Genomic DNA, 288,358 nt, shown 5'->3' with positions numbered 1-288,358 from the left:
AAGAACACTTTCCCTCGGCTCTCACCTGGCTCAGCCCTTCACTTCATTAAGGTCTCTGCTCAAATATCAGCTCTTCAGATAGACTTCTCTGACCTCTCTCCCCTCTGCCATTCTATTCTCTTGCTTTGTTATTCATAGCGTTTAATTGACATTATGTTATATATTTAAATTATATACATATGCATTGTGTATAACATACACATTCACTGTGTCTATATAATATATAATAAGCACTTATATATGAGTACATATTAAACAGGCTGAGTATCCCCTATCTGAAATAGTTGAGATCAGAGGTGTTTCAGATTTCAGGGTTTTTTTTTTTTTTTTTTTTTCAGATTTTGGAATATTCACTTTACATAATGAGATATCTGGAGGATGGGACCGAAGTCTAAAGACAAAATTCATTTATGATTTATGTGCACCTTATGTACACAGGCTGAATGTAATTTCATTTTTCCTTTGGGGACCCAGAATAAACCGTGTTCTGCACCTGCATTTTCACTGTGACCCATCAAGGGAGGCTGTGTGTAAAATTGACCATTTGTGGCATCATGTTGGTGCTCAAAAAGTTTCAGAATTTGAAGCATTTTGGATTTTCATATTAGGCATTCTCAACCTATATATCATGTATATACATAATATATCATGTATGTATATACAGTGTATGTGTGTGCATCTGTTTATCATCTTTCACACAATAATGTAAGTGCCACCAGGGCAAGGACTTGTTTTTTTCCCACTGTAACCCCAGGGCCTAAGAGCATGCTCGGTACAGAGAAAGGTGCCCAGCAACATCTGATGGAAGCAAGGCAGAAAGGCAGGAGGCCTGTGTACTTGAGGACACCATGGAGCCCCTAAGTTAGGCAGTCCTCAGGACTTCTTGTTTCTGGCGATAATACATATTCCTTATTAAATAAGTTTAAGCAGGTCAGTGTGGGGTTTTTGGTCTCTGGTCACCGAAAGCTCCCTATTTTGTATACCTGTGCCATTCCCTGTGCCTTGGATGCCCTTTCCTGACAAGTCTCCCTGCTGTTCCCCTCCCCATCCAAGTTTGGCTGCAATTCCGCTCCCTCTTCAGGGTGCTTGAGAACCAAGGTTTTGCATCAGCAAAATCAGGGTCAAATCCCAGTTCTGCCCCTCGCCAGGTGACAGGGACCTTTGGCAAGTTCCTTAGTTCCTCTGAGCTTTAGTCCCTTAGACTGTAAGATGGGAATTGCAGTGAAAGTGTTCACCTTGTGAGATGCATTCAGCAAGATAATAGAAGGGTTTCCGAGTCAGGAGGATTTGGGTAACAGGCCTGGCTTGGTCACTTTCAGACAATCTGTCTGTGTCCAAGCTCCTCCTCCGTCATATGAAGACAACAATTGGTGCTGACTTAAATGAATTAACGAGATGACGTGTATGAATTGCTTAGCACAGTGCTGAATAAGATATTAGGTGTGTGGTCCTGATGCAGTGGCTCATGCCTGTAATCCCAACACTCTGGGAGGCTGAAGCAGGCAGATCACTTGAGCCCAGGAGTTTGGGACCAGCCTGGGCAACATAGGGTAACCTCCATCTCTACAAAAAAATTTTAAAACTTAGCCAGGCATGGTGGCATGCGCCTGTAGCCCCAGCTACCAGAGAGCTGAGGTGGGAGGATTACCTGAGCTTGGGAATTTGAGGCTACAGTAACCGTGATCGCGCCACTGCACTCCCTCCTGGGCAACAGAGAAACTCTGTCTCAAAAAAAAAAAAAAAAAAAAAAAGAATTAGGTGTGTGTAGGTACACCCATAAACATTCCCTTTCAAGAATGCAGGGGCCTCAAGACCCAGCCTCTGTCCTCAAGAGGCCACAGGGGATAGGGCTAAAGAGACAGGGAGGACCTAGTTTCTGTGGGACAGGCAAAGGTGTTTGGGTGTGCTCGAACGGGTTGACTTCTGACCCTCCCCAGGCAGGGTCAGCCTCTTCCACCCCTGGAAGCAGTTTGCACTGGGCCAGCATCTTACCTAGGTGGGAGGCCCACAAGCCCCCGTGGCACTGACCTTGTGAATTTCAGTCCTAGGTCAGTCCCCTCCACTGCTCACCGGAAGCAGCAGAGGCCACTCGCTCATCTCTCCGCTAGGCTGTTTTTTAACTGAAGGCATTAGGCTCGCTAATCGCCTGTAATCACCTTGTTTGAATTAGCATGGCAAGTGCTTCCGACTAAACGGTCTGTTATTCCAAATAACCCTCGTTGGTTTTAATTACATACCCTGGAATGCGTGGCCTCCCAGCTCTCTGCTTTATTAGGGAGGGGTCCTGTAAACTGCAGGATGAGGAGTGATTCCTGACCTCCCCTCTACAGACCCCATAATAAAGAGAAGCAGGAGGAGGTCTTTTGCCCATCCAGACCCTCCCTTAGGTCTATTTTTAAATGTAACACAGGATGGAAGAGATGACCCCAGTGCCCCTCCACTGCTCCCATTCTTGGGTTCCATCTGCTTCCAGCAACCAACAGAGCTGTGGCCCAGAGACCGGCAGAAAGCCCCCAGTCCCTTTCTGTTTGGCTTTGGAATATGCCATCCCATTCTTTTGATCCAGACTGGATTTCCTCATTCTGTTTGGCTTCTCTGGTTATTATTTTTAACATCACCCCAATTTACAGTTGAAGAAACAGACGTAGAGAAGTTGTGGCTAGCTCCAGGACATGCCAGAGAGTAGAGCTTCTCGAACTCAATGTGCACACCAAGCATAGGGATCCTGGCAAAATGCAGATTTAGATTCACTGGGACTGGGGTGGAGCCTGGAAGTCCTCATTTCTAACCAGCTGCCAGGACTGAGGACTGACCACACTTTGAGTAACAGGTTGCTGTGGCACTGACTGCAGGGAAGGAGGCTAACGTGATTACCTCTCCTGGCCAGGCACCATGCTAGGCTCTTTACAATTCTTATTCCCATTTCATACCTGGACAACACCACACACTGTCCTGGAAGGAGGAATATTTATCCCCACTCCCTTACCTGAGAGGTGCAGTGGGAGGTTTTCAGACTTAGCCAGAGACAGGGGAAGATCAGGAGCTCATGGCTCACCCAGCAACCCTTGAGATTGGGAGTGTGGGCATGGATGGGGTAGGGGACAAAGAAGAAAGAACTAATCCCCATTTCCTAAGAGACGCAGGCAGCTGGGGGCAGACCTGAACCCAGAATCCAGAACTTTCCTGGCCTCCTGACCCTATGTCCTGTGCCCTGTCCACACTGTCTGAATTCTTGGCCGAGGTCCCTGTTTTACCCAGGGCTCAGCCCTGAAGAAGCAGATATGGGAGGAAGAAAGCATTTATTTATTCAACAGATATGTCTTCAGCCCAGGCCCTGGCACATAGGAGGCCTTCAGCGAATGCTTGTTGATTAAAAAAAGGAGTAAGGAAGCTCCTCTTACGTCCAGGATCCGTGGAAGATGCTGGAAATGCAATGGTGAGCGGAGCAGACATTGTGTCTACCCCTGTGGGGTCTATAGTCTGGGAAAAGTTGAGCAGAGTACAGGGCTTGAACTGAGGGCAGACTCTGTCCAGGCTCTGGGCCCTTGCTTTATAGGCCTTATCCCATTAAATCCTCATAACCACCACGTAAAGTGGATGTTGGTCCTTATAATGAAAAATACTGAGAGTCAGAGATGGTGAGTCACTTGCTCAAGATCACACAGGTGCTGGTTAAATGACAGAGCCAGAGTTTGCAGCTGGGTTCCGATTCCACAGCCTACCCCTCAATGCAGCCATCAGAACCAGGCTGGGGATGGGGGAAAGGATTCCAAAGTCTTCCAGGTGGAGCCGCCACAAAGGAATGGTTTTATTTAATGGCATGGGAGTGGGAGGCAGGAGGCATTTTCCCTGTCCCCACCCTGACACCACGGTGAACCTTGAACTGCTAAATTGAGTGAGATGGGGCAGGGCAAAAGGTGAAGGGAGCCTGCTTGCAGCCCACGGGGCTGGGGAAATGAGCTAATTAGGACCTTTCAGCGGTGCCGGCCCACAGCTGGGCAGCCCAGCTGGTTCTGGGTGGACAGAGTACTCCCTGGCCCTGAGTTCAGAGGGTCAGCCCTGCCTTAGAAGCAGGATGGTCTCATCCCTGCCTGTGTGCTCCCCTAAGCCCTCAGGTGCCGCAGCCAGGAAAAGGAGCCAGACCCCTACACCCCTGTGGAGAGACAGCTCATTGTCATCCCTTTCTTAAGAGATGAGTGGTTACCTTGGGGATGGTGGCTTCCAGACAGTGTCTGGCAGGGAGGCTTATGCCTTCCAACTCTCTGGTTTTATTTTGGCCTTGACCTTGTGGTGTCTACGAATTCACTGGCCTAGACTGTGAGTGCCAGGACTCAGGAATGAGTGTCCCCAATTCACCACTGACTCCCCAGTACTCAGCACCCAGTGTGGGGCCTGGTACCATGCTGATGCTCCATAAATATTTTTTGAATGAATTAAGAAAGAAATCAGCTGTGTAAATTACAAAGGTGTATACTGGCCTTTCCTGGCCAGTGCAGGAGTGATCTGGGCTTGATTTGATTTTGCTTTGACAGGATTCATTCAAGTCACACTTGCTGATCACCAATTCTGTACTGGGCACTGGGAATCCAGAGCTTCATTGAGCTCCCAGGGAGCTGAGTCCAATGAGCAAGATTCATAATTATTTCTAGATATCTAAGTCTATGACACACCCTGTACTCACAATTATTTTTTAGATATCTAAGTCTGTAATAGTTAAAAAAAAAAAAAAAAAAAAAAAAAAAATGTTTCTCAGAGGAGGTGGCATTGGAGCACATCCTAAAAGGAGGAGTGAGGGTGACTGAGTGGGGAAGAGGGGTTGGCCTCCAAATGCCAAGTCATCTGCAGGAGTGAGAACACAGGATTCTGTACATTGCAGTCATGAGAAGCCATCCCTGCATGGCTCAAACATTCGTAAACTGAGCATCAAATCCTAACAGAGGCCATTGGGCCTCTGTTGCTAGTCCTAGATACAGGGCTCTCAGGGAGGCAGGGAGAGCCCTAATTTAATTCCGAAGAGGGAGCCAGGGAAAAAGGAAGCTAATGTTTCTTGAGTACCTAGGTAGGCCCTGGATAAGTAGTGGAAGTGAAAACAGACAAGACCTTGGCTCTCTGGGAGTTTCTAGTGGGGAAGAATGAAGTCAACCACTCACACAAGACACAATAGACATCAACAGGGTGGGAACAGTGAAGACAACACACCAACTCTAACACAGTGGAGTGGACCCAGTTGGCAAAGTGGGTGTGAAGGGCAGGAAAGATTTGTAGAACAGCTGATGTCTAAACTTTTCACATTTACTTCATTGTCAAGCACTCAGCATAGTGCCTAGCCTAGTCACGCTCCACGAATGTTAGCAAATACAGTGTTACTATGAATTCACTTCATCTAAACCACCACGCCACAAGGAAGGTATCAGGATGATCCCCATTTTACAGATGAGTAAACTAAAGACCAGAGGTGCAAAGTCACTTGCCCAGGGTTCCATTGTGGCTGTGGGAAGAAGCTGGGATTTGAACCCAGGCAGGTCTGGCCAGCTCTTCACAACCCACACTGCCTCCTGTTTCCCCAAACCTAATTTGGGAAGATGGGGGTGGGGGTCTTCAGTCTCCCTTATGGAAAACTGAATCCATTTATCAACAAATCCCTCAATTCTTTACACAAAGTAATGCATGAGAAAGCATCTGGCACAGGCCAAGCTCATGGTGCCCAACAAATTCCACTGTCAAAACTCTCAGGACCACAGCGGCCTTAAAGAGAAAGTGACTCAATAAAGATTTATCTGGTCATCTCTTGAAACACTTTTAATTTTTCTAAGGGAGCTTCTATTAAAGAGACAGGAACACAGGTTAAAGTCAAAAAATGTATTCATAGTCATTTTAATCATTACTGCTATTGTGTGCAAACCTTGTGTAAGTATCTATGTGATAAAGACCTGGGGACACAGACACAGAGAAGAGTCAAGTTCTCACGGAAGTCACACCCTCAGCTAAGGAGACAAAACAGAAACGTCTGGATGGCTGGAAGGTTAAGTAATAATATCAAGCAAAAGGGACAATTTGATCAAAAGACATCACTCCCTTAATTGTAAAGGGATTGATTCAGGCTGGAGAATTTGAGGTTGTAGCCATCGCGGTGGGGCAGAGGGTAGAGAAAGGTTTCCTATGGAAGGAGGAACACTGCTAGATCTTGAAACATGGGGAAAATCCGATTAGACAGGGATGGGGGCTGGGTTGAAGCAACCATCCTATTGGTTTCTATCATTCTTGAAATAAATATCTTTGGTATGTAGAGCAGCCCACATCGGCTCTCTGAAGAGCAAGACAGTGTTTTATTAGGGAAAAAAAAATCCAATTTGGGATCAGTGGACAGAAGAGAAGGGTAGGAAGAGAACACACTCTGCTGTCCCCAGTGAAGGCTGAAACTGCTTGCCCACGCAGAAAATGACATGTCCGAACACTGGAGAAAGTGGCCCCACCAGCAGGAAGCATGAGTGGCCCCTTGCCTGACCATGGGAAGATTTTTCCATTTTCCTAATGTTCTCCAGGAGGCCTGGTCTTACAGAGAAAAAAATGCCAAAACCGGCCAAGAAAATAGAAAGTAGGAGTTTTCTGCTTAGAACAGCTCAAAAAACCTATAAATGGAGGAGTGGTGTGGCTCCTCATGGGACGTGTTGATCACGCTCTGTCGTGTAGGAATGGCTCAGAGTGTGGCTCTGATCATGGCTGGAGCCTCCTGCCCTCTGTGGCCCACTCCATCCCCCAACCCCCAGGTCCAGGTCGTCAGGTCCCCGCTTCAAGGTCATTAGCTCAAGCTCTTGTCTCAACCTCCCGCATCAGGTGAGAAGCTAGCCAGGTTGAAAGAGCCCTGCCTGGCGGGCTCCCCTGCCACTCTGAGACCGACTACGGACGTGGGACAGGGAGCTGAGAGCTGGCCGTCTGCCCTGCCTGTCCCATCTCTGCAGCAATCAGCCCCAACAAGGCAGCGAGCCGGCCGACAGGGCAGCATTTAAGTCAAACTCTCGCATATCAGTTTTGATTTCCACTGGAATCGCCTCCCTCGGCTGGATTTCAAAAGACAGCGTTACTAATGAGAAACACACAAGTTCTTGAAATGAAGTTAACGTCTTTTAAAAAAGAAGGAGGGGGTGCTTTTCTCTGCTTTGGCTCTGTTGATGTATATTAGAACCACATTGTCCAAGGGCAAAAAAAAAAAAAAAAAAAAACCAGACGTTCTGCTTCTGAACAGGAGTATGGGAGTCCTTGTACTTTGGAAGATGCAGAGAGGCTGGTGTCCTGGCCTGTCGTATCTCTCAACTTGGAGAGAATTTTTGTTTGTGTTTTTGTTTTTTTAAGGGTGCTGGGAATTTGCAACTTCAATTTAAAACAGGAAAAAGGAGAGGAGGAGATAGAGTATCTAAAGTGGGCAAAAAGGAATGCCAATGAACAGTTAGGATTTTTTTTTAAGAGCTTGTTTGTTTTGGAGAGAAGTGGGACATGGAGACTCAACGACAGGCTTAGGTTTATATCTGCTCCATCTCCATCCCCTTCCATTTCCCAGCTCCGTGTGCCTGATCAAGTCGCTTCGCCCTACGTGACTCTGTCGCCTCTGTTTTTCTGTGGAGGAAACCACGAAACACCTCCCCGCTGCAGGGCCGCTGGGAGGACTGGAGGTTCCCATGAAGATGTGCCCAGTGTGCGTGACACTCAGTCCCTGCTCAGAAAATGGCACTTGGATTGGGGCATCCTTGCCATCTGGGAGCTGTTAGATCCAGAGAGCTCTTTAGGGCCTGGTTCTTTCAGCACACTTCTGTCTGGTGTTCCCTGAAGCCCACTGGGGATGTGATCGCTCCTATGAGAACGTTCTCATTTCAGAGCTGACAGAGGAAGAAAGGAGAGGGGCGCTTCATGCTCAGTTCTATCATAACCAGAACTGGACATGATTTGAGAGAGAGAGGGATCTCTTGCCTCTTGAGAAGCCTGAAGCAGGGAGGCTATCCCTGAATATTCCAGAGGTGGTTCCTCCCAGGGCCTCTGCATGTGCCCACCCCTCCCCGTCCATCCACTAACTGCCGCATCCTCAGGTTTCCTCCAGAAAGGACCATGGACCACTGGAACGCTCTCCAGGTCTTGCTTGGGCAGTGCCTTTTCTCTCTAGGCTTTGGTTCACCCATCTGTGCCAAAAGGGGATGGGATAAGGTCACTCCCAAAGCTCCCTTTCAGAGCTGCTGATTCACCAGTCTGTGAAGGGCTGAGACTCCCTTCGGCCTGGGAAAGGCTTTCAAATGCCCCAGATGGGGATTTTCTGAGGCTGGGCATCCCTATTCAAGGCCCTGCAGCCTTTAGCATCTTCAACAACTCTCCAAACCCCTAGAAGCGCTGATGTAGACAGGAGATAGGTGACTTGGTCCCCATCCTGGTGGGGATGAAAGATGCACTTGCCTGCATAGCCAACCATCGCTTCACTCCTGAGCAAAACCAAGCTTCCCGAGGGATGAGGTATGTTCCATGTGTCCCAAAACACACGGCAGGGGCCCCGTTCCCCTTTGGAGGGATGAAAGTCAATCATGATGGAATTCGGCTTAGGAGAGGAAACAGGGGTCCCAGCATGATCAGGGCCTGTTCTTGGATCCACGTGGCTTTGATCTATTCCCTTAGCTTCCCTGCGGCCTTAGTTCTAAGAAATAAGACCTCTGGCTTTTGCAAAAGCATCCTGAGGACAAATCACCATTGCGCTTCATCTCTGTCCTCTGCCTCTCCATGCTCCAGGCTGGGGCTCTCTCGAGAGGTATCTGGGCCTTTTGGGGGCTTCCTGGCGTCTGGAAGGAAGTAGGGAGGAACATCAAAAATTACATAGGATTTCTTCCCCTAAGAGCAGAAATCTGGTTTCAACCCTGATTCTTTCTCAGTCAAGTAGCTTCAGGCCTTAACCTTTCTAAGCCTCAGTTTCCCCAGCTGTGAAGTGGGGATGCCTACCTGACGGGGCTGTGGTGGGGACAGGCTCTGTGTTTGGCTTTCTCTGATTGGAAGGGGCCCTTATTCTGATGCCTCTCAGATATTGTGCACTCTTTGCAAGTCTAGAAATTGTCTAGTGGCAAAGTCAGGAGGCGAGTGAGGAGTTGGCCCGGAAACCCATCCAAGCCTTCCCACCTTGGCAGTTCCTCCATTTCAGAGGCTGGGCGCAGCATGTGCCATCTCTGAGTCAAGCTGGAATCCTCCAGCACGCCCCCCTGTGCCCACATGCAGCCTGGAGGAAGCAGGAGGGAGGGGGCGAGATCTCTGCAAAGCACGGACAGGGCAGCCCAGCCCGTCAGGAATTTCTGGCCCCAGGACCTCACAGTTGCCCCATCCCAGGTGTCTCTTCAGAGTTGGGGAGTTTCTGGGGTTCAGCAGTCCCAAAGAGAGTGAAGTCAGCTGGGGCCGCACGAAGTGCCTTCTCAGCAGTGGCCCCAAGCCTGGGCCCTTCTGCATCTGGGGGACTTGTTTTCAGTCAAAGCCAGACCCTGACCCAGCAAGCCCCGAACCCTTTCAGTCACCTTGAACGAGGAATGTTTTTTTCATTAACATCCTACTCCTCTGCTCCCCTTCTCAGCCCCCCAAAGAGGCCCCCAAGCTTGAGCTTCCTCTCCCTGTCTCTGCAACCTCGTAATACCCCAGGCAGCTGGAAGGCGAAGGCAGTGATCTCAGCCGACAGCCATGTGCGCAGCCCCCACAGCCCACCCCGACCCCTCAGCTAGCAAGCTGTTTTCCTTCCCTTTGCCCACGGTGGAAACAGCTCCGCGCCCAGGACTTCTCCCCTGTGAGGCCTCCGAGAGCTTCCACCCCAGAGACAAGCCCCTACTCAAAAAAGGTAACCACGCTTTTATTTACCGGATGTGCTCTCGGACATTGTCTCATTTAATCATCCTTGTCCCTATTTGACAGATGAGAAAACTGAGGGGTCTTGTTCGGACTCTTCTCCCTGAATGCAGCCCTTTCCCAGTGGAGGCGGGGCTGGCAGTGGTTACTCCTATGGGGTCCAGGTGCCTTTGCTGCACTGCACGCAGGCTCCTCTCCCCAGCTCTTCCCAAGCTGCGCTGATCCAGCACTTCACCCGCCTCTGCTCACCACCTCTGTCTTCCCCATTCTTTCCTTTAAAAACGCTGACTGTAGTTGACAAGAGAAACTTTACTCTGGAGGAAACTGACAGGCCTGTGGCCTAAGGAGTAGCACAATTTACATTAAAAAGAAGAAAGAAAGCTGGAGATACTTTGGCTTTAGAGTCATATACACCTTGGTTCAAATTCCAGCTCTACCACTTACCGGCTGTGCAACCCTCAATAAGTCACCCCTCTGAATGCTGATTTCCCCTTCTGTGAAGCAGGAATATTCGAAAAAGTATCTACGTCCAAGGTTTGGGGGAGAGTTAATGGGGAGTCGTAAATGCTCAGGATTGTCAGCTATGATGATGAAGGAGAAGGAAAAGGATGGAGAAGAGGAGGAGGAATTTTTTAAGGCTCTTGATACTTGTTGCAATTTGCAATCAACTACGCTAAGTCGCCCCAAATTGCCTTCCCACCAATAGGAATGAGAGAAGTGGCAAGGCATGGTGGCTAGAGCTGCACCGTCCACACGGCAGCCCCTACCCACACATAGCTACTTACATTACAATTACATACAATTGCAAATTCAGTTTCTCAGTTGCACTAGCCACACATCTCAGGTGCTCACCAGTCACATGCGGCTGGTGGCTCCACTGTTGGACAGCACAGCTAAGCCCTAAAGCTCCGGACAAGAGCCTGGGCCCAGAGACAGTCTGCCTGCATTCAGATCTTGGCTTTGTCACTTTCTGGCCATGTGACTCTGGGCAAGTTAGTTTCCATCCGTCCCAGTTTCTCCATCTGCAAAATGGGGATAATAGTATGAATACATACCTCCTAGAATCGTTATAAAGATTAAAAGAACTAATATTTGTAAAGCACTCAGACAGCCCTTGGCATATCATAAGAACTATTAAATAAATGAAAACGGCTCATCAATTATGAAAGTTGGCATTCTGTGTCCCTGTGTATAAATGTCAGGAAAGGTCCCCCCTCCCCACCACACACACCTCAGTACCTATCATATTCCAGATTCCATACCAATTGAGTCACCATGTGTAATAGCTTTAATTTTAATGCTTGAACATCTTTTAAACGAAAAATTGACTCAAGGAAAAGAACAGAGAAACGTATCAGAATCCAGAGACCTGAAAAATACAGCAACTGAACATTAGATCTTACCCAGAGCTTCCTGGTGGCTAAGGTAAAAAAAAAAAAAAAAGGAAAACAAGACAGATGGCTTTATTCTTGTCTGATGATCAGATGAGCTCCTCTGCTGTCTCTTACCCACAATCTGATCAAAAAAGGAAATCTTGAGATATAGGTATAATGATGTAGATTTTTTTAGTCTATGATTAGCCCTGTATTCAGGCAAATTCCTGAGTTTCTAAACTCCTAAACACTTGTTGCAAATTGCAATCAACTACATGAAGTTGCCCCAAATTGCCTTCCCACAATTAGAAATGGAGAGAAAAGTAGCAGAGCATGGTGATTAGATCTACACCACCTAAGAAAGTAGCCAGTCCTGGGCCCAGCCGCTCCCTGCAGGCTCTCTTTAACTGAAAGATGCAAATCTCACTGGCATGAGGTTCTGTGTCCCATATCCTCTGCCCTAAAGAGTGTTGGTCTGTTACTAATGCCTCAAAGTGTCCCAGTAACTTCTGAAGTATTTCCACCTGACCCCGACCCTAACCTCCCAAGCAACTCCCCACCCTTTATTTTTTTAAGACATAGTCTTGCTCTGTCGCTCAGAGTTGGAGTGCAATGGTGTGATCTCCACTCACTGCAACCTCCATCTCCCAGGTTCAAGCAATTCTTTTGCCTCAGCCTCCTGAGTAGCTGGGACTACAGGCACATGCCAGCACGCCTGGCTAATTTTTTTTTTTCTTAAAGTAGAGACAGGAGTTTCACCACGTTGGCCAGCCTAGTTTCGAACTCCCGACCTCAGGTGATCTGGCCACCTTGCCCTCCCAAAGTGCTAGGATTACAGGAATGAGCCACCACACCCGGCCCCAAGCCTCTCTGATGAAAGAAGTGCTGTGTACCTCAGCCACATCATCACCAGGCACACATCTGTTCCTAGCACAAAAATCACCATAGAGGCTCATAGAATTTCTTTGTCTTGGGATCCCACAGTATGGCCCACTTCATAGCCAGAAAGAAAGGGTTGCCGATGCTCAAGTGTCTTACCTCAGCACAGAGCAAGTCAGTTGCTGGGCCAGTGGCAGAAGGCAGGAATGCTCAGAGCAGCGTCTCTGCGGTCCAGAGATAGGAGCCAACCCTGGGCCTTGCTCATTCTTAGTCTGCCTTCTGCCTGGGAATGGGCATCAGGCTGAGGGCAAGGTAGGGGAACAGAGCCTTGGTAGACACAGGATGTGGCTGCTAAGGAGATCAGCCTCCAGCTAATGCCATCCCACTCAGCTCCACAGGGACGTCTGCCAGTCTGCCCGTCTCACCAAAACAGCGTCTTCTCCCCGATGGTCCACCCTCCCCAGGCTGGCACCCCTAATGACTGGGAACAAGAATGGCATCTGGGTGCATGTGACATGGCAAAGTCAGGGTTGAAGAGACCCTGAGGGAGGGGCTGGGCACAGGAGCAGCCAAGATGCCATTATAATACAGGAGGCATGCAGAGCACCCTGCCCTGGCCAGACACCCGCGCTGGCCAGTGAGCTTCCCTCCTGGCCTCAGCTTTCCTCCCTGGGGCCCATCCCAATCGCTACAGCTGATCTCTGCTGTTACTTAGAGCCAGCAGGGGGAGGCACTATCCAAGAGACAGGCCCATTTGAAAGGGGAACTCTTGAAGTTCAAAGACCCTTCAAGACCCAAAGCAAGGAAAGAATAATGATGCCCAAGGTAGTTGATTTGGTTCAATGCACCTATTATAAGGCTGAATCGTATCTCCCCTAGTCCCCCTCCCACAACTCACATGTTTAAGTCCTGATATCCATTTCACAGAATGTGACTGTATTTGGCGATAGGTCTTTAAAGAGGTAATTAAGGGAACAAGAAGTTATATGGGTGGGACCTAAACCAATGTGACCGCTGTCCTTCCAAGGAGAGATTGGGAGCCAGACACACACAAAGAAGGCCACACGATGACACAGTGAGAAGGTGGCATCTACAAGGGGAGAGGTCTCAGAAGAAACCAACCCTGCTGACACCCTGAGCTCAGATGTCCAGGCTCCCGAAATGTGAGAAGATAAATCTGTGTTATTTCAGCCCACAGTCTGGGGGACTTTGCTGTGGCAACCCAATTAGTAATCTAGGCCCTGATTAGTCTCCCAATAAATTGAACAACACACCCCAAACAAGGCTACCAAGTAAATCTCATCACTCATGTAGAAGAGAAAGAGAATGAGTGAGTGCTGAAGGCCTACTCTGTGCCAGGCACATATATGTTACCTTGCTAGCCACGTGCGGTGGTTCTTGCCTGTAATCCCAGCACTTTGGGATGCCAAGGCAGGCAGATGGCTTGAGCCCAGGAGTTTGAGACCAGCCTAGGCAACGTAGAGAGACCTCATCTCTACAGAAAACAAAACAAAACAAAACAAAACAAAAACGAAAATTAGTTGGGAATGGTGGTACATGCCTGTAGTCCCAGCTACCCAGGAGGCTGAGGTGGGAGGATCACCTGAACCCAAGGAGGTTGAAGCTGCAGTGAGCCGAGATCATGCCACTGCACTCCAGCCTGAGTGACAGCGTAAGACCCTGTCTTTAAAATAAATAAATAACCTCACTGAATCCTCCCAGCCCTGCCAGGAACAGCATGGGTCACACTGTTCAACCTAGCTAACCGAGAGCCTCTTAGAAGACGAGCTCCTCCGAGCTGTGTTTGAACTCAGGTGTCAGATTTTAAAGCCTGGGCCCATTTCACCAGTTACACAGGTTCAGGGCTTGCTTAGCCAGAAGATCACAAATAGAGACTGCATGGCCATCAAGCCACAGGGTGGCAGAGGAGATTCCTGGGCATCTGTCCACAGACATCCATGAGCTCTGAGCACCACACCTGGGGCAGCCACCCGCTGTCTCCCAGAAAACAGCCCAGAGTGTTCCGTTTCTTGCAAAGGAGAGAGGCCCTGAGAAGAAAGAAAAAAAAAAGGAGAGGATATCATACAAAAGAGATTAAAGATGAGGACACGGGGATGGGTCCAAGAACCAGAAGAGTGCTCTGTCCACAGTGAAGAATGTTCCTTAAAACTTCTCCTTCACTCCCAAAGCCTGACAGTCCCCCCACCCTACGGTGCAGACCCGCACAAAGTTCTTACTGCATAGCAGGCACCCTGCTCAATGCCTAGCAGGCCCTGGCTCATTGAATCCGCTCTTCTCCCAAACACAGATCTGGGAAGAAGTGAGGCACTGAAAGGTAAAAATTCGCCCAGGGACCCACAATTGGTCAACAGAGAGGCAGGACTTCAGTCTGAGGTCTGAAGCTGGAGCTCCACTCTCAACCATTCCCCTGCACTTAGGCAGAGACCATTTTAGAAGTTTCCTTGTTTTCACTATCAAGAAAAAATAATGTGTGTCCCACCACAGAAAAAGGAATAGGGCAGGCTCCCAGTCATTAACGACCAAGCATGAGTAAGAATATATTCTGTTTTGTAGGGCGTATTTTGACAGGCGCAGAGTAAGAGAGAGCTGAAAGCCTAATTGAGGAGGTGAGGGCTCCCAGAGCAGAGAAACGGGCCCAGAGCTCTGAGGCTGAGCCAGTGTGCACAACAAATTCTGAGGTCCTCAACCACACAAACGTCAATCGTCTGCAGGCAACTGGTCACTCAAGGGAACTGGCCCCCAGCGTGCTTCTGGAGTGCCCCTTCCTGCAGAGACCACTGAGGAGACACAGCTCATTTGCCTGATTAAAGCATGCTTCCAAAATTAATCTATGCCATAAAGCCGTGGACATCGAACAAATGCCCAGGATTTATGCAGCAAAAAAGTTTTACGTAAGAGGGTGCCTTGTAACGCCCACAACATGTTAAAACCGTATCTGTATGACACATGTATGCATATGTGAACATTCATTCACCCTTTTCTTAGTCACAGTATCTTATTTTTTCTCTGGAAATACTTCTTCCTCACTTTTGGGCCAGGTGCTTTTTGTTATTTATTATTGTTATTGTTTTGAGTCAGAATCTTACTCTATGGCCCAGGCTGGAGTGTGGTAGTGGGATCATTGCTCACAGCAGCCTTGAAATCCTGGGCTCAAGCAATCCTCCCACCTTAGCCTCCCAAGTAGCTGGGACTACAGGAACAGGCTACTATATCCAGCTAAGTTTTTCTATTTTGTTTTTTTGTAGGGACAGGGTCTCACTATGTTGCCCAGGTTGATCTCCAAGTTCTGGGCTCAAGCAATCCTCCTGCCTCAGCCTCCCAAAGTGCTGGGATTACAGGTGTGAGCCACCGCACCTGGCCTCAGGTGCTTTTTTAAAACCTTGGTTTCTTTGTTTGTTTTCAGACGGAGTCTCACTCTGTCACCCAGGCTGGAGTGCAGTGGCGTGATCTTGGCTCACTGCAACCTCCACCTCCCAGTTTCAAGTGATTCTCCTGCCTCAGCCTCCCAAGTAGCTGGGACTGCAGGCACCCGCCACCACGCCCCGCTAATTTTTATATTTTTAGTGGAGATGGGGTTTTGCCATGTTGGCCAGGCTGGTCTCAAACTCCTGACCTCAGGTGATCCACCCACCTTGCCTCTCAAAGTGATGGGATTACAGGTATTAGTTATGGCTCCTGGCCTAAATCTTGGTTTCTATTGCATACAGCGAAATCAGTACATTGTTACATACACATCTGCCTGCATAGCCAGCCCCAGATCACAATATGAAACATTTCCAATCCTCCCAAACCCCCAGGTCTCCTCCTAGTTAATTCTGCCCCCACTCCCATAACATAGTTGACCACTATTCTGACTTTTACCACTTAGATTTACTTTTTATCAGGCTATGTGATAAATCAACTGGAGTTGATTTCATGCCTCATTCCCGAGCATGTGACTTGCTCCTGGCCAATCAGAGCACCACATCCCCCTAACCTCAGTGCCGGGTTCAAGGGGTGACATGTGGCCGAATTGGGCCGAAACTGGCCTGCTGGCAGTGACAAGCACTCTTCTCCACTGTGATGGGGGTAGAAAGACGAGATGGCATCTTTACCCCTGGAGCTGTGGGAGCCCCCATGTGGAGCTAGGAAATAGAGTCAGCAGACCCGATGCCAAAGCTGAGAGATGGAGAGAAACTGAGTCCTGGGGACAGTATTGGAGCCCTTTGATAAAGCTGCAGCCACATGAGCCTATAAAAATCTCTTTTGCTTAGGCCATTCTGCTAAAGAATGAATTGATACAGATAGATAGATAGATAGATAGATAGATAGATAGATAGATAGATAGACAGATAGATAGATAGACAGATAGATGCACCAAAAAAAAGAAAGCCCAGAAATAATAGGTATCAAGTAAACATTTAATCATAACCCACCCCCTTATTTACAACAGCTTATGGTTTCCTTTGCTTTTAACATCAGTCTTGCCATAGTCTTCGCAGCCCTACCCCAGCTGCCTCCTGCAGCCTCACTGTGAACCAGTTCCTCCTGCCACACTCGTCTGCTCCCTTCTGCCACAGGGCCATTACATATGCTGTCTCTTCTTTCCTGAACACTCTTCCCTCCATTTTCACATACTTAACAGATCCCAACTCCAGCTTCACTCCCTCCACAAAGCTCTCCCAGACCTCCCTGCCAAGGCCTTTTTCTCTAGTTTCATGTCTTTATATCTCTCCTTTTTAATGTAAAATGTGGTTGAATTCTTATAATTAAGTGATTTTATCTCTTCCCTTTTCAACTATGCGCTCCATGAAGGCATACACATCTGTGTTTGCTCACTATCGCCCCCGAGTGTCTAGAACAGAACCTGGCACTCATCCGGTAGGTTTGAAAAAAAAAAAGTACTATCAACCGTGGTTGTGGGGTCGGGGGAGAAACAACATGGAAACACTTTCACTTTCTAAGTCATGTCTATTTCTGTAATGTTCCACTTTTTTTCGGAAATATCTGTTTCTTTTGTAATCAAAAAACAAATTAAAGATTTATTTTTAAAACAATGAAAAATAATGTTTTTTCTTCCCCCATGGAGATCCCTTTGGCCAGAGGTATTTGTTACACCATCAAAATACATGAGAAATGATCCCATTTAAGTTTTGCTCCCACAGATTTTCCTCAAACCTTTGGTGCCTTTTACTGTGTCTCTTCTAAGGAGCACTTCCAGACAATTGTATAAAATGAATAAGTAGCCAAAGAATATGAACAGAAAGACTCAGGAGAGAGTTAGTCTTCCGTATTGGGATTCCCCCCTTCAGTGCAATACTCCACGTTGTGACTTTTACTGTGTGCATCCAGGAAGTCATGTCTTCTGCTAGGAAAATGATTCCTGATTCACATGATGGGATTAAAGTGCCAGTGATCCCTAGAGCTTCTCTGTGAGCTCCAGGACATCCAGGTGCTCAGCCACCTGGTCACAGCTGAGAACAATGGTGTTCTGCCAAAGCCAGGCAGAGGGGGCTGGGTGTCCACTGTGTCCCAGTGTGCATGTCCAGCCCTGTGGTTCACTCCCTCTGTGATCTTAGGCAGGTACCCCTGCGCTCTGGGCCTCAGTTTTCCCATCCATAAAACAGGGAGGAAGGATTTGGTCAGTTTCCAAATTTCATTTTGGCCGAAAGTCTTATTTCTCTTCAAACAATATCAGAAGCAGACGTTCAATATAGAAACAGATAAAGCAGAACTGTTGTGTTTGAAGTGGAAAAGGGGAACTGAGATGTTTTCATTTGCCATCTCTTTTTCCTGCCTGACGCCCCCCCCACAACACTTGCATGCATGTGCACACATGTATACATACACACGTGCACACACACACGTGCACACATGCGGCAGCAGATATGGGGACACCTCCACGGAGGCACGAGGGAGCACAGCGCATTCTGCAAGTTGCAGACTAGACCATCTCTAAACCTTCTCCCAGCTCTGACATGCCATGGATTCTGTGATTTTGTTTATTTGGATAATATTTGTGCCTGATTCCTGTCTTGCCTCTAGTGTGTTTTATTTCACTCATTTCCTCAGCGGATATTTACTGGTCAGTGAAAAGGCCTAAGTGCCGGGGATTATGCTGGGGTCACTGCAGCGCCCCAGCTGAGCACAGCCTACCCTCATGGAGCTTTTACGGTCCTTAGGAGGAAATGAATTACCGAACCACCAGTGGCAGAGACCGTGCATGACAGTGAGAGCAAGTGCTGTAAAGAGAGACTCCAAGGTCCTGGAAAACACATAACACCAGGGCTGGGCTGAGCCCAGGCAAGCAGGTGACACTCCAGTAGAGATCTAAGGAATGAGGAGGGGAAGAGGAAGGGTAGAACATCCAGAGAAAAGAAACAGCACGTGCCAAGGGCCTCAGTCCAGAGCTTAGCACATCTGGGAGCAGAAAGAAGGCAAGGTGGTGGATCCCAGTGTACAAGACAATAGGGAAGCTGAAGGGTGGGGCGTTAAGGAGGCTGAAAGGGAAACCCTTGAAAGAAGTGTGAGCCTGGGATTGACATACATTCAGCAGCATTTATTGAACTCTTACTGTGTACAGTCACTGTTCTGGACCCTGGGGATAAAACAGTTAAAAAAAGGCTAGGTATGGTGGCTCATGCCTGTAATCCCAGCACTTTGGAAGGCTGAGGTGCATGCATCACCTGAGGTCAGGAGTTCGAGACCAGCCTGGCCAACATGGTGAAACCCCATCTCTACTAAAAATACAAAAATTAGCCAGGTGTGGTGGCGTGCTTCTGTAGTTCCAGCTACTTGGGAAGCTGAGGCAGGAGGATCTTGAACCCAGGAGGCGGAGGCTGCAGTGAGCCAAGATTGTGCCACCGCACTCCAGCCATGGGCAACACAGCGAGACTCCATCTCAAAAAAAAAGACAAAAACTTCTGCCCTCGTGGAGTTTACATTTTAATGGTAGAGGGAGAGACACAATAAACAAAATAAAAACAGATGAGTTGTCAGAGGCAGAGGCAGGCAAATCCAGGCTTCCCCAGAGTCTAAAGCAATCTCATATAATGGCGGGGTAAGGAACTCTCTAAGATTAAAAAGAATAAAAAATTGTAAATATCGGTTTAGGTACAGAACCTTGGAAGCTACCAGAGAGGAGTCCTGAAGCTTAGGAATCATTAGCTTGCTGGAGACTCCACCTCTGGTCAGAAGGTGATCAATGAGATGAAGAAAAATCAAGCACTGGGGGGCAGCTGGCCTTGGGAGAATTGGGGGAGGGGCAGCAACTTGAAATGGGGTAGACAAACTGAGGCTTCTTCATTGAGAAGGTGACCTCGGGAAAACCTAGAGGAGGTGAGGGAGCCACATGGATATTTGGGAGAAAAGCATTCCAGGCAGAGATGTTGAGCTGGAAGCCTGCCTGGAGGAGGCCAGAATGGTGAGGGAGAGAGGGAAGGAGACAGCCCAAGAGGTGGCCTGGGCCAGTGGGATCAGCTAACATTCTTGCTTGCAAGGTCGCCCTGACTACCGTAAGGATCCCAGGGCAGCAGAAGTGGAAGCCTAGAGACCAGGTACCAGCCAGGCTTATTTCAGGGAGGGATGCTGATCCTGAAACCCTGCAGAGGCCACAGAAACAGAGAGATAAGGCAGCTTTCTAGAGCTACTAGACAGGTGCATTCAGGGGGACTTCTCAGCAGAGCTAAGGGGTGGCTGGCAGAAAATAGCAAAGAGGGAAATGGGAGAAAAAAATCTCAGTGCATGCAAATCGCCTGCATCATTTTACTCTTACCCAAAGGAAAACAAATTGCCAAAGAAAATAAAAATGCTTCTGGACAAGTTAAGTGGTGGTCTTCTGTGTGCAAACGTGACTCCTCAAAGGCTGTTTGTCATCCTCAAAGATGGCAGGGCCTTGGGGGAACAGCCACAAAGAGGCCATCTGTGCTCCCAGCCCAGTGAACCCGCAGGCCTGTAAAGCCTCCATGGGGATGGCAGAGAGGAGGGAAGGCAGATCCTTTTTGAAGAAAGCAAAGTAACCCCGAGGCTGGTGATGCCAGGAACACTGGGGCATTGACCGACTCGGGGCCTGGATTTCTCCTCTGCCAGGGAAGGAGGAAAGCGAGGGATGGATGGGAGGGGGGCTGTGGCTGTCATCCCGAGGCTCGTGGTTTGGGTGGCAGAACAGACCTAGGGATTGAGCGGAGCCATGGCAAGTGAAGCAGCAGAGTTTTAGGCAGGCGCCTCTGACACAGCCCCAGGCGGTTCTGCTCCCAACAGTTCACCTTTCATGGCCAGTTGCACCTTCTGAACATTTCGTGACAGCCAGCCTGGTGAAGCAGCCAGCCATTGGTGTCTTCCAAGGCTGGGACGGGTTCCTGGCTGGGAAGTTCTTCACCCTCCCCGTTCCAGATGGGGAACAGCTTCCAAGAGATTCAGTGTCACTGAACAAGTTAGAGGCTGAGGGGTCTTGGGGACACCACTTGCCCTTCTTTTCAATCAGCGCACCATATTTGGAAGCAGAATAAATGGTGTACCACGGGCCAAAGACCTGGCTTTGTGTTCCAGCTCTGCCACTCCATGCTCTGTGAACATGGGCATGTTACTTAACCTTCTGAGCCTCAGCTTCCTCATCTGTAAAGTGGGCATTGTACTAACACTGCCACCTCCCAGGGCAGCTGTGAGGGTTAATTAAGCACCTAGAAAAGACAAGAGCTCAGTTTACGGTCAAATAAAATGACAGTATTATTTACAGACTAAATTTCAAGGATCCTAGGCTGCCACTCAACAGGGACAATGGCACTGAGGGTTTGAAACCATAGCTGGAAATCTGAGACATATGGGCAGTCCAAAGGGCCTCGAGCTCCAGCACACTGATCCAAAAATTAAAAACCCAAAGACTGTGGGAATTCTTTGTGGCTGGAGAAGTCAGGCTCCTCCAGCCCTGGGAAGATGGAAATAAATCCAGTCAGTTTAGAGCAAGATGGCGACCTGTCTTGGCAGGCCCAGGAACAACTCTGGGAGGTGACCAAAGGCTGGTGATCATTGCAGGAAAAGTGCTGTGTCCAGAGAGAAAAGCTTCTTCCAGAGCAAGGTATGGCAGTTCAGGACTCCAACTGAGACCTCCAATGGGGCAAAAGAGACTGGACACTAAAACTGACATGAATAACCAGGGGGCCAATCCCATGTGGCATTCGAGAAGATTTCCTTGAATGGGAACTGGGGCCAAGCATTGTACGAACTTGGGAAGAACATGATTAATGAGGCGTAGACCTGTCTTTGTAGAGCTCAGGAAAACTAATATATTCTGACCTCCTCTGTGAGTTTCCACAAATGCTCTCCCCTCTCATCCTCAGAACGGCCTTAGGAAGAGGCAAGAGGAAGCCGGAGCTCAGAGAAGTTAAGGGGCTGCTGAAATCACCCAGCAGGTGCGAGGGGGGTGCAGGTCCCAAGCAGAGACCTGGCTGCTCACTCCACTGCAGTGTCTGGAGCCATCGATCTTCCAGCCCTGGCTGTCTCGCCCTGCTCTCCCCCAAAATCACCTCCCTGGCTGTCCATGAAAATTATATCCAGGCATGCTCTGTGATAAGCAATTTGAGAGCAGAGCAAATTCCCCATCTCTAGCCTCGTACCCCTGGCTTGGACGCTTGCCCAAGGGCTTGGCCCAGGACCAGCCCCACCCAGAGGTGCACACCCGGGTGCCTCTCACTCAGACCCCTCGGGGCGGAGCAGAGGCCTAGCTCAGAGCCACCCGGCCGCCACTGCCATCAAGCACACAAATCAAACCCAGCCATGACCCCAAACCACAATGATTTTCTGAACCTTGAAATGAACACAAACCTTCCCGATTTACAGAATCTCAAACCCAGTCAGAGGCTCACACCTCCCGAAGGCAAAGCCAGCCAACAAACAAAAACATCCAGATGGATCCAAGCATTTGCTCCCAGAACAGTGTCAGGCCAAACCTAATGCCCCCAAACTTCTAGTCATGGTTTCGAGCCTTTGAATATGAAAAGGAGAGCAAGTCCTGAGGGGTCTGACCGAATGGGGACAGGGGATGGGGATAGAGGGAGGGAAGCACTGATGTGTAAAGGTGCCAGGTACTTGCAGCTACAAGGACAGCTCCAGGAATCCTGTGACAGAAATCCCCCAGGTGGAAACAGGTAAGGGTGGTTCCTCCCCCAAGGAGGCTGCCAGTTACCACTGGAGCCCCTGGGAGGGGAGAGAGACAGCAGAGGAGAGAGCTGCGACTGAGGATCTTCCTGGCCAGGCATGGAGTCCCCTTCCCCAGAAGCTCAGTGTGCAGGGCAGGGTGGGGCAGCACAGGACAGGGTCCGGGCCACCATCTTGCAACCCCTGTTCCATGTCCTCCCATACAGCAAAGTGTTCTCCCCTGGGAGTGGAGGTAGAGGCGCAGGGGCTGGGAGCTTGGTCCCAGGTAGCATGGAGGCCCTAGCCTCAAGGACTCCTGGCACATCCGGACTAACTTTGACACCAGGTGAAATAGACGTCTGGGAACCAGAAGAAATTATGGACTCAGGAAATGGGGAGGATGGCCAGTTGGTACTACCAGTGCCCCTGCCATCTTGTGATGGTGAATTTAAAGCAAGACCACTCAGCTTGGTGGGGTGTGTGTTTTCCAGCCATGTTCAGCCATGCAGAGGCAGGTGCAGAGAGTGGACAAGAGACCGGAGCAAGGAGGCCAGCAATTGAAGAAAGTGGAGATTGGCCCTTGCATCTCAAAGTCCAGGAGGCGGGGAGATGAGGCCTGGGGCACACAGAAGTTGCCAGGTGCATTAGTCGCCAAGCCTTTCCCAAAAATGAGGTGCCTGCCTGATTCAGCCAGCACCCTGGGTTCGTGGCTAAAAGGCAGGGTGCCTTCCCAGAGCTGTCCTCTCCCACAGGGGACGAGGCAGCTTCCCTGCTGGGACCTAGTGGGAGGCTGGAGCTGGGTGAGAGGAACAGGCACTGAGGCTCATTGGGCGATGGAGTGGGAGTAGGGGCAAAACCCACTTTACAGGCTCCCACGGTGGCAAGAGGGTAAAGTGTGGGAGGTGGAGAGGTGATTAAATCCACAAGGTTCCAGAAATGGATGGAGTTGGCAGTCTCTACAACTAAGTACTATGCCAACGACAGTTACTTCAGTCCAGGATCAGCCCTCTCCCTGGAACAATGAGCCATTCTCTTGCTGAGAAAACCTTCCAGAAATTTCCTGACATGAAGTAGGTGGTGTAGGGCAAGCCATGGGGCTCCAGAGAGGGCTAAGTTTAAGTCCTTGCTTTTCTCCTGGGTGACTTTGGCATGTCATTGAAACCCTCAGTCCCTCAGTGTCCCAATCTGTGAAGTGGGAAGAGTCACACGTATACTCTGTAGCCCTGGTGCAAGGACTATGTGAGATAGCATGGATAAGATGCCAGGCATGTAGTAGACGCCCTAAGTAGTTCAGGTCATGCTGGACACTTGGTTGCCCCCACATTGCCTAGAGGTGCTTGGCATCCTGAAATGCTCAACCCCTCCCCACACCACCAATGAACACAGTCGGCCTCCACTGGTGCACGCTCCAAGCCCTGAAGCCCTCAGCCTTGCTCAGTGCCCACGTTGGTGGTAAGAGGAGGTTCACCCAGTCACCAGCTTATGCCTGCTGAGCTCCTCCATGGAAAAACTTGGATGGGCTGGAAAATCCCAACTACAGTTACGTTTTCAAACCTTCTCGCAATCCAAATGTCAACACCAATCGAAACAATATGTTTATTTTCAGACCTCCTGCCAGACTGGGTTAATTTCTACAGGCTCAAAGCCCATTTTGGAACTGTAATGTCTCAATTTTACAGATGAGAGGAGAGAGAGGAAAAAAAAAAACGCCAAACCCTTCTTTGCCTTCTCGATTTGGGAAACTGAGGGGGAAGGACAGCACCAGAGCAGGTTTTGTGGCTGGCCTTGTGACCCAGGAGGCCCCATCATCCAGAAATAGCATCTGGGGTCCCCATCTCTCCTGCAACCCTCCTCTGCAAGCGCAGCTCTTCTCCTCCCTTCACCTCACAGCCTCCTTCTACTTAGCTCTTACAGGTCACCAATTTCTCTGCCTGATGGGGGTGTGCAGGGCAACAGGTGGGGAGGTGGGCGTTCGGCCAGGGTTGGGAAGATGAAAGCCAAGTAAAGGGATGAAATTCCTCTGCGGCCCCAGGGTTCACGTGGGACCCAGATGGGCTAGGATCTGGCTGTGTGGCTTATAATAAGGAGTACGATGTCTTGAGTCCAGACACTGGGCCCTGCTGCCAGAGGACCCAGTTCTGCCTCAGACATCCTGGCATATGCTAGGCATTAAGTGAGTGCTTTGCACCATCTGCAATTCTCACAGCAGCTTGGTAAGGTAAGCATTGCCACAATACCCATTTTCCTGATGAGAAAACTGAGGCTTGCCCAAGATCCCAACCATGCATGTGGCGGAGTCCAAGCTGGAGGCTGGTTTGCCCAAGGATCTTGTCCTTTCCAGCCCTGGACACCCCAGCAGTAGAAAAGTGGAAAGGGAGGTATCTCTAGGGAAACTTTCCTTGAGCTGACCTTCAAGATCTGCCTACTCAAAGCTGAAGGGGCAGCTAGTTACCCCCAGATGAAAGCAGAAGGAGCAGGACAGACGACTCTGAGATTCATCAAGTACTGCCTGGCATATTCCCCTCTACTTATTATCCAACCAAATCTGGCTAAAAATCAAACTCAACCTAACCTCCCCACAGCCAAAATCAAATTATATGACTATTGTGAGAAACATGTGAAGTCATATATGTGGAAGGGCCATGAAAATTCCTAAGCTCCTTCCCAACTGCAAGCCCCAAGGTACCAGAGCTCCTATCCATCCTTCAAGGTGCAACTATAATGCCACCTCCTCTGAGAAGCCTTCCCTGCCTTCCCCGTGTTTTCACCACTGGAGAACACTTCCTTTTCTCTACCTGGTGTCCTACAAGAGGTTTATATGTCAGGAGGTCCAGTAAAGAGCTTCGCACACAGGAGGTGCCCAGATAAATCTGTATTGAAGGAAGGAGTTGAGAATGAAGATAACATTAGCACCTCCTGGTTGCCCCATTTTAGAAAGGAAGAAATTGAAGCTTAGACAGACGAACTGGCCTGCCCCAGTCCCATAGTAGAACCTGCCTCATAGCCCAGGTCTATTTGACTTCAGATAATCATCAGGAATCAGGAGCAGTCAGCTGTGCCCACTCGGGACCCTCACCCAGGACCCCTGCTGCCCTGGCTTTTAGAAAAGCTTTAAGAAAAGCCGGCCAGGAAGCTGGAGAGCCAGGGCTGGCCTGCCACCTCTCATCTCTAAGCACACCCAGAGGGGACCGCCTGACATCTCCAAAGGACCCAGGACATGGAACGTGGGGGTCTCAGGACAGACCCCCACATAAGTGGATTTGCTTCAAACAGGTCTCACTCTTATCCCCTGATGGGGAGATCAGTCCCAGCCAGGCAGGCCCTCCAGGTCTGGGCAGGTAGAGGAAGTGGGGGTCTCTTTCCCACTACAGCCTCAATAAACAACAGCGAAAGTCATGTCCTGGCCAGGTGTGGTGGCTCATGCCCGTAACCCCAGCACTTTGGGAGGCTGAGGCGGGCACATCACTTGAGGTCAGGAATTCAAGACCAGCCTGGCCAGCAGGGTGAAACCCCATCTCTACTAAGAATACAAAAATTAGCTGGGCGTGGTGGCACACAGCTGTAGTCCCAGCTACTCAAGAGGCTGAGGCACAAGAATTGGTTGAACCTGGGAGGCAGAGGTTGCAGTGAGCCGAGATTGCGCCACTGCACTCCAGCCTGGGTGACAGAGCAAGACTCTATCACACACACAGACACACACACACACACACACACACACAAAGCTTAAAAAAAAAGTCGTGTCCTGAGCAAAGTATGTAAGACAGTCCTGGGAAGTGTATCCTAGTGTTGGTCATCAGTCCTTGGGCCCAAGGGGAGTCCTGGAGCCACTGGGGAAAGTCAGATGCAGACCAGCATTTGGTGCCACAGCAGAGTGGCAGGTCCCAGGGAGCCCACAGGAGATGGTCCAGGCACACGCCACAAGGGGAGCCCTGGGCCTCCAGCTGGGATGTTAGCCCTCTTAGAACACGTTCATCTGAGAAGACGCGGGTCCATGTATTCCCCCATTCATTCATTCATCTATACTCACTTCTCCTTCATTAGTTTTAGAATTATAAAAAGAATGAGCAAAAGGAGACAAGAAGAAAATAAAAAATCCACCCCAGATCCCACTTTTTAGAGATAATCCCTGTTACTACTTCGATACACATGATTCTGGATTATCTTCTATGAGTATTTTTTTTGTTTATTTTAAAAGTGGAGTCAAGACCAGGCATGATGGCTCATGCCTATAATCCCGGTACTTTGGGAGGCCAAGGCAGGCGGATCACTTGAGCTCAGGAGTTCGAGACCAGCATGGGCAACATAAGGAGACCCCATCTCTGAAAAAATTAACAGAGTTAGCCAGGCATGATGAAATGTGCCTGTGGTCCCAGCTACTCGGGAGGCTGAGGTAGGAGGATCACATGAGCCCAGGAGGTCAAAGCTGTAGTAAGCCAACATGATCACACTACTACACTCCAGCCTGGGCAACAGAGCAAGACACCAACTCAAAAAATAAATAAATAAATAAATAAATAAGCAAACACACAAATGGGATCATATTTTTTGAAATTGTTTTGTAACCTACTCTTTTCACTTTACAGTGTAAAATTATTGTGTGCCCACACACACTTACCTAAGCTTACAAAATTGCTGGAAGAATATGCAAGAAATTATTGATGCAGTTGCTCTTGAAAGGAAGACTGCAGCTCTAATGTGGGAGACAAATGTACTTCTCATTTCATATATTTTTATTTAAAAAACACTTCTAGAGTGCTTATTATGTGCCAGGCCCTATTCTTCTAAGCATTGTCCAAATATTAACTCATTTCATTTACTTTAAAAGTACTTCTGTAGAGTTTTACTTTCTTACCAGATGTATGTGTTACTTTTACAATTAAAAATGAGTTTAAATTCATACATGGAGGAGCCAGGTCCGGTGGCTCATGCCTGTAATCCCAGCACTTTGGGAGGCTGAGGCGGGCGGGTCACTTAAGGTCAGGAGCTTGAGACCAGCCTGGCCCAACATGGCGAAACCCCTTCTCTACTAAAAACACAAAAATTAGCCAAACGTGGTGGCGCATGTCTATAATCTCAGCTACTCGGGAGGCTAAGGCAAGAGAATTGCTTGAACCCGGGAGGCGGAGGTTGCAGTGAGCTGTGATTGCACCACTGCACTCCAGCCTGGGCGACAGAGCAAGACTTCATCTTAAATAAATAAATAAATAAATAAATTCACACATGGAAGGAAAGTCTCTCCATGTCAAATAATATCTGTTTACATGTCGCTTTTACTAGCCGCCTGGAGTTTTCCATTGCTCAGCATCCCAGGCCTATTTAAAGGACCGGTCCAGGGTGTATGAGGGCGGACTCCTCCGCTCCCTTGAAAAGGGGCAGAAGCAGAGAGACATGACACCTCCACATGCCGGCAGCCATGTCTGTGCCTGTTTTATAGGCGGAAACTCTTCCCTGTCCTAGAACCAAACCAGGTCACAGACAAAAAGTCAGACAAGCCACGTCAACTTGTTGAACCTCATACCAAAATGACCCAAATCCTAATTTCAAAACACCGAAAATATCAATGGAACCAGAGCTATTTCCCTAAAACCCCTAGTGAGCCTGCTCAAAGCAGGACTGGTCCTCTGTACTTTTGTAAGCAGTTCAATTAGACCACCCCTCACATCTTTGTCTGAGACAGCCTATTCCAGTATCTTGAGGCCCTGCATTTTAATCAGCACAAGGGCTTTCTGGAGCACCATTCACAGAGGTGGGGTTCAAGGTTCAGAATCCAAAAAGCTTGGGTTCTTGGTGACCTTGAACAGAGTATAAACTGAGTTTATAGTCTGAGTCCCAGAGTCCCACTTCCCAGGGCTGCTGTGGGATTAAGCAGCCCTAAGAAGCAGGTTCAGAAAGCTGTGGCCATGGAGTGGACTCCAATGTTTTGGTGAAGTCCCAGGTCATTGGGAGGGTAAGTCACAGACCCTCTAAAGTAGCTGAAGACCTCAGACAAGAGCATTCCCAAAGCCTTGTCTCCCAGGCCTCTTCCAAGCCGTTCAGAAGCCTGGGCTCAGAGCCTGGGTGCTACTGCATTGTTCCAGGCCCTGATGGTCATAACGGTGGGGGTCAGTAGTGATGTCCCTGCTGCCCACTCCTCTGAGGCCACACCTGCCTCTAGATGCCCATTCCAGATTCCAGGCTCAGCCTAGCTGGCAGCAGTACCAGGGTCACTACCCCACTGGGAAAGAGGGCCCAAGGGAAGAGAAACAGAGCCTGAGCCTTGGCCTGGAGGGTATTCATGACAGCTCCCCACTCCCATCACACACCCACACACTCCCCCATCCATGTGTAGAGGGCTGCCTCCTGCCACTGAATGTAACCGCTGGCTGCTGCCTCCAGGCTCAGTGCTGTGGCCGCCTGCAAATAGCGGCTTCTGAGCCAACAGTTGCACCATCCCTCTTCCCCAACCAGGAGAAGAAGGTCAGGAAGAGGGGCTGAGGCCGTGTGCGGTGGCTCTTGCCTATAATCCCAGCACTTTGGGAGGCCAAGGCAGAAGAATTACTTGAGCTCAGGAGTTTGAGACCAGCCTGGACAACATGGCAAAATCTGGTCTCTACAAAAAAAATACAAAAACTAGCTGGGCATGGTGGTGTGTGCCTGTGATCACAGCTACTCGGGAGGCTGAGGCAGGAGGATCACTTGCGCCTGGGAGGTCAAGTCTGCAGTGAGCTGTGATTGCGCCATGGCACTCCAGCCTGGACAACAGAACTAGACCCTGTCTCAAAAAAAAGAGGGATGGGGGCTGAAAATCTGTGCTCTTGTGCCCCCGAACCCCACCAAGGGAAAGTAGCCCCGACCTTCCAAGAAGGAACAGAGGCTCTAAGGGAGAAGAGTTCCCAAAATGTGCCCAGGAACCCACACAGGAGACCCCAGCACCCCAATACCGAGCTCACAGAGCAGCCCAGGACTTTCAATCCCCTGGAGCCTCCCAAACCACAGGCTAAGGCGGGCTGTGAGCAGCATCTTCTAAAAAGGTGTTTATTTTTAGCAGGCTTCACGCATATCACAATCCAGGCCCAGCTATCTGCTTGCAGGGAACAAAATCGTGCCACAAAATAAACCAGCACCGTAGCCTCTCCTCACTCCCCGGGACTAACCTCTTCTGGCGTTGCGGAAAATTAGACATTAAAATGTGAGCTGACCCCAGGTCAGATCTGTCTCCCCAGCCTAACTGTGAGAGAGGAGTCAGGCCCAGGGCCCTCCTGTCTCAGGCACCAGGCCCCATCTCCTGGAACTGTTGTGATAGCTCAGCAAAGAGTTTTTACCTGAAACATGGTCCGGTCCTCAGGAAAGACTTTGGTCACTGGCAACGCCCAATGAAAACCCTCTTTATACACCCAGGAGATTTCATGTCCCCATCAGCTGACGGAGACCGGCTCTCCAAGGAAGGTTCCGGAACTCAGATGCTCCCACAGAGCCCCAGTTGGCAAATGAGCTCACAGTTCCAAAGCAAAGCATCCTGCAGTAACACCGTCATGGCCCCCACCCCCTCCCATCCAAGCTCAGCCTGCAAATACTTTGCATTCTTCCAAATTAGAATGGCCAGTCCCTATTTCACCCAAAATGCAACTGCAGACTAAAATCCCCCCAGTCAAAAGAAGGCATCCATCCCCACCCCTGGCCTCTGGGAAACCAGGGCTGAGCTCTCCGCTAGTTTGTTTGGCCTCTCTTGCACCAGCTTCAGTTACCTGGGGGTGCTTGTGCTGGCACGTAAGTGTTCACGATAAGTATCTGGAAAAACGAATGTTACCTGAACATTGCTTACCAACCTATCATTTACAGTTGTTGATTTCTGGGCTAGACAAACACAAAGAATGTCGCTTTGGCCTTGCCATTCATCTTCACAGCAGACGTGAATTGTGTTGCTGAACCTGAATGCAAAAAAGTACTTTTCTCTCGAGCCGGGGGCTCAGGTCTACTCTAAAATGCATACACAATTCATAATGATGCATTTGATTAATGGTGAATGAGCATGGAATTCTGAGAGCCAACGCATGTGACGGCCACATTAGCACCAGATGAAACTGTCATGTGGGGTGATGTGACAAAAAAACCAAGAGTAAGTGACTGTATTTGTGGAACCCTGGCCACATGGGAGACGAAAACCAACTTCTCTATAATTTCTTTTTTTTTTTTTCCTTGTAAGGGAGGAAGGCAGAAGAATAATCCACAGATGAAGATAAAGGGGGAAAAATGAATCCGATTTTGCCTTTCAAAACAGAAACATGAGATTCTACTGTAAACGATCAATTTCTTTTTCTCTCCTATCCACGGCTCAACTTATAAATCCAAAGCCGTCATACTGGGAAAATGGTCTCTTGTGGCTCTCTGATAAGCTCAGCTGTTACTGATGGTCAGGAAAACCATTTTAAAAAGGACGGAGTTCTTAAAACCAGTCGGGCAATTCAAATTGTGCTAGAAATGGAGGCATGGTGACCATGGAGCGACGGGCAGCTGCCTGACCTGTGGCTGTCAGGCCCAGGGCTGGCAGCACCACAGCCAGAGGGTCAGTGTCTGTTTTAAACGCCTGCACTTTGCTGGGTGTGGAATGTCTCGAACCTCAACCCCTGCAAGTCTTATTGAAAACATTATCTTTTCCATCAATAATACCTCGAAGTTCTTTATTAGCAAACTCCCTGGCAAAAGCTGACATATTTACAGCACGCAGTAAACTTTACGTATCTGCGACAATATTAAAGGAGAGCAGCAGAAAGCCCCCACTCAGTGACCACAACAAATCATTCCATCTTAAAATGATCAAGTAGGGGGCTAATTGTCCTGAAGAGAGGGGCTCCTGACAGCTCCCATCCTGTCCACCGGCCAGAAGGAGCATTAACAACGATGAGAAAAGTATGTTTCAGGATTGGAAACATAAGAATACATATTTAAAAAAAAGAAAAAGAAAAGAAAATCCAACTGATACCACCGTAGGCCGAAGGAGAAACCTGATCTTGAGATGGAATGGTTAACATTTGGGGTTGTTTGGAGAGAATTGCTCCAAGCTGTTTTTGTTCAGAACGTATAGATTTAAGGTAAGAAGCACTGTGTAGCCTGTACAGGTCACAACCACTTTGGAAGCAAGTTCCTCATTACTTTTCAACTGACTAAGGTAGGGATGAATTTTGTTTTTCCTCTAACTGGGTAGCTCCGTGGATTTTCGCTTGGAAACGCACTAGAAAAATCTTTACTTGCCTTGTTCTTTTTATCACTCTGCTAGCGTTTTCTCCTTTCGGATTGTATCTTTCCGGAAGCTCCTTTCTCCCACTTCCCTCTTGCCTTCAGGCCAATAAAGTGCTGACCCAGAGCCCCAAGTCTCTCCTAGCCCATTGCTCTCCTAAAAAAAGAACTCAGGGTTTGTGGGAATCCCCCTGTTTTCCTCTTCATGGAAAGGACAGTTTTATACACATATATCATATACCTATTGAAATCTGCCGGTTCCCAGTGGCGAGCTCTTAAGATGTGAGGGACCCCAGTCTCCTAAACTTCTAGCCACTGACAAAATTGTTTGTTTGGATAAAAGTGGAAATAGATGCCTATTTATCTGGGAGGAATTGCATCCATTATCTTATGGGAAGTATTTGATTTTTAGTAATTATTTGGCAAATCCAAAGAGGGAATTGGGTATCCATTTGAAACTTCTGTCTTCTATCCATTTTGTTGAATGAATTTCTCTTCCCCTTAAACTCCACATTAAACTGTTTCCCTCAAGGGAAAAAAAGGAAGAAGGGAAAAAAACCAGTATTTTCAACTCTAAAAAGCATAAATACTTCTTTAGAAGAAAATATTAAAAGTATCTCAGGGGGAAATGAAAATAAATGTGTTATAGAAGGACAGTTTTAAACAGGTTTGGGGGCCCTGCATTTGAACAGAAAGACTTTGGAAACTCATATTAATAACCAGCTTCCCTGGGTCTGTTCATTTGCAGGGATCGGTTCCTCCAGTCAGCGTTTTTAAGTCCTTCTTCAAAATATCTGTATTTGTTTCCACCTTCACAAATGGATTGTCACGTGCCTTCACCATTTACCAAAACTAAAAAAGAAAGAAAAATTAAAAGGAGAATGGGGTGTATTTCAACCAGAAAATTTACCTTTAGGTGAAAACTTTGAGGAAAGGAATCTATATTAAGAGTTCTGTTTTTAAAGGCAGTGGTCAGGGCAGATTAAAACAGGAATTGGTGACAATAAAATGTCATCAGATTCTTATACTTTTGCCATACAGAACATCATCAAAGTCGCCCCATATGTTAACATGCTTTTTATATATCTTTTGTATGCGGCATCAATTTAATTTTTATCAGAAATGACAGTCCCAATCTCCAAATATTTGTGTCAGGGGCAGGAAAGGGATACACACCCCAAAAATACCCTCAAAATTATATACTGATGTCAACACCACTCTTTAGAGTTGTTATGTTTTTGTGGTTTTTCTTTTGTAAAAACATCTTTTCCACAGGCTTTTTGTCCATACCATATCTGTATTATTTTTTTTTTTTTTTCTCAAAGTAATGGGGACCACAGTTTTTGGCTACACCATCAGGAATATCGTTTAATTTATTCTTTCTACCTCGATGAAACCATGCTGTTTCTTTTTTGGTTGATCTGTGCTGGAAATGAATTCCACAATTTGCAGTCCCAGGCATCCCTTACCCCATAACAATACAAGATGTGGAAAATGTGCTTAAGATTGAAAATCACATTTTGGAAATCCAAGCGTTGCTCCTTCTAGACTTTCGCTAAGCCGCTTATTGTACAAATCCAGGTATTGCTTAACTATCTCTAGGGGTAGAAAAAAAATAACAATAATAATGATAAAATAAAATAAAGCATGATGTACTATTTATTATATTTCATTAGATAAACCTCAAAAAAGTAAACATTTTCTCCCCGCGATTCACCCACTGCCTGTTTCAGATTTTAATGCAATGGTATGTTTTTTCAGGATCTTGAATATTTATATTTCAAAACTTAAATATCTTTATTTAAACCATACAGCCTCAATCTCCAAAACCCCGGATTTTTAATATTTTGGCGACTGAAATCTGGCATGTTTGAAGGTTTGCCTCTCTGCAGAAGTCTCTTGTTATCCAAAGTAGAAAAAACAAACTAGGGACAGATTACGAACTGCCCAACGCTGGCTGCCAGCACAGCGAAAACACTGCCTCCGACCCCCTTAACGCCCTGCCCTGGGGATAACTACTTTCTTAATAATAAATAGGGAAGATGTAAAATGTTTTCTTTAAATTAAAAATCGAAACGAATTGTTTTAATGAATATCTCTAGTTATGAGGGTAAAGCCTGCCTTCATGTGTACGCTTTCTGAAGAAAAATTTCCTGTGTGGTTTTCCCTGTGAGATCAAAAGGAACTAATTAACTTTTCTATAAGGTAAACAAAACTTTAACTTGAAATATCCCCATGAAGTATGTGGGAAGTGAGCTTTTGTGTGAGTGAAAGCGGGAGGGAGAGAGAGAGGGAGGAAGGGAGAAAAGGGAGGAGGGAGTTGGGTTTAATTTTATATTCAAAATCGTCTCATGCTCAGAAGGTATCGGAAACTCCTTACCAAAAGTCAGCCTTCTTTTTCCTTCCCCATTACCGAAATGATATTTAAATCAAAGGCTGAAATGTTGCCAAGTTCAAATCCCTCCTAAGATTAATAGGGCATTGTTCTGTTCATAGTAAATGCGTTCTTCTTAGAGCCCCTTTAAGAAGAACTGGGTGGGTGAAGGACCATTCGGAAAAGAGTGTGGGAAAGGGAAAAATCTGGAAAAGCGGCCCTGGATGGGGGGTGGAAGGGAGAGAGAATCTTCAAGAGGATGGACAACCACTCCTCCACCCCCAGCCAGAAGGAATTGGGGTCAGGGGACCAGGCCCCCAGCTGGAGCCCCATTTCTCCAGGACCTGGCTCATTTTCTCAGGTTTCTGGGACAAAGGAATGAGGAACAGGAGGAATAGTTCTGGGGAGTCCCTGAAGGTCTTTGGGGTCATGCCCCTCTGGGTGCTGACCCCAAGCTGTGTTGAGAGACTGTGGGGACCTCTTGCCTGCCCCTCCCAGGAGGAACAGCTGCAGTTGAGGGCTGGTCCCCCTCCCAGGACAGTGAGTCCTTGGCCTGTTTCGGGTGAGCTGCCTGGGTCCAGGGGGCCCCTGGCTGGGCCTCTTTGCCCTTGCCAGGGTAGAGACAGGCAGCCAGCCCAAAGGACAGAGACTAGAGGAAGCAGAGTGTGTGTGTGCGGGAGAAGAGGTCTCTGCTGCAGGGCTCGGCAAGGCAGACACTGGGCTGATACCTCCCCTGGGTCTGGTATTTCCAGAGCAGAGGCATAGGTGGCACACACCACTCAGACACACTGCTCCCCGCACCTCCGTCACCCTGGAAAGGCTGCCCTGTTAAAGATGGCAATTGTTGCTGTACCAGCTGACATTTATTTCATGCTTCCCAAGCCAGGCTCTGCTCTCAGTGCTTCACAGGCTTTGTCTAAAGCGTCACAGTAACTATATTAGGGACTGCAACTACCAACAGAAGAGGAAACTGAGGCAGAGAGGGCCAACGTATCTTGCCCAAGGATACCCAGCTACTTACACACAAGCTCGCTAAGCTACTAGGAAGTAGGATAGCTGCATAGAGCCCCGGTCACTAAGCTAGGATGGGGGGACCAGGGAGACACATCAGTGGGAATTCCCTGGGGGCAGCCCCGCCCCACCGCAGGGGCACAGGCTCAGTCCACCTATACGTTCTGAGCTGTTCTGAGCTGTGTGTCAGTTATGTTATTAGTGATGAGAGACTCACCTTAAGCTTGTTAATTCATGTACCTGGCACCTAAGTTTGCAAAGAATTTGCTTTCATACCAACTGAAGCAAAATATTTCAAGCCAGCTGAAGTCACCCCTACAAACCATTCCTCTCACTCACAATGGCATCCAGGGAGCTCTGTTTGAGAAGGACAAGGAAGAGTGGGTGCCTGTGGTTGGGTGGCAGGGGGTGATGGGGCGCACATCGCCCGAAGCCCCTGTTATCTCTGATATGTGGCCCTTACAAGCGTTCAGAACACCCGCCATCCTTCCTAGATGGCGTGCCAACAGTAGGGCAGTGGGAGATACATTTTTGAATGCCCCCAACTTATCCTTTTTGCTTTGGAGAAGAACTAAATTCTTACAGAAAAAATAAAAAATAAAAAAAATAAAAGGAGAGAGGAAACAATAACTATTACACCAGTTTCAGTAGCAAGACCCACAGCAATTTTTCCTAAGGTCATGGATAAGAGTTGAGTCACACCAGCATTGCCTCATCCTGGCTGTGTAACCTTGAGCAGATTGCTTTACCACTGTGAACTTCGGTTTCCTCGTCTGTTAAGTAGAGATAATTCCAGCTATCTAAAACGGGATAAAGTGTGTCCAGGACCTAGTGATCAGTCTTCATAGAGGCTTAAAGAAAAATTGTTCCGATGAGAACACATGGACACAGGGAGAGGAACAACACATACTGGGGCCTGTTGGGGAGGGTTGGGGCGGAGAGCATTAGGAAAAATAGCTCATGCATGCTGGGCTTAATACCTAGGTGATGGGTTGATACTGTGCAGTAAACCACCATGGCGCACGTTTGCCTATGTAACAAACCTGCACATCCTACACATGGACTCTAAAATTTAAAAAATAATATTAGAAAAAAAGAAAAAGTGTTCCCTTTCCTTTTCATCCCCAACCTTTAACAGCCATTCCATCCGTAAAATCAATTGCTGTGTTTAGGTTTTCATTCTTTTAAAAATGTGTGGTTATGATCAGGGGTGTCTTTCTTTGTCACAGCCAAATCCCACTCATTTTTAGTTTACCAGCCACAGCTGACTCTTGCTGATTTCGGACCCTCCTTCTCCCTGGAGACCCCACTTTGGTTCTGGTGCCTTAGCGGGAGGATTCTCCATTTCCCAGGGCAAAAATCCTGTTGCTCTGAGCCCCTGCAGTCCCGACACCCAGAGCTCTGTACTCAGGCCCCTAAGTCGTTAGCATCAAACACTGGCTGACTTAGCAACAATGTAGCAGCAAACACTGGCTGAGTGCCTACTGTGTGCGGTTACTGCACTGATTGATGGGAATCCAGGTGTGGAACTGAGAGACGGGGTGGACTCTGAAGCTCATGTTCTGGTGGGTACATGGGGTGTAAGGCGACGGGAGCTGCTTTATTTCTTCAGTAGTGAGTCTGCTCTGAAGGGGGTGTGTGCACACAAACCCCACTCCACCGCCTGGCTAACCTTGGACAAGTCCTTTCACCTGTCTAAGCCTCTGTATTCCAATAGTCTATTAAAAGCGTCCTAAGGGGCAGGCTCTGTGCTGGGTTCTGCGGTTAGAATGGCCAACAGACCCAACAGCCCCCCTTTGGAGTCTAGCATGAAAGTCAGGGGATGTATACATTACTTTAGTCGTTAGGGGAAGAATAAAGTCCAGCCCCTCCAGGGTGCCCTGATTGCCTTAGCTAGCCCGGCCTGGCCCCATCCTGAACAGAAGAGCCACGAAGGAGGAGGGGGGAACAGAAGGAATAGTGGAAGGCCTCAAGGCATTCCGTCTACCTGTCCAGGAGGTGCTTCTGAGTGTGGGAGGCAGGGACAGGTGGCAGAGGAGCCCAGACGCTGCTCTTCCTGAGAGCCATTTCATTTGATGTCCCTACAAAGATGGAGACAGTGACGGTCTGGGTACAACTGACCCGAAGAGATGGCAGCCCCAAGCCTCACCTGATTCCCATGGTAAAGGCCTAAGGCCAGCCAGGCGTGGTGGCTCACACCTGTAATACCAGCACTTTGGGAGGCCGAGGCAAGTGGATTGATTGAGCTCATGAGTTCAAGACCAGCCTGGGCAACTCTACAAAACCCCAACTCTACAAAAAATACAAAAATTAGTAGCCGGGTGTGGCAGTGCATGCCTGGAGTCCCAGCTACTTGGGAGGCTGAGGTGAGAGGATGGCTTGAGCCTGGGAGGCCAAGGTTGCAGTGAGCACTCTAGCCTGGGTGACAGAGAGAAATCTTGTCTCAAAAAAAGAAAAGAAAAAAAGAAGAGAAAGTCCCAAGGCCTTCCTCCTGTGCCCCCAAATCTGCTCCATGCTGCCTCATCTCTCATTTGGGAGCTGTGTTAATTTCCAAGCCTTGGCCCACTTCCCAACAAGGACATGTGGAGTATACTGTTTTCCAGCAGCAATGCTCACATCCCTACCTCTAGACTTTGGATGGCTTCTGGTGTAATCAGCTACGCGCATATATTATTTATGGACAAACTCATAATCCTCCGTATCTGTACACACATGTGTACACACACATGCCCCAGATAGAGTGAACGCTGAATAAATATTTTCTGGATGGAACTGCTGAAGAGATATATATGTATGCATCTCTTGCAAATATGTCAGGATCCAGTGTGCACGCGGAGACACATATGGTTTTATATACAAGGTTAGAGATCAGTTTATATGAGTGTATACAGATATATAACTTTATTTCCAGTTGGCATCAGGCAGTCAGCTGGCATCTGGTATAAACTAACTGTTCATTCAGTTGGTACAAGCATGTAATCTGTGTGTGCACAGAATGAAATAGATGACTGGGATTTTCTTCCTTTTCGTGAAAGTGCTGAATACAAAACTTTTGATACTTTTAATAAAGGATCACATAGATTACATAATTATGATCAACTTTTAACCTAACCACAGACTTAGAATTTCCAAAATCAACCATAAAAAAATAATAGGCAAGCTGTCAGTCTCTCCGTAAGCAACAGTGAGCCCATCTCTGAAGAATGACTATAGTTAAACAGTGGAGTCAAATTCCATTGCCATTTACTGAACCGCTTCATGTTTGTATACATCATTTCATTTAATCCTCACAATACCCTATGAACCAGGTTTTATCATCCTCCCTGTAAAACAACAAACTGAGGCTTGGAGAGGCTAGCAACCTACCAAGGCAAACCAGCACATAGGGAAGGGAGCCTGTTTCCTCATTGCCCAGGTCTGGCATAGCAACGCACTCAACTGGGTGGCTTGAAACAACAGAACTTGTTCTCCCACAGTTCTGGAGGCCAGGAGTCCAAATCAAGGCATCAAAGTTCTCTCTCCACAGACTCGAGGGGAAGAATCCTTCTCTGCTCCTTCTAGCTTCTGGTGTTTGCCAGCAGTCCTTGACATGCCTCAGCTTGTTGGTCTACCACCCCAGACTCTCATCTCCCCTGCATGTCTGTGTCCACATTCTCCCCTTCTGTTTTTTTTGAGACGGAGTCTCGCTCTGTTGCCCAGGCTGGAGTGCAGTGGCCGGATCTCAGCTCACCGCAAGCTCCACCTCCCGGGTTTACACCATTCTCCTGCCTCAGCCTCCGGAGTAGCTGGGACTACAGGCGCCCGCCACCTCGCCCGGCTAGATTTTTGTATTTTTTAGTAGAGACAGGGTTTCACCGTGTTAGCCAGGATGGTCTCAATCTCCTGACCTCGTGATCCGCCCGTCTCGGCCTCCCAAAGTGCTGGGATTACAGGCTTGAGCCACCGTGCCCGGCCCATTCTCCCCTTCTTATAAGGAGTCCAGTCATTGGATTACAGCCCACTCTAATCCGGCAGGACCTCGTCTTAACGAGTTACATCTGCAGCAAAGACTCTATTTCCAAATAAGGCCACCTTTGAAAGTTCCAGGTAGACATGAGTTTGGGGGAACACTATTCAACCCCGTACAGCTGGGAGCTGAACTCACATAATAATATAATATAATCCCACACTCCTATGCTTCCCAGTGGGTCCTGGGCCCAAGTCCTCCATTTCAAGGTCGGGGCAGCAGCGGTGCCCTCTACCTGTCCCTCCCTCTAGGTCAGGGTTATGCACAGTCAAGAGGAGCACAAGCCACAGGCTCTTTCCTTGGAGCTGTGTCCCAGCTGCACAGGGAAATACTTACATGCACCAAAGCTCTGGTAGCGGGGCAGAGAGGAGGCATAGGACCCTTGGTGGTAGCTGACCTGGAGGCATCCTTTGAGACTTCTGCCACTGCACCAGCCTCAGCCTGTGGTCCCTGTAGGTCCCCTGAAGCCAGCTCCCTCTTCACACACACCTGCTCCCCTCTCCCCAGGGCCACACCCAGAAAGCTGCAGGGAAGGCCTCACAGGTCTAGGAGCTGGAGTCACAGCTGGGGCTTGGCCCGATGCCCTAAGTGGGCTTGGGCTCACCTAGGGAAAACTTGCAGCTCTGGCTACTGACGCCGTCTAGGGAAAGCTGAGGGGGGAAAGCCAGGCGGGCCTCTTCCCCTGGGTAGCCCACAAAGGACTTTCCTGGGGGTCCCCCACAGGGGCCACACAGCCCTTGGCCCCTGGAGGTGCCTGTTCCACTCCTGTTGCTCTAATTATCCACGGTCTCGTAGAATTTGTTATCAGTGTCACTACCCCAGCAATGAAGGGTGGGTGTCCAGAGCTGACTGCTGGTGCCTGCCTCCTGAGCCTGGCACTTACTAGCTTGGGTGACTTTGACTTCTTTTAGCCTCAGTTTCCTCTTTTGTTAAATGGGCACAACAACAGTACCGGCCTCATGCGGTGGTGAGAATTTGGCAAGTTTCTGCACGTATAATGCCTGGCACCTAACGGGTACATGGTAACATCGCTCACGTGTGAGCCTTCATCATCATCGCCATCACCATCCTACAACAGCGGTTATTACAGTGAACTGAATTGCAGCTTTCCTGGGGAATGAGACGCATATTCTGGTTCACAGAGTTACCGTGGTTGCCGTATGTGGAATTGTTTTTGCAGAATTAGATTTTTAAAGTTAGGATACAATTAAGCCACTAACTCTCCACACCACAGGTTCCCAGTTCTGGCCCTTAGGAACTCTGTGACTTGGGCCTCCGTTTTCTCATCTGTAAAGTGGTCCCTCCCTTTCTTCCCAGATTGTAGCCAGGAAGAAAGGAGAAGGTAGCTATTATCACCATCTGCCTGGGAGTCTCAACCATGTCTGATCACTCAGCTGGGCCTCCGTTTCTGCATCGGTGAGATGGGTGATGACTCCTATCCAGAGCTTTTAGAGTAATTTGAGGCACTGAGCATCTGTGTGCCTGGCACAATAAATGGTATTGGATATTGCTGGGTTTTTAAATGATTTATTTAACTTTTAATTTCAGTTCAGGGGTACATGTGCATGTTTGTTATACAGGTAAACATGTCATGGGGGTTTGTTGTACAGATTATGTGGCCACCCAGGTATTAAGCCTAGTGCCCATTGGTTATTTTGATATTACTGTTCAGGATCAGTTTACCTGTGGAGGTAAATGCACAGAAGCTCCAGGTAATGGCCTCTGGAGAGGGGAATATTGGCTAACTGAGTTAAGAGGTGACTTAACTCTGGGCCGGGCGCGGTGGCTCAAGCCTGTAATCCCAGCACTTTGGGAGGCCGAGACGGGTGGATCACTAGGTCAGGAGATCGAGACCATCCTGGCTAACACGGTGAAACCCCGTCTCTACTAAAAAATACAAAAAAAAAAAAAAAAAAAACTAGCCGGGCGAGGTGGCGGGCGCCTGTAGTCCCAGCTACTCGGGAGGCTGAGGCAGGAGAATGGCGTAAACCCAGGAGGCGGAGCTTGCAGTGAGCTGAGATCCGGCCACTGCACTCCAGCCTGGGCGGCAGAGTGAGACTCCGTCTCAAAAAAAAAAAAAAAGAAAAAAAGAGGTGACTTAACTCTGACCCTGCCCCTCCCCTAAAGCTCCTCTGCCTTCTAGTTGGTGTCTATAACAGGGGGTCCCACGCACAGTGCCAAACGGGGAGTCTCTGGCTGGGGCCAGGCACCGCCAAGAGCACGGGCTTGATCTCTGCAAGCCCAGGAGAGTGAGAGGAGGACGCAAAAGCACACCCCTAAGGAGTAAGTGCTCATAAATTCATTGGCGAGTAATTTATGGCGGCCAAGTATAACACCTAATGCCTGCCAGTGTGAGAGGTTAATAGGGAAGGTTAAGGAGCACCGGCCGGCTGATTTATGGGCCTGGCCAGGCTTTCATCCTGGCCGAGGCTCTGGCTCTGGGCCTGGGGGAGAGGAGGGGAAGGGGCCGGGCCAGGGTGAAGGGGCAGAGAGGGAAAGTGGGGGAGAAGGAGGGTCCAGAGGAGGCATGCAATAAGAGAGTGGGGAGGGAACGGTGTAGAAGAAAAGACAGGAGGGAGCAAGGCAGGCAATAGCGGTAACATCCTCCACACCCCTGCGAGGAGGCGGTGACGGGAATCGTCCGCTCCGAGGCCCAGGGGCTTGTCTTGTCTGTGACCCTCATAGGGTCAGAAGGGTTTGCATCCGTCAGCATAGCCAGAAAAACAAAACTGAACAAGTACATTCAGTGATGTGAACTGGGGCATGACTTATGTTTGCAAAGAGTGAGACAAGTGACCAATAATTTCCTCATCAACATAGGATTATGATCTGGGGCCAGGACCATACAGGAGACAGAAGGCATTGAGTCTAGCCTCCTGGCGGCAGCATTACTTCTGAGTGCCCTCATCTGTAGGTGGCGACGGATGCCTGCCTCCAGGAGTGGTTTTGTGCATTCAATGAGATTGCATGAGTGAGGACACTGGCCACGGTATCTGGCCTGCAGAGGGTGAGATGCAAGAGAGTTGGGTCTGACGTTACTGCTACTGCCTTCCTTGCTCCTTCCTATCTCTTTTTTTTCTATGCCATTCTCTCCCCCACTCTCTTATTGCACTTTCCTGGACACCAAGGGCAGGCTTTTAAAGCTGACATCAAAAAGAGCAACTAGCAGCTGGCATAGCGTTCAGTCACTCCCTGGCTCTGGAGGAGCTGTCACAGTGTGTCTAGACACACATCCAGGCTGGACATTTGGGCTGGCACCCAGACTGGCCTCCTAGAAGAGTTAAACTGACTTTGTCAAAACCAGAAAGCTTAAATACAAGGAATGTTGTGAGGATGTTTTAGATGATCTTACAAGTACATATTCACACATATATTCACACATAACTGGCCACCCCATTGTCCTGAACACCAGACCCAGAATTCCCTGAGATCCCAGGGCAGGATCATAGGGATAATGGTTACAGCAAGAAACCCAGGCCCCCACACACCCAGCACTTTGGTATTGACACAGCTCTTTCCCACCCACTAGCCCACCCTGTCCTCCTGGCTTCCCAAGGGGCAGTGTCACTATGAGGAAGCTGGACTCAGAGGGGCCAAGCAACTTGCCCAAGGTCGCACAGCCAGTGAGTGTGTACAGAGCCAGGAGGCGACACCAGTTTCTTGGCCCCAGGCTCAGGGCTTTCCCCATGTGCATTGCTGCATTTTCCCAGAGGTCCTCAGCAACACACATTCCAGGGAGTTGGGGAGAGAGGCAGGGACAGCCCCACTGGATACACTTCCAGGGTGCTCCCACCCTCACCCCAAGAACTAGCCAAGAGCTAGCACCCCCGGACTGGCTCCTTCCCACTCTGTTCTCTGTGTCTCTCCCTCACCACTTTGCATTTTCTGCTCCTGGGTGTGTCACCCCACATCCTGTTCTGCCCATACAAACACCCATTCCCCAAAAGTGCAGGTCGGGGGAGCTTTCCCTGCTTCACACCTCCTGGATCCTCTCTGAGATCATCCCACTCACCTCCTGAGGGAGGAGCCATGTTCACAGTCTTGGGCTGGATTGTGGGTATTCGCATACACACACACACACACACACAGACACACACGTCTTAGAGGATCCCTCCCAGCTTGCCAATCCCTGGCTCTCAAGGCAATCACAGCCTGTGTTCAGTCCGAGCCCTCATCCCTTCCTTCTGCCCACCAGGCTTCCAGGCTGCCATGCCGCTTTGGGGGGAGGAAAACTGGATGTGGCATCCCAAGTCCTGGCCCAGTTTCTGCTTTACCACTTCCTGGCCATGTGAGTGCAGAGCAGTCCCTCAGACACCCTGGAAAGCCATGTGTCTGCAAGGCCAGACCTGCATGAGCTTTCCAGCCAGATCTGGACTTGAATGCCAGTTCTGCTACGTTTTTGCTGTGTGTCTTTAGGCAAGTGCACAACCTCTCTGAGCTTTGATTTCTTCATTATTAAATGGTATATAATGACAATGACCTGATTGGTTGCTGTAAAAATTAAAGAAAATAAGATATTGTAGGGATCATGAATACAAATATTCCAGAGACATTTCTTCAAACACAAGAAGGGCAGCAAGTTTTCATTGTTGAAGGGGCCTTCTGTTTCCAACAAGATATTCAGCACAAGGGAAGTCAGATGAGTGAGATGAGGTGGTTGTGGAACAGAAGAACATCATAGATTTTACTCAAATGTTCAGGGTTAGAGTCCCAGCTCTGTCCTTCCTGTGTGCCTTTTGTCAAGGCTCCTGGCCTCTTCTCAGCCTCAGTTGCCTTTTCTGCAAGATGGGGATGATCGTAGTGCCCTCCTATAAGACAACTCCGAAGATTTCCATTCATTCAGGCAAAAAATTTCATATTCACTGAACTCTTGTTCTGTGCTAAGCTCTTCTCCAGGCCCTGGAGACAGAGCAGAGCAAACACATGATTTCTCACATTGTGGGAACAGATGAGTAAACAAATAAATAAACCAGGTAACTGCAGCTGGTGCTGAGTGCTCTGAAGGATTAAAGCAAGGTGGGGAGGGAGCTCACTTGGATTGGGTGGCCCAGAAGAGGGAATCTACGGAACAAGCCTAGAATTGGGTCTGGCTCCTAATGGGTACTAAGTAAACGCTACTGACTGTTGATTAATTATTACTAAGGGTCAGATACGCAGCTTGATCTGCAAGGGCTTCTGGCAGTGAGCAGGAGTTTGCCTGATGGCACAGGTCTTGCTGCCTTCAGTTTGAGAAGAGAGAGCTGTCTGAGGGATGGCGCCACCAGGGTAAAGGCCTGGCTTGCTTCAGCCACCATGCTGTTTCTGGATGTTCCCGCGCCTCCTCCTCCTCCAGCCTCCATCGGGCTTTCATTTCCTCAGGCGGAGGCTGAGCGCCAGCCCCTGCTGCCAGCCTGGACTGAACATCAGAGACCAGAACCATTTGCCGCAGGTTTCACGGGGTGTAAAGTGCTCAGCACCCATTAAAGCTAGAGGGGCAGCAGGGTGGGGGCTGAGATCCTGCCTAAAAGGCTCAGAAACACTTCTTTAGAAAGAGCCAAGATCAGCCCTGATCCCTGGCTTTGCCCTGGAACTGTTTATCTCAGCTTTAAAATGCCATGGGCCAGGCTGAGAGCTTGTAAAAGGGGAAAATGCATATTGTCCTCACAGAGGAGGAGTGAGGTGGTCTCCCTGAGAGCTCCCCAGTACAGGCAATATAGCTTTCTGCCAGTCCATCCACCTAGAGCAGCTATTAGGCACCATCTGTGTGTAGACCCTAAGAGGCACTGCAGCATCAGATAGGGTATCTGCTTGTTGGATACATGGGGAAAGAAGGATAAGGAAAAACATTTAGACGTGCCTACTGTGTGCCAGGCTTTCTCATCATCTCCTTCAATCCTCATAACAATGCATCAAGGCAACCATTATCATCCTCATTTATCCAATAAAAGAAAACAGAAGCCCAGAGAGGTTAAGTAACTCACCTGAGGTTGCACAGCTAATAAGTGCAGAGGGAGAATTCGAACCCTTGATGGAGGAACACTTTTCATCCACAGAGAAAGTGAAGGAAGGGCAAGGAGTGGAGGTAAGAGGAGGAAGGACACCCCTGCCCAGCCAGCTGACTATGTCCTGGGATCAAAGAGTGGCAGGTGTACAGCCAGGTACCCTCCTATCCTGGAATGTGACAGTGGAGCGCTAACCTGAGCCAAGCATTTCCCATGACCCTTCTCAAATAACCCCTCCCCCAACCCAATTACTAAAGTCCCCAGTGTACCAATGAGAACACTGAGGCCCTGTGCCAATAAGCGGCAGATCCCAAATCATTCTGATTCCGGTGTCTGACCCACTCATTACCCATGTGACTCACAACCATTGTGTTAAGTGTCACCCTCCATGTCTGAGGCACTTTGCTGTTTACAGGCTAATCATGTTTTTTCCATTCATTATCTCCACTTATGATTTGAGCAAGCCTTGGGCAAAGAAGAGGGCATCCCCCAGACCTCAAGCTTTCCTCAGTGGCCCCATGAAAAGGCAGGCAGGAAGGACTGGGAGTTGGTAAGAAGGAGGGGTTGATGGTGGGAGGACACTGGGGAGGCTCCACAGCCAAGGGACAGGAAGTTGAGCCGTAAGCAGCCACGAGGCTTCGAGACCCTTAGCCTCAACCTTCCAGAAAGCAGCCCTCACATCTTTGGCAGTTTGGAGCCGCTTTCCACCTTTCCTTTGACCTGGTGCCAAAGAACGGACTACATGACCTGAACAATCTCTCCTCTGGCCTGTGTCCTTGGTATAAGAAATCTGGAATACAGCCCCTGTGAATGAGATGAGGCTTGTGAACTGATTTCCATCTGATTTTAAACCATTCAGATCCTGTTTTAAAGGGGAAAATAATGAACCATTCCCACAATAGCTGCCTTCATGGCAATAACTCAGATATAATGAAAGGGAACTCTTCAACCAGTTCTACTAAATTCATTTGTTCCTTCCTTCCTTCATGCATTCAACATTCCTTGCTCTGAGTCTGTTCCAGCCAATGTCTACATCACAGGTGATAGGTGGAGAGAATGAACACTGTTCAGGGGAGGGTCATATCACTCCAGTAGAGAAGATTAAGAGGAAAATTCCAGAAGATGAGGCTTGAGCTATGCCTCCAAAGCTGCTGGGGAGAAGGGAGAAGGGCATTTTAGGCAGAACATTCCAGAAACCCTCTGGGGACCCATCTCGGCAGGACCCAGCTGGGGCCTAACCCCAGCTACTTCCTAGAGCTGAGGCCACTAGCCCTTCCTGATAAGGTGTCATGATTTCCTTCCTTCCTTTCCAAGTGTTGGCTCCCCAATTTGTAGGGACTTTATTAAAAACACACAGTTAATAGTTAGGAAAGAGGAGGCATTTTTGCTTCTCTCTGCCCACCCCTCCCCACCCTGAGCCCCTACTCTGGCTGGAATGTAGCCATCAAAATAAACATTAAATGCAAAATGCCAGAGCTGAGTTATTACTTGTGAGGGTGCTGGGAGAAAAATTTATAGCAACATTACAGTGTTTTGTTAAAAATCTCTTAATGCAAAATGGGAAGGTGTGTGTGTTTTTTATTAAAATGTTACACTCTATAAATCCGATCTGCAGGAAGGACACAGGTGGCGACCCAGGGACTCAGCTGAGGAAGCTGTCACTTCTATCTTTGGAGCCCGTCCTCATCCTTGGCTCTTTAGCCTCTCCCCAGCCCCAATCCCTCTCCTCCTCCACACCATCTCCCCTTCTTTGAGAAAAAGCTTACTCCTCCCTTACCACCAGGGGAGGAGAAGCCACGAAAGGGTGTGACGATCTTTGTGCAACTTCCCAATACCCTCGGGGTCTGGCGAAAAGTTGCAATTTTCTTAAAAAGCCTCTCTGAGCAATAGAGTCCCCCACAGCGCCCTTATGAAGTTTGTCTGACGTGGGGTGAAATTTCCTGTTGGTCCATTTTCACAAATTTAGATTCTGGCTGATGCTGCATTTTCCAAGGGCTTCTTTATAAAAAGGCAACCAGTGTCTGTCCCTAGCCTTTTGCTCTGGAATGTCCTTCCTCAAAATGGTAGATGATATCACTGGAGCAGAATGGCGGTTTTCTTTTCTCCTTTTAACCATATGTAGGTGTGTCCTCCCTTAAGAGAACTATAGGAATTTGGATTTGCAGAACGAGGTTTGTTGTTTTTCTCTCCATCTTTCAAATAGTAATATCAAAGGATTCCTTAGAGACATTAAAACAGAGACTCCTAGATTGGACAGGGGCTTGAAGACCCCCTAAATTGTATGTGAAATTGGGAGTATGCAACTGTAATGAGTTGAATGGTAGCCCCTAAAAGATATGCCCAAGTCCCAACCCCTACTACCTTAGAATGTGATGTGACCTTTTTTGGGAAAAGGGTATTTGCAGCTTAATTAAATTAAGGCTGTCAAAATGAGATCATTCCAGATTATACAGGTGAACCCTACATCCAATGACAAGTATTTATCAGAGACTGAAGAGAAGGAGACACAGAGAAGAAGGCCTTGGGAAGACGGAGGCAAGGATTGGAGTAATGCAGCCACAAGGAAAGCCTGGGGACCCGGGAGCCGGGAGAAGGAAGGGAAGATTCTTTCTTAGAGCCTTTGGAGGAACATGACCCTGCAGGAACTTCGATTTTCCACTTCTTGCTTCCAGAGCTGGGAGGAAAGAAATTTTGGTCCACCACGTTTGCCTCAATTTGTTAAGGAAGCTCTCAGAAACTAATACAGCATCTATCTGCATCTTTCCAGAAAGAAGGTCCTCAACTTTCATCAGATCATCAAAAAAAGTCTCCCCTAGAAAGCTGAAGAGGCATGGATGTAAAATGTTTGTGTGAATGGCGTGTATTTGTAGAGTCACTGCTCCTGCAGGATGGAAACTGTACCTGTAATTTGGAAGGCAGGATCAGCAAACACCCTCAACCCCAGCCTGGAGATGGAGGTCTCTGTCCCAGAGTCCTTCTCACTCCCTTCCCTACTCTTTCGCACACTGGTTCTGTAGGTTCTGGGTAAGCATCCGACTCCACCTCCCCAGTTCCCAAGTCTTCTGAGATCAACTTTGCAATCATCTGGGAAGCAGCTCTTTCTAAAAGCATTGAAAAGCCCTGGTGTCCACCTTGTCTACCTGCATAGCATCTCAGCTACAAGGGCAAGCAATCCTTAAAAAAGGAAAATAGGTCCTTTGGTGGTGATGCAAATGTTTTGGAACCTCTCTAGACCGATGGTTGTTGCACCACACTGAGAATATGCCAAACGCCACAGAATTGTTCACTTTAAAAGGTTAATTTGATGTTATGTGAATTTCACCTTTAAAAAATGGGGAGTAGAGGGGAGGGAAATCAGCATCGATTGCTTCCCTAGGTGCAATAATTAGCAAAGCTCATTTTGCACCCCACTCCTCTTCTCTAAGAAATTGAAACCGTGCTAGTTAACTTGACAAGAGAAAGGGTAAGAGCAGTGATTTAAACAGGCAAATCCTGAAAGGGCTGGATTGGCCACACTTGGGAGCAGAGGGACCATCAAAAGGCAGGTCATGTGGCCCCGGGCCCGAATGGAAGAGGATCTGGGGAAATCTAGCCACTACTTAATTTGAATTCGACTGGACAGGAGGTCAGGGTGGCTTCTAGAATTGCATCTTCCTCCAAGCTCTCCAAAACCTGCAACTATCTCAAGTGAGAATAAGAACTGCAGGGAGCACCTACCCACGTGATCTCTGATCCTCACAACTTTCCTAGGAGATAGAAATAATCACGTCCATTTCACAGGTGAAGAAACGGAGGCACAGAGAGAAGTGACTTGCCCAAGATGGCACAACCACAGATCACGGATTAGCAACCAGCTCTGCCTGGCTTTACTAGAGCCCGCGCACGGCCGGGCTTTCCACCACCCTTTGAAAAACCTGACTGGGACCTGTAAACGAATTCAACTTAGAGAAAGCAGCGAGGAGTTTCCGCGCTCCTGAGCATGGCAGAGCACCTGAGGGAAATTGCGGTTTGAGAGCGAGGAAGCTCGGGGTCCAGGCCCTGAAGCGCGTCACTGCGCAGATACAGCCAGGACCCAGGACCCAGGACCAGGCTCTCCAGCCAAAGCTCGTTCCACAGCCAACCCCTGAGGACATGTATTTTCCTGGGTGTTTCCGCCGGGGGGCTCCTCCTCGGGGCGCGGCCCAGCCTCCTTCAGGCCCCAAGACCTTGAGTGAGGGCGGAGAGAGAACGCGTTGCGAGGCTCGGCTGAGATGCGCGGGAAGGTGGGGGTTGGGGTGCGGGGTGGGAGACCAGCGGCGCTCAAGAAGTTCCACGAAGACGCCGCCTCCCAGCGACCACCGGAGACTGCCTCCTCCGGGCCTCGCCTCTTTGCCCCGGGAGTGGCCCGAGCGGGACACGGAGCCTTGGGTGTTTCTTTTTATCCCATCAGCTGCCCTTGTGGTTTTGCAAGTCGGTTCGCTCCGGTCTTAGTCGACCTGGGAGCGCGCGCCGCCGTCTGTTCTCCAAGGGCTGGGGGTGGAGAAACAAAGCCGCTGCGCTGCGCTTCCGCCCATAGATGGGCAATCAAGGCCCTTGGACTCAGCTCTGGACCGAGGGGTCGATGCCAGGAGAGGTGTCAGTTCGCCCGCAGTTGCGCGCTCTGGGCCTGCTCTGGGAGTGCGGGGGAGGGGGGAGTACGGAGAGGCCAGCTGTGCGCCCACAGGTCCTGGAGAAGGAAGGACCTCAGGCGGGGTGGGAGAGAGGGTCGAGGTCGGGCCACTAGAGTCCTCAGATACTGCCAGCCAGGATAGGGGAGTTGCACAGGCTGGACCGCAGCTAATGAGTAGCAGGAGGCAATCGAAATATAATCACCACCACCACTTACTAAGTACCTACTGTGTGTCGCGCACTGTGCCGAGCAGCGCTGTGTTTGTCCCCCTCCTTCTGTCTCTTTCTGTGGCTAAGGTTACCCTAGTACTTCTCCTGTGCATTCCCCTCGGTTCTGCCCTCCCCGATGTCCGCCTCGCTCCTCTCAGCCCCCCTCCTCTCAGCCCCCCTCCCTGCCAGTCACAAGCCTCGGGATTATGCCATCAGAATGTGCGCTCCGGCTGCCTCCTATGACAGGTGCTAGGGCAGGGACCCCTCCCTCCCGAGGCAGGCGGCAGGAGGGCCGGGTCGGGGAGGTTGTAGACAGGGGGTGCTAAGGCCATATGCCCGCCCTCGTCTGTGAAGCCCCCGGCGCACTGTGGCCGCCGGGATAAAGACAGCAGACCTGGGAGCTGGGAGCCCTGAGTTGGAGGGTCAACCTGACCTCTTGCTGGCCGGGTGACTTTGAGAAAGGAGCAATGCCTGTCTGGGTTCCCCTTTCCCTAACAGTAAAACAGGGACATAGACCCTTCTCCACAAGGTAGTAGCAAACACACAAAGCGAATCAAGGAAGGTGAAGAAGGTGCTACTTAAAGTGCCAGGTGGGGCAGAGCCAGGAGCTGGAGGGCAGCGGAGACCCTACCCCTAAGACCTTCTCCCACTCAACACACACCCTCCACCTCCTCGTGCACCAACTGACAGGAAGGGCAGGACTGTGGGAGCTATGAATTCCTTTGGCTTTTTCACTCCTGGTGCTTTGAAAGGACCCTGACCCAGGGCAGAGCTGTGGGTAGAAGAGGCGGGTGAATATAACCCATTTTCCCAGCTGTTGAAGGTCAGGGACCCCAAATGATCATTTCAGGGACTTTCAGCTTGGGCTAGGGTGTCTAAAACAGCAGTCTCCAATATGGAGAGGGTGGGAAAATCTGAAGTCAGCATAATCTCATTTAATCCATGCAGCCATCCTATGAAACAGATACTGTGCAGATTATCTCCATTTCACAGAAGGAGAAACTGAGTTCCATGAAGGCAGTCACTTAGCAGGCATTACATGGCCAGTAAGCAGCACAGCTGGGATTCAAAGCTGGGCTCCTCACCACTAATGCAGCTGCTGTTAGAGCATTTTGCTGCCTCCTTCCTTCCCGCTTTTACCACCCCACAAGCCTCCCCGCTGTCACAGAGGCCTCCCTCCAGCTCTGTCCTGGAGAGAATCCAGAAGCCCCCTCCCAGTCCAGAGACCATACTGGTGGCGGAGGGAAGGTTGGAATTGGAGTCAACACAGCTGCCACTGACTGCCCACCAACTCTTGGGGTGGGGGGATGGGGCAGGTGGACAGACAAATGAAACCTCAGAGAAGAAGGACCCTTAGAGGCCCAGAGCCATGGTTGTGGGGAGGTGACAAGGGAATTATGGGCCGTGCTCCCTCCTGTGAGTGAAGCCATGGCACAAGGTTGAACAATGGGCTCTGACGACTGGAGGAGAGGAGGAGTGGGGAAAGGAGGGAAAGAGGTGTGGACGCAGAGCCAAGCTCAAGTATCAGCCAGAGAGAATCAGGAGGCCAGCCTTCTCCCATCCCCATGGAAGCCTGCCCATTTGACTCTCTCCAGCTTCAACTTGGTTTTCTGAATGGTGGGATGAAAGGACCATCCCTTCCTTACCAGACAGAGGTGCCACCCACCCCAGAAGAGCCCCCTTCCGCAAACCCACAGGTTGTCAGTTGGGCAGTCCCAGGCTGGGCGTGTAGAACTTTGCATTGCAGAATGAAAGGGAGGAGGGGGAAGGGAGTGAGGTCCAGGTCTGAGGGAACCAAGAGAACTCTAAGGAGAGGCATGCTTTGTCCCAAGGGCCAGCTCTGCCCAGGACAGCGGAGCTTAACCTTCTGGGGGCCAGGAACTCCTTGGAGATTCTACTGAAAGGGTCGAGCCCTCCCCCACTCTCCAGAGCCAGGCACAAGCAGACACAGTTTGAAGGGTCTTCAGATCCCCCTGGCCATCACACTCCTTTGCCTCCACCTCACCAGCTGAGAAATGGGTAAAATATTCCTACTGGCTTCCCTGGAACTAAGACTAAACAAAGGCAGATCCACTTCTCCTGCCAAGCACCTCAAGAAACTGAGGCCTCCTGTCTGCCCTGGAGGTGCCTGAGGACCCTGGATAGGCGTTGTCTTTGGCCCATCTCTTCCACCACCAATCTTTTGCAGCCACGTTTTGAAACCTTAGAGGACCAGCTTCCAGGAGAGAAGGGACGGGGAGAAGACAAGTAGGCACACAGGGCTTCCCTGCAAACACCTGGCTTGGGGTTTGGCTAATGACATGTGGGAATTATGTGTAGACTTAAAATATCTGTGCTATCTTCGGCTGTAACCGATCTGCAAAGGGTGGAGGGGCTTAGACCCCAGAGGCCAACTTCCGGTTCCAACAACTTCCTCTTGGTTCAACGAGAATTAAGGTGGTCACCGGGCAGGGTGGAGAGCTCGTCTCCAGGGCTTTAGAGCCAGGTTTTCCGCGTGTCCCCGGAGCTCCTCTCCCCGCCCTGCGCTCTTGGCCTTGCCTTGCCAGAGAGGGCCAGGGCACTAGGCTCCATCGCGCACCTGGTCTTCGCCTTCAGGCGGGAACCCCAGCCCAGCGCGGAAAAGCGTGTGGCCGGCTCCCCAAGAGCGGGGATGCAGATCCTGGAAGCGAATATAGGGAGCAAATGTGTGCGTCTCCCCGAGGCGGGCGCGGGCGGCGGGGTTGGTCAGTTTGTAAAACCTCCAGTCCGCTCCTGCTTTGAGCTGCATAGACGCGGGGGACCAAACAGCATGTGTGTGGCTGGAACGCCTCGTTTATCCCGCACCTCGGGGATCCGCGCTGTTCCCAGATAAATGAAGGTGTGCCCTTGAATGCGGGCTTCCTTTACGATCCCCTCACTCCCCTGCCTCATTCAACACAATATGCGGGGCAGGAGAAACGCAGCTGCGAAGGCCTCTCCCAGTGCCTGGTTCCCCACCGTCTGCTAACCCGAGTTCCGGAAATGGCTAAGCCCCTAAACTTGGGGTGCAAGTTCCAGCGTGAAGTGGGCGAGGAGGAAGGGCGGGCGATGCTGCGGCGCTGCTGGGGCGCTGCTGAGCCGGCACAGATCCGGTCCGCGCCTGCTCCCCCGAGGTCCGCCCGCAGTCTCAAAGCCCCTAAGCGACCCCCGCCTGGAGAGCACTCCTCGGGGGCAGTGCCTCCCTCCCTGCCTCTATGCGACTGGAGGCTTGGGTTGGCGCGGCGGCGTCCGCATTCCGGGGAGACTGGGGCAGGGGCTGCGGCGGCTGGGGGCCGGTGGCCAGCGCCAAAGCTGACCTCCTTCCGGGGGAGGACGTGGTGAGTCACGCGGTCTGCCGGGGCTGGCGAGCACGCCGAGGACCCGCGCGGACTCGCTGCTCTCGCGCCCGCCCCGATGGCTCTGGAGAAGTGGCAGCTTTTCTACGAGCCCTGGAGGTCCAAAGGGGTTAGGAACCTTTCGGTCTGTCGGTCTCCCGTCGTGTTTGGCTCCAGGGATTTCTGATAACTCGCGCAAAGTCAGACCTTAGGTTCTGACGTTGGATCGCCTGAGTTCGAATCCCAAGTCCTCTGCTTTGCTGTGTGGCCCCGAGCTATTACTTCACTTATCCGTGTTTCGATTTCATAACCATTATAGAATGAGAATAATAGTTACACCATAAGGCTATTGTTAGGATTGCAAAGATGTCAGTGTGCAAGAGCTGACTTGTAACAGTTGCCCATAGGCTGTGGCTATTACGTTGTTATTTCTAGAGTGTGAGATATGTGCACAGGGGTCTCCAGTATGGGAGGGTTCCCATGCAAGACTTAGAAGCTTCTGGGCTTCATATCTTGATTCTTCCCATCTTTTCTGCCGGTATCCAAAGTGTTCTTTCAACCACCCTAAACTTCAGAGCAGTTATTGTAGCCTTCTGCCATTTGCAGAGCTGGCAACTTCCAGCCAAGTGCTGCACAGGACTCGCTGATGTGGGCGTAGTCCCCATTTGACTCACATAGAAGTTAAGGCTTCAGTCAGTCAGACAAGGTTACATAGAAGGTAAGTGCCTGCCAGGCTGTGGAGCGGGGGTGCCCCTCCTCTCAGCTCCACAGTGCTCAGCCAGGGTAGGGGTGCAGTAGATAATTGGGGAATAGAGGGCAGCTCAGACTGAAAGTGGTGGCTCTGCCAGGTGCGGTGTCTCACATCTGTAATCCCAGCACTTTGGGAGGCCAAGACGGGCGGATCACGAGGTCAGGAGATCAAGACCACCCTGGCTAACACGGTGAAACCTCGTGTCTACTAAAAATACAAAAAATTAGCCGGGCATGGTGGCACACACCTGTAGTCCTAGCTACTTGGGAGGCTAAGGCAGGAGAATCACTTGAACCTGGGAGGCGGAGGTTGCAGTGAGCCAAGGTCGTGCCACTGTACTCCAACCTGGGTGACAGAATGAGACTCCAGAGAGAGAGAGAGAAAGAAAGAAAGAAAGAAAGAAGGGAAGGAGGGAGGGAGGAAGGAAGGAAGGAAAAGAGAAGGAAGGTAGGAAGGAAGAAGGAAAAGAGATAGAAGTAAGGAAGGAAAAGAGAGAAGGAAGAAAGATGGAAGGAAGGAAGAGAGAGAGGGAGGGAAGGAAGGAAAAAAGAAAGAAAGGAAGGAAGGAAGGAAGGAAGGAAGAAAGAAAGAAAGAAAGAAAGAAAGAAAGAAAGAAAGAAAGAAAGAAAGAAAGAAAGAAAGAAAGAAAGAAAGAAAGATCTACTGTGCTCTCTCCCCACTGGGCACCCTCTAACCAACTCAATCCCCCATCCTTGGGCTCTGCCAAAGCCACCGGCACTGGACAGCTACCCTCCAGCCAGGGGCAGTCCTCTGGGCTATTCGTTGAATCATCCATTCCACATATTTTCTGAGCAGCGCTGTGTGCCAAGTACTGCACTCAGCACTGGGGAGACAGTGGCCAGGGACTTCCATTCTAGGAATAACATAGACAATAAACCAAGTATGTTAACAAGTGTAGGAGATAATGTCAGATCACGCTAGATGCTATGGAGGAAAAGGAAGATGTGACAAGGGTAGCCAGGGGGGTGAAGGAAGGCTTCAGCGAGGAAGTGACACCCAGCACTAGGTTTGAGGAAGAAAGGCTTTTCTTCGCCACGTCCCCACACCCTTCCCAAGTATGGAGCCTGGAGCCTGAGGCCACAGAATGAGGAAGCTGCTTCCTGGAGGGCTGACTGGGAGAAGCAAAAGGGAGGGAGAAAGGGGCAGCCAGCGGTGCATTTGCCAGGGGTGGGGGTGCAGGACTTGAAGCAGTTATCGTAGCCTTCCACCATTTGCAGAGCTGGCAACTTCCAGCCAAGTGGTGCACATGACTCTCTGAGGTGGGTGTAGTCCCCTGGATCTCCCAGTACATGCAATGAAGTAACCGGGCATGCGGAAACTGCCCGGTGTGCAAAGGAATCAGGCAGTAAGCCAGGGAGAGCCTCAGCTGTGGGAGAAATAACCCACCTGGAGAGCAGCAGTCAGGTCCAGACTCAAGCTCCAGCACTCTCCCTGTGGCCAGAAAGCTGGAAGGATGCCCTACATCCTTGCTCAAGAACCAGGTGGGAGTGGCTCCACTTTCAAGTATGGAAGGACCAATAAAGGAACACATGATTGAACACGAACAGAAGTAACTAGCTCCTCTTATTAGCACGGTCCCTGGAATGTTTTGGAAGGGAACTAGGAGACTAGGAGAGGGAGTCAGTGGAGGTTTGCATGAGGGCTCCAGGTCACACACTCAAACGACTTGACCGGAACGTTGTCCCCAAGGTACTTTCTCACTCATTGGCATGCGCTAATTCTTCCTGGATCCATCTATAAGATAAAATGCAGAGGACTAAAGGCCCTCGTTCCAAGGACACAGGGTCTCAGGTGAGACAGGAGAGATTCTGGCTTAGGGCATGAAATCCTCGGGTTTGAATATCCAGGTGGTCAGGGAAAGGTTGAATAGCGAGGCAGTAATTAAACAGGCAATACAAGCTCAGAGTAGTTAGGTGGTAAGAGGCGTGGTGATGCTCAAAAAATGCTTCATGAAACAGCAAATTTTTGCATTGGGTGCACCTGGTTCAGAGGTTCTAGGAATAGCGTATAATTGCAATTGTTCCTGTCCTTGGGTTGTCATCCCCACCCCAACCCTCTCCACCACAAGTTGCCTCTCATAGTCCTTCCCTCATATTTTAGGCAGGAATGGGGGTGGAGAAAGTAGTGGGGGTATTGCCACCACCTTCTTGGTGCCTTCAGGCAGCTGCTGGGCACAGGAGACTGGAGTAGGTTGCTGACTTGGAACTCCTTGACAAAAAAAGGCATCTCTAAGCCCCTGGGAACCATAGGACACTTTCATTCATTCACTCAACAAGCATTTTATGAGTGCCAAGCCCTACAGTGAACAAGACAGACCTGGTCCCTGCTGTGAGAAAACTCACTGCTCTCAAGGCACAGGCACAGCAAGGGCCAGCACGCTGTTAATTCCGATACTTGATTCTTGAAGAGGGGGTGGGTGGGTAACCAGCTGTCCTTGACTAAAGGAAACCAAAGAAAGAGTCTCAGAACTTGGTGCTCCACTGAGCAGTTGGAATAAATTGAGGGGATAAAGTCCTACAGCTCCAGGTTTAATCTTTTTTTTTTTTTTTTTTTTTTTTTTTGAGATGGAGTCTCGCCCTGTCACCCAGGCTAGAGTGCAGTGGCCCGATCTCAGCTCACTGCAAGCTCCGCCTTCCGTGTTCACACCATTCTCCTGCCTCAGCCTCCCCAGTAGATGGGACTACAGGCGCCCGCCACCTCGTCTGGCTCATTTTTGTATTTTTAGTAGAGACGGGGTTTCACCGTGTTAGCCAGGATGGTCTCGATTTCCTGACCTCAGGATCCGCCCTCCTTGGTCTCCCAAAGTGCTGGGATTACAGGCGTGAGCCACGGCGGGGGGCCCAGGTTTAATCTTTTATTCCACAAATATTTGTGGGGTGCCAGGCACGTAGGAGGCTGCCCTGGGGCAACTAGTGGGGATGAGATACGCACATAACCAGGCAACCAGACAACCACTAGACCTGGGACAGAGATGAGGCAAATGGAAGCGTCAATTTAAACTAGAAGAGATGGGAAGATTTCCTAGAGGAAGATGCACTAGGCTGAACTGTGAATCATTAGCCAGACAAAAGTGCAGGAGTGAGGTTAGGGAATTCCAGGTAGAGGAAACCACCTATGCTACAGTGCACAGGCTAGAGAACTTGGCAGGTTCTAGGAACTTGAAGAAACTGCTGGACAGGAGTATTTAGGATGATGGCAGGAGCACTCGGCTTTTTGCTATCTAACTTTGGAAAATTATTGTGGTTGAGTCTCAGTCTACCCATTTGCAAAATGGGTATGATAAACCTTGTATTGCAGATCGTTGGCACAACAGGAGCTCAATAAATAAAGGACTCTCAAGGGGCTTAGGTCTGCCGGCCAGTGAGGCACGGTTCCCATTGGGCATGGAGTAGGGGGCGGCTGGAGCCTGCGCGCTCCTGGCTTGGTTTGCAGAATATCTTTATTAACGAGCACTTCAAGGTAAGCCGGCGATGGAAACCAGATGTGGGATCGCGCGGTCGGCGGGATAGCGGAGCAAGGACCAGAGATACTAAGGGGGTAGGGTGGGGGTAAGAATTAGCCCAGATGAAGTTGGGAGCAGAAGCGCGACCCCCCAGATATTTTTTTTTCTTTGGGAGACCTTAGATGCAGAAAGTTGACATCTGACCCACATTCCTGGGTTCAGGGTGCTCAGGCCCTCTTTAATTTTACCTTGCACTTTTACCTCTCACCCCACTCCCAGACTCCCTCGAGGTAAGTTCTCCCTTCACGATTTTCTCAGTGGTTTAAGGAGGGCTGCTCTCGCTGGTCTCCTTCAACTTGAAGCATTCACAGCCGGGGGCCAGTTTCCTTTCTGCGTCTTCGCCGTCCGCAAGGCCTTCCAGATCGGTGAAGGGACTAGCCTGAGCAGAGGTTCCAGGGCGCGGCGGCTGTTTCCCAGCTGTGTGACCTCGGCCAGGTGGCCGCCCGTCTCTTAGCCTCCGTTGGCTCCTCAGAAAATTGGAGGCACCAATCTCTAACAAGGTTGTCATGAAGCGAAATCGAGGGGCTCCACGAGCAAAGTTCTTTTCCCTTGTTGTGGCTGTGCCAGGGACCTTGAGGCTCGCGTTGGTGGGAAAACCACAACCTATCAAAACCAAGCAGTTCGTTTACAGTCGGGGGCAGAGAGGCCAGAAAGAAAAGAGACAGCCTCACCCCTCTCCCCGACCCCTGACCCCAAGGAGTGAACAGGTGACAGCGTGACTATCGGGCAAGGTCAGGGGGTCTCCAGACTCTGTACCTGTACCTTGCCTGGCAGGAAATCCCCTCGCCTGGGCGCGGACGTGAGGCGTGCGCTGTGCGGCCTCTGGAAGGGAGCGCAGAGGGCAGCGCTCTAAAGCTTCTGAAGTCCGGCCCAGTCCAGGGCTTCCCCAGGGCTTGAGCGAGCACAGATCCCGCTGCCTCCCAGCCCAGCGCCCTTATAGCGGAAGGAAATAGTTAACAAGACGTGAAAGTGACCGTGCACTGGACGACGAAGGCTTGTGTGTGTGTTAATCTCCCGGAGGAACGGGAATGGGGAGGAAGGTTGGAAACCTAGGAAAAGGTGCCAGCGGGAAGGCCCGTAGCGGCGCCCGTGAGCTCGCGCGCAGGAGTCCAAAGGACTCGCTTGCATCCGCAGGCCCGTGGTCCCCCTGGCTTCGACTGTCAAAACCTGTTAGGTTTATTTTGGGGGGCTTTTTTAAAAACCTGTCATTAAAATTTGCATTTCCCTTTGCCCTAGGACAAAGCTCCTACACTCCGTCAATTGGCAGCCTAGCCTCGGGAGCTCTGGGGGTCCTGGCACCTCCCCAGCCCCGCCTAGAATCGGAAAGCCCTCGGGCACCTCCGGGTTGAATCCCCGCTAGCGAGTTAGTAGCATCTCCTTAAGAGTGGAGAGGAGGGGGCAGGGGCCAGTGGAAGGAGAGAGAAGGAGGGGACGAGAGAGGGGGAAAGGAAGAAGCAAGTTAGGGAAAAAATTTACTTTTTTTTTTTTTCCCGCTGCAAAACCTTAAGAGGGTTTGGGAGATCTGGTCAACTTTCCGAAACATCTGAATCTTTTTACTGCCCTCCGTTCTTTCCCTCGGCTAGCTGTGGGGAGGGAGGAAAAAGAGAGAGGGAGAGAGAGAGGAAGAGAGAAGGGGGGAGGGAGGGGAAGAGAGAGAGAAGAGAGAGAGAGAAAGAAGAGGGGAGAGAGAGAGGCAGGCGTGGAGGGGAGGAGGGAGAGCGAGCAGGCCGGGCGCGGAGTGCACAGCCACAGCCTCCTCGCCTCCCCAAACTCCCAGCCAAGGCGCGCGGTGGCGTCCTCGCGCCCTCGCTCGCGCCCCCGCCCGCCGCCCGCGCAAGCCAGGCATGAATGCTGAGACTTGCGTCTCTTACTGCGAGTCGCCGGCTGCTGCCATGGACGCCTACTACAGCCCGGTGTCGCAGAGTCGGGAGGGCTCGTCGCCTTTTAGGGCATTTCCCGGAGGCGACAAGTTCGGCACAACTTTCCTGTCGGCCGCCGCCAAAGCACAGGGATTCGGGGACGCCAAGAACAGGGCCCGTTACAGCGCTGGGCAGCAGGACCTAGCGACACCCCTGGAGAGTGGCGCCGGGGCGCGGGGCTCCTTTAACAAGTTCCAGCCCCAGCCGTCGACCCCGCAGCCCCAGCCGCCGCCGCAGCCCCAGCAGCAGCAACCGCAGCCCCAACCGCCCGCGCAACCGCATCTTTACTTGCAGCGAGGCGCCTGCAAGACGCCCCCGGACGGCAGCCTCAAACTCCAGGAAGGCAGCAGTGGCCACAACGCGGCCTTGCAGATTCCCTGCTACGGTGAGTGCACGTGCGGGTCACCTGGGGCTGGGGACCACGGTGTGCTTGGCTTCCGCATCGCTTGAAACTGGTAGCTTGCGGGAGGTATGAGTTGCCGGGCTGGGGGTGGGCTGGGGGCAGCCGCGGGTGACTCCGGTCAGTAAACGGGATCGATCGCTGCGAGGAAGCCAAGGGATCTGTTCTGTCTCCTTCATGTCCGCCGGCCTAGGCACGGAACGTTTCGGCTGTTAAACTCGACCTGGAGTTTGTTTTTCCCGGTCCCTTCAGCTTTCCCCCAAACTGCTCGCTTTGCGCTGCTTGCTGGGCGGGATTTGAAGCGGATGCTTCTTACCGGCCCAGGGTGTGCGGCGGTCAGGAGTCTCCGCGCGGCGCAAAGGAGTCTCCGCGCAGCTCTCTGGCTCGGGGCCGCGGGGCTGCCGGGCCGCGGGGCTGCCGGGCCGCGGGGCCGCGGGGCTGCGGGACTGCGGGACTGCAGAGGCCTCGCTCCTCGCGGGCTGGGAGGCTCCTCTGGCGGCGCCGCCGCAGGTGAGAACGCCGCAGGTGTGGAGCCCGGCAGGAAGCCCAGAGCGTGGTTGGCCCAAAGCTTATGGGAAATCCAGGCGCACTGGCGCGACACAGTGCGGAGTCAGAGACCGTGGGGTCCCAGGAGAAACTGGGGTCTGGCAAGACCAGAGTCCTGGGACCCTGAGCACTACTGGCGGTGGGGATGCGGGCAGGCCAGTTCCCCGGGAGCTTCTCCCTCGGCGATTCTTGGAGGCGGCAGGCCTCAGAACAATGGTTTAGGACGGAGTAGCAGGGGAGACAGGAAGTCTCGGGTGGGCCAGGGCTGTAGCAAAAGAGAAGGGTCTGGGTCCTGATTTGAGCCCACGGGGAACCCGAGGGAGCTGGCCTATATGACCTCCAAGCCCCCTTGAACGCAGCCACAGGAGGCAGGCCTGGGCCCCCAGAGCACAGCCACCATTGCCGGGGAGAGAGACACTCAAGGACGGTCTCTAGCCAGAGCAGCTCGGTAGCCCAGGCCTTCTCTTCTTCCACAGAATCGGGGTTCCTGAACCCCAATGCGCAAGGGGGAGCAACGACGCAGAAAGAGAAAAACCTTCTCTGAGCCGGGAGCCCTGAGCACATACTCTCCCAGAGGCCTTGGCCTTCAGGCCCGGCCCTGGTGAGATGAGTTGGGGGCAGGGAATTTGCCCTGATCCAGGCTGATGAAGAGGCATTAGGCCTGGGGACAGAGGCTGGGACACGGCAGAGGCCTTGGTGGCTGGAATAACCTTGAGAAAACAGTCCATGGCAGATGTTTTCTCGTATTCAGGTTCCTTCTTTCACAGGCACAGAACTAGTTCATAGATAGCTGCTGACAAACATTCAGTCATACGCTTGTCTACAGATGCACTCACACACACATACACACGCATCTTCTTTAGGAGCTGATGTGGTCATACCCCAAGAACACATGCCCATGTGGCCTTGAATGAGCCACATACTCCCAAACCCAAAGGACAGAACTGAGAGAAGATTTAGAAAGCTTCAGTGGCCCTTCCCCACTTCCTCCACCTTCCTCTTCACCTCCAGTTGGAATGAGATCAGGCATTCAGATCACAGACCCCCAAAGCTCCACAGGCAGACACCCACAGCTCCACACGCAGACACACACAACTCCGCACGCCCACACAGCTCCACACACAGACACCCACAGCTCCAAACGCAGACACACACAGCTCCACACGCACACACAGCTCCACACACAGACACCCATAGCTCCACACGCAGACACACACAACTCCACACGCACACACAGCTCCACACACGTACGCACACAGCTTCACACACGTACACACACAGCTTCACACACGGACACACACAGCTCCACACGCAGACATACACACACCTCTCATGCAAGTGCTCCTTCACCGTGCTAGGCTGGCAGAGAATCTCAGCCCTGTCCATACCAGCTGGCCTTCCCAGCCCAGGGACGCAGGCCCCAGCTCATCCTTGTCATTCAGGACTATTAGGTGAGGGCAGATCGCAGACTAGGGGACCCATGGAGGTTCATCCTGCATAGCCAGGGGGCTCATGTTTTCTCTCCACTGCATTGAAATGTCATATTTTAACGAAAATTACCAGTGAGACCTCTGAAGAGGCTGAGATATCAGGCAAGAAGAGAGCCTAAGGAGCTCCCTACCTCTTGGTTAAATGCGTTCAAGTCCAGAGGGAAGGCAGAGAAGGCTGGCCTCCCCTGAACCTTCTCTCTGTGCCCTGCTGGGTCCCCACAGCCAGCCTGGCCTTTCCTTTATTTGCACTAGCCTTTGGAGCTGAGGGAAAGAGCCAGCCACTTGACCCAGTACTGCCCCTAACCTGTGGCAGTGTAACCTGACAGCAAACACCTTCCCAAACCCTGATTTCCTCATCTGCATCCTGGGGTGATAACAGAAAGGCCTTGCTGGGTCATAAATGTGCCTCTGCAGAGACAGCGAGAGGCAAGAGCTCCCCCCTCCTACCCCCCCCAACCCCTGCCCACATTTCCATCCCTGTCTATCTCCCCGCTGTTGGGAACTTAAGAGCACCCAATTCTGAGGATAGGGCAAGCCCCTGCCACTGCTCTGGTCATAAACTGCAGGCTGGGTCCAAAGGCAGCCTCTAACCACTGGCAGGACCCCACTCCATGCTGCCTAAGATGGAGGCTCTGCTCGGGGCAAAGCCACAAACAATACACAGCAAGTCACTGCTCTTTTCCTTCTCTCAGCAGTTGAGTCTCCCCAACCAGGAGATGTCTGGTTCTTCTAGGAAAGGGATTAGGCACGTTAGGTCTCAGATGAAGAAACTGAGGCTCCAAAAGGTGAGGCTCTGCCCTTTACAGAGGTAGCCAGGAGGAGGGCCTCTGGAGTGGGATCCCTACCCTGCCAGCAAGCAGGGAAACTGAGGCATGCACTCACAACAATTCTCTCCCACAGTTGTGAAAGTGTATATACTCAAAAGGGGAGAGATGGAGTTCAGGGAAAAATCCTTAGACTTTCCCAGGAGCATGGGGAAAGTCGGAGGCAGGGGCAGCCTTGGTACCAGTACCGGGGCTGGCTGATTCCAGTCTTCAGGCAGGCAGCTGAGACCTGGCAACCATTCCCAGCCCTGGAGGTCGGGACAAAAGCTGATCGTTCACGTGTGTAACTACACCTAACAAAATGATAAAGCTCGGAGGCCTCCCTCTGGACCTCAGCTTCGGGGCCCACTCCTGGCAGAGTCAAACTACCCCTCCTCAAAGAAGGTGCCCCGGGCAGCTGCGCCAGGTCCAAGCCGAGGGAATGCGGGGCGGGGAAGCCGCCTCTAGTCTCTGCTGGCCAAGTCTGGTCTGGGTTGCGAAAAGAGTTGGTGAGAGAAACCCTTCTGGGCTGCAGGCGTCCCTGCCCCAACTTGGGCCTTCCTTTCCCCAAATGTGCTAAAAGAACCGTGATTAAGGCGGCTCCGCCGTGTCCTTTGGGTGCGGAGACCGCGGTTTTACGAAAGAGCCCCCACCGAGCCCTCTTCTGCTGCAACCCAAGGCCTCACCAGTCTACCCCCAGACTCTGGGTCCGCTCTTTGGCCTCCTGAATTCCTTGCCCGAGCCCAGGGTGGGCCGCCTGGGCCCCAGGAGACATGTCAGGTTGGAGACCCGACGTTTCTCAGCGACGCAAGAGCCTCCTTGTACTCAGGGCAGGGACTCCAGCGCCTCGCCCCCAAATTCCGGATCCGACCCCCGGAGCCGCAGCCGGCGCGTGCCGCTCCTAGTCTACCAGTCCCGAGACGCGGGGCCGCTGCGGGAAGCTGCCCCGTTTCCCCCTTCCCTTTCGCTTTCGATTCGGTGCAGACAGGTTTCTGTTGAAAGCAGATTGCTGCCTCTCCATCCACCCACCCTCAAAAGCAGCGCTCTCAGCACCAAGGTCTGGGGAGGCGCGGGCCAGGCTGAAGCCCCTGGGGTGCCGCCTAGGGGTCCAGTCCCGATTTTTCGAATTAGACGCAGTGGTTAAATACCAGCGGGTATTTATTTCCCCTGCACAGATACAATCCATGCACCACGAAATGTGTAAATTCTGCCAGGGTCCTATTTGAATTTAGTTAGAGAACTGGGGTGTGTTTTGTATATGAGAGACCTACCCGAAGAAGGCAGAAAGGAAAACCCGACAGAAGCAGCAACAGCCAGTGGGTGGCTGTGGGGTGATCGCGGGAAAACTCGAGCCTGGGACTGAAGCCTGCTCGAGAAGGGGCGACTGTTGTTTAATTTTGGAGGGAGGGATGGCGAAGGAAGATGCTTTTAATTTGTTACTTTGTTAATTTCCATAGCCGGCAGCCTGCTTCACCAGTCTGGTCCAAACACATACGTTCTTAAATAGAAAAACAGAGGGCCTGGATTAAAACTCAATATTTTAAGTCAATCGACTTGTACAATCTTGCACAATCTTTTCTGTATTATACTTTACGTACAGTGAAGTGCTTAGCTCTGAGGAGGAAAGTTGGAAGAATTGTTATGTATGTGTACACTGTTAGGACGACCATCTGGATAAAGAAACAGACCATCTAAGTGTTTCATTAAACCTTGTAAAACGTTAAAGCAAAAACTTTTTTTGTAAGTTGTTTTAAGAAAATTTCAGAAGATACTTCGGAGCACCGGGGACCCCATTTTGTTTCTGACAGCAGTGTTTCTTGAGTAGGGTGACACTTTCACCCGGACATTTGCAGTCCCGATTCTAATGCGAAGTTCCAAGCAGCTGCCCCAGGAACCTCGCCGCGAAAACTGGGCTAAGCCGGAGTCACCAAGCCTTGAGCCGCACGCACTGCGATGCCGGCCCGCAGTAGGAAAAGAGATTAAAACGCCCTACAGAAAATCTCGGCGAAGTCCCTGAGGCCCCCGAGGACTCTGGTTTCTAAGATCAGCTGGGTGCACTTTCTCCGGGACGTCCCTTCTTCTTGGTCTCAGCCCCTTCCTACCCGCAGCCGCGCGCAGCTTTGTTTTGGTGGCAAACTGAAATAAGAAATGGAAATATATTGGCCTTTGCTGCTGCCAGGGATGAGAGGTGGTTGACGTCTGGCGCGTTTGTCCGGGCTTCGGGCTTCTCTGCAGACCCCTAGACTGGGGTGCCCGAGGTCAGGAGAGGAGGGGGATAGTTGCCCGGAGTTCACGCGGCTCTGAGGCCTTGGGATGGCTCATGGGGGGTGCGCTGCCTCGGTGCGCCTCTAGCCGCGAAGGTAGGCGAGGTGGGTGGTATGGGAGTGTATGCTGGAGAGAAGAGAGAACGCTTGACCAGAGAGAACTTCCTGCCCCGGGAGCCTCAGTGTCCTTAGCCCCCCAAACCCCTGCTCAGGAAGCTGAAGGACCTAGGCCCAGGCAACGGTTTGGGGTGGGGCGGTAAGAGCACTGTCCTGCACCCGGACGTCCCCTGCCAGGCGCCACCTGGCCATGTGCGCCCGCAGCGCAGGGTTCTCCAGCCGTCGGCACACGTCCTCACCGAGGTGACAGTTATCGGAGTGAGAAACCAACACTGCGAGGACCCGGCTACGTGATGATGCAGTCCGGGGGATTTCGAGTGGAAGCCGACCGTCCTGCGGTGCCACTAGACAAGTGAGAAGCAGCCCTTCCAAGCAGGGCCCTTTGCTGGAAAGAGGAGGCACCTCTCTCCAGCCTGTGAGCCCTCCCAGCTGCAGCCAGGGTCTTCTCTAACATCAGTTACCTGCGGCCTCCAGGGAGCTGCCTCCAGAGGTGCAGCCCGGCACACCTCTCCTCTGCAGATACACAAACGGGCGACACCCCCATCTCCTTCAAGATGCTCCTTTTTCACCCAGTACAGGGGTGCGGAATAAACCTGGGGCAACAACTTGCGTGCTGCCTGGAAGCAGGTCCTTCAGAAAGGATGACAAAAATTTAGTGATGCGGCAGAAGCTTCCACTGTGTCCAGGAAGGGACAGCGGCCTCCCACCAGTTGCGTGGGCCCTGCCCCGGCACCCACCCCCAGCACATTTTGTCACCTTAGCAACGGCCGGCCGGCTTCTCCACCTGACTCCAACCCGCACCAGCCAGCGCCGAGGAGAGGGAGGAATGGAAGGACGTTGTGGCTCAGCAGTGAGGAAGAGCCACGCAGAGGCAAGGCTCCGAGGAGCCAAGGCTGGGGTGTGTAGGGTGGCATGCTGGGCTGCGGGCCGGTTCAGATTTGGACTCCAGAGGCAGTTGAAAGGGTCACCCTGGCGCTTGGCGGCTCCCAGGGTGCCCTTTTGGCGAGGATGGGGTCACTGGGAGATACCGGCGGGGTAAGAGGCGCCATCGGCTGCCGAGTACCTGTCTTTCCGGGTGAAGGCGCGGCTTGTACTGAGGACCGCTTGGTCATGGCTGCTGGGCACCGACGCGCGTGCACATTGGGGGCAGAGAGGGAGCCAGTGCTCGCTTCACCGGATTCTTAAAGCAGCTTCTTTAAGAGTGGATTTTCATTCTGAACTGGAGGTCCCCGAGCATGGACGTTGGCCCTACGCACCTCTTAGAGGGACAGGACCTGGTGACCCAGGTCAGAGCAGAACAACTGGCTCTCCAGGGCTCTGAAGGGCACAACCCAGGCTGGAAAGCTGTGGGAGGTTTGGACCACGACACTGATGTCTAGCGTGGCACACATGGGGACCGGGGCCCACAGTCCGGGTGTAGATCACCCCAGCCTCCACCTTTGCATTCTCTACTCCTGCATGGCCTTAGAGAAGTCCGTTCTGCTCTGGGGTCTGAATTTTAATTGTATGAAATGCAGGAATGTTGACAATTTCCAAAGACCCTCTTGGAGTTTCTGTGCTGGTAGCAGTCTGGGCCCACCTTTACCCCCTTTGTCTTCCCTCCTCACCCCCACACGCATTTTTGTCCAGGAGAAATTGGGGTAAGGAGGTGGAAGAGGCTTCCCTGGAGGCTGACACAGGTCCTGAGTGGGGAGCCATCCCAGGACACAAAGCCAGCTGGAGGTCCTGCAGGGCCGTGGTGGAATGCAGGTTCTGAGCTCAGGACTGGGATGTAAATGGAGGGGGTAAGCGACTGTCTTTGTGTCCACACATGACCAGGCTCAAGCTAAGGCCCTGGGCGCATGGTCCCTGTGTCCACTCATCTTCCCTATCCCAGTATTTATGGAGCACCTTCCCTGGACGGACCTTCTCCCAGAAGATAGAACATGCCAAGCCCCTGCCTCCTGTGTTACAACTTATGTCCTTCTAAGTGCGTTGTACAGTTGGGCTTAACAAATGTTCGCTGGCTGGAAGAATGAATGAAGAACTGGTGTCTCCTGCAGTGTTACACCTGCATGGTTAAGTGCACCCAGGAGCACCTTTGGCTGTGTGAGGGCCGGCTTAGGTATTTGTGTGAGCGTGTGCATGGCGTGAATGTGAGCCGCGTGTGCCGCGCCCATTCTCTCTGGGTCCGCATCCTGTGGTCTGAGTGTTTCAGGGTGAGGCCGAGGGTTTGTGTGTAGTCCAGTGAAAGGCATGCCTGTCCTCCGGTACTTGTGTCTATGTACCCCAGTGTGTGAGCCTCAGGTGTGCAAGGGTGAGTACCCATGTGCACAGCTCTGGAGCTTCTCTGAGTCTGTGGGTGGTGCAGCCTCTGCCTCCATAGGTGCCCCTAGGGAGACAGTGACTAAGCGCCCTTTCATCATGGCCTGTGGCCTTCCTGTCCCTGGTCATGGCTCCCAGGAGCAGCTGACTCAGTGAGTGGCAGGCAGAATCTCCCTGTGGCAAGTCCCCGGGTGGGGTCCAACCACCCCCAGCGACATCCTAAGGCCCTCGAATGTGGCCCATCCAGCCCACCCACACTGCGGCAAGGCCTTCTGACAAGCCACTAACTCTGGAATGTACCCTCTGTCCCATGTGGCTCACTGCGGAAGAGACAAGATCTTGGCACTGTCTTTACGCACACTGCTGACCCCATTTAGCACATGAGCAAACTGAGGCCTAAGGGGAAATGGACCCCCACAGCCAGGTTAGTAGGAGGGCGGGAACTCACTGAGTTCTCCTCCTTCCACTACGATGGGTGGAAAGGCAGAAAGTGTTGGGGAATCAGATCCACTCACCTGCTCTCTTGTTGGATGTGGCTCCTGCATTAAGTCCAGTAAGTTGCACTCTCTCTGTGCATCAAATAGGGCAGATGCTTGCAGTTCTGCCTCAGTCAGAAGTAAAGCAAACCCCACCGTGAGCTCCTGGGCATTAGGGGACAGCAGGAGAGCACCCATGGAATCCCTGGTGGGCCTGCAGGGACCTGACTCTAATGCAGCCACACCAGGCTGGGACTCCTCCTCTCTGCCCAGCTCCCCAAGCTGAGTTTTCTTTTCCTAAGTTCGTGAAAACCACAAGCCAGGGTCAGCTGAGGCCAGATGACCAACTCCTCCCACTGTGCAGGACCATCCACCAGGCCCTGAGGGCCTTTGGTTACATCCAGGAACCTGGTACCTCCCCTGACTCTGCAGCACACACACAATGGGTCATGGTGACTTGGTGGGGGGCCCACCCAAGGTTGGAAGAGATGGCAGTCATCGCCTGGCCCACATGTCTTATTTCACAGACAAGGGGACTGAGATCCTGATTCCATTTATGCATGGCTCACCAAACTTTGCCTGTCACTATGCCAGGCCTTGTAGGGGATTCCGGGAAGCTCTGGATGCAGCCCCTGCCTTCAGGTCCAGAGGAAGAGACAGACAAGTGACCTTGAAATTCCAGTTCAGTGGGATGGGTGCTGAGATGGGGAAAGCCCTGACTCAGGCTCTGAGGAGAAGGTCAGGCTGGCTTGCCCTGGGGTGTGCAGGCGCCACCAGGGTTTGGGAGCTTACTGGAAGCCACTTAAGGGGAGGGTTCAGGAAAGTTGAGGGAAGCTGGGATTTGTCCAGGCCAATGAGTCTTCTCTAGTGGCTGGAAATCCTGAGGCTTCTTCTCTCTTGACTTTCTCCTTTTCTGTCACCATGCTTTCTCTGTAGATCAATAGGTCTTAGTTTTCTATGGAAACAGCCATGTATAACAGCCCCCTTACCTCTCTAGTGCCACTCCATTTCTCCATGTGTTGAATGGCACTTTCGCCCTGTCCCACCTGTGAGGGGAGTGTGAGGAGGATGTGATGATGGAGAGAGGTAATGCGCCTGCTCTGTACATCCTGCACCGCCAGGTTTTCTTCCCCACCCCTCACACTGTACCCTTTGAGGGTGCTGGGATATTGCAAATGATAGTGGTGGGGTTCTGATCAGGTTTCAGAGTAGGGATGTAGGGTTTGGGGTCCTCTGGATGTGTCAGCCTTCCCGATGTCTCTACGTGGCCACAAGGATTCATTCACACCTGGTTCACATCCCAGCATGGAGCTGGGACAACCCCAGCTCCATGGCCTCTGACTTCAAGGAGGGAGCTCACTTTCAAATGGGGAAGACAAACATGCACATAGCTCTACTGCACGGCTCCCCTATTGTGGCCTCTACCTCCGCATCTCTGAACCTTCTTCATGGGACTTGGTGGTTTCAGAGGCCTTGGGGTTCTGTGATATTCACCAAGAGAGACGGATGGGCCCTCCAGAATCCTCCAGATGCCTCAGGACCCCACACTCTTCCCCATTCATTGTGCCAGGAAAGGGGGAAAGCTGGTCCAGTCTGCCAAAGGGTAAGAGTCTGGGATACCGGGCCTGGCTCCTGGTCTGAGTTTTCCCATCTGCAGGACAGAGACAATAATGGGTTTTGAGGCAAAGAAGACTTAGAGTTGGCTGCTGCCACAGAAGCACGTGACAGCCCAGAACGACTGAGCGTCCCTTCCTGTGTGCCAGGCAGTACGCCAGTGCTGCTTATGTATTATTTCACTTAACTGCCATCACAATCTTATGAGATTGGTAGTATTACCATCCCCATTTCATAGATGAAAACTGAGGTTCATGGAAAATAAGTAACTCATCCACAGTGAGACAGCCAGGAAGGAAGAGTGAAGTCTTGCTGGCCGAGGGCTCCAAGAAACCTGAAAGGCATCCTGTTCTAGAATGAACCTGATTAGACTTGAGATCACCCTAAATCTGTCCCAGATGATGTGGAGATGAAAGACAGGGTCTTACAAACATGGCCCCCAGGGCAGGGCACGGTGGCTTAAGCCTGTAATCCTAGCACTTTGGGAGGCCAAGACAGGTGGATCACGAGGTCAGGAGATCGAGACCATCCTGGCTAACACAGTGAAACCCCGTCTGTGCTAAAAATACAAAATATCAGCTGGGTGTGGTGGTGGGCGCCTATAGTCCCAGCTACTCGGGAGGCTGAGGCAGGAGAATGGCGTGAACCCAGAAGGCGGAGCTCGCAGTGAGCTGAGATCGTGCCACTGCACTCCAGCCTGGGTGACAGAGCAAGAGTCTACCTCAAAAAAAAAAAATAAAAAATAAAAAATATAAAAAATAAACCCTTAACCCCCAAAGCATTCTTCTCAGCTTCACATCCAGGGATACAGAAGACAAATGGTGTCAAGAGTAAGTTTCAGCACCTGCCAGGTTGAAGTTCTACACGGACTCTGTGACCTTGGGCACAGCTTCCTCACCTGTACCAGGTGAAAACAGGGTCCCAGGCATGGCATAGGGCCTCATAGCTGGTATGAGGAATGACTGCATGAGTTTCCAGAGGTTTCAGGAACATGACAGAACCTCTGATTTAGGTAGGGTGGAGCTGTGAAGCATCTGCTGGGAACAGTGGGGAAATAACACCTGCCCTCTAGGAAACATGAGACCGCAGGAGACTTCGTCTGTCTTGTTTCAAACTTTCCCCAGAACCTGGAACTAGTCTATATAGTAGATGCTCAATAAATGTCTGTTGCTGAGTGAATGAATGAGTGGATCTTATGGGAGGGGAACATGCTAGGAAGTCTGTAAATCTTTCCACTCTCTCTTCGTTCATCGTTCCTTTGAATTGAGGCCTGGGGTGAGAGCCTGCTTTGTCGTTCTCTTGCATTCTGGTAGAAAATGATTGATTTTTTTTTTTTGCAGGGTTTCCTGTGGGGTATAGGAGCAGGGAGGCTCTGGGGAGCTCTAATTAGCACAAGCCTTGGTCCTCTCCAACTCTAGCAGTCGGAGGAGCACCCCTTTTCCTCACTGCTCTTCTTTTGGGTCTCACCCCACAGGCCACAGGCCTGCAGTCTGACTGCCACATCCCCCGGGGTTGGCTCTAGTCAAGTGGTTTTCTCCCTTTGTCCCCAAATCTTCTCCTCAGGTCTCCCCCATTCCCTACGGTGAGTTCCGTGTCCTTCCCGCTGGCACCTCCATTCCTGCCGCCTGCCCAGCGGGCTGCCTGAGAGCTGCTGAAGCTCCTCCCTTAGTCCCCCGTTCACTCATCCTCCATCCTGGGATTCTGAGACTCACCTGCAAGGGATGCAGCCCTCTGTTCTGGCCAGGATGCCATCTGACCTCACCTGGGTTCCCAGCAGGGCATCCGGCTCCAAGGCCTGGGCTCTTCCCAGCACACCCGTGATTCCTTCCACCCGCCCCAACCCAGCATTTGCAATCTGAGGGCACTTGAACATCCATGATCCCCTGAGTCTCACCAAAGGCCTATGTGGAGGAATTGAATCTCCATTTTACAGATGGAAGTCAAAGCTCAAAGAGGTGGAACAGCTCAGAAGGAACGCACGGAGGAGTGTGCGCCTGGAAAAAGCTCCTCCTCGCATCTAACAGATCCTTCAGCCTGGCACTTCTGTGTCAGGCAGGGACCAGAGTGTTTGGCAGTGAAGGAACTGGCTCCTACCCTCAGAGAGCCCATAGCCTGGTTAGAATGTGCTACATGCCATGGGAATCCCCAGGGAAGGTGAATGGCCTGGGGCTTCCTGAGCATGGACATTTGAAGTGGACCTTGAAGGTTGAATAGGAGCTCACCAGCTGAAGGAGCTGAAAGAGGCCCTCTAGACTCAGGAAACAGCATGAACTAAGCCTTTGGGTAAGGGAAGAACATGAAGCGAGTGTGTGGAGTACACGGGCATGATGGATGCCAGTGAGGTGGGTGAGGAATGGCAGGAGCACGGCCGAAGACAACCTTTTATTTTATTTTATTTTATTTTATATTTTATTTTTTGAGACAAAGTCTCACTCGGTCACCCAGGCTGGAGTGCCATGGTGCAATCTTGGCTCACTGCAACCTCTGCTTCCCAGGCTTAAGCGATTCTCCTGCCTCAGCCTCCCAAGTAGCTGGGATTACAGGCACCCACCACCACGCCCGGCTACTTTTTGTGTTTTTGGTAAAGATGGGGTTTTGCCATGTTGGCCAGGCTGGTCTTGAACTCCTGACCTCAGGTGATTCACCCGCCTCAGCCTCCCAAAGTGCTGGAATTACAGGTGTGAGCCACCGTGCCCGGCCGTAGGTACCTCTTATAAGTGGAATCAGACAGTATTTCTCCTTTGGTGTCTGGCCATTTGTGTATCTTCTTTGAAGTGTATTCAAGTACTTTGCCCATTGTTGAATGGGGTTGTTTGTTTCCTTGTTCTTGAGTCATAGGAATTCTGGATATTAATTTCTTTTCAGATATATGATTTGCAAATATTTCTTCTCGTTCTATGGGTTGTCCTTTCACTCCCTGGATACTGTCCTTTGATGCACAAAAGTTTTACATTTTGATGAAGAAGCACAATTTTTCAACTTCTTCTTTTGTTGTTTGTGCTTTTGGTGTCACATCCAAGAAATCATCAATAACTCCAGTGTCATGAAGATTTTCCCCTATGTCTTCTAAGAGCTTTGTAGTTTAGCTCTTAGGTTTAGGTCTTTGATGCACTTTAATTTTGAATATGACATAACATAAGGCTCCAACTTCATTCTTCCTTGTGGGGATATCCACTTTTCCCAGCACCATTTGTAGAAAAGATGGCCCTTTTCTCACCAACTGGTCTCGGGACCTTTGTTGAAAATCAGTAGAGCATATATTTGAGAGTTTACATCTGGTCTCTATTCTGTTGCATTTGTCTGTCTGTCTGGCCCCTGAATGACCTTCTGATGTGAAGTCCAGGGAAGGTGAATGGACTGGGGCTTCCTGAGCATGGACATTTGAAGTGGACCTTGAAGGTTGAATAGGAGCTCACCAGCTGAAGGAGCTGAAAGAGGCCCTCTAGACTCAGGAAACAGCATGAACTAAGCCTTTGGGTAAGGGAAGAACATGAAGCGAGTGTGTACAAGGACCCTCGTAGGCCATCCGTTCATCTCCTTGCCTGCAGGCCAGTGACTGACAGGTCACGGAAATTGAGCTCAGGGACAAATTTGTTTTCCAGGACCTAGAGCTGGTGAGAAGGGGTGGAGGGCAGAGCCACAGGCGAGGACTCTGGAGCCACAGTTTTGGCCCTGGCTAGGCCCCTGGCTATTTGGGGGCCCCTCTGCCCCTTCAGTTGACCATCCCATGAGGACGTGTGGCCTTTGAGGAAATTCTCATGTGCTCTGAGGGTCTATACACCCACCTCCTGAGATGCTCAAATCTGGGACCACTTCCTTTATTAAGATGATTCCAGAATGCTTCCAGTGGAGCTGGGAGGAGCTCCAAGAGGGAAGCAGCCAGTGGCTCCACGCTGCTGGCCCTATGCATATTTTGAAGATTTTCTCTTTGACTCCCAAGAGAGGCACTTGCAACTCCCTGTCCCCCACCCCAGGCCATCCAGTGAGCGGCACAACCAGGGGCTCGGGCTCCAGGGACTGGACAGCAGGCTCCAAGGGGAGCACAGCTGCAGAGAAGCAGCTGTCCCCTGCTCCCCCTCCTGGGAACTTCCCCGGCCTAGGTGGCTAAACAGAGGCCTGCTTGAGCCTGGTCTTCCAGCCATGTGCCCTAAGGCATAATTTCTAGAGTTCTTGGAAAATCATAGAAACTATGTTCATTCCACGATTGGGCTACACAGGCTGCCTGATGCTTCAGATGCCTTTGGTTTGGAGAAGCCAGTGGAGCTCAGGACCTGGAAACAGATTTTAGCCCACACAGTTGAGTGACCTCGGGCAAATTAGTTGCCCTCTTTGCCTCAGTTTCTTTACCTGTCAAGTGGGGATAAGAATCATGTCTACCTGTTAGTGATAGGGTGAGGCTTAAATAAGGTAAAACAGGTAAGAATTAAGCCAGGTGTGGTTGCTCATGCCTGTAATCCCAGCATTTTGGGAGGCTGAGGTAGGTGGATCACCTGAAGTCAGGAGTTTGAGACCAGCCTGGCCAACATAGTGAAACTCTGTCTCTACTAAAAATACAAAAAATTAGCTGGGCATGGTGGTGGGCGCCTGTAATCTCAGCTACTAGGGAGGCTGAGGCAGGAGAATCACTTGAACCCAGGAGGCGGAGGTTGCAGTGAGCCGAGATCACGCCATTGCACTCTAGCCTGGGCAACAAGAGTGAAACTCTGTCTCTAAACAAATAAATAAATAAATATATAAATAAATAGGTAAGGATCTTAGAACAGTTCATGGAGCATAGTAAGTGCTCAGTCAATGTTAGCTGTTATGATTGGTAAGATTTTGCTGGAACCTTGACTCTGTCAGACTGGCCAGAAACCTTGATAGGCAATTAAAGTTGACTGGGATGCATAGAGTTGGACAACGAACAAATTATTACTGAATCCACGATTACTGTGTGGTTGACATTGTCTTTTAAAACATGGATGAGTGATGGGAGGTGTGGGGGCTGCTATCTCTACCTAATGCAGTGGCAGGAGGCTTCAAGGAGGGACAAAGGCCACCCAGGCCCCTCCGGCCCCTCCTCCCCATAGGCTGCTGCACCTCGTACCCATGCATCATGAGCTGGGGAATAACTCTGTCCCTGCTGAATGTGTTTTCTGTGTTTATTTGACCCAGAACTTCAGCCTGTCCCCAGGGCAGTGGTTGTGTTGTGTTCCTCTCTGATCAGCACAGGGCTGGGCACAGAGAATCGGGCTCAGGGAAGGTTAGGCAGGCTCTGCACCCTCCCTGGGCCCCAGTTTGCCCACCTGCAATTAAGAAAGCACCTGGTGGGCATTGCCCTGGGCCAGACCTGGACTGAGACTTTTCACGGAAACCCATTGGGGGATACTAGTATCCTCAGTTTGCAGGTGAGGAAGGTGAGGTGTCCCGCTGTGAATTGAACCCAGATTTCCTGAAGCCAACGAGCCTTTTTCCTCTTCACTCCCCTGCCTGGACGCCCTCATGCCTATGTGCCCATCAGACTCAACCAGCATGTGAGAGCTCTGTGAACTGTGGAGGGGGCGCACTGGGAGGGGTTTTCAGCACACCACATGCTGTACGTGTACCACACCATCTTCGCTCATCTACTGAAATGATGACCATGTCCCCTGACCCCCCAGACCCCACTCCCTCCTTCCTCCAGAGCCATCCTGAGAACAAGGCCAGCCCAGCCCAGGACCCCCACGTGATGTGTGGGAGCAGCTCCTGTGGGTGAAGAAGGAGGAGACAAACCCTTCTAAACAGAACGAGTAATAGCCTCTCACTTGCCCAGCGTCGGCAAGGCCAGGGACAAGAGGCCAGTTTGGAAACATCGCTCGTACCATGTGGCAGGTGAACAGTGAGGGCCAGGCCTCTTCAGGGAACACGTGTGCCCAACCCCTGCTGTACTAACGCATCTCCCAGGATTTAGCCCCATGAGAGAAGATTCCACAGAGCCCAGTTTTGTGCTACACAAAGTATATTCTCAGGAGATCCATCCTGTTGCAGGGGATCCATCCTCCCGAGAAGTAGTAACAGGTGGAAAACAGATGTATTTGTCTCACGTTCGCTGTGGATTAAGGTTTGCTTGGTAGAAGGGACACACCATGTATTTTATTTTATTTTTTTTCTTTTTTTAAGATAGGTTTTTGCCATGTTGGCCAGGCTGGTCTCGAACTCCTGACCTCAGGTGATCTGCCCACCTCAGCCTCCCATAGTGCTGGGATTACAAGTGTGAGCCACTGCACCCGGCCACACCATGGATTTTAAAGCAGAGACTTATTTGAATTTTTTATTTTGTTCAGATGAGCAGAAGTCAATGAAAAAACCATTGCCTGCCTGCCTGCCTGCCTTCCTTCCTTCCTTCCTTCCTTCCTTCCTTCCTTCCTTCCTTCCTTCCTTCCTTCCCTCCCTCCCTCCCTCCCTCCCTCCCTCCCTCCCTCCCTCCCTTCCTCCCTCAGACAGGGTGTCACTATCACCCAGGATGGAATGCAATGGCTAAATCATGGCCCACTGCAGCCACAATCTCCTGGGCTCAAGCAGTTCTCCTGCCTCAGCCTCTTGAGTAACTGGGACTACAGGCTTGTGCCAGTGCGCCCAGCTAATTTTTACTTTTTTTTGTAGAGATAGGGGTCTTACTTTGTTGCCCAGGCAGGTCTCAAACTCCTGAGCTCAAGCAGTCTGCCCATCTTGGCTTCCCAAAATGCTGGGATTACAGGCATGAGCTACCATGCAGGGCCAAAAGAACCATTTTTAACTAACATTTTAATTGTGAATGCTGAAACATCGATTATTTATATTTTATCCTTACTATATGTGATAGGCAAAATCCTTGGAACCCATCTACTCCAAATCCCAGCCATTTATACAAAAACACCAACCAAAACTTAGATATAATTATCCTTTAGATATTTTGAATTGTTGACTATCTTATAGTTGTAAATGTGGGATTTTTTAAAAAGCAAGTATTGAAAAATCTTTTCCATTCTTATCAGCTTTAAGGAATTTGATGACTTTCTTAAAATACAAACTAGGACTGGGCATGGTGACTCATGCCTGTATTCCAGCACTTTGGGAGGCTGAGGTGGGAGAATTGCTTGAATCCAGCAGTCTGAGACCAGCCTGGACAACATAGTGACACCTCGTCTCTACAAAAAACAAAACAAAAAAAATTAAATTAGCCGGGTGTGGTGTTGTGCACCCTTAGTACCAGCTACTCAGGAGACTGAGGAGGGAGGATTGCTTGAGCCCAGGAGGTTGAGGCTGCAGTGAGCTGTGATTATACCACTGTGTGCCAGCCTAGGCAACAGAAAAAAAAAAAAAAAAGCAATCCTATAATTAATTGAGCCATTACTTTCCCCTTCTCATCCAAGGGGAGAAAAGCGTTGTTGCCTTTTCAGTTTGTAAGTGATTCTCTAGATTAGAATGAATACATTTGGGCCAGGTGTGGTGGCTCACGCCTGTAGTCCCAGCACTTTGGGAGACCGAGGTGGGTGGATCTCGAGGTCAGGAGTTCAAGACCAACCTGGCCAAGATGGTGAAACCCCGTCTCTACTAAAAGTACAAAAATTAGCCAGGTGCAGTGGCAGGTGCCTGTAACCCCAGCTACTCGGGAGGCTGAGGCAGGAGAATGGCTTGAACCCAGGGGGGCAGAGGTTGCAGTAAACCAAGATGGCATCAATGCACTCCAGCCTGGGTGACAGAGCGAGACTCCATCTCAATAAATAAATACATAAATAAAAATAAAAGAATGAGCACATTTGAGAAAGAAAAGATTTGATGTTAGTGAAAGCAGCACATTCTTTCTGGGGTCATATGCTTCTTCTGCAGGCTAAGAAATTCAACTGCTTGGCCAGGCACAGTGACTCATGCCTGTAATCCTAGCACTTTGGGAGGCCGAGGCAGGCAGATTGCCTGAGCTCAGGAGTTCGAGACCAGCCTGGGCAACAATGGTGAAACCCTGTCTCTACTAAAATCCAAAAAATTAGCCGGGCATGGCTGCGTGTGCCTGTAGTCTCAGCTACTCGGGAGGCTGAGGCAGGAGAACTGCTTGAACCCTGAAGTGCAGTGAGCCGAGATCACACCACTGCACTTCAGTCTGGGCAGCAGAGCAAGACTCCATCTCCAAAAAAAGAAAGAAAGAAAGAGAGAGAGAGAGGGAGGGAGGGAGGGAGGGAGGAAGGAAGGAAGGAAGGAAGGAAGGAAGGAAGGAAGAAAGAAAGAGAGAAAGAAAGAAAGAAATTCAGTTGTTTAAGATTAGTTCAATTCAGCACATGCTTGTTGGGTTCCAGACACCGACACCAGGCACGGCAAGGGATAACACTGCCTCGTAACACCCCTCCCCTGCCCTTGGCAAGGGCACAGTCTAAAGGCAGAGGCTGCCACGATTCCACTCTTTAAAAGTTTTTTAAGTCTATATAACCAAATAAATGTACATTTAGCATTTGATTTTTACAGCAGTTGCCAGTATTTCACCCCATTTATAGTCTTTGTTATATGTATGTGAAATGGGCCCTTCATTGAAAGGGACCCAGGGAGCTACTTTTGACAGAGGTTTATGGTTCATAAATGTCATTCTGGGAGCTGCCGCTCAGGAAACCTGAACTGGAGAGGATGCACCTGGGGAAGGAAGCGGGGGGGGGGGGGGGGGGATGACACAGTTGCAGGCTGAGTGACGTTGCCCTGGCTGTCAGCTGCCACAGCCAAATTCATCCCCAAATCATAACTGTATTAATATATCGTGGCGGCGTCCCATTGCTAGAGTGGGTGCCGTGTGTGGGGCAGGGGATATGCCATCTTGCACCCTACTTCAGTCAGACCTCAGCCATTCTGGGCTGTGAATGTTCTCAGCCTCATCTTACAGATGAGGAAACTGAGGCACACAAAGGTCAAGTCACTTTTCCAAGGATACCCTTCTGTGGCAGAACCACAGGGTGACTTGGGAGCCTCCTTAATAATCTCCTTTAGTCTCTGCCCCTATTTCTTTCATGGGGGAAACTGGCATTCCCTAGTTGTATGTGACACGTTAGCTAAACACAGCTTCAACAGACCTCTCCAACCACATTGCTGCCTCAAAACCCCTCCTCTACAGAGATCTGGATTCGCCCCAAGGCTGGGCTAGGTGCCCCTGCCCCAGTCACCACCCTGCACTGTAATCATAGCAAGCCATTTGAAGGGAGGGACTGTGTTTTACTGGGCTCTGTATATTCACCACCCGGAACTGTGCCCAGTGCATAGCTGATGCTCCAGGAATGCTGTTGAATGAATGAATGTAGCAAATAAGTGGCAGAACCAGGGGCCAAGCCCAGGCCTGTCCTACGCCAAAGACTTCTCATTCATTCCATTTCACCTCAGTGCAGGATCTGAGCCTCTCCGTCTCGCCTGCCTCCGGATGAAAGCGATATTACAGTGTCTTGGTGAAGGTGGTGGAGCTGCAGGATTCTTTCTGCTACAGAAGGGAAACAGAGGCTTGGGGGAATTAAGTGAGAGATGTCTCAGGACATGCCCAGGGCCACGTGGTTTAGGGTTGTTGAGAGGGACAAGGGCAGACAGACCACAGGGCTGGACGTAGGAGGTGCAGGGTTCGAGTCCTGGCCCTTCCATTATCAGGCAGTATGACCTCGCTCTGGGCCTCTGCACCTTGACTGTGAAGGGAGGGTCTGGTCCAGTGGGGTCTCTGAGCCCTGGAGATGTATTGCTAGGAGAGGGGAGAGCATGGGAGACTCTGCTTCTCTGGCAGTGGGTCCTGCAGGGGACAGGGTCTCATCCAGCCACCCACGCCATGAGATGGAGCTTGGGGATGGAACGAGGAGCTGGGAAACTTCTAGCCTCCTTGAGGAGAGAAGCTGACAGGGGCACTTAGAGCCCGGACTAAAGCCAGAACACCTGTCCCACCCCAGAAGGCATCAGAAAGTGATCTCCAAGTGTTAGATCACACGTGGGCTTCTCATGGAGACCCTGAAGCTTGGTTTACCCCAGTCCTTTGAGATAGAAATGACCCCAGTGGCTGAGCAGGTGCCCCCTTAGGACAAGATGAAGCCTGCCTGACCCCTCCAGGAGTCCCCCATGTTAGAAACATGACGCGTCACCACCTTGAGAGGCAGTGGGCTTGGCATGGGACCATCCCGTCTGCCCCTCCTAGCTACGTGATCTTGAGCAAGTCATTCATCTTCACTGGACCTCAGTTTTCTCATCTGTGAAATGGAGATACCAACACTGACCTCATGGGATAGAGGGTCAGAGGAGATAGTGGGTGGGTCGCAACGCGAATACAAGGCATTACATTATTGCTGTCATGGTTGTCATCGGCCCTGGTTGGAGAGCTCCTGTCTAAGGCTTCTCCCTTGGTAATTTGGGATTTGCCCTATTTGGGGTGGGGGGATGATATCTTGGTATCTTGTTTTACCATCAAATGCAACATGCCTTGCTGAGCCCTCCTTGGCTGGCAATACCCAATTCAAGAGCCACTCCATCGCGGAAGCCTTCTCCGACCTTTTCAATGGAAACTGACCTCTCCTTTCTGTGGGCCCTGCCATGTCTGGGAAACAAGACTCTTGCCCTGCAGACCCTGGAACACTTGACCATGCTTGGCTCTCATCCATCTCTTCCCCTAGCCCATGATTCCTAAGGGAAGCTCTGACGAGGTGCCCAATGAATGAATCAGTGAAGCAAGACACAGGGTGGGGGAGAGAACAGGAAAGACAAATTCCAGACACGAGCTGGGGGGTGGAGGGGACCCAGGCCTTGGCAGAGGGGCCCTGGGGACTGAGGGCTGGACAGAGGTCCTAAGGATGGTTCTTTCTTTCCACCATTTTTTTTTATACGAGGAAACTTTACTCATTTGGACTAACGGTAGGACAGTTGAAATTACAGTAGACTCAAAAATTAAAGTACTTTTTAAACTTTTAAGTTCCAATAGTAGCTTGACCTTGGCCGCCTACAGCTCTCAGAAGAGCTGCTCAAAGGAGCCCGGTGTTCTCGTTGGTCACAATGGCTTCCGTGGAAGTGAGGGCTTCCAGAGGGCTGGCGAGCAAGGTGTGCTCCCAGAGTTGGCATTTGTCCTGTGATTTTTATTGCAACATACAAGGCCCCTTGTAGAATTGTGAATGGTGGTGGTGATGAGGGGAAGGCGGGGAGGTTGCTAGGTAAACTTGTCCAGGTCCTATTCAAAGGATTACAAATGCCAGCTTCACAAGAGGAGTTCCTAGGGAAGGTGCCTTCTTTCCATTAGTCCACATACCTTTGCTTTTAAAAAACCTTTTATTTTGATATAATATTACACTTAGAGAAAAGTTACAAATGGACTACAAAGAATTCCCAGATGCCTTTTATGCTGACTCCCCAAATGGTGATGTTTTGCCATATTTGCATTGTCATTTTAGGTCTCTCTGGGTCTCTCTCTGTGTCTCTCTCTGTGTACATGTTCTGTGTGTGTATGTATTGATGTACATGCATACCATATACAGCTGAATCATTTAACTGTAAGTTGCAGGCTGGGCACAGTGGCTCATGCCTGTAATCCCAGCACTTTGGGAGACCGAGGCAGGTGGATCACCTGAGGTCAGGAGTTCGAGACCAGCCTGGCCAACATAGTAGAAACCCGACTCTACTAAAAATACAAAAATTAGCCAGGCATGGTGGTGTGCACCTGTAATCCCAACTACTCGGGAAGCTGAAACAGGATAATCACTTGAACTCGGGAGAGGGAGGTTGCAGTTAGCCAAGATTGTGCCACTGCACTCCAGCCTGGGTGACAGAGCAAGACTTCATCTCAAAAAAAAAAAAAGAAAAGAAAAAAGAAAGAAAGAAAGAAAAGAGTAAGTTGCAGACATATGCCTCTTTGCCTCTAAGTACTTCAGTGTGTGCAGGCCCTGAAACAAGGCACTGGCCCACATCTGCGGTCCCAGATGGTCAATGAAGTTGATCTTCAGCAGGGCAGTTTGATCGGGGCAACCCTGAAGGTGGTTATGAGGGGGCCGATCTCTCAAGGCAGCTGAGAGCAGCCATTCTCCTGTGACTTCTCCATCTTCCTGCCTTCCTCCTTGACCCTGTCTCCTGTCTGCCTGTCCCAGTCCCACCCACAGCATCCATCCCAGGAGGGCCCAGCGGGCATGCTCCAGGCCTGGAGTCCAAGTTTCAGCTCTGCCTCTTATCAGTTTTTTGTTTTCTTTTTCTTTTCTTTTTTTTTTTTTTTTTTGAGACAGGTCTCCCTCTGTCACCCAGGCTAGATGGAACTCTGGGCTCAAGTGACCCTCCCACCTCAGCCTCCCAACATTTTGGGATTACAGGGATGATCCACCACCTCTGGACCTTCTTAACAGTTATTGATTCTCAGCAAGGCATTTACCCCTCTGGCCTCAGTTTCTGGGGCTGCAAAATGGAAACCCGATGGTTGTAAAGAGGCTGGAACTCTACTGGTGGCATAATAGATGCTCTAGTACTTTGTAAAGTACAAAGCCCAGTTCCTGGTTTTGTTTTTTGGGTTGTGTGTGTGTGTGTGAGTGTGTGTGTGAGAGAGAGAGAGAGCGAGAGCCCAGCACTAATCTCTTTTCCTTCCTGGACTCTGGGAAGCCCACTCCATCTCTGGACTAAGAGAAAGACAGCCCCCCCCCCCCCGGCCCCCACAACCCCTGCCATTGAGGGAAGAACTGAGAGAGCTTCTGTATGAGGGCGGAGCGGTGGAGGAGGGGGCTGCAGACCCTGCCTTGGCAGATGCCTGCCTCAGGAAGAACCCACAGGGAAGCTGGTAACAAATCTGCCAGCCACATGGAGAGCCGCTGGGCCAAGTTACAGGGGTGTCCTGGGGAGCTTTTGCAAGGCAAAGGCTTTTGCAAGTTAGTTTCCCGAGCACCCACTGGGTGCCATCCTCCCTGGAGGGCCAAGGAATCCCCATAGGTCTCCAAAGGGAAGCCACTTAGGGAATGGAAAAGAGCCCAGGTCTCAGCCTATCTGTCACTCAGTCGCTGGTGACACTCGCGGGTCCCTCCTCTCGGCGCCTCACTTTGCCCATCTGTCCAATGAGGATGCTGGGGCCACCGTGTGGGAATTCGGAGGGGACTGGAATGGGCAGGAGTGTGAAAATACCCAGAACTAGGGAGAGAAGACCCCTGCAAGGAAGGCCAGTGACCGGCCCCATCCATCTCTTTGTCCCTTATAGTGCCGGGACGGTGGCAGACGCATAGTAGGGCTGAATTACTTCTTGGGTGGCAAATCCTCCCAGCTAGGACCTGGGTCTTCAAACAAACTTCTAGAAACCTCATCAGGCAGTGGGGCCCCAGGATCACCACCTTCCGTCCAGTGACTTTATTGGAACTGCAGTGCCTCCTGGTGGCCAGCATGCGCAACTGCAGACTTGATCTTGGCCTGCTGGGAGTTGGGCCCTGGAACCTGAATGCTTAGCCTTCTGGGTAAGCAGCCAGGGCCGGGGACTCCTCTTCAGTCTTGGCTTCCCGCAGGGCTGTGCCCCTCTATTTTCTCATACCCCTCCCTGGCAGGAATTCATGCAATGTTGTTGAACTGAGAAAACAGAAGCCAAGAGGTTTGTCCAGGGTCAGGGAGCTGCCAGGGTCACCTTTGGTCCTTCCTGCCCTGAGCTGTGGCTGGTTTCCTCGACCCCCCTCATCCTGCAAGGTCCCTTCTTCCAACTCCATGCAGCAGCCTCCCGACACAAGCAGTGTGTGTAGGGAACCAAGGCCCTCCTGCGTCTGGAGCCCAGCTGTGGGGCCTGGGGCCCTTTCCTGCAGACACACTGGCCACCCTGCAGAGCTGCCCCAGCCATACCAGAGGCAGAGGGAGCCCAGAGGAGCCTCCCCCAACCCAGGCACACACAGGCATTTGCATTAATTCCAGCGGTGTGTCCTGAGCCCTTACTCACACCAGGCCCAGGCCCCAGCTCCAGATCCCAGCAGTACATCCGGAAGGCCCACTCTGATCAGCTCACAGTCTAGGGAGGGAGAACGCCCATAAGCTGGTGCTGTAAAGCAAGGGATTCAGTGTTTAAGAGGCAAGGGTGGTCAGGGAGGAAGAAAGGTGACCCTTGGCTGAGCCTCGAAAGCCTAGGAGAGGGAATTCACAGCAGAAGAAATACAAAAAATAAAAGGTTCCATAGTTTAAAAACAAAAAGAAAAAAAAAAAAGAAAAGGAAAGGAAAGATCTCACTTTCATCCATTGTGCTGGCAAAAATTTTAAAATGACCAAAATGACACTCTAATGACCATTATTGGCTGTGAAGTGGGAGCGGACACTGCGGCAGCGGAGGACATTACGTGTGTCTGGAAGACAGCTTGGCCATGTTTCCCAGAGCCCCTCAGATGTGTGGAAAATTGAACCCTGTATTTCTAGGTCTTGGAGCTTCTTCTAAGGGAATCGCCATGTGTGTATCGAGAGATTTAAATCACAGACCTGCTATGATTTCAAGCAAGTAGAAACCTGTGAGCCCAACAGAAGAGGATGGATTAAATAAAACAGCCATTGTTTTCACTAAGGCAGATCACCTGAGGTCAGGAGTTCAAGACCAGCCTGACCAACATGGCAAAACCCCATCTCTACTAAAAGTACAAAAATTAGCCAGGTGTGGTGGCTGGCGCCTGTAATCCCAGCTACTCGGGAGGCTGAGGCAGGAGAATAGCTTGAACCCAGGAGGTGGAGGTTGCACTGAGCCGAGATGGCAGCACTGCACTCCAACCTGTGAGACAAAAGCGAGACTCTATCTGAAAAAAAAAAAAAAGTTTTCAAAGTAATGTGCTCGTGTGTGTGTGTGTGTGTGTGTGTGTGTGTGTGTGTGTGTGTGTATGTGTGATTTTCTTTTGGTCTGTCTTGATTTTTTTTTAATCTTCCATACAGAACATAGATTACTATTTGTAAGGGGAAAGAAAAGTCACAAAAGTTACAGAGAAAGCTATCCGGGTGAAAGTAGTAGTTAGCCACAGACAGGAGAGGCAGAGAGACGTGATAGGTAGAAGGAAGGGTGCCCGCAGGAGTGCGGAAGCCTGAAGTCACTCGTGCAGTGCGCTGCAGAGTGGAAGTAGGTCTATGAGACTCAAGCTAGATGGAAGGCTGGGGTGTAAGTCCATGAGTCAGGTGGGGACCAGTCCTGCCTTCGGGACCCCGAATGCCACATAAGCCTGATGTACAGGGTTGGCAGATTTAGCAAAAAGCAAGCAAGCAAACAACAAAACCAGGTTGCTCAGTCAAATCTGCATTTGAAATAATAATTTGTAGGATAAGTATTTCTTGTGCCATATTTGGGATATACTTATATTGTTTAAAGTATTAACAGTTTATCTAAAATTCCAGTTTAACCGAGTCTCCTGTATTATTTCTGGCCACTCTAAGGAGGGATCTGGGAGCCAGTGAAAGGCTACAGAGAGGGTCATGACATGACCGGCTGTGTATGTTTTAGACACACTCTCTGGTCGTATTTGAGGGTGGTGAGCCTGAAGGTGGAGAAACCCCTCAGGACGTCACCCTGAGCGTCACCGGGATCCATCATGGTCCAGAGGTCTGAGTTGCAGGGGCCCAGTTTGTGACGACGGTGGCCAATCCCCACGGCGATAAAAGGGCCTTTCTCAGAAGCTTCCCTAACCTTCCTCCAGCCCATTCCAAGTGGTGCTTGTCTCTTGCTTCCCACAGCACAGAGCCCAGCCTGCTCTCAGAGCATGCACCGTCCAGGATTCTAATCACTGCTTTCAGGTAACATTTCAACCTGTTCCTGGGAGAACAAATAGAAAATTAATTTGGACCAGTCCCCCCGCCCCCGACAAAAAAATAATAAAAAATAAATAAAGAAAAAAAAGAAACAAAATTAACCCATAGATCCATATTGCCACTTCTGGAAACTCGTAGTGTTTTCTGAGGACAAATACTCTACTCCCTTCCTCTTTTTGGTCAAAATGAGATTTATTTGATATAAATTGAACATCTTTGCGTGTGTTAAAACGCTACACTTTCTTAGCATCAATTTCATTCATTTGTTCATCAGATGTTTACTGAGTATCTACTGCACGCCAGCTACGCTACTAGGTGTTACATAGCAGGGTAAACAAAGCACACATGCTCAGATATATTCCCTGCTCCGTGGGAGGGAGAGAGAGAGACAATAAACAAAGGGAAAACAGAATAACAAATAAACACGTAATATTGGCGCAGTGGTCCATGCCTGTAATCCCAGCACTTTGGCAGGCCGAGACGGGTGGATCATTTGAGGCCAGGAGTTCAAGACCAGCCTGGGCAACATGAGGAAACCCCGTCTCTACTAAAAATACAAAAATTAGCTGGGTGTGGTGGCCCATGCCTGTAGTTCCAGCTACTCAGGAGACTGAGGCCTGAGAATCACTTGAACCTAGGAAGTGAGGTTGCAGGGAGCTGAGATCAAACCACTGCACTCCAGCTTTGGTGGCAAAGCGGGACTCTGTCTCAAAAAAAAAGAAATAGCCTGCAGAATAAAGACTATCGGGAAGGATCTTCCGTTTATGGAAATATCATCCTTTATTTAACCAATCCCCTGTTGTTGAATATTTTGATTACTGTCCGTTTTCCTACATATTAAACAATGACATGATGAACTTTCTCTCTAGTGAATTCTTACCATTATTAATTTAGAATAATTTTTTTTTGAGACGGAGTTTCGTTCTTGTTGCCCATGCTAAAGTGCAGTGGCACGATCTCAGCTCAGTGCAACCTGCGCCTCCCGTGTTCAAGCGATTCTCCTGCCTCACCCTCCCAAGTAGCTGAGATTATTGGTGGCTGCCACCATGCCCGGTGAATTTTTGTATTTTTAGTAGAGACAGTGTTTCACCGTGTTGGCCACGCTGGTCTCAAACTCCTGACCTCAGGTGATCCACCACCCGCCTCTGCCTCTCAAAGTGCTAGGATTACAGGTGCAAGCCACTGCACCCAGCTGTAAAACATTTTTTGGCGTACACTTTTATGAGTTTTAACACGCTCATGTATAGATTCATGTATTCACTGCCACAGTCATGATACAGAATAGTTCCATCACACCAGTGCAAGCCCTTTGTAGACAAACCTTCTCCCTCCTGCTATGCCTGGCAACCAGCGATCTGTTGCCTAGAGTCCCCGTAGTTTTGCCTGTCCCAGAATTCATGTGCTAGCTGAGTGAAGTTGCCCTTTATGTAAATTTGAGACTGGCTTCATTTACAGACCCTAAGGCCACCCTTGAGATTCATCCATGTCATTGTTTGTCAACAGTTCTTTCTTTTCACTGTGGAGTCGATCCATGGCCTGGATGGACCACAGCTTGCAGTTTTCATTCCCCTGTCAAAAGACACCTGGGGTGTTTCCATTTTGGGGTGATTCTGAATAGAGCTGCTGCAGACATTTGCCTATGGGTTTGGGTTCCTCTCCTCTTAAAATAAGTCATTATTTCTGTAGGGTAAATACCTAGGAGTGGGATTGCTGGGTCATGAGGTCAGTGTTAGTTTAACTAGATAAGACACCGCCCAAGTGTTTCCACCGTGAGGGATGGGAGTTCCGGGTGCTCCACACATCGCCGTAACTTGGCATCATCAGGTCTTCTTATTCCCACTGTGATAGGCACATAGTGGTATCTCATTGTGCTTTTTTTGCATTTTCATAGCGGGTAATGAGGTTGAGCATCTTTCATGCTTATTTGCTCCTTGTATATCATCTTGGGTGAAGTGTCTGCTAGAATATTTTGCCACTTTTTGTTAAATATTACTATTAACTATACTCCACACTTTATTCAGATTTCACTGGCTTCCCCCAATGTCCTTTTACTGTTCCAGCATCCCACCCAGAACACATTGATGACACTTAGTCCTTATGCCTCCTTGGCCTCCTCTAGTCTGGTTCAGTTTCTCAGACTTTCCTTATGTTGAGAGCATTTCAGGGCTTGGGTTGGTGGCTGTGGGTGAGCATGGTGGCCTGTGCCACTGGCTAGCCTGAGGACTGCCATTTCCACCCCACTCTGCTGAAGACTGGCAGCCCCTTGAGGGCCGGGACACTGTTTGTCTCTGCAAACAGCTGTGCCCCGTGCATGTGTGCTGAAATCTAAGCCCAGTCTCTACTACCCCTTTGGCATTATTTATTGGGACTGGAGCTAAATTAGGGACATCCAAGTTGAGCTCTGGACAGACCCCAGTGGCAGATGAGGTGGGGTGGGGACGTGATCAATGGCTAACCTTTGACCTCCGCCCTCACCCCCACAGGACTGTTTGGACAGCAGTGGGTTTAGTCAGTGCCCTTTCAATAGCATGAAAGGGCCTCACGCTGGCCTGTTTTTTTTAAGGAGATTACATCGTCGTGTGCACTCCACCACAGGGTGTGTAGGGCCAGCTCACCCGAGAACAGAGTGAGTGGCATGTCCCCCACAAAGCAGATGTTTGGAGGAAAAATAGATGTAATCAAAACCATGGAGGATAAAATGACTGAGAACCCGGTATGCCATATGCATGGGCCTGTGCACAGCTCCACACGGGTCCACACCACCCATGTCCACCCCCACCCATGCGGATCTGCACCCACACACAACCACCCACATGCCCACGGGCACACACATCCCACTTGTGTGCCTGCACTTGACCACACAAACATGCACACTCCGCAAACCTATCTACAAGCAAATACACATATGCTCCCCATATCCACTCACAACTGCAGACTTGTGCTACATGCCCCCGGCTTTACATCTGTGCACACAGATGCTGCCAGTACCCTCTCCCTAAAATGACTCTAGAAGGTCATTCTTTAAATCACAGCCAAAAAAAAAAAAAAGAAAAACAAAAAAAGAAAAATCAGTCACCTTTGGAAATCTCTCAAGGGTTTTGCTGTTTTAAAAAGGTGAAACTAGATTAGAGTGATGCCATTGGGTTGAACCAGGACAGGTGGGTAGACGTTAAGGGAATGAAGCAAGGCTTTCCACTTCATTCATTTCTCCAGCTGAAATCCAACAGCCAGGGGTTCCCAGTGCTAGAATAGGCAGCTCCCAGAGGTATGGGGGTCCTCCCAGGGGGAGTTCCAGTAGAGGTTGAAAGGCTCAGTGGCTCCTGATTGAGAATATAACCTTGAACTGAATGCTTCCTGCTTCATCAAAAGCAGTCTATGGCAATAATGCTGACCTAGGATTGTTTGAAGAGCATTGGATACCATGCTGGCCACACTGCGTGCACAACACCCCCCGTGGGGCAGGCATTGCTCTTGGTGATGTAGGTTCACTACTTGATTGATGGTTCTGAGTAGTCAGGGGTCTACTTCCAGATCAAGACTGGGAAGCTACAGATTGGGACTACATTGTCTTGGACCCCATAGTCTCAGCCCTGGGACAAAACCCATCATGGGAGGGGTGTCAGCATAGAGCCTTTCCAGGTCCACAAGGAGCTGCTCCAGGGAGGCTGTGAAAAGTCCAACCCCTGGCGGGTGGCCTGGACCCAGGCTGGGTGCTGTTGCTGCTCAGCCTCATGCCAGCACAAGGTGCCCCAAGGCTCTGAAGAAGGCTTGCCCAGCATCCAGGCAAACTGAGAGCTCCCTGGTGGTCTTCCTACCCCAGTGGGGCTGCAGGGTGGGTGTGGAGCCAGTTCCTGGAAGATCCTGGACTGGGTGTCTGTACCTTGGTTTCACTTCTGGAGCCGCCCCCATGAAGCCTGTCTCTGCTTCTCCTTCTGTCCCCTGCTCGCTGCGTGGAGACATCACTCAAGGTCTCTCTGGGTCTTTCTTCTCCCCTCTCTCCCTCAGTGACCTCTGCTGTTTATGCGGTCAGCCTTGAATGGTGGCATTTGTCATTGCATGCCCCTTTTCAATGTATCCCACCCAACTTTCTCCCCAGTGGGTAGGAGGATGAGGCGGTTGGTTCATTTACTCGACAGACATTTTCTGCACACGCTTTGTAGAACAGCGGCTCACCAAAGGTGCACACAGATACCTGGACAGAGCGAGAGCTCAGTGATGTTTGTTTGTCAGAAATTGTTCATTTATTCCTCAGCAACCTCTTACTGCATCTCCGCCACCTGACCTATCCTGTGCTGAGCCTCAGGCTGAGAAGGGACAAATGGCAGGAAGCCCCAGCCCTTGGGGAACCGACATTCTATAGGAGGAACTGGACATTCAGGACTGGATGAGATACGAGTCACCTAACACAGGCATTCAGTGGAGAGGGTGAGCGAAGGACAGAAAACAGTCACAATCTGGGAGGGCTTCCTGGAGGAGCTGGTGCCTCACTGGATCTTGGAGGTCAGTTGGAAGGAGGGACATTCCAGGCAGGGGCCCGAGATGGGGACTTGGGGGACCAAGGTCTGTGGTTTCCTTTGGTCAGGAACAATCAGCCTGAGCTGTGGGACCTCTGTTTTCAGCATCCATCTTGTTGAGGAGGGCATCTCGCAGGGAGTCAGATCTGACCAGCACCCAGGCCTTCGGCCACCACCCTGACTCTCCAGCTAGCCCGGGGTCATCTCCCTGGAGAGCAATCTGCTGGCTTTGCCCAGGGTCCGACCCCACTCCCTGCCGCCCTCTGTCTCACACTGGCCGGAGAAACTCAGGGCTGCCCGAGGAACAGCAGTGGGAACTGCAGAAGGAAGGGAGACTCAGAGGAGTGGCAGTAGCCTCCCAGTGTCCGCAGGGACAGGGCTGTCATGGGGAAGGGCGCTGGGAGGTTAGAACTGGAACCAATGAGCCAGACCTACAGGAGACAGACATGGGCTGGGTCTAAGGACGAATGGTCCAGCTGTCCTGGGGGCAGTGAGCTCCCTGCTACCCTAGACTGGAACCAGCGCCGGGTGGGGATGCTGCAGGGTGACGGGAAGTGGACATAGAGGCCTGAGCTTGGGGTCTTAAGACTGAGACTCTGAAAGGGCCGTGCTTGTCATTCTGACCAGTTGAGTGGAGCCGCAGAACTTTGGGGAATTTTTCTTTGTTGTCTAAATGAGGAATCCAGCCTCAGAATTTAAAGCAAGCTGACTCAAGGCAGGTTAGAAGGCTTGCTTCCTTCTTCCTTGAGGAACCAGGAGCAGCACTTCCCTGAATTCCTTCCATCTCCGACACAGGCACACCCTCCCCCTCTCCTCCCCTCCCCAGGTCCTCAGGGACAGTCCCAGCTGCTGGTGAGCAAGGGAGGAAGGACCCTCAGCCACCCCGCTGTCCCTATTTGTAGGTGAGACTCCAGAGGTGAAATGGGTCATCTCAAGTCCCGGGCAGAGCTGGGGCCGAGGCCAGGGCTTCCAACTCTTGGGCTGGTGGTCTTTGCACACCCTGTACCACCTCTCTCTCTCTGCCTTCTCACATGGTCTCAGTGGGCAGCTGGAGGTTGATGAAACTGGACCCTTACTTGTCACCATGAAGACTGGACCTTCTGCCACTTCCCCTGAGAGGCCGAGAGCTGGCTCAGTGCTGAGAGGCTGCCCCCAGGCCTCATCCTCACTCCCTCATCCTTAGGGGCTGGTCTTGCTCCCCACAAGATGGGCAGAGCAGAATGCCTTGGTCATGTGAGGCCCCTGGGTTCCTTCTGCCCCTACCTCTCTCCCTGAGAATAGGGCCTAAGACCCTGGAGGAGGGAGTAGAGGGCAGACCAGGAGCTGAGAGGCTGTGCTGTGTCCGGAATTAGGGCATGTTCCCTTCTCTCTCTGGCCTCAGTTTCTCCCCAGTTAAAACTAGGAGTTCAGGCTGGTCCGTACCAACTCTAGGTTCCTGTAACATGGAGCTCCCATTGCTGTACAGGCTGGTCCCAATCCCCAGCAAGGGTCTGTGGGGCTGTGAGATGGGGCCTGGGGACCAGGGCTCAGGGCTCAGTGCTCACCTCCCTCAGCCCCTCATCTGGCTTCCAGGACGTTGCAAAACAGGGATGGTTATTTTTGGTGAGGCTGGGTGGGGTTTCTTTAAGAAAAAAAAAAAAAAATCTAAAACATAAAATGTATTTGTCTGCCAGGAAGATAAATATCTTTGCTGAAAGCTCTTGGCCCAGCTGCCAGCTGCAGTTTGCAGAATACTGTCACTGAAGCTGTGGCTGTCTGCGTGTGCCTGGGCTCACACGGGTGTCATGCATGATGCCGCTGGGCCAGTCGTGCACCCCCATGGCGTCTGCACTGCCAGGGGCCCTCAGGAGCAGCCTCCTGAAGCTGCTTTCAGGCCTGCTCTGGGCACTCACCTCTATGCCCTTTCCTTGGTGCTTTGGAGAGGGAGGTGAGAATGCCACAGGCCAAACGTCCCTCTCAGCGTCCCCGGTGTGCACAGAAAGCCAGGGATGAGACTGAGTCTGAAGCCTCAGCCCTCAGGATCTGGATGGAGTCAGAAGACCTGGACCACAGGCATCATTCTGATGCTTAATGCCCATCCCCTGGACCTATTTCCAGAAGAAGAAACCGAGGGTCAGCGTGGTTGATGCTCACATCTACTACACGTGCTTATTGTGATGATCAAAACTTGTGCATGCGAAAGGTCGTGTCAAATGCTCCCCACACGTCTTATTAAGTGTGTTCGTTCTTTCACTCAAGAAGTTCCTTTTCCCCAAGTTACAGACAAGGAATGCAGCTCTCGAGGAGCTCACACCCACATCTGCAGACACCCAGTTGGCTGCCCTTCCCTAGGCGTCTGTGCACGCCCTGCACATGCTCCTGCGCCCAAGGGCCTGCATGCTTGGAGGACTTCTCCGGGGTTCAGAGTCCTCTAATGTTCACAGGGTCTGTGGGTTTGCAAGTCCGGACTAGAAATGTGAATATCAATAATGGCAAAACTACAGAGCTAGCACTCTAGCCTCTTTATTTCCCACAGATACCCTATGAGGAAGATCCTATAAGCATCTTCATCCCCATTTTATACAGGGGGAAACTGAGGCACACAGAGGGTAGGTAAGCTCTCCTGAGCACAGAACTGAGGAGTCAAGTCACAGCCCCATAGGATTCATAGCAAGGCTAAAGAGTCCATGCCCTAAACAAGGGTCCTTAGCCTGCAGGCTGTGGACCAGTACCGGTCCATGGCCTGTTAGTAACCGGGCCGCACACAGGAGGTGAGCGGCAAGTGAGCAAGCATTACTGCAAGTTCTGGCTCCTTTCAGGTCACTGGTGCCAATAGATTCTCACAGGAGCGTGAATCCTACTGTGAACAATGCATGCGAGGGATCTAGGATGCATGCTCCTTACAAGAATCTGATGCCTGGTGATTTGAGGTGAAACAGTTTCATCCCCAAGCCATTCCCCACCACCACCCCCTCCATCCATGGAAAAAATTATCTTCCACAAAACCAGTTCCTGGTGCCAAAAACGTAGGGACTGCTGTCCTAAACCCTCTGCCAGGAGGTGAGTGTGTCTGCCTAGGAAGCTCACCAGGCTGTGTGGTGGTAAAGTGGTTTCCCGCCTCATTCTTCCACCCCAGTCTCCACCTCTTCTTCCTTGACCTGTATGGGTTGATTGGTCCTTGCAGTCCTGAGCTCCTAGGAATGTGCCAGGAGGTTCCATCTGCCAGACGCAGTGGCTGGGAGCCATGCTCATGTACACCCACCCAGGCCCGGGGTCAGGGTGCTGGGGATGAAGGTGCCTGGGCAGCCTCCGTAAGCAATGTGCAGGCGCTGCTTGTAACAGGAGATGTGGCCCATGCCTCGATCCCATGTACCCCCAAGGAAGAAAGACCCTTCTCTTGAACAATAGGTGAGACCAGCATGCAGGGTTGGGGGGCAGGCAAGGAGGTGTTGACCCCTCAGCACTGGACTCTTGGGGCAGAGTCTCCAGCTCCTGCTGAACTCCTGGTAGGACTAGGCTAGGAAAGGAGGGGCACTCCTGTCTGCCTCAGTGCTGGGTCCTCCTCACCCCAAGCCCCACTGGGCCAGACATGGCTGCTGAATGAGTTTCCCTTCCACCCAGGGAGGCCATGGCACTGGGGTCAGAATTCTTGGGACCCAGAAAAGTCCTGATGAAGGGAATCCCTCTAGAGAGAGGAGCTCAGGGTCAGTGAGGTGGGGACTAAAGGTCGCAGAGGTCAGATTGGCTGACTTGGGTTCACATAACATTGGTACTGGAAGGAACCTAGTCTAAGATGATGGCAAAGAGGCTCAGAGAGGGGAAGAGATTTGCCCAAGGTCACACAGCATGTTAATGGCAAGCCAGAATTAGAAGCCAAGTCTCCTGACCTTGCATCCAATGAGCTTTAAGAGGAAAAAGGCAGGAGGTGGTACCCAAGTGTCCCCCCTACCGACGTCCCCCTTCTCTTGCTTTGTTCAACCATTGGTTTCTGACTTTGTTTCCTCCTCCCTCAGCTAAAGAAAGCTCCCTGGGTGAAGCAGAGTTACCCCCTGACTCTGACACTGTGGGGATGGACAGCAGCTACCTGAGTGTCAAGGAGGCTGGGGTGAAGGGGCCCCAGGACCGGGCCAGCTCAGACCTCCCCAGCCCACTGGAGAAGGCCGACTCGGAGAGCAACAAGGGCAAGAAGCGGCGGAACCGGACCACCTTCACCAGCTACCAGCTGGAGGAGCTGGAGAAGGTCTTCCAGAAGACCCACTACCCAGACGTGTATGCACGAGAACAGCTGGCCATGAGGACAGACCTCACTGAGGCCCGCGTGCAGGTCAGTGAGGGCCACCTGGGAGTGAGGCTGGTAAAGCAGAGCCTGCCCCTGGGCTCTTGGCTGCAGCTGGGGTCTCCTGACTGCCCACCAACCACACCATGCCTTTCCTTACCTCAGTTCATTGTCAGCCTGAGAATAGGGGCTCCTAGCCTGCCCCTCATGCCCCTGTCCCAACTAGAGCAACTCTGCTTTTATCCTCTTTAATATTGGGCTTCTGTACTGTGGGAGGGGGCAAAGGAAGGAGGGCTCCCAGAAGAGGGGCAGGAAGGCTGCTGCTGGCTGTTTCTGGGCTTTACACTGTGTGAAAGTCCTGGCTTTTTCACAGAGAAGGGTTACCGGTCCCTGCTCTCGAAGGCCTATATCTTAGACAGGAAACAGGACAAACATCAAACATGAAGATAATGTCTACAGCATCGCAATGGGCAGAAACAGAGAGAACAGTTTAGCTCTTCCTTCTGCCTAGATGGCTGCCTCCCCCTCCATTTTTCAGGTCCCAACTCATACCTCCTCTGACAAGTCTTCCTGACCATGATGGCTAAAGCAGTAGCCCCCCTACTACCAGTCAACAACCAAAACACCCACCCAGTACAATACAGTGGAACCCAACACACTCAACCCAACTCACTGCAACCCAATGGAACACAACCCAATAGAACTCAACTTAACACAACACAATGGAACTCAACACACTCAACCCAACTCAGTGCAATCCAACACAACACAACCCAGCACAACACAACCCAATAGAACTCAACTCAACCCAGCACAACACAACCCAATAGAACTCAACTCAACCCAGCACAACACAATGGAACTCAACACACTCAACCCAACTCAACCCATTCCAACACAACACAGCCCAATAGAACACACTCCAGTGGAACTCAACCTAACACAATGGAACCTGACACACTCAACCCAACTCAGTGCAACCCAATAGAAGTCAACCCAGCCCAACCCAACACAACCCAATAGAACTCAACTCAACCCAACACAACACAATGGAACTCAACATACTAAACCTAACACAACCCATTCCAACACAACCCAATATAACACATTCCAATGGAACTCAACCTAACACAACACAACACAATGGAGCCTGACACTCTCAACCCAACCCAACATAACACAACCAACCCAGCTCACTTTTTGCTACACTGCCCTTTTTTATCTTCTTAAAACTTTTTAAAATTTTTTGTTTGTTTGTTTTCTTTTTAGAGACAGGGTCTCATTCTGTCACCCAGGCTGGAGTGCAATAAGATGATTATAGCTCACTGCAGCCTCAAACTCCTGGGCTAAAGTGATCCTCCCACCTCAGCCTCCCAAAGTACTAGAATTACAGGCATAAGTCACCATGCCTGGGCCCATTGTATCTTCTGGGTATTTTAGTTCATTTTTTTAAAGAGACTGGGTCTCTCTCTGTCACCCAGCATGGAGTGCAGTGGTGTGATCATGGCTCACTGTAGCCTTAACTTCATGGGCTCAAGGGATCCTCCCGCCTCAGCTTCCTGAGTAGCTGGGACCACAGGCATACACCACCATGCCTGGGATAAGTTTTTTTATTTTTTGTAGAGATGGGGTCTTGCTAGGTTGCCCACGTTGGTCTCAAACTCCTGGCCTCAAGTAATCCCTCACCTCAGCCTCCCATAGTGCTGGGATTATAGGTATGAGACACTGTGCCCAACTCCTATTTTGTCTTCTTTCTAGGATTTTTGACTGGCTTAAGTCATTTTACTTGTTTGGCCCCTTCCACTAAACTGTGATTTCCTTGAGATCAAGCACTGATTGTTCATCACTGTATTCCCACCAATTAGAGAAAGCCAAATGCAGAGCATCAAGGCTAAAAAATAAGTATCCATGGATCAGTCAACCCCTGTCCAGAGAGCTGTGTCTCCCCCACTAGCATGAATTCACAGCAAAGAAAGGATCAGAAAAAAAAGACCCATGAGTAGCCAAAATACAGGTGACAAAATTCACACACTCAAGTTTAAGTTTCAATTTAACACAAAATAAATGTCATAATCAGTCTGCTTTTCCAACCCAAAGCATGTTGGAAATAGCAAATAGTGTTGCCATATAGCAGTTTTTCCCTCTCCAGTGGGCCAGAAAAATTAACAGCTTTAGAACAAAGAGCAATCTTTTTTTCTTTTTAATCAGCAAAGTGTCATACAGCTCAGTGGGCTGGGCCCTTCCATGTAAGGAGAGAGATGCCCCAACCCTGCCATCCTCAGCAGGCCCCAGGGACTCTTGCATTAATTCACGAAAGCATCTTCAGCAGCCTTGTTCTAAGGTGTCAGTAAAAGGTTCATCCGTTACAACCATGTTCTGTTTAAGAAGGCAGAGGCATCTCTAATCGAGTCTACAAACTTTTTTTCCAAAATGGCTAATGTGGAAAACGACTAGTGGTTGTCAGTAAATATGTAGCTGTTCAGAAACTGCAGCTACCAGAAGTGATGCTGAAGAGTTGCATGGTTGAGTTGCTATAAGTTCCCTGAGGGCAGGTTGCTATTTTTTTTTTTTTTTTTTTTTTTGAGACAGGGTCTCACTGTGTCACCCAGGTTGGAGTGCAGTGGTGTGATCTTGGCTCACCACAGCCTCCACCTCCTGGGTTCCAGTGATTCTCATGCCTCAGCCTCCCAAGTAGCTGTGACTACAGGCATATGCCACCACACCCAGTTAATTTTTTGTATTTTTTGATAGAGACGGAGGTTTCGCCATATTGGCCAAGCTGGTCTTGAACTCATGACCTCAAGTGATCCACCCGCTTTGGTCTTCCAAAGTGTGCTGGGATTATAGGCATGAGCCACCATGGCCCGGCCCAGGTTGCCTTTTTTTGGACAGAGTCTTTTTCTGTCACCCAGGCTGGAATGCAGTGGTGTGATCTTGGCTCACTGCAACCTCTGCCTCCCGGGTTCAAGCGATCATCCTGCCTCAGCCTCCCGAGTAGCCAGGATTACAGGTGCACATACCACACCCGGCTAATTTTTGTATGTTTAGTAGAGATGGGGTTTTGCCATGTTGTCCAGGCTGGTCTTGAACTCCTGACCTCAGGCTCAACTCAGCCTCCCAAAGTGCTGGGATTACAGGCATGAGCCACTGCACCCGGCAAGGCTGCCATTTTATCCCCCTCCAGTGCCTAATGAATGTTCGAGGAAGGACGACAGGGCAGCTGGGGTTTCCTGTGAATCCGGAAGCCCTCACACACCCAGATCTCATTTGAATTTGGACAACCAGCCACTCACATGACCTTACAAGCCAGAGTTTTGACAGGAATCCTAGCATCTAGCCTGATGTCCAGCAAATGGACTGGGGAGGACCCACTGGTGTAGGTAGAGAAAGGGGCATGGCTGGTTATGGGACAGCCTGGTAGGTGCTGTGTTGGTGTGGGATAAACCAGTTCATTTTCTATGCAGTATGTGTGTATATTTGTGTTTGCATATGTGGGTTGCATGTGTGCTTCCTAATAAACATACGGGAGTGCCCGGGAGTAGAATTCACTAAGTACTGAAAGAAGAATGACACTTTGAATACAAAACATGAAAACAATGGCACACAGAGCATTTTTCAGTTACCATCATACAACTAAAACAGTGTTCTCTGCAGACACACATGCACACACACATGCACGCGCGCACACACACTTATACCTAATTCCAAGATGGAGTTGAGGTAGCTTACAATTAAAGATTGATTTGTTCAATCTAAAAACAAGAACAACGGCATGAAATGCAGAGGTAATGTGGTTAAAAAAAATTTAGGCTAAGGTTCATGGTTGCCTGCCTTTGAGCACAGACTTCAACTTGGAGCTTCCTGGCAGCCAAGGCAGAAAGGGAAACTCTGATGTGCTGCATATCTTATCATCTCATAGGAGGACCATAGAATTATAGAAGAGTAGTGCTGGAAATGATCACCCCATCTTCCCACCTGATAGACAAGGAAGAAGAGGGCCCATAGGTGGGAAGTCATAACCTGAACTTAACAGCAGCCACTCAGTAGCGGCGCTGTGACTGGAATCCAGGACTCCTGAGTCCCAGCCTAGTGCTTCTTTGACTTTAGTTTGCTGTACAAGGACACATGCCAGATTGTTCAGAGGCTTTTCTTTGTATAAAGGCAGCAGGGTGGGTGGGATCTTCATGTGCGTCAGACTTGAAGGGTTGAGCCCTAAGCCTGGCAGTGCCCTGGCGGGGGGGTAAGGGGGTGGTGATGGAACCCCCTTCCTGCCTCTGCTGTGTTTGTTCAGGGCCCATACTCAGCTGGTGGCAAGCCAGGTGCCTGGAGTAGAGTGGTGGTAGGGACAGGGACGGGGCATTGGGGGCCCCAAGATGGACTTTTCCTGGGAAGGAGCCTGGGGTTTGGCCCTGCTCCAGGGGGCTGCAGGGGCCTCTCTCTGCTGTCTGGGATTCCAATCTCTGCAGCTGGTGTCTGAAGACAATAAGACAGAGGCCTCCCCGCCCTGGGCCACCCCGCCCTGGCCCCAGATGGGCTGCGGTTAGCGAGGCCTCCGCCAAGACAGTTGGTTCCTTGCACAGACCGGTCCTCGGGAGAGGCCTATGCTGAGTAGGCCCAGGCCAGGGTGGTCCTGAGGTGTGACATTCAGACTGGGAGAACAGTGGGGACCTCATGGTTGGCTGTCCTCCTGGGGCTGCACAGTGGAGACAGGCCTGCGGTGCAGAGCTTGGAGGCACAGGAGCAGGCCGGGGGGTTGGTGTGGCAGCTGGAAGGGAGCTCTCGGAGCCCCTAGGGCACCAGGGGTCAGAAATGGAAGGACACTCCAAGCCTCAGGACCTGCAGATGTGCGCATAGAAGGGGTCGTGGGGATACCATTGCTGCCTCCAATTTACTGGTGAGGATATTGAGGACCGGCCAGGCTCACCTAGCTCATGTCTGGATCTGGGCAGAAGAGCCAGAGCTGGGTGCACAGGGTAAGGCCCCAGGACAAAGGAACAGGAGAAGGAGGGAGGAGGTGGGCAGCCCTGCTCCCAGCGGCCACTCACCCGCCTCTCACCATTTCCATCTTCAGCCCTCAAATAAATCCCTCAGCCTGACCTTCTTCCACTCCTGTTCCAAAGACGGTGCTAGCTCTGCCGGCCTCTCCCCCGCCTGGTCATCTGGCTTCCCCAGATAACCCGCATCTCCTCCTCCTTCACACTCAGCTCCAGCGAGCCCGCACCCCACATTCCACTCCCCCACACGGCTCCTCCCTCCACTCTAGACCCCTTTGCCAGGCGCTGGCCACCTCCTTTCCTCTTCGGGGTCCCTCCCCGCCCATCCCTGGATCCTCTGTTCCAGAGCCTGCAGGGACATCTTCCACGTCCACAGTCCCACCATGGGGACCTGGAACCCACAGAGACACAAGGGGAACCCCAACAGTCACCGTGACAAAAAGCAAAAGAGAAGCCATCTCTCTGCGCGGCTCCAGTGGCTTCTCCCCTCCCCCCAGCTTCCCCTACAGAAAACCCTGGGAGGCTGAGGAAGGAGCGGAAAGACGGAGCTAAGCCTGCAGGAAATTAAACATGAAATGAAAACAAGCTCCTCTGATTCATTCTCTCATCCTGGCCCCAGTCTCCCATCCCAGGCCACTGATAAAGAGGGATCCCATTTCAGCACCACAGAGAGGAGACCCCATCTGCCCTTGGCTCCCAGTGGGCGGCCAGGGCCTGGACCCTAGGAATCCCTGGAGGAAAAGGGGCCCTGGGAGGCCAGGGCAGGGGCTGAGACCCCAAGCTTGGGAGAGGGTCCTTTTCTAGGGAAGAGACTTCTCCTCCCCCAATGTGTGCACACACACGTATGTGCGTGCAGCCACACTAGTGGGTACACTCGTGCACACACACACATGCTTAGGATTAGGAAGGGGAAAGTGAGTTGGTATAGGAGTGGAGAAACATACTAATGCGCACCCCTGCACCCCTGCTCACCCCCACCCTCCTCACAGTAACATGAGATACATTCCCATCTTCTTTGACTTCTCTTTCCTCTAGCAAAAGACAGTGAGAAAGATCAGGAGCTGTAAAGAAACAAATGGGAAGTACTCTAAACATTTTTGGACTGCATTTCCCATCTATCTCCCCAGCTGCGACTATGAGGCACCATTCGCCACGCAGAAACTGAGGCCGTTGGCAATGCCAGTGCTTCTATGAGCCTGTCTGTTGGCCAGCTACACTGGATGCCCGAAGAGGCCAGGCAGCATCTGTGGGGAAGCATGTGCACGCCTCCTTCTCCCCTCCTTGCAGTGGTTCCTAGGAAGCTCAAAGGCTCTGAGGCAGAGGAATTTTGAGAGCTGACACCTATATTTAGCTCAGCAGCTGCATTGATCGTGATGGATGGAGGAGTGTTTCCACCTGGAGAGCAGGGACTGGACCTCAGGAAAGTTGGCTTTCTTGATGCCTGGGCCTGGAAGGGCCTGGCAAGGCTCCTTATGGCTCTACAGCTGAGGCTGTTGTAATGGCTCTGTTCTCCTGGTCTGCAGCGTGCTGTCTGAGGTGTGCCCACTTGCATCTGAGTCTGCAAAGCCAGCAGGCAGGTGCACATCAAGATGGCAGAAGCCTCCCTCTGAGGAGCACCATGGTCCATTTCTGAATCAGCCTAAAGCCATTCCCGGCCTGGAAACTGATCCCTCCTCATTCTCCCTCTCTCACCCACCCCGTCCCCATCGCCCCTTCTCCAGATCCTAAGTCATGGGCCAGGGGTAGGGCAGCTCTCGCTCCTGAGCCTTGGGACAGTTCTCAGCCTTCCAGAAACGCTTGTGCAAAGGAAAAGGACCCAACACTCCCCATCACCAAAGACCCCAGTGCTCACAGCTGACTCAGAGACCTCCCCTCCCCTCCCAATCAGGCCAACATCCCGTCCACCCGTGCTCAGTGACAGGTGGGCCTCCGCTTCCTCTCAGCATCAGGCCACTCTTCTACACAAGATGCTGTAGCGACTGCTTCTACGGACAACACTGAGGGCAAACCACTTTACTTGGCATTCAAGGCCCCCTGCGATCTGCCTCTGTCTCTTTCTCTCCCATTACTTCCTTCAAATTGACCTCTTTAGGCTTTTGGAGCATGCCTCGCTGTTTCTAAACCCAGGCCTTGGCTTTCCTCCTTTCAGTCAACCATTCAAGGCCCAGCTCCTGTCCCTCCTCCAGGAAGTCTTCCCTGACTGCCTCTGTTGCCCAGCAGAGCCCCTGTTCTCCCACAGGGTCTCATTCCCTTTAACACGGGAGTTTTGAGCTGGGAGACTGTTTCCAACAAGAAGGCTGCAGACAGGATGCAGGGAGGAAGGCATTCTGAATCTGGACAAATAGGCCTTAGACAGCCATGAACCTTTTGGAAAACTGTGGCAAAACTGTGTGTGACTGTCTAGGAGAACGTATCTGGAGGAGCGTTTGTAGCTTTTATCAGCTTCTCCACAGGAGTTTGTGACCCACAGTGGGTTAGATGACTGCTAAGATGACCAGTGACTTATTTCATAGGTGGTGACACTTGGCTGCTCTAGATTCTGAAGCTTAGAAAAATAAAGTTCTGGCTCAGGATCACACCCATGGCTAGTGGGGGTAAGATACCTTCCCAGCTCAGAGTGGATGATTCTAGATCGTCAGCTCTTGAGGACAAAGACCAAGGTTGATATTTATGTGTGGCCCCACCGCTTCCCAAACACACTGCAACTGGTGGGGGGCTCAAGGGAACAGTTTGCACTGCCTGAAAGTGAGGCCTCCAGGCTGGCATCTCACCCTGGTGACATCAGCTTCTTCATCTTATAGGTCTGGTTCCAGAACCGAAGGGCCAAGTGGAGGAAGCGGGAGCGTTTTGGGCAGATGCAGCAGGTTCGAACCCACTTCTCCACTGCGTATGAGCTGCCCCTCCTCACCCGAGCTGAGAACTACGCCCAGGTAAGTCCCGCCCTGAGCTGCTGCCACCGATCCCCAGCCCCTGGTGCTCTGAGAATGAGCCCCTTGGAGGAGAGCCCAGGTCCCCCGAGATGACTTATGGCTCCAGGCTGCCCTTCCGTCTCATTCCAGGGGTGTGCCTGTTTATAGCCAGAATGTGGGAGGCCCAGGGTTACTCTATCCAACTAATCATTGAACCAGGCTTGGCTGAACTTTAGGGAAGGGAAGGTTAGAGCAGTGAGAATGGCTCTTTCCTCCACTAGCTTTGGCCACTTCTGCTGTGGGCTTTGGAACCAAGGCAGGCAGAAGGCCACCAGGCCCTCAGATACCGCTCGGAGGGTCTCTTCCAAAAGCGAGCTCTGAACTCTCCAGGACTCGTGGCCAAGTTGGAATGAGCTTGGGATTCCGAGTCTGGGGACTTAGGCTGTCTCTCCAGCTCCAGGTCTTTCTCACTTCAGGCAAGTCTCAAGTCTCTGAGCCTCAGTTTCTTCACCTGTACCTTGGACATGGTAAAAGCATCTGCTCAGCTCTGTTGTCAGGCAGTTGTAAGGTCTAAATTCAATCGTGCAAAAGTATTTTGTGAATTGTACAGTTTCAAAAAGCTTGTGTGCCTGCACTCAGCTTCTGGGGCCATGTCCTCCCCTCCCCCCAGAGCATTTTCCCTGGGTGTCTGTCAGCCAGCCCCCTGTTCCAGTGTGAGATGCAAGGAACAAGAAGTGTTGAGTCACATCAGGTACCTGGGAGGCCTGGAGAGATGTGTTTTTGGCCAAGTTCAAGTACACTCCTGACCACCCTCAGCCTGCCCAGCAGAAGTGGCTGCTCCCTCCCTGCTCAGGCCTCATTCTGGCATGACCTCCGCCTCAGCTCCAAGCCTGGCCCTGCCCAGCAGCCAGCCAGTAGCACGGGCGCCCCTGCCTCCTTTACTTCTCCCTGAGCAGGTTCTGTGCTAGCAAATGGTCTCTGGGCTCTCCACCCAGACCAGCCCTCCATTCGCTCTCCCACAACCCGGGATTCATAGGGCAGGGGGGCAGGGGGGCAGGGGGGAAGGGGGGCAGGGCACAGGCCTGGAGGTGAGGCTGAGGAATATGGGACGTCTCACACAGGCGCCATCGGCATGAGCTCGCACTGTGTTCTTCCATTCTTTCTCCCCTCTCCCTCCCTAAACTCAGCCTCCCTCTGTCCTCGCAGGATGGAACTCTAGCTCCCTCCTTGGCTTTGAGCTCTGCTGCCTGAGCGCGCAGCTGGAGGCAGAAACCAACACAGGGCCCTATTCACCCCCTCCTACCCCCACCTCACCTACAGCACCACATAGTGTGTGCCCAGACCTCTTCCAAGATGGGGTGATGGAGGCCAACTGGTCCCCCTTCCCCTGCACCGCGGAGAGAAATGCGGTTCCCTCTGGGACTGGGGCTGAGCTCCTTCTCCCTGCTTTCAAATGCCTCCTTTGAGTGTGCTCCAGACACATGCAGGAGGGCAGGCCAGCAGAAGCCCACCTGAGGTTACCAGGAATCCTGTGTGCATAAGCTGAGAGGTTCCCGGATCTCCCCCACACCCTAATTCTACCTCCTTATACGTGCCTAGAGGGCAGAGGAAGATGGGAGCCCCAGGTGAACGTTGGGGAGGGAAGGGAAGCCCAGTGGCACCGATGGAAGATAAGATGGCCAGCTCACCCCTGCTCATGCCCTCGCCCCCTTCTCGCATGAGGAGGTCCAGCCTCGGCTCTGGCTGCCCACTCCTGAGGCAGCCCCTTCCATCCTGAGTTAGTTCTGAAGCCTCCTAGTTCAGGCCCTGGAACCTCAGCCACTACCCTTGGTTTCTGAGAGGTTTAAGACCCTGCCGCCCACCTTACCCAACCCCTCCACCTTCCCTTCTACTGGTGGGGGCCCAAGGGAATTTGTGATGCCAAAGTTCTCCGAGTTGAGGTCCACTCACCTTGCTCAGGTGCCTGCGGATATGAGGGCCCTGGGGAGGAGCTGGAGGTGAATGAGACACAGCTGCCATCCACAGATGGAGGCCAAGTCTACAGCTGAGTCTAAAATTAGGAAGCCAGCTGGGGGTTGCTGGGGTGTCACCCTTCCACTGGACCCTTGATGAAGCCTGAGGTCACTCCTTAGAACTGAATTTCCCTCGGCTGCTAGCCTGGCCCTGGGAACAGAGGTTGCCAAGGTGTAAAAGCCACCCCCGCAGGGGTATCTGGATGTCCATGAAGGCTAAATGCTCACGAGGGGCTTCATGGGAAGGATGGACAGTGACGGGAGAGGTGCTCTGGGGGAAGGGGCGAGCCCCTTCCATACCGCGCCTGCCCGCCAGCCGGTGACATCTCTCCCTTCGTCTCCCAGATTCAGAACCCGTCCTGGCTCGGCAACAATGGGGCTGCCTCACCAGTGCCGGCCTGCGTGGTCCCCTGCGACCCGGTGCCTGCCTGCATGTCCCCTCACGCCCACCCCCCTGGCTCTGGGGCCAGCAGCGTCACCGACTTCCTGAGTGTGTCTGGAGCTGGCAGTCACGTGGGCCAGACGCACATGGGCAGCCTGTTTGGAGCAGCCAGCCTCAGCCCAGGCCTCAATGGCTACGAGCTCAATGGCGAGCCGGACCGCAAGACCTCAAGCATCGCGGCCCTCCGCATGAAGGCCAAGGAGCACAGTGCGGCCATCTCCTGGGCCACATGACAGGGCACCCCTGCCCCGTCCCCACCTCGGGACACCATGGGCCACGCCCATGTTTTCCAGGCCCCCAGCCTCCCACTCGACTTTCCTCTTAGGAACCGGGCCTGGGCCAGGGGCCTGACCCTCAGCACTTTCAGCCGCCCCAAGTCTGAGGCCCCGTGGACTGCTGGGAGGGAGGGGGCAGCAGGCCCCTGGCCCCTTCCTGGCACTGAGGCCCTGACCCCTGCTCCCGGCCACAGGCAGTGGAGAAAGCCAAGTGGCCACGTTTTTCGGCTTCGCATCCATGATAACCTGAAGGCGCTTTCTCCCTCCTGCCACCTCCTCTGCCCTGCCTAGTTGACCATAAGTCAAAGTTAGATTTCCCTGCAGACCCAGCAGCCTCACCAGCCCAGTCTTGTCCATCCTTCCCCCTCCTAGTGGGGTCCCCTGGTCACCAGGCTGGTGGCTGTGTGTCTGAGGCACAGGCTGCCCTGCAGAACCGGCCTCCTACCCTCCCATCTTTCTCTCCCTGAAAGCACATGGAATCTGACCAGCTGGGGCCAAGGCAACGGCCTCCACCTTCTCCCAAACAGCAGCGAGTCTGACAGAGCCTGGCTGACTGCATCCTGGCTGTCCCCTGGGCTGGATACACCTGGAGGGAGTGGGCAGAGGACGACAGGAGCTGGAGCCGAGGACCCCTGCTGCCATCTAGCAATGCCAGTCCCCAGGGGAGACATGGGCCAGCCCCTCACTGGACACTATAGGGGAGGAGCCAGACCTGAGGGTGGCTGAGAACACGGATGCCACAAGGGCTCCCACGGTGCTAGAAGAAGGAAAGGTCCTGGGAGAGGGGGAGGCAGCCGGGTGGGGCAGGGGCCCGGGCAGTCCTCCCGCTCTCCCGCCTGCCTGGCATCCGGTACAGAGGGGAGGTCTAGGCAGCTTCGTTCTCCATCTGGAGCCCAGGCAGGGTCCCTTCAGGAGGATGCCCAGGGGCGCGTCCCTTCCCTGCCCTACCCTAGCCCCTCCCTGGGGCTGCTCAGCAATGTTCCTGCGTGGAAGGACTCACAACTCGGAACACACAAGCTAGGGCTTGGGGGTCGGGTGGCAGAGGGTCAAGAGCCACATGCAGGCTTTGCTAGAGGACACGTGGCCGTGCTCGGCCTCCAGGCTCTGCCACGGCCTCAGACTGACTGTCCTGCCTGCCATATCTGTCACAGTGTCATCACTGCCCAGAGCCTTCCACGGCAGATGGGGGCTCTTTGTCCCTCCAGGCACTGGGGAGGGTGCTGCTCTTCTCCACACAGCTTTCCACACTCCGTCCTTACACTTCTTCCACAGGGACCGGGACCCTCTGCCCTCTCTCCAGCCTGCGGAAGGGCTCCTGGCCTGGGCTCCTCGGCGTGGCTTTGCTATTGCAGATGGGGGTGGCAGGATGCCCTCCTGAAACCAGGCTTCCCGCTCCAGGAAGCGGAGCTCCATGCCTGCCTGACCCCTGCAGCTTAGGTCTGGCCCTGAGCCCCAGCCCTCACCTCAGCTGGGAGTACACAGTAACCGTCCAGAGGCAGGCCTGTCAGACCCCAGGGGGGTCCCTCCAGCAGGCAGCCCCCCGCATTGAAGCGCTGGCCTTTTCTACCTTCTCCCTTGATTCCTGTCATGGAGTAGGGCTCAGGGTCGCCGACACAGAAAGGCCTGCTGGGTTGGGCTGAGGGTAAACTTGGTGTTGTTGAATGAGGGTCTCTGGGGTTGGGAGTGACAGTCTCCCGCCTGCCTGGTGTTCTCATCTGCTCTAGAAACCGGGCTGAGGAAGGGTCTGGCTGTGGCCTCCCTTAATAAGAGTCAGACCTCTTTGTGAACCGTAGCTCTAAAATTGAGCTTATAGAGGTGAAAGGGTCTTGGACATTGAATTAAATGTTCCTGGAGGCTTGGCTTTAAGTGTTTCAAATATTTGAGGATCTTGGAGTGACTTTTGGGAAGTTTTTTCTAGTTCTGAGGTTTGCTGAAATGACCCAGACTCCCCCAAAATCTAGCCAGGGAAAGGAAGAACTTAAGGCTGGGAACAGTTCCCCCATTTCTCCCCCATTTCCTTCTGAAATGTTCATGGCTGAAGAAGGATGGGGGAGGAAGGAACTTTCACCCCGGGTCTTTCTCACCCATGAGAGAATCAGGACAAAGAGGAGAAGAGTCAGGTAGCTCCAGAGTGGGCCAGGAGGGAGAGCGAGGGAATCAGGACAAAGAGGAGGACAGACAGGTAGCTCCAGACCAGGCAGGGAGGGAGAGCGAGAGCTTTAAGGGGGCTCTTCCAGAGGGGCCCCCGGCACTCAGTTCCTCCATGGGTCCGCTCTGTGGCTAGGCTAGACCCAAGTCAGGCAAATTTCAACCCAAAAGCTTGAGAAGAAAAGGCGTCTATTAGAAGGCCCTGTGGCTATGGCTGCCTGTCCCAACACACCCAGGAAGTGGCTAGGATTAAACACGCCAATGTGAAACGTTCCTGTTCATCTCATCAAAGGCAGCCACATACCCCAGGCATGTCCTCCGCGGCTTGGCCCAGCCCCTGGGGTCCACCTGACCACACTAGGTATGATAGGACCACCAAGTTGGCAGGAAGCTTAGAAACCCTCTGGTTAGTCCAGTTCCTTCACAACAGAGAAGACCCTGGCCCAGAGTGGAGAAGTGACTGCCCTGACTTGCATTTGCCCTGAGACTAAGCTGAGAGAGGAGCCTGGGATGTGCCACCCAGGGTGTGAGGGCCCTGGCGTCGGTGGCACCGGGAGTGGCCGGTGCTGCACGGAGCTCCCCAGTGCCTCATGAGCATTCACTCAGCAGCTCAGTTCTCCAGAAGAGAACCTTGGGGCCCGGTCTCTTCCCAGACAGGTGGCTAGGCCCGGCATTCTGCACTGCAGAGTAGGGGGCCACTGCCATGTCAGCTCCTAGGATGCCTGAGCAAGTCAGGACAGCTGCCCAAGGCCGTCTGGAGCTACAGTTCATGAAGGCAGGTGGAGAGAAGCATCTATCTGCCACGTGGTTCACTGCTATGCGAATAAGCTAAGAGAGGTGAGGATTTCCTTTGGATATCTGCCTAAGATCTCAACAGAGATGGCAACTTAAAAATGAAGTCGTGGGTAGCCAGCAGATGGACGGGCAGCCTCCCCACACTGACAGCCTCCAGTCCCTGCTGGGCACAGGTCTCAGCATGGCAAGGCTCGACACTAAGGTGCTGCTACTGCCCTCCAGATGCCAGCACTACTCCTGGGGCATGGGAGCGAGGGCTCTGGGGGACACACAGAGAGGCTTGTCTCCAAGGCTGAAATAGCACTTGGAGGACATGGGCTTTTAGAACTTTCCTTGAATTCTTTTAACTATACTTGATTCTCAGCGCTCAGTACCGTGACTCCAGCTTCGGGAAGCACTGTGGCCAGGATAGCTCAAAGACACTGCGATGGGGTGGGTGCAGCAAGTATGGGGTGGGTCCCCAGCACACACGGCTATGATCACACCGGACCCAGCTCCATGCCCCATCTCCCGTCATTTCGGCTGGGCAGACAAGAGGGACGTTTCCATGAAACGTACACTTTTATGTACCCTGCTTATGCAGTCATTCCCTCCCTGGGCTAGACAGTGGGGGGCCATCTTTGAGAACCCGAAAGACACCTGGGGGTTCCTGGTCTGTTTCATGGCCCTGACTGTCAGATGCAAAGGCAAACAGGCCTAGCTGGGGGAGGATGGTTGGTAAATGGGCCCCCAGGATAATATTCTGTGACTATCCAGTTAAAAAATAAGAAGGTGACAAAGACCCATCAATCCCACTTCACTTCTTTCAGGATGCTGTAGGGAGGAAAGGTGCTTCCATGACCTCACCTCAGCCTCTCCTTTCTTCCCTCTTCACTCACACACATAGAGCTAGGCCTTTATACTACTGATTTTGAAGGACAGTTTTCAATGTCTAATCATCTGTTTGGGTGTGCAGTGGTTGAAAAAAGAGAGCTGAGTGCTAGAAGGAACATGAACCTCAACCGATACTTATTGTTCTCATTGTAAGATATTTTAACCCTGTATAAATGCAACTTTTCCTTTAGCTTAATGGCCTGGGGTGGAATATTAAAAATATATATTAAAAATACAGTAAAAATCCAGAAAAATGTAAAAAAAAAAAAAGAGGTCGGTTCCATAAAGTTTTACTGCCTATACCACCATGTAACTACATTATAGCAAAATATTAAAAGAAACGTTCTTGCCTTTTAAAGTAAGTTATTGCACTTACATCTTTTTTGGGAGAGGAGGAACACGGATGGGAAGGAGACGTAGGGACCCAGGCACAAGGCAAAATGGAGTGCAGAGGCAGCTGGGCGCTCCCAGAACACCCTTTGCTGGCCCAGCCCAAACTGTTTGGTTGTTGTTATTTGCAATAAACTCCTTCTCCTGCCTCCTCTCAACTGGAATCTGTCTGTTTTGTTCCTGACTTGTGACAGATGAAATGTGATCAGAGGGGCCTCTGAAATCTCACGTTAATTGAAGTCGGCAAAAAATACTAACAGTGCCCTTTTGAACTGCTGACACAGTACAGAAGGGATTACCAGGGCTAGATGAACAACAGGTGGCCGGCTGATGCTCCTGCACAAAGAAGGGGTGCGTGGCCTGCGAAGGTCTGGGACATACCCAGCCCCCTTGTCCCAGAGGACCTGTCTGCACTGCAGGGAAGCTAGAAGGGGGCAGGGGGTACCAGAGCCCACTTCTCAGGCAGCCCAAAGGGTTGCAGCAGCAGCTGTCTGACTCCCCTGCATCTGGGGTGTGGTTGGCACAGACTGTGCAGTGAGGTCTTCACAACCAGCACTGCCAGCCTCTCGGTGCCACTGAGTACCGTTCTGTTCCCAGGGTTGCTCTGAAAGCATGAGAGGGCCACAGCCTGCTTGGCACCAGGAGCACAGGGCGGGGGACCTCCAGGAGAGGTGGGTCCCAGTTCTGGCTCTGCTACTGAGTGGCCGGGGGAACTGTCCTTCCGGGAGGTATGGTCAGACAACTTTTAAAGCAAATCTCTGAAGACAAACTATGAAGCAGAAGGAACCCAGGTTCTACTGTGAAATAGGTATTTCCTTGCCTTCCAGTATGAAGGTGACTCAGGAAGAGGCAGTCAGCCTCCAGGGGACCACTGTGTGGACAGGGAGTCATTTTTGTTGACCAAACCAGCTGACTCTCAGTTCTCACATCTGAAGGATAGAAATAAGACCTGTCCCTGCTTGGCTTACCAATGTGTGGGGAGGATTAAATGGACAATGTCCATGCATGGGCTTTGTAAGCCGACGTGGCATAGTGACATAAGGGACAATGATTACTCCCAGGGAATGACATCTCCCTCCAGCTCCCAGCGGTGAGTCTGATAAAACAGCAACAACAACAAGCTCCTTTTCATCCTCTCTTTCCAACTATTTGAACATTATTCTCTTGGAACCACATCTCAGATTTGATACCTGTGCCAGTGCATTCATATTCAGTATAGACCCAACTGGGTTTTAGGTTGACCTGGACTGGGACCTTGTTTTTTTAAAAAATGACACCTGTCCTATATTAGGGCTCAGGGTCATGGCAGCACTTGGACGCTCCACACCAAATCACTGCCAAGTCACAGGGCAGGAATTGAAGCAGAGAGGGAGAAAAGCCATGTGCAAACCACATGTGAAGCCACGGGGTGCTGTCTCTACCTCACACTCCTGCTTCTTCCTGTGGGAGCTGAGCACTCCTCAAATCCCGCAGAGTCCAGATGAGTGCCACTGCTGAAGAGGAAGACTGGCCTGATGGGTGACTTAGGCATCACGGGGGACGCAGGTAGCCCACCCCTGGGACCTGTGCCTCAGTGGTCTCTGGGGAGGACAAGGACAAGGTCAGGGCCAGCAGGGCCTCCTCTGGCTGTGGACTATGGCTCAGCCCTTCACTGTCTGACCACCCAGCACAGCTCATTGTTCCCCAAGCCATCTAGGCCCTTTCACCTGGCCACACCACTGGACTTGCTATCTCTTCGTAGAATGCCTCTGTCTGCTCCCTAGATCCCCTCCAATGCACCCAGCCACTCTGCAGTGTATCCTCCAAATGATAGCACCCTCTGTGAAGCTCTTTCCTAAGCCCACGCCCTCACCTCAACTTCCACCCCTAGGTCAACATCTGCCCTTCTGTGCCTCCACAAAACTGTTTGTGTCATAATACTACGACGGCACATAATACTTATAAGTTATCTATTTATACACCTGACTTCCTCACGTCCCTGAAAGGCTCTTCAAAGAGAAGACAGGCTGTGTTCACATCTGAATGTCTGAGAGAATAAGAACGTCAGGTAACTGGGTGAATGAATGGGAAGGTGAGAATAATGAGATGCTCTGTTTTGATTAAGGGTGGGAGGAGGGAGGTCAGAGGACACTCAGGGATTCGTTTTAGAGACAGCTGGAAGCTGACTCAGCCCACTAGAGATCTTCCGGGAGTGTCAGAGCCTCTGCTTGACCATGAACCCCATCCACCCCATTCCTCCAGGGTTCACGTGCATTCATGATGAGCTGTGGCCACGGCAGTAAACCTGACCTCTTTATTTAGTGTTGCTGGGGTTGGGCCAGCACCAGGCCAGCTCCCCAAGATGGCGCAAGAGGTCCTGTGTCCAAGAGTGTGCATCTGGAAGCTTCTCCACTTGTCCCTGGGCTCCAGCATCCCTGGATAATCCTCGTGCCCTTAAGCCCTCTACTCTCAACTCCAGCTTCAGCGGCTGGCTGAAGACAGCTCCGTTCCTGCCTTGGTGCCAACCCCAGCAAAAACCACTCTTGCCTTCAGCTCATCACCAATCCCATTGTCCCAAGTCTTGCTACAGGCAACAGAGCCAACCCCAGGGCTCCACAAGCTGGTTGGGCCATGTGACAGCAGAATCCTCAATCTGGCGAGCAGGGTGTGGAGTGGTGGTGGTACCTCTCCTTCCACAGGTCTAGACTTGCATGCTCAGCAGCTAAGGAACAATAGGCTCTCCACAAATAGCCAGTTCCCCAAAATAGGGCTGACTGCAAACTGTCTATGTGCACAAGTGAGAAGATGCAAGTTAGTGCCAGAAGACAATGGGGTGTGAGAGTTGAAATTTTCCCAGGAATTCTGTGTGATTCCAAACAGATTTTTTTTTTTTTTTTAAGCTCAACACAGACCAACAGGCTTGAGGAAGGGCAAACCTCCACAGGGAGCTTCAGTTTATGAGCATGTGTACACCATGTGTTAAGGTGTTGCCTTAACTAGTTGGGAGAAAACCCACTGTAGTGCCTGCATGAGATCTGCCTGGAACCCCAGTCAGGATGTGGTCCTTAGATGTGCAGAGGACACAGTGTTCTTGCCCTGCCTCCTGGGATTTCTCCTTTGGTTGCATCACAAGCCCCCTCTCTATCCCTTCTCTGTCCTCTACCCACTGTACCTCTGTAATTTCCAGGCTCTTCGGGAAAGGAAGGGGCTCCCTGTGGCTATGATAGTAGGGCCAAGCTACATCATGGGAAAGAATGAAAATAAATGAGTGTGCATGTGTGTGTGTGTGTGTTGAGAGGACAGGGGAAGGGATAAAAGCCTAAGGAAGGATGAAACACAAGGCAAACTATAGCTCTTCTCCAAGATAGGTATAGACAGAAAGTACTGTCCAGACAAAAGCATGGGAGAGCACTGGCCAGGAACCCACGTGGTGAAGCGAGAGACAGGAGACATGAGTTTAAGAACTGACTTTGCAACTTACCTCTGTTACCTTTGGCAAGCCACAAAAATGCTTTCATGTTCAATTTTTTCATCTGTAAAATGGGGATAACCAACTGCTTCCTGCTTATCTCATCAGGTGGTTACAAAGTCCAAAAGTTAAAATATTTGAAAATAGTGGAGAGTTGCACAATGGGGGAATCATGCACACTGGAGGCTGGGAAGGCCAAAGGGGTTGACTTCCATCCAGGTGGCTAAGGGCAGGGCGCCAAACATCAGATAACTGCTTCACAAAAGTGACACCATACTATGGAGCACTGGGAACGTCCGATATTATGTCTATCAGATTGGCGGGGGTGGGGAGGCAGTGAGGGACCTGGGGGAGAGTAGTGTATTAATCTGCTTGGGCTGCCATAACAAAATACCACACAGTGGGTGGCTAACAGACATTTATTTTCTCCTAGTTCTGGAGGCCAGAAGTCCGTGATCAAGGTGCTGGCAAATCTGGTTTCTGGCCTCTTTCTGGCTTATGTTAATAGAAGACTGCCTTCTCTCTGTGTCCTCACATAGCCCTTCCTCTGTGCACACATGTAGACAGGTCTGGTGCCCCTTCCTCTTTTAAGGACACCAGGCTTATTGGAGTAGGGTTCCACACTTATGACCTCACTTAACCTTTATTACCTCTTTAAAAGCACTATCTGCAAATGCAGTTACATTGGGGGTTAGGGCTTCAGTATATGAAGGGAGGGCACACAACAAGCAGTGTGGCTGGTATGTGTTATCGGGGTGAGGGGAAGGCACAGAAATGGACAGGCGGCTCCTTTTCCCATCCCCATATCCAAAAGGGTCTCAGCATTGCCAGCAGCCATTCTGGTTCAGCGCCCTTTCCCTTTCTACCCAGGCTACTGTGAAGTGGCTACATCTCATTCCCAGTCTTTCCCTGGTCCACTCCATCAACAACAGGGATGCCAAAACTCAGCTCTGATCCATTCTTTACCAGCACATTCACCTGAAAACCTTCACACAGCCTACAGACTGGAGTTCCAGCTCTTTCATGTAGCCCTCAAATCCTGTTCAACCTTGTTGTTTCTAATTCCCCAGTCTGGGCTCTGTGCTCCTGAAGACTTAGGACATCCTTTATATTTTCCCATCTTCTTGTTTCCTTTCACTTCCCTCAGGTCGAATTCCTGCCCCAGCGTGCATCTTTATTTGTTAAGGATTTTGCAATTATGTTCAGGAGGGTTATTGGTCAACACACCCCTGTCCACCTAATGCCCATCTTCATGCATTAACTCTTCACAGCCCCTTCAAGTGGTACCTCCTTGACCAAGGCAGTAGTAATCCTACTATCCTTCCACAGTGGAGAATGTGTGCAATTTGCCCTTTGTCATGCACTGCCTTATACAGCAGATAGGACTGCAACTGATTAATCTCCTGTGTTTATCAATTCAATGAGTTCCTTGAAGGCGGAAATGATGTCTCCTTTGCCTTTTTATCTGAAGAACCTGGCATGGCATCCCTCACATGGCCAGCATTTAATAAATGTCAGCCACCTAGTTGGCAAATCTGCATTCCATACCAAGAACGCACCAGACTGAGGCAATGGGACTGGAGGCATCCTAGATCCGGAGGCCCTAAGCAAATCCCAGGTTAAGGAAGGAAAGATATACCAGTCCAGGATAAACCAAGGAACTGAAAAAGATGATACTTTTTAACCATTAGCTTTTTTTTTTTTTTTAAATCAACACTTCATACATACAGTATGTACTCTTTTGTGTCTGGCATTTTTTTTTTTTTTTTTTTTTTTTTTTTTTTGCTCACCTATTTTGGAAACTCATCCATGTTGTGTCACTCAGTAGTTCAGTATTTGTATTGCTGAGTTGTATTTCATTGTATGAATATACCAGAATTTGTCTATCCATTCATCTGCTCTTGAACATTTGACTTATTTCCAGCTTTTGGCTATTCTGAATAAAGTTGGCTATGAACATTTGTGTGCAAGTTTTTGTGTGGATATGTTTTCTATTTTTTTTTTTTTTTTGAGACGGGGTCTCGCTCTGTTGCCCAGGCTGGAGTGCAGTGGCGCGATCTCCACTCACTGCAAGCTCTGTCCCCCAGGTTCATGTCATTCCCCTGCCTCAGCCTCCTGAGTAGCTGGGACTACAGGTGCCCGCCACCATGCCCAGCTAAATTTTTTTGTATTTTTAGTAGAGATGGGGTTTCACCGTGTTTGCCAGGATGGTCTCGATCTCCTGACCTCATGATCCACCCGTCTCAGCCCCCTAAAGTGCTGGGATTACAGGCGTGAGCATCTGTTTCTTTAAAAACAATTCCGGTACGGAATTTTGTCAAATGCTTTTTCTATATCTAGTGAGACAATCACACAAATATTCTCTTTTACTCTATTGTGAATTACATTGATTTTCCAACATTCGACCAACTTTGTATTCTTTAATCTTGTATCAATCTGCCAACATTTTGTTAAGGATTTTGCACTTATGTTCAGGAAGGCTATTGGTCTGCAGTTTTCTTCTTGTAAGGTTTTTATCTGGCTTTGGTATCAGCGTAGTAATGGCCACTTAAAATTAATTGAAACATACTTCCTCCCTTCTATTTTCTGAAAAGGGTTTGAATAGATTGGTATTATTTCTTCCTTAACTGTTTGATAGAATTAGCCAGTAAAACTATATGGACCTAGGTATTTCTTTGCAAAACATTTTAAATTACAGATTTCTTTAACAGATACAAGGGTATTCAGATTTTCCATTTCTTCTTCAGGCAGTTTTGTCAATTTGTGTCTTTCATGGATTGTGTTCATTTCATGTAAGTTACAGAAATTATTGTTATAAAGTTCATACTTCTTCATCTGTTTGGGCTGCTACAGCTAAATATGTTAGACTGGTAATTTATAAACAATAGAAACTTATTGCTCACAGTTCTGGAGGCTGGAAAATCCAAGATCTAGGTTTTGGCAGATTTGGTGTCTGGGTAAGGCCCATTCCTTATAGATGGCACCTTCTTTTTTTTTTTTTTTTTTTTTTTTTTCTTTGAGACGGAGTCTCGCTCTGTCACCCAGGCTGGAGTGCTGTGGCCGGATCTCAGCTCACTGCAAGCTCCGCCTCCCGGGTTCACGCCATTCTCCTGTCTCAGCCTCCCGGGTAGCTGGGACTACAGGCGCCGCCACCTCGCCCGGCTAGTTTTTTGTATTTTTTAGTAGAGACGGGGTTTCACCATGTTAGCCAGGATGGTCTCGATCTCCTGACCTCGTGATCCGCCCGTCTCGGCCTCCCAAAGTGCTGGGATTACAGGCTTGAGCCACCGCGCCCGGCCAGATGGCACCTTCTAAGTGTCCTCATGTGGTAGAAGGCACAAACGTGCTCTCTCTCAGGTCTCTTTTATAATGACACTAATCACATTCATGAGAGCTCTGCTCATGAGCTAATTACCTGCTAGATGCCACACCTGCCAACACCAGTGCAACGGGGATTAAGCTTCAACACATACATTTGGAGGGGAGTGGGTGCAGGGAGGCACACAAAAATTCAGATCATAGCAACGTATTATCCTTCTAATATGTTTAGAATCTGTTCCAATGTTCCCCTCTGATTCTTGATACTGTCAATTTGTATCTTAGTTCTTTTTTTTTCCCTTTAGCAGTCTTGAGCAGTTATTAATCTTTTTCAAATAACCAGTTTTTGGTTTTTTCCATTGTTTTCCATTTTCTACTCCATTGATTTCTGTTCTTATTTTTTATTCTTTCTACTTACTTTGAGTTTATTTTGCTATTTTTCCTAGTTTCTTACTGCAGACTTTTCTTTTTTTCTAATTTAAACTCTTCAAGCTATAAATCTCTAAGTACCCTACACATTTTGATACACTGTTTTCATTTTTACTCAAAATATTTTCTAATTTCCTTTGTGTCTTTATTTATCCATGTATTATTTAGAAATGTTATTTAATTCCCAACTACTGGGGATATTCTCAGATATCTGTTATTGATTTCAAATTTAACTTCACTGTGGTCAGATAACTTTTTAATGTTTTCAATTCCTCTAAAATTACTGAGACTTATTTTTGTGTAACGCATTTGAGGTAAATGTTGCATGTGCACTTAAGAAGAATGTGTATTCAGCTACAGCAGATGAAGTGTTCTATAACTGTCAATTAAGCCAAGGTTGTTGACAGTGTTATTCAGGTCATCTACATTTTTCTATCAACTTGTTATATCACTTACTAAGAGAGGAGCGTTGAAACATCTATATATAATTGTGGGTTTTCTATTTCTCTTTCAGTGTTAGTTTTTGCTTTATGTATTTCGAGGCATTGTTATTTAATGCACACACATTTTAGGATTATCTTGTTCTGTCTTCTTGATGACTGGGCCTCTTTATCATTATGAAATGTTCCTCTTGCTCCCTGATGATACACTCTCACTTTCTCATGACTATTATTTGTATAGTATATCTTTTCTACTCTTTTACTTTTTAAACTTAACTTTTATAGGGGTTTTCCTTGTAGACAGCATGTAATTGCACTTGCTGCTTAATTCAGCCTGATAATCTCCGCCCTTTAATTATAGTGTTTAGATCATTTACATTTAATGTAATTGGTGACATGTTCGGGTTTAACCCTATCTTGCTCTTTGTTTCCATTTGTCCCTTTTGTCCTTTGTTTACTTTTCTTTTCCTGCTTTTTGATTGAGTATACTTTTGATATTCCATTTCCAGTATTGCCTTATTAGCCTTGCCTCTTTTAAAAGTGATTTTTAGTGGTTGCCCTAGAGTTTACAGCATGCACTTCTAATTTATCACAGGTATCTTACAGACACCTTCCTGGTTTTCTTCCTAATTCACTGGCAACTACTTCGTCTCCTTTGCTGGTTCTTCCTTTTATTCTCTACCTGTAAATGTTAGAGTGGGCCTAGTACTTGGGCCCCTATCCTTGTCACCTCTCTAGCTACACTAATTCTCTGGGTAATCTTATTGAGTCCTAGGGTTTTAAATCCCATCTTTATTTTCAGTCATAACTTTTCCTCTGAACTCTAGATAACCAACTGTTTAAATGACACTATACCTTAGATGTCCAATAGACATCTTAAACTTAACATGTTCAAAGTAGAGCTCTTGATTTTTCTCTCTCAACATTTCCTTGCCCTCACCCTGCTCAGTCTGACATATTTCAGCTCACGGTATGCAGTTACTCAGTATAAAAACCTTGGAGTTACCTGTAAATCCTCTTTTGTTTTCATCTCTTACATTCAATTCATCAGTACATCCAATAAACTCTACTTCCAGTATAACTTCTCACCACCTCTGCTGCTACCATCCTAGTTTAGGTCACCATTTCTTACTTCGGGTCCCTAGAATAGTGTCCTAGCTGAATTCCTTTCTACTACTCTTGCTCCTTACAGCCTATTGTCCACGCAGTAGCAGGGATAACCTTTTTAAAAATGCCATTCAGATATGTCACTCTCTTGCTTAAAACTATCCAGTGCCTTCCCATCCTTACTCATAGTAAGACTCTAGAATCCTTTTGGCCCATATGATCCTAACACAATTTGGCACTGGTCTACCTTTCTGGCATCATCATCTATCATGCTCTCCATACTCAATACGCTTCAGATATTATTCTTACTGTTCTTAAAATAAGCTGAGCTTGTTCCTGCCTGAGGGCCTTTATACCAGCTCTTCCCTCTGCCTGGTGTGCTCGTGGTTCACTCCTCAACATTTACATTTGTGTTTAAATATCACCTCTGATCAACCTACCTAAAATGTCTCCAAGTCATTAGCCACATGTAACACTCTGCTTTATTTTCTTTACAGCATTTATTGACATTTGAAATTATATTCAGTTACTTGTTTTGGTTATCTTCCTCATTAGAATGTAAGTTTGATGAAAGTAGGTACATTGTTTTGTTCCATGCCATATCCTCACACCAAAAACAGTATCTGGCACACAATAACTGCTCAATAAGTATTTGTTGACTGAAGGAAACCATCACATTGGGTTTTTTACTTTTTAAGGGAATATAATCTTTTAAAGACAATAGACTTAAAAACATGAGTGAAAATTTACCTTCTCTTGGTTCTTTCTCTGAAAGTAAAGTAAATTTTGGTGTCAGATACAATTCTCTTCAGTAATAGCCCTCAGGTTCAGATTGTGGGCATGAAAAGATTTCTTTATTGAGTGATTTAACCAAAGTAATCTGTACTGAGACGTAGATAATAGTCACAGCCCAAGGCGAGAAACAATGTTGTGTCCTGCTTATAGTCTCACAGGATACTTTTGGTGTGTTGTTAAGGCCTAAAGGAACCAAAAATCATTCCTTAGGAAGTTCTCCCTCCAAATATTTCCTAAACCCCAGACTTCCACACAGCACTGCAGTGGACTTCCAAATGTTTCCTTTCTATCCCAACCTCATCCAAAGTCATCCTCTCCATTGAGATGGTACAGATGACATGAGAGTTGAAAGAGCATCAATCTCTTATTAAAGGATATTCATCATTGTGACTTCCAAAGAAGGGCCAGGGTACAACTGGCAACTGAAAGGTGCTATGAGAGAGAGAGAGGAAAAAAAAAAAAAATCCTTGAATCCTCCATGCTTTGGACAAGATGGAGTTAATGGAACCCTCATTTGGCCAAGTTGTAAGATATCAAACCAACTGGTGACAAAAAGGCTGTTAGGAAAAAAATTATTGAAACTATATCTGGAAAAGAGGACAAGGTATATTGGTGCAGGGTAGACAGAAGACAGGAGATCAAGGTGAGCCCCCAAGGATCTACTAGAGAAAGACTATTGGAAATCCTATAGGAGCTGCTGCCACCAATGTACAATTTTAGTTAATTACCTCAATTGTGGCTGTTATCCCCTTAATGAGAAACATAACTTTACTTCTAAGCAGGCAGTGATGCTGGCAGAAAGTTGAAACCTGAAAATCAGCAGATACAGGGCTGCATACAGCCCTTTCTATTGAAATTAAGCCACACAGAAAACACAGGGAGAGGACTCCAAATAGCTTCAGACAGCAGCCAGCCAGGCAGGGCCCTCACCAGGCACCGGATGGACGCTCTCCGGACTCCTCAGAAGAGGCCCAAATCACAAGTGCTCATTTCAATAACGTAAGAAAATAAACATGGGGCTTATTGATAGCACAGGAAAGGGACTGGGGCAAAAGAACTGCTCATTTGGTAATCCACCCTGACGGGGCCAGATAGGATCCAGACCCCCAGGCTCTCTGGTAACAGGGTAAGCAGAAATAGGGGCCGGAAGAGGGCTGGCTGGCAGCATCACCAGGTACAATCTGGTAAACGATCCAGTTAATAAAAGGGGAAGAGATCTGATACATCGTTCCATCTCACCAACTCAGGCATAAGTGCTCTTGCTATCTCCAATTTCTGGCTGAGGAAACTAAGGCATGGTCAAGGGAAGACACTGTGAGAAAAGGACATTTTAAAGCTTCTTGCATCCTCCATACATTGGAGAAGATGGGGTTAATGGAATCCTCATTTATAGCTGGGACTAAAACATACATGCTTAAGAGTCCTGGGCCACTGATGGACTCATACCATCTTACCAAGCTCAAGAACTCCCACTAGAACTGGAGCTCAAGAACAGGGTAGGGACACTGTCTTAGCTCTAATTCCTGTATCTCCTGGGCCTACCACACTGCCTGGCAAAGACTACATTTTCTTTTTTTGAGATGGAGTCTTGCTCTGTTGCCCAGGCTGGAGTGCAGTGGTGCGATCTTGGCTCCCTGTAAGCTCTGCCTCCCGGGTTCACGCCATTCTCCTGCCTCAGCCTCCTGAGTAGCTGGGACTACAGGAGCACGCCACTATGCCCGGCTAGTTTTTTGTATTTTTAGTAGAGATGGGGTTTCACTGTGTTAGCCAGGAGGGTCTCAATCTCCTGGCCTCATGATCCGCCCACCTCGGCCTCCCAAAGTGCTGGGATTACAGATGTGAGTCACCATGCCTGGCCAAAGACTACATTTTCGTGAGAAAATGAATAGTAGGAATAATAGAATGACTGAATAAATGTTCTCTTCCCTCAACTGGATTAGTAACTAGTTGGTTGTTCTTCAGCTGTGCTCACCAGAAAACCAAATGTTCCTTGAGTTGATGCTTGGGTATAGTAGCCAATGGTATGTTTGCAGCTATAAGTAAAAGTCCAAATAAATATATTCTAAAGGGAAGGTTCTATATGGTGGCAAGGCCTGACTGGTGGCTTTGGTCTAAGACATATGGATCCCTGCTTTGTCAGCCGCTCCCACCCCGCCTGCAGTTCCTGAGAGGTTGTAGACAAGATGGGGCTTTGCTGAGGAAGCCTCTAGCAGACATAGCTGCCTGGTCCCTCTTGAGAACTACCTCATCTTCTGTCTGATAGTTCTGTGCCTTTCAGGGAGAGTGGGAAGAGACGCAGCCAGTGGTCCAACCAATGGAGAGCAGAAGAAAGGAAAAAGCGCTATCCTGGGCCAGGCATGGTGGTTCACACCTGTAATCCCAACACTTTGGGATGCTGAGGCAGGAGGATCACTTGAGCCCAGGAGTTAGAGACCAGCCTAAGCAACATAGTGAGGCCCTGTCTCTACAAAAAAAATAAGCTAGGTATGGTGGTGCATGCTTTTAGTTTCAGATACTTGGAAGGCTGAGATGGGAAGATTGCTTGAGCCCAGGAGTTTGAGGCTGCAGCAAGCCATGATCACAGCTCTGCACTCCAGCCGATGGGACAGAGTGAGACTCTGTTTAAAAAAAAAAAAAGCTCTACCCTAAAATGGTTGCAAATGTGAAGAAACAAAATGCCAGATACAGATGCTGGTGACTCAACTATTTCTTGAAAAGGAAAGAGGCCTGGAAACTTAGGAGAGGGAGCCAAACTTTCTCTGATTATCTTCCCACTGTTGCCAGCAATGGTGAGCCAGAGATTGAAAGAATGACACGAGGTTGCCTGTACAGACCCACACACCCTCCCAGGAAATGTGGGGAAGCTGGGGATCCCTAACAGTCCATTTAATGGAGGTGCAAGAGAGGCTGTGGCTTGAGCTTACAATGCCCTCACCCAGTCTTCAAATGAACTCACAGCTCCTACCCTAAAATGAGGGGGAAACATTAAAATTTAGAGTGGGTCTTGCCTGCCTGACTTTCCTCTGCCAAGATAAGCTCAATAAGGCCTGTTCACAGATGATGCATGGCTGGCATAAAGGGACCAAATGCTGCCCTTGATTCTACTCAGAAGTAGAAAGTGGGTGAGTACCAAACACACGCCGAGGATAGGAGCTCCAGGGCTTGGACAGAGCTCAGGGGTGAAATGAGTAGGGGCAGGCCCCACAGGTTTCATATGCCTCCAGGCCCTGCAGTGGAAAGCTCAAGTTGCTTTCAAAGTCTCTCTGGATGGAAGCTGCTGCCAATATGGTTAACACTCCTGCCAGAACTGCTCCTCAGGAAGTGGCTGGAAGAGGTATGGGGCCAGTTTAGCATTCTCTACTCTGCCTCTCCGTGCCAGGGCTGCTTGGGGAACAGCCCATTGTGGCTTCTCTTGCTTCAGTGGAAGAGTACCTGAGCCAAGAGAAATGGAAAAAGCAGCATACCCCCAAAGGAGCTACAAAGCAAAGGAAACACAGCAGGCTCAGGATGGGTGGCTGATGGGAAGTCTCCAATACCCAAAGCCTTTACCCTATCAGCTGGGTCCTCACAGGCTCTCACTGCAGAGCTTGAAGAGCCTTCCCAGAATCCCACCACTTCCCAAACCCAGTCTCTGCTCCATCTACTTTCTGATTACTATCTTGGCTGAAAACCATCAAAGGTTCTTGGATTTTAACCCCAAATCAACTTCAGAACCTGTGGATAGAAACGTGCTCTCTTTCAGTGATAAAGATGCTCTAGTTTCCTCCTGGCATGGTGCCTGTCAGAGGCTATCATCCGAGAAGGAAGCTGGGATCACAGGGTTCTTAGCTACACCTGCGGCCAATGAGAGCCAAGACAGAGTTTGTCTCTTGCAGCTCCCAGTCTGCGTTAGCACAGACCACCATGATGGTCACCTTTTTCCAAAGGCAGCAGAGAAACCAGCACTTAAAAACCATGAGTTCAAAGCCCAGCTGGAAGTAGATGAGGCTGTGGCACAGAAACCAGGGTGGTTAGAACTTTGAACTCGATGACACTGAGTAAAGAAAGGATACAGCAGCTGAGCGTGGGGGTTCATGCCTGTAATCCCAGCACTTTGGGAGGCCAAGGTATGTGGAGCACCTGAGGTCAGGAGTTTGAGACCAGCCTGGCCAACACGGTGAAACCCTGCCGCTACTAAAAACACAAACAAATTAGCCATACGTGGTGGCAGGCGCCTGTAGTCCCAGCTACTTGGGAGGCTGAGGCAGGAGAATCGCTGGAACCTGGGAGGCGGAGGATGCAGTGAGCCGGAATCACGCTATTGCACTCCAGCCTGGGAGACAAGAGCGAGACTCTGTCTCAAAAAAAAAAAAAAAAAAAAAGAAAAAAGAAAAAAGATACAGCAGAGCATCACTGGCAGGAAAGAACACAAGATTCTGACAACTAAAGTTGCTGTTTTCCTCTTTAATTCTTCCAGAAAAAGAGGTTTATACCTAAATGTGTGAGGGTTGGTAAAATACATGAGACAAACATTTTAACAACTATGTAATGTTAATCAGCAAAATAAAAAAGTATTTCCAGCCCCGGCATTCCAAGCAGGCCCAGCCCAGTTAGGTCCCTGGGGGCAAAGCCAGTGGCTCAGTGTGTACTTGGGCCAGGGCCAGTTCAAGTTCGTCTTCTCTATAGGTCAGTAAGATGTGATTTCTTTAAAATGATTTCTTAATCTAAAACCAGCTGTTGTCTGCTGTAGGCCAGAACATGACATTTTAATTAGCATGATTGTTCCGCTTCTGAAACCAGGCTCTATGGCATCCCAAGGGCAGATGATCCTGACCTAAGCTTATGGGTGAGGTTTGCTGGTTAGCAGCTCAGAAATACACTAACAAGGAAGTGGAGTCCCTAGCCCACTCTGAATCCATGAATCGCCATCACCTGCTACATCCCTGTCCTGAATTTCTACCGTGACTATACCACCTGTCTGTGCAGAGGGTATCCTCACCTTTGAGGTTGTTTCAGGTGCCTAGGATAGAATGCTCCTTCTTTAACATAAACTGTTTTATGCTATGTTGCAAGATCTAACACCCAGTATTCCTGGGAGTAATGAGGTACTTTAAATGGAGTTGTAATCCCTTTAAAGTCCAACGACTCCTATGACGATGACAAAGTCACACAGCTCTCTAGGGCTCACAACGAACTCAGGTGAAAGAGTTCCTCTTCCAAAATCAAAGGACTATTAAGCTTTTAAAAAAGAAACATTTAAAAATGTACCCTTTGGGAGAGAAGCTGCATTAGAAACCAGCCACTAAGGTAGTGCATTCAGTGATGAGCAAAAGGACGGAAATAGCTGAAGAAGCCAGGGCAATAGGACACATACACAATGCCAGCAAAGTCCACAGCTCTCAGCAGAGATTTCAAGGTAAGGCCCTCCCCTATACCTGCCCCACATCTTGGAAAACTAGAAAATCCCTAGAAAGGTTAGAGGTCCCCACTGTGCTTGTCAGCCTCGGGTACCTGGGTGACAACAGAAATCTTTTCCTTGCTTTCTATCATATCGTCCCCAATATTGTGACTATGAGACCAAAATGCTTTCCTATGTCTCCCACTGACCAGGACATATTACCCAAATCAAAAGTATTTGTTAAGCACCTGTGTTTGCTGTTGTCGGACACTGAAAAAAATCACAGCTTCAGTTTCTGCATTTGCAAAATGAACAAACTGGATGAGATGATTGCTTGCCCCCTTTGGCAATAATAGTCCAGGATTCAATCACTCATTCAAATGAAAGAAGACAAAACTCTTACGATTTCCACTTCCAACTTTGCTACTTCTGAAATTTTCTTTGACCTCTCAAAGTCTGGGGAACACATCTGAAGTGACTCTTGATGAAACTACAGCATAATAACTGCCCACCTTCATGTCACTCAACAGAACAATGGATGCTGTATGAGTGATGTCGACTAGCATAACAACTAGGTTTCTGTAATTACATCCATATTCTAAGCAAATTGTTATGTATTTTGTGTTTTGGGGACATATGTTATGGCGAAAGACCAAACTGTGGCTAATCTTAATATTAGAGCCAGATAAATCTGTTTCGAATCCATAACATTTAACATTTGCCAGGGTAGATTTGTTCATCAACTGGGCTTAAAGAGGTATAATTCACACATGTGCAGTATTAGTAAATACTGAAATTTAATGATTTAAATATACCAGCAACTGTTGCAAAGCAGTTGTATAGCAGCATTTAACGTTAGCCAGAACCTCCCTGGCTAATGTTAAGTTTATTGAGAGAAATTTTGGAATCCCCTTGGGATGGGGGTCACAATTCCCACAACTTTTACAGGTACCAGCTAGAGCCACTCCTTGCATGGCTAGTACAGACCCTCTGGTTTTCTCTGACAATACCTGTAAAACATTGACTGGATCTAATCAGGAAGCAAACAGATTCCTCTGGAGGTTTCTGAGTCATCTGCTCTTAAAATGGTTACCATTTGGGACCTTCTTACGCTGGATGCACAGGGTACCAGACATTCCTCCTGGCGTGTGCTCCCAGACACGGGCAGAAGACTGTTGTCGGGCCAAAGACGGAGTTAAATATACCAAGAGAGAAAGGTGGTTCCTTGGACTGTCAGGAATTGGTGTTTAAGACACAGTAGAAAAAGGAATAAAAAATAATTTTAATCATATCAAAAAGCCAAACCAAAGAGGAATAGTTCATGGAACTGACAGGGTCCTGACTCAGCGGCTGGTGCTCTTCCTGTGCACAAGCCCAGCACTCCAGGTCCCAAGGCATTTATCAAATCCCACCAAGATGTTTGGGTTTTGCACCAAATTCTGGGTTTGGCTGTTCCTCGAAAGAACTCACTGATGTAAATGACTAAAAGTGAGGTCTGGGTACCCCTTACATGATTCCCCAGACCTAAAATGGGCTGACAGGCTTCTCTTCTCCAGCAGTCTTACTGTCCGTGATGTTTCCTTCCAGACTGTTACACGGAACTGAAAACAAACGGAGCCTCAGCTGGATATAACTCTGGAGCATGCCACAAAGGCTTCCACTTGGCATTTTTGAAAAGAACCCATCAGAGATCATAAGAAATACAAGAACAGAGGTTGCATAGCTTGAGGTGCTTGGATATTCATTCTAGGTTCTTGTTCTTGAGAAAGTGGGTTAGGTGGGTACATGCCAAGATCCAAGTAGGTCAACCTTCCACCCTTAACCCACTTCTCTGACATCAGAGTGGTGGGAGGCCTTGTTCTCTCCCTCTGTCCCGGTCTCACATTCAGACCTCCACTAATGGCACGTTTCATAAGCTGCCAATGTTGGGGAAGCTCTTCAGTTTCTCAGGAAAGTCGTCTTTGTACAGGACAGGGTCAGCTCGGTGTTCCACCACCTTGAGAGGCATGGTCCCGAAGACTGAAGCAAACTTGTTGATGCACTCTGACCTGTGGGGTTTGGGAAGGAGGTGGGGAGGAGGGGTTTGAACAGAATGAGAAGGATGGGGTCAGGGAGAAAAGATAATATGTTCAAGAGGCTGAGAGATAACAGCAAAATACATAATGTTCAACATCAACAAAAAAAGCTCAAGTAGCCACAGTCTGCTCCCAGGTTCTTAAAAAGGTTGACAGGTGTGGAAAAAAGAGGTGAACTGGGGGTACTTGGACTATTAGTTCGGTGGGAGAACGTGAACAGGAGATGGTGCTTGGCGGCCACGGGCCTGCAAAGGTCACAATATCTTTTCCCCTCCCCCTCAAATTCCAGTCATTCCTCCAGCTCAGTGTGAGAGGGCCTCAAACCAAGGTGGATTAGCTGCCAACAATTCTTAACCCCATCTCTGCCAGCTAAGAGAAGGCAAAGGATGGAAAGAAAAAAAAAACTACTTGGATTTGAGCTTCAGTTTACTGAAGTTTAAAAGGAGAGGAGCGATCTTGCTCACAGTGATGAAAGGCGAAAAAAAAAAAAAAAAAAAAAGGGACAGGGCCAAATTTCAAACAATAAATACTTCATTCATTCAACCAACATTGACGGAGGGCCTGTAAGTGGCAGTCTCTAGGTATGATGTCAATCTGCACAATCTTCTGTGAAAGCTGGAGTTCACATAGGACAGCCTTCATAATTCTCATCATTTTTGTCACTTCCATGTCAGAACTGTTAGCAACAACTGCTTCAGTGCCAGTGCAGTGCAGCATCACCGGAGGAGGGGAGAGGCCGTCTCCCTATCTCCACCTCACTCCCAAAGCCAGTCTTCTCAGAGGTGAGCAGGTCAGGCATGTGTTCGGGAATGGCTCTGGTCAATCAGGCCAACTGAGTGTGACAGCTGGGTAATGAGGATGCTTCAGCACTAGGCCAGGGGGAAAACAAGCCTGGAAAAGCTGCTTTTGAAGTCAAGGGGACCTCAAGGATGGATTTCAGAAAGGTCAACACTCTCGCCTCAGTCGGGCCCAGGATATCTGAGAGCACTACAAAAAGAACAAACTCTAACTGGAGGCAGAACCTTTCACCAAGCAGGAGCTGAATGTCAAGACACAGACCAGAGAGGTCTCTTCTGTCCTCAGAGATACTGCAAGCATTGTTTCAAATTATTTTAACCAACAAGTTTTTGTTCAAGTGCTTTGAGCTTTAGCAAGAAAGCTGTTAATTAAGAAGACTGCTATTATCAATTCTTCTCTCTTGGTCATTATGTTTCTAAAAAAATTTGTTATTATTTCATTTTGAGCCTTTAACTCATAACATTATCATGCCCACCAATACCACAAAGCAACAACTACGATTTACTGTATGTTCCAAGCTGTGTTAAAATTACTTTCTACTCATTAATAATGCACTTAATCCTCATAACAACCCTATGGGGTAGGACTATTATTCCCATTTTATAATGGAAGACTGAGATACAGAGAGGATTAAATAACATGTTCAAAGGTCAAATAACTAGAAAAGGCTAGAGCCAAAGCAGGCATTCTGGCTTCTAAGGCTAAAGTCTTAATTAGATGATACAAATGTACTTACTAACACAATTCTAGGGTCCAATGAGGGGGACTGAAAATTAACAACTGCTGAGCACCTATTATGTGCCAGATAATTTACATACATATCTCATGGATTCCTTAAAGTAATCCTCCCCCATACTCATCACCCGCCTTGCCCAACTATTGGATTTATAGTAGCCTCATGTTATGGGTTAAGAAATTAAGGTTCAGAGAGGTTAAGCAACTTGCCCAAGGACCCAGGGGTAGAACGACCCAGGGGTAGAACGTGGTGGAACTGGGTTTTAAACTCAGGTTTGAGCTGGCAATAGAGCCTGCTCTTTGGATCACACTCTACCATTACACACCAGTGACTGAGTTTCTCTCCTGCTGGAAGTCTTTTGAGACTCAGGAAGTGGTGTTCCTAGTTCCAGATTGAAGGGAGACGGGGAAAAGACAGATGAACTTTAACAAAGTGAGGTGGACCAAGCATGGGACAACAGCTTCCCTCTCTTCAGATTATGGGGTCAAAGCAATGGCAGATAAAATCAAATCTCTCCAAGGTTTTAATTTTGACTGTTATTCTGCCTCTAACATGTCCAGATTCTTCTCATTTCTAGTTATGCATACAGACTCTGGCCAGCAAAGCCCAGCTGTGCCCAGCGTAGGTACCAGCAAGTATGTATTAAGGAAGAATCCTGGTTCTTGGCAGAGGATAGTGGTTCCATGGCCCTGTAGAGAGTATTGAGGACAATGTCTCCTCTGTAACTAGATCTGAAAACAGGAATGGGTCATAGGCAAGAAGCCACTAGGGCTCAGGCCAGCTTGATTTGTTGACAGCTGCCCCTGGCTAACCCAGGTCTAGTGAGTACTTCTTTCTCCTTCACACAGACCCACAATGGAGAAGCGGCAGGCCTCCACTGAACGGTCAAGGTCCTTAACTCTCCTGCCAGGTAATAACAGTGCTTCCTACTTTCTTTTCACATGGGGGGTCTGGGTTGGAGAGCAGGTTAGGGGAGACAGGATTTTGGCTGTTTGCCAGTGGCCCACATGAGCTGTTGTCAGGGGTCCAGCTACCATGTCAGTAACCATTCTCCTGTGTTGGTTTTCCAATCAAGTACAAACACACCAAGAACTGCCACTGACTATCTCTGAAGTGATGAAGGTGTCTGGGGAAGAAAGAACTAATGGTTTTCTATTTTCCTTTCAAACACATACCATTACTTAAAGTAACCAGGAGTCTTTAGGACTAACGCTGGGGAAACTGGGAAGGAAACTAACATTCCCAGGCCCTGTGCTACAGGCTTTCATGTTATCACTACTTCATTTATCCCCACACATAACAGCTTGGGTACAAAGATGCTCAATAAATATTTGTTGAACCTATAAATGGACATTGTAATTTGACAGATATTAATATCCCTATGTTAGGAGATGAACAGATTGAGGTTCGGATAAGGTAAAGTCAATTTCCTTAGGTCAGACAGCTAATAAGTGTGGCAAACTCATCATCTGAATAAAGATTAGCCTAATTCAAAATACTATGTTCTTTTTCTTAAATCAATACTGTCTGCCTGTCATACTGCCCTAACCTTGGTGAAGACACTTGTCAAAATGAAGAGCGACACATGCTTCTGACTCTTAAAGAACTAACAGCGGATCCTGGCAACGGAAGCTGGGCAGTAATAGAAGCTACTCTCCTACACAACTGAGATTTCTGATCCCAGACCCCCAAATATAGGAATAAATGAGCTACTGAACCACAAAACCCAACACAAGGTCACACACACTTGTACAGTGGCTAACTGCTTTCATTGTTTTGCATAAAATGTGTATTCTGCAAAGATTATTATTAAAAATAAAACAGCTGCGCATGGTGGCTCATACTTATAATCCCAGCTACTCAGGTGGCTGAGGCAGGAGGCCTGTTTGAGGCCAGGAGACCAGCCAAAGATAGGGAGAGGGAAAAGGAAGGAAGGATGGATTCTACAGTTGTAACACCATCTCTTTATCTACCCAAGATAGCTTAACTCACGTCTCCTTCCCTCCCTATCTAAATGCCTTATTTAATAATTCAGTGACTCAATTTTTAATATAAATAGTTTTGTTCCCAGTTGCTAATTTATTTCCAGATTTGGTTCCTTCTATTCTCTGTTAAATTTCTCAAAAGAGTAGTTCACATTCACTAACTCTACTTCCTCACCATCGACTCATACTCTAAAACCTTTTGGCTTCATACTCTATGACATTATTACTATTTGTTACAGATGGGGATCTTGCTATGTTGCCTAGGCAGGAGTGCAGTGGCTATTCACACAGGTGCAATTGTGGAGTGGTACTGCCTTGAACTCCTAAGCTCAAGTGATCCCCTGTCTCAGCGTCCCGAGTATCTGGGACTACAGGTGCCCACCACCACACCTGGCTATTATTTTTGTAAGGTACCAACAGCCATGGAATTCAAAGACCTTCTCCAGCCTGCCTGTTCCTTGCTTCTTCCATGCTTCTGAACATTGTATGTCCTGGTTCTCTCCTGGCCTTTCCAGTGGTTACCTCTCTGTTTTCAGTTACTCTTTGTGTCTCCTAAATGTCAGAATTTCCCAAGATTCTGCCTTTGGTTTTCTTTAGTCAACTGCTGTCTCTGGACAGATGACTGCCAAATACAGTTAGCCATCCATATCCAAGGGTTCTGTGTTTGTAGATTCAACCAACCTTGGATCAAAGATATCTGGAAAAAAACTGCATCTATACTAAACATGTACAGACTTTTTTTCATGTCATTTTTCCCTAAACGATGCCATGTAACAACTATTTACATAGCGTTTATGTTGTATTAGGGATTGTAAGTAATCTAGAGATGATTTAAACTATAAAGAAGGATATGCAAAGGTTATATACAAATCCTAGGCCTTTATATAAGGGACTTGCGCATGCATGAAGTTTAGTATCCTCTAGTGGTCCTGGGACAAATCCCCTATGGATACTGAGGTATGACTGGGCTCAACGTTCTTTTTAAACTTCTTTCTGAAATTCTAGTTCCACATATCTATGTCTTGATATACATATATAAAAGTATATACAGAGACTGATTTGAGTAATAATAAAACTCCGGTCTTCCAAAAAAAAAAAAAAAAAAAAAAAAAGCCCAGGCAGGGTGGCTCATGCCTGTAATCCCAGCACTTTAGGAGGCCGAGGTGGGCAGATCACGAGGTCAGGAGATTAAGACCATCCTGGCCAACATGGTGAAACCTGTCTCTACTAAAATACAAAAAATGATTAACGAGAGTCTCTGCTTCTGGCCCAGGGTTTTACTGGTTGGGATCCTAGTGATTTTTGAAGGATCACTTCAAATGTCACCTCTTTTAGAAAGTTATTCTTAATAATGAACCTAGCAAAAAGTTACTTCTCTTTCACCTGATCAATTATAGCCATTTGAGCCTCTCTCAGGGCACTCATCACAAATAGCATTGTTACATATACATGTAACACTGTTAAGGTCCTTGACACTGTTAAAGTCCAACAGTTCGCTCCAATCCCTCCATCAGCACCTCCTCCTAACTACATATCCTACATATCATAACATATCCTATCGTGCCTGTAATCTCAGCACTTTGGGAGCCCTAGGCGAGAAGATACCTTGAGCCAGGAGTTCAAGACCAGGCTGAGTAACATGGTGAGACCCTGTCCCCATAAAAAATTTAAGAACTAGTTAGCATGGTGGTACTAGGATGCACTTGTAGTCCCAGCTACTCAGGTGGCTCAGATGAGAGGATCACTTGAGCCTAGGAGTTTAAGGTTGCAGTGAGCCATGATTGTATCACTGCAAAACAGAGCAAGATCCTTTCTCTTAAAAAAAAAAAAAAAAAAAAAAGAAACTCCAAAGAGGAAGCCTCCATATCCCCCTTAGTTACTCCAGTGTTTAATAATAATTATATCTAAATTAAATTCCCCTACTGCACTTTTTTTTTCTTGATATGGAGTTTCACTCTTGTTGCCCAGGCTGGAATGTGACGGCACGATCTCAGCTCACTGCAACCTCCACCTCCCGGGTTCAAGTAATTCTCCTGTCTCAGCCTCCCAAATAGCTGGGATTACAGGCATATACCAACACGCTCAGCTAATTTTGTATTTTTTTTTTTTTTTTTTTTTTTAGTAGAGACAGGGTTTCACCATGTTGGTCAGGCTGGTCTTGAACTCCTGACCTCAGATGATCCACCGGCCTTGGCAACCCAAAGTGCTGGGATTACAGGCGTGAGCCATCACACCCGGCTCTCACTGCATTTTAAACCTCTTTACATTTGTTAAGATCTCAGTAGTGCTAGAGGAGTTGTTTAGCCTCAGCATGAACTTCAAGGCCATCATCAGGTCAACTTTTCTCCCTATACTTCCTTTCCTGGACCATGTATCCCCACCATTTTAACTCAGCCCAATGAATGACCACTTAGCTCACTGTTACGAATTTTCCCCAAACTGTTATTTAGGTTTAAATAACAATTTCATGTACTCCAATAGAAGTCCAATTGGGGTCTCTTCCAAAGGAGCTATGACAGTGTATGTCACTACCCTTAACTGTGAAATACTTATGATACCAGTGACAGTATACTATTTCACATCAACAACTGGTGAAGGTCATGTCGTTTGGGTAATGTTTATATATGAAAAAGATAAAGAGATTATTTAGAGAGTAAAACAGAGTAAAACATTACAGAATCCAGGCCAACTGAAACAACTTTCTGCACACACGCAAAAATTCTCTAGGCTTGAAGAATTTTAATATAGCTGATAGATTTCAGAAATGAATTCTGCAAGCAGAGGCATATGAGATCTGTGAAATCTGAACTAGATATTTCATTCTAAAAGGCTACTATATCCTTATCTGAGTGCATTTTTGTCCCCTGACAAGCGCTACTGGGATGTCAGAGTTTGCTGTCTTGTATAAAGAACCGTCTTCCGAAAGTATTAGGTTTGATTCAGGCACTTCAAAGCTTGGGGACTTTTGGGGTACAGGTGAGAACTATTAGGTCTAGTACAGTCTTAACGGAAGACATACATCTCCCACTCCTTTAATACTTACCTACAAGGCCTAGGATTACATTTCACACAAAGGTGTACTTGTTGAGTAACTGACTTGAATCGAAATAAAGAGAGTATTTTAGAGTTGTCTTGCCCCTCTGTCTGTAACGTGAGGGCTTTGCTTTCGATCCTGTTCTTGGCAGGCATTTCCACAGTGTCAGCAAAGGTAATTTGTCTCTGGTGGGTTTGGTTTAATTCTTTCTAATCAAGCTTTTACTATAACGTGGAGCTATTACCCTGAAAAATAATCCAGTATTTCCTTGGAATTAACTAGCTTCCACTCAAATGACTGTAGATGGTTAACTGCTTAGTCCACATGGAGAATTTGGCTTCTGGAGCTTAAGGCCAGCTATACTTTTAAGACCCTTCCAGCCATTACAAATTGAGTGAGTAGCATTCCGAATTAATTCTTTGGGTGACCTGAGCTTGAACTAACCCAATTCCCACAGTGCACATGGAGGTGACTATGGCTACCAGCTGCTGTCCTTATATCTCCAACAAAGTCCCATAAACAGGCCTAAGGCAGGAAATAGAGATCAGAGGCTAAGGCGCACTTTTGGTTGAGGCTCACTTACCTCTCCACCATGTGTGTTTGGTCTAGCGAAAGCCCATCTATGGCTGTGCACTCAGGACACTTGAATTTCTTTCGTGGGGTTACCTACCAGAGAAGGATAAAAACATACCTGGCTGTCAGTGTCAAGGACAATAAAATCATGCTTGTGACACCACACTGCATTATTTTGTGTTGTAAGCTGAGATGTTGCATGCGCGTGCACACACACACAGACACACACCTCGCCATTCCTCCATTCAACTCTGTCTGGCTCAGCCAACAGCAGAACACACAAGGGCCCAATAAAAAAGGCTTGGAGGGCTTTTGCCTTCTGTAACTGGAAAGAAGTGGTGATGACAAGCTCCTTAATTCCTGTTTAATGACTGTTTTCTCACTGCCAAGGTCCTTGTATAAACACCATTTGTTCTTGTAGCCATAAGGGCGATGAAATACAGCTTCCCATAACTTTCACCGTAACCTTAGTTCCAACATGTGCTCTTTCTCCTCTTTCCAGCTAATGGCAAATGCTATGAGCAGCACCATGCTCTTGAAGATGCCAAGCTATTCTGCAATTCCCTTGAGTCAAGAAAAAAATTGAATGGTCCCTCATACTCTGAAACTTTTTCCCTGACTCCCCACTACACTCTCAAACCTTAACCAGTGATCTTCCTAGCAAACTCAGGGGAAGCTGCTATCCCAACCTAGTGAAGATAAATAAACAGTGAAGAGATAGAAGGGAAAGAAAGCTAGATAACTAAGTCCAGGCTAAGAAGCATAGAGACACTGGGCATTACTGTTCACAGTCAGCAGCGACAGCTGAAAACATGTTGAAGCATGTTAAAAAGCAAATTTGGGGCCAGGCACAGTGGCTCACACCTGTAATCTTAGCACTTTGGGAAGCCGAGGTGGGTGGAGTGCCTGAGCTCAGGAGTTCAAGATCAGCCTGGCCAACATGGTGAAACGCCATCTCTACTAAAATACAAAAAAAAAAAAAAAAAAAAAAAATAGCTGAATCTGGCTGAGTATGCCTGTAGAACCAGTTACTTGGGAGGCTGAGACAGCAGAATTGCTTGAACACAGGAGGCGGAGGTTGCAGTGAGCCGAGATTGTGCCACTGCACTCTAGCCTGGTGACAGAGCGAGATTCAGTCTCAAAAAAAAGAAAAAAAAAAAGCAAATTTGGGGATGGGAGGGGTCCCTTTAAAATAACTCTCACAATTCGCATTATTTTTTGTGTGGTCAGCTGTTCACTGAGTTTTTTAGAGAGCTGGGGCATAGGGTGTGGACTGGGGCAAGTTTGGTGAGCACAGACAGTGATGTTTCCTCCTTCCCTCTTCACTTTGGTTTAATCTGGCTTCTCTCATCAGTTAATAGCATGAGGAATCAGTGGATAATGCCATACCATGCTTTCAGCATAAGCTCACCTAGGAATTTGGCTTTCTAGGCAGATTGTTAGGGAACTTGGCATTGCCCATTTTCATGCATGAAATTCTAATCTAGAAGGAAAAAAGACCAAGATAATTCTACTCATATAAAGAAGGGTACCTTCTGTATCTACCTAGGGATCTTATTTGAGCAATGTATAAATTTCAGGAATACACAGGCATCTTTTACAGATACAAAGGCCTCTCATAGGAACTTTGTGTATTCTCAGCTTTTAATATGTTATGGGAAAGGTACTTTTAAAACCTGGTAATTGATATTTAAAAACAATTAAATTAGTTGTGTTTAGGACAACTACAGTTACATAACTGGATGAGGTGTACTATTTTCTCAACATCTAATAAAAACAAAACCAGCTACCTTAAGAAAAATTTAAACTACATCCTTTAACTAAAAGAACTAGATCCCATATCAGCTTTGAGAATATAATTAAGTTTTTGATTTACAGATTGATCATCATAGCCTTTGTCTCTGATACTGAAGTTTAAAAACTGCAACTAAAGAAATTGTATAAAAAAAGAAAACATGTTTAATTTGTCAAAGCCTAGCTTCCGTTTCCCAGTGTGACCGCATCAGTCATAGAAGCTTAAACTAAAATGGAGCTTAAAGTTTATCTAGTCCTATACTTAATTTATAGTTACAAGAACTTCTTAGGCTCAGATAATAGATATTTGCCCAAGGTCTCAAAACAAGTGAGTGACAGAGCCTCCTACCTTGATAACTGCTTTTCCCGTGACGTTGGCCACCAGGAAGTTCATGGCAATATCTTCACAGTTCATATGAGCATCTACCCAGTTCTTGATATCCCCAGGCATTTTGTAGGTATACAGGTAATTAAAATACTGTCAAGTGAGACAGAAAGAAGAAATACTCAAAAATAGCAGTTCCCTTTGGCTGATAAATAAGCGGTAGCATAGCCAAGTCATGGGGACAAGCTTTCTCTCATAAGATGAATCACAAGGCTGTATTATTAGGAAAGGTACAAGGAGGTATTAGAATGCTTTTGGTCAAGTGACCAAGCATGAAATAGTATAGAAATGGGTCAAAAAAAAAAAAAAAGCATACATAGTCTACTACCGTAAATCTCCTTAATTATAATCCTTAGTTTCTGTTTTTTTGTTTGCTTGTTGCAAAATACAAAAACCCATTTCTGGATCTAGAGACCTGAAAAATATGAGGGCAGTAGTGCTGAGCTAACAACAAACAATCGATATGAATACAGCTAAATTAAATTAACTATGTTGAGCTGAACGGACCTTTCTCCTGACATCAGTTCTTTGCTGACAACAGACAAGTTATTATTGTTTAATTAAACCATACACTCCCAGGGAGCATTCTACAATTGAACTGAATATTCTAAAATCAAATGCATATTCCCCAATCTCTCCCTAATAAAAAAAGAGTCAAAAAGACGAAGTGATGATTCCCAGAGAGGAAATACAAAAGGCTAATAAACACAAAAAAGGAATTTCAATCTTACTAGTAATCAAATCAAAGTTAAGACAATAAAAATCACTTTTACTTATAAAAATAGCTAACTTCTTTTCTATTAAACATATTTCATGCAAGAAAAGGCATGGTAAAACAGTTTTATATTTTGCTGGTGGGAGTGTAAATTCACACAAACAATACTGAAACCAACAGACACATACACATACACACATATATGCACATATAAAACATATATACGTTTAGAATATTCACAACATATATATGTATATGTGTATATATACGTGTATGTACATATATCTTAAAAAACCCAAAATATTCATTCCCTTTGATATAATAATTCTATTTCTAGGACTCTATCACAATGGTTATGAGTACAAACAGTTATGAAAATGGACATCAATCACTAACATTAGATATTAAGCATTATCTAAAATAGCAAAAATTTAGAAAGAAATATCCAAGATAGCAAAATAGCTTATACATGACTTCTAAAGCATTAAGATAATGGTATCTTAATTATGCTAAGAAGTAACTGTTTATGAAGATATGTCAATGACATGAGAAAAGGCTCACAATGCAATACATGAAAAAAGCAAGCTAATGAGAGTATTTACAACTGTCTGTGTATACATACGAGTAAGTAAATAAACAAACGGCAAGCTGGAAATAGCACCTGAACAATAAAATGGTTATCTCTAAGTGACAGGATTACAAGTAACTTTTCTTCATTCTATTTTATGTATTTTCCTATTTTCTACCATGAGCGTGCATTACTTGTATAATTAGAAAAAGGACAGCTTTATTTGTAAAATACTGTCACACAATATGGCTTTTGTAAGCCCTCTCGGCAGGTATGGAAAATTAAATTGGGTCAGATACAATGTGTACCATTCTCTCAGTTTTGTCGACTTGCCCCAGGACTGCGCCCCCTTACCTTGTGATAAAAAGCTGCCCCGGTGAGCACCATGGACACTTCATTCGTCCACTCAGACTCGTACTTCCACTTATTCATCTCATGGTCCCAGAGATGCAGACGACCCGGGTAACCCACCAACCGGTCAGGAAATTCTCGCCAGACCTAAGGACAGACAAATAATAACAATCAAGTCCCACTTCAGACAGCAACCATTCAGTGCTGAGTTATCCAAACAGGTATCAACAGACTTCCTAGGTTCAAACCGTTATAACCTAAGAAGGTCATAATGGGATTCTGGAGATGTTCCATCAGACAGGTGCTAGTTATTCTGCCAATACTCAAAGACAGATGCTGATTCTGACTTCCTCCCAATCTTCTTGTATGTGCTTGGGAATTTCAAGTAATGTGGGGGTAATAGCTTACTGAGTTGGGCCAAGGTAGGCAATCTCTTAACATGATTAATGAAATAGGTTCCATTCTTAATGAATTCACAAAATGAAGGATAAATGGAACCTTGTAACTCAACTGCCCTGATTTGTATTAAATTGGTGATTATGAAAACTTATAATAAAGTCTCTATTTCTTAAAAAAAAAAAAAAAATAAGCATCTATTTCTCTTGAGCATACACCCATTCTTATGACCTATTGGAAGCCTAAAGGATAAAAGGGCTGCCTCATTCTGTAATCTGTAACACAATAAAAACAAATATTTGATTTCCATATCTGGAAAGGTCCTTACATAGAGTTTTGTTGGATTAAGCAGAATTGGGTATACTGGGGATGAGGAATTTCCAATACCTTCTCCCATGTATTTCTGTATAATTTAGTTTAACCTTGAAAAGATCCATACCATGAATGAGTATGATAATTTGCTGGTTGGTCTTCGTGCCTCTTATCAGTCTCTGTTGCTAGTTCCTCAACCATCACCAGACTTCTAAATAATGGAGTTCCTGAGAATTCAGTCCTAGGCCCTATTTTCTTCTTCAAACTCTCTTTAAGTAATCTCATCTAGTTTCAATCACTTTAAATATCATCAATAATCTGGTGACCTCTAAATTTAGTTTAGCCCTGAATGTTCTAAGATAGCCAACCACTTAGTTAATATCTCCACCTGGATAAACAAACCTAACACGTCCAAAACATAACTCTTGATTCCATATCCCCAGACAAGTCATTCTCTCAATCTTCTCCATCTCAATAAATCAACCAGCCAGTTGCTCAAACCCAAAAGCTAAGACTCAGTCTTTATTCCTTCCTTTCCTCATGTTCAATCCATTAGCAAGTCCTGCTAGATCTTCTTCTATCTCTTACCACCTCTAGTGCCATTCCCTCTAGCCCAAACCACTACTGTCCATCACCAAGATTACTGTGCTAGCTTTCTAATTTGTCTCCTTCCTGCCATTCTTGCCCTTCCAAAGCATCATTTGCACAGCATCCCTAAAAGGACCATTCCTAAAAGAATATTAGTGTATTCTGCACAGGGTAATTCAACTAGTGCATTCTCTCCTATTTTATATCTATTTTAATAGAGTTATTTTCATCATCAATTTCCCTAAATATATATAAAAGTCATATGATCATATGCCAGAGCAACTAGAGGCTTCCCCAACACACAAGTTTTGCTGAGTCCAGAAAGGACACTTCATGTCACTCCCTAGGCCAGAGCCAGTGTGTTTGGGCCCTATGCCCTTTTAAGTTTCCTACGGTTGCTGTTAACAAAGAACCACAAACTGGGGGGCTTAGATCAGAAACTAGTCTTAAGTTTTAGAGGTTAGAAATCTGAAAGCAAGGTGTTATTAGGGCCATGCTCCCACTGAAACATGTCGGGAAATGTTTCCTTGCCTCTTCCTAGCTTCTGGTGGCTGGCTGTCAATCTCTGGCATTGCTTGGTTTGTAGATGCCTCATTCCAACCCTCCATCTTCACAAGGCCATCTTCCCTCTGTGCAAGTCTATCTCTGTGTCTAAATTTCCCTTTTCGATAAGGACATCAGTCTGTGAATTAGGGGTCACCCTGACAACATTTTAACTTGATTAACCCCTGAAAATACCCCATTTCCAAATAGATAATACCCCATTTCCAAATAAAGTCACATTTTGAGGTACTGAAGATCAGGACTTCAACAATTCAACCTATAGTATCGCTCCCAAAATATTTAAAGAAAGGTACCGCCCTCAAAACAAAACAAAATGGCTTCCCACTGCACTGAGAATAATATTCGAACTCCTTCACACGTCACAGAAGGCCTGCCTACTCTTCACCTCTTCTCTCACCATGTCCCCTCACTCTCCAGTGGCCCTTCTGTTCTTCAGCCACCACTAGACCTCAAGCCCTCTGCACTTGTTATTTCTTCTGGCTGGAGTGTTCTTCCAGCTCTTCCAAAGGCTTGGGTCCTTCTCATCTGTCAGGTCCCTGTTTAAATGTCAACTACTTTGAGAGGGCTTCTCGGACCTTCCTTGCTGAGGCAAACAGCACCCCCAACCAGCCACTCGTCGCCACACCCCCCCAACCCCATCCTTTTCTTTACCAAACTTTTACTTGCACCATTATCTTGGTTATTTATTGTTTACTATGTATTTTCCTCTTGCAGAATTTAAACTCAAAGAGGACAGAGACTGTTTTATACACTGTGGTATCCCAAGCACAAAGAACAGTGTCTGGCACTCTACAACATTCCACATGCAGTTGTCAAACGCACGATTGGGCAGAATCTCAGCAAGTAAAAAGCCAAGAATGAAGGGAATCAAAAATCCTCCTCTTTTCTTCAGAGAAAATATATACCAGAGCCAGTATACTCCTTAATTCAGGAAGGAAGCCTGCAGCAGTACTGACCAGCAGTTACCATGAATTATAACGTGATATCCATTGTGTGTGAAGACCACAGTCCTATTTCCCCACTAAAGCACATGTTGTGATTTGTTTTTCCAGAAGCAGGTAGAAGGGGCATTTTTGGTGAGACACTGCATTGTCTTGTCCAGTCCTCACTGTGACCATCTCCGTGCTTTTATGGAATGTCTGACCTAGGTCTTGGGTGTGGTCTGGGATCATGAAAAAGCTTTCATTTGTGTGAAACCAGCTCACCTAACAGGGCTCTCAAACCCACAACCTTGGCTTCATTAATACCATGTTGTAACCAACAGAGCTAATCGACCACAGGCATCGTCATAATAGCTGCAGACAAATGAATTCATGTCAAACATTTTCTCAGATGTGTAATGCTGCTGCTGTGTTCTCTCTACTCTGGGGTTTGTATTTCAGCAGATTAAAATAATATGATACTATTACAGTTTTATAGAGCCCAGAGCAGCAACACAGTATGTGAGCCATAACTTCTGTTTGTTTTGTGGGCCTGGGCAGATGCCATGAAATGCGCTGCCAGCTTCCTTTTCTCAGCACCAAGCACCTGCCTGTTAAGTCACACCAATGCCATGATCACTGATTCATGGGGTTAAAGAGATTTCCGAAGGGCTCCAAGCACACATAACTAAACACCAGGGATGCCGAAGTGAAAGAAAAGGAGTAGGGCGTGGGGAGGGGGCATCCAATTCAGTTGGCACTTCTGCTGAAGATGGAAGTTGCTTTTCTCCCCCTGTTTACTTTGAGTCAACACAGCTCTCTACTTCATGCTAAGACAAGCTCAAATCTCTTTCCCTAGGGATTCTTCTTTACAAGCCCCTCTTTTGCAGCCATAATAATAACATTATTATTATTGGTTCAGTTGTCGAGTCCAATGCTGTTAAGATTTCGGTCCTCTTACTGTTGGCTGAAGTCACTTATCAGACTTCTCTCAGGGACTTAATTTGGTGACAATGGGTCAGATGCTAAATTCCGCTGCTCCAAAAGGCATCAGAGGTGTCCTGAATTTCAGGTTGCTTTGGAGCCTTTATAGTGAGCGCTGTTCCTCGTGCGGGGCCTCTCAGCCCTTGACTGATTCCAAGCAGCTGGATACAATCAAGATACCATCCTTGTCACTTCATCTATAACTCTGCAGCTGACTACAGGATCAAAACGGAGTGAAACAGAATGGGATGGGCCCTCTCTAATTGAGCCCTAGTGTAGTACGAAGTCGATTATGTATACAGTAAAGCATTTTCCCAGCCAGATGAGCAAGAGCTCAAACTCTACCCTGTCTCTTCATGGCTACCCACCCCTACTCTAATTCAACTTTTTTCTTTTTACCTCGGGGAAATGCTCTGGGTCAGTCTTTTGTCATTACTACCAAATGCCTTTATATATTGTGGTGTGGGTATCTGAAACTTCACAGAATATCCCTGGAGTTCCAGAAACAGTGCTTCCACAGTTACATTCAAATCACAAAGTCAATATTAAATTGTCTATACCGTTGAAATCCTCCATATATATAGCGCCTTCATCTATTTTAAATTGCACACATTTTGGGGGACAGAAGCCTATCTCTGTTATAATAAACTCTCTATGCCTAAGTTAGGGACTTACCAATAATTTGGATAGTCCTTCCATTTGTGGCTATCCCACACCACTAGTCAAATGGGGATTGTAACGATGTAAAAACATCCTCTAACTGTTTCTTTCCATTCTAATTTTTATAATCTTGGTCCTCAACACCTCTTACCTGATTATGGAAATATTCTGCTCTCTAGATTCTCAGCTATGCCTACTCGGCCATTTTCCAAGTTCTTCTTTCTTGAGACTCCTGAGGTCTTTTGTCGTGTCCCGTTATTATAGATAGGATTAAACAAATATCTTCTACCTTTGTGTAAAAGCCCACAGGAGGCAGCCTAGACTGAGTCTCACACCCTATAGAAAGTGGACCAGAGGCACGTGGTTAAAACAGATCCAGGAGGCTCTGCCACTGGTGCATTGTGCAACTGACCTATTCAAGGTGTCTTGCTTCCATTTTGCATCTGTAAAATAAGGGGTTGGATTAAGTGACTTCCAATGTCCTCTAACAGCTAAAATCTTTTATCTTCCTCCTCACTGACCTGTTCCCAGGGAACTAACCCACCAATTGTGATCTGTTTCAAGTTGTAAGTTTCTAAACAGCATGGGCTGCATTATCTAACTTTGTTTAAAATGCCATGCACATGTAAGTACCCAATAAATGGTCCTAAAAAGAGGATAATGCACTACCTTCTAAGCCAGCTTACAGAGTGCATTTTAAACTCAGGGTGTGTGCTAACCGCAGTCAGATTCAGGAAACAGACTGGGGGGAGAAGGGGGAAGGTGTAACAACAGGTGGTGCCCATCTGGGATGTCCAATTATGAAATCACGGGTCAGCACTAGGGGAAAAGCCACTCTCTGAAGTGGCTTCTACAGTCATCACACCGTCAAAGGCACAGTTCCACAGGGATATTGCTACTGGGTGAGCAATGTATTAGGACTCATGAACCAAGAGACAGACTAAGAAGTAGTGAGGGAAATGGAGTGGGGGTGCAGTCTATGGATCCAAGCCGCATCAAACTGGGCAATGGCTTCATTTCCTTCCTTGCACACACTGCCTGAGTTTGGTCAATCCTTAACCATCAAAGTGCAACACAGCTCTAAGAACCAGCACAAACCTTGCTGTCACATGCCTAGGTCAGCCAAGACAGAGCACAGGAATCCAATATGCAAAAGCATCTTTGAATCAGTGGCCCTTCTTCCCTTCAGGCTTCGTCTTGCATGCTGCCCAGATGGGAAGGGGGCAGCTGGCCGGCTTCCAGTTCTGAGCTGGCTTCCACAGAGGAGCCAGTTATAGGATTCACTCTCAGCCCTCTGGGAACAAAGCTCACCTTTTATTTTTGGAATTTCCTGAAATGAAGTGGAATGGAGGGACTGACTGGCTTCATTTTCAGCTTATGCTTTTAACTACATTGGTAGTTGGCAGTTTTTATCAAGGAGGTGCTTTGAAAAAAGCCAAAGAGCCTTCATTCACTCCTGGGCCACAATTCAATGCCGATACTAGCCATCTAGAGCCAGGGAGCCCAGAAGTTGTCACGTAGAGTTCCCTAATGCTGACTAGTTTTGACAAACACATGGACAAACTGCATTATGGATTAAGATTTACCTGCGAGATCACTTTAGTCTGCCCGAGAGACCTTCCCAACCCCAGGCAGGAGTTTGTAAAATAAGCCAAGCAGGAAAACCAATCATACAGGCAGGCTTCCGGGGTTTGGGCTGCATTCCCATTTGCCTCAGTCTGGGTAGAGGTTGGTACCTTGGTGCTGGGGCACATGATCTCCATTCTTTGCAAGTTATCTTTTAAGGCCAGGGGCCATGAAGATGGCAAAGAGACAGACTGGGGCTGGCCATAGTTGATAGAAAAATTTGTGCCATTAAATCTTTCAATAATTATCCCTCCTAGGAAGACACTGCCAAAGAAAGGGTCTTTAAACATGTACCTCATGTTTGTATCTGTGCCAGCTCACTGGACAGCATAACCATGAGCCTTCTGTGGATAATAATAAGACTCACACTTTGGGAGTTGGAGCTGATGACCACTGTCCAAGCCATCTCGGAGATCTGCAACCTCAGAGATCATGTAGAAGGCAGAGGGCACTTGGTCCAGTTCCCTCATTGCACAGATGAGAACACTGAGACCTGGAGAGACGTGGTTCTCCCAAGGTTACAGTGCTGGGTCAAATCTAAATTGGTCCTAACTCCCAGTCCAATCCTCTATTCATGAAGTCATCTGACTTGCTACTATGCTAATTCTAAAAAGCACCTTATTGTCCCCAAGCTCAGTACCTCACCTGAAAACAAAGAAGTCAGATTATGGTGTGAAAAATGACATTCAGGGTCAATGTTCTTCAGCTCTGTGGTGCCAGTGGCAGATACGAAGAGGGTCACAGGTGCCTGCTGAATGACCAGGTTCAGAATAGAACCAGGTAGGGAGAGGAGGTAGGGAACATGACAAAACCCTTTGCTCCCATCAGTCCTCATCTCTAAAAACTACTGGCTCTTTGTGAATGTGGTTTTCATTTAGCAAAGAAAGCCATATGCTCACACCACTAAAAGAAAGAACTCCCGTCAGCTGTGCAGCAAACTAGTGAGACTCCACATCTGACATCTGAGGGCCTACTGGAACCTCGTAATCTGTGAGGCTCCAGAGCAGAGAAGGAAATGCAAGCAAAAAGCAGCTAAATGAAAGATTAACCCCAACTACTATTTTTCATGAGGCAATGAATCTCTTGGGAGATAATAAGAAGGGAAGGAAAGATGTGAGTTCGAGGGGATGAGAGGAGGAGGAAGACAGGGGTCAGGATCAGGTCGTGGGTTTTCTAATTTTGTGCTCCCTAAGACCCAGTAAAGATGAAATCACTTTTATTTCCATAACCTCAGCTCCAGTGTGGGTCATACTATTTCTAAGTCTAATCTCAGGAGATTGCTTAATGAAGTTAAAAGGAGAATAGTCATCATAAGCCAAATGATGATTCTCTTTAAATCCTGCACAACCAGTGGAAACAGAGACTTCAGTTTCTTATAAATAACCATTATTGAGCCTTCAAAACTTCAAGCTGATTTTGGTGAGGCTTAATTTAAATGACCAGGGATCAAATATATTAGCTCTGTCCACCAAGGAGGAAATAAACTCTCCTTACTTCAAGTAGCTGCCCTGGTGACTTCCATCACTTGCAGTCAGGGACACTACAGCATAACTGGCCAATCTCCTTTGTTTTCTTATTACTGTGCAAGGGTAGGAAATGACAGTGACCACAAACTCAGTAATCCTGGCTGGCTTCAAAGCATAAATCTGCTTCCCAAATCATTATTTAATGCATTAATTCATCCTAGTGCCCTATATGTGTGCTTAAATCCCATAATCTCTTGGTGGAGAATCAAGCAGCAGAGGGACTTTTTCAGATTACTTATTTATTTATATCTCATCTATTTCCAAAAAATGATTTGGGGTCACTTATAATAAAAGGCAAAACTAAAGTCCAAAGTATCATAACAGATGACATCAACATTATTAAATATATATATATAAACACATATATCTAATATAAATACACATATATCTAATGAATATAGATAGACAGATATAGATAGATAGATATATCTCCAGATATACTCCATCTAGCTTTAAAATCTTAATTCTGATATTAAGTTCTAGAAAGGCAATCCAACAGCAAGCTAAAGTCATACAAGCTCAGGGATGGAGAGATTTGAGTGTTCTTATTTTATTAATTCATTATGCATCTGACTCACAAGATACTAAGCTCCCAGTATTTTTTAAATTAAACATTTTAGTTTGAGATAATTATAGATTCACATACAGTTGTAAGAAAGAATGCAGACAGCCTGTATACGCTTTACCCAGTTTCCCCCAACATCCTGCAAAACTGTAGTATGACATCACAACATGATATTGACATTGATAGAATCAAGGCACAAAGCATTTCCACAGCCACAAGGGTCCCTCCTGTTGAACTTTTAAGACACAACTGTCTCCCTCCCTATCCTTCACTCCTGGCAAGTACCCATCTGGCCTCTATTTCTATAATTTTGTCATTTCGAGGAGGTTATATAAATAGAATCATACAGTATGTAATCTTTTTGGATTGGCTTTTTTCACTCGGCATAACTCCCTGGAGAATCATCCAAGCTGTTGGTGTGTATCAGTAGTTTGCTCCTTTTCATTGCTGAATAGTATTCCATATGGTATGTACCTGCCATAGTCTGCTTAACCATTTATCCACTGAAAGATGCCTGAGCTGATTTCAGGTTTTGGCAATTACAAATAAAGCTGCTACAAACATTCACATATAGGTTTTCATGTGAGCATAAATTATCATTCCTCTGGGATAAATGCCCAAATGTGTAACTGCTGAGTCCTATGGTAGTCGCATGTTTAATTTTATAAGAAACTACCAAACTATTTTTCAGAGTGGCTGCACCATTTGACATTTCCACGAACAATGTGTGAGCAATTCAGTTTCTCTGTATTTTCACTGGCCTTTTCTGTGTGTATTTTGTTGTTGTTAACTTTAGCCATTCTTATAGGTGTGTGATGGTATCTCATGGCAGTTTTATTTTGCATTTCCATAATGGTTAATGATGCTGAACGTCTTAGTTGCCACCTGTATATCCTCTTCAGTGCAAAGTCTGTTCATGGCCTTTGCCCATTTTCTAACTGGATTATTTGGTTTTTTACTGTTGAGTTTTGAGAGTTTTAAAAAACATATTCTAGATGTTTAGCCCTTTGTTGGATATGTGGTTTGCAAATATTATCTCTCAGTCTATAGCTTATCTTTTTGTCCTCTTCACAAGGTCTTGACAGAGCAAAAGTTTGACATTTTGATTAGGTCTAATTGGTCAATTTTTTTTTTTTTTTAATGGATCATGCTTTTGGTGTCAGATCTAAGAACTCTTTGCCTAGCCCTAGAGTCTGAAGACTTTCTCCTTTTTTTCCTAAAAGTTTCATGGTTTCACGTTTTACATTTAAATCTGATTCACTTTCAGTTAATTTTTACATAAAGTGTGAGGTCCAGGCCAAGGTTAAATTTTTGCCCATGGATGTCCAATCTTTCAGCACCATTTGTTGAAAAAGTCAGCAAAGAAAAGACCAGGACTTTTCCACTGAATATGGAATACGGAATCATTATACTTTGAACAACCCCTGACAATTCTACTGACAGGAAGTATACATAAATTCAATGTCCAAATACATCCAATTCAATAAATATTTACTGAGCATCTACTATGTGTCAAGCATTTAGGCATATAGTGGTAAACAAGGCAGATACAATTCTTGCATGAATGGACCACACTGGAGAAGAGGCTTTCAATCAAGCCCAGATCTCTGCTGTGGATGTATTTAGTGGCCCTGGTTGTGAGAAGCCAGTTTCTTCCTTCCCTCTCCAAGCACAGTGTCAACATGTGGTCATGACCTCCACCCAACCCTTCAAATCTTCAGCCCAAAGGCTGATTGGAAACCTAGAAATATTACTAGTAATGGTTGCCAACTCTTGATCTAAACCAGCCAACAGACAGCAGCAAATATATTTCAATCATGATTAATGTGAACCCTAAGCACCAATTTTCATGCACCAAGAAATAAATACGATCTGAGAGATGAGCTGTAAATATCACACTGATTAGTTCATCTTGCTTTCTAGAGACTTGTTTCACAGTTGTGACATTTCTAAGGTCTGGGACTACTCTGATCCTTCAAGTTTTCTTTCTCTTTATTCTTCCCAAATGTGGAATCACTATGTCTAATGCAATAGCAATCACCAACCACTGCCTGAAACTCACGATTTTGCAGGCAGTTGTACAATTTTGCAATGAATGGATGCAGCTTCATATTCAGGAGAAATGACAGAGCTTTCCTCCAAATGCTACATACACTGCCCTCTTGAGTGAACTGGGGAGTTCAGGCCTGGGGCTGCTCTGGCTTCCCCTGGCCCTGGGCCCAGTCCTGCCCACACATCTCCTTGGAGTATCTCTATCACAATTAAGACAGATAAGCAGCCCACGAAGACAAATTCCCCACATCCCCAAACCATAAGCCAAATTCTGAAGCTCTGAATTCCTGAAGCAGCCAAAGCTCCCCTGTAATCAATCCCAATGAGACAGCAGGCAGCTTTTGGAACAATAACCCTGAAACATATGGATCCTTTCAGGGTTGGAATATCATTGCAGATATCTCCTTTTGAACAGTGGGAGGGAAAGCACATATTCTTTAAACCATCAAATGTACCAACACCTCTTTAAAATAACGATCCCATATTATGAGCACTAGTTTTGAGGCAGAGATACAAAACCAGGTGGCCTCCATGGTGCTGCAGACAGGAAAGATCCTGGGGTGAGGTGAGGGTGCGGAACACACAGCGCTGGCTATGGAAAGGTCTGCAGGGCTCTTTCCTCACTAGGGCTGCTTGGTACAAAATGGAAAACATACTAAAACCAATGGAATGGACTTATCTGGAATGGGGGTCTTCGAGGAGGAGAGACCCTCAGACAGGCAGATGTGGCAGCAGGTAGTATGTGCCCTTCTCTGTGGGGCAGGGAGGCTGCTAGTCCTACATTGGATGTTTCATTAATGGCTATATAAACAAATTCTGAACTTGCTGTTTTAATTTGCTCAGTGGGGAAGAAAAAAGTGCCACTCTCTTGTAATTCCCAACTAGGTGCTTTTTTTTCAACGATCAGATGTTATTTCAATGTTCAGCAAACATATTTGATTTCCTTCCCTTAACATTTGTTTGACTTGTTCTCCAATGGGGACTGGGTGCTTTGGAAAAGCTCTGAGAGGTCAGGCTTTACTGCGGCTTCCCTCAGCACTTCCCTGGGCTTCTGGCCCACTACTTGGGATCTTCTTTCAGCAGCACTTGCTGTAGCCGTGGCACACATGAACTATTTTCCCTCCAGGTCCCTGTGAGTCTTGGGGGTGTAAATCAATGCAAGCTGGAGATAGGACAGACCTAACCGATTATTTAGTTCTCCTACAGGCTGAAAAACAGGGAGCCTGAAGCAATGTGAAGAATACTCTAGGGAGATGATCCTCTAAGAAAGAATGACTCACCTCTGACCATAGTTTTCCATTTGTCTCTTTTGGGAAGGTCTAACTGTACCTGACAGGTGAGAACACTCACAGAAATGAGCTGTTTGTGGCCCATTCTCTTCTAAAGACAACAGTCTCTATAATGGCAACCCTTCAGGTACTTCCAAAAAGTGATAAATGGAGGTAACAGACAGGGATATGTTCTTTTCGACACTGTGCTAACATTATGGCCAGGCTAAGGAAAGGTACTCAGGGGAACTGTTGCTTACTTAGATATATATGCAAGGCTCAAAGAGAGCTCACACCCCTCAACTTAAAGAATAGGGTATACCACAGGCCTAAAAAAATTATAGTTTTCTAAAAGCTCAACTTTGGCAAACTGGTCCTAGCTACACTGTAGAGCTTTAGTGTCAGACCTAGCACAAAAGCTGATCCAGTGCAGCTCTGGCAAGGTTTGACCTTGTGCTCGCCAAAAACAGGCCTGGCTCAGTGTGAATTCCAGTGCCAGCAGCATACCAGGAGCCATGCAAGCTAACTCCCAGACTGGATCCACAGTGCACTCTGGATACAGGCCACCATCCAGATACGAGAAAGAAAGACTTTAATTCCTAATCTTCCCAGTCATCGCTAGGTCAGACTTAGGCTCAATGATCTGAGTCACACAAGAGGTCAAGGAATGAAAATCTGAGGTGCTGGTTCCCACCAAAAGCTGAAATACTTTCAATAAGTATATTTATTGGAAGTGGATGCACTGCAGGTATGTCCTTTGTTTTATGGTTCCTCTGTTAGGGATGGCCCCTTTTTATCAGCCTCGGCTATGTAAGTAAGAACTGAGTTTCTCTGTGCCCAAGATGAACTCAAAGGGTGAGCCTTTCCTAGAGTCCATCCATGGCAAGATGAGATAGGAGGTTCCATGTGCTGTAAAGAAAAACCCTTCTGCAGAGACCCTCCTGGATTCCCAACAGACCGAGACACATTTTCACATTTAGGATTCTGGGGTATAAATCTAGGCAGGGAAGCAGTTAATTTCTTATCAGAAGGATCATAAGCACAAGCCTGTGAGAAGCATGTCCAAGACTTGCTTTGCATTTTAATTTTTATTTATTTGTTGTTTTGAGACAGCGTCTCACTTTGTTGCCCAGGCTGGAGTGCAGTGGCACGATCCTAGACTCAAGCGATTCTCTCACCTCAGCCTCCTGAGTAGCTGGGACTACAGGTGAGTGCCACCACACTTGGTTAATTTTTTTTTTTTTTTTTTTTTAATTTTTAGTAGAGATGAGGTCTCACTATGTTGTTCACGCTGGTCTTGAACTCCTGGCCTCAAACCATCCTCTCACCTCGGGTTCCCAAGGTGTAGGAATTACAGGAATGGGTCACTGCGCCCAGTCATCTACTAGTTTTTAAAGAAGTTATGAAGTCTAATTCTAGGATATGTCATTTCTATTTTTCAGTTGTTGTAGTGAGAAGAGAAAAAGTGGGATCATTTATTAAGAATTGCAGATTCTAGGCTGGGTGCGGTGGTTCACACCTGTAGTCCCAGTACTTTGGGAGGCCGAGGTGGGCGGATCACATGAGGTCAGGAGTTTGAGAACAGCCTGGCCAACATGGTGAAACCCCATCTCCGGTAAAAATACAAAAAATTAGCCGGGTGTGGTGGCAGGTGCCTGTAATCCCAGTTACTCGGGAGGCTGGGGCAGGAGAATCGCTTGAACCTGGGAGGCGGAGGTTGCAGTGAGCCAAGACTGTGCCATTGCATTCCAGCCTGGACAACAGAGTGGAAAAAAAAAAAAAAAGAATTGCAGATTCTATAATCTCTCCTACTCTCCTTGGATACACATATAGAAAGCCATAAGTTTTACTAATTCTGTTTAAAACATAAATGTTATACAGCATCTCAGCTCTGGAATTCTCCAGTTAGCGAAGCCCCCTCATCACTAATTAAATCTGAGCTATGGAGTAAGCTGGTCTTTTCTTTCTCCTTGGTTCTTCAATTCATTCAAACACTAACTCTATAGATTTTCCACTAGCACAATCTCCAGTCTCTGCAACCTCTAAGTCATCCTGTGATCTGACGGCTTTTACCATATACTTCTCTACAAACCTACAACACCTCTTTTCTGCCTGTCACTTTAAACTTTTCAGTTGACCTCTTAGCCTGTGCCTCCACTGGCCCGCTATTAACCTAAGCAGCCTAGCTTCCACTGCTCACCAAAACAAAATTCCCACTCTGCCACATCGATATGCTGATGGCTCCCCTGTGCTACCACACACACCAAGCTCATTCTCCTTTGGTGTCTTTCTACTTGGTGCTTCCTGCACCAGGAAACCCCACTCAAAGATGGTTTTATGTTCTCATGAAAAAACTGGGGCATTCCATGCTATTTTGTGGTCTTCCATGGTTCTTTGAGAGTATTTACTTGTTATTACCTTGGGAAGTTGTGAACAAAGTAATACAAATAAATTCTCACAATGTATTAACACCCAGGAGGTATTACCAGTGCTACCACCTACAGGATACCCAGGTTGTAAAAGGGAGAGCATCAGTATTTTGTGTGCCTAACAACACACAGTTGCTCTTGGTGAATTCCTATTCTCACATGAACAGGAATTCATTCACTGACTTTATAATGGATATTCTTAGCCAAGAGCATTTCACATCTCTCAGGTGAAAATGTTCAACACTTAAGTGTTACTAGTAATTTTTATGGTTGGAAATGAGGATCAAAGAAGAAAAGAAAAAATAAATTCACAGAGTCATACATTTAGCCAAGTCTCCATGGCTCATTTTCTGCCACGTTTTAAACTGTCTCTCTCAAAGGTGGAGGAGGGGAGGAGGAATAAGTTGCTTTTTATTTCCCAGCTCTCAGATCTGAAATAAAAGCAGACAGCCTTGGAAAAAAAAAAATCAAACATTCAAGTAACACTATACGCTGCTACTGTTCCCCTAGGAGTCCCTCGCAAACGAGTATCAAGAACTCAATAGATACTTTCCTAGTAAAATACATAAACAGATAAATAAATTATCCGAGGCTGAAAAGAATTTCCACATCTGGTAGCTCACTAGAGCTTGTCAAACAAGTCAGAAACACGCAGGGCCAGAGAAGATCATTCCTAGCTCCTGATTTCAGGGCTGGAGAGAGAATGGAACATTTCCCAAAGCCCTTTGCCTTCCAACAGGAAATACGACCCATATAAACACACAAATAACCCCTCTGTTTTCTTCCAATTAAATAAATAATGATACCCGGTATTCGGTCCAAATGTCTGTGTGCTCAAGTCACTGATGCTGGAAGAAAACGGGCTTTCCTACACGGTCTAGCCTTTCATTCCCAAGAACTTGCTATGGTGTGCCTTTAAGGGTTATATTCAATGTATATTTAACACCCCAAAGAAGTAACTTAACCCCTGTGCCCTTCAGTTTTCTCAGCAATAAAGCCTGAAGTGACAGGATGATCCTAAGATCTTCACATTCTGACACTGTGTTTCTTTTAAACAGAGCTTTCTGACTGGGGTGCTATGAATGGGTAATGAGCATGTAAAGATCCAATCCTCACTCATCAGCAGTGAGGCCTCGGGTGGGTCACATCTAGTGTGCCACAGCCTCGTCTGTGTATCCCAATATAGCGTATTGGCATCATCTATTTGTGCAATGATTTGACAAAGGATGGAGAAAGGACTATTGTGACTCTAATAACTTTCTCCTGGAGAGTGATTCTAGAGTTCACTATCAATTTGCAAGCTAATATTCAGGTAGATCTCCCCTCATCATTTATCTTACATCTCTTCCCTCTTACACTAGGCCCAAGTTTCTCTCATAGCTCTTGGAAGTGTGCAATCTGTGAACTGGCCTTTAATTACTGCTTTATGTTCCTTTAGCAAGACCTGGAGCCAGTTGCTTTAAAATGGTCTCTGTAAATCAATTCTTCCAACTCTTTAACATAAGCGCTGCCTTAGGATGCCTTCGCACTTGTGAAAAACATGCTGGAAGTCTAGGGCTTGAATCTACATGTTATTCCTCAATACAGGCATCGTTAGAATCCTGAATGAAGATCTGGTTCACCATATTCGGCTCTGTCTCCTCCATTAAAATAACTTCTTGATTTCTTTCTTCAATTTCAATATGCTGTTGGCTATCACCTGCAAATACACCCTTATCTTAACACACACAGTCTCTCTGTGTTCCACAAGAAAGTGAAGGAATCTGACATTTTTCATGTGTTGAAGTTTGGTACTTTTCCACACAGAATCACACCTTACAGATCTGGCTGTACTTCTGATGGCTTAGAATCATTACACCCAAAGGGATCTCAGGAAGTCACTTGGTCTATTCTTTTTTTTTTTTTTGTGAGACGGAGTCTCGCTCTGTCGCCCAGGCTGGAGTGCAGTGGCCGGATCTCAGCTCACTGCAAGCTCCGCCTCCCGGGTTTATGCCATTTTCCTGCCTCAGCCTCCCGAGTAGCTGGGACTACAGGCGCCCACCACCTCGCCCGGCTAGTTTTTTGTATTTTTTTTAGTAGAGACGGGGTTTCACCGTGTTAGCCAGGATGGTCTCGATCTCCGGACCTCGTGATCCGCCCGTCTCGGCCTCCCAAAGTGCTGGGATTACAGGCTTGAGCCACCGCGCCCAGCCGTCACTTGGTCTATTCTTCTGTGTCCAAGCAGAACTAGGAAAACCACTCTAAATGCTGGGGAATTGCAGGCTTCCTTTTCTTAAAAATTCCCAAATGGAAGACTGCTGTCTCTCCAGGCCTCTTAAAAATTCTTTGGGGCAACAGCTAAATAGGTCTGCTGCATGATTTCTCTTTGATTCTCTTATAGTAAATACTGTATTTAAACCATTTTTACTTTTAAGTAGGATAATGAATTTAACTATTACAGAAATGATAAAAGCTACAGAAAAAAGAAGAAATAGAGATGCTTATTTCAGAGAACAAGCAAGGGCAAGGGGATATTTCGATTATGCTAACGGTGCTGAGGTAGCTAGACTTACCAAACTGGCCTAGTAAGAACATTAAATCCACAGTGACAGATGTGTCCTCTTTTTAATCACACATCGAACATTTACCAAAATAGACCTTTCATGGGGCCACATAGTCTCAACAAATTCTAAAATAATAAAATCGTATTTTCTGACCACGGTAGAATCAAGCTGGAAATACGTAAGAAAACTATTAACTTAAATATTTGACAAAAATAAGCTATGTACTTTGATATAACTATGGGTCAAAGAAGATAATACAATGGAAATCAGAAAATATTTTGAACTTAAAGACAATAGAAATACGACACATCAAAATCTGGAAATGCACCTAAGGCAGCAATTGAAGAGTAATTTATAGCTTCATATGCATATATTAGAAAAACAAATATTGAACTCAATGAGCTGATCTATCAAGTCAAAAGGCTAGAAAACAACAGCAATGTAAATTCATCAAAGAAGAGAAAGAAATTAATCAAGAAAGGAGTAGTAATTAAATACAAAAAAAAGCACAAGAGAAAAATCAACAAAAATTAAAAAAGTTGAGGCCAGGTGGAGTGGCTCATGCCTGTAACTCCAGTGCTTTGGGAGGCTGAGGCAGGAGGATTGCTTGAAACCAGGAGTTCAAGACCAGCCCACAACAACATAGCAAGACCCCATCTACCAAAAAAAAAAAAAAAAAATTAGTATAGTGGGACAATTCTGTAGTCCTAGCAACTGGGGAGACTGAGGCGGAAGAATCACTTGAGCCCAGGAGTTTGAAGTTACAGTTAGCTACAATCGTACCACTGCACACCAGCCTGGGTGATGGAGTGAGACCCTCTGTCTTTAAAAAAAAAAAAAAATTCAATTCTTTGAAAAGATTATAGATAAATCTCCAACAAGATTCATCAAGAAAGAGATAAAACAAAAATTGCCAGTATCAGGAATGAAAAAGAGTATATCATTCCAAATCTTACCGGCTTTAAACAATAAGAGAATATTATGAATGACTTTATACCAATACATTTTGTAATTTAGAAAAAATGAACAATTCCTTGGAAAATATGATTTATCAAAACCAACACAAGAAGAAAATCTGAATAGTATTAGAGACATTAAAGAAATTGAGTCTGTAGTAAATATGCAAGGGTGCTGGTTGGGAAGGAAGGGAACATGGAATGGATAGAAGAAAGTTACAAATATTAACTATGGTCTGGAGATCAAGCAACAGAAGCAAAGAATGTGGTACCTATGCATATTTTCTCCTTTCCTTATGTATATATACTTGGATATATAAACCAGTTTATTTTTCTTCTTTTCTAATCACTATTTGAAATAAGAAATATTGCTACAATTTATTCAGGTTATACAATTTATGTAAATTTATGCTATTTATTCTTTGCGTGTTTACAGTTGGTTCAGCTTCTTGAGTCTGTACATTTATGTCTCTTGCTAATTTGGGATGTTTTTAGCCATTATTTCTTCACATGTTTCTTCAGTCCCACATTCTTTCTCTTCTTCTGAAATTCTAATGACACAAATATTATATCTTTTGTGATTGTCCCCCAAGTCCCTGAAGCTCTGTTCATTTTTCACCAATCTATTTCTTCTCTGTTGTTTACACTGGAGAATTCCTATTGATTTATCTTCAAGTTCTCCAGTTTTTTCTAGTTATCTCCATTCTCCTACTGAGCCCATCCAGTGAGTTTTCAATTTTAGGTATTGTAATCAGTTTTGAAATTTCCATTTAGTTCTTCTTTATATCTTCTTTTTACTGAAACTTTCGTTTTTCATTTGTTGTAACAGTACTCATAATTGCTTATTAGAGCCTTTTTTGTGATAACCTTTTAAAAATCTTTATCAGATAATTCCAACATCTGTGTCATCTTGTTGGCATCTGTTAATTATCTTTTCTCATTGAAGTTGCAATTTTCCTGGTTCCTGGTATGATGAGTAATTTTGGAACACTCTGATTATTGCTATAAGATGCTGGATCTGTAAATTTTCTCTGTTGGTGTTTTCTACCTCACTAATTTAGCATTTACCTTGCTTCCTTCCTTCTACTTGCTTTGAGTTTAATTTACTCTTCTTTTTCTAGGTTCTTAAAATGGAATGAACTTTTGATCACTGTTTTAGACTTCTTTTTATAAGCATTTAATGCTATAATTTTCCCATAAGCACTGCTTTAGCTGCATCCCCAAATTTTTTTTCCAGTTTTGAAAGAGTTTACTTACAATAAAAACGATCAATTTTAAAGGTATAATTCATTGAGTGCTGACAAGTGTATATAATGATATAACCACCACCATATCATAATATAAAACATTTCCATCACCTGAAAAGCTCCTTCTTGCTTTTTTGTGGTCGATCCCATCCCCCAGCCCTGGCAATGTAGTTTTTTCTACTCTAGAATTTCATATACATGGAGTCATACAGTCAGTAGCCTCCGACCTCTGACTTTGTTCACTTAGCATAACACTTCTGAGATTTATCCATGTTGCTGCATGTATCCATTTCTTTCTTTTTATTGCTGTGTAGTACTCCCCTGTATAGATATTTCACATTCTGTTTATCCATTACCAGCTGATGTTTCTAGTTTAGGGATCTTATAAGGATAAGTCTTTATGTAGACATATGTCTGCACATATTTATTTCTTTTGGAAGCTGGGTCATATCAAACATGTTTTATATGCCAAAGTGTTTTCTAAATTGGTTGTGCCAGTTCACATTTTCACTAGTAATGTATGAGTTCAAGTTGCTCCACAGCCTCATCAATACTCAGAATTGTCATTCTTTTTAATTTTACTTATAGCCATTCTAGTGGAGATATAGTGGTAAACTCACTGTGCTTTTATTTTAAAATTGCTGTAATGACTATGATGTTGAGGACTTTTTTGTGTGTTATCTTGTATCTCTATATCATCCTTTATTTACTTATTCATTTATTTTTATTTTTATTTTTATTTTTTGTTTGAGATGGAGTCTCACACTGTCACCCAGGCTGGAGTGCAATGGTGCGATCTTGGCTCATGGCAACCTCTGCCTCCCAGATTCGTGTGATTCTCCTGCCTCAGCCTCCCGAGTAGCTGGTATTATAGGCTCACACCACCACACCCAGGTAATTTTTTGTATTTTTAGTGGAGATGGGGTTTCATCACATTGGCCAGACTGGTCTCAAACTCCTGACCTCATGATTCACCTGCCTCAGCCTCCCAAAGTGCTGGGATTACAGGTGTGAGCCACCATGCCCAGCCTATATCATCTTTTAAAAAATGCTTGAAGCAGTAATGTTTGCTCAACCCACCCTTTCCCCCTCTGTTTAATCCTATTCCGCTTTTTTAAAAAAGTTATTCTTATTGGCAAGTAATAATTGTACATATTTATGGGGTACAATGTGATAGCTCCATACACATACACATTGTAGATAAGCAAATCAGACTAATCCATCACCTTGCATACTTATTTATTTGTGGTGGAAAATTTTAAAATCCATTCTTTTAGCAATATTGAAATATAATATATGTCATTATTAACTATAGCCACCTTACTGTGAATAGATCACCAGAACTATTCCTCCTCTCTAACTGAAACTTTATACCTTTTGACCAATATTTCCCCTTTACCCGCCTTTCTCTCCAACATCTGGTAACCACCATTCTACTCTCTACTTCAACGAGGTCAGACTTTTAGATTCTACATTTAGTGAGATAATACAATATTTGTCTTTTTGTGCCTGCCCTCTAGATAGCATAATGTCCTCTAGATTCATTCATGTTGTCACAAATGATAAAATTTCATTCTTTTTTCAAGCTGAATAGTATTCCATTGTGCATATGTATCACATTTTCTTTATCCACTCATCTGTTTATGGACACTTAGGTTGATTCCATATCTTGGCTATTGTGAACAACGCTGCAATGAATATGAGAGTGCAGATATCTCTTCAATATACTGATTTCAATTCCTTTGGATATATACCCAGAAGTGGGGTTGCTGGATCATATGGCAGTTCTATTTTTAGTTTTTTAAGGAACCTCCATACTGTTTTCCAAAACGGTTGCATCAATTTACATTCCCACCAAGTGTACAAGGCCATACATGTGTGGTCCATTTCTAAACTCTTTATTCTGTTTTATTGTCCTATATATCTAAATTTATCCCAATACTACCATGTCTTGATTACTGTAGCTTTATAGCAAGTTTGAAAATAAGGAGTGTAAGTCCTGCAACTTTGTTATTTTTTTTTAATTGCTTTGACTTTTTCAGGTCTGATGCATTTCCATTTCAATTTTAGCTTGTCAATTTCAATAACGAAAAGCCTTCTGGGATTTTGATTGGATTTCTTTGAATCTATACAATTTGGGGAGAATTTACATGGTAACAATACTGAGTCTTTGGATCCACAAGCATGCTATATCTTTCCAATCATGAAGTTGTTCTTCAATTTCTCTTGGCAACATTTTTTAGGTTTCACTAAACATATCTGGCACACGTTTTGTTAAATTTTTCAAGTATTTCAGTTTTTATGCTACTGCTAGAGTACAAGCAACTTTTCTTGTAGCTTTTTGGAAATATAGCTGACATACAATAGATAGTTATTTAAAGTGTATAATTTGACATGTTTTAGCATCTGTATACACCAGTAAAACCATTACCCCAATTAAAATAATGAACATATCCATTTCCCCTAAAAGTTTTTTGTACCCCTCTGTTATTCGTCCCTCCTGCCCTTTACAGCCTGACCCTTCCCACTTACCTTCCAGGCAACCACTGATCTTTCTATCTCTAGGGTTAGTTTGCACTTTCTAGAATTTCATATATATGGAATCATAAAGTATGTTCTCTTTTTCATCCTGCTTCATTAACTTAGCATAATTATTTTGAAAAATGTTCACATTGTTGCATGTATCAATAGTTACTTCTTACTTATTACTGAGCCATATTCTACTCTATGAATGCATCACAATGTTTATCCAGTCAACTGTTGATAGACATTGTTTTATTTTCTCCAGTTTTTGCCTATTACAAATAAAAGCTGCTTTCAATGTTAGCGTACAAGTATTTGTACAGACATATGTTGTCATTTCTCTAGGGTAAATATCCATGGGAAGAATGGCTGGTCATAAGGTAGATGTATGTTTAACATTTTAAACTCCAAACTGTTTTCCAAAATGGATGTAACCACATTATGGATCATGGTAAAGTGGAAGGGCATACAGGCCAGAATAATCTTTTCTATATCTTTCATATGTAGGTTGGTAAGGGAGATTTGTTCATTAATCAAATGTTACTGAATTAACTACTGAATGCAATGAACTGGGTTAGGCACAGAGGACATAGCAATGAATAAGACAGCCATGGTTCCTGCCGTTTGCTGCTTACATTCCAGAAGGAAAAACAGACACTATAACAACATAGTTCACAATTATTTGCTCACAAAGACATACAGAGTGCTCTGAACCCAACCTGACTGGGGACTCTCTGAAAGCTTCTTTGAGATAGTAACAGCCGAGCTGAGTGTTGAAGGATGAGTAGAGATTAACAAGACAGATATAATCCCAAGGGACTGTGATAACACCACAAAATAGTAGTTCTGGGATCCAATATAACTACCCTAGGATGTAAATATTTACTTATTTATTCCCTTAATCAGTTAGGCCTGCTCCCAATTCCTACATGAAAATCAATCCTAGGCTTCAGCATAAAAAGCAGGATCTAGGAGCATCATGATCTTTTTCTCTTGATTCAACACTAAACTGAGTCCCTTCTTCAAGATAGAAATGTCCCTTCTGAATAATGAAAACAACAATCTCTTTCATAGTAGAATCTCTTTCATCATAGTAGAATCATGAATGGAATAATGAAAATAGCAGTAATCATAATGATAACAGCAGCAGCAGCTAACACGGTATCTGTAAAGTGTACAATCTACTGTCCATCACACAGGAGGTGTACTTACTGCCCTTTGGTGCTTACATTCTAAAAGGAAAAAAAGACTAAACAACATAGTTCACCATTATGTGTTCACAAAGAGGTACAGAGTGCTCTGAACCCAACCTAGACTGGGGAATCTCACTTTCCATGTGGGAGGCACTATGTAATTTCATCCAATGCAAATAATAACCTCATGAAGTAGATACTGTCATTACCATTTTATATAAGAATGAACTATGTTCCAGAGAGATTAAATAACCTGTTCATCATCATAAATCGGTCAGTGATAGAGCAGGAATTTGGGCACAGAGGCCCTAAAGCACCAATGGTAGGGGTATGTAAAAAAAGTATTTGTTTGCCTTAGAGTCAAAATAATTTTGTGACAGGCAAATGATATGCTGATGACTGTAAGTACTACTTCTGAGGACCACTGATCTCAGGCAAATGTCACTCACAGTAAAAATCCTCAGAGAAGACAGCACAGTGTCAGAAAAATTTGGATTTAAATCCCAATTCTTCCACTTATTAGCTGTGTGACTACAGGCAAGTTATCTAACCTTACTTAGTCTCAGTACAGAATGAGAAAAACATACCTGCTTTGCAGGCCTGGGCCAAGATCATAAGTAATGTATGGAAACACTCAGGACGTTGACAGGAACATAGTAAGTTGTATATACAAGGTTGTTATCAAAGTTGTTCCTTCCATAGCGTCTGGAGATTCTGACTAACAGAGATAAGAAAGCTTCCTGGTTTCACTCTTCTAATAATTATTTCTTTAGAGGTAATATGGAATCAAACACAAGTAAACAGAGGAAAGAGGTAAAGATTCGAGTTCAGTGCCCTTTAAGCGCTGCAAAACTTCCTCTCGTTAACATATTCTTAGTTGCCTAAAACAAACTCAGGGTTGAAAGAAATCATAGGAATACATTTAGCCCACCCTTCTTTTAGTAGTCTTCCTTTAGACCAACTGAAAATACCAAAGAGACAGCACTCTGTCCATCTTGGCCATGTCGTTTTGAACATTCCTTTTTTCCACCTCTCTTTCACCACAAAAATAAACAGATGAGTAGCATTTGAAGCCATTACATGCAATGAAGAGAGAAATCACTGGCAAAAAAAAAAAAAAAAAAAAAAAAAAAAAAAAAAAAATTGTCTTTTTGCCATGACTTGACTAGAAAAACAAGTAGGCAATTTGTTTTTAAAATGGGAATAATAGTATACTAAATATCATCCAACACCCTAGACACTATGCTGTAAAAGTCATCTCCTACGAATAAAAATAAATCCAAAAAGATGAATGTATGTTTTATTAGCTACTCTCATGCCTTTCATTGGCCAGTAACTACATCACCCAGGGCATTATATATCAATCTATTTCATAACAATTTCTTTTACACTCAAATGAAGTTACATTTTTTAAAAACCTGGGAAAACTTGAGCTTTTAATTTTTGGTGGTGGTGATAGTGTCGGGGGCAGTGGATTCCTCTTCCTTTCCCTTAAAATCCACCTTCGATTTAAGTGTTTAAAATACATTTCTATAATAAATACATGTACTAAATATAGCTTCATTTAAAAAAAAGTATGATTTAAGAACCCCAAATTCAACAAATCCTCAGTTAACTAAAGAAAATGGTTACCTCACTCCCCTTTCCCCTGAGCCAGCTATAGCTAAATGACTTGAACACTCTGCGTGCTTAAGTCTGATACCACCTCTACCCCCAGCCGCAGGCCTCCGCCTGTCGTCATCATGCATCTCACGTACACCCTGACAGGGCCCATCAATTCCTATTGCTTTTCACCAGGCCTCGACTCTGGCACTTTCCCCTGGGGAGACCTTTACTGGTCTCCATACTTAACCCTTGAACCCAGCCTAATCCATCAGCCTCATTGAATAAACGGTGATAGGGAATGCTTCTCCCTAAAGACAGGCAGCCAGCCTCTCCACTTAAAACTCAGAAAGAAAGCCATCAACAGGGTCTGCTTTGTTTGTCAGTGTCGCCAGCTTCTTCACTTATTGATGTTTTTATTGTTGCAGTGCGCAGCTGCTTGAGTCAAGGGAAGTGGTATTCAAGGAGACATCAATTAAGTGCTTGTTAAATGCTATAGATGCTCTTTTGAAATTGTCCCCTGGGACTCTCCTTGGGAGTTCCCAAAACCAGTGGAGGGCACAGTTGCCATTTTGGAATAGGGTTTCTCCAGTGCTTCACAGAACAGCTTCATAACCCACACTCTTATGCACACCTTTTGGACTCTACTAGCAGATTTTAGGAATTCTGACTTTTAAGAAGGAAATATAATACTCTTTTTTAGGAAAGACAAGCAGTCATAGAAAGTAATATTAAACATATAAACATACTGTGTAAAACCTCCTTACCTCATAACCAAATTGCAGCTCGTCAGAGGTCAGCATAATGATATCATCATCAATGGCCAGAACAGCTTCCGTCTCGATTTCATCATAAGGGAAGAAACGGTTACTTAACTTGTTTTCAGCAGTCCTCACAACTTTTAATGGAACCCGGATTTTGGGCCAGAGAGAATCTGGAAAAAGGGAAAAAGTAGTTACTATTCTCTTAATTTTATGAGGAGATAAAGTAGTAAAAGCATGACATCACAAATGAGATAGAAGAATCAACCTCTATCCATGGCTGTCATCAAATCCAAAGGTACAACTGTGCCAGGGGAGATTCTCACAGATGCATCTTTATTATGATAAAAACTACATATACTGTACATACACACACACATATACAACACATATACACACATACAATATACATACATATTTATCCTCTCTAAATCTTGTAACATTACTAATTCTCAATACTGTCCTAACTAGAATGAACAAACTGGCTTCAACTCACAATTGAGAGGCAGAGAAGCCAAACGACTCGACCAAGGTCACAATGACAGGAAGAAAAATAAAGTCTGCATTACCTCATTCTCAGGATCAAGACTTTAATATCAGAACTCTACCCACCTCTGGTAAACACTCTGTAAAATACTTCCAGGTAAGTATATCCTAGCTGAAAACTTGCCTGCAGCTGTTCTAGGAAATACAGTGTATGTGCCGAAGATGTCTGCCCCGACGTACCCACCTCCATCATGCAATCAAACAGCTTTCAGTGCCGCTAAAATCCACCCCTCATCAAAGTATGTTTCATTGAATGAGTGTAGCTTCCTTAACTCAGCACTGTATCCCCTTCCCCTGACTCACTAGGTTGGGTTTCTCATCATGACCAATTTACAAAGTAAATATCAAATTTCTAGGTCCAATTATGTGGGATTTTCTAGTATACTAAAGAAGCACCAACCCATAACTTGCCTTATATTTTTTTCCCATTCTACTTTATGAAATGACTGGAGTAATTGAACCACAGGTTCTTTGTTTTAAAATGTTGCATTTAGCAGAGCATGAAATTCAAACTTCTTTGGTACAGCACCCATGTCCATAGATCTCAGAGGGCAGTTTGTTCGTTACACATTTATCAAACAAGAATAGGAAGGCTAGGTATCATACTGCTTTCAAAAAGTCTATCATGGCATTGTAGAAAAATCTCATTTTTGTGGGTCTTGAAGTCCCAAAGCGCTCATGGCCACTCCAAAGTCACCATAATGAAGGAGAAGTATGATACAGGGAAAGTCAGTAGGGAAAAGCTGTCTTAACTGATTGCATATAAAATGTTTTACTTCTGCATAGTTGTAATATAACTGGTTGTAGAACACACTGTTGAGGCACTCCCAGGGTCTTGGAAGGGGCCTGTGCAAGTGAGAGGCTTTGTAGTCAAGGAAGAGATTCATGGTCTTAAAATAAACCTGTGGCACAGAGCCTAAAAGAGAGTGGTCAGCTCCAAAAAGTGTGTTTGGGAAAGGGCTGAATCCATGACCAGAGAAATAACCCTATGGGCCACTGCCTTTTCATCAATATCAACAGTTAATTATAGTTAATTCTTGGCACATAATCCATAAATATCTTTGGAATAATGCATGAACACATGACTGAAAGACTGGAGGCCTGAATTCTGCATTATCTATGGGATCTTAAGCAAGTCCACTCTTCTCAGGACAAGAATAAGCAGAGGGAAAGGGAGAAGTGGACTTCGTTAAGCAACTAATATATGCCAGATGCTTTACAGATGCACTGTCATTCAATCCTCCTGACAACCTTATGAGGCAGGAATTATTTACAAAGTAGTATTTTCATGGCTCAGAGAGGTTAATTAACCTGCCCAGTGATACACAGAAAATAATAAGGCTAGTATTTGAACTTAAGTCTGTTTAGCATTAAAAGACCAAAAAGGACCTGCAGCTTCAGAATCCCATGTTTCTCTGGATCTGGAACAAAACTAGTAAGGTTCAATCACTTTCTCCAGCAATCATTCTTATTCTTGCTTGATCCCTACTTCCTATATCAGATAAATAAAATCCCTGTCATACAACTACCATTCCCAAATCCTTATAAAACATGAATACATTGTAACAGTGGTCCTCAACCTTTTTGGCACCAGGGACTAGTTCTGAGGAAGAAAATTTTTCCATGAATGGGGGGAAGGTGGGGCGGGGATGGTTTTAGGATGAAACTACTCCACCTCAGATCATCCGGCATTAGATTCTCATAAGGGGGCGCAACCGAGATCCCTGCACGAGCAGTGCACAATAGTGTTCTCGCTCTAGTGAGAATCTAATGCTGCCGCTGATCCTACAGGAGGCGGAGTTCAGGCGGTACCACCGCTTCTCCTGCTGTGCAGCTCGGTTCCTAACAGGCCATAGATGGCTTCGGGTTCATGGCCCGGGGTTGGGGACCCCTGTACCGTAACATCTAAAATGAAGGAGGTTATAGCCCTACCTACCAGACCAGTGGTTTTCAGAACTTTTGGTTTCAGAATCCCTTTATGCTCTTAAAAATTACTGAAAATCCCAAAGAGATTTTGTTTATATAGGATATGCACACACGCGTGCGTACACGCGCGCACACACACATAAACACACTACTTACTATATTAGTAATTAAAACTGAGGAAATTTTAAAACATGAAATACATGAAAATATACAAGCACACATTCCATTAGCTGTGGGAAATGATGTCACTCATGACATGTAGATTCTGGAGAACTCTATTGTACATTTGTGAGAGAATAAAAGAAGTGGAAAGAGAATGACTAAGTGTGATTACGAAAATAATTTCCATGTCCTGGATCTCCTGAAAGGAACTCAGAGATGTTCAGGGTACCCAGATTACACTCAGAAATCAGAGTTAGACTCTGTTCAGATTTGGGTACCACAATGTTAAGAGAAGTACCAACAAGCCCAGAAAATAGTTGAGAAGAAATAACCAAGACAGTGCAGGCATCTGTATCCAGGCTTTCTATCGAATGCTTAAAGAAATGAAGTGTGCCACTTATTACTTTATTGCCTCTCAGTTTCAACTGTAGTCATCACTGCCCTGTTAGTGATAGCCGAACTGGACCCTGCAATCATCTCTCCTTTGCCAGCTGGCATGGCGTCACACTGTGTCAGTACAGGGCACTGAAGGGCCAGTGCAGTGCGTGGGGGTGGCTTTCTTCCTGGTTCTGGTATGCCTTTTATACTTCTTGCTCCAGTAGTGCCTGGCCAGCAGACAGGCAGGCAGGCAGGCAGGCAGGGACACTTGTCTCTAGCAAGTGTAAGCAGCACCTCTTCCCTGGAGCGGCTTCCCAGCAGGTTCTAGCACACCCTAACAGGCTTCCCAGTGAATTTAACAGCACCCCTCCAGGCAGCTTCCCAGCAAGTTCTGTGGATGCCCCACCAGCAACTCAGCCAAAATTCTCCCTGTGGGTAGCTCCAGGTGAGCTCCACTAAAGCCCTAGCCAGTTTCCCAGCAAGTTCAATAACACTTCTGGGGCAGATTCCTGTTGAATTCCATGTGTAGATGAGGGCATGATTGGGTTTCCTGCTTGTCAACTTTGGCCTGTGGCACTTCAGTAAACTTTACTAATCCAGTGGGTGTGATTAGTAAGGTGTGAATCTCAGATCTAGCTGGGGAAGGGGCTCTCCCAAGTTTATTTTCTATAATCTTTAGAGTTCTCTTTACCCTTTAGTAGGCAAATCCTGTTACTAGTTAATAATTCTTCAGATTAAATTTTTCCTGTTCAAATTACCATGCGGTTTCTGTCTCCTAAATGAACCTTGACTAATATTATTGGGATATCAGAAAGACTATCGAATGAAAAGGGAATTGTTCTCTATGGCCTCTAGAGTTAGAAGCATGACAAATGGAAGGGGAGAAGTTACAGGGAAACTGATTTAGACTTAAAATAGGTAAGAACTTCCTGATGGTATAAACTGTTCTAAGACGTGTTGTGTTCAGCAGCACAATGTGCCCTTTTACTTCAAACGCACTAACTTAGGTCAGATTTCTACTTGATATCAGGTGGAAACTAAACAAGATGCCTCTATGGCCTTAGGATTCCATGAGGCAGCAAACATCACAGAAAAAACACAGTCTTTGGAAACAGCTTCAGATCCCAGGTCTACCACTTACTTGTCATGTGACCTTGAACAAGTTAAACACCCTGAGCCTGCTTCTTCAACTACGAAGAAGGAATAACGACGCCACCATCTTGACATGATTGACTGTGAGGATGAATGGGAAAGTATTCAGAAACACAGTGCCCAGCACACTGGCGGTAGTCACTAAATGTTAGCCATGCTGTCTCTGGAAAGTCTATGTCTACCTACAGAACCAGAGCATTTTTTTTGAACCCTAGGTAGCAGTGTCAAAGTGGTACATTTGAGATCTGGTACAATCCAGTGGTATACCCCTGGCTCAGGCCTTCCATATCCATTTTGAGAGAAGCAAGATCCCTGACATGAATCCTCTAAACTCTCACACGCTAATAAAACAAAAGAACATGGAACTTTGGTCATGTTAATTCCACAAGACAACAAACAGCTCCTCTTTCCACTATGCAGGGAAACTAGGCTAGCTACTTTGATTAAGTATGAACGTACTTCTACACTGGATGGAATCTGGACTTACAATTGGGGAATGTGTATAGCATATTCAACCCATAGGCAGCTTTCCACACTGTTCATCTATATATGTCCAAAGAATTACCTGAGACCATGTCCACAAAGAACTAACTTGCCTCTGTGAAGTCTTTGAAGGGGAGGTTTTAGAGAGCAATGAAGACCCAGGAGGATGATATGGGGTGCAGGTAGAAATATAGACTGAATCATGGCTTTTTAAGATATATAGTTACTTTTCCCTGTTGCAAGTTAGATCTGAGTAGCCAAAAGTCGGCTTTGGCAAAAGGCGTCTCCATTTTAGTGATCAGCTATCTGTGGACCATCACTACCACCAGACAGGACTCTAAATAGAATTCTCAGTTTTGTGTTTTCCCTTTGTCAAATTAAATGGCCTCCATGAAAGAGAAGTAGCATTCTCTCAGGCTTCTGACAGTATCCCTTTCGTGGAGGCCAGAAATGAGAGGGCAGCAATCAAAGAACAAGCATTAAAATTATATCCTGCCTTTAGATAATCCTGATATGGAATTTTGATTCTGGAAAGGTAACCTTTAAAAAAATCGGGACTGGAGCAGTAGAAGGAGAAGGGAGCATGAGGTAGGAAAGAAAAATATATGTGAAAAAGAAAAGAGGTTTTTTTCCTTCCCATTAGTCTTTTCAAAAAAATAGATTTACTTTTCTGTCTCTCTGAGTCCCTGACAAGGATCTAGTTCTTATATATGATCCCAAATCAAAGAACTGACAACGCATGATGATTTTCCTACAACTAAATGGTAATCTAAATAGACATGGGGGGGCTTAGTGCAAAGGGCGTGAGCTTTGGATCTAGAAAGATCTGTGTTGATTTCTGACAAATTACTAATCTGAGTTTCATTTTCCTTATTTTTGTAAAATGGGGATAATAATAGCTTCCTTGCAGGCTTGTCCTAAGGTCTAGAGATAATAAGCATGTAGCACAGTTCCTATTCCTAGGATTTAAAAAGTATATAATATGGTTACATCATCATCTTCACAAATGGATTCTTGTGAAGTCCTATGAACTTTACTTCTCTACTGATAACATGAAGAGGTCTAGACAAAGGATATGGGGGTGACCCCTAGAATGCAGACAGAAACTGTGTCATAGCTAGAAATCTTCAGGCCTAACTTCTATTGCTTAGCCTAAATGGGGTCTTTTTTCCTTACTCCTTTAAATTCTAAATGAAACAGCATGCCCTTGTATCTTATGTCTCATCCTGTGAACCTATAACAGACAAAATAGAAATGTCACCTTCCATTCATACAAAGTAGCCTGAAAAATAAGATTTTTCAAATGCATTGCAGAATTTATGAAAAACAAACAGCTGAGCTAGGTGACCTGATAACTTCACAGTATGAGCTTTAGTCCAGCTCAAAGGAGAAAAAGAACTCCTTGTGTTATGGATTTCTTTTTTTAAGTACATTGATTAACGGTTTTCTCCATGTTGGATGCCAAGAGAAATGTGAGCAAAGACATTTTTCTCCAACTTGGCAAAGGTACTACAAAATGGTCAGGTTAACTGAAGATGACCCCAAGTCCATCCTGCCAATCACTATCATAAATACAACCACAGATTCACAAAACAAATTATCAGATTATCTCCATACGAACCTTAAGCCTACTTCAGAATTGCCTGAGTTGCTGGTGTACAGCTGGTCTCATGAACCAACTCTCCGCAGTCCTAGAACTTGGCTCACAAGGAAGGTGGCTGCTGCTTTTACTCCCCTGTTGACCATTCTGCGTTGCTGACATGCTCAGCCAACCCCACCCTGCCTGCTAGGACTATGCAAATCACAATCTGAAGCTGGGGGGCTCCTGATATTAATACAAATTTAAAACTAAAGTCAGTTAAAAGAAGAAAGGCAGTAGCCTGCCTTTTCTTCTGACAAAGCTCAAAATCAATGTGATGAAAGCTCACTGGAAATTTCAATTGCCTAGTCTAAGTATTTACTTAAACTTAAAACCCAGAAATTTGGACTTAAGTGTAACCAAAAGAAAAAAGTATTTGGTTGGGTTGGAGAATGAAAAAAAAAAAAAAAAAAAGTAGGAAGGCGGGTAGATTTCTGCCTACACAAATCCTCCCAGCAGCAGACATGGTAACCACAATATTTATTTTAGTAAATGTAGAGAAAGTGAAAAACATCACTTTTGCCTCTAATATTTCAAAGACTTGGACTTGCTTTTTTATATATATATATATATAATATATATGTTACTAATGCTGTATGTGAAAAATCAGATGCCTTTGCTGGCATGCGGACCAGAGCTGACAGCCTCATTTACCAACTGAACAAACACCCCACAGAAGATTAAACATGGTTCATGTTCTCCCCAAACAACCACATAGCCAGAGCCAGAGCCCTGACCTAAAAACCGCTGTTAGAAAAAAGCCAGTCCAGTCACTACACGTGTCAAAATTAGGGCCTCATCAGTTAAGGGCTCTTTTTCCTCCCTAGAGTCAAAGTCTTTTAAAAATAAACTAAAGTCCTGGTCATAAAATTAACCACTACATTTTAGCAGGGTCTTACCAAAAATTAAAACTGAACACCCAACTCCAAAATCTGGGCTCCTGCTACACTGCCTTTAGTTGTGCCAGTGTAGAGGCTTAGATCAAGAAGGAAAAAAAAAGTTATCCTTTCTCACAGTTTGCAATGATACCTTCCCAAAAGAAGTGACACAAATTCACAATAAATAACTCACCTTATGCCTAAAGTGGCTAACCAGGAGTTATAAGGAGAAGCCTCTTTTGCATTTAGCACTATAATTTGCAACTCTGCCTTTCAGGCAGGACTGCAGGAACAGGCTGAGAGTCTCTCTGAAAGCTGGTGGCCTTTGCATGCAGGAGCATATACAGGCCTGTGACTACCACAAGACACAATAGGCCACTCCAGACCCAATGACAGGCCCCAGACTTCCTTCTACAAACATAACTCATCCTTTATAAATGAAGGGACTAATTAGCAATGCAATACCATCCAATTCACTTCACTCTGGAGAAAGGCAATTGGTATGAATAAATCCAAGTCAACAATTTCCTTCTTCACATAGTTCCTTATAATTGTCTCTCTTTTCCTTCCTTTCTGTATTCTCATCCTCCCTTCTTAAATGATGCCCACATTTTCCTTTTTCTTTTACCCCTTTCCTTCTCCCTCATTAAGTATCAAACAAAACAAAAACCCAGAAAACTGGCCATGCTATAGTGTTGAGAAAGAGAAAACAAATCTTGGCATAGAAAGTTAATTTTTAAAAATCAGGGAATGATATAAGACTTTCATTTAAAATAGCGGTTTTATTTACTCAAACTGCGGCTCCCTAAATCTAAAAAGAAAGCATATGATTCTCTCAGAGAACAAACATCTCATGAAGTAAAGGAAAAACTAAAGAATTTTCTCAAGGCATATTCTGATTTGCCTAACAGAGCCAGAAATATGGTCTTCTTCCAGCCTGGACTATAGATCTACTACTGGCCATTTTCAGGGTTGACTCTCCCGACTTCAGTATATCCATAAAAGAGACTAGCCATAAAAAGTGCAGATACTACTGTCAGGCAATAAACTAGACCTTATCGGTGACAGTGGTGCACATTACTAACTTCAAACTCATTCATTCCTTGCTCTAATCCATCAGAAACTTCCTGGCTTTAATAGGCTATAAATGGCAGGAGCTTTGAAGTCCCTGGGATTAGGATCAGTAATACACAGACTGAAAGAGAAACTAAATGCAGGTGGAACATACTCTGTGCGTCCCGAATTAAAAACAAATCCAATGAATCAAATAGTCCTTAACCCTAGCTGCCAGCCAGCAGATTACAGGGGTGGCCAAGGCAAGGAACAAAGTGATTAAGGGAGAACCAATGGGAACTTCTAGTGATTGCTCTCTTTAAGGACCTGACTTGAAGTCTGGACAGGGTATGCTTTGCTGCTGACTTTTCCAATTAGATGTGAGGCCATCCTTTTTAATTTTATTATTATTATTATTATTTTTTTTTTTTTTTTGGAGGAAAGTACAGCATCAGAGCAGAGATAAGAAAGGAGAAAACTAATGCCTTTTAAACTGAGTTTTCATGTAAACAAATCAGCTGAGATGGCTGAGGGAAGCTGAGATCTGTTTTCCCAAGGCTGATAGCCTTTGATCCTATTGATTCCTAAGCCCTCAAACACTTGTGGCTACAGAGGATGCCAGGGCTTGGAGTTAAATGGGCCACCCTAGAACAAGAATGAGAGGACTGAGAAAAATGAAGGCATGCTGTCTCAGAAATGGCATTGCTATTGACAAAGCAGGAAAATTTATTTAAAACAAAGGATGTGAATAATTTGGCCATCCAAAATCAATCCAGCTGAGAGATGCACTAAGGCTTCTTACCTTCTGGAGGGTTTTTATTCTGATTATTCCAGACGACAAGCAGTTTGGATAGACTGGGCACCTTGGACACTTCAGTGATGACCCGGAAGAGGCTCTCTACTCGGTCGTAGGTGAGGACTATGGCGGTGAACCCTTGAGACTGTGGTGGGATCAGCGGGAGGAAGAGTGGATTGCTCACGCTGCCCCACTTCTACAAGACGACAGATTAACAAAGGTCAGAAAAGCAGCTGTAACAATATGGCTCACCCAATATCGTCGGCAAACCCAAACATGGCAGGCTTGGCGGCTTTTACCAGGACCGATCCCAGAGCTAAGCAACTGCTCAAAGTCTTCCCCTCCTGAAAATTTGCATGGACTAATTAAGTTTGGCTCTGATATCACTGAAAAAGGAGCTGAGAACTTTTGCAGCTGAGAAAAGAACTCTAGTTAAACACGACAGATTAAAGCATGCATTTATCTCCACTCTCTCCCCAAAACCAATAAAAAGGCAGTTGATGAATATAAAAGAATATAAATCTGCAAGGACAAAGAGACGGGAGAAGAGACAACAGCTGATGGGCCTATTACGATATTTCTGAAAGACGGAAAGGGCTAGAGAAGGGGTAGCAGAGGAGGAGTGAGAGTGGAGACCTGGGCACCTACCAGGAGGGGAGGCAGCAATGGCAAGCAAGCCAACCTGGGAATTCCCAGGGCTCAGGAATGAAACTCACCAGATACCTTGTGAGGTAAGAGGAGCGGTAAGGTTGAAAACAGGAAGACTGTTAAAAATCTGTGTAAGGAGCAGTTAGAGGCCCAGATTCACAAACTTTCCCTTGATCCTATTCAGCCAGAAAACGACTTGTCCCTTATCCCAGCTAGAGAAGGGAGGTTTCCTCGAGGAAACTGAAGCTCTAGACAGGGAAATACAGGCAGAGAGGAGAGGAAAATACAGGCTAAAAATCTACATTCTGAATAATGGGCCCTACAGCCTTCTTTCCCCTTCAGTTCCCAAAGCGTTGGCAGCCATGTGGCTAGCTTGGCACCCCAACATCTTACAGTGAAGTCCTCCAGGCAATAAGCTGGCCTTCACACAGAGAACTTCCGATCAGCTTTTCAGTGCTTCCCTCTCAATCATGAGCAGATTCTAGAATCACAGACATTTCAAGAGCATCTTCAGTATGAATGACAGAAACCAAACAAATAAAGAAAAAAAGGAACTTAGAAGTAACAGAAACAATAGAAGCAGCAGAAGGAAATTAAAATCGCATCAACAACAAATTGTATCCACTGGGAGATAAGATTCTTCATCCATGAAACAAGAATAAATTCCTATTTTTATTTTAAAAGCTCTATCAAAGAACAGAAACAACTCTTTGACATTAAAAATATAATAGTTTAAAAAAATTTTTAAGGGCAGGATTGCTACCTGGTTGGTCCTGCCAGTGGGAGGAAAAAGGGTCAGGATTGCAAGATAAAGATGAGAAAATATTCCAGACTGGTGAACAAAAAGGCAGAGATGAAAAATAAGGACAGAAAAAAATGAGAAAATCTAGGAGGTCCAACATCCATTTAATAGGAGATTCCAGAAAAGAAAACACAGACTATGGGAGAAATAAATCTATCAAAGAAATTAAAGAAGTTCTCAGTACGTAAGATATGAGAGGTATGAATTTTCAGATTGCAAAGGATTAACAGAAGTAGCACAGTGAATTTTTTTAAAAAGACAAAAATAAAAAAACAAAAACCACTGCCATATTACAGTGCATATTTCTAAACACAGAGAATAAAGAGAAAATGCTCACAGTGTGTGAAAATAGGTGAGGAACATATGAGTTCAATGTACAATTCTCAAAACTTATCTGTTAAGTGTGAAATGTTTTTAAAATAAAGTTTAAAAAGTAATGAAAGAAATTCAATCTCTTTGCTGTCATTAAAATATTAAGTACTTTTAATACAGCAATGTAAGCAAAACTATTTTTGTACTGATAACAATTAAGATTATTTAAATGTTCTTATATTTTTTACCAGCTTTATTAGGATATGATTCATGTACCATACAATCTACCCACTTAAAGCATATAAAGGTTTTGGTATATTACATTGTTCACTTTTTAAAACTGTAGTAAAATAGATATAATATTAAATTTGCCATTTTAACCATTGTTAAATTGTTAAATGTGTAATTCAGTGGCATTAATTACACTCATATTCATACATTATCATGCAAAAAGCCCAGGACTGAATTCCATCTTTGCCAGAAGGTGGCTGAGTATAAAATGTCCTATCTGCTATTACAGCTGCTGCATACTTCCCTAGCCTTTTATACTCTGGGATTGCCAAGGTCCCCTATCAATCTCATCCATATCACTGATGGACACCCATCACCACCTTTGTGACAACGGCTGTCTGCCAGATGTAAGAGTGTGGGATGAGAAATGCACACAAACACACGGAATACACATGGGATGGAAACTCAAAGAAGCTGAATGCGATTCCTGGGGTCCTAATGTAATCAGGATATTAAAGCCAAAGTGTCCACAACATGCTATAATTAGATTTCACAACCAAGACACAATAGGAAAGGCCATCTTTTCTTTTTCTTTTTTTTTTCTTTGAGACAGAGTTTCACTCTTGTTGCCCAGGCTGGAGTGCAATGGCACAATCTTGGCTCACCTCAACCTCCATCTCCCAGATTCAAGAGATTCTCCGGTCTCAGCCTCCCAAGTAGCTGGGATTACAGGCATGCACCACCACACTTGGCTAATTTTGTGTTTTTAGTAGAGACGGGTTTTCTCCATGTTGGTCAGGCTGGTCTCAAACTCCCGACCTCAGGTGATCCACCCGCCTCAGCCTCCCAAAGTGCTGGAATTACAGGTGTGAGCCACCACGCCCGGCCAGGAAAGGCCATCTTTTCAATGTTGACCTTCTGTTTCCATGACATCACACTTTAATATTAAACTGTAGTCTTAGGAAGGTGCCTGGATTTTAGTATTTGACCTTAGCAACTCATTGTATTTCTAGAAACCTTTTTGAGTTTTCTACCCCAAATTTTATTCTTTATCTCTTCCTGACCTTTATGGAAACTGAAGTCAGAAAGTAGTCCTATATTTAAGTCATAATTAATCCCCAGGGACGGTTCATGGTCTATGTGTCATCACTATCCCCAACCCAGTCACCTAACCCTCTTGACACAATACTCACTAATGCCTGCTTGAAAAACATCATTTTAAGTGGAAAAGAAACAAAAAGATTCTTTTAAAAAAGTGTATAAAATGATTTAATGTGTGATATTGAAACAGTCAAGATCCACTGAGTACTTACTAAGCATAAAGCACTGTGCTTTACATGTATTACCTCATTAGATATTCACAACAACCCCCAAGATAGATATGGCTACTGTTCTCACTTTACAGATGAGGAAACTGTAGAACTAGAAATAGCAAATGATGTTCAAGGCTATATAACCTGTAAGTGATGGAAGTGAGATACAACTCAAGCAATCTGATTCCAGAACACCAGATGGTAATGGTTCACAGCTCTTCCCTATGCCCTCCTACATACATACCCAGACCGGGTATGCATCACCATTTTATAGACTTTGGAAAATGCAAGTGTGGGGAACTCCAGAGTTTGCTACTTCTAGCTCTTTTCTCAGACAAAAATCCTAAAAGTTTTTGATCCTTGTTAATAAAATCTGGGCCAATAAGCAAGAACCCACCCCAAACACTATGATTTCAGAGAGTCTATGGAATAAAAACACACCAAATATATAACACTGACACAAAGTGTGCACATAAATTTAAAAAGGTAAATACACCACTAAAACAGAAGGAAAAACTATTAAAACTCTAACAGAATGAGGTCTGTTCTTTGGGAGAAGGGGGGAGAATGCCAACACACTTAAATGTCTTTATGACATTAAGAGGAGAGGAAAATTCCCTAAGAGATGCAAAGCACAGACTCACAAAACGAGTGCCTTGGCATTTAAACTAAGGCATCCCTGAAAGGCATCGCAGCTCTGATTTCAAGGAGCTGCCAGGGACATGGAGCCAAAGTCGCTGGCAAGACAACAGATCGGGTCTCATCCCACACGCCAGCTCCACTTGGGAAGTGAACTGGTAGGAGAGGAGGGAGGACAGGAAGGAATGGCTGGCTGGGAAGTGGACAGTAACTTTTCTTGATGTTCAGTTTTTCCACACTTGCATCCCAAACAGGGCTTGACTACTGGAGAAGCAGGGAAGGCAGCATGGGGGTACGGACAGCATGAAAAGGAGCATAAGGAGGACTGGATCTTGCCGATACCTTCCCTTAAAATCCAGAAGTGGAGATGAACACAGGAGGCAGTATGTAAGCTTCTAAGCATGCATTTACTCAAATACAGGCTCGATTATTTACTGTAGAACACACCACCAGAGTTAATGCAAATGGCTTCAAAATTGAGTTAGCATGTTTGAAGTCAGTTTTGGAATCACAAGTCCTTAATCGGAATCCAGGTTCTTTCACTTGCCAGCTGCATAGCCTGGGCAAAGTACTTAACTTCTCTTGTACCTCAGTTTCTCTATCTATAAAAATCATCATACAACTATTACCATCTTTCTAGGTAGTATTACTTGGCCTAAATGAGGTAATATATGTAAGGTACTGTCATGTAGAAGCATTCAATAAATGATAGCCAAAATTGAACTTGTGTGAGTTGTAATTTCTCTGGGCTTCACTTTCTGTGTGTCTCAAAAGGGGGTAGGAGGTTGCCTAAGCAGTCTTGAGATCTCTTGCAGCACAAGAATTTCGAATGAATTGCAGTACAAGAATCCCAAATGAAATTCTTCTTTCTCCCTCTCTTTATCTTATCATGTTTCAAGGTCCTGGTTTACGTGGATTCTCTACCGCTACTTCTTCCTGTCCAAATACACTGTTTTTAATATCCACGATTTTCTCTTTTCCTTTCTGTTCATTATGTTTTGGCTATCCTGAAAGCTCCATGAAGGCAGGAGCCAGAACACCTACTATTTAGAACAATGCCTAATTTTTCAATCAAAACTTGTTTTTTAAAGGAGTAAGTTAAAGCCAAATGACTCAGGCCTTTTTTATCTGTCTCCCTTATGTATAGATATGAATAGCTGATGTACATTCAAATGACTAAAATTATGAGTTTTGAAATGACTCCCAACCTAGTTAACTTGTTTTATACATAGTTACCAAGAATCTTACTGTGCTGTGTTCTGAAGAAGTGTAGGATTTTACAGGGATATTTAACAGAGGGCTTTAATCTGGGCCTTGCCATGTACTAGTCTTATGACATGTACAGTTCTTTGAGTATCAGTTTCCTCATCTGTAAAACAGGGATCATGACAGTAACTACCTCCTAGGGTAATGATTAAACGAGATTATGTACATAAACATTTAGCAGGGGGCTCAACACAGGACCCTATGAATTAGAGTTTAAAGCAAACAAAATACTTCCATTCTTCCCAATTTGTATTCTTGCCTACTAAAACACTGGTATTGGTGATTCAGCAATCATTCCCACTAGCATTATTTCTGGTACTCATTCATTCAGCTAACATTTCCTGAACATACACTACAAGCCTGGAATAGTGTTAAAGCTGCAAAGATGAACACTTGTCCGTCCTCTCAAAACACACATAACCTAATGGGGAAGACAGCGCGGTAAAAACACAAATTACAATGTAAACTAACAAGTAGTAAACAAAGAATGAAAGGTACTCCGTAGGTGGAAACGTGGAGATCTACACAATCACCTCTCCCTACCTGGAGATGAGGAGGTCTGAGCAGTGCCTTTAAGAAGCAGCAGGAGAGGGCTGGCCAAAGAAGCCTAGGGGCAAGCTGGGCGGCATGTGCAAAGATTTGCCGACAAGACAGTGAACCATCCAACAGGGCACCTCACAGCTTGCTGGGAGGAGAAAGGTCAGACAGCAGAAATGAGAGGAACTCAGGTAATGGCAGGTTAGAGCTTTATGGTGAAAAGCCTTAAATAACAATTTTTTTTTTTAAAGTTACACAGCTAGTCTTTTCGTTTCTTTTGAAACTTTCTTTTCCTGATCATTGTTTTAGTGACAAATTGACATGGCTACCGTTATGCTCTATTTAAAGAGTCATAAATAGCAAACGGTGATCTGCAACTAAGCTTCTGTGTCAATTGCTTTTCCCTTCCTCAAGCATAATCCTATTTGCCTTTGGAGGTCAGTGACAGTGTGGAGAAAGCCAGCTTTAATTGGGGTGTATACCTTCACACAGACACTCCACCCCACTAGGGTAAGGTCAGCAAACTAACCTCCAGAGAAAAAAAGCTTACTGGGGAGGAACATTTCAAAAACGGCATTTAGTCACCTCTGAAATACCTTTAAGAATTGACCCCCTGCTGGCTGACCAAAGAGAGTGTCTACAGTCTGGGACCTCTTGACCCCACTTTCTGCAGGAAATCAAGCAAATTTAAACCTCCATAATTTACTCAAGACTGGTTTCTGCCAGGGAAAAGGCAAACAATGCTGGCAATTAACTCTGCTACCTGATTAAATCTCCATGATGGTAAGATAGGGCATAAAACCAGGCATCCAGCAACAGAGAGCTGGAGACAGGCAAAGCCCATCTATCGCTGCTATGCCTTCAAAACCTTGGCTATCAATGCAATTTTCAAATGCACTCGATGAACCTGTTCACTCAAAGGTAGGAGGAGATACCAAAAGAATAAGTGTGTATTATTCTGACAACATGCTGGCCTTTGGCCAAAATGCCTTGCTCACCTCTTGCCCATCCTCCCACTGTTTACTTCTCACTCCTCCAATGAATATTCACTATAGAAGCGCCAATAAGAAATCTCACATTGTTAAATTGCAATTGCATAAAAGTAATCCCTAACAGCCACGAGAACTGTCAGGTCACAATGCCAGCTGTAGAAAAGTTCTTTTATTCTGGAAAGCCCTGGTGTAAGAACTAGTAGTGTGCAGACACTAGTGAGAGGGATGTGTGGGCTCAGGTTTCAGGATGCCTTGAAGGAAAGGCCATGGGAGACTAAGCTTAAAGTCAACTACCAGTTCAAAGGGGTTTCCCCTTTAGGAAAGAGATTCAAACTCAAGCAACTAGTGGTGCCTTGGCAATCCCAAACAAAGGAGGTTGCCTGGGCCCTTCCTGCAATCCTGATTTGCTTTCTTGTAGTTGAAAGGTCATGGTAGCTATATATGAGCCTAACCAAAACCATTCTAGGGTTACCATACAGAAAGCAGAGAAAGGTGGTAAACGGGTGGCCTTTGCTAGCCATTCTGAAATGTTCTTGCTGACTACTCGGATTGTGAAATCAAGAGCAAGGAAAACCACATTTCATTACCAACTAAAATACTCTTTAAGCCTAAACCAAACCAAACTGTAGCACTGAAGAAATCAAGCTGCAATACAGGATGATCCAAATTTTAATTACTATTCCTCATCATATCAGATATTTTTTGTCACTATGTATAACTTCATGTGAAAATAAGAGAATTCAGCAGATATTTGAGTCAACCTATATCTGATTTAAATGAACATATTTTGCCTAAACAGAAAAATGAGAAGACAGAGAAGAAAGTAAGAAAAGAAGACAGGCTTGTTATACAGAAGCTTTTGAGCCCCTAGTAATGAGAAAGAAGCCTTACCTATTCCTACCTTGATAGAAAGGGCAGTTTTCTTAGTTGTTTTGAAGTTATCAACCCTTACCTCAATGTGGTTTCAATTATGAATTACCAGACTAAAAGGGGAAAAAAGCTTTGATTTATTCTTTTTTGCTCCAATTATGCATGATGTGTTTCCACTGAAGACTTTGAAAAGTATTTCATCATGCCTCTCATCCAGAAGTGGTCAAAGGGCAAAACCAAAAGGAGTTAACCCCTTCATTTCTCCTTTAGGTTCAAAGAGACTCCCCATCAATGAATATAGGACAAGGCCTTGGAAGCAGGGCAATGAAAGAGTTAAGCATTAGCATCATATTACTAACGTGCATAAGGGTGGTGTCCCTTGTCCAAAATGGTGCGATGATATTTATGTTAATGGTTACTGGGAGATTTGAAAGGGGCAATCAGTAATGTGGTCCACGTTGCCTTAACCATTAAACCTCTACAGCCCCAAATACCCACAGCACAGCACTCTATCAGCCAGGCACATGCTGACTTGCAAAACTAGAGAATTACTGAGACCTAACAATGTCTTCAAGTAGCATCTCTTAGCTCAAGAGAGAAAAGTTTTGGGGACAAGTCTGAAGTTTACCTGATACATCGTGTCTACTTCATTTCACTCTCAAATAATTACTGATATGGTTTGGATTTGTGTTCCTACTCAAATCTCACATTGAATTGTAATCCCCAATGTTGGAGTAGAGGCCTGGTGGGATGTAAATGAATGATGGGGGTGGGTTTCCCCCTTGCTGTTCTCAAGACAGTGAGTGAATTCTCCCAAGATCTGGTTGTTTAAAAGTGTGTAGTACCTCTCCCTTCTCTATTCCTCCTGCTTCAGGTATGTAAGACTTGCGAACTTCCCTTTTGCCTTCCGCCATGATTGTAAGTTTCCTGTGGCTTCCCCAGAAGCAGAAGCCTGCACAGCCTGCAGAACCAAGAGCCAATTAAACCTCTTTTCTTTCCAAATTATCCAGTCTCAGGTAATTCTCTATAGTGATGTGAGAACAGACTAATACAATAACTGACTGTTCTGAAAAACAAGAATAACACTGAAGGCCAAATCTCACTGACCAAACATTAAACAAACACGTGAAAAATGGAGAAAAGCAAAGGCTAGAAATTCTCTTAAGGCTTCAACTAAATAAGATAGTTAATTATTAACTTAAAGTTCCTGAAACCTATTTACAGCAATTTGCTTATAAGTGAGTTTTCTAAATGGTGGCATCACATTTGGGGGCACTGAACTAACAAGTACCATGATTGACATCTGAAGAAACTGAGCCAGAGACTAACTCAGGGTCACAAGAGCAGGCCAAATATGTCTACAGATATTCTCTTTTTCCTACAGCTGCTTTTAAGATCTTCGCTTTTTCTTTGGTTTACTGCAGTCTCATTATGATTACCAGGCTGTAAATGTACTTTTACTTATCCAGCTTGTGGTCTGTTAGTCTTCCTGGATCTGTGGCCTATGTCATTCAACAACTGTGGAAAATTCTCAGCTCTGATCCTTTCAGTAGGGCTTCTTTCCATTCCCCACCTCTTCTTCTGGAACTCAGCTTAGCGTATGTTGGACCTTCTCTCTCTGTTCTCTATATTACTTCACTTACTCCTTCATATTTTCCATCTCTTTGTCTCTTTGGGCTGCATTCTGAACAATTTCAGTGACTCTAATAATCTAATCTAATAATTGCAAGCCCTTGCATGTCTATTTCTGGTAGTTCTCACTCACAATATTGCCTACAGCTTTATGGTTGTGAGCTGCTAATTGTCCTCAGACACTTAATTTATAAGAATTATTTGAGACTTGGACTGAAAATACAGTCCTTATGACAGGGTTTGTGTCTGCTTCTGCTGGTTCCTATCAATACAAAGCCACTTTCAACTAAATTCCCTTCTTAAGGCTTATTTGGATGATAACTATACTAAGAATCCATCTGGAGGTGGCTTGTGATTGCAGTTCTCAATCACAAGGGTCAATACAGACAGGTTTACTCCTTCCTTACTCTTTCATCGAAGACATAACTTTTAGTTCCCTAGCTTCATCCAGGAAGTCCTTGTGAGAGTTGGATGGGCCACAGGATTTAAATCCTAATCCCTGTCCCTTACTTCACAGAGTCACCAGGTCAAAGCTCCAGATCATCAAGGTCTACAAAAGTCTCCATAGCAAAAGCTGACTTTGGCTCCCATTCACCTCCCAGGATACTGAGTTTCACTTTGATTTGGGGATTAGTAAATACCTTACTTTCCTGCCAGCTCAGTAATAGGTTAAATTGCTTTATAATACTTCATTCAGTATTTTAGTTGTTCACTTAAGAAGGTCACTTAGCATATCTAACCTATCAGAAAGCCAGGGACAGAAGTCTTTTTTATATTTACACTGCCACTGTACTTATGTGTCATTGTGTTCCCTGTTTAGCTTGGGGGCCAAATTTGGGTGCAAGATGAAAACAATTATACGAAAAGAAAGCAGTATAATAGGTGGAATGATGGGCAGAGAATCTCTGCATTAGATGAATCAACATACTTCTTTGGACCTCCATTTCCTCATGTAAAAAAAGAGGTGATCAGTGGATGGGTCTTGAAATCAATATGTCTCACTTCCTTCATCTGTAAGAATAGTGCTAAAGGAATGCTACTCTTGGTTGTAAGGAATAAACAAGAGAAAAAATATAATAAGACCTATCTGGGCACAAAAAATGCCCTCCTGTATTTTTAATTTTCCTCTCCAGAGTCCCACCCAATTCTAAAATTTATGTTTCCATGTGATAAAGCATTATACTATCAACCTTATAATCAACACTTCACTTCTTATAGCCCCACACCACTTACAAAATGCTTCCATGTATATCATTAATTTCTTAAAGTAGTTCTCTCAAATAAGTATTCTCATTTTACAGATAAGAATAATGAAATTCAAAGAGATAAGAAACTTGCTGGGGTGGGAAGATTGTTCGAGGCCAGGAGTTCAAGAGCTGGAGGCCAGGAGTTCAAGATCAGCCTGGGCAATATAGCAAGACTCTGTCACTATCAAAAAAAAAAAAAAATTACCTGTATATAGTGGTACAAGCCTATGGTCCTAGCTACTCAGGAGGCTGAAGCAGGAGGACTGGTGGAGCCCAGGAGTTTGAGGCTGCAGTAAGCTATGATCATGCCATTGCACTCTACAAAAATAAGATTTTTTAAAAGTAGCTCGGCATGTGGTGCACACCTATAATCCCAGCTACTCAGGAGGCCGAGGTGGGAGGATCACTTGAGCCCAGGAGGTCAAGGCTGTAGTGAGCTATGATTGTGCCACTGCAGAAGGGAGGGAGGGACGGAGGGAGGGAGGAGGGAAGGAGGGAAGTAAGGAAGGAAGGAAATTTTGTACAAGGTCAAGCTAATAAATGGTTTTGAACTCAGGTTTGATTCCAAATGTCCTCTGCAATGGTCTTAATTATAATCAGATAATCATATAATCAGATAATAATCGGTTGTTAATTGTTACACTATTCTTCTGAAGCTATCATTATCCCTAATCTCCATCCTACAGATGGGCAAATTGTTGCAGAGAGAGATTTGGTAAGTAACCTCAAGTCACTCAGATCATCCCCAAGAAAAAAGGGACTAAAACGTGCAGTTTAGGAATTTCTGGGCTATAGTTAGTTTACTGGAAGGCTCACAGGTTAAACCCATCTGAATGCCTCTTGAAAATTCCTGTTATTATCTGAGTTTTAGCTACTTCAATTTTTTCTTTATATAGCACTGAAATTCACATTTGGCTAAATGCCCACCCCTCTTCCATAAAGCCAAACAACTGTCAAGGAGAGCAAGAAAGGTTGCCACTGATTGCTTTTCAGGTAGTAGAGGAAAAAGTTGACATTTCATCCTCCTCTTGCTTGGAAAGAAAGCCAATTATTTATAAGAACCCTCATCTGGCTGCAGCTTCCATCAGTGGGATGGAGAGAGACCATTTAAATGGTTCAACATAAGCCATATTAAAAGAATTTGGAATGAGGGAAGAGAGGGCTCCATATGCTGATACTTTTAATAATTCATGAGTTATAGCAGTCTGCAAGTAATAAATTTCACTAAATATATCTATAGTATGATTGCTTAAGATACTGGCAAAGATAACACACTATTGATTTTATTGGTTTATAACTTGATATGTTAAAAATAACAGTTCAGGCCGGGCGCGGTGGCTCAAGCCTGTAATCCCAGGACTTTGGGAGGCCAAGACGTGTGGATCACGAGGTCAGGAGATCGAGACCATTCTGGCTAACACCGTGAAACCCCGTCTCTACTAAAAAATACAAAAAAAACTAGCCGGGCGAGGTGGCGGGCGCCTGTAGTCCCAGCTACTCGGGAGGCTGAGGCAGGAGAATGGCGTCAATCCGGGGAGGCGGAGCTTGCAGTGAGCTGAGATCCGGCCACTGCACTCCAGCCTGGGCGATAGAGCGAGACTCCGTCTCAAAAAAAAAAAAAAAAAAAAAACAGGTCAGCTGTTTCACAGTACAAAAGATTTAGATTATTTAGAACAAGGTCTTCAATCATCATCCTTGGACCTGCTACTTCATAAGTATACTGAAAATACTTAAATGCTTCAGTGAAAAAACTAGTGACTTACTTGATTCAAACAAAGAAAGCCAATCTATAAATCAAAGACAAAGTGTCCAACAATGTTCATGATGGCTTATACTACTATGTCTTACGAGAGGTAAAACAAATTTACAGCTTCATCTGATTCTCCCATACTTGAAATATTCTGGCAGTTTGAAAGAGTAGCTCATTCTCTGGTCTGGGCATAAAAATGCTTGTTGGTAGCCCATGACCATATTAGAGGGGTCATCTATGGTATAGGGGAAGATTTCATTGGCTTGGTAAATAAGAACTCTGGGGAGTGATTAAATTACAGCTTATGGCATCCAAGCTCAAAACACCAACACAGTTATAACCAAGAAAACCAAAGTTTCTGCATAGTTTGAGCTGTTAGGAGCCTAACACCAAAATGAAAGTTGATACAGAGCGGAAAGAAGAGCCTCCACAATGAAGTGATTTCTTAAATATTAATTTCTCTGGAATTCCAATAAAGCATATGTTTTGTCTACTGTGTTCCATCTCTGCTTCTTCCTGAAAAAAAGGCATGAACCCACAAGGGCAAAAAAAAATCTTTTACTGGAAACAAGAATGGACCAAAGTTCAACAAATTTTTGGAAGGTAAAACAGATGAAGCCTTCCTTTTTCAAAATCCTCTTGCTATAAAATGTAGAAATGTAGTATAAAATAAAACAAAAATTATTTTACATATACAGCTGAAGTCACTGGAAACGATAAGAAAATGAAAGCTGAACACCCAGGAGCTAGTTGGCACTATGGCACCACGGAGGGCCAAGCTTGTTGCAGGAGTTGGCAATGTAGTTGGTTTTAATGCTCATGCTGGAAGAGGAGACTTAGTTTTGGGCACAGGAAGTTAGGAAGTTAGAACTGAGACTTGTACATTAAACCAGATCCCCTGAAGGTCTATACAATCAGTGAAAGAGTAGGCTAGAAAAAGCCTCTCACTAGTACACAGAAGCAACAAAAGTCACTTTTGTTTCTCAGCCTGAGCTTGGGGTGGTGATGTGGGTGAGGGGGAATCTTCCTGGGGAACTTTTTCTTTCAATTTATGTTTGCTTATTGTTTTGTAACATTTTGTTTTGAACATCAAGCACTGTACCAAAATATGAGCCATTCATCTTAAGACAATGTATTTACCATAACGAAGAGCACTACGCTAGTGTTTACAAGTAGTTGCTGACAACTTAAAAAACTTATTAGTGGCATTGCTGTCTAATAATCAAATGCTTCATCACAGGCTGAATATAATTATTAAAAGAGAAAAGTTCCTCCTCCCTTTCTTACCTTCCAACCAACCAAACAAACAAACAAAAAAAAATAGTTTTCACCTGGAAAGAGCACTTACTTTAAGAAAAAATGTAATTTGTAGCTAGTTTTATTAAACCTAGAATGCTCTAAAACATTGGAAAACAAGGCTTCCCAGAGTAAATATAATGATACATGAAAAAACAAAATTCCCTGGAACAGCATGTTTTCACCAACTTGCAAAAAGAGAGTTTACTGCTTTGTAACCAAGTCAGTTTTGCCTCCCTTGGGAGCTTTTAACAGAGGCTAGGGCTCATGCAGGTTTGGGGTTTTAAATGAATTATCTGAGTGGTACAGAAACCTCCAGTGAGACATTAATGTTGAAGAAGCAAAATAAACAAAAACAAATAAATTCTCTGGAAAATACCTCCTTATCCCAAGATGGAAGAATTTCCACAGAAAACCTCACATGTGAGATGAACTCACATTCCAAAATTATAAAACATCTAATGAAACAATGCAACAAGAGCAGTGGACAGCAGATAAATGACAAGATCAGACCTTACAGGAATTCAGAAAATTGAATGAAGAATATAAAGTAAGTGTCTCAAATGATTAAAGATATAAAAGAAGGAATTAAAAATGTAAGAAAAAAAGATGCTATGAAAAAGACCAGGCAGACAGATTTGAAAAATAATCAAATAGAACTTCTACAAATAACCACTGAAATTTAAATCACGATGGATGGGTAAAAAACACATTAGTCAAAGATGAAGAAAACAGGAAAAGAGATGTGAAAAAGTTATCTAGCATGCAGCACAGAGAGAGAAAAATGTGGAAAACCTGAAGAACGAAACAAAACAAAGCTGAGAGACGTAAGGTAAGGACAGAATAAAAGGTCTAACAAAGATTTAATAGGATTCTAGAGTGAAAGATTAGTGAGAATTGCAGATACGTAATATTCAAAGAGAAAATGAAAACTTTCCAAAACTGGATTAAAGAAGAACCTTTAAACTCAACAATCTTCAGGATTAAAAAGAAAAATCACCCTCAAAAAAACTAGTGATTTATTTGAGAAGATAGAGAATAAGAACTGGAAAATCACCATTTGGCAACCACTATAACAACTGATTCAGGCAAGAATCACCAATGGATGCTAAAACTCTAGTGGGTGAAAGTTTGAGGAGTAACAGGATATTCACATAGTCTCAAATAGTTCCCCACAGGACACATAATAAAAGGAAAAGTAGTAACTTGACATGACATTGGAGAAACTCCCAGAAACCTGTGATCCAAGTTATCATCACCAGTAACAGGACAAATTGACATCATGTGTTCTCCAATATGATACACTGAGAACACATTACTTTTATGATACTCCTGTCAAAATGCATAATTTGAATCTCATCATGCAGAAGCATCAGACAAACCCAAATCAAAGGACGTCTTACAAAATAACTGACATGTGCTTTTCAAAAATGTCAATTTCACGTAAGAAAAAGAAAGACTGAGAAATCGTTCTAGACTGAAAAAGGAGGCTAAAGAGACATGAATGCAATGCATGGTCTTGGATTTTCTTTTGTTCTGATGGACATTATTGAGATAACTGCTGAAATCGAAATAAAGGTCTATAGATTAAATAACAATATTGCACCAGTGTTTATGTCCTGATGATTTCCACTGCTGTATTGTGATTCTGTATAAGAAGTACTTAGAGATAACGGTGCATCGTATCTGCTACTTCCAAAAAAATCAGGGGAAAAAATACATACACACGTACCCAGAGAAAAAGGAATAAAGCAACTGTGATAAAATATAAACAGCTGAAGAATCTGGGTGATGGGTGTACAGAAACATTTGAGAAATCTGAGTAAAGAATGTACTATTTTTAGAAATTTAATTCTGAAATATGTCAAAGTAAAAAGTTAAAATAAAAAATAGAGTTTTTAGATCAATTTAAATAAACAAAATGTAGATAGGTGGACAATAACCTACACGGCAAAGAGAAAAAAGGCTAAACCTTCCAAGGATAAAACTCAGAAATTGGAGATACTTGGTATCCTGGAAGAAGGGGCTCTGGAAACAGAAATAAGGAACAGTTGGTCTCAAGATCCCTTAAACTCAGCACTCACAGGCCAACTATCTCCCTGTTACCCCCACCCCTCAACCTTGGCAGGAGAAGGGAGGTTTATATTCTGGAAAAAAAGTGATTGAAGGAGATTCCAGACTCAGAGATCCCAGGCAAAGAAAGCAGGGTGAGGCAGCATACTAAACACAACAGATTAAATAATAATCTGTAAGATGAAGGATGAGAACCCAACTCCTTCCTCTATTCAGCTCCCAAAATACCTGCAGCCCAGATTTATTATCCATCCTTTTCCCAACCCCAAAAACAGAAAGATTATTCTCTGATCAATGAACCAGTCCAAGAGGAATAACCCATGCATGCCAACACTTAGGCAATCAGGTCCCTATCCTCTTAACCTAAGTTAAGCCCATTGCTTGACAAGCCTTATGCATGTATACAGAGCTTCCAATCAGCTTTCAGTGCCTCACTCTCAAATAAGAGCAGACTGCCAATAATATCAGGTATTTGAAGAAAGCATCCAATATGAAAAATACCAAATAAAAACTGAAAAAGGAATTCAAAGAAACCAAACAATAAAAGGAGCTGAAGAAAACTAAAAACTAAAAACCACAAACAATATCTTCAGAGAGAAAATACTCCACCTTTAAAACAAAATTAGGAAGCTATAAGATTAACTAGAAGTCAAGAAAAAAACTCTCAGATTTTAAAAGTAAACAAAATATTAAAAATCAAAAGAATGATCAGAGGCCGGGCGCGGTGGCTCAAGCCTGTAATCCCAGCACTTTGGGAGGCCGAGACGGGCGGATCACGAGGTCAGGAGATCGAGACCATCCTGGCTAATACGGTGAAACCCCGTCTCTACTAAAAAATACAAAAAACTAGCCGGGCGACGAGGCGGGCGCCTGTAGTCCCAGCTACTCGGGAGGCTGAGACAGGAGAATGGCGTGAACCCGGGAGGCGGAGCTTGCAGTGAGCTGAGAGCCGGCCACTGCACTCCAGCCTGGGCAGCAGAGCAAGACTCCGTCTCAAAAAAAAAAAAAAAAAAAAAAAGAATGATCAGAATACAAAACTGAGAAAATATCCAAAAAATCTGAAGATGAACAGATGGTAAGATACGAAAAACAGGGATCAGTCTAGCACATTCGTCATCTGTGTAACAGACGTCCCATAAAGAAAGAAAAGAGAAAACAGAAAAATAAAATAATCAAAGAAATAAAATACAAAAATTTCTCACAACTGAAGCACATGGATTTCCAGTTTAAAAGGGTCCAAATCAGTATCCAGCTAGCAGAAAACACCCACATCAGGGCGGATAATCATAAAATTTTAGAACATAGAATTTGCCAGGAAGGAAAAAAAGGTCACACGAAAGGACCAGGAATTGGAATGACATCTCACTTTTTGAGATTAAAATGAAAAGTTTAGAAGAAAATGGAGCAATTCTCTCAAAATTCATAAGAAAACCCACCTCAACCAGAATTCTACAATAGCCCAATTATTAATCACATGTGTAACAGAATAAATAACTTTTTTTTTTTTTTTGAGATGGAGTCTCACTCTGACGCCCAGGCTAGAGTGCAATGGCGTAATCTCGGCTCACTGCAACCTCCGCCTCCTGGTTTCAAGCAATTCTCCTGCCTCAGCCTCCCAAGTAACTGGGATTACAGGCACACACCATCATGCCCAGCTAATTTTTGTATTTTTGTAGAGATGGGGTTTTGCCAATGTTGGCCAGGCTGGTCTTGAACTCCTGACCTCAGGTGATCCGCCCACCTTGGCCTCCCAAAGTGCTGGGATTAGAGGTGTGAGCCATCACGCCCAGCCAGAATAAATAAATTTAGGACATGTAAGGTGACAGAAATGTATCTCCCTTCCTCCATTTCTTAAGAAGCTTTTGGAAAAAAATAAACCAAAACAGAGAAAGATGTTACACTATGGAAATAAAAAATCTGACACAGCAGAGACAAAAAGGGAATTCTCAGTGTCACGGTGTACTGAGCATCAGGATGACGGCTGCCCAGGAGACCTGGAGAGCAATCACTGCCAACTGGAACTGAAGAGAGGGGCTACAGGAGAGATGACTCCAGAAAGAAAGAAAAATCCTGGACTTCACTTGTGCTTGATCATTTTATTATTTTGTTTGGGAATCCAGCAAAATTAAATTAGTGATAGGAACATGGAAAACTGAGGGGGAAAAAAAACCAGGCATTTATTAGCTCTCTGGAAAATAGAAAGCTGTACAAGAAAGGAAACAAAATCCTTGTTTACAACTTTGTTCAGTTGAAAACAACATTTATACAGCTCTAATAATGCATATAATAAATACCACTTTAATGAAAAATGATGACAAAGTCATAATGGTAAGATGGAACAGGAGGAGTGTATAGGGGAAGTAGAAACAACAGGAGAAAAAGTGCTAACTTGAAGTAAAAAGAAGTTCCTGAGTAAAAAATTTAAAAACAGCATTAATGGGCAAATAGGAAGAAAGTATCAGAGAAAAGTTAAAGAGTTAAAAGCAGTTATCCCTTGAAAACAGGCCCTAATTTTCATTCTGTGGTTTCTTTTACTTGAATTTTTAAGCCATACATATGTGTTAAGCTGCACTATTTTCTAAAACACAAAACTAAGAAATACAGCTGAGGGGGAAAAAAAGGCAGGGAGAGCCAAAAGTCAAGAATCAGCCTCTGGTTGAAGCAATGTGTAAAGTTTTCTAATCTGCAGCTGTAATGACCCATTTATTAGAAAATTACACTCAAATATTAATCAACTGGGAGATACATAAAAACAATAGCCTATTAGAAATGGAAACAAAATTCATTATGTTGAGGTTAAAATACCTAACTACCACATTTCCCTGGTAACTTCTATTATTGAATCATTTAAACAGACCTCAAGGGAGAATTACAATGGCCCCTGAAAAAAGGGGAAAGGGAATTTGATGTGCTAATCTAAGTGAGAGTCGGTACATGAAGGATTACTTTGCCAAAACATTCAGTATGTTCTTAATTAATCTGTTGCCAGATCAAGCTCCCACGGACTCTGAAAAACTATTCTACTCACTGCCCTCCCACAAGCTGTGTGATGTAAGGAAGCAGTCAGGTTTTGATTCATGAAAGCTAGAGCCATAAAAGTGAACTCTAAGTAAGCAACGAAGGCAGGACTGCATCCAAGGAAACAATGTGTGTAGATTCATTCATCCAGCACCACCACTAGGGCTGCCATGCAGATGTGTGTTACACAGGCACATTCGTTTCTCTCTGCTACAAAAGCTCTAGCATGCTCTTCTGATTGACAAGATCATCTTAGTAATATCCCCGAGTCTGTCTTTTCATGTTCTTTATCTATCTTCCCCATCTGGATCGGGCTTGTGATTTTCATTTTCTTTACCATTTTCCATCTGACCATCAGAATTGGCCAAGTTCTTTGCTTGGGGCCCCAGATCAAGCTCTCTGTATCTTTCTGCATCTCTCCATCTGCAGACCCAGCTCAGCTTTCCTTATTCCCTGACTGCTGACATTCTGAGACTTTCTAGCTCACTTCCAAAGAAGTAAAAGGTACTACTCAAGGAAAGGTCTGGAATTTAGGGTAGCATACTGGATCACTTGTGCAAATGTGATCCTATAAATGTGAACCCTATAAAAACAATAGACTTCAAAAAGCTTAAACTTACCTTAAATTCAAGCTAAAATTTCTAAATTCCATACATTTTTTTTTTAATCATATCTAGGCAGTAGGAGGAAGACGGAGAGAAAAAGCCAAGAAGGCCTCCTGTGGGGCAGGGTAGGCTTTCAAATTCCAGAGAAACATTCCACAACTTACAGGGTGCTGAGTTGAGTTACACAGACTGTTAACCTAGTATCTTTTCAACTTAGAGTTCTGCTTCATACATCTGAGCTAGCGCTTCTTCAGCTTGCAGAGTGATTTATTGCTTGTTAGTGTTTATAGCTGAGTGATATTTTCAGCTGCTTGTACAACCACAACCTTTGTGAGTGAGGGCCACCGTCTGGACATATAAGTATAGGCAGCCCGGAGTTTTTCATGTAGCTGAGACAGATTCAGTCTAAACCCAGCCTCTGGATGCCTCTAATCCAAGCCCCGCGGGGTTAAGAGGAGGAAACGGATGAGGAGAAAGGAAGAGCCTTCTCCAGGGAGTCAGTTAGGACACACACAGTGAATGAAATTCCACGTCGAAATATGGTCCCTGGACCAGCAGCATCAACACCCAAGACTTGGGAACTTGCTAGAAATGCGAATTCTAGGTTCCAGACCTACCCAATGTGAATCTCAGGGTGGGGTGGCAGCACTCTGTATTCTGATGCATACGAAAGATTGGGAACCACTGCCCCATGGCACACTCTACCACATTTTGCCCACAGTTGTGATTTCTGATCCCCCTGGGTGATTCTTGCCAATCAAGTGCTCTTATGCAATACTCTCATCTGGCTGATCCCTTGCCCTTTCTATCTTCAAAAATTAGAGTTAGACTGAGGCTTAGAGGAGGTCCAGGGAAGTATCTAATCCTCATCTGAGGCTTTGATTGCAGTGAAGTTGCCACTCTGGCTAGATTTCATAGAAAAAGTTCTTGTTATTCAACCTCATTCTTATTCTGGGTATAATAATTCATTTTAAGATGCTTCCCCATTTTTCTTATCAATTTTTATCAATGGCTATAAGAACCCCTACTCTCTTCTCTTTCTGTTTTAAATCTGGTAAGGTAAATGCAGAAAGGAAAAAAATCTGGGGTATCTTTATTAGTGTTACCTATGATAGCAAACTTGAAAAAAAAAACTGTCTATCAAAAATGTAAATAAAATTATAACATTGATAAGATGGAGTATAATCTTTCAAATCACATCATAGAAAAATAACATGGGAAAACACTCCACTCTACATCATTTTCAGACTATTTTACATTTAGTTTTTAAAAAGTTGTCACCGAGAGGATATAGCTTTGGTGACACATGAATTCATAGTTTAAAGCTCATTTGTCTCAGTCTCTGTCCTCCTGCATATGTTCACATCTGGCAGAGAACCAGAAGTAAAATGAGGTGGGTGTCCAAGGAGAACCCCAGCTATAGAGACTAGCCCCAGATGTGAGGATGAAGGTCTGCCAAGAGGCAAGACCAGAAATGGCACCAAAGTTAGAAGTAATATAGGATATTTAGGGAGATGATAAAGCTTTGCTGATATTTGCAAAAAGGAGAGAAAAATAAAAGCATGAAAGGACAGAAAAGGGATAAAAATGTGTGGCAGCCTTAACATGAACAGTTAAGAAAATTAATATAAAAACATGCATGCTTCCCCTCATAAAGAACCTTAACTTGGTGATAAATTCTTTTCAAAAAGAATTCCTTTCAAAACAAAGGGTCAATTTCTCTAATTTAGATAGGTCTATTACTTTAACATTATGTCCAAGTTTTACTGTGTCAAACTTTTTCAGGTTCTAAGGGTGTGGTGCAACGTGGATAATGTCATCACCCTAGTTTTACAGATAAGAGTGACAAAGCATCTAGTGACATGAATACTCTGAAAGGCCACCTCTCACTGTCATAATCATTGACACACATAGGCCCCCCCCCTTTTTTTCACATTAAACTAAGGCAGCTGCATCTAGCCAAAATATGATTCTGAACTCTCACCTCTCCTTCTCCAGTCTGAGCAAGCTCTGTGCATGGCTGGAGACCCTAAGAGTGTATCTCTGAAAACCCCAGACCACCCCTTGATTTACTGACCAAGACCCACACCTACTCCCACCTCGGAGTGTCAGACACCATAAATTTGATGGAATCTAGAGAAGAGACTCCCCTGCAGGGCTCATAGTAATCTCATCTAGAGTAGGTTAAATATTTCTGAGGAATGGGAGAAGTTAACTATAAATAAACCATCGCTATTCAGGCCTCCCATCAGTTGTTTTCACTGAAGATGCAGAAATGTATCACCCACTGCTTTAAATCAGGGCTCTCGTCACCTGAGCTAGAAATGTGATAAATATCAAAGTATCCTAAAAAGGATTATTTAAGAAAGAGTTAAAAATATATAGAGAATATATTTCCCAGTTATATACCTTGATTTATGCTTTTTATGCTTATTTCTCAAATTGTTAAGAGTTTAGCACTTTGACCATTCTGTCCTGAATTAAAACATATCTATTTCAAAACTGCAAAATTTCATATTCTATTTTTCCTAGCCTATCTATATTCTTATAAAAAAGAACTAAAGTCCAACTCTCTATTTTTATTAAACATCTCTTAGAGCTTTAGATAAAAGTATAGGATAAAGTCCCACTATTTCTGCACTTTCTGTCTGGGTCATGACCAGACAGAATTCTTTATGAATTCTCCTGCACCGGTATGAATTCTCCTGCAGAGGAACAGATGAAATATTTTTCACCTCAAGCTTGTACCATTTGCTTGGAACAGTAGTAACGTTTTAGCCCAGAGGAGGCTCAAGGGCTCTCCTATAATTCCATGGCAATTCAAGATAATCTGCAGGTAGAAGACCTGGGTTCTCAGTTGTTCACACAACTTGCCATTACATGATCTTAGATAAGTCATTGGGTTACTCTCACTACAATCACTATACAGATGAGAAACAATCTACCACTTTCCCCACCTTCCCACCAGGATGGGTCTTAGATGGCTCAAGTCCTAGGATGCCAATCTTCCTCCCTCCTTCCCTTTCTCCCTCTCTCCATCCCTCTTTCTTTCCTTTATATATCAAGATCTTCCTGTCTGAATTAAGTTGTCCTAGGTATTACAAGAAACACCAAGGTCAGAAATGACCTTAAGGTGCTTAAAACTTTACAGGAAATTCTACTTCTACACATGTTAAGTCATGGAAAAGAAACACAGATACCATGCTCTAAGAGTTACTTCCTACTGAAGGGGTTAGGAAAACCTCCTGGAGAAAGGAGTTTACCAGCCAGCCACTGAAACCTGTATAAATCTGCAGATGATGGGGAAGAAAGGTGTGCCAAGGAAAAGGCTAGCAGCCACAAAGGCACAGAGGAGGAAAAACAGGGGCACACAGAGGAAGGATTGAGTTGTGTTGCCAGAAATCTAGAACTCTCTGAAACAGAACAGGAAAAAAAAAGAAAGAAAAGAAAGAAAAGAAAAGAAAGAGAGAGAGAGAGAGAGAGAAGAAAGAAAGAAAGAAAGAAAGAAAGAAAGACAGAAAGAAAGAAAGAAAGAAAGAAGAAAGAAAGAAAGAAGAAAGAAGAAAGAAAGAAAGAAAGAAAGAAAGAAGAAAGAAAGAAAAGAAAGAAAGAAGAAAAGAAAGAAGAAAGAAAGAAAGAAAGAAAAATGAAAGAAAGAAAGAAAGAAAGAAAGAAGGAAAAGAAAGAAAGAAAGAAAGAAAGAAAAATGAAAGAAAGAAAGAAAGAAAGAAAGGAAGGAAGGAAGAAAGGAAAAGAAAAGAAAAGAAAAAAAGAAAGAAAGGTAGATTGTGGAGGGCCCTGCCCTTAGACTGAGTTTGGACGCCAATACCATCGTCACCCATGACTCCTCATGCAACCAAATTCCCTATCTGGATAAACTATACAGTATACCTCAGTCTTCTGAACTTCTCCCTCACTTACAGTTAGAATAATCCATTTTTTCCAGACACCACTCAAATGTGTCCTCTATTAATTTTCATCTGGATTTCTCAAACAAGTCTACTGCCTCCAGTCTGTTCCCACTGCCATGCATGATCCATCCTCCACACTAAGATGAGACTGACCCAAAATGCAATATTATCACATTACTCCCTTGTTTAAAAGGCTTCAGTGGTTATTTGTTTCTCACAGATAACACTCCAGTGCCTTATGTAAGATACACGGTGTTTTGTGATCTGGACCCTCTCCAGACTTCATCCTCTGCCTCTTCCTCCCAAGCCTCCTTCACTGTTGCCACACTGAACTCTCTGACGTTCCTTAAACTACCAAGCTCCCCTGTCCCTCCGTATCTTTGAATTTGTTGTTCCTTCTGGATGGAATCTAACTTTCTTCCTTTCTCTGACTAGATAATACCTACCCTTTTCTTTTAATATTCAAATCACCATTTAACATTGTTCTGGAAGTACTAGCCAATGCAATTAGATAAAAGAAAAAATAAAAGTTTCAAATACTGGAAAAATGAAGCAAAATTAGCATTTGTAGATATAATTGTATATCTAAAAAACATAAGAGAATCAACTAAAAAAAGTAAACAACTATAGAATTCAGTAACAGAATAGTTGCAAAATTAATATACAAAAGTCAAAATGTGTCTGTATACAAATGGTAACCAGTTGAGAACTATAAGGTCAGAAAGTATTCTTTCATTAGAGCATAAGAAAAAATTTTAAATCTAAGAAATATTTACCAAGACTTGTAAAGGAGATATATATACATACAAATACACACACACACACCCACACACACACACACACACACCCCATATAAATTCTACCAGAAAGACAAATCTTTCTTCTAGATAGAAAGATCCATTGTAACGTAAGTTTCCCAAAGGCAAGGCTCCTCCTCTGCCTTGTTCATTCAAAGTACCACACACCCTGCCTGGAACAAGGCAGGCATTCAGTAAATAACTACTGAACAAATAAATGTCTAAAACAATCTAAAAGTACAATGTGATAACAATAAAAATACAAATAGAATTATCTGAGAAAACTCAACAAAGCTATCAATCTTTGCTTTGAAAAATACACATGAAGACCATTTCTCACTTATGAGATGAGCAAAAATTCAAGTACCCAGCATTACTGAAGGCATGGAGAACTAGAACACCCAAATGTTATTTGTGAAACTATACATTAATATAGTCTTTTGAAAGAGAAATTTGTTAATATCTATCAACATTTAAAATATGTATTTTCTTTTTTTTTTTTTTTTTGAGATGGAGTCTCGCTCAGTCGCCCAGGCTAGAGTACAGTGGCGCGATCTCGGCTCACTGCAAGCTCTGCCTCCCGGGTTCACGCCATTCTCCTACCTCAGCCTCCCACGTAGCTGGGACTACAGACGCCCGCCGCCACGCCCGGCTAATTTTTTGCATTTTTAGTAGAGACGGGGTTTCACCGTGTTAGCCAGGATGGTCTCGATCTCCTGACCGTGTGATCCACCCGCCTCGGCCTCCCAAAGTGCTGGGATTACAGGCGTGAGCCACCGCGCCCGGCCAACGTGTATTTTCTTTAAGCAGTTTTTTAGCTGGAATTAATTCTGTAGATATATTCACATATTTATGTGTAAACATATGAAAGCATGCCCTTGTATTACTGTTAGAAAGAAGGAAAAAAAAAAAAAAAAGAAAGCAGTCTAAATACCTGTCAATAATGGATCTATTACATACGATATACCCAAACAATTGAATACTAATACAGCCATCCTAAAAAACTGAAGTAGACCTATATAGAATAAAACAAAACTAAGTCTACAATCTAGCACTGAAATAAAAAAAGGCAGAAAAATAAGTATAGTATAATCCCGTATATGTTTTAAAACTACAAAATTATGCTTATATATGAATGGTAACATTCTGAGATGTTGCCTTTGGTAACGGAGTCAAGGAGGAGATAGAAGGAAACTTCACCTCAAGCAAAACATAAAGATGTTTGCTGTTGTTTTTACCATATGCACATACTGACTTCCTCTCGGGCACTCCCTCTTCAGGAAGTGTCCCAGCAAGAAGAGATGCCTGTCCCCTGTGCAGCCATAGCACTCAGTACACCACTCCACTCCAGGACCTCTATGTTCATGGCATTACTTGCTAGCTTCCCAAATTAGTGGAGAGCTTCTTTGAGGGCAGGAACTGTTTTCTTTTTTCTGTATTCTCAGCACCTGAGTACCTAAAACCCAGTAACCATTTCAAAAAGGCTGGATGAAAGTAGGAAGAAGGGAAGCAGGAAAGGAAAGAGAAAAGGATGGTCCTATACGAAGATTAACCAGGTGGCCATATACAGCACTATTTAGAAAAGGTAGAATTGGGGCCTGGCACAATGGCTCATGCCTGTAATCTCAGCACTTGGGGAGGCCAAGGCAGGTGGATCACCTGAAGTCAAGAGTTCGAGACCAGCCTGGCCAACCCCGTCTCTACTAAAAATAAAAAATCAGCTGGGTGTGGTGGCGGACGCCTGTAATCTCAGCACTAGGGAGGCTGAGGCAGGCGAATCACTTGAACCCAGGAGGCAGAGGTTGCAGTGAGCTGAGATTGTGCCACTGCACTCAAGCCTGGACAACAAGAGTGAAACTCAGTCTCAAAAAAAAAAAAAGAAAGAAAGAAAAGGTAGAATCAACGATAGAAATAATGTCCATCAATGACAGACTGGATTAAGAAAATGTGGCACATATACACCAGGGAATACTATGCAGCCATAAAAAAAGATGAGTTCATGTCCTTTGTAGGGACATGGATGAAGCTGGAAACCATCATTCTGAGCAAATTATCGCAAGAACAGAAAACCAAACACCACATGTTCTCACTCATAGGTCGGAGTTGAACAATGAGAACACCTGGACACAGGGTGGGGAACACCACACACTGGGGCCTGTTGTGGAGAGCGGGGAGTGGGGAGGGATAGCATTAGGAGATATACCTAATGTAAATGACGAGTTAACGGGTGCAGCACACTAACATGGCACATGTATACATATGTAACAAACCTGCATGTTGTGTACATGTACCCTAGAACTTAAAGTATAATAATAATTTTTTTTAAAAAAAGGAAAATAAAAGGTAGAATCGGGAGACAAGGAGGGCTGGTCAGAAAGAGAGAGACGATTAGAACAAAGAATGGAGAAGAGTCTAGTTCTCTTACAGGAACGTCTTGAAGTCTGTGAGATGGATAGCCAAGTCCATTTCCGAGTAGCTAGGAAGTAGTAATTTCCAGCTCCAGAACTTCAGGCATTTTCAGTGAGAAAGAAGGTGTGTCTAGAAGCCACTGCCACAGTCTCCACAATGACACATGTACCTTGTGATTCCTTCACACAAGGAAGAAAGCCCAAGAACAGTTTCTGACCACTCCATCTCTTTGCTGGAAATAGCTAGAGGCCTCTGCCACAATTGTGAGCAAATGACTATAGCAATCCGTAATGCCTCTAGATCACTTCTGCTTATTATTTTCCTCACAGTGTGTTGGAAATATTAGTTGAAGTAATACATGTAAAGCACTAAGCACAATCCCTGGCAGAGAGTAAGCACTCAAAATACAAGCTATTATTATTAAGTTGCTTACAGAACTTTTTCAAAAGCTCTAAGCATTACAAATTGCAAAAGTCACCAGAATGTCTTTGATTTCCAACAAGATCCATGCCTCCTTACTTATCTCTGCAAAAAAATAAACAGACGGTCTTTCTAAGCACATTTAAAACACACTGGAAGCTGCTGCTTCCGTATTTTTTACTGTTGTCGGTGTTGCAAAATTACGCTACCCTTATCAGCCCCCAAGTATAAAAAGCACACTCTCACCTTAGAAAGCTATAATTTAAATAACCTTTACAATTGTAGTACATTTTCCTTCCACCCACCCTGACAGCTGGACCATGCCTCACGTGGCTAGCACTGGAATTCACTTACCACAGCAGGAGGGTCATTCCATTCTTCATAGGAGATGGCAGCATATGGATAGATCCGGTCATTGATAATCTGCAGGGTGGCCAGGGCAATGGCTTTAATTGACTGGAAGTACGCTTCCCAGAACCACCGGGCCTATAAAGAAAACAATGCTGTTTTAAGTGAGCAAGCAAGTGAGACAGAGTGGGAAAACTAGATGCTCTATCACAGTCAACTCTGGGTTTAGCTAATTCCTTTATTCCCAAAGTTGTAGGGGTGGGGGTATCTAGGGCAAATGCTCCCTGTTGTTCAGGCCAGTTACTATCAGAAGTTTGCATTTATCAAATGCAGTCAAAATAAAATGTTAGCAAGTGAAATGCACATTGGATTCAATTAAGATAGAAGATAAATTATGTAATGATGAGACTATTCATGTGTTATAGCAGAGTTTATAATAGTTTGTCTTATATAACATACACACAGTAAAGTGCACAAATCTCGTGTACAGCTCAATGGATTTATACATATGTACATACTCTTATAATTAGTATCCAGATAAAGATATAGAACATCCCAGCATTCCAAAAGATTCCCTCATGCTATTTCCCAGTCAGTATCTCACCCCTCTAAGAGTAACCATTATGCTGATTACGATTGTGGTGTCTGCTCTTGAATTTCATATTAATGGAATCAAACAGTATTTACTCTTTTGTGTCTGACTTGTTTTGCTCAACACTTGCAATATCTAAGTCAGGTTATGGTATCAAGGTTATGCTGGCCTTATAAAATGAGGTGGAAACAATTCTCTCTTTTTCTGTTCTTTGAGAACTTCTATGTGAGGTTGGCATTATTTCTTCCCTGAAAGGTTTTAGAGGAATTCCTCACAGAAGCCATCTGGTCAAGGGTGTGGGTGGGTAGGGGGATTGGTGTGTGTGTGTGTGTGTGTGTGTGTGTGTGAACATTTTAAATTATGGATTAATTTTCTTTCATAGCCATAGGATTATGCATGTTTTTCTGTGTGTATGTCAGTTTCATAAGTAGTGTTTTTCAAGGGATATGTTCATTCCATCTAAATTGTTAAATTTATTGAAATAAAGCTGTGCATTCACATCCATTTAACACCTGTAGAATCTATTCTGGTACATCTCTTTTCATTCCTGATACTGTTGTGTTTTCTCTTTATGCTTGATCAGTCTTAGTAGAGCTTTATCAATTTTGTCAATCATTTTTTAAAAATCAACTTTTGATTTTGCTGATTTTCCACATCATACTTTTTTTTATTTTGCTAGTTTTTGTTCTTATTTTATTATTTCCTCCTATTTTGGAGGAATTTAATTAATCTTGCTTTTAACTTCCTTAAAGTTTAGATCATTGATTTCAACCTTTCTTCATTTCTAATATATGCATTTAAAGTTATAAATTTCCCGCTAAGTCCTATTTAAGTGCTCCCTGCACATTTACATATCATTTTCATTACCATTTAGACAAAAAGTTCTAATTTCCTTTGAATATTGTTTAATTTCTAAATATTTTTATTTTTTCTATTTATCTTTCTGTTACTGATTTCTACTTTGATTGCACTTTGACTGTGCTGTGGTCAGAGAACACATGTGATTTCAATACTTTACAATTTATTCAAACTTGATTTATGGCCCAGCACATTGTTTATTTTTATAAATAATGTATGTACACTTAAAAATATATATATTCTGCAACTGATGGGTATAATTTTGTTTAAATATTCTATATCCTTATTGATTTTTGTCTGCCTGCATGTGTGGCTATGGATTGCGTAGGGTGTGTGTGTATATTTATATACATATATATGTAAGTATTTCAAGTTTATAAATATATATTTCAAATTTTTACCCTCAAAGCTTGTCCCAAGCTTGTCTGTTGCAAAAAGCATATAAAGATTGAGCATCCTAAATCCAAAAAACTCAAATCTAAAATGCTCCAAAATCCAAAACTTTTTGAGTGCTGACATGATGCTCAAAGGAAATGCTCATTGGAGCATTTCAGATTCCCTAAAATCTAAAAAAAGAATCTGAAATCTGAAATACTTCTGCTCCCAAGCATTTTGGATAAGGGATAATCAATCTGTTACTGGGTTTTAATATATTATCTCATCCAAAAATATTTGGTTCCTAATTACAAATATAGTCCATTTATATTTAATTTACATTACTGAGTTTAAATGTAGGATCATTCTATTTGTTTTCTATTTATCTCTTGTTATTTTAGTTTTTTCTCACCTTTAGAATTGATAAAAAAAATTTATTATTACTCCACATTTTTCTTCTTCATTAGGTTGCTAGTCATTTAGTCTTTTGTTACTGAGTAGCTTTCCTAGCAACTACAGTAAGCATCATTGCTTTACTATATTACATCTCAAACTAACAATTTTATAACTTATCAGCTCTCTCCTATCTGCTGTGCTATTATTGTCAAATTTTTTCATCTACACATTTTAAATCCCACAAGACATGTTTTTTATTTATTTATTTTTATTATTTATTTATTTATTTATTTATTTATTTTTGAGACAGAGTCTTGCTCTGTCACCCAGGCTGGAGTACAGTGGCACAGTCTCGACTCACTGCAACCTCCACCTCCCAGGTTCAAGCGATTCTCCCACCTCAGCCTCCTGAGTAGCTGGGATTACAGGCATGCACCACCACACCCGGCTAATTTTTGTATTTTTAGTAGAGATGGGGTTTCACCATGTTGGTCAGACTGATCTCAAACTCCTGATCTCGTGATCCACCTGCCTTGGCCTCCCAAAGTGCTGGGATTACAAGCAAGAGCCACCGTGCCTGGGGACATCATTATTTTTTAAAGTAAATTTTCACCATATATTTACCCTTTCTTTTCTTGATGCATATCTGAGCTTCCATCACATATCATCTTCCTGCTAATTGAAGAATTTATTTTATTTATTTCATTGCAGAATTAGTGGATGACTCTCTCTTTTTATTTGTTTGAAAGCTTCTTTTTACCCAAACAATTTTTGAGGATACTTTGATAGGTAGAGAATTCTCGTTTAGCAATTATTTTCTTTCAGAACATTCAAGGTATACTTCTATTGTATTCTGGTTTCATCCAATTTTTCATTGATAAACCAGCTGTCAATCTTACTGGTACACCTTTGAAGAGAATATGCTTTTTATTTCTGACTGCATTTAAGCTTTCTCTGTCTTTGGCTTACAGTAATTCAACTATGACATGCCTAGATGTGGCCCTTTGTATTTATTCCACTGAGGGCTGTAGTGCTTCTTCAATTTGTGGTTTGATGCTTTCCACTGATTTTAGAAAACTCTCAGCCAATATTTCTTTTTTTTGGAGACAGAGTCTCACTCTGTCGCCCAGGCTGGAGTGCAGTGGCGTGATCTCGGCTCACTGACTGCAACCTCTGCCTCCTGGGTTCACACCATTCTCCTGCCTCACCCTCCCTAGTAGCTGGGACTACAGGCACCTGCCACCACACCCAGCTAATTTTTTGTATTTTGAGTAGTGATGGGGTTTCACCAATATTTCTTAAATATTACTTCTGTTGCACTCTCCTCTTCTGAGACTCCAAATGTACATATATGTGAAATACATTTCACAATGTTTTCAATATATCTCATGTATCTCTTATTCTCTTTTCAGTATGTTTTCTCTCTGTGCTTCAATCTGGGTGTTTTCTACTAACTTTTCTTCTGGTTCAATAATCTTCTATCCCTTTTTCTTTGGTGTTTAAACTGCTATTAAATAATGTATTAAATTCTTAATTTCATTCCTATATTTTTTCAGTTCCAGAATTTCCATTTGATCTTGTCAAAAGTAGATTTCATGTCTTTGTTGAAAGTATCCTTCTTTTTATCTACTTTCTTAAACATAGTCAGTTCTTGACTAATAAACTCCAATATCTGAATCGCCTGTGGATATCTTTCTACTGTCGTTTTTCTCTTCATTTTGGTCATTCGGTCTTAATTTTAGCATGCTTCTTAATTTTTTATTGGATGGCAGACATTCTGTTTAAAACCTGTAGAGGTTCTGGATGATTCAGATTATCTTCCTCCTAAGAGTGTAACGTATTCTTCTGGCAGGTGTAAGAGTACAGTCAGGCCACTTTAATCCTGTCAGAGGTCAGTTTTTTTTTTTTTTTCAATGTTCAGTTTCCTTTAATGACCCCCATCTCCCTGAAGGGCAGGTGCAGGCAGCTAGGCGATGGCAAGAGATGTTCACTTGAAGATCTTGCCCTGATTGAAGGCTTTGCCCACATGCTGGAAGGCCCCCTCCCAGGAAAAGTACTCTCGAACCAGCGTCTGGGTCTCCTCGCTGCCAGGATCCAGTTTCCGCCATATGAGAGGTCAGTTTTAAGTTGTGTCCGGGCTAGCTTATTTCAGCTTTCCCTTATGCTTAAAGTGTGGTCCTTCTGAGACCTCCAATTAAAGCCTGGGGTATCTGTATTTGCCAGGGCCCCTCTACCTTGGCAGGCCTTGAATACCAACCTCTCACCAGCACTGTATATGGCTGCTGAAATATCTGCATTGCTCACAACATTCCCAACTGCTGCATTTTACAAGGATTCTTGGAGCCTTGCTCTGATCATATGTACCTTAGGAGTTGGCAAATACCCCAAGGGAAGATTACAAGCACATTTTTCACTTTCTTCCTTGTGGTTTTCTTTCTCCCGGGATTTTGTGTTTCAGATCCCAAATACTTTAATAGCCCCTAACTCCAACCTCTAAGCCCTGTAGGACTGCTGCTTTCTGCTGGGACCCCACACTCTTGGATAGAGAATTGGCAAGTACCCTCAGGGAAAATGCCAGAGTGACTATGTAGCTCAATTCCAAGTGCTTTCTTCCTCTCAGGAATGGTATTCCCTCAAATACTATGTTAGTTGCTCTACAATGCCTGTAAACAGTTGTTTTAAATAAACTTTTATAATTTTTTCTTCTTTTGGCAGGAGGGTTGCTCCAGTATCAGCTACTCTTTCCTGGTCCAACATAGTCTTTGGAAAGAAGGCAGTTCCTTATCTGAGTAGAGGTTAAACTCAGTTCCTAACAAAAGCAGAAGGCTAGTCTATATGATCTCTCCAGCTTCATTCAGATCTATGATTCCACTCAAAACCAGAGGGTATTAGGATTTATGCAAGGGAGTGAACATGTAAAAATTTAACATGGGGAAATTGTAAGGATAACCCAAAAGGATAAAGGAAAAAGATACTTTCTAGACTAGATGTGCTTACTTTGCTTCTGTTTCCGGGGCAAGTGTTCTATCCATTAGTTAAAAGCCTAGGGTAACTTGAGTTATGTAACTACTATCATCTCCACTGACTAATAAGAAGAAGGCAAAGCATGCACAATGAGAATGTCTACTACTCAAAGAAAAGCTGAAATACAGATTTAGCTTTCAAGGGTATCTGACTTTCTCAAGTTGTCCGATAGTTGGTCATCTGGGCACACAGCTGGCTGCCTCCCTGCTACTGCTTCTTAGATATGCCCGATTCACTACAATCTCAATCCTGCTTAAATTCATGTTACTGCTTTCTCTCCTAGCATCCAGCCAAAATATTTACATTTTATGAGACCTGAAAGAACCCATCTTCCCTATGAAACCTTTACTGATCACTTCTATTACCACCAATCTCCCTTTGCTATGAAATCCCTTAGCCCTTACAGCTTTTGCCATACATGTTAGTTGTTATATACTGTGCTATAATTGTTTTTCTGTCGTTTCAGAGGATCACTTTTTTCTCTCCAGCTAGACTGTGAGGTCCTTGGAAATAGATATCGGCATTTTAAAAATCAGCATCCTTGCAAATGTTAGTGTTCTACCTGCTGCAGAGCACTTTTATATTCATGATTTCATCTGCTCTTCACAACCAGTTTGTCACTTATTTGGGACAGTTTCATTTTATAAGTGAGGAAACTAAGATACAAAGATATTAAGGAGCAGAATCACGATTCAAATCCATGATTCCTAACTCTAAATTCAGACCTTTTCCTACCCCGTTCTAGAGCATTAAGAGTACCGGCACACAGCAAGTTTTAGAAAATGGTCCTTTTTTAAGAAACTGAAAGGTGTAAAAATTTACTAAGCATCAGGCCAAACATAAACACACATATATCCTGAATATTTATCTCCTTTTCTACCCAAATGGGTCTATCATCATATGTTCTTTTAAGTCATATTCAAATTAAACCACATTCCAACTTAAGCATTCCAAAGCTTTATGCTCACATATAATCAAAGTGGAGACAGCAGCTTTTGGGATTTATAGAAAACAACGATTGGTAAGAAATCCACCCAGGACACCAGCCAAAGGCACAAATGCACAACTGAACTTCTAATTTAAGATGTCTCAAATCATCTCACCCTGTCCACCAAATTGCAATTCACTCAGAAAGGAAGCAAGTTTTGCCAATAATCATAGCTCAAGTGTCTCAGCCTGGGGATAAGTGAACTTCTCAGGCTTAATTGTTTCTGCAGGACCTCTGTAATACCTTGAAATGTTCAGAAGGTATTATAATTTATAGTCCCTCCAGGACTCAGTATAGCCTGCTTATCCACAGAGAGGAAGGAGTTTTCAGCTATGTTGGCAATGTACGAAAGCACCACTATTCTCATCCAGAGAGCAAATGCAAATAAGTGCTTACTATGGCTTTTTTTCCCCTAAAACATGGTCCACATTTATATCTATCTTAAAAGTGTGAATGACGGATTCTTCAGCAGCTATGCAAATTCCCCAGTCACTCTAAACTGTGGAAGGTACACAGTTGAAGAGTTAAGTTACAGATGAATAAATAGGTCATACCAATATAACCTTGAACAAAGTATTTAAACTTCCTTGGTTAAGCAGATTCCACTGTGATTTTGTTTATAAAACATGCAGATTTCGCAGCATAAGAACTACATAATTCCTATGATACTTTCAAACATGAGAATTATAAAGCTCCTCTAGGGCAGGGACTGGGCCAGCTTAAAACTATCATGGGCAAAATGGAACTCCAAATTGAAATTGCTATTTCAGTTGATACATCAGTTAAATGTGATTCATTTCTTAATTTTCAGTAATGCAAAGGCAATAGGATTAGCAGTAGTTGTTGAAGGGAAGCCAGTGTGGCATAGGGGAAAGAACAACAGTTATAGAGCATCTTGAGCAATTTGAAGTTACTTAACCTCCGTTTTTTTTGAATCTGTAAGATGGAGATCACACCCCCTATCCCATGAAGATTCAATGAGATGAGGTTTACGAAGTACCTCAGTGCTAGTGCAGAATAGGCAGTTGGGAAATGTTAGCTCTCTCTCCAACACTTACATCCGTCCTGTCCCCTTAGGGTCTTTGTCACTTACATTAGAATATATTCAACAGGGCCGGGCACAGTGGCTCATGCGGTCAGGAGTTTGAGACCAGCCTGGCCAAGATGGTGAAACCCCGTCTCTAGTAAAAAATACAAAAATTAGCTGGGTGCGGTAGTGGGAGCCTGTAATCCCAGCTACTCGAGAGGCTGAGGTTATGAGAATCGCTTGAACCCGGGAGGCGGGGTTTGCAGTGAGCCGAGATCGCGCCACTGCACTCTAGCCTGGGCGACAGAGCAAGACTCTGTCTCATAAAAAAAAAAAAGAAGAAGAATATATTCAACAGTTGGCAGCACTGTTTTGGGGTGAGAGTGGGTGAAGGGGAAGAGGAAAGAGAATAGGATCTCAGTGTTACAACTCCATTCATCTCAGTTCCTGAAGACAGTGAAGAAATCCACCCCCAGAGAATGGAGTTGGAAATAAAAAAAAATACATCAAGCGGGAGTATGATAGCATTTCATATCGAAAAGTACAGCAATCAATAACATGTCCCTTCTAGATCAATCATGAGGTTTCTGAGAAAGAAGACAGTCCTTTTCCAGAAACTCCATGAGTGTGAATATGTCTGGTTTTGCTAACCACTGAACTCCTAGCACCTAACACAGCGCCTGTTAAAGGGCAGGCAGTTAAACATTGTTGAAAGAACAAATCCATCTGACGACAGTCCACCATAGGCACAAGGTAGGACAGGCACCACTTGCATCCTACAAAACTTTTCCAGATCATTAAGGTGTCAATCCATGAGGCTTAAGGGGAAAACAATCATTTAATAATGGCTTCACATCTTGTATACCAAATTTTAAAAAGTGAAAGATTAGGGGAGTGGATCTGAGGGAAAAGGAGGAAAATCTGTTCCTGGTTGTAATAGCAAGGCAGAAATAGGACTAATAATGTCCTTTATGTTATGCCTGCATAGACTACGAGAGAGATAAACAACTTCTAAAACTGTGTCATGTAAGTTTGCTGCCTCAAAGTGGTCAGGAGGTCTGTCCAATAGCACAAAGATTATATAAAAACCCTACCTAGCCCAAGAGTATCTGCATCCAATGATGGCTGGCTCTAATGAACCAGTCAACTTTGGATTGCCCTTTTAATCAGAACCTCCTGAATGTGACGTAGGTCAATAGGCTTAATTTTGGTATATTAAAGGATTTTTCTAATGGAACCCACAAAACAAAACCAGCTAGCTATGCTTCTGTCCCAATTTCCAAGTGCTAATGCCATCCAAACATCTGGCAATGACATGTAACTATGGATCGGTACTTGCTTAAATACTGCTGCATTTCCCCTCTCCCCACTCACTGGTTGGTCATAATAAAAAGGATCCGCTTCTGCTTAGGATGGAGAAAGTCAAAAAAGAACATGGAATCTACTATAATAATGAGGAAAAGCCTACAAACATCATAACCTACAAACATCATAACTTTCCTTAGGCCTATAAGAGAGCTGTGTTCATAAGGCAGTCAAGGGAACTACACTTCAAAGACGGCAAGCGTCTCCAAGGAGAGCTGGGACACACAAATTATTTCAGCTTTGGAAGAGCACAGGAGGAGGAGGTGGACTTCATAAAAGCAGCCACAGAAAACAGCTATAATTTTAACAAATTCTTAAAACTGAGCATGGGCCATCAGGACAGTTTAGAAGCTCTAGACACAAGGGGATCCACATTCACTCTCAAGTTCTCTTCTGCTGGATGTTTCTGAGGAAGATTTGGATAAAACTCCGCCCACTTATTGTAGTTTTTGTCATCCAAAACAAAAGTCTCAAGGGTTGGAGGACAGAAGGAAACCTTACCGTGCCCAGGATCCACTATTTCTAGAAGTAGGAATCCTTCCAGCCCCCAGTAAACCACTACTGCCAGAAAGGGCGAAGCAAAAGCCCTCTGCTCCCAAAGGAGGGCAAAAAACTCCCCCAACTCCACCAGAAGCCATGCAAAAAGTCTACTGCTGTGGGAGGAACAGGATACCCTCCCACCACTAATCACAGGCAAAGGTATACTGCCTCGCCAGGAGGTGTAGAAGCAAAAGCCATCTGCCCCAGAAAGACAAGCGGGAGCACTGGCTCAAGTCAGGACCCTGCACTGACACAAGGCAGAGGTTCACTACCACTCAGGGAAGGGCAGGAAACTCTCCAGTCCAAGACCCTCCAAGAGGAAGGGCAGGTTAAGCTGCCACCAGAGGAAAGAACAGGAACACTGAGAAAGATTCACTCCCAAGGCTCCAGGAAAAGGGCCTAAGACCAAGGCTGGATTAGGGGAAGGGAAAATCCCACTGCCCCCACCATGAGCCTACCACCAAGTACAAGCACCAGCAGTCTATACCAAGGGAGGAACAGGAGTGAGAAGAAAAGTGGCAGGTTGGGTTTACTGAGAGCAGAAGGCCAGGCAGGAACTCTGAGAAGCACTCCAGGAGGCTGGGCCTCACTCTAAGTGTAAGGTAGCGGCCACCATGTCCTGGGAGCACTGGAAGTCTGTGGCACACTGATGGTCACTCCAGCCATGAATCAGCTGAAACCCACCCCCAATTACTGAGTAGACTGAGTCAGCCTCCCACACTAAGGGCCTGACAGAAGAAAAGGTGTGCTCATTTCTGAACATGATATTTAAGTTGGTCTCTTCTGTTTTTCTACACAGAATGCCCATCTTTCAAAGTTTTCCAGAAACAAAAAATAAGAGAAAACAGACCATTGACATAAAATAAAGCTGTCAAAAGAACCTAACTCAAAGATGACCAAGATGATGGAACTATTAGACAAGGACTTTAACTGTAATTAAAATAAAGCTGTCAACAGAACCTAACTCAAAGATGACCAATATGATGGAACTATTAGACAAGGACTTTAACTGTAATTAATATGTTAAAGGATCTAGTGAAAAAGGTGGACAACTCACAGGAACATATGGGAATTTTTAGTAGAAAGATGCATAATATAAAAAACAGTCAAATAAAAATGCTAGAAGTGAAAAAACAGTATTATAAATGAAGAATTCCTTTAACAGGCTTAGCACACTAGACAGAGCAAAGACAAGGGAGAGCTTGAAGACAGAACAATAGAAATTATCCAAACTGAAACACAAAGAGAAAAAAGAGTGGGGGGGGGGGTGGAAATCCAAAATAGAGTACTCTAGAACTGTAGGACGATATCAAACACTCTAACATACCTGTAACTATAGTCTCAGAAGAGGAGAGAGGGTGAAGTAGAGAACAAGGCAGTAGATGTATTTAAAGGAAAAAGAGCTAAGAATTTTCCAAACTTAATGAGAAAACAACAAAACACAGACCCCAAAACCTCAGAGAACCAAGACAGATTAAATAAAGCATTCACTTGCTCCCTCCCGAAGTTTAAGAAACAGCTGCACTGTTAAAAAGGCAAATCTTCTCCCTCTTAGCAAATGAGGAGATTCAAGAGATCTGAGCTATAGGAAACTTTCTCTTAACACACTAACATTGACAGAACCATTTATTTCAGGTGAAGGGCTGGAAAACATTTCCATGCATCATGGATTTATCTTTCAAAGCTGTGTCTGAAGATAAGCCTGAAAACTTCCAAAGGGATTCCAAGCCTTTCCAAATACATGTGCCAAAGGCTAATTATTCCTTTTCATTTGTTTGCTTTAACAAAATAGAAGCAACGAACATTCCCAGCTTTCCAAAGCCCTGTGTCCAACAGGCTCTTTGGTGCTCACTGGTCCTTTTGACAGCACAAGAGTAGGGAGTCTGCTGTCCTTCCTGGACTACCTCATAACAGTCTGAAGGTCCCAGAGACAGGCTCTAATAATCTTCACCTGACAGCTCAAAAAGCTCAATAATAAGGCCAAATTATAACCCAAGCATCCTTATTTTTAGTTTAGAATTACTGTAAGCAAGATTTTTTTTTGTTTATTCTTTTACGTACTCCATTTTCATAAATATAAGAGTTACCTGACAACTAACTTAAAATTAGAGGGGGAAAAAAATCAGCAAAACCCCTGAAAGGCACTTCTTGTGGACTGGAGGTTTTTGTAGACATTTACTATGCCCATGTTACCAGTTTCTCCAGAAGAGCAGAGGAAGTTCACAAACATGTGATATCCCTTCAACTTTGGGATTCAACAAACAGCAATTAATAGAACTTACTTTCTTTAACGTAAAAAGGGATTTTGAAGCAAAAAGGTTAATATACCTGGGATTTATCCACATACAAATTGCTTTCTTTATTTAAAATAGTTATTTTGTTAATTTAGTTGAATGTAAAACACCTTGCCACATAAAACATGAGACTGCTTTTTTCCCTTCCTTATTCATGAAGCTGTTTTATTTGCCTTCTCCACGTGCAACTCCTGGAAACACGTTTCTATTAATCCAGTATATTTTCCCAGCCCCACATCTTCACCTCTCAGTTACATAAATTCAGTAATTTAGGAACCCACCCATATGGCACTCGCTGAAAATTTATAGAAAGCCACACCCAATGGTTCACCTAACAGCAGCAGAATTCATTTTATAAGTTTTTGGTAGGTTTAAGTATTTTTCTATTTTTTTGCCATGTAAAGTGGTCATTGCTTTCTGTTTTTCTTTTCTTTTCTTTTCTTTCTTTTTGAGATGGGGTTTCACTCTGTCTCCCAGGCTGGAGTGCAGTGGCGCAATCTCGGCTCACTGCAACCTCGGCCTACTGGGTTCAAGTGATTCTGCTACCTCAGCCTCCCAAGTAGCTGGGATTACAGGCATCTGCCATCATGCCTGGCTAATTTTTATATTTTTAGTAGAGATTGGGTTTCGCCATGTTGGCCAGGCTGGTCTCGAACACCTGACCTCAGGTGATCCACCCGCCTCGGCCTCCCAAAGTGCTGGGATTACAGGCATGAGCCACCATGCCCAGCTGGTGATTGCTTTTTTTAATTTTTAATTTTGAAATACTTTTAGACTTAGTGAACAGTTGCAATAGTAGCCAGACAGTTCTCAAATATCTGGAATGCCCCTCATCCAGCTTCTCCTAATGTTAACATCTTACATCACCATGGTACAATTATCAAAACCAAGAGGTTAACATTGGTACAATTCTATTAACCAAACGACATACTTTTTTTTCTTCTCCAGATTCCCAGTTTTCTCCAGAAGTCCCTTTTTCTGTTCCAGGATCTAATCCAGGACACCATACTGCATTTACTCATCGTGTCAGCTCAGTCTCCTCTAATCAGTGACAAGTTTCTCAGTCTTTCCTTGTCTTACATGACACTGACACAGTTGAACAGTACTGGTCAGGACTTTGATAGAATGTCCCTCAATTTGGGTTTATCTGATGTTTTCTACTTACTAGATTGAGGTTATAGATTTTGGAGAATACTACAGAGATGATGTACCCTTCTCTTCACATTCCATCAGGGGATACATGTTACCAATATGACTTATTACAAGTAACATTAACCTTGCTCACATAGTTAAGGTGAGGTCTGCCAGGTTTCCCCACTGTTAAATTACTACTGTTCCCATCCCACAGTGTATGCTCCCTAGAAGTAAGTCACTATGTTCAGTCTATACTGAAAGGGAAGGTAATGAAGCTTCACCTCCTGGAGGAAGAAATATCAAAGATTTAGTGTACTATTTTTAATGTACTTTGAAAGGATTAAAAACTGTGAAATTGTATTCACTGAATATTACTTTTTTTTTTTTTTTTTTTTGAGATGGAGTCTCGCTCTGTCGCCCAGGCTGGAGTGCAGTGGCCGGATCTCAGCTCACTGCAAGCTCCGCCTCCCGGGTTCACACCATTCTCCTGCCTCAGCCTCCCGAGTAGCTGGGACTACAGGCGCCCACCACCTCGCCCAGCTAATTTTTTTGTGTTTTTTAGTAGAGACGGGGTTTCGCCGGGTTAGCCAGGATGGTCTCGATCTCCTGACCTCGTGATCCGCCCGTCTCGGCCTCCCAAAGTGCTGGGATTATAGGCTTGAGCCACCGCACCCGGCCACATTTTTTTTTTTTAAGAGCCTGGGTCTTGTTCCATTGCCCAGACTGGAGCATAGTAGCTATTCACAGGCACAATCATTGCACACTACAGCTTCAAACTCCCAGGCTCAGGTAAACCTCCTGCCTTGGCCTCCTGAGTAGCTGTGGCTAGAGGTATGTGCCATTGATCCTGGCTTACAATTTTTTAACATACATAAAGTATGGCATTCAGTCAAAATCTTTAAACTTATGGGGATTTGTGGCTAGAGAAAAATATTTAAATGTTTTCTTTCCTCAGTAATAAGTTCACAGCAATAAAAAATCTGACATTTGTGTTAAATGTTAAGTTGAAGCCTGATAACATATCTCACCCATTTAAAAGTGTATAGCCACTTTTTAAAAAAAAATCTTAGAGATGAAATCTGAGACTTCAGATATTTCTGAAATTCCAACTGCTTCTAGTTCCATTTTAATTTTATTCTGATGTATATACCAAATTACCATACAAAAACAAAGTAAGCATCCAACTTAATGTGGAAAATGAAACAAATCCAAGAAAATCAGTAGAATTAATAAGAAAACAGAAAAAGGAAACAAATGTGAAAATAAATCCAAGAACTTTCCATAGATTGGCTATGAAGGAAACCCTAAAGAATCAGCTAAAAACCTATCGGAACTAATAAGCAAGTTCAGTAAATTAGCCAGCTACAAAATAACTTGTTAAGTAAATAACTAAAACAAATACCCAGACCCTTATATCCTAGCAACAGCCCATGAGAGTTTGCACACACACCATCAGTAGCAGAGCTCTTCCCATTACCCCAGCTTCTCACAGTCCAGATTACTCTTTGTCCAAAATCCATTACCTCCTTCATCTTTACTCCAAGACACTCAATATCCTTCAAAATCTGTTGCACTCAACATATCTAAACTTCTCACCCACTATTTTCACCATGCTTCTGCTAGTCTAGGCAAGTCACTTCCTCCACTGGCCCACAAACACATGATCATTACTTTGTTCACGGTATTCCCTTCTTCTGGAATGCCATCTTCATACTCCTCCGTCTACTAAAATCCTGTCTGGGGGTTTCTGGTTTCCAGTCTGGCACTGAATAAGCTTAGCAGTCACCATTCTGTCCTAACACAAGTAAAAGGCTGAAATGAAAAAATCAACAGCTTTTCTCCAATCTATCAAGCAAATGAGGTCACATGGCAAACAGCTGCCTTGAAAACTGAAGAGACAGACAGGTGAATAGAGAGAATCACAACTTACTGGAGCAGAAACTTCTCCAGGAACCAGTGCCAGGGTAGGAAAGCCTTAACTGTAATCGACAAATTGCTGGAGGCTCAGTGTGGACAAGTCTGAGAGTTTAAAAACTCCAGGGAAACCCAGTCAGGGAGGGAGATGGGGGCATTCCCACACTTCGAGAGTTTTACCTCCAGAAGTTGTTCAACCAGGTTCTCACAGCGAATACTAGAGAACAACCCCTTGGCGCTTCTAGAAAGGGGAAGGAAAAGTAACCATTCTGAAATACACCAGAGTATTCTGTTCTTAACAAGATTTGCCCTCAGAAGAAACTATTTAACAAGAGCCTAACCTGTTAGGGTTTTATCAGAGCCTATCCTATCTGAGGGAAAGGAAATACCCAACTCCAGCTGGCTCTAACCTTCCACAGAAAAGTGGGGAAATACCCAACTCTAGTCCCCTGTAGCCATCCTGTCCCACCTACGCAAGGTTGGGGAAAAACTGAGAAGCATTTGTGAAGTTCACAGTCCAGGCCTTCCCCGACACAACACCACCGTACCATCAAAGGCCTATTTCCCAGAGTTCCTTTCACCCAGTACCTCATGTCCAGACTTCAACAAAAAATTACAAGGCATACTGAAAAGCAAAAACACAGTTTGAATATACTGAGTAAGCATCACAACCAGAATGAGATATGGCAGAGATGTTGAAATTACTAGACCAGAAATTTAAAACAATTATGATTAATATGCTAAAGGTTCTAATGGAAAAAGCAGACAACATGCAAGAGCAGATGAATAATGTAAGCAGAGAGATGAAAATTCTAAGAAAGAATAAAAAAGAAATGATAGAGATCAAACACACTGTAATGAAAATGAAGGTGGGCTCATTATTAAACTGGATACAACTGAGGAAAGCATCTCTGAACTTGAGGATATTATAACAGTAACTTCCAAACCTGAAAAGCACAGAAAAAAAAAAAAAAAGACTGAAGAAAACAAAACAGGATCTCCAACAACTGTGGAACAACTACAAAAGGTATAAATTACATGTAATGAAAATACCAGAAGAGAAGAAACAGAGAAAGGAACAGAAGCAATATGTGAAGCAATAATGACTGAGGATTTTACCAAATTATTATCAAGATACCAAACTACAGATCCAGGAAGCTCAGAAAATAAACAGAATACATGAAAACAAAAAACAAAAAACAAAAAAACACAAAAACAACAAAAAACAAAAGGAAAAAACCATAAAAACATTTAAAAAAGAAAACCCCAAAAAAACAAAAACCACACCTAGCATATCATATTCAAACTTCAGAAAATCAAGCATAAAGGAAAAAAAATCTCTATAGACGCCAGGGGTAGGGGAAAACATCTTACCTACAGAGGAACAAGGATAAGAATTTCATCTGACTTCTCCTAAAAACCATGCAATAGAAGAAAGTGGAGTGAAATATTTAAAGTGTTGAGAGAAAAAAACCACACACTTAAGAATTCTGGACCCTGTAAAATTATCCCCCAAAGTGAAGGAGAAATAAAGATTTTCTTGGAAAAAAAACTGAGGAAATTTGTCAGTAGCCTTGCCTTGCAAGAAATGTTAAATGTTCTTCAGAGAGAAGGAAAATGATATAGGTCAGGAACTCAGATCTACATAAGGAAAGAAAGAGCATCAGAGAAAAAGCAAAGGTCAAATAAAATGTTTTTTCAAATTCTTACTATTTTGGAAGGAATATTTCTCTGAGCAGCAGGTCTCAATAGCGGGCTTAAAATATTCATAAACCATGCTATAAACCGATAGGCTGTCATACAGGCTTTGTCATCCCATTTACAGAACAAATAACAGTTTGTTCCAGATGTTCACAGCAACAATGTATCTGATTATATATGCTTGTCTGTGTGAATACATATATACATATATAAAAGGTTTTGTAAGCTTGTGTATAAGTAAAATGAATGACAGCAGTGATACCACAAGGGAAAGGAAAGAAGAATTAGGAATATTTCATTATTATAAGGTACTTGTACTACCTGGAAGCTGTACAGTGTTACTTGAAACTAGACTTGGATTAGCTGTAAGTGCATAGTGCAAGTTCTAGGGCAACAACTAAAAAAAAAGTTTTTAAAAAAGTAAAACAGATATGTTAAGAAAGAGGACAAAACTGAATCATATAAAATGCTCAATCAAAACTACAAAAATGGGCTGGGCGCAGTGGTTCACGCCTGTAATCCCAGCCCTTTGGGAGGCCAAGGCAGGCGGATCACGAGGTCAGGAGATAGAGGCCATCCTGGCTAACACAGTGAAACCCTGTCTCTACTAAAAAATACAAAAAATTAGCCGGGCGTAGGTGGCAGGTGCCTGTAGTCCCAGCTACTTGGGAGGCTGAGGCAGGAGAATGGCATGAACCCAGGAGGCGGAGCTTGCAGTGAGCTGAGATCGCACCACTGCACTCCAGCCTGCGCAACAGAGCAAGACTGTCTAAAAAAAAAAAAAACCCTACAAAAATGCCAGACATGGTGCACACTTGTAGTCCTAGCTACCTGGGAGGCTAAGGCAGAAGACTGCTAGAACTCGGGAGTTGAAAACCAGCCTGGCCAACATAGCAATACACCATTTCTTAAAAACCACACACACAAAAGACAGAGAAAGAGTAGCAGAACATGAAAACAAAACAAAAGAAAAGGGCAACAAAAAGAAAACAGTAACAAATATGGTAGATATTAACTCAACTATAACAGTACTAACTTTGAATGTCAATGGTCTAAATGGATCCATTAAAAGACAGACATTTCAGCATGGATCAAAAAATAAGACCCAATTATATGTTGTCTACAAGAAGCACACTTTAAATATAAACGCACACAAAGATTAAAAGTAAATGGACGGAGAAGGATATACCATGTTAACACTAATCAAAAGAGAGAAGTACCTATATTGATTTCAGACAAAGCAGATTTCACAGCAAAGAAAGTTATCAGGGATAAAAAAGAGGCGATATACATGATAAAGAAGTAAATTCTCCAAGAAGACATAACAATCTTTGACATGTATGCATGTGCCTAACAACAAACCTTCAAAATATGTGAGGCAAAAACTCACAGAACTGCAAAAAGAAATACATACTTGAGATATTGAAGTTTTGGTTCCAGACCACCACAGTAAGGTGAATACAGAAATAAAGCAAGCCATACTTTTTTATGTGTTTCCCAGTGCATGTAAGAGTTATGTTTGTACTATAGTATACAACAGCATTACATCTAAAAAGAAAATGAGCATACCTTAATTTAAAATACTTCCTTGTTAAGAAATGCTAATGATCATCTGAGCCTTCAGTGAGTCATAATCTTTTTGCTGGTGGAGGAACTTGCCTCAACATTGACAGATGCTGACTGATAAGGGTGGTGTTGCTGAAGGATGGGATGACTGTGGCAATTTCTGAAAATAAGATGACAATGAAGTTTTCTGCATCAACTGACTCTTCCTTTCATGAAAGATTTCTCTGTAGCATGGGATGCTGTTTGACAGCACTTTGCCCAGAGTAGAACTTCTTTTGAAATTTGAGGCAATCTTCTCAAACCCTGACACTGCTTTATCAACTACGTCTACATACTATTCTTGTCATTTCATTGTTGTCATTTCAACAATGTTCAGAACATCTTTATCTGGAGTAGATGCCATCTCAAGAGACCACTTTCTTGGCTCATGCATAAGAAGCAACTCCTCAAACGTTCAAGTTTGATCATGAGATTGCAGCAATTCAGTCACATCTTCAGGCTCCACTTCTAATGATAGTTCTCTTGCTATTTCACCACATCTGCAGTCTGGAACCCCTCTAAGTCATTCACGAGTGTTGGGATCAACTTGTTCCAAACTCCTGTTAATATTGATATTTTGACCTCTACCCACGAATCACAAATGTTCTTAATGGCGTCTAGAATGGTAAGTCCTTGCCAGATGGTTTTTAATTTACTTTGCCTAGATTCATCAGAGGAATTACTAAATATCCCAGCTATAGCCTTACAAAATGTATTTCTTAAATAAGATGACTTGAAAGTCAAAATTACTCCTTGATGTATGGGCTGCAGAACAGACATTGTGTTAGCAGGCATGAAAACATTTATTTCCTTGTACATCTTCATCAAGCTCTTGTGTGGCCAGGTGCACTGTCAATGAGCAGTAGTATTTTGAAAGAAATCTTTTTCTGAGCAGTAGATCTCAACAGTGGGCTTTAAATACTCAGTGAATCACGCTGTAAACAGATGTGCTGTCATCCAGGCTTTGTTGTTCCATTTAGAGAGCACAGGCAGAGTAGATTTAGCATAATTCTTAAAGACCCTAGGATCTTCAGAATGGTAAATGGGCACTGCTTTCAACTTAAACTCACCAGGTGCATTAGCTCCTAACAAGAGGGCCACCCTGTCCTTTGAAGCATCAACGTCTCCTCTCTAGCTACGAAAGTCCTAGATGGAATCTTCTTTCAATAGAAGACTTTCATCTACATTAAAAATCCATTTAATGTAGCCACCATCATCCATGATGTTATCTAGAGTTTCTGCATAATCTGCTGCAGGTTCTTCCTCAGCACTTGCTGCTTCACCTTGTACTTTCATATTATGAAGACAGCTTCTTTCCTTAAACCTCATGAACCAAACTCTGTTAGCTTCACATTTTTCTTCTGCAGCTTCCTCACCTCGCTTAGCCTTCGCAGAATTGAAGAGCTAGGATCTTGCTCTGCCTTATGTGGCTTAAGGGAAACATATGGCTGGTTTAACCTTCTATCCAGACTACTAAAATGTTCTCCTTACCAGCAATCAGGCTATTTAACTTCCTTACCATTCATGTGTTCATTGCAATCATGCTTTTAATTTCCTTTGCATTCACAACTTGACTTACTGGTGCAAGAGGCCTAGCTTTCAGCCTGTTTCAGCTTTCAATATGTCTTCCTCATTAAGCTTAATCATTTCTAGTTTCTGACTTAAAGTGAGAGACATGCAACTCTTTCTTTCACTTCAACACTTGAGTCATTGTGGGGTTATTAATTGGCCTAAATTCAATATTGTTGTGTCTCAAGGAATAGGAAGGCCCAAGGAGAGGGAGAGATGAGGAACAGCTGGTTGGTGGAGCAGTCAGAACACACACAACATTTCTCAATTAAGTTCACCATCTTATACGGGCATGGTTCATGGTGCCCAAAACAATTATAATAGTGACATCAAAGATCACTGATCACAGAGCACTATAACAGATATAATAATAATGAAAAGTTTGAAATATTGTAAGGATTACCAAAATTCTTGACACAGAGACATGAAGTGAGCAGCACATGTTGCTGGGAAAACGGTACCAATAGACTTGCTTGATATAGGTGGCAGGCCTTTAATTTGTAAAAACACAATAAAACTAAGCACAATAAAACAAAGTATGCCTGTAGATGAATCCACTATTATAGATGAAGACTTCAATATTGCAATATTTCTCTACATCAGAAATGGACAGGTCCAGCAAGCAGGAAATCAGTAAGGACATAGTTGAACTCAACACCATCAATCAACCGGATATGGTGGACGTCTATAGGCTACTTCACCCAAAACAGCAAAATAAACATTATTCTAAAGTTTACATGGAACATTTACCAAAACAAACCACACTGTGGGCCATAGAACACACCTTAACAAAATTGAAAGAACAGAAATTATACAATGCCTGCCCTCAGATAACAGTGGAATTAAACGAGAAATAATAACTAACAATAGCCAGAAAATCCCAACAAACGTGCACAGTAAAGTTCTCCAGATGGGTTTAGACAGACCAAGCTTTCCCCCTTTTTCACTTGTGGTTCTAAAGAATAACTGTAGAATATGCTGGGAATGTAATATCTTGAGATAAAAGGGAACTCATCAGAACAGCCTAGGCTGTCCCAGTCTCTCCTAGAAACAAGATGTGTCTGTTCAACATTTTAGCGCAGTATGTCATGTCACCCCTGGCGTATAAAACCCAGGGCAGGCTGCTTTCTAGGGTCCCTCAGCTGCAATGCAAGTGAGACACATGCAGCCAAGATTCCATCCACCCTGGGTGGTTTTCCTCAGCCTGGGGGGACAAGCTCACAATGAATCCCTAGGCTTCTGTTGTCCCTTGCTGCCTATCTGTAAGAAATAAACCCCCTTCATGAAACATGTGGATAAGTGTTCTGTCTCACCTGACTCAGATGTAGCCCAAGGTGTAGTGGGCTGAAGTAGCAACCAGGGCACAGTGAAACTGCTTCGCAACTTGGAGATTAAACAACACAATTCTAACAAATGGATCAAAGAAGAAATCACAAGAGAAATACTTTAAAATGTTAAACTAAACAAAAATGAAAACACTACTTATTGAAATTTATGGGATGCAGCAAGAACAGTGCTTAGAGGAATATTTATAGCATGAAATGCATATATTAGAAAAGAAGAAAGATCTAAAATGGATCATCTAAGCTTCACCCTTAGGAAACTAGAAAATGAAGAGCTAATTAAATCCAAAGTAAGCAGAAGAAAAGAAATAATAAAAATTAGAGCAGAAATTAATGAAACTAAAAACAGGAAATCAATAGCAAAAATCAATGAAGCCAAAAGCTGGTTCCTCGAAAAGATCAATAAAATCAATAATCCTCTAGGCCAGACTAACTGGCTAGAGAAAAAAGAAAAGAGAGACAAAAAAAGAAGAAAAAGAGAGAGAGAACACAAATTATTAACATCAGAAATAAAAGACAGGACATCACTATAGATCCTATGGACATTGAAAGAATAGTAAATATTATGATATATCTGGATAGACCAATTTGTTAAAAGACATAATCTGCCAAAACTCACACAAGAACAAACAGACAATGTGAATGGGCCTATATGTAGTTGAAACATTGAATCAATACTTAGTAACCTTTGAAAACAGAAAGTACCAAGCTAGATGGGTATGCTGGTTCATTCTACCAAACATTTAAGGAGGAAATCATACCTATTCTCTACAATCTTTTTCAGAAGACAGAGGCAGGGGAAATACTTACTCATTCTATGAGGCCCGCATTACCTTAATATGAAAACCAAACACTGACATTAAAAGAAAAACAAAAAAGTGAAACAAGATGGATGATCCAACAGAACCCTTCAGTGGTCATCCCCGCTGCAGGAACATCAAATTGAATAACTACCCACACAAGAAAGCACTATCGTAAGAATCAAACATCAAGTAAGCAATCACAGTACATGGTTTTAACATCATATTAAGGAAAGAGGCACTGAAGAAGGTAGAAAAGATAGTCTTGAATTGCCAACACCAACCCCTCCCCCATCCTCTGGCAGCATAGCTTGGTGCAGAGAGAATCTGGGTGCTTGGGGGAGAGAGAGTACAGTGATTGTGGGACTTTGCATTAGAATTCTGGGCTGCCCTGCCACCCTGGAAATCAATAAGGGGCAGAATTCAGTCAGTGTCCATGGAGAGAGCATTTAGACCATCCCTAGCTAGAGGAATACCATCCATCCCAGTGGTCGGAACCTGAGTTCTGGTTAATGGCTGAAGTGCTCTGGGGTAGGCAGTCTAGGCCTCAAGGATGGCAATTCCTGGGCAAGTCTGGGCTCAGAGCCAGTGGACTTGGGGTATATGTGGCCTACGTATATACACCAGCTGGGACAGTAAAGTGGGTGCTTCTGTTACTGCTCCCCCAACCTCAGGCAGTGCAGCTCACAGCTCCAGGAAAGGCTTTTTCCTTCCACTTGAGGAGAGGAGAGGGAACAATAAAGAGGACTTCGTCTTGCAACTTGGATACCAGCAGAACAGGGAGGCAGGCAGAGTCCTGAAACCCTCATTCTAGGCTCTAGCTCTAGACCCACACTGGGCCAGAAGGAAACTCGCTTCCTTGAAGAGAAGGGCCCAGTACTGGGAGGATTCAGTCTGCTGCCTTAAGAGGACTGGGCCCTGAATAAGCATCAGTGGTACATAGGCAGTTCTCACTATGGGCCCTGGGTAAGACTCAGGGATGTGCTGGCTTCAGGTATGACCCAGCACATTCACAGCTGTGGTGGCCACTGGGAGAGACTCCTTCTGCTCAAGGAAAGGGAAGAGAAAAGGGAACTTTGTTTTGCAGTTTGGGGACCAGCTTGGCCATAGCAGGGTAGAGTACCAAGTGGACCCTTGGGATCCCTCATCCCAGGCCCTGGTTCCTGGATGGCATTTCTGGACTCACCCTGGGCCAGAGGGGAGACTGCTGCCCTGAAGGGAGAGAGCCAGGCCTGAGAGCATTCACCACAAGCTGACGGAAGAGCCCTTGGGCCTTGACTGAACATCAGCCAGTAGCCAGGCTGCACTTGCCATGGGCCTGGGGCAGTGGTGGCCATGGAGAGAGACTTCTTCTACATGTGGAAAGGAGAGGGAAAAGTGGGAAGGACTTGCAGCTTGGATGCCAGCTCAGCCACAGCAGAATAGAGAACCAAGTGGATTCCTAAGGTTCCCAACTCAAGGCCCTTGCTCCCAGATGGCATTTCTGGTCACGACTTGGGCCAGGGGTGAGACCAGCTGTCCTGCAGAGGACATAAGCCAGAATGGATTTGCCACCTGCTGACTGAAGAGCCCTTGGAGCCTGAGTGAACATCGGGAGCAGCCAGACAGTGGTCACTGCAGGCCCTGGGAAAGATCCAGTGCTATGCTCGCTTTGGATCTGATCCAGCACAGTCCAAGCAGCGGTGACCACAGGAGTGCCTACGTCACCCCTCCCCCAGCTCCAGGCAGCTCATCACAGAGAGAGAGACTCCGTTTGTTAGGGAGAAAGTAAGAAAAGAGAGCAAGAGTCTCTGCCTGGTACCCAGAGAATTCTTCCAGACCTTATCCATGACCACCAAGGCTGTACCTTCATGAGTCCATAAGACTCGCAGTACTGGGCTTGGAGTGCCACCCCCAATGCACATACGGCTGCAGTGACCAAGATTTAGATCACAACATTCAATTTCCTTTGAATACTTAGAAAGCCTTCCTAGGAAGGATGGGTACAAATAAGCCCAGACTACAGAGACTACAATAAATACCTAACTCTTCAATGCCTAGACACTGACAAACATCCACAAGCATCAAGAACATTCAGGAAAACATGAACTAACCAAACGAACTAAGATAAATCATCAGTGACCAATCCTGGAGTGACAGAGATATGTGACTTTTCAGACAGAGAATTCAAACTGGCTCTTTTGAGGAAGCTCAAGGAAATTCAAGACAACACAGAGAAGGAATTCAGAATCCTAACAGATAAATGTAACAAAGGAGATTGAAATAACTTTTAAAAATCAAGCAGAAATTCTAGGGTTAAAAAATTCAATTGACAAACTGAAGAATACATCAATCTCTCAACAGCAGAATTTATCAAGCAAAAGAATTAGTAAGCTTGAAAACATAGAGGAGACAAAAGAAAACAGAATAAGAAAGAATGAAGCACGCCTACCAGATCTATAAAACAGCTTCAAAAGGGTGAATCTAAGAGCTACTGGCGTTAAAGAAGAGGTGGAAGGAGAGATCGAGGTATACAGTTTATTCAAAGAGATAATAATAGAGAACTTTCCAAACCTACAGCAAGATATCAATATTCAAGTATTAGAAGGTTATAGAACACCAAGCAGACTGAACCCCAAAGAAGACTATCTCAAGGCATTTAATAATCAAACTTCTAAAGGTCAAGAAAAAAGGAAGGGTCCTAAAAGCAGCAAGAGAAAAGAAACAACTTATAAAGGAGCTCCAATACATCTGGCAGCAGACTTGTCAGTGGAAACCTTACAGGCCAGAAGAAAGTGACATGACATATTTGAAGTGCTAAAGGAAAAATGCTTTTACTCTGGAATAGTGTATCTGGCAAAAATGTTCTTCAAACATAAAGGAGGAATACTTTCCCAGACAAACAAAGGCTGAGGGATTTCATCAACACTAGACCTGTCCTATAAGAAATGCCAAAGAGTTCTTCAATCTGAAAGAAAAGGACGTTAACAAGCAATAAGAAATCATCTGAAGGTACAAAACTCACTGGTAACAGTAAGTCCACAGACACACACAGAATATTATAACACCGTAATTATGATGTATAAACTATTCATATCTTACGTAGAAAGATTAAAAGATGAACGTAACAAAAATAGCTACAACAAATTTTCAAAACATAGGCAGTATCATAAAATATAAATAAAAACAAAATGTTAAAAGGTGGGGAGGAGTGAAGTTACAGTGTAGAGTTTTCATCAGTTTTCTCTTTGCTTGTTAGCTTGTTTTTGCAATCAGTGTAAAGTTGTCATCAGTTTAAAATAATGGATTACAAAATGTTATTTGTAAGCCTCATGGTAACCTTAAATTAAAAAAAAAAAAAAAAATCCTGCAACAGATACACAAAAAATAGAAAGCAAGAAATTAAAACATACTACCAGAGAAAATCACCTTCACAAAAAGGAAGACAGGACAGAAGCAAGGAAAAATAAGATGATCACAAAACAACCAGGAAACAAATAACAAAATAGCAGGAATAAGTCCTTAACTTATCAATAATAACACAGAATGAAGATGAAGGAAACTAGGTACCTATCTCTCACCATGTACAAAAATCAAATCAAAATGGATTAAAGACTAAGATCTCAAACCATGAAACTATTCAAAGAAAACACTAGGGAAACTGTCCAGGACATTGGTCCAGGCAAAGATTTCCTGAGTAACCCCCAAAGCACAGGCAATCAAATGGGCAAATGGGATCTCAGAGTTAAAAAGCTTCTGCACAGCAAAGGAAACAATCAACAAAATGAAGAGACAACCAACAGAATGGGGGGAAATATCTGCAAACTATCCATCTGACAAAGGATTAATAACCAGAACATATAAGGAGCTCTAACAACTCAATAAGAAAAAAAAAAATCTGATGTAAAAATGGGCAAAATTAAGCCATGTTGTTACATGGCAGGAAAGGGTGCTCAACATCATTGATCATTAGAGAAACAGAAATCAAAAATATAATGAGATATCATCTCCTCCTAGTTAAAATGGCTTTCAACCAAAAGACAGGCAATAATGAATGCTGGTGAGGATGTAGAGAAAATGGAACCCTCATACAGCATTAGTGGGAATGTAAACAGGCACAGCATCTATGGAGAACAGTATGGAGGTTCCTCAAAAAACTAAAAATAGAACTAAACTTTGATCCAGCAATCCCAATGCTAGGTATATACCAAAAGACAGGAAATCAGTATATCGAAGAGATATCTATAATCCCATGTTTATAACAGCACTATTCACAACAGCCAAGATTTGGAAGCAACCTAAGTGTCCATCAACAAATGAATGAAGAAAGAAAATGTGGTACATATACACAATGGAGTACTATTCAGTCATAAAAAGAATGAGATCCTGTCATTTGCAACATGGATGGAACTGGAGGTCATTATGTTAAGTGAAATAACCCAGGTACGGAAAGACAAACTTGGCATGTTCTCACTCATTTGTAGGAGCTAAACATTAAAACAACAGAATTCATAGAGATAGAGGGTAGAATGATGATCACCAGAGGCTGAGAAGGGTGAGGAGTGGGTAAGTAGGGGCTGTTAATGGGTACAAAAATATAGTTAGATAGAATAAATAAGATAGAGTATTTGACAGCACAACAGAGTGACTATAGTCAACAATAATTTATTGTACATCTCAAAATGACTAAAAGACTGTAACTGGAATGTTTGTAACACAAAGAAATGATAAATGCTTGAGGCAATAGATATCCCATTTTCCCTAATGTGATAATTATACATTGTATGCTTGTATCAAAATTATCTCACGTACCGCATAAATATATATACCTACTATGTACCCATAAAAATTTTTAATTAAAAAAAACCCAGAAAACTATAGACCAATATCTCTCATGAAAATAGAAGCAAAAAATTCTAAAAACAAAAAACAAACAAACAAAAAAACAGTACTCAAATCCAACAATGTGTAAAAAGAATTAAACATCATGATCAAGTGAGATTTATCCCAGGTATGCAAGGCTGGTTCAGCATTCAAAGATCAATTAATGTAATCCACCACATCAACAAGCTAAATAGCAAAAATCTATGAGCACACCAATAGATACAGAAAAAGCATTTGACAAAATCTAATACTTACTCATGATAAAAACTCTCAGCAAACTAAGAATAGAAGGAAATTTCCTCTACTTGATAGAGAATATCTACAAAAAACCCTACTGCTTATATCATACTTAATGATGAAAAAGTCAAAGCTTTTCCACTCAGACCAGCAACAAGGCAGTGATGTCCCCTCTCACACTCCTTTTCAACACCATACTGAAAGGGCTAGCTAATGCAGTAAGTCAAGAAAAAAAAAAAAAAAAAAAGGTATACAAATTGGGAAAAAAGAAATAAAGCTGTCTTTGTTCACAGATAACATGATTGTCTATATGGAGAATCCAACCAAAAAACTGGAACTAATAAGCAAGATGGCAGGATATAAGTCTAATATATAAAAATCTATCCCTTTCATACATACTAGCAATGAATAAGTGGAATTTGAAATTTAAAACACATTACCATTTACATTAGCACTGAAAACAATGAAATACTTAAGTATAAATCTAATGAAATATGTATAAGATCTATAAGAGTAAAAGTATAAAACTCTGATGAAAGATATCAAAGAACTAAATAAATGGAGAGATATTCTATATTCCTAGCTGGGAGGACTTAATATTGTCAAGATGTCAGTTCTTCCCAACTTGAATTATAGATTCAACAAAATTTCAATCAAAATCCCAGCAAGTTACTTTGTAACTGTCATCAAAGTGATTCTAAAGTTGTATGGAGAGGTAAAGATGCAGAATAGGCAACTCAATATTTAAGAACAAAGTCAGAAGACTGAGACTATCAGACTCCAAAACTTACAATAAAGCTACAGTCATCAAGACAGTGTGATATTGGTGAAAGAACAGACAAATAGATCAACGGAACAAAATAGAGAGCCCAGAAATAGACCTACAGAAATATACCCAAATGATCTTTGACAAAGGAGCAAAAACAATACATATGAGGAAAAGACAGTCTTTCAGCAAACAGTGCTGAAACAACTGGACATCTACATGCAAAAAAATCTAGACGAATTTTACACTCTTCAAAAAAAACTAACTCACAATGGATCACTGACCTAAATATAAAACGTAAAATTATAAAACTCCAGCCGGGTGCAGTGGCTCATGCCTATAATCTCAGCAATTTGGGAAGCCGAGGTGGGCGGATCACCTGAGGTCAGGAGTTCAAGACCAGCCTGGCCAACAGGATGAAAACCCATCTCTACTAAAAATACAAAGATTAGCCAGGCATGGTGGTGTGCGCCGGTAGTCCCAGCTACTGGGGAGGCTGAGGCGTGAGAATTGCTTGAACCTGGGAGGAGGAGGCTGCATTGAGCCGAGCTCACGCCACTGCACTCCAGCCTGGGTGACAGAGGGAGACTGTCTCAAAACAAAGCAAAGAACAACAACAACAACAACAACAACAACAAAAACCTATAAAACTCCTAGATGATAACTTAGGAGAAAACCTAGATGGCCTTGGGTATGGCAATGACTTTTTGTTACAATACCAAAGGTATAATCCAGGAAATAAATAATAGATAAGCTAGACTTCATTAATATTAAACACTTCTGATGTGCAACAAACAATGTCAAGAGAATGAGAAGATAAGCAACAGACTGGGAGAAAACATTTGCAAAAAACACATCTAATAAAGGACTGCTATCCAAAATAAGCAAAATACTCATAAAACTCTACAATAAGAAAGTAAACAAACAGATTAAAAAATGGCAAAAGGCCTGAACAGACACCTTACCAAAGAACATATATAGATGGCAAGTAAGCACACGAAAAGATGTTCAATATCACATATCATTAAGGAATTATAAATTAAAACAACAATAAGATACAAATACATATCTATTAGAATGGCCAAAATCCAAAGCACTGAGAACACCAAATGTTGGTGAAGATGTAGGGCAACAGGAACTCTCAATCATTCCGGGTGGGAAAGCAAAGTGGTACAGCCACTTTGAAAGATAGTTTGGCAGGTTCCTACAAAACCAGATGTATTCTTACCATGCAAGCCAGCAATTGTGCTCCCTGATAGTTACCCAAATGCACTGAAAACTTACATCTACTCAAAAACCTGCACACAGATGTTTACAGCAGCTTTACTCATATACAAAACGTGGAAGGAATCAAGATGCTCTTCAGTAGGTGAATAGATAAACCATGGTACATCCAGACAATGGAATATTATTTAGCACTGAAAAGAAATGAGCTACTAAGCCATGAAGACATATGGAGGAAACTTAAATGTATATTACTAAGTAAAAGAAGTCAAGGGCTGAAAGGGCTACATACTATATGATTTCAACTATATGACTTCAAAAAAAGGCAAAACCACAGAGACAGCAAAAGGATCAATGGTTTCTGAGAGTTGGGAGAAGGGAGCAATTAATAGGCAGAGCACAGAGGATTTTTTGGGCAACGAAACTATTCTGTATATTACAATGGTAGATACACGTTTGTCCAAACCCATACAATGTAAAATATCAAGAGTGAACCCTAATGTACATTATGGACTTCATGTGATAATGACGTGCCAATGTAGGTTCATGAACTGTAAGAAATGTACACTATGGTGTTCAATGTAAATAGTGGGGTATGTTGGACAACTATGAGGATGGGGGGTATATGGGAATTCTTTGTAGTTTCTGCTCAATTTTGCTGTGAATCTAAAACTGCTCTTAAAAATCTAAAGTTTATTAATTTAAAAAATCCTATCTGTACTTTAATGTTCATCTCTTCCTTGAAACTAGCCTTAATTCTTTTCTAATTCATCTGACAATTTTTCACAACAATCAGCATCTATTCTCTGCCCCACTGTAATTCTATGGGGGAAAAGCTTATCTTCACAGACAGACCAAAAACTCTCTGACAGTTGGCACACAATGTTAAGCAAAATTTACTAGTCCTCACCTATGGGCAAGGACTCAAGAAACCAGCCCATAAATACTACAGCTGTTGTATAATAGGTCTGTGGATTCTTACAGATTCTTTACACTAGTATACTGAATTTCCTCTAGAGTAAGGCCCAGGTGTCCCCCAAAATTAGAAATGGATTAAGGAGAGAGAACTCCATCCTTAACGTCACAATTTTCTCAGCAACAGCAAGGCAAGACTACACTTGGCTTGACCAGTACAGACTCTATTTTAAGCTGTGTTGTTCCAGAGGAACAGCTGAGAACCATTTTAAATGTAGCCACTGCCCAGTGCAAGATCTAGTGTATCACACCTTAGTGAACACATATTTGCTTTCTTCCCAGGATCTCCTATACAGCCCAATAATTCTTGCTAGGAATTAATCTCTCCTAGGATTTAATCTCAATTTTCTTTTTACCTTATCCCACATTTCCATCCTTCTAAAAATATGTAAGAATGTAGTATCCACAGTGGGTTGTTTATTATTGTGGTTTTGTCTTTTTAAAAATAGTCTCTACCCAGTTGGCACATATGTAGTGAAAGGGAAAAAAAGTTTTAATATTAAGAAACACCATTATGAAACTCTGTGCCATACTAAATGGACCTTATTTCTCTCTCGTGCGCCCTTCTCAGGATTTTGACAACTTGCTCATGACCCTACCTCTTGGTTAGCTTCAAAGATCTTGCTCATTTAAATCTAACTTTCTCCACTCCTAGCATTTTTGTTAACCATCTCTTAACCTCCTCCAGTTTAATCCCACTTCCCTGGTGCTGAGAAAAAAAAAAAAAAAAAAGGCTCTATACAGTCTTCCAGGCCATGTTTCCCTAGCATGTTCCAAAGAATTTCTAAAGAACTCTCAACATCAGCATCAGCCCCATCCACATATAAAAAGTTGAATATACAACAATTTCCTCTTTGTGTAGTTTAATTTTGGGGAGTTCTAGATCTATTATTATATCCAAAACTATGAGTCACTCAAAGGTTAGAAAAACAAGAAAATACATGCACCAGCACTCAAATCCCATTCTCAGAGTGGCCTGGTAAATTCCCAGAGGCCCATATATAAGCACATGTCGTCCATTTTGAAGCATATTACTTCCTTTCATCTCCAGTCTCAGTATTTATATTTATGGGGGGTAATTAAAGAATTAACATGCAGTTAGTTCCATCAGAGAAAATGGTTAAAGCATATATTCATTAATGACAAAAATGTAGGGAAGAGGTCTAAGTGATGAAATCCAGGACAATACTTTCTGATTATCAAAATAGTGTACTCATGTAAGTTCACAAGAGTTTTTAGACAAAGTTTTATTTTCAAGGTCCAATACGTATTTACAAGCTTATACAGCATTGGATTACATGGTTGATTCCTATAAAGAGTTTAAAAACCCGATTATCATCAGAGAAAGGATACAGAAAAAGAGCTAGAACATGACACAAAGAGAGGCAAATGAAAAATGGGGATTCCAAACTCCAATTGTTTTTAAGACAGTCTTGCTCTGTCACCCAGGCTGAAGTGCAGTGGCGTGATCACAGATCAGTACAGCCTCCACCCCCCAGGTTCACGTAATCTTCCCACCTCAGCCTCTTGAGTAGCTGAGACTATAGGCATGTACCACTACACCCAGCTAAGTTTTTCATTTTCTGTAGAGATGGGGCCTTACTGTGCTGCCCAGGCTGATCTTGAGCTCCTGGGCTCAAGTGATCCTGTTGCCTCAGCCTCCCAAAGTGCCGGGATTATAGGCCTGAGCCACTGCACCCAATCCCAAACTCTTTCCTTTCTCTAGGTCATGCCATAGACTTTGGAATAAGACAACTAAACTTGCAATTAGAAGGAACACATTACAAAAAGGCAGGACAAGCAACCTAGAAACCATCTTCAACACAGGAATTTCCCAAAAAACGTATTTACCTCAGTGTAAAAGACAAATACCCCTGGAGAAACGGTGAAAAGTGAACTTAATGCTCACAGTTCATTCTGCTTCCAACATCTGTGACCTCAGATAATGACGATGCTCACCATCATCAACATCAGCATCATCTAACACTTGTTCCTGCCAGAGGAATGTAAGTTCCAAGCAGGCAGAGATTTGTGTCTGTTTTGTTAACTGCGGCATCTGTAGCACTCAGAACTGCATCTGAACAAAGCAGGTGCTCAATAAATATCTGTGATTAAATGAGGCACTTACTATGTATTGGGCACTATTTTAAGTATTTTACCTGTATTAATTTATTTAATCCTCACAACCCAATTATCCCTATTTTATGATGAGAAAATTGAGCCACTGACAGGTTCATGGGGGTTTACTGGTCCTGCTTTTCTCTAGACTTCCTGATTTACCTTGGGTAACACTGGAGCATGTGCCGGGCTATGGTCCTGCACAGATTCCTAAAGGAATCAATCAGTGACTTCAAGACTCCTAATGCTCCATAAAGTTCAACTTTTCCAGAAGTCTCCCTTTCTCAGTCACAGTCCTATGTGCTCTTGGCTAATTTAAGAGAGGCATTTAACCTCTGACCCAACACAGTGGCAAGGACTGTTATATGTCCATCTTGAGTGATGTTGGAAGACCCTTCTGAGAATAACAATAACCAAGAATTTTCCTCAACAACGTTTAGGGAGTAGTTGTCTAGGTAACATAATACCCACGTTCACCCCTGATCTCTTTCTACCTTGATTTCTTGTATTGTAACACAGTTGGGAGTTAGTCCTTACTAGAGAATATAACAACAAACAGATGATGAAATGGAGACATTTAAAGCTAAGTAACTTGTCCAAAGTCATGCACTAAGAATCCTGAAAAGGACAGGAGGGAAACAGATGCACATGGCTGCCAGCCATCCCACTATCTCTCATGCCACTATTAGTACTCCAACGTGACTTGCTCCAAGCGTGATGGTCAGCTCACAATTCCCTTGAGAGTTACTTCCTGGAAGATAGGGAGGATCCCACAGCACCTAAAAATAGTAGCTTGCTGCTGGATAAAAGAAACTAACACTTCATTAAAGATAAACCTCTTCTCTCAGGTCCAAAAATATAAAATGTTAAATGTCCCAATTATGTCAACAAATTTGCTACAAAAGAAAAAAAAAGACAATGCAGAGTACAAGGGGGAAAATGCTCAATTAAAAAACAAAACAAAACAAAAACAGATATCTTCCTGCCCAGGCCTAGCCCATTAACAATTAATGCATATAATATGGCTAGCTATTAAAGAAGTGTGGTATTAGTCAACTCTGCTTTACTAGTGGATCAATGGATCAATAGGGAAAACAGAAGAAATTATTTACATGTTTTACAGAAGATAAACTCAGAAGCCTCTGTGTCTCCTTAATCTTCTAAACACTTTGTGCCCTGCCTAGTAGTCAAGGAGAATCCAACCCTCTGAAAAACACAAATGAGGTAGGGAAGGCCATGACTCTATCTGGGCCAAGTAGACTACGATTCTGTAACTTTAAAGAACATTTTTAAAAATTGCTGAAAAGATTTCTTCTTTATTACAATTTACGACTACATTAACACTCCATCAACCTGGCTGATCCAGTGAGCAAGTGTGTACAAGTATGTGCTGGGGTGGGTTGATCTAGCTGATGCATCTAGGTGAGGCAACAAAAGGCAGGCATGCAATGTTACAAGGATAAATTAATAATCTCTCTTTAGGGATAGTGATATGTTATTTTCATAAATCTATTTCCTCTGCCACCCTTCTGTCCTCCCCATCCCCCAAATCAACCATCTTGAGTGACGTAAGCATAAGAATGAAGAATTGCTTTTATTATAAGAGGTTTTCTGTACTATTAAATCTTTTTAAAATTCTCAAGCATTTGTTAAAGGACCGAAGCTCTCAATCTAGTGTAGAATCCTAAACCTTCAACCTTCCCTTTCCGGAATTAAAACATAAACTGTGATATGCAAAATTTCAATGAAGAAAAAAGTCTTCTCCAAGAATCTTTCCATTGATACCACAAAACAAAACAAAACTGAGCATTTATTAGGTTTAATAAACTATTTTAAGAATCTAACTTACCCTGTGGTGATTAGGGAGCCATGAGTATAAGTCCCACCTTGTAGATGAGGTATCCAGGGCAGAGTCGCCTCACACAATCTGAGTTGAGCCCAACAGGCCGGTTCTCAGTGTTTCAACTTGCAACGGAATGAGGTGGTAGTGAAAGCACTCCTCTTCACTGGCTCCTACCCTTTGTCTGGCCTAACACCATGGCCACCGCTTATACTTGATAAGGTGTTGAGAATGGAGTTAGGAGAAAACACCTCAGAGAGGCACTCCAGTCAGAAGCAAAACCCTTTCTCAATTGAGCCACTAAATGACAACTACTGATTTTGGCTCTTATACTTTATACAGACCTAGCCAGGGCTGAGCTGAACTGCCTACCCCAAATTCACATGTTGACCCTCACCCCCAGCACCTCAACATGTAACTGTATTTAGAGAAAGGGCCTTTTCAAAGAGGTGATTAAGTGAAAATGAGGCTGTTAGGGTGGGCCCTGATCCAATCTGGTATACTTAAAGAAGAGGAATTTGGACACACAGAGTGACACCAGAGGTGCATGAATACAGAGGGATGACACATGAAGAGGCAGCAAGAGGGCAGCCATCCACGAGCCAAGCAGAGAAGCCTCAGAGGAAACCCTCCCTGCCAACTCCTTGATCTTGGGCTTCCAGCCTCCAGAACTGTGAGAAATAGATTTCTGTTGTTTAAGCCATCCCATCTGTGGTATTTTGTTACGGCAGCTATAGCAAACTAATATAGACACTAATGGACATCACATACCTCTTCCTTCAAAAATGTTGGCCACTTGAGAACAAGAACCATAGCTTGTATAGCTCTGAATTGTGTACAGTCTATTACCCAAAGTAGGCATTTTACAAATATTTTAGATGATTATAATAGTTCAAGAGTATTCTAAACAAGGACAAAAGAGAGAGCTTTATAAACGAAGTTCATACTTTTTAGTCACATGCCAAAATTCTTCCCAATCTTGAGTCTGTCACTTAAGTTTTATAACCACAGGCCATCTACTCAGCCTCTAAAATTCCTCCTTTATAAAAATGACAATAATAGCTACCTCATCAAGTTTTCATGAGGAAGCTCCCAGTACAGTACCAGACACAGTAGTTAACACAAATGTTAATTTGGCCCTTCCCTTTGCAAACTGAGAACGTGAGCTCATGATCCTACTCATGAAAATACCCATGACCACAGAACAAGACAATGGTAGAAACAGGCCTAACTCTTCTGATAACACTTCTGAAAACTTAAACTTTGCTCTAAAGCAGAAAGAGACCTTTGTCCTTTCTGCTAAAGGTAGTATTATAATATCATCAATAATATTCTATTTGAATTGTAGAAAATCAAAGACTTCAATGGATATTATTTGCTCCTTTTCTACACTAAAGGCATCATGAGTAGAAGAGGCATTTTCTACTCAATGTTTTTAGAATGAGATGTTTGATTTCTTGCCAAAGAAGCTATACTGAAGTCATCTAATATCAATAGGTCCCTGGATTTGCCTCTAAATACCAGAAGTTTTCACTTCTGCTCCTCAGACAAGAACCCAAGCAGATGTGGGAGGACAATCCATGCTATTTCTATGTCTTCCGGCAAGATCTAGTTTTTTCTGAAGATGGAATGGAATCAAGAAGGCAAAGAAAACTACAGCCAGGTTCTCTCACAACTAGGACTTCTGTGATCTGAACGCTTTAGGACTGAACACACAGCCTCATGACATTTCCACCACACCGTCTTCACCACTATATTCCCAGACACCAAAGATGCTTGTGATTTGCACGCTTTTGTCCTATTAAAAAAAAAACAAACTTTCTAAATAAATGCTACTTGGGGAACATCAGAAGAATAAGGGGTGAAAGAGTTTGACAGTAAGAGAGGACTTCATGAATACTCTGAGGGAATGCTCCCATGTTATGACCTCCTGTCCTCCGGGAAACAAGAAGGGGTCAAGAAGGGAAAAGGGGAAGCCTGAGTCATGTTTCTTGGCGTGTGACAGACAGCTCCTGAAATAGAAAGCCCTAGGTTTCAAGTCTCAGGGGTATCACCTTCAAATATGTCAATGTTCTAAGGGTGGATCGGTTTTCCCAACTGCTGAAACCCTGCTGTGAGGTGAGGTCCCCAGCAAAACACAAGCCTCTGACTGGGAGCCTTTGAGGTGGCAGGAGCCATGAGGAGTTCAAAGACAAGGCCGGCCAATGGCTTGCACCTCCAAGAGCCACCGGGGTGAAAGGTTACTAAAGCAGGAGCCACTGACCAATAAAACTGTGTTTGGTCAAGCCTTCTCAGCAAAGAGACTAGAGATTCATTTCTGCTGGGCCCGGTTTTCTGAGTCACCCACACCTGTGAATCCCACTGTTCCCTAGGCCAGATCAGGGAGTTCATTTGGTGATTAGCAGCTAACCAATTCTCTCTCTCCTGGCTGGTTCCATGAAGAGCTGAAACGTGGATTGGAAACCTTTAATCAAGATGTGTCATCAAAAATAAATAAATAAGAGCACAACTTGGGTCAACTAGCTCTAAAGGAATCTGCCTGGGGTGAGATTTCCCATGTTTGCCATGCTAAAACCAGGAGAAGGAAAGCATAAGTTTGTTTGATTAGAGAAAGCAAATCTAAAACAAGCCTCACTCCAACAGGCACACTTGAAAGACCTGTCCCTTTTAATTAAAACACACACACAAACACAACACATGAAGGGAGTAAGAGTGGAGAAATCAAAAGCTCACCTTATCCCCAATGCTGCTATCATGACACCCTAATGCTGCTATCATGTTAGCGGGACGTTCTCTACTCTATTTTCTTTCCCACATAGCAACGATTCTGGAGAACACCAGGGAGACACTCTCTGGCAGGTTTTCCTTTTGGTCATGAATAATAACTCAGCAGTCAGGTGGCACAGCAGCCCTTTCCACTGTTATTACTACACATTCCCAGAAAAATGACATTGAGAATCGTGTAGGTCCAATACTATGTATCACTGCTGCACCTGACCAGAGGCACATGAGTCCTCTATAAACTGCTGGTAGAAAGCCCCATCTTCTGATTAAGGGTTATAGAGATAAGCTCTGCTGGTGATTCTGAGGGAAGACCCCTGTGTATGTTCCCCAAATTGGGACTCTTGAAAAGAGGGAGCTACACTTGCTATGTCAGTGGCTCTCACTTTTTCTCCTTGCCCCTTCTCACCTGAAGAATGACAAACACCTATGAGTAGGATTAACTGTGGTTTGTTATGTCAGGGACTCTCAAGATAGATTCATGTCCCAAGCCCCCAGCCCAGAAAGCCTACAAAAATGGGAGTAGGAGTGGTATGTGAAGTTTAAAAATTCCCCCAGGGAATTGTATCCCTCTCTCATCTCACAGTTAAAAGTTGCTACAGTAGGAGATTAGACAGTTGAACTCCTTCTCTTCCATAGTCTCTAATCTAAAAGTATTCCCAAGGCCAGGTGTGATGGCTCATGCCTGTAATCCCAGCACTCTGGGAGGCCATGGCAGGAGGATCACCTTAAGTCAGGAGCTAAAGACCAGCCTGGTCAACATAGTGAAACCTCGCCTCTACTAAAGATACAAAAATTAGCCAGGTGTGGTGGTGCACACCTGTAATCCCAGCTACTCGCAAGGCTGAGTCAGGAGAATTGCTTGAACCTGGGAGGCAGAGGTTGCAGTGAGCCAAGATCACACCACTTCACTCCAGCCTAGGTGACAGAGTAAGACTCTATTTCAAAAAATTAAAGTAAATAAATAAATAAAAGTATTTCCAAAGATTATACTTACTGATACATCATATGTGAAGTCATTTACCGCTTGCTAGGCAAAGAGATTCAGGGGCAATCATGATTTGGAGTTATTCTAAGCTGAAGGGAGCAGGACTGGGTCTAATACTCCCTATGCACTGCTTCACAGTCATGAGCATGTTACTCAGACCCTAAAGTGTATCACTGGCCTCTAGGCCTCCTCATTCCCATCAAATGCCAAAATACCACACTGCTGCCCTCAACCATAGTCTGCAGCTTAAAACCAAAGGAAAAACTCAAAGGTCTTTCTAAAATATAAATAACACATATATAAGATCATTAAATCCTGATCAAATAAACCTGAAACTTAAAAAAAGAAAAAGAAAAAAAACTTCAGTATAGATAGACTTCAAACATTTGGAAAGAAACCACTTGTTCCTCTTCATAAGAAAGTATTGGAATCTGAAAGAACAAGCAAACTACTTTCCTACTATTAAAGTCCTTATCAAAATGGGCAGTAAGTACCCACTTAAATGTAACAAATTAGCCTTTAAATTACCAGTAGAAAAATAACTATATTGACAGAAATGGCTTACATGGAGCTACTTTTGTACTCTGAGTGAAGATAATGAAATAAATATATGTGACTGTTGTCTAGACATTCCCAAGAACAGTAGCACAGAATTATAAGATGAATTGTGCTATTATAAAACTATAAATTACACCATGCCAAAAATAATTAGGCAACTCCAAATTCTCTCAGCCTCTGTGATGCTTAAGGAGACACCATACACATAAGTATATAAGTTATTTTAATATTTATAAATAGAGACAGAAATCCTATGTTTCTGTTGTTGCCAATATTTGTAGCATGTTAGCCATCAACATACTAAATTCGGGCAAATAAACAAAATGACTTATTTTATTAATCAGTTTAACCCTTACTTGAAGGTTTGAAAACACTGAGTTCTCTACCAAACATACTGACACTTGATAATTTACAAGTTATTGTATTGTAAACCTAGGTATTTGTCTAAGTAGGTATAGCATGAATTCACAAACCTGTGCTGCACTTCCGGTAATGATCATTATTTTTCAGAAATATTTGTCAAATAGTCCCACCCTGTGGGAAACCAGCCCTAAGGAATGAGAGAATTCTTATACAGGCTGCAAATTAACATTTAACACTTTTATTAGACAGGCTATTTCCTAACGCAATATCCCATATTGGGGATTCATGACAAGGAATTAAACCAATGGTTAACTTTAGAGACAATTCTCCAACAAATGCCCAAGGAGCAAAGTATGACCATTTCGCCCACCACCTTCAAAAGGCTATGTAATGAAGATTGTTCATGATCATAAATTTACTGACAACTTCCAACATACTTAAAAAGTATTTAGTTTGTTAAAAGTATATTATAAGCAATAACACCCAGTTCACTGTCCTAAATTAAATTTAACTAATTAGACGTTATCAACTTAGTCATCAGAAAAGTATGGAAAAGTGATTCTACCACTTTGGAGTTTGGGGGATTTTGTTTTGTTTTGCTGCTCATTTGGTTTTTGTACAATTACAGTTGGTCCCTTGTATTTGTGGTCTGTATCTGTGGTTCCACATCCATGCATTTAACCAATCACGGATCAAAAACATTCAGAAAAAAAACTGTGCCTGTACTGAACATATATAAAATTTTCTTCCTTTCACTTATTCCCTAAACAATACAGTATAATAACTATCTGCATAGCATTTACATTGTATTAGGAAGTATAATTAATCTAGGGGTAAAGTATAAGGGAGGATGTACATAGGTCGTATGCAAATACTATGCCATTTTGTAGCGGAGACTTGAGCATCCTTGAATGCTGGTATCTGCAGGAGGTCCTGGAACCAATCCCCCCCAGATACTGAGGGATGACTGTACTCTCCTCTTCCCCACAGGAGCTACACGAGTAATATCATGAATCAGTATATTTTATTATTTGTTCAATCACAATCCAAGATCAACAGTTATATATGTTTGACTAACTTACTATAAAAATTCTTGCTTTTGCCTCAACCTCAAGTTAAATGACTATTTTAAATTGAACACACTTGTAAAACTGCTCATGTCCACTTGAAAAAGGAAAAATAACATGTTTGTGCCAACAAGCTGTACAGAGTAGTTAGAAATATATATGCCCATTGGATTTTGCTTATCACTACTGACCTCTTCCTAAAAGCTTTAGTTAGAAGAAGAGCAGGAAGATATAAAGTACATTCTGAGGGCTTATTCTACCCATCCATCCCCCTTTGAAGTCAAAGTTGGAAGGTTTAAAGGAGAAGGAGAGTAAGGATGCTCTTTTTAAAATGCCTGGAAAAACATTCTGGGCAGGAGATGCCAAAGATTTTGGAGATCCCATCAAACCACTGGCCTTGATCCAGGTAATGGTTTTTCCTTCCCCTCAGCTGTCTGCTGCAGTTTTCCAGCAAAGAAAGAAAGAAAAGTGGTAGGATAGAGGGAGGAGCAGCCTCTAGTCCACTTCTCTATAACGGAAAGGGTAAAAAGGGCCAAGCATCGCAGGCTGACATTTATGGAGGGCCTGGTGTTTCCATGATACTCTCCGGGAGGATTATTGAGGGTTAACAGTCTGGTCTAAAAGGGTCAGCAAAGCAGACTGATGAAAGTCCCTTTCAATTCGATGACAGTGATGCTGTGGAGGCAGAGACAGCAGGCTGGAGCTGGCAAAGATATGCGAGCAGAGGTTCAGCCAGTCAGACTGCCTTTAGGAAAAAAAATTCATTGCAAACCTGGCCACCCTAACCCTTCAAGTTGCCCAACTCACTTGCTGAAGCATGAAAACACAAACTGCCAGTGGAATGGTATTTCTAAGCTTGGGATAAAAATAAAAGCCCTTGGAAACCCCTCTTTTGCCTAACCCTTCCTGCCCTGCCCCTACCAATGGCCAACGGCGAGGTTCCGGACCTGCAAAGGTTAATTATCTTGCTAGTCTTTCACCTCTGCATCACTGACCCACCACCCAATCCCTTCTGCCTGGCATTTTTCTTCAATTTTAATATCAGAAGTTTCACACGCCTGCCTGAGCTCCTGGACTCGGCAGAAAGGCCCATATAGCTGTCAGCAAACTGATAAGGACTTTAAAATGACTCCACAGGGCCTCTTTATAAAGAAGAGCCAAAGAAGCCCATAAAGAAAAGGGCAGGGGCCACGGAAACCAGCCGCTCACACTGTTTTAACGTGGCATTAAAATGAGCTGCAGATTTATGGCAGTGCTTTAGCCCCTGGCCCAAATCATGTGGGGGATGAAGCTGGTCTCCCCTCTCCAGCGGGATTTCCAATATGGGATGGAGCTGGCTAGAAAGAAATGGGGGAAGGGAGGCAGAGGCAGCAAAATGGGGAGAAGAGGAAAAGTGAAGAGGCAGAGAGCACCATGAAAATCAGATATCAGAACTCATTCTCCTTTCGGCAGGATGTGAACAGCTATTTCTAAAAGGTATGTAACCAGTCCTCCTAAATTCACATAAAAATGTCCTTTATTTTTAGCTTATACTCAGTAGACTGCAGCTCCTCAGCTGTTTACCACTCAAACATCTATTCTGATTTTAACTTTCCTCTATAAGTTTTTTAATTAAAAAATGGATAAACTTATGATCAGATAAAGAAAAGAACAGAAGGGGGAAAAGGCTCAGTACCATTTTTTTTTTTTTTTCCATTGGAAAGGGGAAAGAAAGCAATAATACTTTATCCAAATGTGCCACTGCATTAAAAAAAAAAAAAAGATCAGCTAAAGAGTCACTGATTTTTATCTCCCCACATGTCATTCTGATCCTCACACATACACGCAAAAAAAAAAAAAAAAACAGAGAGAGAGAAGTGAACCTCTTCCATGCCAAGATGTAAAATGTACACTAGAACCCACAGGAATAAATTCCCTTTCAAGTTTCCAAGCCCAGAAGCAAATGCATAATACATCCGTAGTTGTAACTTACTGTGGTTCTTTAAGACCACTCTGCATTCCTTGGAGGCTCCTTCTAATACTCAAATGCTGACTGCCAGCATAGAGCGGGGGGCCAGAATCTACATGCTCTGAGTCAGTGATCTCATTTAATCAATACAACTACTCCATATTATTATCAGCTCCAGGTTATAGATAAGAAAACAGAAGCTACAAAACTGGTACACACCCAGGAAAGCAGGATTCAAATTCAGGTCTCTCCAACTCACAGGCCCACGGGGCTTTCCAGTACCAACATTCTTCAAACTTTCTGGACTGGGACCCACAGTAAGAAACACACAAATACATTTTATGCAACAACTCACTACTGGAACAAAAGTTACAGGAAATATTTACCCTTACTTTGTATAAAGCTCTCTAATAGTTTCCTATTATATTTCATTTAAAAAAAGCCAGTCGTGAACCACTGAATTGATTTCATGATCTCCTAATGAATCATTACCTTCAGTTTGGAAAATACTGCAGTACGCCATGAAAAAAAAAAAAAAAATCACCAGACTGGGAGTCAGGAGACCTAGGTTCCAGCTGCAGACTGGGCCTAACAACTCGTTCTCAAGATTACTCCAACTCTAGGGCTTACTTGTCATTTGTAAAATACAAGGAATGGGTTGAATAATTTCTAAGGTCCCTTCCAGCTTTTTGATTTCTTTCCTAAATCTCTTCAATTATATTCACTGCTTTCCCCTTGCCTCATAAATCTTTTCATTACCTTCCGCTTGTTAGTTACCATCCTTACCTTCAGTTCTCAACCAAGTTCTTTGTTGCTGGTATTCAAAGCTCTCCCCTGCCTCCCACGCCTGGGCCACCAGATGCTCCTCTTACCTACTAGTCTTTCCACAGAACCTCCTGGTGGAAGTCAGTGCCCTGATGCTCACCCTCCCTATCTGAGGTTACCCAGTTGTGAAGATTCCTTTCACCTTCTGATCCACTCTGATCTTGAGGTCATTCCTGGCTCTCCTTAGCATAACTGAGTACATAGCACTCCTGGCCTTATAATTTATGTATTACTGAAAGTTCTCTTTCCAGCAACCTGAGGGCTTTTCTTAAAGACAATATCTGTGCCCACCCTTTAAAAAGTCTCCCTCAATATGCCAATACAATACTAGGAACTTAAGCAAGCAAGTCCTTAATCCATATTTATTTAACTGATTTGCATTATGAAATTAAGGACCCTAATTCTCCTAAATTTAAAGAATGCTTAGGTGAGCTACTCTTAGAAAAGTCACCAAACCAATTAAAACTGGTATCACAATAAGATGAGCGACTATTCTATACAGTCTAAGTTCCACATACTACTCAACTGTATTTGCCTAAAGACAAGACAGACCAAGGCTACCAGGGACAGTAGCTTTATGGTCTCTCCTTAGACTGTGAGAATTTAGATTTGCATTATGAAATTAGGGACCCTAATTCTCCTAAATTTAAAGAATGCTTTGGTGAGCTGCTCTTGGAAAAGTCGCCAAACCAATTAAAACTGGTATCACAGTAAGACGAGCGACCTATACAGACTAAGATCCACATACTACTCAATTGTATTTGCCCACAGACAAGACAGACCGAGGCTGCCAGGGAAAGTAACTTTATGGTCTCTCCATCTGGACTGTGAGGATTTAGATCTCAGAAGCTATACAAAACAACTGCAAATCAGTCCAAACCTTAAAGACAGGAAAATTTACTTATAGGCCCTAGTGCATTGTAAATCTGAGACAGTTCTATTAAAATGCTTTTCTTGGCTTACCATCAGATAGTTGGTAAAAGTCTTTTTCCAACAAGGTTCTTAATACCAAAGTTGAAAAAAATAGTTAAACACATAAAAATCATCTTCCTTAAGCATTCCAATTAAATGAGGCCTTATTTTATGCTGCTTTAAAACAACACATATTGACAACTTTCCTTCACAACAGGGATATACATACATAGGAAAACTCAAACAGAATACAGAGTGCTACTAAAAAAAAAAACTGAAATTTAAAATATCCCACAAAATGATTACACCCATCACCAAGGCTCTCCCACTGGCCAAAGAGCATCCCTTTGTATTAGAACCATCGTTGTCTATTTCACAGGAAGAACTCCAGGGATTAGGTCAATGTGCTCTGTTTAAGGGAAGCAGCCAGTAACTGTTTAAGGGCAAGTACAAAAGCAGAGACTGCAAAACACAGCTTGAAGTGGCATGTCAGAGGGGAGGAGGAGGGGCAGGGAATATTTGGCATTTTTTAAAAAGCCCCAAGAGTCCAGTTTATGTATATTTTTAAAAATCCTCAATTTCACAGTGGGGGTGCAGGGTGGATAAGAATGGTAGACATTATAATATTGATACTGGAAATTAGAGTGAAACCTTTTCTACATTCCTCATAATATATTTCCAGGGATGTGTCCAGTCCTAAATGTCTCAAGCAACCACTTTTTCAAGGAAGACTATTCAATAAGCACTTAGCTTGAATTGTTGGGAAGCTCATCCTGATTTTTACCCTCAATCCAGGCCACACAGCTCTGTGGTTTGAATGAAGTTGTAGGCAGCAGAACAGAGTGTGCTGCTTGTCTGTCCCTCACATGTTGTGTGGTCTTGGGAGGATTACTTTACATCTCTTTATCCTCAGTTTCTTCACATAAAAAAATTGAGATTACTCTTCTAATGGTCTAGCTTACCACTCTGTTGAGTCTGCTTTGTAAACTGGTGTACGCTGGGGGTGGGAAATGAGAGAGAAATGGACACAGACAGCTATATAACTGTCATGGACATAACAGACCGGCCAGCAGCACAGGGAACCCTCAGATAATACATCAGTCTGGGTTGCTAAGGTTTCTAGACATCTGAGGGTTTACACCTTTAAGCAAATAACACTTTTTCAAAATAAAACAAACATTTTAAACAGAAAACTTCATAAAATATATTATGCAAGATCCAATATCTTAAAAACACATATGCTAAACGAAATTAAACTTAGCTTAAAGATTCAGGGGTATCACCATGAATAGTAATTTCTATATTTCCTCAATTGTAAGATGCCCCATTAATAATAATACTTTTGTGGGAAGAAACAGAAATTACGTTTGATGTTCAAATTGATGATAAGACTTATTTGGATGTCAGAAGTTCAAAATATGGAAAATAAAGATGTACTTCTCTAAATTGAGGAATTCTGCCATCTTATAATGATATATCCAGGATATAGTGAAATCTGAAAAGCTGGCTGTCCTTACATTCAACATGCTGAAAATTCTTTATTATTAAAAAGAGCTTTTCCACCCAGTGCAGTGGCTCATGCCTGTAATCCCAGCACTTTGGGAGGCCGAGGAGGGCTGATTGCTTGAGGCCAGGAGATCGAGACCAGCCTGGCTAACATGGCAAAACCCCATCTCTACTAAAAATACAAATATTAGCTGGGGGTGGTGGCATATGCCTATAATCCCAGCTTCTTGGGAGGCTGAGGCACGAGAATCACTTGAACCCAGGAGGCAGAGGTTGCAGTGAGCTGAGCTCGCGCCACTGCACCCCAGCCTGGGTGACACAACGAGCCTCTGTCTCAAAAAAAAAAAAGCGTTTCCACTTTTATATAACTGTTATAATCTTTATTCATACCAGATTGGCAGTAACCCATCTCAGATACCTTCACTGTTAGTAGCCTTTCTTCACTTTAAAAGTGTGGCTTCCAAACTACTACGACTATGGAAACCAAATAATTAAATGTGTTGAAATTGTATGCAAGTAGGATAAAATAAGAGACCCTTCATGGGGCTCTCCTACAAAGTACATGAACTTTGGTGTATGCACACACATTTACTGTTCTGTGGCCTCTTCTACTCTCTTCTTGATCACTACTAGGCCCAACTATAGTCTAGAGGTTTTATTTTCTTAAATAAAAGTGTTTTGTCTTTTTCCTAATCAGCACACTACATCTACAAGTACTTCTCTGCAGCACTAATATTTGGTATGCTTAATAGAAAAATATGAAGGCACATTGAGATGGATCAGTGTAGTAGACTGAAAAGAAACTGGTATTTTAATGTACCCCAAGTGTTAAAGGCTAGAGAGAAAAGAAGATGCTGAATGTTTCTGCCACCTCAAAGGCTTCTAGTCAATTGAGTACAAAGAAGAGTTCAAAGGCAAGGCAGGCTCCTGACTTCCACCTCCTAGTGTGGCTGAGGTTAGAGGTCACTGCTGGTGGAGCCACTGACCAATAAAAGAATGTTTGGAAATTCTACTCAACAGATAAACTGGGGATCCATTTACACCTTCCTCCCTATCCACACAAACATTTCTAATGATACAGTCTAGTGTCTATCCAGCCTTCCGAGCCCCCAGATTGTGTACTTTTTCTTTGTGATTCAGGGGGGACTGGGGATATGAATGTTCCATTTGACTACAGAAAAATATTTAGCTGCATACTTCTGCCTGCCTTCCAACATAAGAAAGACGGCTGATGGAACTCCCATTTCAAGGCCTACCTCAAATTCTACATCTCCAACAAATTCATCCTGACAGCTTTAGCCCCAACTTTCTGTCTTCCATTTCAGACCCTTAATGTACATAGAAAAATTGGCATTCTCTTCTCAACTTTCTTTATGCTTATACCCATATATCCCCAACACAACTATTAGTCCTTTGTGAATGTGGATCACGGATTTTTTTTATCTCCTATAATCTCTCCCCGCTCCCCGCAAAAAATAATAGGGATTCAATACATTGACTAGTTAATCATTAGCTCACGGGACAATAAAGACCAACTAAGAAGTCAGCTTTATACTGTTACAACTACTATCTTCTACTGACTTAAGGAACTGTATTTTAACTTCCCCACAAAAAAGCCCTATAAGCCCCCAGTAGTCTGTCCAATGCCACGTACGGAAGCACTGCTCACTGGTAACCTTCAGGAATAGATACCAGAGACACAGGTTGTACTTTTTTTCAAAAGTCTTAGTCTAACTATAGCTGTTACTGACATTAGGCTCTAACCTTGTAGTTAACTTTTTGGCTGCTACTATCACATCTAAGGTCAAGAGGGGAGTTTAATTTCTTTTCTTTGTCAGGCAGAATGACTTTCTCCCTTGGTACACACAAATTCCCATCACAACAAGGACTTCCACCACTGCAGACATCTGTCAGATCATAGCCTTTCTGATTCTAAACTCTAAGCTGCAAAATGTTGCTCCAATACTTTCCTCACCGAGATCCTACCCCACATTTCTGGGGCCAGATCAGAAAGTTTGGCTCTACTGCATCTCGGGAGAGTAAAATCCTGTGCTAAGCATTATTTCTTCCTCATCTGAAAGAAATGGTCTCTGGAGAGCAGCTATCAGGAAGATGTCAGTGTGAAACACCAGAGTGGCTCATGGCATTTAGGATTTCTTGGAAAGATTTAAATACTCAGAGGGAAAATGAGTTAATTAAAAGTGGATGGAGACCTCTGCTGGCTACAACTGTTCAATGCAGCTCCGTAAAGCTAGTTCAGAGTTTCTAGGCAAGCAAATCCGATCCCCTGTTCCTCATCCTTAGTTCATTCTGACACAGCATCTAGGGGCTCCAAGATATCACCTACTGATATAATAGGCTTTCCCCTAAAAGTTGATGCCTATCTTGCAAAAAGACCCACCTCTGACCTCCCTAAAGAGAATTCACTAAGGTATAAGAACTTTTCAGAATCAGGTGTTTTACCATTTATTAAATTACTCCTGCCAAGGTCAGGTTAAATCAATAGAAGGTAAACAGAAAGCAAAATGACAAGAATGTTTTGGAAACAGTGTATTTTGTTTCCAAAATTAGAGTTCCAAAAGAACTCTAATTTTAGAGAGATGAGATATTAACTATCTACAAAGAACAGCAGTTCTCAATCAAAGCAATTTTGCCTGCCCTCCACCCTCAACCCCAGAGGGAACAACTGGCAAGCAATGTCTAGAGACATTTTTGGTGATCACAACTGAGTGGCGGGCGGTGCTACTGGAATCTAGTAGTAGTTGAAGAAACCTAGTCACCCTTCATACCTAACTGGAAATTACTTTAACCAGATAATCTCATATCTAATTGAGATCAGCCCTCCCTAGAAATGTGGGGTTGGGAGAAGAAAAGAGGTCATTTTGGGAATATGGATTACTCAGAGGAAGAGTAGTGGGACTAGTGAGGTGCCGCAGTGGAGAGCCTTAGACAGTCCGAAAGCAGCACAGGGAAAGAGGCTGTCAGAAAGCAGAGAGTTAGAAAGGGGGCTGGGAAAGTGCCAAGACCACCTTTCTTTTCAAGCTGGCGTAGTAGACTGTTCACTACCAGAAGAGGCAAGTGGCTCTTGTGACTACAGCTGTTCAAGGGGGAGAAGAGATGACCACTAAATTATTAATGTTGTCAAGGAGAGTAATATTCTTGGTAGGGACAAGCATTTCATAGAGTTTTTTAACAGCCACATGGAATATAAGAGATTATTTAGCCAACCCCTTCATTTCATAAATGAGGAAATGGAAGCCTAGGGAGCTTGGGGACTTACAATGGTCATACAATTCAAAGGGACAGAGCCAGGGATCAAACCCAAGTCTTCTGACTCTAAGTATGTCTCTTTGGACCCAAATAACCCAAAAGTACACTGTTTTAAATGACCGGCATTCATTCCATCTCAACTGCTCTATGATTCCGAGCCAACACTGAACATGACGAAGCTTATCTCAGACCTGTGGTTCCCATACCACCCTCCTACGGGCAACAGTACTCCATGAGCTGGCAGTAGATGCCGCTCCAAAAACCAAATGATTCTCTTTCCCAGCTTCAGGGTGGAGGGGTGGAGAAGAAACTGAATAAAATTTGTGCATTTTAACCTCCCCAGTTTTTTCTTAACCTTTCTAGACTAGATTCTAGTATAAAATAGTCTTTGCTTTAGCATACAATTCTCTATTTAGTTTTATTAATAAATCAAAATTACATAAAAAGTAACATCAAGTGGGCCAGGTGTGGTGGCTCACGCCTGTAATCCCAGCACTTTGGGAAGCCGAGGCGAGTGGATCACTTGGGGTCAGGAGTTCGACCAGCCTGGTCAACACAGTGAAATTCTGTCTCTACTAAAAGTACAAAAATTAGCTGGGCATGGTGGTATGTGCCCGTAGTCTCAGCTACTCGGGAGGCTGTGGCAGGAGAATCACTAGAACCCTGGCGGCAGAGGTTGCAGTGAGCCAAGATCATGCCACTGCACTCCAGCCTGGACTACAGAGTGAGACCTCTTGGGGTAAGGAAAAGGTAACACAAAGCACACAAATATTATGACTCCTCAAGGAGCATTTCCTTCTACACAAGTTTTAGGAACCACAGGTTTAGATAAAAAATCTAGAGATCTCTGGACTGATTTTCTGATTCACTGAAACTTAGATGAAATCAGTGGTTAAATAACAACTGGGAAACCCAGAAACTTAAAACGAACATGAGGATGTTATAAAGAAACTGCAGGGAAGCTAAAACTAACCTGTGATTTGTGTTCTAACCAGAATGCCAAAATGTTGTACAGATGAGGTCACTGAGGCCCAGAGAAGGCAGATCCTTACCTAAGGGTACAGAGTTTGTAACCCACAGAGCTGACACCAAAGCCAGGCAATCTGAGGTAAGAACCTACAGACTCAATCTGTGTCTAATAAGAAGTTCACTGTCATAATAAAGAGGGTGGACTGAACACATCCACTGACCCCTCTTTCTCCTAAAACCCTAAAAAGACAAGAGGAATTTTCTAAATTAAGGTATGCATACCCTAAGATAAAGAAAATGAAAGACAAGATAACAGCATCAGAATGTGGAAGCTGAAAAGTAGAGGAAGAAGTGGTAACTGATGCTATAGACTCAAGACAGCGGCCTCCTAAATCAGCCGAGAAAAGAAACTTGAGTCACATTGCAGAGCCCCAAGTCAGGGGAAGAATGGGGTTCAAGCAGGAGGACAGACTGAAACTTTAAGAAACAGTCAGAACCTCAGATCCCCTCCCCACATAGCCAGGCAGATGCGCTGCCCCCATCCAGACAGAAGCCTGTGGCCCATTCCTGGGACAAGGCCAAATGCAGGCTCTCTGCCTGAGGGTGGGGGAGCCGAACTAACAGCAGGGGGTTGCATGGAGCAGCTACGCACTTACTGCTGAGAATCTGCCAAGCCTCTTTTCCTGCTCTTCTCCCACACAGGTGATTTTGACGAAGATTAAACCTTTTTAAAAGTCCATTAAAAATTTCTGGGCCGGGCACGGTGGCTCAAGCCTGTAATCCCAGCACTTTGGAAGGCCGAGATGGGCGGATCATGAGGTCAGGAGATCGAGACCATCCTGGCTAACAAGGTGAAACCGTCTCTACTAAAAAATACAAAAAAAAAAAAACTAGCGGGGCAAGGTGGCGGGCACCTGTAGTCCCAGCTACTCGGGAGGCTGAGGCAGGAGAATGGCGTAAACCCGGGAGGCGGAGCTTGCAGTGAGCTGAGATCCGGCCACTGCACTCCAGCTTGGGCGACAGAGCGAGACTCTGTCTCAAAAACAAAAAAAAATTTTCTGGGACAGTCTTCTTAACTTTTTCACCTTGCTCAATATTTAAAGCCAATTAAATGTCCTTCAGAAGAAAGAAAGGGAAGCAGGACTCAGCGGGACACAAAGTGGAGTATGAGACAGTCAGAGAGCAGCCCAGGGAATGGGGCGTCAGAAGGCAGAAGAGAAATTTGGAAAGAGAGGCAGGAAAATGGCAAATGTTCCAGAAGAGAGGGGAGAATTCCCTAATTACAAAGATTGACTGAACTGGGAACCTGGCTAGTTTGTGCAGCAATAGTATCATATCAAGAGCTACACAGAAGTATTAACCTGAAATGGTCAGGCTTCCATGGCTGTCTTAGTCACATGACCATCACCTGCTGTGACTACAAACCCTCCAAAGAGCTTCAGCTTTGCATCTGCTATGGTAAGACCCTAAAATTGCAGTAGGCTTACCTCTGCAGAGTTCTGAGAGTTATTATTTCAAACCTTATTTGACGCAACTTGCCTAACACTAATTTCCTATTGTTTAAGTTTGGTTAGCTGATCTAGTGGAGGAAGTAAACCCCACTCAGGCATTCAGCTCCTGTCCCTCTGTATCCAAACAGTCAAGGCCACCATGTCAGTACCACCCATGTCACATCCCCAAGAGGGCTGCTTGAACTTGGCCTCTTACCTGTCTCTGCATTTCTTCAATCTGTCTTTGGGGGATGCTCTGCAAAATACTGTACACGTCTGACATCTTTTCTTCTGGTACAACCACAGATGCTCTGGAGACAACAGCAAAACAGTTTACATACACACAGCCCTTCACAGAAAGCATTTCTACACACAGTCTTGTTTCATTCTCACAAGCAGAAACAACACCCCAAACCTCTTTCAGCCCCACATCCCTTCCGGTAAGTATTCTCTCTTTCCCCTCCCTTCCTCACTGGCTGAACTTCTCAAAGGAGTTCTCTTACACCTTCATTTTTTAACCTCCCACTCCCTACTCCATTAATCTTTCATCCTGCCTCACTCCACTAGTGTGCTCTAGCCACACTAGTATTCTTTTAGTCACTTGAACACACCATGCTCTGCCCTACCATAGGGCCTTTGCATGTGAAATCCCACCCACCAAGTACACTACTCTTTATTCCCTTTATAAATTAACAAATACTTTTGTCCTTTAGCTATCCATGCAAATCTATTCATTTACCTGGTGTTTATTTATGGAAGCCCTATTATGTGCTAACCCAACAGTGAATTAATCAGACAAGGAAGGCGAGAGAGTAAGCGGGCCAGGAGAATGCCTGGGGAACAGCATTCCAGGCAAAAAGTCTAACAAGCAAACAGCCCTGAAGAAGCACCATGGTGGCCAAGTTCCAGGAACAGCAAGGAGGCTATTGTGGCTGGAGCAGAGTAAATAAGGCAGAGAATAATACCAGGAAAGAAGAAATGGAACAGACAGAGTCACACCAAAGAGTATAGGACCTTGTAGGCCACTGAAAGACTTGTGCTTTTTTTCTGAGATGGGCAGCCATGAGAGGGTTTTGGGCAAAAGCATGATATAACCTAATCATGTTCTAACAGGATAATTCCATCTAAAGTGTTAGAATAAACTACAGGAAAGCAAGAACAGGAGCAGACAGAACAGCTGGGGAACACTGCAAAAGCCAGGCAACAGATGCAGATGAGGGAAGACTTGATGACGGGGATGACAGGGTACAGCCCACAGGGTTTGCTAACAGATTAGATGTGGTGGGTAAGAGAAAGAGAGGACTCGACAATCACTTTTCCTTCATTACATTTAGCAGAGTTTGTAATTACATTTGTATAAATTAATGATTAAACTCTAACCCTCAATTCTGCAAACTCGGCCACTCCATTAGGACAGAAAGTGTGCCGGGCTCCACTCACCAGCGTATCCTCAGCACCTGGTATATTACTGCCTTGCACACAGTGAGCACTTGATAAACATTTGTTAAGTAAGTAAATGATTTCTACTATACAGATGGGAGAACCGAGACTCAAAGAAGATTAAGTCATTTGCTAAGATCAAAAAGTCAGCCAGTAAGAGAGCTGGTTATCTCAACCCAGGCCTTCTGACTTTCAATCCATAATTAGCACTACCCAAGCAGATCTAGATTCTCATAGAAATATCCTTTCAGACTCAGCTTAGAGTTACCACCTCTGTGAAGCCCTCACCAATGCCACAGCCAATGACGGTGTGTGTCTCCCCCTCCTCCTGGCATCCCATCCGGTCACAGCTGTCTCATCACAGGATTTGGTAACTGCTGATTTACTCCTCTGTCTTCCACCACTATACCATGAGTGTCCCCGAGAAAAGGTTTGGCCTTGATTGTCTTTGTCTCCCTATACTTAAGACAGTACTAGGCCGGGCGCGGTGGCTCAAGCCTGTAATCCCAGCACTTTGGGAGGCCGAGACGGGCGGATCACGAGGTCAGGAGATCGAGACCATCCTGGCTAACCCGGTGAAACCCCGTCTCTACTAAAAAAAAAATACAAAAAAATTAGCCGGGCGAGATGGCAGGCGCCTGTAGTCCCAGCTACTTGGGAGGCTGAGGCGAGAGAATGGCGTAAACCCGGGAGACGGAGCTTGCAGTGAGCTGAGATCCAGCCACTGCACTCCAGCCTGGGCGACAGAGCGAGACTCCATCTCAAAAAAAAAAAAAAAAAAAAGACAGTACTTAGTAAATAAAAGGTACTTAACGAATGCTCTCACTGGGAGATAAATGCTGGAAGTGGCTCATCGCTTCTCTAAGACATAAAGAATAACTACTTGCTCTCCTCTTTCAAGCTGAGTTAGGCTCTCTCCCCTCTTTTAGGTTTCCATGGTCCCCTGTGCATACACTTGCTCTGACATTTACCACAAAACATTATCACCAGTTTATCTTCTCTCACTAGATTCTAGTCTTCTTAGAAACAGAGACTCTATGTTACTCACAAGAGACTTTCCAATCAATGTGAGATGAATGAATGAATGAATGAATGAATGAATGAATGAACTAGAGCTACTCAAGTTGTTCAAATACTGTAGTGATCAGATTTGGACAGAAATATCAAAAAAGTTGGGAGAGGAAAAAACCAGTAAACATTTGAGGCAAGAAAAAGACTGAGAGATAGATATGAATGGAATTAATTTTCAACAACCTTCAACCTGCAAAATCTTGGGAAAATGAAGCATGAGAATAGAGGGCTATTCTGTTCTTTGCAATATAAATGGCGAATACCCAGTAGAATGGAACTGGGTACATCTGTACACTGGGAATGTCCCTAAGCTTTCATCTACATGGAGGCCCTCCACCACCAGCTACAACATGATGCAAAATCGATAGAGACTGTAGACCAGTGGTTCTCAACTCTACAAATCAGAATTACCTGGGAGCTTTAACATTCAGAATACCCAAGAATTAGGCAAGGCTTTTTTTTTTTTAAGCTCTCCAGGTGAGTCTACTCTGCAGTCAGAGTTGAACACTGGTCTAGGCTAGCAGTTGGTAACCATTTTCTGAAAAGCAACAGTCCCCAACCTTTTCGGCACCAGGGACCGGTTTCGTGGAAGACAATTTTTCCACAGACTGGGTTTGGCAGGGAATCGTTTGGGGATGAAACTGTTCCACACCGATCATCAGGCATTAATCGAATTCTCATAAGGAGAGCACAACCTATATCCCTTGTATGCACAGTTCACAGCACGGTCCACGCTCCTGTGGTAATTTAATGCCACCACTGATCTGACAGGAGGCAAAGCTCAGGTGGTAATGCTCAGTGGCCCGCTGGTCACCTCCTACTGTGCAGCCTGGCTCTAAACAGGCCACAGTCCGGGATTTGGGGACCCCTGTGATAAAAGGCCAGATAGTGATATTTTAAGCCCTGCATGTCATCCAATTTCTGTTGCAATTACTCAACTCTGCCAATGTGACACAACAACAGCCAGACTATACATAAAGGAAGGGACATGGCTGTGTTTCAATAAAACTTGACTTACAAAAACAGCCAGCCTGCAAACTGGCCTCAGTTTGTGAACTGTTCTAGGCCAACGTACTAACTCTCTTGATGGAAAATAGAGAAAAACTATCTGTAGTAGTTCTTGAACCAGGGTATACATTACAATGACCTGAGGGGATTTTATTTATAATACATGCAGAACCACTAGTGTAGAGTTTACCAGAAGGTACTACCCACCTCTTCCAGTCAAGAACTTCAGAGAAAGGCAAAATATAGGAGTCTGCAATGACAACTGGGACACAGCCAGCTTGTAACACATCGCTCAATATTGCCTGGCCCAGCCGAGCTCCACGAAGGACCACACAGAAAGTAGCCTCCTGCAGGAACACAAAAGAGGTAGGAGATTACAAACTAGTTTTGCTGATCCACTAACTTTGATCCCTATAGACCACAAAGTTTCTACAACGGTTGACGCCAAGCAATACTGAGGCATCTTGACACAAAAATGCCAAAAGACAACAGCTCACACCTGTAAAACTTGAAAAGTTTAAATAGCTGCAATGTTTTGTATTAATATTTCTACTCTTCAATGCCACCACTGTTGGCCTTCTGAAAATGTTCAAAGTCAATGTCAAAGTCTTCCTCTAGACAGTTAACAATGTGACTTTCCGCAAATGGGTCTCTTTAGGCCCTAGTGTACTATGTAAACACACCACAGCACACTGTCTGACATCTCTTACAGTACTTACCTCGGCCTACCTTATAATGGAATTATTTTGTCTGGGAATTTCAGGCTCTCTAGAAGACCCCCTATAGGGAAGGTATCAAATCTCTTTTCATCTTTCTACCCCCCATAGCATCTAACAGTGTGCTTTTTATATAGAAGATATTCATTTCATGAATTCAATGCCTCTGAAAAGATATTAAGACTGATATGTTCTATTAAAAAAAAATCTCATAAAAAATGTCTTCCTCATTTACTCCCTCAAACCCCCTCAATGTGGGGAATACTTGGGAAAAGGAGAGATGTACCACAGAAAAAACAGTTGCAATAGGTAAACCAAAATATAGAGACCCTAACTATCTAACATTCTGTTTCTCCCAGTTTTTGCCTCTTAAGGAGGGGAAAAGATTAAAAAACAAAACAAAACAAAAACAACAACAATTTAAAAAAACACTAATCGTTAAAGCTAGAGAAAAGGAAAGTTCAGTAAAAGAAATAAAGGAATTCAATATTCCAAACACCTCTGGGGATAAATGAGAAAAACAGCAAGAGGAGAGGAAGGGAAGTCATCATGGTGCCCAGAGGTGCAGGTGGAAAGCTCCCCTGACCTCAAGAGTCAGCATCCAGATGTGGACACATGTGCTGATAACCATTTTTCCTGTCTAGACAAAGGTTACTATAAATACTGCTGCCCTCATCACCACTGTTACCAGCCAGACATTCCAGAGGGAGTGCAGCACTTTTTGAATGTATTTTTACAATCCCAGTATGGGCAACTCTCTGGAGATTTAAAAAAAAAAAATTCACACCAGCTCCTTTATGTTTCTTCTTTAACTAACCTGTGTCCATTTTAAATATTTAGGTAAACAAAGCTCAATTTCTCATTTCCTAGCCCCCATACCGTTGGAATGTCAAATATCCTACATATAAAACATCCCCAAAGGGACTGCTTTCCCTGTGGTTATAGAAGTACAGCCATTCCCATTATGTAAATAAAGGACATGCTACTGACAGGACATGCTAAAGGTGGCAAGAACACCAAATACCAAAACTATAAAAACAACCCCCAAACCCCTTCACTCCAGGGAAAGTTCACTGTGGCTCTGTAGGCCAGTATGGTCAAGGGATGCAAGTTGCCACCTCAAAGAAGAAAATTTCTCTGGACTGCCTTGTGAATACAGGGGTAAAAGCAAGATACATTTGCCTGATTTGTCCATGTGGCTTCTCTGTGAATCTATGAGATTTGTGTTTTTGAAGTATAATGAATATCTGAAAGGAGTATGAACTCTCATAGGCCAAGCAGCTTTGCACGAACACAAGACACCAGACATCCAAGTACCTGAAGGTCTACATGTCCAGTAAAGAGCAATGCTACGTTTTTTTCCCCTTGAGTAATTCTAGTGGCATGTGGAAAACAACTCAGGATTGTTGGGCTCAATTTTAACCCATGGAAGCAACTTCTACCGAGCCTTGTGAGAGGTAATGAATGACACTCACCTGTAGCACCTGTGGGTAATCGAAGACCTGGTGCTTGTGGCAGCGCTTACGGATAGAAAGGACACCCTCTGAGAGGTTGGTGCATTTATCAAGTACTAACACTGACTCTCCGTGTTTGACCTGGAGGGCTTCTAGGTCTTCTCTGTACTCGGGATGGAGACCCACCTGAGACGATATGAGGAAGTGTCGCCGTGGACTACAAGGGAAAAAACAGGTGATTGGAAAATTGCAGCTGGTATGTTAGTCAAGGTATCAAAGTCAAAGACAAACTTTGATATTAAACTTATGGCACTAAGTGTTTCCTTACCAGTCTTGACATCCACCGATTTTTTCAAAATTATCTTCTGTAGTATTAGTAAATATTTAACATATTATATATTGTGAGAAGGTAAGACATGATTCATTCACACACTGAAATATTATGCAATTGTAACAAATCTTATTTGGGAACAGTTGTTGATATTGTGAGGAAATGCTTATAATATGCTAAGCTGACAGCGCATGCTATAAATAAGTGTGTGTGTGTGTGTGTGTGTGTGTGTGTGTGTGTGTGTGTATGTAGAAAGAGAGAAACTAACTGATTATTTGGAAGGAACATCAAAGTGTCGTCTTAGTTACATCTGAGTCCCAGATCTAAAAGGCACTGGAAGCTGGCTGCATTCTTCAAATGGGGGAAGAGGGAAGCTCGATGGGAAGCACTGGCATGCAACTGAAGGACTCTGGAAAGGGCTCCTCCTGGCTGTCGAACAGCATCCCTGTGCAATGGAGAGGCTCCAGGGAAAGTCCTCATCATCAAGGCCACATAAATGGGAGGGAGACCGAATTGGCAGTTGAAAACAAGAAGTAGAAAAAACGATCTTCATTAAAGCCTAGAATCTCCAGTCTTAACATCTGGATGGCAAGGATGTATAAAAGAAAATAGAGAAAGAAAGATCTCCAAGGGTCTAGTGCCATGCAGATCTTCACAAGAGACAGAAATGGGAACACAAAGTTAGTAAGCCTGAAGTCAAGGGGACGATTTTGGGGAGACCAGATGGGAAGTAATTCCCTCCTGGAAGACAAGACTCCCACAAGACAGACAGAGTGCAGAACATAAAAGCTATACGGGTTGAGTATATCAAGTCTGTAAATCTGAAATTCAAAATGCTCCAAAATCCAAAACTTTCTGGATGCCAACATGATGCTCAAAAGAAACACTCATTGAAACAGTTTAGATTTCTGGATTTGGAATGCTCAACCAAGAGTATAATGCGAATGCTCCAAAATCTGAAAAAATCAGGAATCCAAAACACTTCTGGTCCCGAGCATTTTGGATAAGGGATACTCAATCTGTTTAGGCCAAGGGACCACAAGGAATCAGTGTCAAAGAGAAGAATCACAGAAAGCATGTTCCAGGAAGAAATGAAACACTCATCAGGCCTAGAAGCAACACGCAGTGAAATCCAGCTCAAACTGGTACAGCCCAGGGAAAATACTAGGACTACATATCTCTCACAGGCAACGCCACCACGCAACCTAGAGTTTGTGAACCCATCCATTTTTTGTTTGTTTGTTTGTTTTTGGCTTTGTTTTGTCTTGTGGGACTCTTGTCTTCCAGGAGGGAATTACTTCCCATCTGGTCTCCCCAAAATCGTCCCCTTGACTTCAGGCTTACTAACTTTGTGTTCCCATTTCTGTCTCTTGTGAAGATCTGTTTTTGGCTTTGAAGAGAGAATGGTAATTGTTACTTTCGCTTAGTTACTCAGACTTGTTTGGAAGTTCTAGCTGGGGAGCATCTCACTCAATAATTATACTCTAACTGAGAAGGTCATCTTCTTTTACAGAGGATTAAGCTTCAGGTCCAAATCACATAAAGCAATGAGTGAAGGTGAACACTAGGCTAGGTGAACACTAGGCTGGCCTAGCCAGCCAGACTAGTCAAATAAACCCAGAGAAAAGAGCAACCTATACCACAGCCAGACTGCTTTTACATCCTCAGAATCAATTATTTTTTTGGCCAAACTAAGAGCAAAAGGCACTTCCCACATCACAATTAAGAAAAAAAGGAACCAGCAGACTCCCTAGAACTTCACTGTCTAATAGCGACTAGCTACCTGAGGCCATTTAAATTAAACTAATTAAAAAAAAATAAAATTAAAAGTTCAGTTTGTCAGTCACACTAGGCCCACTGCCAGTGCTCAGTAGCCATCCTATGTGGCTGGGGGCTGCCTGATAGCACAAATGTAGACCATGTACTTACTGCAGAAACTTCTACTTAATGGAGCCGTTCCACGAGGTAGGTGAGAGTCAGAGGCCAGGGTGAGGGTAAGTGAGATAAGAAAGATATACAGCAGCAACTCAGCAGGGAGATGGTTTGGATCAGCTGTACAGACTGGTTCCTTTTTCCTGGCCCATTTCCTCCTAAATTACAATTTATTGAGCAATATGTTGAATATTTACAGCCAAAAGTATTCTTTGTAGACATTGAAACAGGCTTTTGAGTTCTACTCCCAGCCCTGAGCCTCAGTAATTTTTCTTTTATAAAAGTATTAATTTTCAGAGGATGACTTAGTGATGGTGAGATCACATACAGGGAGCACACGCAGTTCATCTCAAAGTAAACACCATTTTTGCTCAAATTATTTCTATAATCAAACTTACCTGTTTAAACTAGAGGAAAATTTATAGTCAAACCCACAAGACAAGCAGGGACACTTCCTCAATAATTAAAGCTATTCAAAAATGAAATGGACTGTCTTGTGAGTTGGTGATTTTTCAATATAAACCAGAAACTTTTTCAGGAAAAAGTTACTGAAAACTCATGCTTCAAGTTAAGAGCTAAATGGTCTTTAAAGGTCTTTCCAAACCATAAGACCCTGGTTCTTTGAAGGATCTCATGGATGTTTCTGGAGCCTTTCTCTTTAAGTAGAGCTGATAGCACAAAACTAGTGTTCTACCCTCTCCAGAAAAAGAATAAACAGGTGGGCATCCAATAGGGGTGAAGAGGATGTCCAGGCAGAAGGGCATAGAGTGTTGGAGTCCCAGAGGGCATTTCTGCATGGTCAGGTGGGGAAGAAGGCGCATGTGGAATGTTCAAGTCCTAGTGGGCTGGAAGCTTCTGCTTAAGAGAAGAGTAGTAAGGTAGCCTGGCGCAGGATGTCAGAGCCCCAGAAGGAAAAAGAAGGCTTCTGTGCTGGGGTAAGGGTTATGGGGATGCTGGAGACCAAGTGAGGTTAGGAGGGCATCTGGGCAGCTCAGAACAGAGTGTTAGAGCCTGGGCAGGCTGAGAAGGGTGCCCAAATTGTGGGGAGAATGGTGGTAATGATAGCATCACTCCAGCGCTAGAACCCAAGAAGTGTGAGGAAGGCATCTGTGCCGGGACGGTGCAGAACAGCACAACGTGGGGGGACAGAGTCTAAGCAGGGATGAGGAGGGGTAGGGAAGGCCTCTGTGCAGTGTGGGGGCAGGGGGGCAACAGAAGTTTGATTAATATAAGAGAGTTGATCAAATAAGTAAAGATATTGAGGATAATGGGAGCCAGATTTCTAGGAGTCAGAGAAGGGAGTTACAAATATGGAAAGAGAGAAAACCAGAATGCCCCTGCAGTGTCGGATGGAACTGGAGATACTGAGATGAATGCACGGTTTTCAATACAATAGATAGACATCTGTCTGTACAGATATAGAAATAAATACAGATGTTGATGTGTGGTGCTCAAAGAAACTCTGAAGAAAGACTCTGGGTTAACTTTCACTGATAAGAAATAAAGTTCTATTTTAGACATTCAGTTACCAGGATCACTGGATCCCCGCTCTACTGCTACTCCATTTTCAACATAAATGTGTAGATGTGAACGAGTCTAAAAATGTGTCCCCTGCTTGCATGCTGGCTGTCCCTGACAGGGCAGATGGTTGAAGGAGTATGCCCATTTTAGTTTTAAGCCAACTACATTTTAAGGTGGATTTGTTTTCCTTTTAAAGGCTAAAATGACTATCTATGGCTTTCATGTCTCCTAGCAGCACTGATATCTAAGTTTAAGCAAAACCATGCTGAGAACTTGAAGTCTCCCTCAATAGTAACAGTTGTAAACTCCCAATTTAGTTCCTTTTAGAAGGAAAATGACAAGAATTCCAGCTGAGGCCAAAACAGCTGTGAGAAGCAGCTATCAATAGCAACAATCATCCGCTTTCCATTGAACAAATACTGACAGAGATTTAAAACAAAAATAAAAGCAAAGCTCTCGCTATTCTGTATAGCCCGCAAGAGATGTGGGAATTCCCTTAAACAGCAACTCTCACAAGGACCAACAAACCCAAAACACTGCCATGAGGTGGCCCACCCTGCCTTCTCCCAAGTCCCTGGCAGGACGATGAGTCTGAACCTGTCTTCACTTTTTTATTTTTATTTTTTTTGTCTGGGTTTTCGGGGGCAGGGAGGGGTGGTGGTGGGAGATGTTCTCATATAAAAGCTAACACCACAAGTGCATGGCCAGACTGCAAGCTGGCACCGAAATGGACAGCACCGGCCCAAACCAATTTGCAGAAATCGGCCAGCAGAGGGAGGTTCATGCTCAGTGCAGACTGACCTTTTGGTGCTACCCTGAAGATAAAATAGACACTCCTGTCGGGTTATTGAACCACAGAACTTTAGAAACTAACTAACACCTTTTCAAAGGATCCAGTTAAAGATATTAATTCCGGCTGAGTTATACATAAAAATTAGAGACACTAAATTACTAGGAAAATACCACCAATATATAATCTCTGAAACTAATTATATATCAATGTATCTAAATCTCTGAAACTAATTATTTGAAAATGAGTTTTACTGTTTGGAGTGGTTTTTCTCCTTTGTTTTATTTTCACTAAAGCTTTTATTTTCAGTTTTCTTCCCTGGATTAAATCTGAAAGGGATCAAGAGTCCTAAACCAATATAAGAGAGCTAGATTATATGAGAGGGATTAAACAATAAAGAGAGAGTTTGGTTCAAGTGGTCTCAAGAAAAGTGCACTTAAGACAGAGGCCCACAGGCAGCTGAGCAGTCCTAGCAGACCAGTCCTCACATGTCACTCTCTGCCTCACCCAGGGTTTCTCAACCCCAGCGCTGCTGACATTTGCACTCAGTACTTCTTGTTGTTGGGGGTTGCCCTGTCCTATGCAGAGAAGAATTAACATAGCAGGCCTGAGTGTTCTCCTTAGAAAGGCTTGCTTATAAGTTTGGTTTTTGGCTGTCATCTTGAAACTTGGATTTGGAGAGGGTTCCCATCATCCCTGGAAACGATAAGAGTGGCTCCCTGTGTTCAAACTGCACAAACACATGTGGTTTATGCTGAACACATGCTTTCCTTCTGGGAGTCTGGAAGTTTGGCACGTGCCAGGCAGAGACAGCCTATGCAATCAGCTCCTAAGAAAGGCCCTGGGTGCTAAGTCTCTGACGAGCTCCCTTGGTTGACAGCATTTCACAAGTGTTGTCACCGCTTGCTGCTGAGGGAACTGAGCACATCCTGTGCACTCCACTGGAAGACGGTGCTTGGAAGCTTGTGCCTGGTTTCCGCCAGATTCACCCCATGTGCCTTCTAACTCTCTGACTGTGCTGTGCATCCTTTTGCTGTAATAAGTCACAGACATTAGTTCAATTATATGCTGAGTCATGGAGCCCTCCTGGCAAATCATAGTAACTAGAAGTGGTCTTCAGGACCCTCTGACATACATCCCCACAGTCATGACAGTCAAACATGTATATACATATATATATATATATATATATATATAAAGCCAAATGTCCCCTGGGGAACAAAATCATTCCCTTTCTCCTGATGACAGCCAGCAGTCTAGCCCAATATTTGGTCCAAACAGGCCTTCAATAAAGGTTTGACTTGAAGTGAACTGAACTCAACTGAATTGAATTAAATAATTTCCAGAACAACTTTAGGAGGAAAAAAAGAGGAAAAGAACTGAATGAAAGCTTTTTAAATCACACAATAGATTTAAGTAAATGCTCACAGAAGCAGCAAACAGAGAAGTAACTCTTTTCTCTACTTAACAGTTATTTCTATCTCATTCTACATAAATATGCCAAATTAAGATCCTAGGCACATAACAGAAACTTGTACCGCCCCAGAGGGTACCAGCTGGGCTAATGTAGATCATCCTTTCTGAGTTTATGAAAATCTAATCTCGAAATAGGGCACTGAATTATATCAGTTTCTTCTGTTCATGAATTCACTGTAAGAATTATTTGTGTATTTCCATTTTGATGATAATCCAAAAACTTTGTATGGGAATAGTTTTGCTCGTATTCAATGATGAATACTACTAAAAAATATTCAACTTCCAAGTTTGTATTTAGTGGGCTAATGAGATGAGAGAAATGCTTACAACATAAATCATAAAGCAGTAGAGTAAAACGCAGATAGAATCTAGGCTGTGGGTACACATGATGTTCACTATAAAATATTTTAAACTTCGCTGTTTGGACATTTTCATAATAAAATATTGGGAAAAAATATGAATCATGCATCTGCACCATATGAAGATAAATGATGTCACAATATGCTATCTAAAGGGAAGCTTCTAACGGTTCAAATAGAAAACATGGTTAAAAAAAAAAAGTACTTTGTCACCCAGCATACAACAGTATAGGCACATCAAACCCAGCAAACCCATAATTAACTCCATATTCACCTAAAAGATGTAATCCCATTTCAAAGAAACAGCATCAGCTATCATATTAAATTATGTTAATCTGAATGTTATTAGTTTTGTAGATGTGCTTATATTTAATTTGTAAATTTGTTTCAGTTTTGTAGTTGTATAAGCAGACAGTTTAGACTTTTTTATTTATATTTACTTATAACAAAAAATTGTTAATTAAAATGCAAGGGACCTTGAATAGTCAGAAAAACTCTGAAAAAGAAGAACACAGCCTGGGCAACATCACAAGACCCTGTCTCTACAAAAAATTAGCCAGGCGTGGTGGCGTGTGCCTATAGTCCTAGCTACTTGGGAGGCTGAGGACGGAGGATCACCTGAGCCCAGGGGTTCAAGGCTGCAGTGAGCTATGATTCCACCAATTCAATCCAGCACTCCAGAGTGACAGAGCGAGACTTTGGCTCTTAAAAAAAGAAAAAGGAAGAACAAAGTTGGAGAACTTACATTTATTTCAAAACTGAATACAAAGCTATGGTAACCAAGACAATGTGGTACTGGCATAACAGACATATAGACCAACAGATTCGAATTGAGAATCCAAAAATAAACCCATATATCTATGACCTGCAAGTAACCAAGGGTACCAAGACCACTCAATGGAAGAAGACTCGTTTTTTCAACAAGTGGTGTTCAGACAACTAGACATACACAAGCAAAAGAATGAAGGTGGACCCCCCACCTTATACCACATACAAAAATTAACCAAAATGAACCAAAAATCTAAATGTAAGAGCTAAAACTGTAGAATTCTTAGAAGAAAACGTAAGGGTAAATCTTCATGGCCTTGGATTACACAATGGTTTCTTTAAAATGACACCAAAACTGCAAGTAACCAAAGGAAAAATAGACATGACTTCATCAAAATGAGGAACTTTTGTGCATCAAAGGACACTATCAAGAAAGTGAGGCCAGGCGCGGTGGCTCACGCCTATAATCCCAGTACTTTGGGAGGCCAAGGCAGGCGGATCACCTGAGGTCAGGAGTTTCAGACTAGCCTGACCAACATGGAGAAACCCCGTCTCCGCTAAAAATACAAAATTAGCTGGGCGTGGTGCCACATGCCTCTAATCCCAGGTACTTGGGAGGCTGAGGCAGGAGAATTGCTTGAACCTGGGAGGTGGAGGTTTTGGTGAGCCGAGATCGCGCCATTGCACTCCAGCCTGGGCAACAAGAGCGAAACTCCGTCTCAAAAAAAAAGAAAAAAAAGAAAGTGAAAAGCAACCTATAGAACGGGAGAAAGCATTTGCAAATCATGTATCTGATGAAGGTCTAACATCTGTTATAGATAAAGAATTGTTACAGCTCTACAATAAAAAGACAATTCAATTTTACAACGGGCAAATGATCTGAATAGACATTTCTCCAAAGAAGTTACATAAACGGCCGATAAGCACATGAAAAGATACTCAAAATTATTAGTCAGTGGGGAAATGCAAACCAAAACCACAATGAAGATACGACTTCACATTCACTAGGATGGCTAGAATAAAAAACACAGGCAATAACAAGGCTTAGTGAGGATATGGGGAAATTGAAACTCTTATACGTGGCTGGTGGGAATGTGAAATGGTGCAGCCGCTTTGGAAAAGAGTTTGGCAGCTCCTCAAAAAGTTAAACATAGAGCTACCGTAGGACCCAGCAGTTCTGCTCCTAGGTCAAGAGAACTGAAACCAGCTTTACACAAAAACTTGTATACAAATGTTCATAGCAGCATTATTCCTAAGAGCTAACAGGTGGAAATAATCCAAATTTCCATCAACTGATGAAGAGATGAACAAAATGTGGTATATTCATATGATGAAATATTCAGCCGAAAAACAAAGGAAGTACTGATTCTGTGCTATGACATGAATAAGCCTTGGAAACATTATGCTAAGTGAAAGAAGACAGGTACAAAAGACCACTTATTGTATAATTATATTTATAGGAAATGTCCAAATAGGCAAACCCATAGAGACAAAAAGCAGATTAAGGATTCTTGCTGGGGACAGAGGTTAAGGGCTGACTGTTATTAGATATTAAGTTTATGGAGTGATGAAAATGTTCTAAAATTAGGTAGTAGGCCTGATGATAGTTGCACAATTTTGTGAATATACTAAAAACCACTAAATTGTACACATTAAAACAGTAAATTTTATGGTATATAAATTAATCTCAATTTTAAAAATAAAATAAGTCAACTCTGGGAGTCCATGAAGGGAGAAAAATCCAGGAAGATATCCCAAGCAACAAGCTCATGAACCACTCAGTCTTGCTCTGCACTTGCCTAAGGGTAGAAACAAAAATGTCTCAAGCTCGCCTGGGCTTTACACATCGTCCACATAACAAAATTTGCTAAGTGAATGGCTAATGTAAGTTTCAGAATTTGGTCCCGGGCCACATGGCAGAACATAAACAGGAGAGACATGTCTTCTCCTGAGAAAAGTTATCTTACTTCTCAGAGTCCACAAAGGTTTCTAAGGGGACATTTGAGATACTTAAAGAATGGTTCCAATGTTCTCCAAGCAAACTATTTCCATGACACCCATTTCTCAAACCAAATATGACATTTTTAGTGTCACAATTTATATATTGGTCACCTCTGCTTCTGAGCACTTCCACACAAGTAAAGGATGCTTTTATGATGTTTGTTTAAAGCTCATTGAGATTCTCACCAGGAAATAGCACAATTTTTACATAGACTACAGAAAAAAAAGGTTACATCCATGCTCCACATCCATGTTGTCAGCCCTTTTCATTTACTCCCTCACATACTAAAATAGGAGCCAAGAAATGCCAGATATTGAAGATACGGTAATTTAAAAAAACAGCTGGACACAGTGGCAAGGGCCCTACAGTTCCTGCTACTTGTGAGGCTGAGGCAGGAGGGTCGCTTGAGCCCAAGAGTTTGAATCTAGCCTGGACAACAGAGCAAGACTCTGTCACTTAAAAAAGCAAAAAAAAAAAAGCAAAAACAAAAACCTAACCTAAGCTTCACTGCATGTACAAAATCCAAAATCCAAACAAGACAGGCTTTGAGCAAGACATCACGATGGGCATCACGTGTGTCACTCTAGGAGACGTGTAGGCTGCTATGTGAGCACAAAGCATAGGAGCCAGTGCAGGGGCCAAGAAGGTACCCCCTCCACCCCACCCCAGAAGGTGGTTTCAAGCTGAAACCTAAGGCACAAGCAGGATTTTAGATCGATGAAGATGAGGAAAAAGGTCTGCAGACAGTGGAGAGTGTGTCTACCGCCCAGAAAACTGAGAGAAAGCACAGCATGTTCTAGGAACTGAAAGAAGTAAAAAGTTCTCAGACACAAAGCTAAAGATGGAGATAGCGGTCAGATGATAGAGAGCCTTGAAAGATGTTTTAAGGACTGTGGGCTAAGGACCAACGTGAATCTTATCCTAAGGGCAATGTGAAGCCAAGGATCAGACTTGAGCGTAGGAAGACCAGAGGCAGGGAAACCACACAGGAAGCCATTTCAGCAACCCAGGGGAGAGATGACAGTTCCCTGGTCTAGGGTAGAGGAGGAGGAGTTGGGGAGCAGATAGACCTAGGAAGTATTTAGGATGTAGAATCAATAGGACTTCCTACTTTGATAAAGGAAACAAAGGAGAGAAAGGAGTTAAGGATACCACATGGATTCCTGGTTTAGAAAACTTGGTACACAGCTCTGTGACTTTACGGAGATAGAGAAAACTGCAGGATGAATGAGACTGGTGTGGAGGTGGGAAAGATGGGTGCCTCAGGGACCCTGCCCTGGAACTGATGTTTTGGTTGCTTTGATGCCCACCACACTAAACCTCGTCAACATCTCACAGATTCAGTAAAGGCAAACCTGGCTGGGATGAATGTACCTTACCCTGGTCCTTTCTCTGGAAGATCCACCTCAGCTGACAGTGGACTATAGACAGGAATGCTGACATCGTAGCCTTGCCGGTAAGTCCATGTAGAAAAGCCGCCGCCAGCTAACAGGGCCCTAAGAGCAAAGGATTTTGTTAAATGATGAGAAAGAAGGACTTTATTCTGATACACACTGTGGAGAGGAACAGGAGTTACTGAATCTTTATTATCAAAACCAGCTAATGTTTACGGAGTCATTTTTCTATAAAGACACTGTGTTAAATGCCTTATACACGCATCTCGGGGCCATCAGCTGCATTCTATCCTTGAATAACCAGCCTTCCCCAGGGTCCTAAATAACCTTTCCTTACTTCCCAGTTTTTAAAACACATCATAGCCCAGAGGACACCTTATGGAGAGCCTCTCCGCTGCCTTCCTCAGATCCCATTCACCTCTCCCTAGCCATACTTTATAATTAAACACATTTACAATAACAGGAATAATAACAGTTCTGCATGGGAAGACTGGTTGGGGCAGTCATTTACCAACCACTGACTGGAATCTCAGAAGACAATGGGCCTGGAAAGCAGTGGTGGCCAGAAAGTATCACATCTCATATCATTTACACCCCAGCCTCTCTTCAATCCCTGCCCCAAGCAGTTCTTTCCACCATCATCCCAGAGCTACGTGTCAATCATGTAGCCTCCACCAGTTCTCACTGTCCATTCCAGCTACTTAGTCTTATTAACCCAATTCCCTATACAGGAAGCAGAACCTAGAATTAAACCCTCAGTCCTTCTCTTGCAGTTTGCTTGTATTAGCCTTTACTCTCCTTAATTAGAAAACAGTGACCACATTGTTTTAACTGGATCCAGCAAGTAGTACAATGACACTTCATCAGAGAAAGGAAGCAGGTGTTTATCACACCAACTTTTACTGTTATTCTCTCCCAGGACCCCAAACCCATCAAAATCACTTTCTAAGGCAGAACTCTGCCAACTGCACACACCACAAAGTCTGAGCCAAGATGTCTGAACTGAGAAACCACATTTTTTGCAATATTGATTGCTACCAATCCCCTCCCTGCCCTGATGACAACCTACATTCCCTTCTAACATGACCAGTTTAGGTTCAAAGATTTTCAAACCACCCCTGGAAATCCCACTCTGTTTATTTAAGCTTTATGAAACCAAGAACTGGTGAATGAGGTAACGCGCAGGCTAAAAACTTCTCCAGCTGCTGGTCTACTCTGTAAAATGTAATGACTATCCTTGGTACCAACATACGGTCTTATTTTTCCCGATTAGCATGCAGCACTGAATCCGTCCAACATGAATTTGGGCAGGTTCCATGAACATGATGGCAAGCAGACTCTATGGGCCCCATGGGCTATGTGCAGACAAGCAGACAACCCATGTCTATGGATGCAATATTCAGGCACCCGGCAGTCCAGGTAAGCCAGGGTCGTGGGTGATTAGGTTATTACACTCACAGCCCCAGAGGAGAAGTGGGTGTGCATGTGGAGAGAAAGGAAGCAGGTGTATATCACATCAACCTTTACTGTTATTCTGTCCCTGAGGCCCCAAACTTGTTATTCTGTTCCAGGGGGTTAAGGTGAATGTTCAGCACTGGCAGTAGGAAAGCAGCAATCGGAAGCATGCCTTACGCTGAAGATCATCCACGTGCAATCTCTGTTTGTCATCTCAAAAAGAGCCACGACGGCAACTAGTCAAACTGGCCTCCTGCCCGCCCTGCTACTGACAAGACTTTAACTTTAAAGCACTGTATCTTCTTCTGCCAAGGTCTCCATTACATTATAATGGAGAAAATATTGTAAGCATCCCTTGCTTTACAGAACACATGTTTTACATTGACTGAAAAGTGAATTTCTGAACAGCACATTCTGTTTTCCCATTATGTATCCCAAAATCAGAGATCAGTTCCAAAGTTGCAAGAGACTGAATAGAAAACCTGCAGCTAAGGAAGTATTAATATGATGATCTGACTCCGGTCAGGCCAAGTGTTATATCACTGGAGGTCTCTCCAGCATTTTTAGCACTTTGCAGGGCTGCCTGATTCTGGGACGTCTCCTCTGACACTGAGCCTTCCTCCCCATGGCCTCGTATCCTCCACCCTCCCTAACCCAGTGTTGGGCATGTTTTCTCACAGCTCTCCTGCTATCTAAGTATTCACTGAGGCTGCAAGTTTATCCTTCACTTTCCTTTAAACCATGCATGGAATCAGGCCTGCAAATTCCTCAAATATAAAGCTTCAGGTTTTGCACAAAACAAAACCCAAAAAGCAGACCGATTCTATCGGTCATCCTTATTTGTTCACTGAGTCAAACAAACTGTAAAACAATATTTGTGAGACAGGTAAACATGAGCAAAGGCTAGATATTTACTGACTATTTGTTGATAAGGAAAAATTACTGTTAATTTTCCTAGGGAGGATAATAGCATTATAGTTAGTTACATTTTTTGAAAAGGCTGTATCATGCAGAGATTCACACAAAAATCTTTACAGATGTAATGATCTAATGTCTGGGATTTGTTTCTAGATAATCCAGCGGAGGTGGAGGTGGATGAGAGTCAGGATGAAACAAGACAGGCCACAAGCTAATGATTATGGAAGCTGGACAGAGGATATGTGGGGTTCACTGTACTAGTCTCGCTTCTTTATATAGGTGTGAAATTTTCCATAACAAGTTTAAGTAAATAAATATACACCCACACAGAAGTAGAAATGTGTGAGAGATATTTGCCAAGAAAGGATAATAGAAATTCGAGGTAGTAACAGTATTACAGAACATATCTGAGAAAACTAACATCAGTTAAGTCATTAAGGATGTATAAGCCATTAAATATGCTCCCACTTAAGTTAAAATAAAATGGGTTTGTACGTGTGCTTGTGTCTATATCCACAGAACAAAGACTAGAAAAATATATCATATTTAACAATAAGTATCTTTCAATAAGGGAGTGAAAACAGAGGAGGGAATCAAAGCAGGTTTTTATATTTTACTCTTTATACACTTGTATGCTATTCATATTCAACCCTTGTACAAAGTATATATATATATATCATGTGTATGGATTGTTTTAAACTGCAAGAGAAATAAAAACATTTAAGCAGCATAAAAAAAAACCCATATTCACTGAGCAGAAGACATTTCCCTTCAGTGCAGGTCCTTGTATTGTATTTCCTTGAGTAAAATAATTTTTAAGTAATCACACCTATGACTTTGAACTTTAGGGGATCTTACAGCTGTCTAATCTCGCCCATCTGTTTTCTAATTTCCAAACAACCTGACATGTAGCTCCTGTAAAACCATTCTGCCTTCATGGTTCTTACCTCCTTTGAATCCAGGAGCAAGGATGAAGGATAAAAAAAAATTAACACACAAATCTACTATTCCTTACCCCAACAAGATGGCCACCTAAGTTTCAAAATGAAATTTCCCACATGCAAAGATAAAGAAGGACTAGATGGTGATTCATTACCTGCTATAGGATTGGCTGTAATCACTTACAAAAATATACACACAGGAAAAACTATTTAACCTTCCTGATCCTAACACCTAAACTCTAGCATGTACTCACACTTTCTCCTGTCTACTTGACACCTTCCTGCAGAGAAATGCAACTGCATTTAACATGTGCACTTCATAAATATAAAATCCAACTCCCATACAGATGCATATACCAAAATGTCAGCAAAAAGTGAAATGCCCCAAACAGAAAGAAGCCCTTCTGCAAAGAAATCCAGAAAAGGAGATGGAGACTCTGCATTCCTAACAGCTCTTTTCCTTCCCTTCTCTGTTCTCCAAAGTATTTCACTTCCCCAGAACAACCAAAACAGTAGCCCGCTCAGGAACAGGCACACCTGTTCTGGGGCTGAGAGCCAAATCCGCAATCGCCCTGTGTTCAGCCACTTCCTACAGCATTTGTGCACCCGGACTGCCCTCTATCGTCCAAAATGGTCTCTACACCTAAGCTGAGGGGTGGTCCTGGGGTGTTCGTGTCTTCTAGTTATAATTGTATTTCCAGACAGAAACTCAAAACTGACTTTAGATAATCACTTAAAGCAAAGAAGGTTTAGATTTAATCTTCTGGGGAAAAGGAGTACTAAGTGTCGATTTTCATAATTGATAATGTTAGCCTCTAGCAAGTTGAGAACTAACCTCAGGCTGTTTTCGGGTTAATAGCTCAGGGCGTTGCCTTTTCAGTAACAATGATTTTTAAGAGTTAAACGCCAACTGTAATAAGACTGGTGATAAACGAGTTTAGGTGAACTCTTAACAATCCTATACCTTGAGTACTGCCCAGGACCCTTATATGGGGCCCCAACTTTTTACTTTCCTCAAAGCCTTGAACCAAGCGCTAAGGGAGGTCCCTTAAGGAGCACCTCATACCAGAGCTTTCCAAGAAAGTTCACACCCAAATGTTTCAGTCAGTGGATGAAAGGGCAGATAAATACAGCGAGGGAACTCAAAGTCACTCTCATGCAGTCATGGCCACCCCACACCACATCTGCCTATTTGGAAGGTTATTCTGGAAAGAAGGAAAGGCAAGAGGGGCCAGTAATGAAGGCAGGCAGGCAGGGAGGGAGGGACAGACAGAAAGAACCCTGCTGACTGAAACAACAGAAGGTAAATGAGAATCAGCCTGCCCCCATTGCCCTCTACATTACAGGCTTTGGGTATCACTTTGACATATCCACGCTGCCTTCTCTCAGTAAGCTGTGCATCTACTTGCGGCAAATGCTCCCGAATTCAGAGAGAGCTAGCACAAGCCTGGCACACTTTCAGGGGCTGGATGTGTTACACTCAGAAGTGCACAACCCAGAGTGGGAAAACAGTTTTAGAGGCTATGCCAGGACATAGGCCCTAACTGGTTTTCCACAAAAGATTTAAGCACTTTTAAATCTTCAGGAGGAAAATACTTAGGACAATTTTCTAGTTTAATAAACAATTCTGATTACAAAGTATGCGGTAGATTTAGGAATATAATTTCACATGAACAAAAGGATCTGGCATTTACTTAATCCTCAGAAACCCGTCATAAGGACAGCCCCAAATATGCCTCCTACCTGTCTCTGGGGACATCCAGGGCTGTGTTATAATCTGGGGGACCTCCAGGCAACATGTTGAACAACAGGTGATTTGTACCTCGATCCCACCTGTCAAGAAATTTAAAACGTAGGAGAATTCATGTCTACTATGAAGAGACAAGAGTCAGTTACTGGATAACAAGTACCAAGGATCCCCAAGCCAAAATAGGGCCACTTCTCAGGTACGCTAAGCAAACTCCTGGAAATGCCAACAGCACATCAGATACAGGTCAGGCTCCATGACAGAAAAAATGGACGGACGTGTACTTCAAGCTTGTCCCATACAGAACTGCTTCTAATAATGAAAAGTTGAAAACTATCCAAATGTTCACCATTTGGTTAGAGAAACACAAACACATTAGAGAAGCCTGGCTAAATATATGGTCGAACATCTGCAAACTGGAATACTATGCAACCCTTAAGGTTATATAGTAAAAGAACATAAAATTATGTCATAATTTGGAAATATATTCGTGATATATAAGGGGAAAAGCAAAAGAGCATGTACTGTGTGATCCCATTTGGGACAAAACATTTATATACACATGTGTATGTACATTTTTAGTAACATCAAAATATTAATAATGTTTATCTCTTAAGAGGCAGGATTTCGGAATGAATCTTAGATTCTTCTTTTCGCTTACCTGTATTTTCAGACTTCTTACAGTGAATGTGTATTATGTAAGTGCTAAGAGGAGGCGGGAGCATGTTTAGATTTAAAAGGAAGAATATAGGAAGAAGAGCCACCCTTAGTTTGGAAACTCTAAGAGGCTGGGAACCCACAGCAGTAGTGCCGGAGACGGTAGACTACTCTTCACCGGCACACAGGCAGATGCTGCCACACAGGCCTCGTGCTGCAAGTCAGTCCCTTCAACACACCCCGTCCTGCAAGAAGACAGCATCGGGAGGCCGACTCAAGAGCAGAAGCATTCCCATCCTTCCCTTCCCTTTAGTCCCCTGAGGGTCACTCAAGGATCTCTTGGGCGCTGGGCTGTACCAGTGTGAGATACCTAGAGAGTTGGGCCAACACTTGCGCTGTCTCCTTGATGCGGAGTGTGTTCTGGTTAAGCACATCGATGGAGGGAACAAACAGGCAGGCCCGGTTGATGTCATCAGTGTAGTAGTCACTGTCTGAGATGGCTGTGAGCAGTTCATTATACTCCCGGGAGATGGTGTTGCTGACAGGCACGCCAAAGTCATCCACGTACTTTTTCAGAGCATAGATATACACCTTGATTTTGTTCTTTGGGTTGAAGCCACAGCGGTAGACATCAAAACACGTATGCATTCTGCAACTGAGATCCCCGCGCTCTGGGATGGGACTGTTGGCTGGCAGCCTGACCACCGGCACATCACGGACGCTACGCTTCTCTACATTCCAGTCATTTGAGGACTCGATAGAATGGGGCCAGAACTGAAACATGCCAGTGGCAATGAGGCCCAGGAGGACAATGGAGAAGAGGGTGATATAGTAGATTCGGTGCTTGGTCTTCATTCTTGGGATGAGGGCAGGACCCCGGATATTATACTTGACCGACGCACACATAATGACACAGACAGCCTCTTTCTCACACTCCTGGTCACCAGGGAGAGAAATAAGAAAAATCAAGTGTTTAGGATGGCAAATGACACTGGAAAAGACTATTGAACTTTTTTTTTCTTTTTTCTTTTTTTTGAGAAAGGGTCTTACTCTGTCACTCAGGCTGGAGTGCAGTGGTGCAATCTCAGCTCACTGCAACATCCACCCCCTCAGGCTCAAGCGATCCTCGCACCTTAGCCTCCCAAGTAACTGCGACCACCACGCCCAGCTAATTTTTTGTATTTTTAGTATAGAAGGAGTCTTGCCATGTTGCCCAGGCTGGTCTTGAACTCCTGAGCTCAAGCTATCAGCCTGCCTCAGCCTCCCAAAATGCTAGGATTACAGGCATAAGCCACCGCGCCCAGCCTCGACTTTTAATGTACCTATTTCTTTCCTAAAGTGGTGTGGTGAAATAACAAAAAGGGATTTTGGACACTTCTTATAAACATGGCCATCAGAGAAATGCAAATCAAAACCACAATGAGATACCATCTCACACCAGTTAGAATGGCAATCATTAAAAAGTCAGGAAACAACAGGTGCTGGAGAGGATGTGGAGAAATAGGAACACTTTTACACTGTTGGTGGGATTGTAAACTAGTTCAACCATTATGGAAAACAGTATGGCGATTCCTCAAGGATCTAGAACTAGAAGTATATGACCCAGCCATCCCATTACTAGGTATATACCCAAAGGATTATAAATCATGCTGCTATAAAGACACGTGTACACGTATGTTCATTGCGGCACTATTCACAATAGCAAAGACTTGGAATCAACCCAAATGTCCATCAATGACAGACTGGATTAAGAAAATGTGGCACATATACACCATGGAATACTATGCAGCCATAAAAAAGGATGAGTTTGTGTCCTTTGTAGGGACATGGATGCAGCTGGAAACCATCATTTTCAGCAAACTATCGCAAGAACAGAAAACCAAACACTGCACGTTCTCACTCATAGGTGGGAACTGAACAATGAAATCACTTGGACTCGGGAAGGGGAACATCACACACCGGGGCCTATTATGGGGAGGGGGGAGGGGGGAGGGGGGAGGGATTGCATTGGGAGTTATATTTGATGTAAAGGACGAGTTGATGGGTGCTGACGAGTTGATGGGTGCAGCACACCAACATGGCACAAGTATACATATGTAACAAACCAGCACATTATGCACATGTACCCTAGAACTTAAAGTATAATAATAATAATAAAACATTTAGAAATATATATCTAGATATATGAATATACATTGTATATAATTTATTTAATATTTAATACTGCATATATTTAACATAAATATTAATTCATAATATAAAATATTATTATATCCTATCAATACACATTCGCCTAAAGCAGAAGCTGGCAAATGTGGGACTCTGGGAATGAGGGCTCGGACCAAGGCAGAAAAATCAAAAGTGGAATAGCAAAAGCTGACGTGGGTGGATCACCTGAGGTCAGGAGTTCGAGACCAGCCTGACCAACATGGCAAAACCCGTCTCTACTAAAAATACAAAAATCAGCCAGGCATAGTGGCGTGCACCCGTAATCGCAGCTACTTCGGAGGCTGAGGCAGGAAAATTGCTTGAATCCAGGAGGTGGAGGTTGCAGTGAGCTGAGATCATGCCACTGCACTCCAGCCCAGGTGACAGAGCGACACTCTGTGTCAAAAAAAAAAAAAAAAAAAAAATCTGTTTTCATTCACTTATTAATTCAAACCATTATTGAGCACCCATGATGCACTGTGAAGAAAACAAAGATGAAAGTAAAGACCCTACTCTAATGAGGGAGAGAACACCAAACTATAACAAAAGGCAGAATGTAAAAACACCACTGGGAAAGTATCGATAAAGTACAAAAGGGTATCAATAAGAAAAAAATTAATCTTTCATGTTTAAATAAAACATATAGTGATGATTTATAATGAAGGTGATAGTTGCATTTAGATGAATGGAAGAAATTAAGAAAGGAACGGGGCAGGAGAGACAAAGGGAGGGAGGAAAAGGAAGAGAAAGAGAGAAAGGAGAAAGGGAGGAAAAGGGCCAATGTGGCAGATTAATTTACAAAGATGAACACCAACAATTCTTTCCATCTCTGAATTTGCGTGGCACTTCTCCAAACAAAATGTAGAATCCACGTCCCTTCCCCATGAATCTAGGCTAGCTTTATGATTTGCTTTGACCAAGAAAATGTGGCTGAAGTGATGTTCTGGGATTTTTGAGCACAGGACTTGAGAGGCCCTATAGCATCTGCCTTTGCACTCTTCGAATCCAGCCGCCATGCTCTAAGGAAGCTGAGCTCCCAGTGAAAGGCAACCTACCCCAGCAGACATGGAGATCCCAGTCAAAACCATTAGGGAAGAGATGAGCCATCCCCACCAAGCTCTGCACAGATTCCGTAATCATGAGCAAACAAAAAGATTGTTGTTGTTTCAAGCCTCTAAATTTTTGGGTGGTTTCTTACACAGCAATAGATAAATAAAACAGCCAATAAGCATTACTGACTGAAATGTAAAGAAAACTTTTAGTCCTCAGCTAAAAATATAGAGTTCCCAAGTAGACTACATTTTAAGATCCTTACCAAACAAACTTCTCCTATGTGATTCCCAGATACTGTTTGCAGAGGGCAGAGCCTTGAGTGTGGCTACATCATCTGCCACAGACTTACCATGTTACTCAACAAACTATTTTGACATTCTGCATGTCAAAATCCCAATCCACAAAAAAGCCGGGCACAGTGGCTCACACTTATAATCCCAGCACTTTGGGAGGCCAAGGCAGACAGATCACCTGAGATCCGGAGTTCAAGACCAGCCTAGCCAACCTGGTGAAACTCCGTCTCTACTAAAAATACAAAAATTAGCCAGACATGATGGCGGGTGCCTGTTATCCCAGCTACTTGAGAGGTTGAGGCAAGAGAGTCACTTAAACCTGGGAGGCGGAGGTTGCAGTGATCTGAGATCATGCCACTATACTCCAGCCTGGGCAACACAACAAGCCTCTGTCTCAAAAAATAAAATAAAATAAAATAAAATAAAATAAAATAACATAACATAACATAAAATAACATAACATAAAATAAATAAAATAAAATAAAATAAATAAAATAAAATAAAATATAAAATAAAATATAAAATAAAATATAAAATAAAATAAAATAAAATAAAATATAAAATAAAATATAAAATAAAATAAAATAAAATAAAAATAAATAAACAAAATGGTATCATTCTACTCATGGATCTTCCAGGAAACCTATTAATATAATGGGAAGTAACTAGAAAAGCTCACAGACCATCTTAGAGTTCATCAACCATTTTTACTTCAGATAAATGGAGCTCTCCCCATCACTGCCCACGTGGTAAACTGCTTCCTGCCTAGCTAGCTGAGTATTGCCAAGCCTTGAGTGTCGCAATCACTGTCAGTTTTTTGGGTAAAATATGCTAAACAGTCATGAATGATTTCAAGTCATATCTCTCTGAGACCAGAAACTGGAACGTAACAAGGAATTTGCTTGTCACTGACTAACATACAAAAATTCATACATTTTGAACTTAAAACATGATCATCTTTGGAGTATATACATCAGTCACTCAATATATTCTAATCGCTTTATGACAGAAATGTGGGCATGACAGCAATTTCACTTTTTCTATCATTCTAACAGCAGAACATTCCTGCCTGCTCCCATCCCTTACCAGCTCCAGGCCCACTCTATGGTATGGCTTGCTTGCCATTCTGCATGTCCTTCCTGGAGTTTGCAGACAGGAAGTTTTGGGACAAATGCATGTAAGGAGCTGCCCTCCGCTGGCCCATGTTAAAACTTCCCAAGAAGCTCTCAAGGTCTACGTGGATACTTGAATCTGTGGTTCCCCAACACCTGAAGGGTAAGAAGCACAAGAGTTTGTTAAAACAGATTCCTTGGCCCCACCACTGGAGGCTGTTATCAGTAAGTCTAAAATAGGGCCACAGAATAGGTCATGTAAAAGCAAGCTCCTCACGTATTTTGTGCCATCTGGTTTGAAACCTTTATTAATATTAGACAAACTACCCTTTAATAGTGTTTTTCAAAACTTTTTTTAAACTAAAATTGACACTAAGAAATACATGTTATATTGTGGCCCAATATAGACAAATATATATATATGTGTGTCTATAGATATTTTAAATAGTTTCACAAAACAATATTTAAGCTATGTACTGTGAGTACACAGTGTTAGCCACACAACATGCAATGAACCCTCTATTTTTCTACTCTGTTATTCTATTGCTTTTTAAAAAATTCTGGCCATAACCTACTAGATCAATTATACCACTCAATAATGGGTTCTTTATAGTTTGAAAAATAGTTTCCATATATAACAAAATTAAGGTTAAGGGAGCAAAAACTGTATTCATACATGAGCTTTACAAATCTTTATGAGTTGCAGATTAACTATAAAAAAGACATACCACAACAAAATAAAACCAAAGATAACAGAATAAAATAATAAATAAAAACACAGAAATTCATTAAAAAACACAATAGAAATAGTCAACAAGGCTAAAAGTTGTTTTTTTGTTTTGGTTTTTTGTTTTTTTTGAGACACAGTCTCGCTCTGTCGCCCAGGCTGGAGTGCAGTAGTGTGATCTCAGCTCACTGCCAGCTCCGCCTCCCGGGTTCACACCATTCTCCTGCCACAGGCTCCCGAGTAGCTGGGACTACAGGCACCCACCACCACGCCCGGCTAATTTTTTTGTATTTTTTAGTAGAGACGGGGTTTCATCATGTTAGCCAGGATGGTCTCAATCTCCTGACCTCGTGATCTGCCTGCCCTGGCCTCCCAAAGTGTAAAAGTTGTTTTTTTAAAAACAGACTAATAAAATTCTGGTAAGATTAATCAAGAGTTCAAGGAAAAAGGTGCAAATAAATATCTGAAAAGGGGAACGTAACTCTAACTGCTGCATATATTTAAAAGATAAGATGATATCAATAAACTTATGCCACTACATTTGAAAACTCAAATAACATGGAAAAATTATTTTAAAATATACTTACCAAAAGCATCTCAAGGACAAACAGCAACTCTGAGTAGTTCTATAACATTAAAGAAACTGAACCAAAAGTTTAAAAGTCTCCCTATAAAGAAAATTCCAGGCCCAGAAAATTTTCCAAGTTCTACCAAATATTCAAGAAATAATAATTCCAATTTCCCACAAATTATTCCAGAGTTCAGAAAAAAAAGAGGAAACACTCCAAAGCTCATTTTAGGAGGCCAGCACATGCATCGTACCAAAACCCTAGAACAGTGGTTCTTGAAGTATGCTTCAGGCACCCCAGGCCCTTTCAAAGGGTTTATACTGGTTTAATACTGACAGTTGCTTTATTCACTTCCATTTTCCAGAGGCTACACGATGCATGACACTACAACAGACTGCAGAAGCAGATATGATAATCCAACTGTGTTTTGTTAAGTTTTTCCAAAAGTGATAAAATATACCAATTCACAGACTCAAGATGCTCAACTCAGAGCAGAATATATATGTAAAGAAAATGCTGACGGGCGTGGTGGCTCACGCCTGTAATCCCAGCACTTTGGGAGGCCAGGTCGAGGCGGGCAGATCATGAGGTCAGGAGATCGAGACCATCCTGGCTAACATGGTGAAACCCCGTCTCTACTAAAAATACAAAAAATTAGCCGGGTGTGGTGGCGGGCGCCTGTAGTCCCAGCTACTCGGGAGGCTGAGGCAGGAGAATGGCGTGAACCCGGGAGGCGGAGCTTGCAGTGAGCTGAGATTGCCGCACTCCAGCCTGGGAGACACGGAGAGTCCGTCTCAAAAAAAAAAAAAAAAAAAAAAAAAGGGAAATGCTACTTAGATGTATCAAAGCCAAATCGCTAAAAAGAAACTTGAAGAAGAATATTAAAAACAGCCAAAGGGGAGAAAAATCTATTCAAGGTAGATCTTAAAACTAAATGTAAAAGGAAAAACTATAAAATATTTAGACCACAATAGAGAATATCGACATCTGGCAGAGAATGATTTCCAAAACAAAATACAAAAAGCACAAACCATTAAGAATTTTCCATCAAAAACACAATAAGGAAGTAAAAAGACAAGCTGCAAGCCTGAAGAATATATTTCCAGCACATATAACCAATAGGGACTTGCAACCAGAATAAACAACTGTACCAAGCAACAAGAAAAACACAAACAAAAAGAAAACAAAACAAAACAGAAAAAAAAAAAAAACAGAAAACATACTTAAACAGGAATTTCACAGAAAGGGAAAAAGGGCACATAAACATATAAAAAGATGTTTAGTCTCATTAATGGTCACGGAAAATAAAACCACAATGAAATGTATACCCAACAGCACAGGCAAATTAAGAGTCAGACACCACCAAGTATTGTTGGAGGAGATATGGAACCACAGGAACTGACTCTAGAGTCCCAAGTGGCCTCAGCAGAAGGAAGAGGGAGCTGATACCCACTATGTTAGTCTTAAGTATCACATTTTGCTTGCCACCTGTCATAGTTTGAGTCCCCTCACAACCCCGACCCCATGGGAAAAAAAAAAAAGAGCGACAAAGACAGGGGTGCAAATAGTCTACTTACTTGGGAGGTGATCTCAGAAAGCCACAGTGAGGGAGCAAGGAGACAGGCAACAGGGCAAAGCCAATAAAGAGTGTGTTCTTAGGCTGGTTACTGCAGTGGGCAACGGGCTCCTAAGGCTACCAGGGGCCCTCTGAAGACTCATTTAGACTACAGCTGGTCGCTAAGCAGGATGGGAGGCTAGAGCATCTATCTGCAACACCTATCCGCTATTGGTTGAGGGTTGCTTGGTACTGTTATCAGCCCAGACCCTATATTCAACAGCCCTATAAAGGTCTAAATATTATACTTTCTTTGCTGTACCGCTATTCTGATAAAGATCTGCAGTTCCCTTGAGGAAGGATGGGAGAATGTCTGCCTATACGTGCAGGAATGTTGCAAGATCTTTCCCAAAAGAGATCCAGCCTCCCCTTCAATTCATGGGATGTGGGTCTAAGAAGTGGCTCATATCTGAAAATGAGGTGAGAGACAGTGATTGTTCCATTGTAGCAGCTGACATCAATCTTCTACTTGCCAGCTCTTAATATTTTTTTTAACTGATTATACAAGTCAAGCAGCAAGCACCATGGCTAGCTGCCCATCTTAGAAACATCATGCTCCATTCGCATCAGAATGGGTCAGGAATCCCCAGTTGTGAGTTCAGCCTGGCTGCCCATTCTGGGCACTATGTCTACCTTGTCTCTGATGGTTAACTGGTACCATCTGGCCTCCACTATCTCAGAATCCTATCATCCTCATTGATACTTGGGAATCCAGTTCCATAGTAACATCTCCTAAGATCAATCTTATCCTACAGAGGACAGCCAACACTGAGCTTCTCAAAGATGCAGGTCCCCTCACTGGGCATTCCCTATTAGCAGAGTAAAAGGAACAGGCCCTCCCAGGAACACAGGCAGGAGGTGCAGGTGATTCCTTCCTCAATACTCTGCCAAGATAGTTCTGATGCCTCCACCTCATTTATTGCAGTCCAAAATGTCTTGACCTTAGCACTAAGACATTTTAGGCTACATAACTCTTTTTTGTGAGGAGCTGTTCTGTACACTGGAGGTGGTTGAATAGCATCTCCACTCAGTAGAAGCCAGAAGCAACCCCCAGCTCTAACAACCAAAAATATATCCAGACATTGCCAAATATCCCTTGGGGAGGCAAAATCAGCCCTGGTTGCAAACCACTGGTAGGGGTCATTGTTGTGTCCAAGCTTCGAGAAGCCTGCCCAGCCGCATACCAAGACTGGCTCCAGCTGTCCTTGCTAGGTCACCAAATCCTGAATCATGAAAGAATGCTCACCTGTCAACAGGCTCTCTCCTCTCCAGCTTTACAGTCCACCAATACCCCCACCTTTGGTCCAATACCCTTAAGATTCTCCCCGCCATTCATTGTGTTTGCCGTTTCTGCTGGTCCATATTGGCCAGATCCTGCAACTCCTGGAGAAACTGCTTTCCTGCTCAGGCAATGCTGAGATCTGAGGGGGCGAGGAGGGAGATCTTGAGGAGGACAAGGATCATATGGTGAGGCATCTGCCTCAAGTGAGAGCTCTGCACAGTGTCCAGGCAAGAAGAGACTGCTGTCCTCTGCATCAGAGAGGTGCATACCTCTACTGGTCCAAGGGATCTAAGGAAATCTGGGAATTCAAAGTTCTCTGTGCCTCCACCCAAATATCTCCATCCAGGTCTCAGGGTCTCACCTCTTGCTACCATTGCACTGATTTAGCAGAGGCAACCTGTCAAGGCTGTGCATTCAGCTTCCTTTGCAGTTCTGCCACAAGTATAATCAAATTCTGGGCCTGACCTTCAAAAGAGCCTGCCCTCCAGCTGCAGGAGATGTGGCCATAGAGCCTTCTGTCTTTCACAGTGTACCCTGAGTTCATGTCTGGCTGATCTGGGTGTGGCATTCTCTTACCCCAAGGCTTCTAAGGAAGATAACAAGAGTCAGTCAACTGCACTATCCTTATCATTACCATTGTCCATACACTGCTCAAGTGCTAGAGCTACCATACTAGCCAATGCTTTTCCTTCCACCTGAGTCTCATCCCAACCCACTGCTGGTGACAGTCTTACTACAACTGTGATGTTAGAGAGTACCAGGGGTTACCAACACCTAAATTAATACTAGTAAAGGGGTCCTTGTTGCCAACTGAGGTTGAGTGATTCCAGTTTAACAATACTATCTCACACTGCTTTCTAGAGCCACTTCTAGTACCAACAGTCTTGGTTTGTGCTCTGCCAAACTAAGAGAAAACAACTTGGGTGCAAGTGTCTTGCAAAAGGTGAATCCAGAAAGCCAGAGTGAGGAAGTAAGGAGAGGAGTCAGAAGGGTGCACACCTGAGCTGGTTACCAGACTGAGCTAGGCCACAGTGCCCAGTCCTTCTATGATCCCTCTGGAGAAGCATGGAGAACACACCTCAGAGCTGTCCCTTTGGAGGATGGAAAGCCACATCATTCACCCACCAAAGCCCACCCCACACTGGCTGAGGAACGCCCCCAGACACGTAAACTCCTCCACGCTTGTGAAGTGTGTCGACACAAGCTAAGCGAACTCCCACCCATCTGTTTCAAACTCCAAGGAAGAAAAGCTGAGAGATACAGCAAGCACTTGAGGTGGAATAAACAAGAAAAGAAATGAAAGGGAAAGGATGAGAAAAGAAAGGGGAAAAGCCCCTTACTAAGAAGTGCTTTACAGAGAGAGGGTCTTCCCTGTGAGCACACACATCACCTTTTATACACTTCATTCTAGCACCTGCCACATTTTATGAATTGGTTAAGTATTTGCAAGTCTGTCTCCTCTACTGGTAGCGATTTTTCCTGTAATCAATTGTTTATCTCTGCTCAGTATTCCTAGCATCTAATACCAAATCTAGAACATATATTTAAGCCAGGTGCAGTGGCTCACACCTGTAATCCCAGCACTTTGGGAGGCTGAGGCGGAAGGATCACCTGAGTCCAGCAGTTTGAGACCAGCCTGGGCAACATAGCGAGAGCCTGTCTCTACTAAAAAATACAAAAATTAGCCAGGTGCACGACTATACTCCCAGCTACTTGGGAGGCTGAGGTGGGAGGGTTTCTTGAACCCAGGAGATTGAGGCTGCAGTGAGCTATGACTGCGTCACTTCACTCCAGCCTGGAGTGCATATTTAATATAAACATAAATATTTGTTGAATGAACAAATGTCTCTATCCTTCCCAGTTCCATAGGTGCACACAGTTTAGAATCCAAGTTTTGAGTTATTATATGTGATGGTCTCTTACTATTATCTTTCCCAAATAGGAAGGAATTTCCAAAAGAGGAGGGGGATTAACTAGATATTTCCACAGACTCTGAATTTTCTGTACCCACCCCTGAACACCCTCCTCTCCCACCATCCATCATACGCAAACACATCCAAAGAGAACCATTACTCTCCCCACTCCTGCCTTTTTTTTTTTTTTTGAGACAGAGTCTCTCTCTGCTGCCCAGGCTGGAGTGTGGTGGCGCCACCTCGGCTCACTGCAACCTCCACCTCCTGGGTTCAAGCGATTCTTGTGCCTCAGCCTCCCAAGTCACTGGGATTACAGGCGCCCACCACGCCCGGCTGATTTTTTGTATTTTTTAGTAGAGGCGGGGTTTCGCCAAGTTGGCCAGGCTGGTCTTGAACTCCTGACCTCAGGTAATCCACCCACCTCAGCCTCCCAAAGTGCTGGGATTACAGGCTTGAGCCACTGCGCCCAGCCTGTACCCCTGCCTTTGTAAATCTGTGCTACATTGGATCCCTTTTGTAAAACTGCTGGGCTAGACTGAAGTGACAGTGCTCCTGACTCAGGAAACTCCAACCTCATCCCTGTAACACACAGAAACCATCCTCCCAGAACAGTTTTCACATGCCAAAGCACAGAGAGATGGAATATCTCCAAACCATCATCCAAGGAAACAAGTCATAATCTTTCTGTCCAATGAGACTGCTCTCTACCACCAAGAAGTTAAAAGCCCCGGAAGATGACAGACTGAAAGGAATCATCTACTAATGAAGGTTTATTCCTTACAATACCATAACCTGGATCAAAACAAGAATTTCAGCCCTACAAACTTTATCGCCTTGAAACACGTCAAACCTGCTCCTGCAAAACACTGGAATCGTCTGGCTAGCTGTCAAGCACTGAGTCATTGGAAAAGTCTTTTAACCCCAATCTATGGTAAGGATGAGATGCATTTTCTGTTCCTGGAATTATTTATTACTAAAATTTGCCTGAATAACCTTTCCCTGGTGCTTCAGGTTATATCCAATCCACTTAGTCCAATGTTTTGAGTCACAGTCTCTTGTCATCTTAACCTTTTTATTTTTATTTTCTTTCTTTATTTTTTTGAGATGGAGTCTTGCTCTGTCACCCAGGCTGGAGTGCAGTGGCACAATCTCAGCTCACTACCTCAGCCTCCTGGGTTCAAGCAATCCTCCCGCCTCAGCCTCCTGAGTAGCTGGGATTACAAGCATGTGCCACTATACCCGGCTAAATTTTTTGTATTTTTAGTAGAGATGGGGTTTCATCATGTTGGCCAGGCTGGTCTTGAACTCATGACCTCAAGTGATCCACCCACTTTGGCCGCCCAAAGTGTTGGGATTACAGGCGTGAGCCACCACGCCTGGCCTCTTCTTAACCTTTTTAGAAAGGCCCTTACAGCTGAACTCCCGGGGCCACTGCTACACTGGATCTTAACCCAACCGTTCCAAAAAACAGAGGAACCAAATACAAGCAAAACCAAAAAAAGCCACAATTCATTGCCTTACTTGATAGGATTCTTTATAATTAAAGTTATTTTATGGCTAAATGCCCCTAAAAATTATTCTCAATTAAAAACAATACCCTTTTAATTGTGGGATTATACTATAAGACAATGTGTTTCATTACATAATTAATATCTAAATCTTACTAAGCACTTACTACATGCCAGGGTCTGTTTTAAGCACTTTGTAGTGTTAACTTATTTAATCTTCACAACAGCACTATAAGCCAAGCTATTATTACCCTCATTTTACAGATGGGGATAGTACAGCAGAAAGTTTAAGCACCTGGCCCAATATTATACAACTGGAAATGCCAAAGCTAGGATTCAAAGCATGGCAGTCTGGCCCCAAAACTGATTATCCATTCATACCCTCACATGCAACCAGGAAGTCGGGGAAAGTGAATGATGGAAACTGAATCATCTATTTTATTAAGGTGAATAGCCTTTGAGTTCCCAAAGTTACAAACTAAGTCCAGTTAAAGTACACAGAACACTTACCTGACTTGCAAGAAGAATTTAAGACTTACAAGAAGAATTTAGATGGAGATATTTCAAGACCACGTCTTCACACAAGTAAGTCATGCACATTTCTAGATTAGCACTGCCCAATTAGTAACACCAAGCAATTCTTTGATTCTCAAAATTGTGTGCTTAGATCTGGTTCCCACCGAATGTAACAAAGACCCAAACACCCCCTGGGCTTCAAGTTGAAACCCAGAGCAAGTGTGCTTCTGGCCACCTAGTCCCCAGACTAACATGCCCCTGGCCCCAGCCCGACACACCCCCGGGCCACCTAGTCCCTGGCCTAACATGCCACCAGCAATCTAGTTCGCAGCCTAACATGCCCCTGCCCCGTCCTGACAGGCCCCCGGCCACCCAGTCCCCTGCCTAACGCCCCCAGCCACCTAGTGCCTGGCCCAACATGACCCCGACCACCCAGTTCCCGGCCTAACATGCCCCAGGCCACCTAGTTCCCGGCCACCCAGTCCACGGCCTAAAACGCCCCCGGCCACCCAGTCCCCGGCCTAACACGCCCCTTCCCCCTTCCCCACCTCGTCCCACGGCTCCCGGCACCGCAGGGGATGCCGCAGGCCACCGCCGGGCCCTGAGGCGCAGGACATCCCCGTGGGAGTAATCAGATTCCTGTGGCTGGCGGGAGGGTGGCAGCAGGAAGGGAGGGGTCACGGCGGAGGGCGGAGAGCGGAGGGCGGGTCCCTGAAGGAAAAAAGGAGCGGACTAGGGGCGAAGGTCGGCTAGGAGGACAGGTGGGTACCAAGATGCAGCAAGCACGGCCGCCGCCGGGGGAGAAGGAGAAGCAGGAGTGGAAATCGGAGCGCTCCAAAAGCCGGCAGTCATTGTCACGGCCCCGGAGGAACTGGGGGTGGCCTCTCGCAGCCCACGGGCCTCCACGAAGCCTCTGCTCGGCCGCGCTCCCTCGGCCCTTGTCCCGACCCAGCCGCGGCCCCTGGAGGCCCGAGCCCTAGCCTCAGCGCCAGCCCGGCCGCCGCCCTGGAGCGCCGCGCTTACCTCGGCCACGGCTGCCTCCCGCTCGGCCCCGCGCTCGGTCACCGGCTCATGCCGCAGGGCACGGGCCACCTCCGCCCGGGTCGGATCGCGCCGATTCGCCAGCCACCACCTCCAGGGCCGAGTCTGGGCGAGCCAGCATCCAGCTCGGGGCGGGTGACCGGGCTCCGGGGCGTCTGACACCGAGCGCACTGCGCATGCGGGAGCGGCCAGGCCGCGCCTCCTGGTGGACAGGAGGAGTCAGGGCACCGCGGCAGTGTTGTCCCAGTCAGGCTCCGCAGTGAAATGCTCAGATACCCTCATTCATAATTAAAGAATCCTTAAACCCAAACGACCTTAAAGCGACCACGCGTCGCTTATAAAACTAACAAATATGTAGACGTTTTATTGTAATCAGTTCTGGTGAGGGTACAACATTCCTGGAGGGCAATTTGGTACTATCCATCAAATGGAAAATTCTGGTACCCGTCGTTCCAACAAGCTTTCTGTGGATACCTATGGATATTGTCAACAATGTTTGCCAAAAATTTCCACGACAGCATTCTTTCTAATCATAGCGAAATGCTAGACACAATCGAAATAAATTATGGAATTTGATTAGTGATTTGAATGTGAGAGGGTGCAATATATATGGGTAAGGAAATATCTCCAAGATATTAGTTAATATGAAAGCGTAGTCCAAAACAGAGGGCAAGTACGATCACTTTTAGGTAAACTATGCAAATGCAAAAACAAAAGGGAGAAATATGTAAAGAAGGTGCTTATATTCAGGCATGTATATAACTTTTTTCTGGAAGGAATGCAAGAAGAAATGAACAGCTTCAGGTGGAGTAGTTGTCGTGGCAGAAATGGAAGCATTTATGGCCAGACAAGGTGGCTCACGCCTGTAATCCCAGCATTTTGGGAGGTCTAAGCGAGAGGATCGCTTGGGCCCAAGAGTTTGAGACCAGCCTAGGCAGCACAGCAAGACCCCGTCTCTACAAAAACTACAAAGTTAGCCAGGCATGGCAGCACCCGCTTGCAGTCCCAACTACTCAGGAGGAAGAGGCTGGAGGATTGCTTGAGCCCAGGCGGTCAAGGCTGCAGTGGGCCGTGGTCGTGCCACTGCACTCCAGCCGGGGTGATAGAGCAAGACCCTGTCTCAAAAAAACAAAAACAAAAACAAAAACAAAACCCGCATTTTTTTGTATCTTTCTATATTATTGACATGATTTAGCTCTATACATGCACAGTAAAACCGCTGTCATAAAGCAGTAAGTGGAATCTAAAAAATTAAATGAAAATTCCGAGTGATGTTATTGAGAGGTTAATGAAATGACCCTTGGGCCTGTGATGCTGATTTGATAGAGTTGTGGGTCTGGCTGCGTGATCCAAATCCCTTCTGGTCCTAGATGTACTTTGGCGCCATCTGGTGGAAGTTGTCACTGATAGCTTCAATATTCACAATGATTATTCTGAGACTAGATACCTACAGAGGCTTCTGGCAGCAACCATGATTCCAGGGACATTTTTGTGATTAATGCCTGATTGTCACAGGTCTAGGGAGATTGGGATGAGGGCATTCTGGGAATGGGACATTCATGTTCTGCTTCCCCACATCTAAGGGGGCATTGCTCTGCTTTCCAAATCAAATCCCCCCCTGCAAATGAAACAAAATGTAGTACACATACACCCCATTTGAGAACTGGATGGGTGGAGAGCAGTGACAATCACCAGTGGAACTGTATCCAAATTTCTCTTATCCCAGGGAATATTGTTTTCACTTTTTTAAATAAGTCAACAATAGCCATCTGGTCTGAAGATTGTGACCTCTTTTTTTCTTTTCCATATTTATCTGTATTTTAAAACATGTATGTTTTAAATTAATCCTTTGTTCTTTTAGGAAATGAGAATTTGCCATGTTAAAGAATTGTGTGAGGTATAGCCTTTGAGAAAGGCTACCTATCTTATTCACTTTTTATAACCTTAAATTTGCTTAATGCCTGGCATATAGTAATTGCTCAATACATATTTGTTGAATGGAGAAAGATGCCTAGGCACTGGGAGTAGCTACCTAGAAATAAGACAATAAGATTACTCAGAGGAGAAGGTAAAAAGTGGCATAGGAGAATATAAACAAAATGCTACAGAATTAAAAAAAAGAAAGAGGTCACATCCAGTTGGAAAGCTCTAGGAAGATTTCAATCAACAGTTGATATCTTTGTTTATCCTGGAGGATACTTATGATTTTGACAAGCAGAGAGGTGAAAAGGGCATTCCAGGCAGAGAAAGAAAGTCATGAGCATGTGTTAAAGAAGGAAAAGCAGTTAGGCAGAGTGGCTCACACCTGTAATCCCAGCACTTTGGGAGGCCGAGGCAGGAGGATTGCTTGAGACCACAAGTTTAAGACCAGCCTAGACAACAAAGTGAGACCCCCATCTCTGCAAAAAAAAAAAAAAAAAAAAAAGTAATAAATAAAAATAAAGAAGGAAAAGCAATCAGAAAGAGCAAGTGTTTTTCAATCCAGTGTGGTTTACACAGTGTAGCTACATTTCTAGGCATGGAAACCATGCAAGTAAGGGAGGTGGGAAAATACAGAAGCCGTGAAATTAGAACCTACATGTTGCGAAAGTATCCAAGGATGACTTCAGGGAGGAGTGGGAAATAAATTATAAGCCAAGACCTGAAGTTTCTGAGAAGGCAGAAAAGTGTCTTAGTAGTTGGTGGTTGAAGAAGAAGAGGCTATAGAAAGATACTGCATTACTGATTTGAAGGTACAGGGCAAAGCAATGATTACACAAATACCCCCTTACCCAGTGAGCCAGGAAATATGAAAGTCAGGGTTAGAAAGGGAATGGCTTTCATGGAAAATAGTGTCATCAGGGGAAAGTGAGTTTCCAATTAAGAGAAATCGCTGGTGTAGGGTTGAATCCCATACTTAGCACTTCCTCTAAATACAGTTGATTCTTGAACAACACAGGTTTAAACTTTGCAGATCCACTTCTGTGCAGATATTTTTCAATAAAAGTTACACCAAGTGTGCCTGCTTCTCCAGCTTCTCTTTCCACCTCTGCTACCTATTCTACCTCTGCCACTCCTGAGACAGTGAGACCAACACCCCTTCCTTCTCCTCCTTGGCCTACTACTCACCATGAAGATGAGGGGGATGAAGATCGTTATGATGATTTATTTCCACTTAATGAATAGTAAATATATTTTTCTTCCTCTTGATTTTCTTAATAACATTTTCTTTTCTCTTGCTTACTCTATTGTAAGAATACAGTATTATATATATATATAAAACATATAAAATATGTTTAATAGACTATTTACATTATCAGTAAGGCTTCCAGTCAACAGAAGGCTATTAGTAGTTAAGTTTTGGGGGAGTCAAAAGTTAAATATAATTTTTCAACTGCTTAGGGGATTGGCACCCCAACCCCCACATGATTCAAGAGTCTGCTGTAACAGAGGAATACGAGACTGGAAAAAGGCATATTCTCTAAAGAAAAGGGCTCCATAATACAATTGATCTGTGGGATCTTAGGGTGGCTTAGCTTAAAACAGCACTGGCAGGCAGCATGGTAGGCTAGAAAACACCTAACCAGGTGAAATGTAAGGAATACGTTCTCAAGTGAATAGCTGAGCTCACGCCCAAAAAAGAAGGAAAATCTCCACAGTCAAAAATGAAGGTGAAATAACAAAAATGGTATTGAAGCTATAACTATCAGGCATACAAGTTAGGGAGCTGATGCAAAGAAACCCATAAAGCTGGGATCTTAAAGAATTACACCCAAAAGGGAATACTGGAAAACTTTGCTCAACATCCACCGAAGAAACTTACCTGTTTTGTCCAGGGAGTGGAAAAAGAAAAAGTCTCATTGATTGATGACCTCTAACATTCATGTCTTAGTCATTTCAGGCTGCTATAACAAAAATACCATAGACTGGGTGGCTTAAACAACAGGAATTTATTTCTCCCAGCTCTAGAGGCTGGGAAGTCCAAGATCAAGGTGCTGGCCAATTTGGTTCCTGGTGAGAGCTCTTTTCCTGGTTTGCAGAGGGTTACCTTTTTGCTGTATTCTCATATGGTGGAGAAAAAGGCCTTTCTTTATCTCTTCTTGTCAGGGCACTAATCCCATTCATGAGGATTCCACCCTCAAGACCTAATTACATCCCAAAGGCCCCACCTCCAAATATCATCACATCGGGTGGACTTCAATATATGAATGAGGTGTGGGAGGGGATGAACATTCAGTTCATAGCCATCAAGCTTTATGACCATCTGGGGTTTGAATGTATACTACCAGCACGGTCTAGGAAGCTCCAAGCCAAGATAGTAACACACACTATTCCCAGGTTGGTAGCACCCAAACACATGCAACAGAAGGAAACACAAATCCCCTCTGGAGGCCCACGTCTCCAACACAAGCTGCCTAGGATTCTGACAAATAAACCCTGACAAATGTAAACTCACATTTCAGAACTACAAAGCATATGAGAAAACAAACCACCATGAACAAGACTCAGCAGAAATCACAAACAGCAGAAATTTAACCCCCAATAACTATATATAATTGAATTATGATATATAAATATGAAACAAGTATGTTTATAGCACTCAAAAACTTAAAGTGAAATATCAAACATTACAAAAAATAAGATGTTATATTTTTAAAAGACCAAGGAGACCAAAAATGTACTAAATATAAACATCGAAATTGAAAACTCAATGCATAAGTTAAATAGTAGGTTAGAAACAACAACAACAGATCTGAAAGGCAGGAAACAAAGGAATTAAATATAGGAAAGAGAAGTTAAGAGAGGGTGAGGATAGATGAAGAAAATGACACCTATCTAAAAGGAGGGAATAGAGAAAATGAGGTGAAGGTAAAATCCAAGGATATCATAGCTATGAATTTTCCAAAATTGAGCAGAGATGATCACCTGCAATGAACTAACAACGAGATTAACAGCAGATTTCTCCACAACAAAAACCTACAGCCATAAAATCATGGTAAAAATGCTGAGAGGACAATAGCTAATGATGCATAATTGTAT

General features: G+C 44.8%; 2 protein-coding genes across 6 annotated transcripts; one reads left to right on the top strand and one right to left on the bottom strand.

Moving 5' to 3' along the window:
• Positions 1-59,056: 59,056 nt before the first annotated feature.
• On the top strand, positions 59,057-108,681 carry ALX4 (ALX homeobox 4). Its single transcript, XM_010378051.2, has 4 exons — positions 59,057-59,587; positions 93,425-93,735; positions 101,483-101,611; positions 103,948-108,681. The coding sequence occupies exons 1-4, from the start codon at positions 59,128-59,130 to the stop codon at positions 104,275-104,277; spliced, it is 1,230 nt and encodes a 409-aa protein (XP_010376353.1). The 5' UTR covers positions 59,057-59,127; the 3' UTR covers positions 104,278-108,681.
• On the bottom strand, positions 84,102-283,612 carry EXT2 (exostosin glycosyltransferase 2). 5 transcript variants are annotated; one of them, XM_030917809.1, is made up of 15 exons: positions 283,322-283,498; positions 274,143-274,324; positions 269,873-270,438; positions 268,842-268,931; positions 263,770-263,886; positions 253,233-253,428; positions 251,249-251,388; positions 247,740-247,833; positions 197,304-197,435; positions 170,188-170,377; positions 161,175-161,341; positions 136,457-136,600; positions 134,784-134,912; positions 132,651-132,733; positions 84,103-84,922 (listed from the first exon to the last, which is right to left on the bottom strand). In XM_030917809.1, the coding sequence occupies exons 2-15, from the start codon at positions 274,179-274,181 to the stop codon at positions 84,700-84,702; spliced, it is 2,310 nt and encodes a 769-aa protein (XP_030773669.1). In that variant the 5' UTR covers positions 274,182-274,324; positions 283,322-283,498; the 3' UTR covers positions 84,103-84,699. The 5 variants fall into 5 exon arrangements, with proteins under 5 accessions (XP_010376349.1, XP_030773669.1, XP_010376351.1 ...); XM_010378047.2 differs by lacking the exons at positions 274,143-274,324; positions 283,322-283,498 and adding an exon at positions 282,847-282,965 and having other exon boundaries at positions 84,102-84,922; XM_010378049.2 differs by lacking the exon at positions 274,143-274,324 and having other exon boundaries at positions 283,322-283,511.
• Between the last annotated feature and the right edge of the window lie 4,746 nt (positions 283,613-288,358).

The sequence above is a fragment of the Rhinopithecus roxellana genome, chromosome 15 (assembly GCF_007565055.1).
Source record: "Rhinopithecus roxellana isolate Shanxi Qingling chromosome 15, ASM756505v1, whole genome shotgun sequence".
Taxonomy (NCBI): Eukaryota; Metazoa; Chordata; class Mammalia; order Primates; family Cercopithecidae; genus Rhinopithecus; species Rhinopithecus roxellana.
Note: the sequence above shows the minus strand (reverse complement) of the source record. Positions and strands in the feature narration are given on the sequence as shown.

Bases quoted from the DNA above. Each gene is read 5' to 3' on its own strand.
- ALX4 (XM_010378051.2), top strand. From the start codon at position 59,128: ATGAATGCTGAGACTTGCGTCTCTTACTGCGAGTCGCCGGCTGCTGCC. The intron at 93,736-101,482 runs GTCAGTGAGGGC...TTCATCTTATAG, and splicing joins TCACTGAGGCCCGCGTGCAG to GTCTGGTTCCAGAACCGAAG. The intron at 101,612-103,947 runs GTAAGTCCCGCC...TTCGTCTCCCAG, and splicing joins GAGCTGAGAACTACGCCCAG to ATTCAGAACCCGTCCTGGCT.
- EXT2 (XM_010378047.2), bottom strand. From the start codon at position 282,915: ATGTCCTGCGCCTCAGGGCCCGGCGGTGGCCTGCGGCATCCCCTGCGG. The intron at 268,932-269,872 runs GTATCTCACACT...ATTTCTTGACAG, and splicing joins GTGTTGGCCCAACTCTCTAG to GTGGGATCGAGGTACAAATC. The intron at 247,834-251,248 runs GTGGGTAGTACC...TGTTGTCTCCAG, and splicing joins GAAGTTCTTGACTGGAAGAG to AGCATCTGTGGTTGTACCAG.